The following is a 288,358-nucleotide window of genomic DNA, read 5'->3' as shown; positions in this document are numbered from 1 at the left end:
CTATATTCAATGTTGCTGTTTTATAGAAGTATCATGAGTTAGAAGATGAAGTGAATGTGTTAGATGATTATCCCAAGAAGAAGGTTGAAGAAGTTGAATAGATACTAGAATAGAGAGGTTGGTAAGAGAACAAGAGGAAAAGACTATTATGTGTATTTGGTAAAGTGGAAAAATAGACCTAGTGAAGATGCTACATAGATTTCTCAATTTGAGTTGGATTCAGATTAGGTTGTGACAATTGCATGATTCAAGAGAATCATTTCTTTCTACCCTGGTTGTATGATGTAGGGGAATCCTGGGTTGCATTGCTATCCTACATGTTTTTAGTTTTCTTAGTTTCTGCCGAGTTGTAATATCTTGCATTGCTGAGTTCACAGTGGGTGTCAAGTGTTTAGTGGAAGCTGAGCATTTTGGTTGATGCTAAGTTCTCAATTGCTGTTGAATTTTCTTTGGTTGTTGAGTCATCCTTTGGATATTGAGTTTGTGTGGTTGCTGGGTTTATGTGGTTTCCAAGTTCATGTGATTGCCAAGTTCATGTGGTTACCGAGTGTTCTTTGGTTGTCAAGTTGTTTGTGTGTAGTTTCCTATTGAGGTTGACCTTTACATTTAATTTAGTATTAGATATATGTTGTGGGCTAACTTATGGCTTAGCCTTGCATTTAATATTAGATTTTATCTAGTTGTATTTGCAATAGGATGACTTGTAGCCATGCATGTATTTAAGAGACCCTGATAAGAATCTTAAAGAGTAACTTAGAGAGAGGAACAAAATGTGAAGTTGGATTTTTGAAGATTTTAATTGGAATTGATACATGGCCATAACCTAGAAGATCTTACAACTAGGTATGTAATATATCTTTGAATGCATATATGAATGAAGGCATTTTCTTCTTCTATCTCCCGTGTTGTTTCTTCTATGTTGACTCTATGCAGGCAAGTTGAATAGCTAGGAGTGTCTTTGGCCCTAGTTATTCATTCCTCCTTGTGTCATCTTTGGATTGGGATCATCTCTGATATTTATGCCATCATATTCCCTAATGGTCCAATCTTTCTCATTTATCATCTTTTGAATATAAGCATAGTGTCTATTAAAAGTATTTTCAATAGAAATTAAGTCAGGAGGAGTTTTGTTACCTTTCAACTGAATGATGCCCTATTCTAGGTATTTCTTGCTATTTGGGAATAAATCTTGGTTTGTACTTCCACTTCCTTCAAAATACTTTCCATAAAACACCTCAACATTTTCCAAGAATAGTTGGATCTTTTTATCATCTTCCAACACCTACCATGAGTCCACATTGTTAGACACATTAGGATAGAAGAACACCTTTACTTTTAACTTCCGATCCTTGAAATTGGGGTGTGGAAGAAGTAATGAGACTAATATGGGTAAAGAGTTTTCCCTTGAATTTTAATCTCTAGGATGGATACAATGGAGAAAACCTCTAAATCTTCAATCTTATCCCACATGCAATTTTTTTATTTTTTTATCCCATGGTTCTTGACTATGCACAAGTCTTAGACCTACTTACGTATGAGTTCTATGTCCCTAAGAGCTCTAAGAACCTTTGCTCCTTTTTCCTTGGTAGCTTTGATGCCCAAAAAAAATGCTTCATATTCTATAGTATTGTTGGTGTTTCTAAACTCCAACTTTTAGGCAAGATAATACATTTCTCCTTCATGAGAAATTAACACAATGCTAGCTCTAGAACCAACTGCTGTGCAACTTCCATTGAAATCAAGTGTCCATATTTATAGGCCATTGAGTGGTTCTACTTCTTCGTCGATGATTGCTGAGTCATTGAAAATCATGTAGTTAATTAACTCAAGCTCTCAATATAAGCTTTGAGATTTGGGGTCATCTAACTTTGTCATAGTGTACTTCACCTTTTCTTCCAACTCAAGTTTGATCTTCTTGTTCTTGATTGGAATAACCACATGTGACCAATCCAATTTGATTTCTCCACCCATGTCTCTAAAACCATTCTTTAGTAACATGTTTTAGGTGGCTAGAATGTCTACAACTATGATGTTGAGTTTTAATCTTTTGGTCAGATGAGTTGTTAGAGCCACCTATGCATCTTTGATTTGACCAACTAGGGAGACTTGTTTGGCATGCATCAAATAATAGTGACCAAAAGTCTAGGTTAAAGGAAGCCCAAGAGCACAAGCCACATTTCTTGGCAATAAATTATCCAAAGTCCTCGAGTCAATTATGCAGTTACTCTACTTATGTCAATTGATAAGTAACAACACATATAATAGGTTAGGTTTTTTCCATGGAGAGGTGGCCAAAATACACGACTCATTTTCTTGGAAGAATTTTGTCAAAGAGGGCTCTTCTTTAGATGAATAACTTAAACAGGAATTAACATCATTAGTACTTCCTTTGTAGTACTTGACTAATTTCTCGAGTTCTATGGGGTTTAATGTCAAATAGTCTAGTGGGGATATTTTTTGTTGGAAATATTCAAGATATAAAAAGTTACTAAGAGGGGAGGGGTGAATTAGTAACAATACAACTTTTAAGTTAATTCAACATAAACTGGAAAATCATTCATTCACCTAATCTGATGCATGCAAGAGATAAATAAATATTCATAACACATATGCACAGAGATTTTGGTGATCCAGAAACCTTCCAAAATAGAAAGTAAAATTGGGGTGGGGATGAAACCCACAAAGCTTCTTTTCTGCGGTAGGAAGTTAGCTGGTTAAGGAATACAATGATCACTTCTGGTGATTTTCCCTGTTAGGAGCAAAGAGGATTGCTAGATCCACCTTGTTAAAGGATTTAAAACACACTTTACAAGTATGCACTCTGTTAGGAGATTTATACAAAGACTGTTAAGTCTACCTTGTTAGAGGATTTTTAGATGATTCACCTGTTAGGATGAACCAATCAAATCTACATATACCTTGATTAGATCCTTTGCAATAATCACCTCTTGTGATTGATGAAATCTTTACTGCACCTTGTGAACCTTGCTAATATACTGCTCTGCTTCTGAATTCACATCTGTCTCTTGTATCATACATGTCTCTTATCCATTACCACAATTACAACTCTGTATTATACACATATATATATACCATTTCAGTAATTATAGATGCAAGGTCGGCTGAACACAAGTAAAAAAAATATAACTAAGTCGGCCAAATAGTAAAATAAACTCGAGTTCTTTAGATAGACTTGATGACCTTCTGATACACGGCATCCACTACGTCACACAACATTGTCATGCACTTGGTAGAGGTAGGGGCTCGGTTCATACTAGTCATACAACGTTTCCTGGAACTCGGTAACCATTGGTGACTTGGTAGATATAGTGTCACTCGGTAAAAACTAATTTCTTTGTTAACCGGCTGAGCTCGGTTAACACTGAGTCCTTCTTCACTCGGTCAATACTGAGTCCATCTTTACTCGATTAACACTGAGTACATCTTCACTCGGTTAATACTGCGTCCATCTTTATTCGGTTAATAGTGCTTCTATCTTTACTCGGTTAATACTAAGTGCAACTTTACTCAGTTTGAACTGTGTCTTTGATGCTCGGTTTGAACTGTGTCTTCGACGCTCAGTTTGAACTGTGTCTTCGACGCTCGGTTTGAACTGTGTCATGAGTGTTGTCACTAATGGAAAATACCTTTATGCCAAAAATCTCCCCCTTTGGCATTAGTGACAAAAACAATTATGAATCAAAGTTTATGTGCAAAATAAAAATGACATACAATTCAAAATTGATCTTTTTGCAAATCTTGCAACACATATCCTTTTATTTACATATATCTCCCCTATACAATATGTATAGTATTTATAAGTCAATACATATATCTTTTGCACAGTTAGCTCTTGAAGTCTATCTCCCCCTTTTTGACAATAATGCTAAACAATATATATTTACACAGAGATTCCAAAATGAGAGATAAATTTTGAATGTACCTTGAGAATAAGAGCCAAAGTCTTATTCCAATTTTCTTGCAAAATTTTGCTGGTGGAGAGTGCAATTTGAACTTCTATACAGAGTTCAATCATGTGATCTGCAATAGAGAAGTTGTTGTCATGGATCAATGTTTTAGAATGAGCAATATGCTTCTGCATTGTGTCCATGACAGGAAGGATCATATTCTGGATGTCAATTAGAGTAGACCTGATCCTTGCTTCCTCTCTCAGCAATTCTGCCTGTTTCTCTGACAAAAACCTTATTCTCAGATGATGGGATGAACTTGCACTGTGGTCAGATTGCAGCATTTGGGCACTGACCTTCATATCCACATCAATTTTATTCAACTTTACTCTTATTTCCTTAGTAAACTCGGTAACATCACAGAGTTTTCCAAAAAGTGAAGTTACATTATTAAAAGAATGTTCAAAATTACTCAAAATTGTAGACAATTCTACTTGTTTTACTGCAATATGCTGAGCAATGTGCTCAAGCACCTTATTGTCAAATTTCTTCTCTGCCTTTTCAATCAATTTCTCTTGGCCGGAACTGTCCTCATTGAATTTATATACAACCTCTTCTAACTGAATAAAAATGTGTTGAGTAGAATCTACTTCAACACCTATAGCATCTGTTATGATATTCTTAGCATTCTCAATAATGCTATATTCCTGGTCTCTCTCATGCCTCAGCTGTTTTTGCCTAGCTTTCTGTTCTAATAGCTGACTGAGCATTCTCATTTCATCAACTGATGCAGTATCTAGATCTATCTTAGGAATGACAATGTCCTTATCCAGATCTATTTCCTCATTCACTGCCTTATTGGAAAACATGTATCTCTTTGGTTTTTCTGTAGTGACTGCACCTTTGCCCTTTGAAATTGAAAAAATAGTTGATGATGCTGGACTAGCTGACAAAACTGGAATAGGACTAACTAGAGAAAGACTGAGAGAAGTGCTAATAGTATCAAAAATTGGTGTTGCTCCCAAAATTTCTATACAGGATGGAGTGGGAGAACTAGCAGTTGCCAAAATTGGAGCAGGAGAAGTCAAAATTGTAGTACCTGTAGGTACACTTACTGTACACTCTGCAGTAGAAGTTGATATACTTGAAAAACTTACTGCTTTGATTGAGGATAATTTGGTCAAAGAAGGTGGCTACAGCTCGGTTAATGAAGTGGTAGACATTTGCATAGATGGTACCCAGAGCTGAGAGGAGACAGGTGAAGATTGATCAATTGATGTGGCTATTGAGCTCACAATCTCACCAGTAGAAGCTATCTCCACAGTTGATGTACCTATTTTAGCTGGAGAGTGAGGAAGAGATGCAATGACTTCAACTATAATTATTAGTGGATCTTCTTCCTCCTTAGCTTGTTCTGCTTCTTCCTTCATTTCTCTTTCAGCTTCTTCCTCAACTTCTAACATTAATGATTGCAAGTCTTCTGGAATGTCTTCAATGTCATCACCATCACCATCATCATCATTATCATCACTCCTGTCATTGTCCTTGATTTCAACAGTATCATCACTGGGTTTGTGTAGATGATAGATATTTTTCCACATGTTTTTTGCATCATTTACTACATGCTCAATGTCTTTGACAAGTATCAAACAAGTGTGGAATCTAATCATCATGTTACCTTTGTGGTCTTTTAGTGATTTCTTTACTTCAACATCAGTGAGACTCAACAGGAGATTCCTCAGGGTCTGCTCATAAATGTCTTTGACAGTCTTGGTTGCAGCTTCCCATCTTGGTTGCAACCTCTCCAATAGCTCTTTGAAGATCTGAGAGGCTATCTGGTTCGAGGAGTATTTCCATTTACCCATTTTGTTCAGTACCAGTTCCTCAATCTGCATTTTCTCCTGTTTTGTTTTGGTTTCAAACTTTAATGCTTTGAAGTTTGTGAAGCTAGCTCCTGCATCTAATTGCTTCAGTCTTGCCTCAAGGGTGAGTGAAGGCTTAACAAGTACAGGTTCCTTCTTTCCCTATCTTGTTCTCCTGGAGAACACTGCAGTCGTTTGCTTTGTAGGTTTGGTGATAGTCACCTTACCTTTCTTTTGTTGAGGCTCTTCTTCTTTTTCAGACTTGGTTTCCTCCTCTTCTTCATCTTCTCCTCTCCCTTCTGTTATCATGAGAGGGCCAACATCTGTTTTCAGTTTGGCTATGTTCTTCTTTCCTTTGCTAATGGCCTAAGGGATTTTAATTTGAAGCTCAATTCTGGCCTTAGCTTCATCATATGTTCCAAAAACTAGTTGCCTTGGGTCTACAGGTTCATTTACCAGTGCTTCTATGATGTCCTTGGTTTCATATTTATTTACCTCATAGGGAAGAGGTTTCACCCATGCTACCCGAGGCCTGACTGCCTATATGTATACCTTGTCACAGTCTACCATGAAACATACATCTTCCTTGTACTCTTTGACAAGTCTTGGAGGAATTCAGAACCTATTGTTCATTCTTTCCTTAAATTCTTCAAAATAACTATCCAAAACACTGTCAAAATTTTCACCTTTGGAGGGATTTGTGACTGAGCACTGTTAGGGTCCAATGATTCTGCAATTGCTGGTGCCAATTTGAAGTTTGGGGTCTTGCATTCCTCTCCTCTAACCAGCATTTTTGAACCTTTCTTTGTCTTGGATTTGCCACTTCCAGATGTCATTGCTACTCGGTAGGTGTAGAAAAATTCTGAACAGATTCTTTGCCCTTTTGAAAAAAAATCGTTCGAAAATGCTTTAAGCTCGCTCTAGAATTGCAGAAGATAACTTGGCTCTTTGTTCGCAGTGAAAAATGAGATCAAATTTTGCCCCTTTTGACAACAAATTTTCCATAAATGTTTTGGTATGATGGTAGATGAAATGACAGGTTGTCATCCACTATCTCGGTAGATATTATCAACTCGGCGATCAAATGGAAACATTGAAGTACCGACCTAACTCGGTTAGGTCACAAACTGACCTTGCTCGATTGACACAACTTGGTCAATGAAACTTTGTTGCACCTGACCGAACTCGGTAAAGTCTCTTACCGACCTAACTCAATAGCTGCTACTCGGTTAATGAAGCTTTGTTACACCCGAACGAACTCGGTAAAGTCTTGAACCATCCTGAAGTCAAAGTGTATCTGAAATACTGATTTGATCATCCTTCTTCCTTTGGAGCTGCTTAGGATAAATCTTGGAGGATGTAGTTCCAATCCATTTTTTTATGAATATTAATTGGAAATGGTGGAATCACCCATTTCTTGAGTGACATTTCCATTACTTGATTTATTTTGCTCGGTAGATTTTGGAATCTACTGTTGCTTCGTTTGCTTCCGACTGTTCTCTACTTTGATTTTCTTCTCATCTTCAATTCTTTTGATATTCATGCAATTTTTAGCTATATGACCAAGTTCTATACATGTATAGCATCTTAATGTAGTGTCCTTTTTCCTTAGGTGATGTCTAGCACAATTTATGCCAGAATGTCCATATTCTCCACAATAGTGACATCTGCACCAGGTGTTGTAGTCCCATCCAAATGTGGATTTGACAATCTTTTTAGCTGGATTGAATGATTTGGTTTTGCATTGGAATGCTTTGTGATCATGCTTTTTGCATTTGTGATAGTTGCCCTCAAATTTTGGTTTTTCTTTACACTCATTTTCCTTATGACCATGCTGATTGCAATTGAAGCATTTGCCACTAAATTTTGCTTTCCCATTGCTCTAGCATTTGTTTGATGTATGTCCTAACCTGCCACAGTGATTATAAGTGGGTCTTTTATTCCTTTGTTCACCTTGTTTGGAGGATTCACCTTCTTCCTTGTATCCAAGACCAGCTTTACCCTTTTGTCTATGAAGGTTTTCCTCATTTTGTTGATTTAATTGATTTATATCTCTTTGGGATTTCATCATTCTTTCATTGACTTGCCTTTCAAAGATTAGGTCATTTTCCAAGCTTTCATTGATTTGTCTCTTAGTTCTTAAGTCACTCTATAGACTTTCATTGATTTTCTTTTCAGTGTTTAAATCATTCCTTATTCTTTCATTTTGTGCTTTGAGAATCCTAATTTCTTCATTTGCATTAGAGAGTTGGTCTATAAGATCTTCATGCTGATGGGATTGATTATGAATTTCATGACTTCTATCTTCCAATTCTTCTTGTGCTTTGTTTCTTTGTTCCAAAACTTCACATAGCCTGATTGACTGCATTTCTTGCTCTCTTTTAAGCTTTCTTACCTCTTCTTGCAGAGATCCATTCTTTTCTAGAAGTTGTTTGATTGCTTTGTCAGCTTCTTCTGAATTACTTGATGGTAACAAATCTTCAATCCTTTCATCAACATAAAGATGGTCATTCATTTGTCTTGCAAGTTCCTTTCTTCTTTTTAGGGATTGAGAAAGATGTTCCTTTGCTTCTTTTAGTTGAACCATGGCCATTTCTAGATCTAACTTTTCACTTTCTATAACTTTCTCCAGTCTGAATATCTCCATTGACTTTGATCTTTGCTCAAGCTGTCAAGCTTTGTCTTGAGAACCAAATAGCTCTGATACCAATTGTTGGAAATATTCAAGATATAACAAGTTACTGAGAGGGGAGGGGTGAATCAGTAACAATACAACTTTTAAGTTAATTCAGCATAAACTGGAAAATCATTCATTCACCTAATCTGATGCATGCAAGAGATAAATAAATATTCATAACACATATGCACAGAGATTTTGGTGACCCAAAAACCTTCCAAAATAGAAAGTAAAACTAGGGTGGGGATGAAACCCACAAAGCTTCTTTTCTGTAGTAGGAAGTTAGCCGGTTAAGGCATACAATGATCACTTCTGGTGATTTTCCTTGTTAGGAGAAAAGAGGATTGCTAGATCTACCTTGTTAAAGGATTTAAAACACACTTTACAAGTATGCACTCTGTTAGGAGATTTATACAAAGAATGTTAAGTCTACCTTGTTAGAGGATTTTTAGATGATTCACCTATTAGGATGAACCAATCAAATCTACATATACCTTGATTAGATCCTTTGCAATAATCACCCCTTGTGATTGATGAAATCTTTACTGCACCTTGTGAACCTTGCTAATATACTGCTCTGCTGCTGAATTCACATCTATCTCTTGTATCATACATGTCTCTTATCCATTACCACAATTACAACTCTGTATTATACACATATATATACCATTTCAATAATTATAGATGCAAGGTCGGTTGAACACAAGTAAACAAAATATAACTAAGTCGGCCAAATAGTAAAATAAACTTGAGTTCTTCAGATAGACTTGATGACCTTCTGATACATGGCATCCACTACGTCACACGACATCATCATGCACTCGGTAGAGGTAGGGGCTCGGTTCATACTAGTCATACAATGTTGCCTAGAACTCGGTAACCATTGGTGACTCGGTAGATATAGTGTCACTCGGTAAAAACTAATTTCTTTGTTAATCGACTGAGCTCGGTTAACACTGAGTCCTTCTTCACTCGGTCAATACTGAGTCCATCTTTACTCGGTTAACACTAAGTACATCTTCACTCGATTAACACTACTTCCATCTTTACTTGGTTAACATTGCTTCTATCTTTACTCGGTTAACACTAAGTGCAACTTTACTCGATTTGAACTGTGTCTTTGACACTCGATTTGAACTGTGTCTTCGACGCTCGGTTTGAACTGTGTCATGAGTGTTGTCACTAATGGCAAATACCTTTATGCCAACAATTTTTATGGGAGAATCTTTGCAAAATTGGACAATATCAAATGAGTTTGAACTCTTACCCATTTTTGTAGTGTAGTATGATGAGTTCCTTGGGCCAACTACCTAAGTGAGATTTTCCATGAATACATTTTTCTAAGATTACATTGAAGTAGTCAATATTTTGTTCTTCTAGCTTCTAGTCAACACACTTAATGGTATCTCATCTAGAGTAGCGAAGAAATCCCCTCCTCTTTTTGAATCTGGTTTGTACTCCAAGTAAAAGTTTCTAGAGTCACCATTAGGAGATGAACTATCTTTACATCTAGGAGTATTCTTAACTAGCTTGTTTGAAGTGTTCATTTGTATATACCTTTTCATCTCAAGACAAGTCTCTCCATCATGGTTAGTAGTAAGGTGGAATACACAGATGTTCCCATTTTGGGGCAATGCTTCAATGGCTAGCCTCTGTTGCATTAAAGGTAGCTGAAACACCTTTCCTTCATGGTTCTTCCTTAGGATATAATGATAAAGCTGCTGAAAAAAGGCCCAGGGTTAGAGATTTGCCTCTTTAATGCAATTGTCTTGTTTGAGAGTTTTTGCAACATAGATTCTAAGTTTCTCACATTGTTGCTTACCCCAATTTGTATTTCCTTCTTCTATTTTGTAGCAAAGATTAGATGATCCTTTAACTCAATTATTGTGCTTTGAGCTACTACTAATTCTTCCATGCGAGTTCTTCTCATATTAAAACTTATATATGGAGGCATAGCTCCTAAGAAGGTTTTCTAGTTATCTGAGGTTGACCTTCTAGCTGTTGGGATCCGATTGATGATCTTGTTAAATTTTTCCATGAATTCCTGCATGGTAATGGTTGACTCCTTAATGTACACAATTTGGGCCAATAGTGTATACTTGTAACGCCCCGCCAAGGGATCCAAAAGAATTAACCTAAAATTTCACTAAGTTTGCTAAACATTTTTTATTATAAAAAAAGTAAGAATGTATAACATACACATCAAACACATAGTAGCGGAAGCAATAACATGTAATCATCAACAAACATACATTGTAAGTTACATTTCTTAAGGATCCCAAGATGTTGAGTCACGTTTAAATTTAATTAATTCTAAGTCTAACAACTATCACATACATATGAAAGAATAATTAGAAAGTCCCATGTCCATAATATACATTTGTTCCGAATGCCTCTTGGCAAATTAATTCGGAATGCTCAATCATCCACTGTACAAGTCACAGGGTATGAAAGGCTTAAAAGAATATACATATGTAAAGATAAAGATACAACATCCTCAAATCCATGATACAAAGTACAGTAAAAATATATGAAACTATTCACCATACATGATACATCCATACATCCATAATGATAAAACATCTATCATAAAATCTAACCATCCATCATAATAATCCAAGAACGTAGTGAAGGTAAATGCCAATCATGAAAACTCCAGCCACGGTGACCACGGAACGGATCTCAATGGTAAGAGTAAAAGCACTACCACCCGACCGCGTGGAATCTAAATGGTCCACTCCCACCGCGTTGAGGAGATAGTCTCAAGTCCCAAACAAGGTATCAAAACACAAAACACAAGTACTCTCTAAGTCTGGAAATCCTAAAAGTATACTAACTCAAGGGTTCCTAAAAAGATCGACATCTAAACCCAGAGGTACCACAAGACACGTAGGAAACCTAATATGCAAGCGGGAAAGTGTCATCACAAAAGTCACGTAGAAGTTACCTGAGCAATCCCTTAGGAATCCCGAGTCCCTACTGATCCGTGCTGCCACTAGTATCCTCTCGTACTGACGAGGCATACTATGGAATGCAAGGTCGTAACCAAGCGTTCTCTCTACCCCATCCTAGTCTGTACTAGCACTCAAGGCATGGGAGAGAACATACAATTATCTTGTTAGGTTCATTTTCTCCCATTTAGTGTAAATGTTTTCACTTATTAAATCAACTTACAATGGGTTACTCCAGGCAGCCTCTTAGGGCCCCGATCCCCATTGCAAGCCACTTCCCGACACTACACATAGATAACCTACCCTAGGCTCATGAAATTACAAATCAAGAATCATAATAAAATCACCTCAGTCCTATACAAGCAACTGAAAAACATCATAAAAAGATAAGCCACAAAATTACATCATTTCTTCATGAGCAACCGATAATATCAAATAGTAATCATATGATCACGACAGTTCTCTATCAGCAACTGAAGGCATCAATGATAAGTCACAAAATCCAATGGTTCTCCAATGAGCAACCAGAAAGTATCCCAATAGTAAATTACAATACTGATCGAAGACTCCAAAATGGTCAAGTCAAAACATGACATCATCAAGAACATAACAAACACTTCAGTCCTCTCAAGCGACCGAAAAGCAATCCAAGTATAACTGATCGAGACTCAAAAATGGTTATCAATATAACTGATCGAGACTCGAAAATGGTTAAGTCAGGTATCTCAAATACATACATCTCAGCTTCACAAAAGGAAACTGGAAAGAAATAACAAATAGTAAACACAATCATGTTATAGAGCACTTCATCACATTACCATGGTCGGGTTAAGAAAGATCGAGACCAAATCATCATGACATCACATTCACAACCCCGAGCCTCTGGTAACAACCTAAACTGGTCAACGCTAAACCAACCCCAAAACACAGAGAACACATAGAAAACATCAAAGTCTCAGAGATTGGATTTGAAAGTATATTATTATTGAGTTAAGGTAAGGTTTATGTTCTAGTTTAATGTCTATCTCAAGTAACTAAGTTTTCATAACTACCCCTTATGATTAACCCATTTCTATAATAACTTCCATTAAATCAATAATCCAAATCTATAATTTAGTGAAATAATATTCATTATTAATTAACTTAATTAAACTGATTTTAATTAAATTAATCAATAATTGCTTGTTCTACTTACTTATTTTAATCTATTTATTAATTGTTAATTTATTAAAATTTAACCAAAATTATTAATAAATTTATATTAACAAACTATGTTAAATGTATTAATATTTAATTGTTAAATATTAATAAAGATAAAAATATTTAATAAGTAAATATCTATTAATTAATATATATATATTAAAATTTTATTAATTAAAAATTTTGAAATAATAATAAAATTTTGTTTGTTTTATTTTTATTTTTTTTAATAAATAATAAAAATTATAATAAAACAAAAATTGAATTAATTAACACCCTTCCATATACGTTTAAAGCCCGTCGGCTCTGTCGCAGGCTTGCGGCGGTAGGTACGTTGTACCTACCGTCGTAGTACCTGCGACGCAGGTACTGTCGACCGTCGGCAGTGGGGGTGGGTACGGGTGATTCCCTCCCCCCCACTTAAAACAATAATTATATATATAGTTTTTAATGTATATTTCTTTAAAAAAAAAAGCGATTTGTTTTTAAATCGTTTGCTAAATTTTTTTTTTTTAAAGAAATTTAATTTCGTTTTAAATATAAATAAATAAATAAATATATATATATATATATTTATAAATATACTAACTCAATTCCTCTTTAATATATTAATATAAATATATCAAAGAATTGCCTTTTTTTTTTTATATTGGTATAGAAATATAATCAACCATACGAACTTCTAATCTAGAATTTCGGTATTAGATTCAACCCTTTCCCATTTAAATCTCATGTATACAGAAGTTTATTGACAAGCATATGATAAATTCTAATATCGTAATGTTTAAACATTTATCACAGAGAATTCAGATTTACAAACCCCAGACACGAAGAAGACAGGAAAGGATAATTGCATAATAAATTGATAATAAAAAGCACAAGACCCTACCTGATCCTGATGCTATTATGCAATCTCCAGGAACTGTAAAAGAATTCGCTCCTCTCAATAACCTTCATCTGGAAAACTTTCTTGGTATCAGCCTTCTGAAATTCGCTTCCAAAAGTAGTCTCCCAAAAATTCCCGTCCAAAAACGTGTCCCAATTCGTGTTTCCCAAGAATGAACCCCCAATGTTGTGATAAGCAAATTTTTTCCTCAAACTGGGGCACTTAATTGTGCGTTCACCCGAGAAGACTCTTTGCACAACTGAGTTAACTCCAAATTAACCTTTATTATCTTTTCTTTTATTTTGCATTCAACTTTCATGCACATTAAGTTGAATTATTAAATAACTTTATTTAATATACCACTTGACTTCTAATTTAAATTAATTTATTACTTTAATCTCATGTGCACTTTATGAAATTAAAATAACGTTATTAATTTCTATTATTTAATCTTTTAATTTCTTTATTTTCAACACATGCTTGCATCATGCAATCTTACAACTTTTAATAATTAATATATTTTCACTTTTTAATTTATTTTAGAAACTTAATTGATAAAATATTTAATTAACTTAAATAACAATAATATTTAACATTTATTTAAAAATGAACTCTAAATATATTATTATTAAATTAAATAAATATTATAATGTTCTAAATTATCCTTAAACTTTTATCTCCAAATTTAATTCTTTTATTTAATTAATTTTTCAATTAATTAAATATTAAAGATATCTTATTAATTCTCCATTAAATTAAATCATTAATTAATCTTTTTAATTAGACTTAATTAATAGAAAACACATCAAGGACTCATATAACAACATACGAAAACCCTACATAGAAAAATACATACTAAATCAAACAAAAAGGGTTATAATCACGAAATTACATCCTTTGATGCATTCAGAGGGTACTTAACTCAGATACTTGTCCTAATTATCAATTAGGGCAATTGGCTAAAGGGTTTAGGATTTGGACTTAAGAGTTTATCTCCCCTCTCTTACCGTTGAGACAATTCGATAAGGTACGCTCATCCTGGCAATTCAGGGAAGTCGATACCCGGTACCTGCAACCTACATAAAATCTACGCATGTACAAACACAATATTCTAAGCTAAACAGACAATGGCAGGAAGTGGTGCATCATGTAGATCTCGACTAGCAGGTGACTATGACTCCCTTCCTTAACCACATCAGAAACACCATACATAAATAAAACAAACACGCACACCATACACATGCAGTATGGGGTAAGTATCCATAAGAAAGCATGTGTGATAATAAACCATCTAACTAATCGTCATCGATAACTGAAAATATTGAATAATCATCATACATGCATGAAATATAGAGTACCAAGTAATCTCATCATATAATAAACTGAGTGTAAAACAACATCTGATAATCTCTAAAATAATAATACTAATCATCCAACATAAATTGGCCTAAAAGAGTTTGGCAAGATAACTAAAAATACGACTTAGGGGCAGGCACTACAATACTCATCTTTTGTGTTCTTAAATCTTTCTTCAAAGTGTTGTCTCATGTCAGCCGAACTAGTAATACATCTTGCTAGAAAGTGTTGAAGCCAGTCTTCCATGTTGTCCATCAATGTTTCTACAAAAATTCTTACAACACATCATCATGTTGGGGATCCACTACACTACATACTAAGAATAAGGTAATGTATTCTTCAATAGATACCATGCCATCTCCACTGAACTTGGGAATATTTTTTGGACAGTCATGGCATGTCATTATTTGCAACCAAACATAGAGGGCCTATAACATCTCCCCATGGTACTACCATAGTTCTTGGTAGGATGAAAGGGAACCTCTATAGTAGGAAGGTTTCATATAAGGTTAGAGCTTGACAAGTTGAAGTTGTAATAGTCTGAGATTTTAGAGGTAAAGCAGTTTTGATTTTACTCTAAAGGGAAGGGTTCTTTGGTGAAGAGTTTTATTTTTGAATTTATTCAAGGATTGTGTCTATCCCCTTCTCCCCCTTAGTTCTTTATTGAATGAGTTCCAAAAGTGGGTGTGTTAGAGGAAATGTGAATCAAGGAGACTAACCCTAAGTTCATCGCATAACCACACACACCACAAAGGGGATGGAGTCCAAGGAAAAAGATTCTTTCAAGACAACCCCAAAGGTGCTAGGTTTTAGTAGGTTAATGTAATTAAAGGGATAATGGAGCATCAATGCAAACTAAGATCCAATGATTATGAAGGAAGGGAAAGAATATCACTTGCCCTTGAGATCTAAGGTAAATGCTTCTAGTAGGTTAATGTAATTTAAGGGATAATGGAGCATCAATGCAAACTAAGATCCAATGATTATGAGGGAAGGGAAAGAATATCACTTGCCCTTGAGATCTAAGGTAAATGCTTCTAGATCTAAGAAATGAAAGTGCAAGATAGACATATGGTTACATGAAAATGCCAAATTGAGAAACTAGAGAGAAGGGATACTTATCTTAAAACTCTTGAACTTGAATTTTCATGTGTTGTGCTACTAATAGGAGTGAGAAAATCTAGATCAAGGCCTTGTATTGTAAGATAGATGAAACCCATAAATCTTTTGATGATCTATTAGGGGGGAAAATTCTACATCAAGGGAAAAATTGTGCATCCAGTACAAGATTATTCTTCAAGGGAAAAATTTGAGCCTAATTAAGGGTGTCCAAACATGATTTTGATTTCATAGTTCTATTAAGAAAAAAATGGGTAATGGGGTCTATAATTACTTTTCCATTTCAAGCTCCCCTGCTATCTACAATTGAGGGGTGTTGAGTGGCTATGTAGGGGTTTGGCTTAGTCAACCCCCTATTTTGGTGGTTTCCACTACTACAAAAATCTGATTTGACATGTAATGTGTTTGTTGCTTGTGTGAGAGTTTTGAATGTGCAAATGCAAGGATCTGAATCCTTAGATCCAAAAACCTAGAATGAAATGTTATGCTTAAATTTGATTGAAATAGTAATGCATAAATATAATGATAACATAGGAAGCATACCAAGCCTTGAAGGCTAAATTACCCTAATCCATACTCATGGTCTATATTTACTACTCCATGGTTGAATCTTGAATGCTTGAATTGAATGTAAAGAGGAAGATGCAGAACTCTCTTACTTCAAAGGATGTTTCCAAGTCCCCTTTTCTTCCACCTTGAAAATGTACTAAGACAAATTGAGATGTCCACAATGGCTTGTCCACATAATATATGCTTGCTTGATCTTGCTTGAGCATAAGTATACTTGCTTGCTTAATAATCCACACACATATTATTTTGTATGCCAAATGAAGCAATTGAGAGTGTTTGTATAGAACTAAGATTAAGTTCTTCTTGTAGATTGATCGGGCATAAAAACATAGTTCCAAACCAAACCCCAATTGATTTCCAACTATTGTGACCCAAAATGAGACCTAATTAGGGGTGAAATTTACCCCTAAATGACCCATCAAGGGAAAAATTCATTCCTAAAGGGCCCATTAGGGATGAAATTTTCCCTTGATTAATCAAGGGTGAAGTTTTCCCCTGATGATTAGGTACATAAATCTTTGAAATAGTCTCGGGATCCCAAAATAAGTCCCAAAATCAAGAAATCAGGTCTAGATTATGAGGAAATCTTATTTTGGTGTGAAAAGGAGCTAGATCAATTAATGAGAAAGGAAAGTGGAGGACTTAAGTAAATAGATTCTACCTCAAGTTTTTCATTGTAGAAAAGGAATACCAAGGAGGATTTATTAGGTCCTACCTAGATACCATTTAAGAGGAGGAGAGGGGAGAGACTTAAATATAGTTTTATCATTACATTATATCAAATAGGTGTTAAACCTCATAAATTGAAGTGCTTCCAATTTAGGATGATACATTTAGCCTCCACTTTAGCTAGCTATGTCACTTCATGAATATGCAACCTAAAGTAAAGAAGAACTTTTTAGAGAAAAAAGATATAACAAAGTCCTAGAGCCATGATCCTACAAGAAAGTGTTAATTCTCACATCCCACAGAACACATATTAGTAAAAATGAAAAATCACCTATATCTTATTAAGGATGATTCCATGAGGTTCATAAACTCATATGTGCCCCTTGTTTTGACTATCTCATTTAGGAAAGGTGAAATAGGGTGAGATAGCTAACCCTAGGAATTGATAGTGTAGATTAATGAAGAATTCCTTCAAAAATAGTGAAGAATTTATCAAAATGTCTATCAACCAAATTTAAAGGTAATATAATTGAATCACTATCCAATGCTTCTAGTAGTGAGAAAATTGGAGTTATCTAGTGCAAGATATGATAGAAAGAGTAGATGCCTATTCTAAATTCATAGAAGGAAACCCTAATTATAACCCTTCTTTTATGTTAAAAAACACTATATAAATAAGATTTTTACAATTCATTTTTAACCTTTTACATTTGAAGAAGTAGAGAAGTGCTAATGATGGAGGATCTTGATCCCATAAGGATAGAGATCTTGAGAGAAATCGTTGCTGCTGAGGATTCACTTCCTAAGGTAAGTTATAGTGTAGTTTAATTTTTGAGTGTTTTGATGTAGATTTTGAGCTTTTTGGTGAGTCTAATGTGCATTTTGGAAAAAAAAAGTTGACCTTGACTAATCAAGTCAACCCTAATGAGAAAATTTGACCTTGATTTAGGGAATGTTGACCATGATGAGGAATATCAATCCTGAATTAAGAAAGTTTGATCCTAATGAGGAATGCTTAACCCTAAATTATGAAAGGTTGACCTTGATTAGGTAATGTGGACCCTAATTCAAGAAAAGACAGTGTTGATAAAGGGAAAGTAAACCCTATCCAAAATGATTAGACTAACTCTTAGAATGACATTTTTGTTGAATTTGATGTGCTAAGAAGGATCTAGTGTCCCTACAAGAGTATTGAATGTCACATGCAATATTGTTTATATAGGATAGTGTGCAAAAAATGAGTATGGAGGACATGCAGATTGCTAAGGGAGGAAGGCCTCTAGTAGGAAAAATAGATCCCATACTTGAGATTTCACCAAGGGATGATGCTAGCATTGATAGAGTGGTGGGATGAGGATACTTGTTCCTTTCATCTTTCCACCAGAGAAATTATTGTTACTCTTGTTGCCTCACTTTTCACCCTGTAACCATTTTGTAAAAGTGGAGAATTTTGTGTCTCAATTAAGCCTAGGTAAGTTTGAGTCTAGTTTTAAGTTCCCTTAGGTGCAAAGATTCTTCATCAGGTTCTTCATCTTTCCCTTCCCCCACATTTCATAGCTGGATGGTTTTCCTTTATGTTGTGAGTCTTACGGGTAGCTTAGTACCTAATTTGAATGAGATTATTGAAACATTAAAAAATTATTCACAAAATTGAGTTTGCTTGTAGATTATCATATTTTCAATGAAAAGAAGAAGCTTGTGAAAAATTGAGCATCGCCTTCTCCTCAGGGGGTTTTCAACCCATGAAGGCGATTTCTTGCGAAGAGCAACAAATGATGCTTATGGATCCATGTAAGAAAATACTGAGATATCTTATGAAAAATTCCTATTTTCACTACAATATACTACCTTGGGAACATTCATGATTCATCACAATGCTTAGAATCATCTTACGTGAAAAACTCAAAACTAACTTCTCCTTGACGGGTTATCAACCCATGAAGTCTGTTTTCTACCAAAGGCAATTGTAAAGGAAAAGAAATAAGGAAGTGGGTCCCTTTTGACTTTTTCAATCCTTTAAAACTTCTTTAAACCCAAAGGAAATATTAACTCAAAGGATAAAGTTTAAAAGAAAGCTTGGACGGAGAAATGAAAATCGTCTTGTTCTCAGCAGGTTTTCAACCCATGAGGATGATTTTCCACATCCAAAAGAAAATAAACTTTGTAAGTGGATTGGACCCACAAATTGTACACAACACATCTTAAGATGATAATGAAAAAAATATAATCATTTTGGGAAAGGTATACTGAGCAGAATTTGATTAGGCAGATATTTCCTTATGGGGTACTCTGCTCATAATTTCCCAAAAATTAATGGGAAACAAGAAAGTAAGTATGAAAGAATGGAAAGTTACTGTTGGGATAACAAAAATAGTGAAAAGACACCAAAATATCTGTTAGAGCTCCTGCATTTATTGTTTCAATGGAATCATCCTTTAATTCATTTGTGTGGTGCAAATCCTAAAGATCAATGGATGAATTGAGACTCCTATATAGATGGAAACATAACAGTTATTCAAACTACCACTTTTTCTTGAACTATTATTTTGTTAAATTGCACAACTTTTTCAAATAGCTTATAATTGTGAATTCAATATCCTATTCTTCTTCTAGATTCAAAATTTCAACTCATTTCATTTTCAAGCAAAATGGCAACTAGGTTTGTGGGTTTTGATGGGTTGAATGGAATCAAGTCCACATTGTAGAATTTCATGTATACTTCACTTCATTTTTATGATATGCAAGATTTTCAAAGGAGGCTGACATTGGAGCTGATTCATCCCATAACTGAGAAGCTTTGAGGATGTGGGCTAGTGCAAGCAGCTGGTTTTTAGTGGTAGTCCAAGCTCTAGAATTGATTGATGAATGCATAAATCACTACAATCCTAATACCAAAATTTTTTTTTACCGGATGATATGGTGTTGATCTCCATTGATAGGAAAACTGTGGTGAATTGCCTTCGAGTTCTAGAACAAGAAGAGTTTTCAAATTTTATAGTGGGAGGAGCAATTTCTAAGTTCTTCGCTAAGAAGATGGTCTAGAGGAAGGAGATTATGTAGTCCTAGTTTCAAAAGCCATGGAGCGCCAAGAGTAAGGTCCCCAAAAATCTATTTGGTACTAATCTCAAACTTAAGATTGTTGACATCCTAGTCTTGTTGCACATAGCAAGAGGTGAAGTAGAGGCTTTAAAATTTATTGAGCAATATTTTCTTTTAGTGCAAGTTATATGCTTTGGTACTCAATATATTCATTGGGATCACAAGGTAAGTCAGACTTTGTCCAATGCTCTCTATGCTATGAAATTCTACAACACCTTCTATATGTCCTCCTTTCTCATTTATATGCTAGCTTCTCTACAATTATGGCCATGACTCCCAAGAGTAGAAGAGTTTCCTAATGATGTGAAGTCTTATGAGTTTTACCCTTGTTTATAATTGCAAAATAGTTATGTAGAGTATGTCAAAGTTAATGATGCATTCACTATGAGAATTTGAGGGAGCTCTATGGATGCCCAAAGAGGAGATTTAGTCCAAAAGCAATGGAAGCTATTGGCCAGTTTGGAAGCTATTTTATCTAGTTCTCATCTTTCTCGTGTTTGCGCCTTGTAGCTTTTGATGGATTCCCCTTAAATTTGCCTAGATATTCAAGTGACATGATTATACTAATCAAGACCATGAGGTAGGAAATCCAAGTGAACATGTTGAGTAGGATCCTGCAAAAGAAGGGATATGAGTTCCCTATGAAAGTAGGAGCTTTTAGTTGTGAGTCTCAATCTAATGCAAATAATATGCTTAAAGTGTTCAAGATGAAGTAAAAATTGGAGATGTACGAGGTCCTAAGACCTATGTTTGATTCAAATGGATATGATAGAGAGGTGTTGCAGATTGAGAGTGTGATCAAACACATTACCACTATTGAAGATTATTGGGTAGATTGTAAAGATAAATTTGAAAGTCGAGATCATGCTTTCACTAGGCTCAAAGTGGAGCAAATAAAAACATATAATATCAATCTTGATGTTGAAGGATTAGAGGATGATGGGCAACATATGTAGAGTAAGAAAAATCTGACTAAGTTAAGAGACACTCCTATCAATTCAAAGCCTTATGAGGATGCTGAGGAAGACTTAGATATCATGATGGCCTGAATCATCAAAAGAACTGGAAAGTGGGTCCAATCAACTACTACAAAGAGGAGTAGAAGTAAAAGCACATTAGCTCAAGCTTCTCTAGCAGCTTTAGCTCCTTGCTCCTCTTAAGGTGGCACAATAGGTGTAACCTCGGCCATCACTCAAGGACTAGCTCAACCATTAGCGAGAAGCGATGAACCTCTAGATAAGAACATCCCTATAGCTAAGACTTGCCATGATGGCTCCCTCCTAGTCATTAGAACCCAAACTAAGGATGAGAAGAAGAAGATGAAGGATCCAAAAGATAGTGCCATCACCCTAATTTCCTCTCCTCATCTCACTCCAGTTCTCTCACTTCATCATAGTCTAGTTCCACAAGTAAGTACTACACTTCTACAACCAAGTAGCTCCCTAGTGCAGATAGTGAGTTTGGGAGATGGAAAGAATAGTAGCAGTGAATCTACTGAATCTAATGAGGCAACTAAGAAAACCTCAGAGGTGGAGAAAGGCTAGAGCTCTTCCAAGCTCATTTCTTAGGTCCTAGAGAACCCCTTCTCTTCAACTAGGATGATAATTACTCCAATCAAGAATATGTTTAGCATAGACTCCCTTGTGACAGCCTCCAAGGTGATAGGCACAAATTCCTAGTTGGAGGACACTTTGGAGAAGAAGAGAAAGAGGAAGGATGAATGTGCTCCAAATAAGGATGCCTTATCTCTTACAGTTCGCTCTAAGTCTACTTTGAGTAAGGTCAAGAAGCAAAAGACCTTGTTTATCCTTGGACAAGATCCTAAAACTGGGCACCTAACAATGGAGATTGTGAAGCCCACCAAGGATGGATGAATGGAAGATATGACTACAAATGATTTCACTCTACACTTGGTGGATCTTGGAGAGGCTAGACATGACACCAAGGTTGGCTTGTGGAAGTCAGCCAATGAAGTAATTGAAGGACAATTGGGTACCAGAGAAATAACTTGACACTATGTTCATGCTTACAAGTATGGGTTTTTGAGTATTTTACATGTAGTGGGCCAATAGGAGTCCCTGTTGCACTAGATCACACTCTACTAAGAGGGTATGCATATCCCCTAGTTGGATTTTGGTAGTTCAAAGATGTATTGTATTGGAGAGTGAGATTTGATTGCATAAATAGTGATGAGATAGCATAGATACCATATGTCTTGATGACAAGGTGGCTCGAGACTACACAACAACACACTTGATGAGATTTTCATAGAGTAGGAGATTCCTAGAGGGATGACAAAGTCATGTGATCATGAAATACTACTATAAATAAGTACTAAGTTAGTTTGGCTTAAAATAAGGTGTAATGAGAGCAGTTCCATGATATGCCCATGCTTAGATATATATTTAGAGACCTAGAACTAATAGATGACCTACAATAGTAGATTTCTCCTCCAATGATTAAGAGGATGGAGAGGATGTACCTACCCCAAAAAACCTATATGAATCTGCATAGAGGAGTACATTGACTACTAGGTTAGAGATGGAGTGAGATCCATCTTCCCATGAGACTACCCCATAGGAGATCTTGGTCCCATTCACAAGACTCTTTGAGGAGCTGCTAGAGATGAGGATGAGGATATAGGAGAGGGTGGGGAGATAGAGGAGAAGGATCCCCTAGTGCTAGAGATAAGAGATGATGAGATCCATGAGCCAAATTATAGAGTAGATGAGAGAGAGGAGCCACTAGTATAGGAGGTTGTTGTTGAGGAGAGAACAGAGGAGATTCCCCCACTAGCTCATGTCATGGATGAGGATCTTGTTTTTATAGTGCATTCTCTACCATTATAATCATGATTTACAATCCCAAAGTCATACTCCCATGACATAGTCAATGTGAGCATAGAGAGAAAAGTCAATCCATGCCCCCACTATTAGCACTAGTGAGAGAGATAGATCACTCTAAGGGGATGGTAGGTAAGGTTTGATTTATAGAACTAAAATTTGAGTTGAAATAAATAAAGCATAATAGTGATATGATTCTATGATTGTAGAGGCAAAGAGGGAGTGGAGGAGCTTTTTAGGTGAGGTCTTGAAGGACCTAAATATAGCTTTGAGAGTACCTTCCACTCACCATCATGAGGTCAAAGCATAGAGAGATCCAAGCAGACATGTTGATATCTTTGCATCTATTGCTCTAGAACTGATATTGAGACAAGATAATGAGCAAATACTTTAGTGCTGCATAATAGAGCTAGAGACTAAGCTATGAGTGATATGAGAGTGCATGAGAGTGCATGATGAAGCATAGCTCCTCTAGGAGCCATACCTAGAGCACTACATCCTAGAGTCCACCCTCTTCACACTAAAGAAGAGAGAGATTGTGGAGTCATCACCCATGGAGCACTGAGATAGACTGATAGATAAATGATATATGTAAAGACATATTTTGCATAATGCCTTCCATGTATACCAAATTTTAATTATATATAAATGGAATTGTTATTTATATGATTAATTTTTATACTAAATTGCATAAAAATAACAAAAATTGAAGAAAATGCAAATGTTTCTAAAGTAATATCTTGGGATTCTAGATATTACACACTAATAAAACATAATGATCATTCTATTAGGAGAAACATAAGTATAGTGAGGAATATTGATTAGACATAATAACAATGAAGATGAGCAATATTAATAGGTTCGTTAAGAGGAACACCATCCATATCTATAATCTTATAAGCACCAAAGCCATATACTTCAATAATCACAAAAAGACCTAACCAATTAGGACTAAATTTTCTCTTTTTATCTAGCAAAGCATTAAAATTTTGTTGATTTTCATAAATAACAAGATCACCCACATTAAATGAGTGTTCAAGTAATTTATTATTATAGCTTTTGAAATATTTTTTGATAAGCTCTTAAATTTTCCAATGCATTGATTCATTGTTCATCTAATATTTCCAATTCCTATAAATGTTGTTGTCTAAAGGTGCACAATCAATAATTCCATGGAAAGAGACTTGAAGAGAAGGAATTTCTAATTCTAATGGCATAATAGTGTCTACACCATACACCAAGTTCTAGGGATAAGTACCAATAATAGTACAAACTCTTGTCCTCTAAGCCGATAAAGCATATGTGAGTTGTGTATGCCAATCTTTTCCATATTTATTCACTATTTTTCAAAAGATTTGCTCAATGAATTTGTTAGATGCTTCTTCTTAATCTTTAGATTGAGGATAGCAAGGTGTAGAAAGTCATTTATGAATACAATATTTCTCCATAATCTTCTTGAATTATTTTAAAAGATGTCCCATTATCAAAAATAATTGTAGAAGGAACACCAAATTGTGAGATAATATTCTAAAGAATGAAATCACAAATAGTTTTTGTTGTAGTAGATCAAAGTGGATCAACTTTAACCCTCTTAATGAAGTAATCTGTAGCAGTTAGGATATAAGTATGTCCTTGTAATGAATGAAGAGATATCATGCCAATGAGATAGAGACCTCAAACACTAAAAGACCAAGATGCCTATTAAGTTTGAAGAGAAGTAGTAGAAGCATGAATAAGATTACCATGTTGCTAACACTGCAGACATTTCTTGACAAAGGCAAAAAATCTCTTTCTATTGTATACCAATAATATCACATTCATAATAACTAGTTAGTTAATGAATTTTCACCAAAATGTCCACCACAAGATCCAACATGAGCTTCTTGTAAAGCGATTGGTATTTCAACATGTCCAAGACATCTTAGCAAATGGCCATCTTAAGATATTTTGTATAGAGTATTAACCAAGATAATATATCAAACAACCAATTTCCTAATACAAGAATAAGAGTTTCAAGTAGCTAATTTTGGAAAAGTTCCATCCTTAAAATAATGGAAGATGTTGGCAAACCATTCATTGAGACTCAATGTATAACATTTATTGCAGTCTCAAAACTAGAATTAGTAGGTTCTAAGAGAGTATTAGTAGTGAATTTAAATCCTTGTTATCATCAAGGCATAAAAGAGATGTCGAGCTAGCCATAACATCAACATGCCTATTATCTTTGCGAGGTACTAACCTAATATCATAGGATAAGATCTATTTAGTAAATCCAAAGCTAGTTCATGATAATTTGTCATATTGTCATTCTTATCTTGGTATAGACCTTTTATTTTTTGCATGATCAATTGAGAATCACCTAAGATAATCAATTTGATAATTTGAAGGGATAAATTTGCTCATAGTCAAACAATAAGGGGTTCATATCCACAATATTGTTTGTACACAAAAAATTTAGTTTATATGAAAGAGGAATCAACATTTTAGAAGGTGGAAGAAGTATCACACCTACCCCAACACCAATTTTAGATCTAGAACCATCAAAATAAATTTTCCAAGCTTTATCCTTATCCATAGATAATATTTCTGCATCACTAAACTCAATCAAAGTGTTAGCTATTTTTGAAGAAGGAGCCTCAGCTAAATGATCAGTTAAGGCCTAACCTTTACTATATTTGTGAGATATAAACTTAAAATAAATTTTTATCCAAATCATAACCCATTTCACCAATCTCACAAATAAATTTTTCTTAGTAAATAGATTCTTTAAAGGATCAAATTTCACCATCACATTGACTCCCGCATTAAGGAGATAATGTTGAGTTTTTGACATACAAAAATTAATGCCAAACAATATTTCTCAATTTTTATATGTTGTGTTTCATAATCAATCAAATTATGACTAATGTAATAGACTAAATGTTCTTTACCATTATCATAACATTGAACCAAAATCACACTTAACACTTTCAAAGAAGATGATGTATACAGATAAAAAGGCTTATCAGGTTGTGTAGGCTTCAAAATAGGAGGATTAGTGAGATAATCTATAAATTTCTGAAATTCTTGTTGAAATTCATCATTCTAAGAAAAAATAGAATCTTTCTTGAGCAAGGATGTGAATGGAATATTTCTATCAACCATATTTGAAATAAATCTTCGAATAGCTTGTATCTTCCCTTATACATTGTGAAGTTGTGATATAATTCCTAGTAGAGGCATATTAACAATAGCCTCTATTTTTTCATTATCAACTTCAATACCATAATTAGAAATTATAAATCCCAATAAATTTCTAGTGTCAACCCCAAAAGTACACTTACAAGGATTTAATCTCATGTTATAACTTCATAGCCATTAAAAATATTTCATAAGATAACCACATGTTTATCACATGTTAGTGATTTAGCAAGAATGTCATCAACATAATCTTCAATGATCTTGTGTATGTAGTCATGAAATATTAGAGTCATAGCACATTGATAAGTTGCACCCGCATTATTTAATCCAAAAAGAATCATAACCCAACAAAAGGTTCCCCAAGGTGTTATAAATGTAGTCTTATATTGATCTTCAAGAGGAATAAAAATTTGATTATAACCAAAGAATCTATCCATAAAAGATGGAAAAGAATGTCCAACGGTTGAATCCACTATCATGTCAATGTTAGGAGAGTGGAAATCATCTTTCAAAGAAGCTTTCCTGAAATCTTTAAAGTTAGTTCATATAAAAATCTTATATTCTCCCTTAGAGACAACAACAATGTTGGATATCCAAGGAGAATAGTCAATAACGAACAAAACCAACATCTAGTAATTTTCTCTATTTTGGCTTTAACTAGAAGAGTAATACTTGGATTCATATTTTGAATTTTTTGTTTAATAGGATTAGCATTAAGTTCAAGAACAATGTTATGTGTGACAATCTGAGGATCAATTCCAAACATATCAGCATAGGAACATGCAAAATAATCGTGAATCTCTTTTAACATGTCACTCAATTATTTTTGTTTAGCAAGAGTCAAGCACTATCTAATTTTAATCACCTTTTTCAAATCCATAGAGTCCATCTAAACATCAACAATTTTGTTATTAGCAAATTGCTTTTTATAGGATCTTTAAGAGGAATATTCTCATCATATGTATTTTAGTAATTTGTATCTTCTCCTAAGTAACCATCAATGTTTAACAATTACAATCTTTGATTTTTATGATGAATAGAAGGAAGATTATCATAAAATCCTAGAAAATCCATCAGAGCTTCATCATCTACAAAGAAGCCCATTTTAGTCCTTTTCTCAAAATCCAATAAATCAAGGTTAATCAACTTAAGAGATCTACTACAAGTGTAATTAACGTGTAAAGAAGGCAACAAAGGTTATTTTTAAGGATTGAATCCTAACTCCTTGTTCATATTTTCTAGAACCTTTTCCATTAAATCCATATTTCTTCAACAATATATCTAATACCAGAATAGATATCCATTTTTTAAGAATTCAATGATGCTTCATATGTTTTTATATCATAACATTCAGGCTTATATTTTCCATGGTCTCTTTAGTAGAAGAAGACACAAAGGAGACAATGCTTTCATTTTAGGCTCATCTTTTTTTTTTCATAATGATAAATCTGATACCTTATATTATCTAATATACATAGGATTCAAATCCAAAGTGTCCCAATCATTCTTAGAAAGAGAAGAAGAAGGGTTTTCATTTTTATATGATTTTTCATTAGTTTTAATTTTTGCAAAATATTGTATAGAAGAATTTTGAGCATATTCAACATTCAAGCAAGGATTAGGTTTGTCATCCACATGCAAAGTATACATGAGATTATTGTGAAAAAAAATACACCTTATGATGAAGTATAGAAGGAAAATCATGCATAAAATGATGCTAAGTTATTTCTCAGAGCAAGTTATAGTTCAACAAACTGGGCATGACATGCATAGAGATCTCTAAGATAACATGACCAAGCTTGATAGACAATGTTATAATTCCCAAAATATATTTAGCAATGTTGTTAAATCTACAAATAGACACATAATTAGGCTGACTAGTTGAAATATTAGCTTGTATAGATTTTAACATGTTAATGCTATAGAAAGTCAAGCCTGAGCCATTATTAGTGAAGGTGCAAGGTATGGTGTTTGATTAATAGACACAATAACCATAAGAGCATCATATATGTTTTGAATCTCTATAGGAAGAGGATATTTTTTAGTGAAAATAATAGAAGACACAAATGGCATGACATACATACAATCCAAAAAGAAAGTGATGGTATTTGGATTAGGTGATGGAACTAGAAGAGTTGATCAAGGCTTTTGTAAAGCCTCATGATAAGTAGGTAAAGTTTCTAATAATTCATAGAGAGAAATGAAAGAGTAGCATGCAATTACACCACTAGATCATACTCCAGTAGATCATACTCCTTGAAGGAAGTATTTGGTAATCAAGGTACTTGAGGAAGCACAAGTTGAGAATGTAGCAAAGAAGAAAGAACAATAGATTGAGGATTATTCCAAGTACAATAAGTGTGGGCCACAAAATCTTGATTAGTGAAATAGTTCAAAGGATTCATAGGTTTAACCTTAATAGTTAGTTTAGGACAACCCTTAACAGTCATCAAAGGCTTTGAATAATGTACATGAGGTGAATCAATAGAACAAATAGTTGTAAAAATTCAACCATGCACACAACTTATCATAAAGAGTGGTAGAAGAAGTTTGAGAAGGTTGAGAAGGTACATCATGCAATGCCACATCCGACACATCCACTTTACAATCTAATTAATTTATAAAACCATTATTAGTGCACTCATGAAATAAATCATACATTTTGAATAAAAAATAATGGAATGCAAAAAATCTTTTATATTTTTAATATAAAGATATGCAAAAGAACATGCAATATGAGATCTAACACCAATATCAAAAGTGAAGATGCCATAGTTCAGGTTCACCAAAAATGTGTCAGAGGAAATGTAAATCAAGGAGACTAACTCTATGTTAATCATATAACCATACATATCTCAAAAGGGATGGAGTCCAAGGAAAAATATTCTTTCAAGCCAACCCTGAAAGGTGTTAGATTTTAGTAGGTTAATGCAATCCAAGGGATAAAGGAGAATCAATGCAAACTAAGATCCAATAACTATGAAGGAAGGGAAAGAATATCACTTGCCCTTGAGATCTAAGGGTAAACGCTTCTAGATATAGAAAATAAAAGTGCAAGATAGAAAAATTCTAAAATAAAAATGCTGAATTGAGAAAGGAGGGAAAATGGGTACTTATCTTAAAACTCTTGAACCTTAATTTCTATGTGTTGCACTACTATTAGGAGTGAATAAATCTGGATCTAGTCCTAAAATTGTAAGACAAACAAGACCTATAAATATTTTGACCATATTTTAGGGGTGAAATTTTACATTAGGGGAAAAATTATGCATTAGGGGTGAAATTTTGCATTAGGGGTAAAATTCTAGATCATGGGTGAAATTCTGGACCAGGGACAAAATTATGCTTCAGGGGTGAAATTCACCCTTGATTGATGCTTTCCAAAACTAATTTTGATTTCACAATTCTACTAAACAATAAAGAGGGTACTTTTATCTACAACTTCTTTTCTATTTTGAGCTCTAATGATATATGAAATTGAGGGGTGTTGGGTGGCTATATAGTGTTTTTTCTTAGTCAACCCCCATTTTGGTGGTTTCCACCTCTATGGATAGCTGTTTTGAAATGTAATGTATGTGAGCTTTAAATGTGCAAATTCAAAGATCCAAATACTTAGATCTAAAACCCTAGTATGAAATGTTGTGCTTGAATATGGATGAAATAGTAATGCATATCCAAGGATAACATAGGAAGGATACCAAGCCTTGAAGGCTAAAGTACCCTAATCCATATTCATGATCCATATTTCCTACTCCATGATTGAATCTTGAATGCTTGAATTGAATGTAAACAGGAAGATGAAGAGCTCTCTTTCTTTAAAGGATGTTTTGAAGTTCCCTTTGCTTCCACCTTGCAAAAGGACTAAGAAAAAGTGGGATGTCCACAAGGACTTGACCACATGAGAAATGCTTGCTTGAACTTTCTTGAGTGTAAGTATGCTTTCTTGTGTGATAATCCACACACATATGACTCCTTATGCCAAATGAAGCAATTGAGGGTGTTTACATAGAATTTAGATTAATTTCCTCCCACAGGTTAATTGGGCACAAAAACTTGGTTCCAAAACAAACCCTTAGAGATTTTGAATTGTCAAAACCCAAAATGGGACCTAATGAAGTGCAAATTTTTTCCCTGAATGGCTCATTTGAGAATTTTTTTTAGACTGATTGATCAGGTGTGAAATTCACCCATGATGACTAGGTGAAAAAATCTCTAGAATAGTCATGTGATCCCAAAACAAGTTTTGAAATCTAGCAATCAGGTCTAGATTATGAGGAAACCCTATTTTAGTGTGAAAATGGTTTGGATTGATTGGCAAGAAAGAAAAGGATAGGACCTAAGAAAATAGATCCTAGCTTGAGTTTTGCATTGCAGAAAAGAAATACCAAGGAAGACTTATTAGGTCCTACCAAGATCTCATTTAAGAGGAGGAGAGGTGAGAGACTCAAATGCAATTTTATCATTAAATTATATCAAATAGGTGCTAAATGGTCATAAATTGAAGTGCTTCCAATTTAGGATGATATAATGGGAACTTAGCCTTTCTAAGTTCTTCAAAGTTCAAATATATCTCCCCATTTCCTATAACACTTCCAGTATACTTAGACTTCAAATTGAACAAATTTCTTCCATTTTTAACACTTTCAATAAAACCAATCTTATGGTTCTTTTATTGTTGAGCCCTCCTTAACCTCTTTTTCTGGAGCAATCTTTCCCAATTCTCAACTATGGCTTCTTACCTTTCCAGGATCTAACTCACTCTTCTATAGTCTTCAAAAATTCTTCTCAACCTCCAAGCCAAGGTATTAATTGTCTTACAATATCTTCTTGTTTTTCTTGAAAACCCAAGTTTGGTTGAAGGACAAAGATTATGGCTTCATGAGGAAGAACCATTTTTAGTAGGGAAAAATAACCAACTTACAACTATTCATCTCCCCTATAGAGTTGCAAAAAATATTGGTTAACTATTCATTCTTCTTCTTCTTTAACTGAAACCTTCCACTCTCTTGCTCAACAGGTGAAGAACAAAAGATGAAAAGATTCTTCTTGAATTCAAAGGTACAACTCCCTTTAAGATATATTTGCAATGAATTTGTTTGAGTATTCCGCTCAAATGGGTATGCTGTTAACCAGAGTGTAGAAGAGGCCATTTTAAAGTTTTCCATAACCATGAAAAATCTAGGCAGGATTTAAATTTTCTCAATTTAACCACTTCCACAATCATGAGAGTAATAAACCTTTCTCTAAAAATCCATCTTTTAATCCTACATGCGTCTATCCAACTAAAATATTGTTTATGTGGTCTTACTTCCTACATGTAATTATAAAATAGGGGAAATAGAAATATGCCTAAAACAATAGTAATTCTTAGACTACCAAAACCATTAAATCTCAAAGTCCAATCAAAACTTAATGACTCATAGTTACACCACAATCCAATTCACCAAACATGGAAATAAACATGCAATGAGATGAACAAAAAAATCTAATGATAATTTTTGAGATTCACTTAGGTGTCTTTGCAATAGGAGAAAATTCACACCAAAATTTTGTCGATGCTTTCATTAATTTTCAAAGTATTACATATAGACCCTTTAGTTTCTAGTCATTACTATTGTATTTTAACTCTCCCGCCAAAATTCATAATTCATATTGCCCTTCCTGCCTTTGAAATATCCATAGTCAAATACCCATGAAATATTAAAAAATACCAAAGTTTTAAACCTTATGATATATTTTGCGGCCCACAAGTTCTCTGCCATCAGATCTGAGGAAGATCTACGGAGGGCACTGTCTCGCTATGGTGAAGTTGTGCGAGATTTATGTTAGCAACATCATGCCTTGTTGACAAGTGTCTGGTGGGTCCAGTTTATAGGTCATCCAAGACTCTTTGGCGGATCAAAAAAGTTTCACGGCAGGTTGGAAAGGTTCCACAGCACCGTGGGCACTATGTCGCTATCGTGTGTTGGTCAAAAAATCTTCATAGCGACATAGTGCTCGACGAAAATGTCTAGCGACGGGCGGTCAGTTTCATGGGCCAAAAAGTTTCAATCAGCGGTAATGTGCCATGGCACCAACGAAAAACTCATGAGTTTTCCGTTAGCAACATAGCACCTGGTTGACACATGGCGTGGTCAGGATTAAACAGTACTAGAATCTGCCAGGTTGATGCTTTGAAGGCCAATAGAGAGGTGCCAGGTGTATGAGTCAGGGCACATGTGGTTCACGGGCCCAGTAATTTTCAGAGGGAAGGATGTGTAGAGTATGAGGTGGTTCTGATCATTAGATTGAAGTTGATCTACGATGGGCGCCATCGTGCTATGGGAAAGCTGCACGAGTTTTATGTCAATGACATAGTGCTTGGGCACCACGTGTCCCTCAATAGGGTCAAGGTAGTACAGACCCTCCAGGTTGGTGCCTTGTCAGACCAAGGTGGTGCTTCATTAGTCCAATGGGGAACAGCCACGTATGCCAGGTCAGAATACAGTCAGTGCATGGGACCAGATCTTCAACGCAACTAGTGCAATAAAAGGTTAAGATCTCCACCATCAGATCTACAGTGATCAACGGTAGGCGCCATCGCACTATGGATAATCTGCACGAGTTTCATGTTAGCAACATGGCACTTGGAGGACACATGTCCTCGTGGGTCCAAGTTTGGAGGCGCAGGAAATACAGACAGCGATACGTGGCCGATTTCTATTGATTGATACACTGAGGAGCAGTATATCTTGCTTCCCGTCAGATCAAGGGTAGATCAACGAATGGCGCCATCTCGCTATGGTGAAGTTGTGCGATCTTTACCATAGTGACATAATGCCCTTTTGCCACATGGATCAGCGAGCCCATGTTGCACCAAGGTACATTAGTCAGATATCACTAGGTGTCATGCGAGTGTGGTACGGTTGCTGAGGTGGCTCTAGATATGATGGGCCCAAGGTAAGGATAGCGCGGAGCATGACGAGTCTTCACAATCATCAGATCAAGGCAGATCAAGAGAAGGCGCTATCTTGCTATGGTGAAGTTGTGCAATCTTTACCATAGCGACATAGCGTCTTGCTGACATGTGTCTTGCTGGCAGACCAGGGTTGACGGTTAGCGACCGACAGTTAATGTCGTGGTCAGGTTTGTAATCGTCGTAGTTAATGATAACAGTTCAAGGGTGGCACGGTTAGTTCAATAATGAAAGGTCAACCACAGAGGACTTCCCAGGTGGTAGAACAAAAAGAAGTGATTAGCCCATGTGGCCCAGTTGGCTTGTGAAACTAGGTTGACTCTCTAACCTCTCGCTGATTCATGAACCAAAAAATGAAGGTGATCTATTTTGTTGTGCGATCTAATCTTCATGATCAATCTCGACCTACCCAAAATGAATGCAGAATGAGGAAGAACACTCCACCATCTCAGTTGATCCATCTACCCAGTCAGAACATCGATGGTGCCATTTTCAGTCCTCTCAGGACACCTGTCGCAACAAAAATCAGATTTTCCTCAGATTTCCATGATTGTCCTCTGCAAGACTTAATGGCAGGTAGTTGCAGGGTCACTTCAGCGGAAAAAGATCTCAGTTATGCCTAAACTATAAAGGTAGATTTTGTAGTTTTTGTAAAGGGACGCTTCTCTCTGATTGTCTAGTTCTCTTTTATCTCCTTCAACCATTGGTATTAAAGTGCAAGAATTCTTTGCCTGTGCCATTGTTTTGTGGAAATCTATGATCTGCATGACTCTATCTCTGCTAGCCTGTGAATGATATATAAGTGAAATTCTTATGTCATTCATCTTGGTTTTTTGATCTGTATGTGGTTATTTGATTAAAGCAAGTCTGGATGTGTATATCTTTAGTTTCATTCTGGTTCAGTAGCGCATGTATGGGCAAAGAATTGGTTTTCCTCTCCAAGAGTAGATAGGTGCACCCTGATAGTAAGAGGAAGCCGATCTTCTCTGGAGACTCAACCTCGTAGTTCAAGTCCCACAGGTTGGAGGTTGTTTCCATGTTTCACTAGGTTGTCCTCACGCATAGGCCTTGGACAAGGGTGCAAACCTAAGTGACAACAGTTTTTGGCATGCCTGGTGGGACTCTTTTTGAAATAAAATTTAAAGTCTACTGGTGTCAAGAAGAAATAATTTTAGAGATTAATGTTGAAGAGGTAGTACTGGCTTCAGTATTCAAGCCTTTAAGGGGCTGATCCTTCAAAGTACTTGGCGACTTTGAACATCAACAAATTTGGTTCTAGGCCAAAGTTGCAGTGATTCATGCCTAGAGCTGAAACAAGGGCGTCTTCTAGAGGTAAATTTCAATATCAAGAGCTTTCTCTTTCAAATCCTAGAAGAAGGAGGACTAGAACTTCATTATCACCAGTTAGGGGTGTGATAACAGTTAATATACCTGTAAGATCTGTCTCTACTCTTCCTACTATTCGAACTCAGCCTAGATTTCCATCAACACTCATCAATAGGACACTTGGTTACATGGCACAACCAAGAGTTCATGCTTTTGCCACCTTTAATGGTGGAAGTCCTCTATTATTAGCCCAAAGACATGATATACCACTATCTGCACTAAAAAGTATACCTGATTTTACTGGTGAAACTTCCATCTCCCCTTTAGAGCATATCCAAGAAGTAGGAAATGTCTGTAATATTCATGGTATCATAGAGGATGATGTTGTTGTCAAACTTTTAGCCTCATCTTTAAAATGAAAAGCATTGCAGTGGTATAGAGGCTTAGCTCATGGTTCTATAACTGATTGGGATGGACTAGGAGCAAGATTATGCAAACATTTTGAGGATAAAAGTGACTATCTGTCACTTTTAGAGCAGCTGACTACTATAAAAAGGGCTCTCCATGAATGTATGACTGATTTTAACTATAGATTTCAAAAGACATGGGATAGGATACCTACTACAGTGAAACCTACCCCTGGTAATGCCTTCTTGCATTACCTTAGAGCTTTTAACAGTGATATTGCCATTACAATCCAAACTATGGGAGGAGATACCTTGCCTAATGCTTATGAGATAGCCATAAAAGCTGAGAACATCCTAATACAAGGAGGAAAGTTGGCTCGAAGGCCCCCTATGCCTTTCTTTCCTGATGTTCCCAACCACCAACCAGCAATGGCCCCTCTTCCTACAACTTCTACATCACAAGACCTTACTCCAGTTCCCCAAACTTCCACATCCTCAAATGGGATAGATGAACTCAAAGAGATGCTCCAAGGTCTAGTACTGAATACAGATAAAAGAGAGAAGACCCTGGATAAAAAATTGCAAGAATAGGGGAGGGAGTTGAAGGACCAAGGGAAGAGATTAGAGGATAGTTTCTCTATGATACAAAAAATTAGTAACAAAGTGGTGGCCTTAGAAAGGCAACAAGCTCAAGGTGGCAAGCCCCCCTAATTGCAATATCAGGCTCCAAATGGTGGTAGGCCTCCTAATCAGTGGAATAGCTCTTTTGATCAGGGTAGGCAAAATAGTCATGCTTTTGCTTCAAGCTCAAATCAGAATAGAGCTATAGTCCCTCAAAATAACTTGGCCTAAGATCAAGATTTCTGTCCTTCCTGCAACTATTCTTATACCTATTGCATGTGCCAGAAGGCAGAATCTTATTTGGCCCTAACTGACCAAGAACCTGCAGCAAAGCAACCATACAAGGAGGATCATCCCAAGGAGGCCTCATATATTCAAGGACGTGATGATTTCTCTTTCATGAATCATCAGATTGGGGAGCATTGTGATGTAAACCAGGATTCTGTTGCTCATAACACTAGAAGTAAGAAGAGAGCTATGGAACATGTTGCCCCTCCTCCAAAGCAAGCCTCAACTTCAAGTGCTACACCTCATGTACAAGCAGCAAATGAACAAACAAGTACTTCACAACAGCAAAAGCAAGATTCTAGAAAGAAAGATGCAAGTGATCCTTATGTTGCCCCATCTCAACCTCTTATAAGTGTAGCTCCCAAAGTTTCTACCAAAGTTCCCAATACACCGTTTAGAGTGGTAGAGCAAATAAAGAAGACCAATGTGAATATTTCTATGTGGGATGCTGTTGCTACCATACCAATGTAGAAGAGGATGCTGCAAAAAGAATTAGAGAAGATTGAACCCAAGGATCAGTCATCTACCATGGAGAGTGCCACAAGTCTAGTACAACCAGCAGGAGATGTGGAGACAAATAAAAAGGTTAGACCTCCTCCATTCTATGTTTCTCTAATTATAGGGGGCAAATTAGTCCACAATTGCATGATAGATTCAGGGGCTAGTAGCTCAGTAATGCCTAGGTGTGTTGCTGATGCTTTAGGAATGAAATATGAGCCCATTGTTAGGGATGTGTTACAATTAGATGGTAGTACTGTCAAAACTGTGGGTATCCTTAGGAATGTGGAGATGGCCCTACATGCATGCCCTGGTTGCACTGTGATTCAAGACATATCTGTTGCTGAAGTCAAGCCCTATTTTGCTATCTGTCTTTCAAGAGACTTCACTACTCAAATTGGTGGATTCATATCTACTGATTGGTCATATATGTCATTTAAGACCAGATATGGAGCCAATGCCTCAATTATAGTAGAACCTCAAGCCCTTCATCAAACTGAATCTTACAACCCTAATTCCATCAACATGAATTCCCCTATTCTAGAGATGGATGAAAATGACATAGTAAATGAGCCTGTCACTTCCATAGCAGAGATTCCTGATTTCTTCTTGTATGAATGGGCTAGTACATATCAGTTTGAGCCTATGTTAGAGACTCTTGAGATAGGCCTTAGTACATATTGGATAATAGAGAAAGAGGCACAAGTTCCTAAAGTTGTTGGGACTAATGATGATGTAAATGGAACATGGAGTATGTACTTTGATGGCTCAAGGAATAGAAATGGATCAGGGGCTGGTGTTATGTTGATCTCTCCTGCACAAATAAGATACTACTTCTCTTTTAGGCTCCAATTCAATTGCACCAATAATGTGGCCGAGTATGAATCTTTGATTCAAGGTCTCTTACTTGCCCAAAAGAGAGGAATTCAAGCCTTGAAAGTATATGGGGATAGTGAGTTGGTAGTTAACCAAGTGAGAGACCAAAATATCACCAAAAATGGCTTGCTCAAGTCTTACAAACACAGAGTCTGGGATTTTCTTGAGGGCTTCAATGCATTTAATATTTAGAGCATTCTTAGGAAAGAAAATAAATATGCTGATAGGCTTGCAGCAATAGGTGCAGCTTATGATGTACCAAGGAATCTTGAGGAAGAAAGGAAGAAACAAATAAAGGTGGTAGTGAGGCCTACCATCACTGACAACAACACTCATTGGCAGGTGTTTGATTCTGATGAGCAAATTGTGAGTTTCTTGTAGAATGAAGCAGAATTCTCAGATAGAAACCAGTCAAGATTGCAAGATCAGTATGGTGACCAGATCATTCACATCAGTTCTAACAAGTTGCCCAAGGGTCTCATTACCTTGGAGAGTGTCTTTGATCCTGATGATCAAACAAGAGGCAAAGGAATGAATCTAGCTGCAGAAAAGGATGATCATGCTCCAGTTACAATTGCTAATGGAAAATCTCTGAATATGGGGAAGATATGTTTTGAAACTAAGCAAGAAAACTTCATTCAGTTATGTAAAGAATTTAATGATGTATTTGCTTGGACATATGATGATTTAAAAGGGTTTGACCTTAGTTTGTTTTAGCATACCATAGATTTAGTTGATAAGGCCAAGCCAGTAAGGCAAAAATAGAGGCCAGTGAATCCTAAGATTGAGCCTGTAATGAGAAAAGAGCTATCCAAGTTGATAGAGGCTAATATAATATTTCCTATCAAACACTCATCATGGGTAGCTAACCTTGTCCCTGTAAGGAAGAAAAATGGAGAAATCAGTCTGTGCGTGGACTTTAGAGACCTTAATTAGGCTTCTCTTAAAGATCACCATCCTCTCCGTTCCATGGAGCAAATTTTATCCAACGTCAATGGGTCAAGGAGATTCTCTTTTCTTAATAGGTTTTCTGGTTATAACCAAGTGTTGGTTAACGAATCTAACAGATATAAGAAAGCATTCACTACTAAATGGGGCACCTATGCTTATTGGAAGATGCCATTTGGACTAACAAATGCAGGTGCCATGTTTCAGAAGGCAATGGAGATGGCCTTCAAAAGATTAATTGACAAGTTTGTCTTAGTATACCTTGATGATATAACTATGTATTCAAAAGATATAGAAGATCATTTTGATCATCTAAGGCAGGTATTTCTAAGATGTAGAGAGTTTGGGGTTTCCCTTAACCCAGCCAAGTGTGTCTTTGCTACAAACCAAGGAAAATTATTGGGACACATTGTATCTAAGGATGGGCTGACCATTGATCCAGAAAGAACAAAGGCAATACTTGCCCTTCCTCTTCCTAAACACAAGAAAGGGCTGCAAAGTTTCCTTGGTAGAATAAATTTTGTAAGAAGGTTTATTCCTAATCTTGCTACCATGGTGAAACCTCTTACAGCTATGATTAAGAAAGGTATGGTCTTCTCATAGACCAGGGAAGGGAAGGAGAGTTTTGAAGAGATCAAGGTAGCCATAGCCTTAGGCCCTAGTCTCATGAATCCAAATTTTGAGAAAGATTTCATCCTCTACACTCTAGGTGGTGAGTCAAGTATCTCTGCTATCTTGACTCAAAAAAATGACAAGGATGAGGAGCAGCCCATAGCCTTCTTTAGTGAAGGGCTCAAGGAATATGAAGATAAGTATAGCTTTGTTGAGAAGCAGGCCCTTGCGGTCATCAGAGCCTTGAAGAAATTCAAGCACCTCTTATCCCACAATAGGATCCATTTGTTGGTGCCCCATGCCAGTGTAAAGGATTTCCTGTTAAGCAAAGATATCAGTGAAAAGAGAGCTGGATGGATCACTAGGGTAATGGAATATGATGTTGATATTCAGATTACCAAGCTGGTAAGAGGGAGAGGATTGTGCAAAAAAATGTTAACAGGCCAGGATTCAGATGAAGAGGCTGCTATGGTAATAACAGAGCAACAGGAGGTAAAAAATGCTAATGGTCCAAGGAGCTGGATAATTGATATGAAGAGCTTCTTATCAGGGAATGGATACCCTCAGGGATTGGACATAGCTAAAAGAAGACAATATAGAATGCAGTCCATTCCCCATGTTGTAATTGATGGTATCTTATTTAGGAGGGATTTTAATGGGACCCTGCTGAGATGCATTGAAGAGGATCAGGCTGAGAGGATGATAAAGGAACTTTATGATGGCCCTGATGGTGGCCATTTCTCTGCAAGAACAACTACTATGAAGATCATGAAAGCTGGTTATTATTGGCCATCTCTGTTCCATGATTGTCATGGATATGTAAGAAAATGTGAGAAGTGTGCTTTCTTTTCAGGCAAACAAAGGCTTGCAGCTCTCCCCCTTCGTCCTATTCAGGTGTATCAGCCCTTTACCCAGTGGGGGTTGGATTTTATAGGCCCCATTAATCCTCCATCTAGTGTAGGTCATAAATGGATTTTGGCTGCTACTAATTATTTCACTAGATGGACAGAGGTAGTTGCCTTGAAGGATGCCACAAAACCATCAGTTGTTGAATTCCTTGATAGAATTGTATCTAGATTTGGTGCTCCTTCTACTATCATTTCAGACAATGCCAAGTCTTTTGTTGGAACCCAGATTTGTGCATGGGCAATGAATCACAATATCTACTTGAGCACATCATGAAATTAATATCCCCAAGGTAATGGTTTGGCTGAGTCTTCCAACAAGAATCTGATCAGAATCATGAAGAGGACAATAGAAGACAATCAGAGGGTTTGGCATAAGAAATTAATGACTGCTCTATGGGCTGATAGGATAACACCCAAGAGATCTGTTGGGAATTCACCTTTTGTGCTGGTATATGGTAGAGAGGCCAGACTCCCAATTTCATTGGAATTCCCATCCTTGGAGTTGGCTCATCAGCTGGAATTGATTGAAGATAATGCCATGTTAGTAAGAATGGTAGAGCTGTTTGAACTAGAGGAAAAGAGAAATAAAGCTATTCAAACCCTAGAGATACATCAATAGCAGATGAAAAGGAGTTTTGATAAGAGAACTAGGGTCAAAGCCTTTAGAGAGGGAGATTTAGTTCTAAAGTGGGATGCAGATAGGGAAAAACTAGGAAGACATTCCAAATTTGACCCACTATGGAGTGGCCCCTATCTGATTTCCAGTTGCAAACAGGCTAACGCATTCCAGCTAAGCCAGCCCAATGGAGAGATTTTTCCCATTCTAGTCAATGGGATCTATCTGAAGCCCTGTTTCTAAAAAATTGTGAATCCATGTACATAAGTAGTTCAGTTTCTTTTGTTTCCTCCTTTTCAAGAAGTGCGCAGGCATAGCTGCCTCCCTGTGAGGTAGCAAATTTTGAGGTGTCTCAGGTTGCAGAGGAAGTTTTGTTTTTTTTGTTTCCAATTGTAGTTGCAGAGCTAGGGTTTTCAATGTTTTGATCTCCTCACAGACAAGTTAGGGTTTTGTAGTTTTCAGGTTCATACTTTTTATTCCTTGTGGCCCAATGGATTGTCTACAAGCACTGGTCATGCATCGAGAAGGCTCATGCCCCCTGTGAGTCGCCAGAAATGTTGTATTTTAACTCTCCTGCCAAAATTCATAATTCATATTGCCCTTCCCTTCTTTGAAATATCCATAGTCAAATACCCATGAAATATTAAAAAATACCAAAGTTTTAAACCTTATGATATATTATGCGGCTCGCAAGTTCTCTGTCGTCAGATCTGAGGAAGATCTACGGAGGGCGCTGTCTCGCTATGGCGAAGTTGTGCAAGATTTATATTAGCAAAATCGCACCCTGTTGACATGTGTCTGGTGGGTCTAGTTTGTAGGTCATCCAAGACTCTTTGGTAGATCAAAAAAGTTTCACGGTGGGTCGAAAAGGTTCCACGACATCGTGGGCGCTATGTCGCTATCGTGTGTTGGCTAGAAAATCTTCATAGCGACATAATGCCCGATGAAAATGTTTGGCGGTGGGCGGTTAGTTTCACAGGCCAAAAAGTTTCAATCAGTGGCAAGGCGCCATGGCACCAACGAAAAACTCATGAGTTTTCTGTTAGTGACATAGCGCCTGGTTGACACATGGCGTGATCAGGATTAAACAGTACCAGAATCTACCAGGTTGATGCTTTGAAGGCCAATAGAGAGGTTCTAGGTGTATGAGTTAGGGTACATGTGGTTCACGGGCCCAATGATTTTTAGAGGGAAGGATGTGCAGAGTATGAGGTGGTTCTGATCGTCAGATTGAAGTTGATCTACGATGGGCGCCATTGCGCTATGGGAAAGCTGCGTGAGTTTTATGTCAGCGACATAGCGCCTGGGCACCACGTGTCCCTTAGTAGGGTCAAGGTAGTATAGACCCTCCAAGTTGGTGCCTTGTTAGACCAAGGTGGTGCTTCATTAGTCCAATGGGGAACAACCACGTATGCTAGGTCAGAATATAGTTAGCACATGGGACCAGATCTTCAACGCGGCCAATGTAGTAAAAGGTTAAGATCTCCACCATCGGATCTGCAGAGATCAACGGTAGGCGCCATCATGCTATGGATAATCTGCATGAGTTTTATGTTAGTGACATGGTACTTGGAGGACATGTGTCCTCGTGGGTCCAAGTTTGGAGGCACAGGAAATACAGACAACGATACATGGTTGGTTTCTATTGATTGATACACTGAGGAGTAGTATATCTTGCTTGCCGTTAGATCAAGGGCAGATCAAGAGATGGCACCATCTCGCTATGGTGAAGTTGTACGATCTTTACCATAGCGACATAATGGCCTTTGGCCACATGGATCAGTGGGGCCAATTTGCACCAAGGTACATCAGTCAAATATCGCCAGGTGTCATGCGAGTGTGGTGTGGTTGCTGAGGTGGCTCTAGATATGATGGGCCCGAGGTAAGGATAGCGCAGAGCATGACGAGTCTTCACGATCGTCAGCTCAAGGTAGATCAACAGAAGGCACTATCTCGTTATGGTGAAGTTGTGCGATCTTTACCATAGCGACATAGCGTCTTGCTGACACGTGTCTCGTTGGCAGACCAAGGTTGACAGTTAGCGACTGCTAGTTAATGTCGCGGTCAGGTTTGTAATCACCGCAATTAATGATAATAGTTTGAGGGTGGCGCGATTAGTTCAATAATGGAAGGTCAACCACATAGGACTTCCCAGGTGGCAGAACGAAAAGAAGCGATTGGCCTGCATGGCCAAGTTGGCTTATGAAACTAGGTTGACTCTTTGACCTCACGCTGATTCATGAACCAAAAAATGAAGGTGATCTATTTTGTTGTGTGATCTAATCTTCATGATCAATCCTGACCTACCTGAAATGAATGCAGAATGAGGAAGAACACTCCACCATCTCAGTCGATCCATCTACCTAGTCAGAACATCGATGGTGCCATTTTCAGTCCTCTCAGGACACCTGTCGCAACAAAAATTAGATTTTCCTCAGATTTCCATGATTGTCCTCCATAGGACTTAATGGCAGGTAGTTGCAGGGTTGCTTCAGCGGCAAAAGATCTCAGTTATGCCTAAACTATAAAGGTAGATTTTGTAGTTTTTGTAAAGGGACTCTTCTCTCTGATTTTCCTCTGCTTTTGCTCTACAATTCTAGTGTGAATTCCCCTATGCCTCTGAATTTTCTGGTTCTCTTTTATCTCCTTCAGCCATTGGTATTAAAGTGCGAGAATTCTTTGCCTGTGCCATTGTTTTGTGGAAATCTGTGAACTGCATGACTGTATCTCTGCTAGCTTGTGAATGATATATAAGTGAACTTCTTCCTTATGTCATTCATCTTGGTTTTTTGATCTGTATGTGGTTATTTGATTAAAGCAAGTCTGGATGTGTATATCTTTAGTTTCATTCTGGATCAGTAGCGCATGTATGGGTAGAGAATTAGTCTGAACACTCTATTTTGGTGCATTACCTCCTTAGATTAGACTAGGTATATTTGCTTTCATGCTCTCCTTCTCCCTTTTCCTCTCCAAGAGTAGATAGGTGCACCCTGATAGTAAGAGGAAGCCGGCCTTCTCCGGAGACTCAACCTCGCAGTTCAAGTCCCACAGGTTGGAGGTTGTTTCCATGTTTCACTAGGTTGTCCTCACACATAGGCCTTCGACAAGGGTGCAAACCTAAGTGACAACAATTGCAAAGATTAAAACTTTGGCAAGACAAAAGATAAACCCAAAATGGGGAAATAGATACTTGTCATTTTAGAATAGAACAATGATTAAGCCTGGGGAGACAAAGCACTTTTTCTTCCATCATTAGTTGGTTTGGCACTTTCCTAGCTCACTTTATGTCATTTCATAGCTACTATAATGGCTACAAGATCTACAACATCAAGAATATGTACATAATCTAACCAAATCATCCAAAAGTCATGATCCACGACTAGCCCTTCCATGACCTCGATCCAAACTTATAAATTCTCTGATACTTTTTCTAGAATTTCATCTATGGTAGTGAAATTATAGAGTTCAATTATTTGTAAATTAGTAGGGTGCACTAGTTCATCTATGAATTCTTGATATGTGGTTTTCATATGTCCCATGTTGACCACTTCACCATCCTTTCTCACATGAGACTCTATGTGCAACTTTCGAAGATACCCAAAAATAGTTTCTTCTATCTTCTTCACTGACTCATATATTATATTCAATCTCTTCTTAGCCTCAATCATGCTCTCTTTTTTGAATTTGAGAGAGTGCATCCAATGAGATAGGGGTTTTTCACCATGCTTTAGGATGCCCAAGCCGATGGCATTCTCAATGTTTAGGCTCATAATTTCATTTAGTAAAGACATGGAATTTTTTTATTTCTCCATGTTTATTTTGAGAGATTCCAGATTGGTTAACATAATATCTTTCAGTTTTACAACCCTTATGCAAATGGTACCCCAACTTCAATCAAGGGTAGACCCATGATCTTCATATCTTTGAGCCACCGATGCCCAATTTGACTAAAATGCCTTTCCTCTTAAAGCTTGGAGATTAGATATTTGTTCTCTTCTACAAAAGGGTCAATTTTTTTTGCATTAGAGGAATCTCCTACATGATTAGTGTGTGGAGAAATAGTTGTATGAGATACTCAAATAATTCCTTATTTGACAGTTTGAGCTGAGCCTTATATATCTTTAGCTGCTCTAGATCCTCACCCACTTGTTGGTTAAGGAATCTCCACATCCTGATCTTAGCATCATGTCTTGGAGGTCCCATATCACACTGATGAATGTTGAAGTATGTTGGGGCAAGATCAACTAGGTTCCCTTTAGTATGTTGAAGCCTAAGAAATCTGCATAACAAAGTTTCTTATGTTCATGTCTTTTCCTAAAGTTACCAATATAGTAGCTTTCTTAGTCTTCTTGATAGCAAATGACTGGTTCACATCTTGGGAAATCAAGTCCTTTTGAGGTGCCCCTTTATTTATCCTTTTTCTCTTCCTCTCAAGTGTATTTTCTAGCCATGATTTAGAAGTGAGAACTCTGAGGGAGGACTGGAGAGCTATTGTATCAAAAAGTTTCCCTTCCACAAGAAGAGTGCTTTTCTTTTGAGCAAAGAAAGGAATTTTTTTTCTATAAAGAAGTAGTAGTAGAAACATTACCTTGGCTTCCTAGTGCTTGAGGTGTCTCTAATAAAGGAAATCAAGTCCATAATCTTGTTGGGCCACATTCAAATTATCCAAGTTGATCACCATGATTAAGGCATCTTTTTCTTTTGTGCCCTTTGACTCTGCTTCCTTTTCCTCATCTTTATCCTTCTTGGGATCCTTTGTCACCCCTATGACTAGAATTGACTCTCCTCTATAGGTAGAAGAAATATGAATGTTCTTTTCTAGAGGGTGGTTTACTCCACCACCTCCTCCCATAGTCTAAGAGGGTCCCATTGATGTATATATAGTACCTGCTACTCTGTTGGTAAAAGTTACGATAGATGACTGAGTTGGGTAGGATCTTGTAGGTAAATTCCTACTTCTCTTTCTTATACTTTTTATCGATTCAATCCATTTATCAGTTCTTTTCACTACTCCATTTGTAAAATCCTCCAAATTTTCAATGGTATGACTCGATAGAGGGGCCAAATTAATGGGAGTGCCTTTGATTTTCTTTAGGTATGTGAAGGACTGTATGTATAGGGCATCATCATTGATTCCTTCTATATCTAGACCAACATTGTATAAATTTAGTTGTTGCACTATCATCCTAGATAATAATCTTTCCCTTCTTTCAAGTTCATTTTCATAATTCACCAAGTAACCCTCCAATGTCGCGATGTGCTTGAAAGCCAAGCCTAATTGCAATTTTTCTTGATGTAATCAACTAGGTCAAATTTTACCCATATCACCTCATAAAAATATGTCTTGTAATTTTCTTTGAAGGCCATGAGCATGTTCTTGGAATTTAAATAGGAGGCATAGAAATACACTCCTATAGTGATCATAAAAGGGATGCTCACCTTTCAAGTATCTACACGCAAGTTGTTTACTTGTAGGATCTGGTGGCATAGCTCAACCAAAATAATGTGGTCATTAGGGTACTTAGGGATCTTCAAGGGGAAACCATCAAAACCAATAATTTTGATATAAGAGAATGTGAGGAACTAGATGAAATAACTGCCAAACTGAGTATAAAAAATACAACTTCAAGGGAGGGCTTCCTTTTTGGGCATCCTTGTAATATTAGACATAGCCTCATTACAAAGGCATCATTTACCTTAATGAATTTGGCATAATAGTAGTGCAACTAAAAACAAGGGTAATAATCATACACCTGAATGTCTTAATCAAATTCTTCAACATGTGGCAGGATAGGCCATAGCTAGATAGTAGCAAGAGCATAGATCAAGTACAAAGACATGACAAATTGCTTTTTCACTTACATGTTATGTAGCCAACCAATTAGGTTATCACTTATTATCTAAGCCTAGTCAACATACTCACCTTTGATACACACCACTTGAACTAGATAGAAATAATTTTCTACAAATTTGATGAATCTTCATTTTCCTTTAGCTTGTATAGGAGCATGAGGATGTCAACAATCTACTTCTTTAGATTAGTGCCATAAAGAGTCTTGGTGGAATCAAGTAACCATCATGTCTCCTTTCCTTTCCAATTTCTTCTCATTGTAGAGGGTGACCAAATTCCAAAAATTCATGTCATTATAGACCTTCCTCATAAAAAAAGGAAAACAATTCTACAAAATGTGTTGATCAAGGGTGAGAAACTTACAACCACTTAGAAATTAACTTGATTTCATAAATTAGAAATTCTTGTTGAAGGTCAGATGATGATAGAAAGTAAACAAATCTTACTTTATAGATCTTAACTTTATGATCATTGACTAGAGTTCAGGTGTGTCACACAACTGAGAAAATTTTTATTAAATTTGAAGAGACATTTTGATCATTAAGGGTCATATTTGAAATAAATGTGAGGGTTAACGACCAAAAGTGATGTTAGCAATGTCTTGTTCATACAACTTTACCCTTATCAAGCATATATTTTCTCATCTCTTTTCATTTTAAGTGAAAAAAGCAAGATCTTTAATCTTTTGACTCTAATTTAATGTTAAGGTAAGAAGTGAACCCTACCAGACTCAAAATTTAATTTTACATGTAGTCATTTTTCCCGAGGCATTGAAAAGACACTTTGCTTCTTTTTTGTAGAGCTATGACTTTTATCTTTCCTTTATTGGGAGGATCACTGAAAAGAGGTTCTCTTGAAGACATGTCCTAATAGAATCTCTGCTAGAATATTCCTCAAAATTTGAACACACATCTCATTATAGGGTTAGTTAGTAGTTTTGTAGAGTCATACCAAAATGACATCTACTCTCACCAAAATTTGTTTTGGAGAGGGGAGATCCTAAACTCCACTTAATGAAGTAAGAAAAGAAGACTTATAATTTATTTCTTGTTTGGGGTAGGGGGGGTGGTCTATGAATCTTCTAAAGGAAATAATACATAATTCAAACAACAGTTTCCCATGTGCACCTAACTCAAGGATTTGTTTGCACAAAGAAAGAGGGGAAAAAGTGGAAGTACTAACATTTCAAAAACCCACATTTTGGTGTTTTGGAATGTTACGATTTCAAATTACCCTAATGAGAACAAGACACATCTAGGGGCAACTAACTCCCATCCTTAACACATCCTTTCAGACACTAGGCCAACTATAAGGCTAGACCCTTCTTCTACTTTAGGCTCTACAAAATCTAGGTGGGTGGACCTCCGATTCAATCTCCTAAATCTATAAACAATAGATTTAATCCTTATTTATCCTAATAATTATGCAATAACAAAGATTTGCAGTAGAAAATTGTAACTTTATGAAATCCACAAGTTGAGTGAGGGAATTCTATTGTAGCTCTTCAACATGAAAGGGAAAAGCATTTGATTAACGATGTTGAATTCAACAAAACCCCAAATATGTAGTAGTAAGAACAAATGATCCCATAGCTGATTAGTGCCTTATCTTTTGGGAAATTCCATGTATGAAACACATACATACAAATACCTGTGACATATTCATATATTCAGATAACCGATCTATCCATTCACCTTGTAAATTGACATCTATCTTCATAAGAATTTTCACTACTTACTGAATATCATCTTAATGAAACCTACAACCTTATCAAGGTAAATAAGCATTTACTTGTCTCTTTGTTCCAATAGAAAAATTATCTAGACATACAACCTTAAGGGATTACAAATGAGTTTATGCTCTTTATTCTTAAACACAAAACATTATAGACAATTAGAGGAAGGAGATGAGAATCAAAATGAAACTAGAGAAATTTTTGCTCAATTGTATTCATTTCCTTGAAATTATACATTCATATGCATGAAATTAAAGCATATAAATGCCTAACAGATCAAAACTAGCTATATTATCTTCATTACTTCTATTCATACAAGAGAAATTGCTAAAGAAAATATGGTGTCACAGTGATGAGAACACATCAAGACTGGAACCTTGATAATGGATGAAAGAAAGAGAGATATAGAAGAGACTGAATTCTTGGATTTGATTTAAAGATGACATGTGTCCACTTGAAGTTCCATTCCTTGCAGTTGCAAAACCTATTTCATCCTTTTACCCATTTGATCTAATTTAGTTCTCATCAATATTCTGTAACTAACTTGCAATATCTCCTATTCAATGATGAAACTATTCCGTTTGCCAAAAATATGAAAGCCTCATGAAATCTTGATAAAAATTTGAGTTTAAATTGATTGAAGGTAACCAAATTTGACCCCAATTGCATTTTTACTAGGTTTTACCAAGCATGTAATTGCATTTTCAATTTTCGCCCATTTCACTGAGAAGGCCCAAATTTTACATTTCTGCCTATAACTTGAACTAGTGACTTTCTATGCAAAAAAAAAACTCCATAATGGAAAAGTTTCTCTTCTCCCAGTTTCGATGATATATAATTTGTCTATGTTCGCTTATCGAAAACCCCCTGAATCTCAGTTTGAAAAATATGCCCCTCTACTATGGCTCTAGTCTACAACTTTTAAATTTTTCAAGAATTTAAAATATCCCAAAGTTCAAAATTTATCATAAACCATTTTTCAATTTAAAACATGCATGTGACCTTCATTTCTTTGAAAAAATGATATTTAAAAAAAAACATTTTTCCTTCACCATTGCAATTCAGGTCAACTTGCTTTGACTGAGATGCTACTTGGTAGCACCTGATTGGCCCAATTTTTTCCATGTCATCAATCCACCTTGCTTTTAGTAGGCTAGTCGTCATGTCATGTGGTTAACCTCCTTGCAACTTTCCTTTGGTGACATGGCAATCACCCGTTGGATCTGCTATGTGTTGCCATCCTATGCTTCCATGATCTTAGATTACCATGTCAACACCTCAGTTCATCAATCCATCACTACGTGTTACCACTTGTCACCTTCCTATTTGCCAATGCTGCCATGTCTTTGCCAAATGTGGTGAATAGTACCCATAACTTCCTCACTAGATTTCAAGGTTTTTTGGTAGGTTGCCATGTCACTACCAAAAAACCTCGTTGTTTTCTGGTGGCAACATAGTGACCACCAAATTCTTCAACTTTTTCCAGCAAGTTTCTACATCATGTTGACATCATCAGTCTCTGTCAGCGTGTTTGGGCATTCAAAATTTTTAATTGGTCATAGTCTGGCCAGTTGGCATCCACAGGTCCCACCACATGGCCTATGGCCTTTCCAAAAGGCTTTAGTCTTTTGGAAACTTTTTTTATTGTGCATTCAGGGTTGTGATTAATGTGGGACAAAGGAAACATGAAATTTTCTTCCTAGTTGTGAGAGCGCACTTATATGCTGCAGACTACATTTATACATTATTTCTTTTTAGTGTGGACTACCTGCTGCCATGGAGTGGTCCTTTCAAATGTGGACACTCTGTCCTAATCCAACGTAACCATTCATTTCCCTTTTTTACAAGTTCTTTCATATTTAATGGCACTCCTTTGAGTTTGGCCACTTCTTTGACAGAGTTGTGATTGGGGTGTTTACTGAAAAAGCTGAATCTCTTAGAGATTTTTCATAACTTCAAGCAACCTACATCCATGATTGGATGGGCTGTCTGAGGGAAAAAAAGGTAGCAACCTGAATTCAAAAAGCATGTACCTAAGTCAAGCACCACTTTGCCACTACAAAAAGGGTACCTCCCCTGCTTTTTCCATGAGATTGAATGGTCTTATCTAATGTGCATTCCTCCTAATACTTCATCCATGTCTATTGCTGCTTTACAAAATCAACCAAAGCTTTTTCTAGGAAACATTTCTTGCCTTGGCTTTCCTGCAGCTTCCACTTTGACTGCAACTTCTCTTCTCTTCTCAGTTTTCACTTATGGTATTCCACGTCCCTTCCACATGGTTTTGTACTAAATACCAGCCATTTAATCTCATTCACAAACATAGAGTGCTTCCTTGTTTGACATGACTTGCTCCTCATGTGGTCTTCTTTGTCTCCTCTTAGTAATTTCCTCATTGTTGACACCTTTCAATGTCATCCCACCGACCTTCCCACCATGTCTGCCAACAGGAAAAACATATCAAGTTTTCCTTATTTCTTTGCAATGTTGCCCTCAAAGGAGACACCTCTCCACACATTTCCCTTTTCTACAATGGCTCCCTCATTCATACACACAAAAAAAAAAAAACTCTGGCGACTTCTTCAAAATTCACACATAGCTGCCAATCCATGAGTTGTCCATTAGAGAAAGGAGTAATATCCCCTATATCCATGCATTCCTGAATGTTACGTGAACTACTTTTCCTCATTAGGAGATCCCACAATTTCATACTCATGAAAAGGTAGCTTGTGGAATGTTACCACATTTAAAGGACCTGTATCAGCCTCTTCTAGATCTTTATTAATGTGACCAAGTCTTCAGATGACTTCTTCTATAAGCACACAATTTGATGTCTGAAAATCCATCCCCACATATGACTAGATCATCTAAGAATTTTCCCTTTATTTTTCCAAGCCACTAGGGATTATACCAGAGAGTTGGTTGCATGAAAGATTGAGGAAATTCAGCTAGAGACTTGCTAAGGAAGTAGGCATCTGAGAAGTAATTGTCATTAACTTCCAACTTAAATAAAATTTTTGCACCACCAATTTCTTTAGGAATGCTGCCTTCAAATTTATTATGATTGAGAAAGTCTCGAGGATGACCACAAATCTTTTGAAACTTCTCTGCTGAACTGATAATTTGTCAATCTAAGCCTCAGGTCACTCTTCCTCACTACTTGCCCATTTAAAATCTAATGATGATGTGGATTTTTGAACTTTAATAAACCAACTATATTCAAGTTTCATTTTGGAAACTACATCCTTCTTTACATCATTTAGTATACTCCTGCAAATGCTCAAAATGCCATTATACACACCTCAGCTTATCAATCTGATGAAATTAGTCAGGCCCCAAAGTGGGTCTAGCTAATTATTTTTCTTTTTCAAATAACTAAACTTGTAAAGTGATCCAAAGATGATCTCAAATCATCTAGAATTGATTTCAAGCATTAATTTGATCATCAAAACTAATTTTATTGCTATAAGAAAACTGTGCTTCACTAACAAGAAGGACCAAAAACTGGCTTTAAAAATTGACCCAAACAAGTAATTGGGCTCTGAAATGAACAACATTGATTCTTTGTTCCACATACTCTTACCCTGTCAAATATCATCTAATGACGAAGTCTCAGTAAAAAGATATTGACTGTCAAAGTTTCCCTTTCAAAATTACGTGCACGAAAACATGTTAGAAAACAATAAAATACGTTTAGAATTGGCTTTGAAAACTAGGCAAATTGACACTTGGGGAAATGAAAATTGGGCGTTGGTTCATTGTCATACATAAATCTGCAATTAGGAATCATGACGAATAATTGGGCGAATTTGGCAAATGGTCAAAGTGGGCTACTTAGAATTTGTAGACTGGAGACGATGGCAAAAAAATATTTTTTGCAAATGGAATTGACCTAGGAAAGTGTGTAGACAAATTTTTCAAGACCTAAAATTTGGTACACTTACAATATTTTTAGAGTACAATGCAATAGTACAATCTATTTGATCTTACCTATTACAGATTTCAAGTTATGACATCACAAACAGGGGTACTGACAACTTTGCATCTTTTGACACCAGTAAAAAGTCAGAAATTGCATTTAAAATCACATTTGAAAACTGATCAAATGGATTTTTCATAAGCTCAAAATTGAAATATAGCATGTCTCTAACCTCTAAAGTGCAATGTAAAAGGAATTTTTTCATTTTGATCAATTGGGTCAAAGTTATAACAAGTCAAATAGGGCTTCCCAGAATTTAGAACAATTCATATCAACATGATATCAATAAATGACCAACTTTGAGGGATTTAAAACCTAGTCAAACGAATTCAAAATGACTCAAAATATAAAACATAGGCTCTTTGGTATGGACATTAGACATTCCCAAAGCGGAAAATCATGAAACATTACTAGGTGCAAGATATTTAATTACAAACATAGCCTCCTATCACTATTTGACACTTAGGTGAAAATGTAGAATTGGACATTGCTCAAAATGAAAATGTAGAATTGGACATTGCTCAAAATAGGACTTCTCGAAATAGCTTGTAGTGGCAATTTATCTTCATGGGACGAGTGGATATACTGAACAAAAGGTGTTAGAAACATTAAACACCTCTTAGGCCTCACAAGTACAGCCGAGTACATGTGCATCAAAAAGCATTTAGAGGACTTGATTTTCTCAATGGTACTCAAAATCGGGGCCTCAATTTTGAGTCCCAACACCACATAAGGGAGTAAAGAAGATATGATGAGAAGAAACTTGGGCCAAAATTGAACATTAAACAAAGACTTTTATTTGAGCTCAAACTCAGTAAATCTAGCATGATTAAGACAAGTAGTAGAAAGGCTCAAAAGAAAGGGGATTGAAAAATAGGGCAATAGTTCTCAAAAAGCAAGGTATTTGAATCATAATTCTAATGGTTGTTGTGACATGCAAATTGGAGCTACCAAGCTCAAGATATCATTAAAAGAGTGATAAAAGGTATTAATAGTAATGTTGAATGTTAAAAATAAAATAAAAAAGGTAACCTAACTCAAAGCCTTATATGAAGTTGCATTTTTGAAATTCATTTGTGACATTGTTATTTAAGGTGAAAGAGAAGGAGGAGAAATATGGCAAAGAGAGAGGATTTGCACCGACCCAGATGGAGGTGCTCCAATAGGCCATCACAAAGGGGACCAAGATCAAGGAGGTAAGTCTCAATTCTTGTACTTGTTTCCTTTTGTGTTTGTTTTGCATTTTTGCTTCCTATAGATTTATATAGTAATTACGCATATCGTAGATGTTCAGTGTTAAAATGGAAGCACTTTAATAGGATGTACACTTCCACTTTATGGGGTACTAAGCCATTAAAATATGCATATGAGAGGGAAAGAGGGGAATTTACAAGTATGATTCCACTCATGATCCAAATTAGATTAGCTAGGACCCAAAGGGAGAAGGATGCTAATACTGAATCTAGGTTGTAAAGAGAAATGCAATACAAAGAAATACACTCTCTTAGGACCTTAATAGGATAATACGAGTGTTTAATTGAATTAATTTCTTAAATAATATAATTTTAGATGCTATGTAAATACAATTAGCCCATTGAAGATGTAAATCTAGGGTAAAGATATGAAAGACTCACCTTGAAACACATAGAGGAAGATGTATTCATGCTCCAAAACTCATAGATTTGAACTATATCTGAATATCCATCTAGAAAGCTTCGAATGAAATGGTGAAAGGAACAAAAACTAGAAATTTGCTCAAAATTTGAGACTAAAGGACTATGTCAACTTGAGAAGATACCCTACAACCAGGTTGACATAGTCTATGATTCTGAAACTAACCACTCCAGAAAGCTTGTGAATTGTAGGTTCTAGATTCATAATCCTTCTCACTCCCAACCTATAAATCACCATAGGAAAAAGGTTTTGGGGTTGGGGTTTGATAAGGGCTTGCCTTGGAAAAGCCCTAGGTTAAGGAATTAACCATAATTAAGAAATGTAAATGTAAATGACTATAAAACAATATAATTTTAAGATTCACCTTTCTTAAATGTATGTAAATGTTGTTGTATTATAGATCTTGAAGTCAGTATGAAGGATGTAGGATATCTCCATTATTGCAATAGATCTATCATAACCACATCATGGATCCTATAATTTTAAGATTCACCTTTCTTAAATGTATGTAAATGTTTTTGTATTATAGATCTTGAAGTCAGTATGAAGGATGTAGGATATCTCCATTATTGCAATAGATCTATCATAACCACATCATGGATCCATGGATGTAAGTATGCATCAATGAAGAAGATTATGAATGCCTCAATGTAGATATCCACCCGCGATGGCCAACAATATGCTAGATCTTGAAGAGGAAATGCTAACAAAAGATCTTTGAATGCTTGAAGAAACTTTCTTGATTGAAAATTTGAATGGTAGAACTCCTTGAATGAAAAAGGAATAAATCTTCACTTGAGAGAAAGATCTTGAACTACTTGAGAAATGATTGAGATGAGATATAAAAATGAAGGCCCCAAGCCTCCTTTTATATTAGTTTTTGGAAGAGAAAACAACTTAGGCCAATGAGGGAGTAAAATTAAATAATTGGCAAACTTGAGGACTTTCGGGCCCTAATCCCCACAATCACCAGTGACTAGGTCAATCTAGGTCAACCTAGTCCAGGACTAGGTTGACCTAGGGAAACTAAGCTGACCAAGTCCTAGAGGATAGGTTAGACATACCATAGAAAGTTCTTGGGGGGGGGGGGGGGGGGGGGTGGGTAGGAGGATAATAGATTGATATAGTCAAAAGGATTGAAAAATAACACCTAGAAGACCATGTTTTAAGGAGAGAGATGACAAAGAAGACTAAAATGAAAGGGGAGAGGAGAAAAAGAGACATTGAGTATAGGTTCATCCATGGTTGAAGAGAGGAATTATAGAAAAGGGCGCTAAAAAGTCTTTAATGCAACTACATCTATTTTAAGGCGATACATTTAACCCCCACTTTCGTGGGAGTATGAGTTGCCTTTAACTCATGGTCTTATCACAACTTAGGAGACAACTTAGGAGACAAATACATTTTCAAGCTAGGAAAAATTCATAGATTTTAATACACGATAGAAATCATATCAAGCCATAAAGGATAAAGTACTCTAAGCCATACTCAGGATCTCTATTTTCCCTTAAGAAAATTTAGTCTTCATCAAATCCCAAAATCACAATAAGAGAGATGCCACTAAAAAGATAAATTTGAGAGTAGGCAGGTGTGACCAACTTGCCCAATAAGCTTTATGTTCCTTATTATGAATCACACAAAAGGTTATAGGATTGAATGGTCTAGCAGGTTTGTGTTCCTAATAGTCAATCTCATAAAGAAAAGAAAGGGGTAGGATTGAATGGTCTAGTGGGTTTGTGTTCCCAATAGTGAATCCCACAAATTTGTGCCTTATAGCAGCTTTAAACTCCTATAATATAGTACTCACATATTATGAGAATGGTTTATGTATGAACTAGGATAGGTCAAATGGTTTAGTAAGTATGTGTGGCATGCTAGTTAACCAATCCAAAGCATGTAACAATAGAGAATAGTTGGCCCTAGAAAGTTGTGTCATGATAGTGTACTCTATATAATGCATTTGAAAAATAAAACATAAGAAAATAAGGGGATCATGTATGCTGCCCCTTAATATGGAAAAATAATTTCTTATTTGGCACCTTAAGGAAGTAATGAAGAAGGATAAATCAATTTCAGCACCAAGACAATATCCACAAGCAACACCTAGTCCAAACCAAAGAGTTCACAAATCCTATGAGTTTATGGAAGGATAGAATTCAAATACACCATGTAAGAAGTGAAAAAAGATATCCTTGAAAAAGAGGATACACTATTATGAGTTTGCAAGGTAAGTAATGTATCTACCATGAAAATCCACTTGCTATTAATATAAGATTAGACATGACATGATAATCAAATAGCACACAACCAAAGGAAATAGTAGATCTATGAGAAAGATAGATAAAGACATGATTCCATTCCCCCAAAGTATAGAAAAAATAGAAAAGAAAACCAACCTATTATGCTACTCACAAAGAAAACTATGTACGATAATGAGCCCCTAGAAAGAAGGCCAACAATGTTACATTGTCTATAAAAGCATAATAGGGACTTAAATGTTATCCAAAGAAATTGGAGGAAAAAAAGAGCTCATTATCATGAGATATTTAAATGAACTCTTTATTATGAGTTGTTGAATTTTAAAATGTAAAGCTTGAAAATTATTAGTAGAGTGATCATGATAATGGTGATACATGCAAAATAGAAGATTCATGAGTTTTTGACTATGTTTCTTTCTATTTTTAGGCCTAGTAATCACTTTAGCACAAAGAATTTTAGGTAAGAAAAACTCTTGATTAGTAGGATAAGATGTGTGAGAGGATGTGGACAAATAATGAGATTCAACACCTTGTTACACACATCCTAAATTATGATAGACAATGGTATTAAAAGAGTGCCTACGCCCCCCATTTCCTAAGGGCATATGATTTGTATCACTAGATTCAATAAATTGACCACGAGTGGAAGTAGAAACAAAGTTAGCAAAGAAAGGAGTCATATGATCTCTCATAAATTGAAAGTCCTCAACTCTATATTCTCTAATAAAGTTTGGTCTCAAATCTAAGGAACCCCAATCATCACCTATAACGGTATGTGTAGAAGGAGGATCATCATTATATTCTTGATTTTTTTGTTCCTCAATATTTAGACTAGTATTTGGTTTAGTATTTGCATGAAGAGTGTACATCATATTATTATAGATAAACTTTATTTTTTAATGAAGAGTTGAAGGAACTGAATTCATAACATATAACCAAGGCAGATCCAAAAGAAGATTGTAATTAAGAGGTCTAGGAATAACATGAATTTGAGTATTCATAAAACCTAGACCTACTTTCATAGGTAAAATGATGATGCCTAAAGTTGTCTTGGAAATATTATCAAAGAAATGAATAATATTAATGTCAAGTGTGATATGTGAAGGATCAATATGAATTTATTGAGCATATCCATACTGCAAACATTAATCCCAGATCCATTATCAAATAGAGTTTGATGAATAAGGTTACCTTTGACTAAAATAGATACTATAAGAGCATCATAGTGATCTTGAATCTCTTTAGGAGTTAAGTCATAATGAGTAAACTTAATTTGAGGTGGGATGGATGTAGTATTCATACATTGTAAAAAGGCATTGATGTTATCTTGACAAGGAGATGGAGTAGGAAGAGTAAATTAAGATTTTTTCAAGGCTTCATGGTATTTTGAAGATGTTTGAAGAAGTTATCAAAGAGAAACCTTGGTGGGGGTATTACATAACTGCCTTACCAAATCATAATCCAACCCAAGATTTTGAGAAAGACAAGTTGGAGGGGGAAGAACAGTTTGAGAAGGTAGAAGAGAAGTATTAAGTTGATGATTATTTCTTGTACAATAGGTGTGATACACCACATGATAATCTGTATAATCGCTAGGTTCTCCTTTAAGAGTTATGGTAGAACAACCCTTCAGAGAAATTAGAGGTTTATTTGATGAAGGATAACCCTTGAGAGTGAGAATAGGTTGAGCAAAATTATCTTGATTAAGAGATTTCTTTTTCATAGGCTCATCACTAGAAGAGATAACATTAATGAGATTACCATTATCCTCTTTTTCCAAGGAAGCCTTAGAATAGGGATTATAGATGTCCATTAATGATTCATGTCTACTAGGATCATCAAATGAATATAATGTCACATTGATAAAAGTATTTATAATATCCTTGTGTATCCCTAAAAGAAAAGGATATTCCTAGAGAAGGAGAAATATCAACTATGTCATGTGGAAATGAGATAGAATAGATTTCATCCATGATATCATTATTTGTAAGTAAATTTCTTTCATGAGGAAGAGAGTAGTCAATGCCATCATCCAATGGTTTATCCCAAATAGGAGATGAATCATAGGGCATAATATCTCTATCAAGAAAGCACACCATGAAAGAAATAAGAGAGCAATAAGGTAGAAAATATTCCCTACCAAAAGTGTCCTCATCAATAAGGTTTATATTAGGAGAAAGGTTAAGATCAATCTCTAACTTTCTCTTGTAAAGGAAAGAACATTAAGAGAGAGGTTATAATCATAATTTGGCTCTAATGATTCAGTATAAGTTGATGTAATAGAGAACAAGGTGACATCACATACCCTAGATTGATTACTTTGAGGGGAAATATATCTTAAAGGTGGATGTTGTTTTAGGAAAAAGGGATAGAGGAATAGTTGAAAAATGCTTTAAATAACTTTTGCAAGATGAGTGAAATGCATAGAAACTAGATCAATAGTGCAATACAAAATAAGAGATAAATAAATCTAAATCCAAAAATAAAAAAGAAGGGGGAAAGTAGTTAGGTTCACCAAAAGAAGGTAAACACCCAAAATAGAACAATCTAACTCCAATAAGAAAGGGGCATTAGGTCAGGTTCACCAAATGTTCAATGGTAAAATAAAACCACTTTAATAGGATGTAGACTTCCACTTTATGGGGCATTGAGCTATTCAAATATGTATATATGAAGGAAAGAGGGGGATTTCCAAGTATGGTTCCACTTATCATCCAAATTAGATTAGCTAGGGCCCTAAGGGAGAAGGGTGATAATACTAAATTGAAGTTGTAAATAGGAATACAATACAAAAAAATAGACTCTCTTAGGCCCTTAATAGGATAATTTGAGTTTGAAATTGAACCAAACACTTATCTACATCTAGATGATATGCAGACACAATTAGCCCAATTAAGATGTAAATCTAGGGTAAAGATATGAAAGGAAATAAAATATGAAAGACCCCTCTTGATATGTGTAGAGGAAGATGTATTCATGCTCTAAAACTTGTGGATTTGAACTATATTCTAATATCCATTGGCATATTTTGGAATGAAATGACAAAAGGAACAAAACCAAAAATATCCCTGAAATCTAAGATTGAAGGACTAGCTCAACTTGGGGAAGATGTCCTACAACTAGATTGATGTAGTCCATAACTCTAAAATTGGTGACTCTAGAAAGCTTGTGAATTGTAAGTTCTAAATCTATAATCATTTTTGCTCCCAACCTGTAAATAACCACATAAAAAGAAAGGTTTGGGGGTTGGGGTTTGATGAGGGATTTTCTTGGTCAAGTCCTAGGTTAAGGAATTAACCATAATTGAGAAATATAAATATAAATGAATGTAAAAAAAGATAAATGTTAAGATTCACCTTGCTTGAATGTATGTTAATGTGTTGTATTATAGATCTTGATTTAGTATGAAGGATGTAGGATATCTCCACAATTGTAATGGATCTACCATAACCACATCATGGAGCCATGGATATAAATGTGCATCAATGAAGAAGATAATGAATGTCTCAATGTAGATCTCCATTCTTGATGGCCAACAACATGCTTGATATTGAAGAGGAACTGCTAACAAAAGATCCTTTAATTCTTGAAGAAACTTGCTGTCTTGAACACTTGAATGCTAGAACTCCTTTAATGAAGAAGGTACAAATCTTCACTCGAGAGAAAGAGCTTGAATTAATTGAGAAATGATTGAGATGAGATATGAAAATGAAGCCCCAAGCATCCTTTTATACTAGTTTTTAGATAGGAAAACAACTTAGGCCAATGGGGGAGTAGAATTAAATAATTGGCAAATTTGAGGACTTTTGGGCCTTGGTCCCCACAATCATTAGGTACTAGGTTGACCTGGGAGGACTAGATCCATCATTAGTCTCATGCATGTGCTTCTAGTGATGCAAAAACACTATACATCTAATGTCATGGTGTACATTTAGGAGGATAAAGGTGAGCTGACTGTAGAGGAGACACAAATTTTGAGAGATATAGGTCTCTACTGGGTAGCCCTTTTTCCTCATGTTAGATTTCATTGAGATATGCTTCTAGCCTTGATGGATAGATGGGATGAGGGCACATGATCATTCCATCTACCAGTTGGTGATATGATAGTAACACTGGATATCATACATTAGATATCACACTTGCTAGTCTATGGACCAATAGTTAGACCACAAGTCAACCAGTCACTTGATGAGACTAGAGTAGATTGTGAGTACTACATGAGGATACCATGCATTGAGAGAAAGAGGTACAATTAGGTTTGTCTAAGGGGCATCCTATTGGGATAGACTCCTTTTCTTAGGAGGATCATGCTTTATATCATTTCCATAATGAAGGTGCCTGATACAAGGTGTTTTCTTTTTTACCCCTTTGACACATATTTTTTGACATATGGAGAGAGATTCAAGAGTATACGTGTAGGGATAAAGAATGCTTTCACACCTATATTAAAAGATCAAGAAGCTCATAAGATACCAATGTTATAGCATAACTATGTGAAGATAGTTAAAAGTATGGGCCTTCAAGCACTTTACATGTACTATACCTACAGGATATCCTACATGTATGCTAGCTAAGTCACCTAGAGTGCTTGCATACAAACTAGGCTTTGCATGGAAGCTTGGAGATGTGTTATACTAGAGGGTTGGATTCAATAAAATACAAGGTATGGAGGTGGTATGGAGGCCCTAACATCACATGATAGCATGATCAAACTTATGAGTATAGATGAGGTGGATGTAGAGATGAAGGCTACTAGAGGACAAAAATGACTATATTTTCTATGAGTGATGCAATAATTTTGTCTTTAACGAGCTCCCCCAACATTCATACCTTGTTATGTATGAAAGAGGAGGTAAAAAGAGAGCCCCAAGACTAAAACTTGACTTACTATTGATGATATAGAGTTGACAGATACAAAGATCTCAAATGATATAGAGGTCTCTCCTATAGTAAATGATGTATGAGTGTCAATGGACTACCTATGATATATCACTATACATGGCATTAGATAGTTGTTCCTAGATGGATATTTGATATGAGATTTGGGACCATATTTGAGAGTGTAGGGAGGAGGTGAAGAGAAACATTAGGAGGAGGATGAGCTAACATCTGGTGTATATGTTATGGAGATAGAGAATGGGGAGGACATGACAACAACATGTATGATAAAAAATGAGCCACCATAATCCCGCATAGAAACTAGGCCACTACTATCCTAAGTGACATGAGCCTAGAAAAAGATGTCCCTACCCTTGACCAAATAGGTAGATTGAGGAGAGTCTAGCTGCCTATTTCCCACAACACATCCCCGAGATATAGATCTTGAGTTCCACAAGGAAGATCTAGGTATGAGAATGCTTAAACTAAAGTTATTTAATGCAAAATTTATGAATATAGAATATGTTATATGTTATAAATGCCTCATGCAACTAGAACAAAGGAGTGGAGGTCCTTTGTGAGGAACATTATGATAGACATGGTTGTAATTACAAGGATTCCTTCTACTTCCTTGATCCACTATGAGAGGACCCAAGATCCTGGAGGCATCAAGATATCTTTATGCCCATAACAATGTAGATACAATTTATGAAGGAAAGGCTAGAGTGAAAAGAGTGCGAGCTATAGGAGTATCATCAGATAGGATAACTTCCAAGAGTTATTCCTATATATGTTGACTACCCATAATGCAACTCCCACATCCCATCATAAATCAAAGATATTTGGATCTTACCATCCTATGGATGATGCATCATGGATTATTTTGCTATTGGACACATTTTGTAAAATGCCTTCTTTATATACCGAAATAGATTTATGATGAGATATATATGATGGATACTTCATGTTTTCTATCTCTTTCTATGATTAATCTTATCACATAATTAATAACATAAAAATAAAGAAACATAAATTTCAATGATAAGAAAAGAATACATACCTACATTTTTACATCATACTTGAGAAAGTATAAATAATACTCAAAAAGGAAAAATGCAAGCACATAAGATAAAGGATGAAGAAATTATTTAAACATAATTACAACATAAATGGATAATATTAATAGGGTCCTAAAGAGGTACACCATTCATATGAACAATTTTATAAGCATCAGATCCATACACTTCTCTAACAACATAAGTACCTAGCTGGTCAAGACTAAAATTCCCTTTTTTAGTAGATAGCACATTCATATTCCTTTGATTCTCATAAAGAACTAAATCTCCTACTGAAAAGAAATGCTCAACCACTATACCATATACCTTTTATTCATAATTTTGTGATAAAACATGATATGTTCGAAAGTTTTGATTCATTTCTCATCCAACATTTCAAGATCTTGTAAATGTTTATCTTCAAAAGTATCTTTATTAATTATACCTTTGAAATATACTTTCAAAGAAGGAATCTCTAATTCTAAAGGCATAACTACATTTCCCCATAAACTAGGTTATAAGGAGATTTTCTAGTTGTAGTACAAATACTAGTTCTATAAGCCCACAAAGTATAGGTTAATTGTGTATGCCAATCCTTAGCATGTTTATCAATCATCTTTCAAAGGACTTGTTCAATAACCTTATTAGAAGCTTTAGCTTGACCATTAGATTAATGAAAAAAATGAGTAGAAAAATGTTCATAAATATAGTATTTTTCCTAGAAAGGTTTTACTTCCTTGTTTTTAAATTGAGTTCCATTATGAAAAATAATCACCATAGGAATATCAAATCAAATGATAATATTTTGAAGAACAAAATCACAAATAAAACCTATCATAGTTGAATAGAGAAGGACAACTTCAACCCTCTTAGTAAAGTAGTTTTTAGCCATAAGGATGCATATATGTCCTTAAGAGGAAGGGGAGAGATCTTACCAATAAGATCAAAACCTCAAATGCTAAAAGGCCATTGGGGAATTGTGAAGGTAAAACATAAAAAAGAGCATGAATGTGATTGTTATAATGTTGACACTCCAAAATCTTTTTGACAAAATTGAACAAATATTTTTCTATACTTTTCCAATAGTATCCCATACAAAGGCGTTTGTTAACTAATGACTTCCCACCAAAATTTTTCCCTCATGATCCAATACGAACTTCTTGCAAAGCTATGGAAATTTCATTTTTGTTAAGGCATATAAGAAGAAGGCCATCATAAGAGCATTTGTAAAGGACATCCATGAGGATGATATAATGAGTTGTGATCTTTCATATTCTATTTCTAAAGTTCCTAGTGGTCAAATCATGATATGAACCATCCTTTAAATAATTATAGGAATACAAATACCATTCATAAATCTATGCATGTTGAGAAAAACCATATCTAATGATGTATCTTGAGAGATTGTTGAATTTTCCAAGGTTTGAAAAGTAAACTAAAAGTTAAACATACCCTCCTATAAAGAAATAAGGTATGCAACACTAGCCATAGCATCAATAGGTCAATTATCTTTTTGGGGAAAGGTTTGAACAAAGAAAGATGAAAATTTCCAAATAAAGCTTATAGAAAGATCTAAGTAATTGATTAACTTATTGTTATTTATTGTATATGTGACATTGATTTTTTGAACAACATATTATGAATCAACAAAGATTTTGAATTGTAGAGATAAATTTTCCTTTAGTACCATGATGAGGGCTTCATAGTCATCTATGTTTTTGTTGCAACAAAAATTGTGCTTATATGATAAAGATATAGGATCTTAGATGGAGGTAGCAATATGATGGCCGCATTAGATCTAGTTTGACATCTAGATCCAACAAAGGAAAATTTCCTTGTGTCATCTATCTCAATAGTCAAGAAAAATTCATTAGGGAATTAAATTTGTTATGATGTAGAGAGGAGCCTCAACCAAATGGTTGATCAAGGCTTGACCTTTGATAAATTTATGAGAAATAAAATTTGATCAAGGCTTGACCTTTGATAAATTTATGAGAAATAAAATTTAAGTAAAATTATGTTAGGATCATGACCATTTAGCAAAACATCCTCATAAATTGATATTTGAAAAGAGATGTTTCAAATGATTAAACTTTACATAAACATAAACTTATGCATTAATGAGATAATGTTTGAGTTTCTAACAAGAAAAAATTAAAGAAAAATATTGTTTTTCAATCATAGTGTTATATGTCTCATAATAAATTACAATTTATTTATTTCATATACAGGAGGTTCTTGACGATCTTGAATGTGTTGAACTAAGATAATGCTTAATGCCTTAGAAGAAGTGAAGGTGTAAAAGAAAAATGACTTATTTGGTTTAGCCAATTGTAGAATATGAGGATTAGTAAGATAAATCTTGAGTTTTTTGAGTGAGACCTTACAATATTCATTCCAAGAGAAAGTAGTATCATTCTTAAGAAAGGAAGTAAAAGGAATGGTACAATCTACTAGATGAGAAACAAATCTATGAATAACTTGTATCTTCCCTTATAAGATAGGAAGCTACAAGATATTTCAAGGAGGAATATTGATAATAACATCAATATTATTTATGTATACCTTGATACCTTTATTAGAGATGATGAATTATAGGAGTTTTCCACTATCAACCCCAAAGGTACACTTTTGTGGAATTAAGAGAATCTTATATTTGTAGCATCTCAAAGATCTATCTAAGAGTAGGAACATGTTTACTTTGTTTTAATGGTTTAACTAAAATATGATCCACATAATCCTCATGAAGCTTATGAATTAGTCATGAAATATTAGTGGAATAGCTCACTAATAATTAGCACCCCCATTCCCTATCCCAAAAAGCACAACCACCCAATGAAAGGTTCCCCATGCAGTAATGAAAGTTTCCCTGTGCAATAATGAAAGTGGTCTTATATTGATCATGTAAGAGGGAATAATAATTTGATTATATCTTGATAATCCATCCATGAAAGATAATAACATGCTTCCTATTGTGAAATCAACTATTATATTAATGTTACGAAAGGAAAAGTCATCCTTATTCAAGTCACAAAAACCAGTGCACATCTTTATCTTATTTTCTCCCTTAGAAACAACCATGATGTTAGAGATCCAAGGGGAACAATCTATAGGACATATTGTTGGCCCCAATTGATCATGATGTTATTATATGTAAAAGATGTTGGAATACTTTAGAATAACTGGGGGGAGGGTGTAATGTCCCTTTACTAATTTTTTAATGATATTTCCAGCCTCAAATCAAAACTTTAAAATCAAACAACCAATATTACAAAGATCTGCCAATTTCCCAATAAAACCCAAATCGGGTATGACCAAATTAGTGCCAAAAACTTCACAACTTCACAAATTATTAATAAATCTAAAAATGGAAATTTTTACAAAAATTTCAGCAGCATAACAGCCTACAAAATGACATTTCCAGATTTTTATAGCCTTTACACAACAGCTCACAAATGTAGGGCAAAACTATGCTCAATCGGGCTCCCAAAATTAACACAAAAATGCCCGGAAACACCACAAAAACACTCATAAACTATCTCAGAAGTTTAATCACGACCCAATACATATATTAAGCTCTATTTTAACATCATAAAGTCTGAAATACAGCAGCAAACCAAACTAATATGAAACACTCAACTGAAAACCCAAACTCAAACAAAAAACAACCCCGAAAACACCCAAATCGGCACTATTCAGCACAAAGGCAAACTTTGTATGAGCATGCACATGGAATGGCTTCAAACTCCCATCCTTAGCCTTCCTGGAAACCTGCAAACTCCCATTCTTGGGTCTCCTTCTCCATAGGTTTGGCAGCCTCTGAAGAACAACAAGAAAATTAGCAAGAATCAAGATTTAGAATGAGCCCAAAATGCCTCCAAACCCCTTTTAAAGAGGGCATAACCCTAACTCACGTCCAAGAGGGGTTAATAAAATATAATTTAATAATAATTTTTATTTATTAGTCCATTGGTTTCCAAAGATTAGCCCCTTTTTCCGAAATTTCACCTTTTTGGAGCCTGCCTGCCTTAACAAAGTTTATTTTTTTAAAATTATTTGAATAGGGGACATGACAAGTCCTCCCCTCCCAAATATTGCTTGTCCTCAAGCAATGAAGGTTGGAATTCTCAAGAATATGTGCTCCTTCCCAAGTTGCATCCTGTAGTGGTAATCCTTTCCATTTGACCAAATGCTCTATGATGCTTCTATTTCTCAACCTTTTCTCTCTTGTATCCAAAATCTCTTCTGGTATCAAAACTAATTTCCCTTCATCATCAAGAGGTGGTAATTCTATAGATACTATGGTTTGCTGGCCTAGAACCTTCTTTAAGCAAGATACATGAAAAATATTATGTATTTTGCTGTTTGGTGGGAGCTCCAATTCATAAGCTACCTCTCCTACCTTCTTGATGATTTTATAAGGCCCATAGAACCTTGGCTTGAGTTTCTCTGCCCCACTTCTCTTCAAGGTGCTTTGCTTATATGGCTACAACCTAACAAATACCAAATCTCCCACCTCAAAAGATCTTTCAATCCTTTTCCTGTCAGCATATATCTTTTGTTGGTTTTGTGCATGTTGTAGATTATCCTTGAGGGACCTTATTATGTCTTGGCTTTGCTTGATGAAATCACTTGCTGCGGGTACTCTGCTATCAGAAAGTATTAGATCAACAAAGGAAAGGGCATCATAACCATAAAGAGCATGAAAAGGAGGCATACCAATAGACATGTGATTAGATGTATTGTAACAATACTCCCCTAGGTGTAACCATTTCACCCAAGCATGTTGTTGATTTGAAACATAGTTCCTCAAATATCCTTCTATCCATTTATTAACTATCTCTGTTTGTCCATCTGTTTGAGTGTGATAGCTAGTACTGGGAGTGAGTTCAGTTCCTGCCAATTGAAAGAGCTCCTTCCAAAAAGAGCTGAGGAATCTACTGTCCCGGTCACTAACAATGTTTCTAGGCAAACCATGTAATCTAAAAATTTCCTTGAAGAACAATTCGGCCACTTGTGATGCCTTGAAATCAGATGTGATAGGAAAGAAATGTGCATACTTAGTTAGTCTATCTACCACCACATATATGCAATCCTTACCTTGAACCTTGGGCAACCCAGTGATAAAATCCATGGAAATACTTTCCCATTTTTGTTCGGGAATAGGAAGTGGCTGCAACAACCCTGCAGGAAAATTTTGCTCACTCTTGCTTTGTTGGCATACCATACATTCCTTAATGTGTTTAAGGACATCCTCCTTCATACCCTTCCATGAAAACCACTCTCGAATTTTCCTGTATGTCTTGAAGTATTCCTGGTGACCAGCCAAAGGTGTGTCATGAAAGGCCATCAATATCCTCTCCTTAGTTTTTGACCCTGGCACTAAGAAGATCCTGTTCTTGTAATAAATCAATTCATCAACAACCTTGTACCTATTATCATCCACTAACTTATCAAAAATCTTGGTGGCAAATGAATCTTTAGCATACTCTAAAATTATGGAGACTTTCCAATCAGCAGAGATAGATGATAAGGAACACAAAGTGGGCTTTCTTGAGAGAGCATCAACAACCACATTATTCTTTCCTTTCATGTATTCAATATCAAAATCATAAGCTTGCAATTTTCTTACCCATTTTTGTTGATGATCATTCAAATCCCTTTGGTTCAAGAAGAACCTGAGGCTATTATGGTCTGTCTTTACAATGAATCTCCCACATACCAAATATTGTCTAAACTTATGAAGTGCATACATGATTGCCAACATTTCCTTATCATAGATGGAGTACCCTTTCTCTAATTGATTTAACTTTCGACTCTCAAATGCTATTGGATGTCCCCTTTGAGTTAGGACATCCCCTATACCTTCTCCAGAAGCATCACATTCAACAACAAAAGGTAAAGAGAAATCTGGAATTGCAAGCACAGGGCATGAACTCATTACCTCCTTAAGCTTATCAAATGTTTTTTGTGCCTCTCCTGTCCAAACAAAAGCTCCTTTCTTTGTCAAATCAGTCAAGGGGGTAGCAAGCTGAGAAAATCCCTTGGCAAATCTCCTATAGTAGCTACACAACCCGAAGAAACCTCTCAACTGTGTAAGATTAGTGGGTGGAGGCCAATCCAAAATTGCCTGGATTTTTTGTTGATCAACCTGTACTCCTTTAGAGCTTATAATATGTCCCAAATATAGGATCTCTGTCAAACCAAACTCACATTTAGATAGCTTAGCATAGAAGGATTGCTGCTCCAAGATTCCCAAAACAGTGTCTATGTGCTTTAGATGCTCTTCCCATGTTTTACTGTATATCAAGATATCATCGAAAAATACCAAAACAAATTTTTGAAGATGCTGACTGAATACCTTATTCATACAAGATTGGAATGTTGCAGGTGTATTAGTGAGTCCAAATGGCATAACAAGAAATTCAAAGTGCCCATAGTGACATCTGAAAGCAGTCTTTTCCACATCTTCACTCCTCATTCGGATTTGATGGTAGCCTGATCTTAAGTCAATTTTTGAGAAGTATACAACACCATGCAACTCATCAATGAGTTCATCTATGCATGGTATGGGATACCTATTTTTTATGGTCTTCTTGTTTAGAGCCCTGTAGTCTATACACATTCTCATTGTACCATCCTTTTTCTTGACAAGTACCATAGATGATGCAAATGGACTAGAGCTAGGCCTTATGAATCCCATGTCCAGGAGTTCTTTAATAGTTTTTTCAATTTCTTCCTTATAACCTCTTGGATGGCGGTATGGGGTTGTTATAACTGGTTTGGCACCCTGTTCTAACTCTATAACATGCTCAAAACCTCTATCTGGTGGTAATCCTGGAGGCAAATCATTGAAAACTATACTATGCTTATCAAGAATATTTTGAATTTCAAAATGGAAATTACCTTGATTCTTTGGAGAGCTTGTTGGTTGGATTATGACTCCTGCTGCCCATGTTACTTGTCCTCTTCGAAAAGTCCTCTCCATCCTCTTTGCAGAGACCGCCTTAGGTGCTCCATTCGATAACCCTCTCAATATGACTTCTTTTCCATTGGAATGAAATTTAAACTCCATAGTTTGATGGTTCATGTAATAGCCTCCGATAGAGTGCAACCATTAAACACCCAATACAAGATCTGTCTCCCCAATACCGACCACATAGAAGTCATCACATAACTCATAATCTCCTGAGGTCATCTTGAGTTGTTTCACCACCCGTGTGCAAGGCATAGTGAATCCATCAGCTACAGTAACATTGAATCCCTCAAAATCTTCTGCTTTAAGCCCTCTTTTCATGACAAATCCCTCATCAATAAAATTGTGAGTTGCCCCACTATCAAGAAGAATAGTCAACCTTTTCCCTGCTAGTACCCCTCGAATTCGGAAGGGATGGTATCTTGGGACTCTTGATAATGCTGCTAAAGTGCCATCCTTGCTGATTTCTTTTACTTTCTCTTCTTCTACCTCCTCCTTAGTATCATGAAATTCCTCATGCTCATCTGAATCAGATTCTGAAGCAACTTCAATATAGTGCACTTGACCTTTCCCCAAACATCTGTGTCTTGGAACCCATGGTTCTCTACAAGTAAAACAAAGCTTTTTCCTTCGTAATTCACTCCTAGTCTCTTCATCTACCTTCTTTTTTGCCACATTTGTCACATCTTTTGGTGGTAGTGTTGGGAAAGTCTTTTTCTGAAAATTTCCCTTATGTTGCCAAAGATTTGGAGGTTTTTGATTAGTGATTGATTTCATAGGCACGCAAGTTTCAAGTTGCAAGCTTATTTTGATAGCTTCCTGTAAGGTTGAGGGTGAGAAAGCCTTAACCAAACCCTTAACAGAATCTTCTAAACCATCAAGAAAAAGATAAACGATCCTCTTTTCACTCATATCAGGTACCATAACAGCCACTTTTTGAAATTCTTCTATATACTCATTAACTGATTTGGTTTGCTTCAACTTTGACAATTTTTTAAAGTACTCTTCATCATCCTTGAGGTCAAATCTATCTATCACCCTTTGACTGAAATCTTCAAATGTAGTTACCTGATCGTGACCTTGAGTAGTCATTCCATGATACCACCAATCATAGGCTGCATCTTCCAAGTGTAGACTTGCAAATTGAATAGCATCACTCTCTTTCATGGGGTTAAGTGTGAAGAAAGTTTGTAATTTTTGTAGCCATGCTCTAGCTGAAATTTTATTTGTTCCATCAAAAGTAGGTGCTGTAAACTTGCTTATTTTATTTTTGAGCTCTCTTCCACTTGTGTCATGCTCCCTCCTGTTCTCTTTCTTGGGCATCAAAGCGTTCATCATATCCACATATTCTCTAAAAGGAACTGAACTACGAAAGTTATCATCTAAGCCATTTTAAGTAGCTCTTAATGTAATCAAATTACCTGTAACCTCTTCCACTGGATTAATGGCTGGATTTGGTACTGGTGGCTCATCTGCAGGCAAGAAAATAGATTTGGTTGATTTAGATAGTGTGGATCTCCCATTTCTTGGCTCCTCTGAAGTGCTCCCTTTCTCATTAATAGATGCAATTCCTTGTAATTTTTCTGTCAATATTCGCAAAGCCTCTCTAGTTTCTGCCAAACCATCCACTGTTTGCTTCTGAGTATTTTGGATGTCTTGGAAGAATTTCTTTGCCATCTCATCTGGATCAGCCATACTTTTTTCTTCCTTGGATTTTGTACTTTTTCTTTCAACTGGGGGTTTGATCAAAATTTATTTATTCTTTTCTCACTAAAAATATCTTTTTTCTCTTTCACTTAGTTGCATGCAATCATAAAATATGACATGCAAGATCTGGGTAGTTATCACAACTTGACATGCAAGATCTGGGTAGTTGTTAAAACTGACATGCAACTTCTACAAACCCTCAGGCTGGCAAGATCATGGCTCTGATACCACTGTAATGTCCCTTTACTGATTTTTTTATGATATTTCCAGCCTCAAATTAGAACTTTAAAATAAAACAACCAATATTACAAAGATCTGCCAATTTCCCAATAAAACCCAAATCGGGTATGTCCAAATTAGTGCCAAAAACTTCACAACTTCAAAAATTATTAATAAATCTGAAAATGGACATTTAAAAAAAAATTTCAGCAGCATAAAAGCCTAAAAAATGACATTTCCAGATTTGTATAGCCTTTACACAACAGCTCACAAATGTAGGGCAAAACTATGCTCAATCGGGCTCCCGAAATTAACACAAAAATGCCCGGAAACACCACAAAAATACTCATAAACTATCTCAGAAGTTTAATCACGACCCAATACATATATTCAGCTCTATTTTAACATCATAAAGTCTGAAATACAATAGCAAACCAAACTGATATGAAACACTCAACTGAAAATCCAAACTCAAACCAAAAACAACCCCGAAAACACCCAAATCGGCACTATTCAGCACAAAGGCAAACTCTGTATGAGCATGCACATGGAATGGCTTCAAACTCCCATCCTTAGCCTTTCTAGAAACCTACAAACTCCCATTCTTGGGTCTCCTTCTCCACAGGTTTGGCAGCCTCTGAAGAACAACAAGAAAATTAGCAAGAATCAAGATGTAGAATGAGCCCAAAATGCCTCCAAACCCCTTTTAAAGAGGGCATAACTCTAACTCACGTCCAAGAGGGGTTAATAAAATATAATTTAATAATAATTTTTATTTATTAGTCCATTGGTTTCCAAAGATTAGCCCCTTTTTCCAAAATTTCACCTTTTTGGAGCCTGCCTGCCTTAACAAAGTTTTTTTTTTTTTTAATTATTTGAATAGGGGACATGACAGAGGGGGTGAATTAGTTATCCAAGGTCCAAATGTATAAATAAAACTTTTCACAACTTAGTGAATCCATAAAAAATTTATACTCATGTATGCATCCATAATATTATGTAATCTCTAAAATATTGTAAGTTACTATCAAATCAACTTAAAAAAATGTAAAGCATGAAACATAACAGATTCATCAACACACTTGACACAATGATTTACATGGAAACCCAATTTGGGAAAACCCACTAGTAACATGCTACTCTTTTCACTCTTCTAAAGTGATGCCTTGTGAAAGGCCAAACCCTATAGAGGTTACAATACATATTGTTAAATGTGGCCCTATTAAAGGATTTCAATCACCCTATTAGGAGTGAGCCTTGTTAGAGGGCTTTAGACCATTCACTTGGAATTTCACCTAGTTAAAGGATTTACAAATGAATATTAGGTCAACCTTAATCCAAAGGATTTACCCTAGACTGATACAATTGTTAGAGAGTAACAATAAGGTTTTGATTTGATACAAAAATTGCAGATTAGAGATCTCTATTTAGTCCTCAATTATGCTTGACCTTCATACTTTGTAGCTCTGATAGCTTGTTCACCCTTCAAGAATTTATCTCCTTAAGCCTTCTTGCTTAACATGCCATTGTAGATTCTTCTCTTAGGTCATTAGATGAAGCAAAACCCTTGACTCCTTTTCTCCCTTAGGTTCTCACACATGAAAAATTTGCTTCATGACTAGTCATCCCTATAAATAGGAAATTAAGATTATTTTCTACTCATTTTCTATCATCTAAATTAGGGTTCAGATGGATTAGATAGGATACAATTTACCTACCCCATATCTCATATCTCTTCGAGAAAATTCTCCTAGAATCCACTTTTAATTCACCTCAAAATGGTTTACCTTGAATTATGTGCCACCAAATCATCAACCTTATCTTCCACTTGGTTCACACAATCCAAGAAAACAAACTTGTCAACTTAGATTCATCGAATCCATGATCTTTTAAATAATGCAACAACTCGACATTATCACCCTTCTAATGCTCGACACATACTGCATTTCTCAACATCCACTATGAAATTACTCAGCACAAACTAAAGTTTACTGGTGCTTGGCATCAACTAAACTTTACTCGGCATCAACAATTTTGCTTGGCATACACTAGAATGAACTTTTACTAGGCTCCAACTAATTTTCTGCTCGACTTGTACTGACTTTTCTCAGCACCTACTATCCACTTGGTCAAGTTTTGTAGACAAAATTTATGTAACTTGTTCTTCTAATCTTTCTTAGTATAACTAGCCTTTGTAACCTTAAGTAGATTATCAATACATCATGTCATCACCATCTTAACTGATCCTTGTACTTCATTACATAATCATAACTCAACCTTTCCTCTAGGTGCTATTGTTACATCTCTTGATCAGGTCCTCTTCATTAATCAAATAAGTGATAGTACTTGAATCTTATAAGAATTTGTCTTACCAGAAAATAGTAGGTTTGACATCAGTGACAAAATAATGATTGAAACACATAGTCTTCTTCAACAATCTCCCTCTTTCAATAATCTCTCTCAACAATGATCTTTTCAATCTATTTTCAACAAAAGAGTCATGATAGTTGTTATGTTTTCATTAATTTCAAGCCTTATTTGGTTAATCATTATGCTAATTTAGTAGAGTACCATATCATTTGATTGATGAAGACAATTCGAAGAAAGTATGATGATGAAAGAGTTGATAAGTATTGTATTCAATGGGTTTTTGAATGAGTTGAACTATGACAATATAATTTTGTTTTGATTGTTTTAAAATAATTTAATGATGCAATTTTTGATGAAGATCATGTATATGTAAGATAGTTTACATGGTGAAAGAAGAAACATAGTATTAACCAAGTTACCATGGTTGTCACCAAGCATGTGACAAAGAAGAGTAAATTTAGTGTTAGCCTAGTAATTTTAGTGTTAACCAAGTGATGCATTGCTCAACTCAAGTTGTAATGTTCACCAAGAATAGAAAAGAAGAAAAAATTAAGAAAATATTTAATTTGAGGTCAATATTTCATAAAAAAGAAAAATTATTGAGAAGTTTAAAGGATAAAGTAAAAGTTAGTTATGAGATCTATAACTGGAGAAATGTAATAAAAATCTGATGAAGAAGATTCAATAGAATGGAGATGAGGACAAAGTTCAAGAAGGGAGTCTAGTTTTAGAGTGACCAAATTCATTGAATTAAGATCTACAATCATGATTAAGTGGAAAAATCTAGAAGATTCTAGAAAACAAAAGTTAGCTATTTAAGGGAATGAACAAGATATTTTTAGTTGTTGATTATTGTTGATTATGTGAAATAAAGTGAAAATAAAGAGAAAAGGTGAATTGAGAAGAACATAATTGTGAAGATCAAGCAAGAGGAAGTTCTAAGTGAAAGTGGAAGGGCATGAGTTAGTTAGACAGAGATCAGAAGGAAGAGATACAACAAAGTATAGATCTAAACAAGTAAGGTAGCATTAAACCTAACAGATCATTTGACTATTACTTTCTTACCATTGTAGAAGATAAAATATCTTAATTGTGTGGACCTAATAAGCCTTTGAAATCTTATATTATAGCATTGATTAGTGATTTTTGTAAGTCCTTTAGAGCAAGCCGCTCTTTAGAAATATCAAGGATTGATAAGGTCTAGATGATCTTTGGTTAAAATCCTCAAACCAAGTCACACTAAAATTATGCATGTAACCTTTAACAAGGTTGGCTCCTAACATAACTCACTTTAGAAGAGTGAAATATTTGGGTTGCCAATTTCTAGGTGGTTTTTTCTTTTACAAGGTTTATATGTTAAATATCTGAGTCAAATGTGTGAATGCTTGTGTGTTGAAAAGTGTATTTTCATGCTAATTATATAATTCTGCAACTTGATATAAGATAAGTGAGTTCTTTTATACTCAGTATAAGTAAGAAATAGTGAGATAACAACTTAAGGTAAAGTCAATAAAAGTTTGATTTGAGATGTTCGATGTTGTTATTGAGTTATTGATATGAAGGTTAATAAAATTTGAATTGGTACTAAAGTAATTAAAATACATGTATGATAATTGGATCTAACTGATTCAACCCCCCTCTTAGTTATCTTACAATTGGTATTATAGTTGACTGCTTAAAGGAAAAAGTTTAAAGCGACTTGAGCTAAAGATCCAAAGTATAAGAGAGAGGTACCAAAGCTAAAAAAAGAGAATTTCTCCTCATGGAAAATTAGGATTAGGCAATATTTATCTAGAATTGGAGATATTTCTACACACTAGATATAAAATGCATATGTTTCTCCAACCCATCCTATGACTATAGAAGAGATGGCTTAAAAGAGAGAACATCATAGTTTGATGATGTCAAGAATTGTAATAATGCTAAAGAAATTTGGGACAAGTTGACACTTGTACATGGTAGAGATGAGAATGTATTGAGAGAAAGAGAAGAAAGTCTAAGAGGAAAATGTGATGACATGCATATGAAAGAAGGTGAAAATGTTTTGCATTATGTGAAATGAATGAAGTTGTGAGTGCTATCAAAGCTGATGGAGGAGTCATTAGTGATACAAAAGTTGTAAATAAAGTTCTAAGAACTCTTTTACCTATTTATGCTATAAAAGTATCTGTAATTTAGGAAGTCAGAGCTATGCTTGGTGTTGGGACTAAAAATTGCATGGTCAATTTTGAGTACCATTGAGAATGTCAAGCCTTATAAACACCTTTTAAATGCATATGTACCTGGTTGTACCTTTGAGCTCTGTGAGGTTTTTAATGCTTCTAGCACCTTTCATTTAGTATGTCTATGCATTCCATTAACTTAAATTGACATTTCGAGCCATTTCGTGAAGTCCTGTTTTGAGCAAGTGTCAATTGTGCATTTTCACTTGTGTCAAATAGCAATAAGAGGCTGTGTTTGCAATCAAATATCTCATACCTAGTAACATTTCATGACCTCTCATTTTGGGAGTGTTTCATGTCCATACCTAAGAGCCTGTGTTTTATATTTTGAGTTTTCTTGACTAGGTTTAAAATCCCTCAAAGTTGGTAGTTTATTGTTTTCATGCTGATGCACATTTCACATTATTCTGGGAAGCCCTGCTTGATGTGTTATAACTTTGACCTAGTTGACCAAAATGCTAAAATTCCTTTTGCGTTGCATTTTAGAGGTTAAAGAATTGTTATGTTTCAAGTTTCAACTTATGAAAAATCCGTTTGATCAGTTTTCAAATGTGATTCCAAATGCAATTTCTATCTTTTTATTGGTATCAGCAAATGCAGATTGTTTGGTACCCTTGTTCATGACATCATAACTTGAGATCCATGACAGCCTAAATCAAATGGATTTTACCACTATGTCATACTCTGAAAATACTTTAAGTGCGTCAATTTTCACATCTTGACAAATCCATTTGCACACTTTTCCAGGTCAATTTCATTTGCAAAAAATCACCTTTTGAAAGTGTTTTCAATCTGCAAAATCCAAGTAGCCTACTTTGACCGGTTCCCATTTGCGCCCAGTTATTCGTCATGAGCCCAAATAAAAAATTTACATTTTCCTCATGATAATGAACCAACACCCTAGTTTTCATGCCCCCAAGTATTCGTCTACTCAGTTTTTGAAGCCAATTCCAAACCCAGTTTATTGCTTTCTAACATGTTTTCTTGTAGGTAGTTCCGAGAGGTCGACTTTGACAGTGAATATCTTTTGACCCTGAATTCATCATGAGACAAGATTCAAAAAGGTAAGAGTATTTAGAACAAAGAATTAGTGTGCCTACTTTTAGAGCTCGATCAAGTGTTTTGGTCAGTTTTCAAAACTAGTCAAAGGACCTCCTAGCACCAATTTGATAGTTCACAGAAAATGATAAAATGAGATTTTAATGATGAATTAATGCTCTAAATCAATTCTAGTGAATATTAGAAGGTGAATGAGCTAGCTATAAGATTCAGGTGTTCAGAAACAAATTTTTTTATAGCCAGACCCACTTTGGGGCTCGACTGATTCCACTAGACCAATATGATTCCATGGATGGCAAGGTCACTTTTAAGGTTTTAGTGATTGAATTTGTTGAGGATGTTAATATGCTTATACTTTCAAATAAAAAAATACAAATCATGCACAAAGTGAGTTATAGGGTAGTGGGTTGGGGCCACATAGTTAAGCTTTGACAAAGTGGAGGTCAAATTGCCGTATGAAGGTTATGTTACCACATTTTTCTTTTGATCAATATTTGAGTGATAGCAGAAGAGTATTTCAAGCAATATTCCTAGACAAAAGGTCAGAGGTCAAGAGCTAATTTTGGAAAATTGTAATGGCTTACTTCCTCACCCATTCCAAAGTGACTACCATTCAAAGCATTGGAATAGGGGAGCACACAACTGAAGAGGTTGAAGCCAAAGGGCATGATGAAGATGATGCATTTGGATGTTCTAGTCAATCTGATTTAGATGTTGATTTGAGCAGAGTCACTATAAATTGTGACCTTATTCTAAAGTACAATGATGATCACCTAGAACCTCCAAAGGAAAAAAACATAGAATCTCATAAACATCTATTGGAAACTCTAGTTAGTTTTGCAGAGGAGATTTTCTCTTCAAGAGCAATGCATGAAGAACCTTTGAAAAAAAAAACCCCAGTGGTTTGGGTCTACTTTGGATGCAATTGGGAAGGTTGGTGATGAAGGGTTGAGCTTGGAGCAAGTTGCACATTCTATTGGATTAGATGAATATCATATGATAGAAACATATTCGATTCTTGAGGCACTGTAGTCCTTAAACCAAGTTATAAAGATTAATGGATTTGATCATATTCGTGTCTTTGCACATCCTCATGGTTCAAAGTATTCTCTTCCCATGTTCCATGAAAATTAAGAAGATAAGAAGGCAGGTCCAAAGCCATGAGTAGGCAAGGAGACTAAATGACAGGGAGAAGGCAATCCATATTGAAGCTAATTGGATGAAATTACAGCAAAACAAGGACTTGCAAATGAAAAGGAGGTGGCAATCAAATAAAGCCAAGCAGGGAGCCCACGACTAAGAAAAAAAAACACATGCACATATAAAAAGGTCCCATGATAGTAGATATAACATGTCAAAACACATGAGTAGAGCCGATTGAGATGAGCCAATGCCAATAGAACAGAGGCAGGTAGCAAGAGCAGACCAAGGGAGAATTCAAGAATCCATGTTAAAGGGAGAATTTGCCAAGCAAGTTAAATAATTAATGAGTGCAAATAATTGAGAACCCACCTTACATAACAGAAAATGCATTCAAGAGGGAGTCTCATAAGGAGACGCCTAACATATCCAATAGAAAGCAGCTCAAATTGCATGGGAGGAGACACCAAAACAGAACAACGCAGTCAAAGGATCAGAGGAAAAAACAATAAACAAAGCACATCCAAAGCCACTGATTAAAAAATGGAAATTTGCTAGCAACGCCAAGATAGCTCCACACGCATGAAGAAGAGGTGTAGGGAGTTTAAAAGAGACCCTACGCTAAATAAGGGTGGGCTCCTATTGAAATGAAGAGTACAACAACAATGAAGTTATTAGATAGCAGAGAAATCTACAGCCAATAAGGGAGGAATGAACACTATACATTCAAAAGACAACAATGCATGATCAAAGAAGGAACCCAGTGTATGGAGAAGATGAAGCAAAGCTACAGGAAGTCGCAGGCCCATAGTCAATGCCTTGAGGAGCCATGCAAATAAGAAGCTGACAGAGAATAAATGAAGTGTCTTCAAAGTCTCATGTAAAATAGGAGAAACATCTTGGAGAGCAAAGGGAAATCTATGAAATATGTAGGACAGTCATAGACCACAAAAAGAGAGATGCCATATATAATACTCCACACAAGTAAAAAGATTAGCAGCAAAGTGTTAAAGTAGAGAGCCAAACATGTAATGCTATACTAAAACAAAAATAATAAATAGGAAACCAAGAACAAGCATAATGAACGAAAGAAAATACGTTCAGCATAAGTCTCATGTTTTAAAGGACAGTAATATAACCAAGTTCTTCAGAAATAAAAACATAACAACTGAAAGGAACTTATAACAACAAGGTCCTATTATGCAGAAAAACCGAAGTAGTGGTCAGGCATGACAAAACATTTTCTGAAGTAGGCATTTGAAAGAATTGAAAGCTGTAGGCACAGTAAAAGAAAGCCATCCCACGCAAAATAGAGTAGGGGTAGGAATGGTTTTAAAACCATTATCCCACATTTTTTGGGAAACAAGACTTTTTATTGTTTAAATGGCTTTCCAAGCAAAGGCCTAGTGTCTAAGAAGACAATGCCTTTTAAAAGGCACGCAAGTGGTGAGTGGGCCCAAAGTGCACATGGGCAACAATTGGATCTGACTGAAGCAATATTTTGAACAAAGACACACATATGCTGATGTGGAAGGGTGAATGAGATAGTGCCACATGTCAAGATCATGTGGATGGTGCAAAACTGCAAGATTAACATGCTCAAAGCTTAAAAATTGCGAGAATGTGGGATGATGCCATGTGGCAACAGGTCCCACACACGGTGAGGTGGTGCCAAAGGAGCAGTTTCAAATGGATTCATAGGATGTTGCCATGTGGCAGATCTGACGATGTACACATCCCCACAAGATTGAAGTGCTTGATGGTTAGGTAAAGTGGGTAAGTGGAATGCTGACACATGTTAGTAGGCCCCACTCTGATGATGACATGGTAGGTGCAACAAGCGAGCCAATCAGATCATGACAAGTGGTGTTCATTGGCAGTGGTTGACCAGTCAAGAAGTGACATGTGGTAGTCAGTCAAAGCTTGTTGACCTAGGTGGCACATTACGGAGAAGTAAAATGATTTTTAAATTGTGATTTTAAATTCCTTTCAAGTGGGTATGCATTCATACTCTTTTTAAATTCAAAGGGCATTTAATCTAAAGTGAAAACTTTAGATTAGTTTAAATTTTTCAAAAATTTAAATTTTTGAAGTTGCAGACCTAAGCTTTGTAATAGAGGGGCATTTTTCAAATTGACTTTCTAGGAGTTTCTAAGAGGCCAACATAGTGATATTATATATTGTCAAAATCGAGAAAATCTAAATTTTTTGATTATGCAATTAGTTTCTGCACAGGAAGTAGTCTATTTGAGCTATAAGGGTTTTTATATTAGGTTTCCAATTGGCAACTATATTCAGGTATCAAAGTTTAGAACTGATTTTTGACATGGTAATGACCTGAATGTGGTTAAAAGGTAGTGAAAATGTAGTTTGGCTTGAATTCTGATCAGATTTTCTCAATAAAAACTCAAATTTTACCAGAATTTTCATGAAGCTAATCAAATTTTGGCAAGCAAAAGATTTCATCATTGAACATAAGATATTTTCAAATCAGTTACAAAGAAATGATGAAACCAAATCAGATCAAAATGGGAGAAGGAAGAGAGAGGTTGTTCAATTGCAGAAGATTGAATTCCAAGTGGACACATGTTAGACATAGATCAAATCTAGGAATTCATCTTCTCCTATATCTTTCTTTTTTTCATCCATTGTAGGGGTTGATAGTTTTCTTTGTGAACTAGTAAGGTTCCAATTTTTTCACTGTGAGACCATTGTGGGTTGGAAATCTTCAATCCTTCTGTGAGACCACTTTGCTGGATCCAGATCTATGATTCCACCTTCATTCTTTAGCATTTTCTCTTATATGAATAGTAATAGGAAGGATAATACATCAAGTTCTGATATGTTAGGTGTTTTCATGCATTTGGTTGTATTGTTTCAAGGAAATGAATACAAACGAACAAGAATTTCATTAGTTTCATTCTGATTATCATCTCCTATCTCAGTCAATTTCCAATATTTTATGGTCTTTGAACAAAGAGCCTAGCTCATAGTTGTAGTCCCTTAAGGCTGTATGTTGTTTCATTGTTGCTTATAATTTAAGGAGTTATGTAAATGCTTTAGAGAATCAGCAGGGTTCTAAGTTTATTGAGAAGGATATCATGTAAGAATGAGGTTTAGATTGAGTGCATATGTTTATTTACAAGGTGAATAGATAGATTGTATATCTGAATATATAAATAAGTATAAGATATTCATATGTATGCATTTGATTCATGGATTTGCCCAATGGATTAGGCACTGATTAGCTATAGGATCACTAAGTCTTACTGCTGCATTAATGAGGGTTTGTTGAATTCAACATTATTAATCAAATACTTTTCCCCTTTCATGTTGAAGAGCTATAATAGAATGCCCTCACTCAGCTTATGAATTTCCTAGATTTGCATTTAGCTACTATAGATCTGTGTTATCACATGAGTTGTTAGGAGATATAAGGGTCATAATCTACTTTGTTAGATCCATGGATATGTTTTGCACTGGTACCATATTAATTGGATCTAAGGTTCACCCACCTAGGTTTTGCAGAGCCTAAAGTAGAAGAAGGGTCATGCCTTATAGTTGGACCGATGTCTGAAAAGATATGTCAAAAATGGGAGTTAGCTGCCCCTAGATATGTTTTTTTCTCATCAGGGTAGGAAACCTACAACATTTTCAAACACCAACACCTGGTACTGATCTTACTCTTGATTTTTTAGTTGGTCATTTGACTACATTAAATTAATTAATTTTGATAATAGTGTGCCTACACTTAGGCATGCTTTTAAGACTTCACTAACCATTTGTAGTTCAAAGAAAGAAAAGAGAAGTAAAGATGAAAGTGAGTGAGAATCAAAAGATGATATGGATTAGATTGAAGCATTTCTTGTAAGGAAGTTATCGAGAGGTAAAGGTAAATTCAAAGGTAAATTACCTCTAATATGTTTTAAGTGCAATGAAGTAGGTCATATTTCAACAAGATATTTTAACAAGAAAAGGAGTGACACAAATTATAAGAAGGATAAAAAATACAAAAAGAACAAAGACTAGAAGGAAAAATGGAAGAAATCATGCTCTATTATTGAAGAAGAGCACACTGAGTCAGAAACTAAAGATGATAAAGAAGGAGTAAAAGTGGCATATATTGCTATAAAATAAGACCCCAATGAGGAAAGGTATGAGAATAAAAAAGCTCTTATTTCAAATATTAGTAAGAGTGACACATGGATCATTTATGGTGGATGTTCATGTCACATTATTGGAGACATTATTAAGTTTGATAGAATTGAGGAATATAATGATGGATCTGCTAAACTAGGGAACAATGTTCCATCTCTAATGAAAGGTAGAGGTTCATTGATGTTAAATGATAAAATTAAAAGTTACGATTCATATTTGGGTGCAATGATTAAAATAAAATATTTTGAGTATTTCTCAATTGAATAATACATGTCACAAGCTCAAATTTTAAATAGGAACATCAAGATCTATGATGAGATGGAAATCTAATTGGCACTAGAGAGCAAAAAAAAAGACAATCTATTTTATCTTGATCCTATAGTTGATAGATGTTAGTTTGAAAAAATTTAAGATGTGTCATTGTGAATAAGAGGCTATATAATGTCAATTTTGAGAATATAGTCAAGGTTAGTAGAAATAGAAGAGTTTGAGACTTATCAAATTTGCGTAAACCCAAAAATGCTATGTGCAAATACTATCAGCTTGGTAAGATGACCAAGTCAAGTTTTTCAAGAAAGACAAATCTAATGACATTATGGAATTAGTGCTTACACATTTATGTGGATCAATGAGAGCAGAAACTTATTATGGTGACAAATATTTCATACTATTTGTTGATGATTATTCTTTGATAATGACTACCATTTTTATGAAGTTGAAGTCACATGCTTTTGATGTGTTCAAATGGTACAAAGCTAGAGTTGAAAAAGAAACTAGTAAACAATTAAAATGTTTTACATTTGATAAAGGTGGTAAGTTTATGTTTGTTGAACTTGCTAACTTTTGTGTTGAGCATGGGATGGATAGACAATTATTAGCACCAAGTACACCACAACAAAATGAGATTGCTAGAAGAAGGAATGGATCAATTGTGGATTGTGCTAGAACATTGCTAATTGAAAAAGGAATTGATCAAATATTCTAGAGAGAAGCATTAATTAACACTGTAGTCTACATTCTCAATTGAGTTCAACTAAAGAAAAGAATAAAAAAAACACCTTATGGAATTTGGTATGGTGATACAGCTAATGTGAGTTATCTCAAGACATTTGTAAGTAGATGTTACATATAAAGATGCAAGGAATGGGAAATATAAGAATTGATGAGTTTGCACACAATAGTGATGGGAAAAGAAAAATGGAACCTGATGGTTGCAAATTTTTTTTCTATGTATATGAAGAAACTTCTAGTGTAGTACTTGAGAAACAATAGAGAGCTATCAAACATCAAATTGCATTACCCTAGCCATAAACAATAACAACTAGTAGAGTGTTGAGCCCCAATTAAGTGAAGATAATGCTAGAAACCAAAGAATTGAACCTATGCTAGTAATGTATGTTAGAAGGAACCATTCACCTAAAAAAATCATTGGAGAGAAAAGTGCTAGAGTCATGAAAAGAAGTAAGTTTAAGGACAATACATGTTTAATTTCCAAGTTTGAACCAAGAACTATGAAAGCTATACTTGACAATGAAGATTGGATAAATGCTATGAATGAAGAGATAGTTTAGACTGAGAAAAATAACAAATGGACACTAGTACCAAGACCAAATGACAAGAATGTAATTGGCACAAAGTGGATTTAAAAAAAAAAAAAACTAAATGAGAATGATGAAATTGTGAGTAACAAGGCTAGATTAGTTTGTAAAGGTTATACGCAATCTAAGAATGAATTTATTATGGCAAGACCTTTATGCTAGTAGCTAGATTAGGATTCAAATTTTTTTTTTGGCATATGCTACTTACAAGAAATTCAAAGTTTAACAAATGGATGTTAAGTCATCACCTTTTCAATAGAATACTTGAATAAGAGATTTACATAAAAAAACAAGAAGGATTTGTTGAGCTAGATTAGAAGCACTTGGTTTGCAAATTGAAGAAAGCATTGTATGGACTAAAACAAACACAAGAGCATGGTATGAAAGGATGCATTCATAGTTGATTAAGATTATATTTGTTAGAACAAGTGAAAATAGTAATTTTTACTTGCAGAGTGATGGTAAAAATAGAGTATTGATTGCTAAAATATTTGTGGATGATATCATATTTGGTGGTAATGATTTTTTGTGAAAATCATTTGATGATCAAATGAGTAAGGAATTTTAAATGTCTATGTTTGGTGACATCAAATTTTTCATAGGACTACAAGTTCATCAAACAAAAGATGGTATATTTGTGACTTAGTATAAGTATGTTAAGGAATTTTTAGAACATTTGGGATGGACAAGTCAAGGCCAACCGGTACTCCTATGGTGACTAGATGCAAATTATCTAAGGAGGATACTATTGTTGAGGTAAATGAGACAAAATATAGATCAATGATTGGGAAGTTACAATATGTTGTGCATAGTAGACCTAATATTACACATGCAGTCTAATATGTTATGCATAGTAGACTTGATTTTGAAAACATTTGGGATGGGCAAGTCAAGGCCAATCAGTACACCTATAATGTCTAGATGAAAATTGTCTAAGGAGGATACTATTGTTGAGGTAAATGAGACACAATATAGATCAATGATTGGAAAGTTACAATATGTTGTGCATAGTAGACCTAATATTGCACATATAGTTGGAATTGTTGCAAGGTTTCCCTCTAATCCTAAGGAAACACATAAAACATCTATTAAAAAGATATTCAAATATTTAAAAGGAATTGAATAATTTGGATTGTGGTACAAACAAGATGGTGATTTTGAACTCAAAGTATACTTTTTTGCTGATTAGGCTAGAAATGTTGATGAATGAAAAGTATAAGTGGTGGTACTTTCTTTTGAGGATAAAGACCACTTACATGGTTATGTAAGAAATGGAGCTAAATATCATAATTTACTATTGAAGCTGAGTATCTTGCTATTGTAATTAACTATTCAAATATGGTTTGGATTAAGAAACTATTGGAAGGAATGCAAGAAGAAGTTATTGAGCCTACCACTATATATTATGATAACTTTAGCTTAATATATATATCGAAGAATCTAGTGATGCATGTTTAAACCAAACATATATTTGTCAAGTATAACTACTTGAGAGAGCAAGTACTAGAGAAGAAAGTGAAGCTTGAATATGTGAAATGTCAAAAACAAATTATAGACATATGTACCAAGCCATTACCTATGGATTCTTTTGAGTATCTAAGAGTTAAGTTAGGGGTCCTTCCCCTATCCAAGATTAACTAAGAAAAAATGTATGTTTCATTAATTCATAGATGATTAGATATATCTTTGTGGGATTGATGCAAGAGGTCACTCTTTAGGAACCATTTCCCAAACACATGTAAGTGATTGCAATGAAACTGATGTAAATAATACATGCAAGGTACATGATACTACTATTAGGTTTATAAGTCTTATAGTGAAAGTTATATTTACCTTTGGAATTGTTGTCAAAGGGGGAGTGAAGTGACTGGGAGAGAATTAGAGAAGAAGTGATGAACTACTCAGGGGGAGAGAATTTGATATGTAGAAAATGTAAAGCTAAAAAGAGAAGTATACCCAAATTGGGAGAATTTGTGAAGATGAGGATGATGAAGATACAAATTGAGTGAACATAATGCTGAAAACTATTAAAGAGAACTAGAACAAAGTTAGAGAGCTAAACAATTCTATTGTTGTCAATGCATACATTGGATTTGTAAGAATTTGGTATAGCTTTGATACCATGTAAGAATTTGCCTTAGGGAAAAATCACTCAAGCCCAAGAAGCTCAAAAACCAACACAAAATAGACCAATAGAGTATGATAAGAATAACAATATGAAATTCAATTGATGTTGTATTGATTGATGTAATAGTACACTAGGAGTGCCTAAATATAAAGGCCTCTAGAATGCTTCTAGAATGTCTAGGAATTAGCAATATGATAAGCCTCACAACTAAGCACATGTCCACCAAGAGTGGATTATCCTCCATTAAGCATAGGAGTTAGTATAATGAGGAGTGGATAAGCCTACAAAAGTGTGTCATGCAAAATTATGTTGTAGACACGATGTGCTTGATTAAGAGTGCAAACAACTGTGTTGTCTACATGACAACTCAATTGATTATGCAAACTCCAGTGCTGTAGACACCATGTGCTAAAATAGAGTTGCTTACTCCGATGTTGTCAACATAATAACTAATATGAGTACAAAAACTCCTAGGTGTCTAACCTAATAAATAATAAAATAATGCATTTATCCTAAGTAAACTTAAGTAAAGTGTAAATAATAATTATTTACACTAACACCCCCCCTAAAGTGAAACTTAGGGGAATGCACTTAAGCTCACAAAAGTTGTGATGAAATGCATAATGGGTCTCGGCTACTAGGCCATGTTAGGTACCCAAGTACAAATGCAATGAAATCTCTCTTTAAATGGAGAAAGAGGGAAAACCTCATGGGAAAAACCTCCTCCAAAAAGAGAGATATATACAATATAGAAAGATGCATGTATGGATGGAGTAATCAAGACCCCCACATTATGACATACATAATGCATATACAATAGAGAATCCCTCCATAAAATCCCCCCTTTAGTGAAGGATCTACTGATGATGAGTGCTTGAAGATAGAAGTAAATCCAATGCTGACAAACAACATTTATCCCTTTAGGAAGAAGATACACCAAGTATAGGTGTAAATATGCTTCCCATTGTGGATAGGAAGATGGAAGAGGGATCCATATGTAGAATGGTGTGGATGCTACCTCTGAAGTATGCTCATATGTTGACAAGCCCTTGATGAATGTAGATGCCACAAACCAATCTAGTGGATGCCCAAAAGAAGGTGGAAAACAAGGTAACATGTCCATGGATGAAACTAAATCAACATCCAAAGATGATGAAGCATCCTTATAGGAAGATGAAGGAAGAGAAGCAATGTCACCTCTCCTCAATGATGTATGTACACCCATGAAAGCATATCCTTGATGACTGAAGAAGTCGCACCATGAAAGCTGAATGATGGTCCTCCTTGTAGGAAGAAATGGTGCCATAGGTGTAGTAGAGAATGATCCCCAATTGATAGGAAGAATCCTGAGAAAATATGATGTCTGAGGAAACTAGAATAAAATATCCAAAGACTAAGATGTCTTCTCTGAAGTAAAAGAGTTTTTCTCCATCTGTTGTAAAGAAATATACATAATCATGTTAGTCTTGAAAGAAAGCTCAAGTGGTTGAGGGTCAAAGTGTGCCATCACAATGAGTGAATAAGTCTCCTCAACAAAGAGAAGATTGATGTCATCAATTATGTCTCCCATATCTTCAATGTAAGACTCCACAAACAACCCTGCAATGTTTGGAAGTCATCCCATGAAGTTGAAGTAGGAAGACATGGTATATCCTGCTGCACTGAATCAGGAACATCTGTGGCTAGAAATGAATTAGTAGAAGCAATAGGAGCATCAGGATGTGTGATCTCATTTGGAGTAGAAGGTACTCTAATTGGAGTGACTAAAGATAGAATGCCTACTAGAAATGGAGGAATTGTGGGATCTCCATATGATTTCCAAAGAGCCATCCAAATGTCATAAGGATCATTGAACTGTTAATGAGCTCAAAGAAAGAATGTTTAACACTAAAATAAATGGCATCTAGAATTATTTTAACAGGTGGTAGATCAATGGAAGAGTTTAGTTTGTTGGAACATAGACAAGGAAATACTTTCTTATGCTCTCTTCTTAGATGATCAATGGTTAATGCACTCCATTTCTAATAGTTCCTTTTTGTTAACCTAGGTATTATACCAAACTGACATGTGAGACAAAACTCCATGAGATCAATGAATGTATGCACCCCCTGAAATCCAAAAATAATCAATGAACCCCCCCTAATGCATGATTTGGCACTCTATATGTAGTGCATTTACAATAGGCCACTTTGTCAAAATGGACTTAGTGGACTTTTGAATTTTTGTTTACAAGCTCATATAGTTTAAATCTAGAACTTTATAATGTAACTCAAACATACAACAATTGTGTAGCAATACAATGCAAAGAAAGGACCTATTTCTAAAAGTAGTATTTCTATCCACACAAGCCTATAATCTGATTGCAGATCTAGAAAGTAGAGAAAAAAAAATTCACTTTCAAAAAAATGGAACCTGATTTGGAGTCCAGATAAGCTCATACAGAGAAATTGAAGTTACAAAATGTAGGATTGTACAGGTATTATCACCAAAAACTACAATTTCTAACAAATCCATGCACCAAAAACTAGAAAATAAGAGCACCACTAAAAAATTTAGAAAATTCTAGCCAAAATAAAAAAAATTACACCTAATTTGGAGCATAAATGACTGAGATATGGCCTCCCAACGTCAGAATATCAAATAAAAAATAAATCTGGAGAGGGGTCTAATAAGAAAACTGTGAGGTTAAATTTGACATAACCATCATAAATGTGTAATTTGGCTTGCTGATGATGGTCAAAAGATTGTCAATTTTAATCATGTGACTGGCTGACGTTAGTGAAAATAGCCCCTGGTTGATGTGGCAGGTGATGTCACTAATGATGTTAGCAGTTGACATGGCAATGTATAGATGGTATGACAAGAGTTGATGTGGACTACTGACTTGGCTCCACATGGCAAAGACGTCACTGTTGTGGTGTGAGCTAGCAGTACATGTGGATGCCGAGTCATGTTAGGATTAAATCACAAACAAAAATAAAAATTACATGCAAATATAACCAATATCAAAAAATAATAGATCACATAGAAAAGAACACAAGACACCAAAATTTTACATGGTTCACCCAATGCTTGGGCTACATCCACCAAACAAAAAGTCTAATATTATTATGATCTAGTAATTACAACCTAATTACAATTCGTAATACCTTACAACTCAATACTGCCACAAGAACCAATTTCACATCACAACTATATAATAATCCCTAACCCTAAGCTCTTATATACAATTTTTTTTTGCTTTAGGGTTATAATTAATAATTACATGTTGGCCCAAAATCCTGATAAAATAGGGCGAAAGAATTTATGAAGTATGTATAGTACTTTCTTGATTAGTCACCATAATCTAACAATCACCCACTTAGGGACTGATTAGGCTCCACACTAAACAATAATCCCCCACTTGGAGACTGATCCTGTAGCTATGCCGCTACTCCATGAGGCTCCCACTAGATCAAACCACCTTGGATTTTGCTGTTATTTTATTCATGTTAGGTCTAGAAGACCAATCGAAGCTAAAGAGGAGTTCAACTTCTCCCTTGTTACTACCTTTGTCAACATATTTTCTAGATTGTCATTTGTATGTATCTTCTCCAGCTTTAACTGTCCATCCTCCAAAAATGACCAAATGAAATGGTACCACAACTATATGTGTTTGATCTTTTAATGTAGAGCTAAATTCTTTGTAAGATGAATGGCACTTTGACTATCTATGAAAAAATAATTATCCTTTTAAGGATGTCCTAATTCTTCTAAGAAGAACTGAAACCATATCATCTCCTTGGCTACATCTGTAGCAACAACATACACTACCTCTATAGTGGATAGAGCATTAATCTTCTATAACCTAGAAACCCAACTCACGGCTGCCCCACCAACAATAAAGACATAACCTATAGTACTCTGCCTGGTATCAATATCCCTTGCCAAATCTAAGTAAACATAGCCCTGTAAATTAGTAGTAGAGCTCCCAAAGTGTAGACACTTATTGGATGTTCCTCTCAAATATTTGAGAATCCATTTAACTACATTGCAATGCTCAATTCCTAGATGACTCATATACTTGCTAATGACTCTCACTACATGTGCAATATCTAGCCTAGTACATATTATAGAATACATCAAGCTTCCTACAGCTGAAGCATAGGGTACCTTGGATATCTTATACTCCTCTTCTTTTGTCTTGGGACACATCTCCTTAGTCAACTTCAAATGACCATTGAATCCATGTTTAGCAAGTAATAAATATCCAAGACCACAATGATCAACCATATCAAAGAGAGCTAAAAGAATCTTTATAGGTCACTATCTTGTAACAATCAAGCTTACTAGTTTCATTTATTTTTTAGATGAAGCAACAATAATGCTATAATTCAACTCTCCTAGAAGATGGGCCAAAACAAAATTTTTAGCTTTAGATTCCTCTTGCAATTTCATGAAAGAAAGGTCAAAATGCCAATTCTCCCCAATAAATGTAGGATTGAATTCCAAGGAACCTCAATCATCTTTAGATAAAGTATAAGAGGAAGGATCTTCACTTGATTAATTTCCATTTCTTGTTTAAATTTCTTATTTTTCTTCCCTAGGTTTGATTACCTTAGTGGATTCAACCTTTAAACAATTTTTAGGAGTATCATATTTATAAAGGGTATGAATCAAATTGTTGAAAATGAATTAATTTTATGATAAAGAGTGGAGGGAATAACATGCAATGCAAGAGCATCTTGGGTAAATGAGCAATCTTGCATCACTCACAAAACATTTCTTGTTTTCTATATCTATTTGCTAGCACTATTCGTGGTCTATCCTTTGCTACCTTGAGTTTTGTGTTGTGCAAAGTTAGCATATTATTAAGGAGTGAGTTTTAGTTCTTAACCTAAGAGCACAAATATGGATGTCTTGTAGTTATTGAGTTTTATGCCATTCTTTTCAATCTCTATTTCTAGTTATTTTCATCAAGTTAGGCATGCTATTACTTTTGGTACAATTTCCTTTGATGATGTGGCATCTTATGTAGTTGGAAGCCGACTCCTAGATTGTGTTTGGACCTACCTTCAAGAGAGCAAAAATAGTTGATACCCATTGCTTGAGTTATGGTTTACACCTCCAAGGTAAGACCTATATTGTAATAAAGTGCCGGACTGGCCAACTTATGTTCTAATTGGCTATATAAGAAATTGGATATGATATAGGAGAGTAACATAACAAGAATGGGAGTAGTATGATTAATAGAAGACTAAAAAGGACTATGAGCTTGGGATATGACGTTGTAATTTATTGTATAAGGCCAAAACCTAGATGGCCTCATAGCTAGACATGTTGGTTGTTGTTTATCATTTCTAATCACTTAGTAAATCTATGAATTCTATGGTCTCTTTGCTATAGTTAAGTGTTTGGCTTCTGTGTGTACTCTTGGTAGGGTGTTAGTAGGTTTGCATTGATCTTATTCTACTTATTCCAATTACCATCCCTTGTGTCAAATGGTATCAAAGCTTACCTCTTTCTTATGAGTTGTACCATGGAGAACCTTAATTAGATTGGTTGTAGGGTGGAAAATCATAACATGCTATATTGAAATCCTCTAACAAGGTGCTTACTTAATTGTGAGTTAAAGTCCTTTAACTAGGCAGACTTCTAACATGGTGTTGAAATCCTTTAACAAGGTAAGACCTTTAACAAGGAAAACCTTTCATAGGGTAGATCATGTTTCATGATAAAAAAAAATGTAACCTTCTTTGGATACACTTTATTACTGTTGTAGTTAAGATTTGTGGGTGTCATCCCCACCTGATTTTTACCTTCTTAGTGGAGGGTTTCTGAGTAATCATATCTCATGTCATATATGTGTGAATGCTACTTGCTTAAATACTTTAGATGTATATGCTTTACATGGCATTTTAGTTTATTAAATTGTGAGATGGATGTGTGGTGAATATTTTTATGGGTTAAAGTTTAAAGTACTAATTCAACCCCCCCTCTCAGAGTTTACCTTTCCTATTGTAATTCCAACAATTGGTATCAAAGCCTTGTTCTCTAAAAGTAAAGCTTTGCATCTTTGAGGAAAGATCTTGAAAATGGAAGTCTACAAGTTGTAAAAAGTTATTAAATGAGGAGATTGAAATACAACTCATCCTAGATTAGTTGAATGAAGCAAGAGAAGATATAAAGAAATAATTGAAAAGAAGGAAGGAAATTTCTATTGAGGAGAATTACACACAACATCAAGAGATGGAAACTACTAAGCTATTCATAGATGGAAACTCCAATAAAATTGATGCAACAGTTGCAAATCTAATGGAAAAGAACAAAACCCTAGCTAAAGAGATCATAAATCCTAAGTTAGAACAAGAATCACAAGCCATATTACTATGTGAGGTCACCAAACATAAAAAGAAAGTTGTGGAAGACAAAGTTATGATTGAAGATGAGAAAATAATTTTGACTAGCAGATTAGAAGAGAGATCATCAAAAGTAACTAGGATTTCCAACATGAAATTGGAAACTTTGAACCAAATGATGATTGCAAATCATGAACTAAATGCAAAGGATATTGAGATCACAACACTGAATTTGTAGAATGAATAGTTGAGAAAATATTTGACAATTATAGATCTAAAAATGATACATCTAGATTGGGATACACTAGTACTGAAGAAGGAGAATCATCTGGAAGTGCTAAATAAAGAAGTGACAAAGGTAAGAACTCAAAACCTACTTGTCATAATTGTGGTAAGTTAAGACATACTACTACCGTATGTAAGAGCAAGACTGTAAATTAGAATGGTAAGAAAAAGAACATGGGTCACTAGCACATGTGCAATAAACAAGGTCATTAGGCACATGAATGTAGGACCAAGACCATGTACACTCAAGGATTTGAAGGATACTATTATAACTGTTAGAAGTATGGACATAGAGCTTTTGAGTGCAGATCCAAATCTAACTTGTCATCAAACAAGTAGAAAAGGGTAATGAACAATGGAAACTCTTATAATTAGGATAATAATACAAGTTATAGTTGTCACTACTATCAAGAGTATAGACATATTCCTAAGAATTGTATTAGAAAACATTTTAGAAGTGATTACAAAAGGTGGTTGAGTCAAACTACATGTTTTAGCTATTTGAAGACTGGTCACATTAGTAGATGCTATCCAACAAGGTCAAAGGCACCAAGTTGTGAGCTCAGCAAAGGAAAAGGTAAGACAAATATTGAAAATGTTAGAAATGAGATGAATAAGATATGAAAGAGAAATGAGGATTGTATCACATCAAGTGTAGATGGGATCACTTCATCAAATGGGTTAGGTAATCACACTACATTAAACTAAGAAATCAAGAGGTATGTGGGATTGATATTTAAAAGATTTAGCACACATTAATTCCAAAGATTTTAGTTTTTTGAAAAGATTACATATGCATGAATAAAGATGCAAAGTGGTGTTAGAAATAAAGGCAAAATCTTTAAGTTTTGTCAAATTTTCATGTTACTGCCAAGCATGAAAAAGTTTCATATTGTTGTCGAGTGAAATGTTAGTGGATACCAAGCTAACAAAATTTGTTAGTTGAGACCAAACTTGTAATGGTTTCCAAGTGTATGTAAATACATGTGGATGTCGAGTTAGCTAGAAATTCAATTGATGTTGAGCTTATGATTGTGTAAGCACTTAGCATTAAATACAACATTTTAAGGGCTATTTGATCAATTTCTTGTTCATTTGACATCATTTGATTTCAAAGAAGTGCAAAAAGAGCTAAAGATGAACTAGAGAATTTGATCTGAAGCATTTTTAGGAGATTTAAATGACTATTCAACATCACTCAAGTAGAATTTATAAGGTAGTTATCGTGTGCTAAGCTACGTAGTTTCAAATTTTGTAAACCCTAGATATATGTAATGGTGTCTAGTTCTTTGGAAGTGAAAGATGTAGAGGGAAAATAATTTTTGAATGTTTAGTTAATTAGCAATGAGATCAAACAACCTATTTTCAAGGCAATTCTAGATATAGCGTATAAGCAAGATCCCTCCGGTGCATTGTCTATGATACCGTTGTGAGTCTTGATGATTTAAGATGTTAGGAATGTTAGAGTAAATAATTAATTATTAATTATTTATTCTATTTAAGCTTACTTAGGTTAATGCATATTTAGTATTTAATGCATGTAGTGGTTGTTGTTGACAACTCGGGAGTTTTCTCCTTTTTTAGCATATTCCACTTTTTGAGGATATGTGTTGAGTTGTCATTTTTGTCCTCTACCTCCTTCCAGCTTGTTCTACAAGCTTCCATGAGGCCTTTTTAAACGGTCTCTCTCTCATTGTAAACCATTCCATTCACATAGCAATCTCATTTTCTTATTGTGAAATATTTCCTCTTGCATTGTTTGCTTCATGCTCTTGCTCTTTCAGTTTCTCTTCAGCAAGCTATTTGCATGTAGGTGATCTTGGCGACTGCGGAGTTGGATTTCATCAACTCCTACATGGTATCAGAGCCTCCCTGCTGCTTCTTGTTTGAAGGATTTTTGAAGCCGTGATTTGAAGTCACAAACCCTAGTTTGTTTGTGCATTTTTTCTTCAAATCAGGGCTAGAGCGAATTTTTGGAGCACTTTCAGCCCAAACAGACATCACCATTGGATCCGGAAGGCCATTTACAGTCAAAATTCATATAAAACTTTCCGTTTTTGGAGACAGAGCTCCGGAAGGCAAATTTTTTTTACATTGGAAGCTTCCGTACGGACTGTACGGACGATTTGCGATTTTAAAATTAAAAAAAAAGGCTTCTTTAAGGCACTCCGCCAGGGCACCACCGGCGGGCCAACCCGACGCCGCCAGTGCTCCGCCACCAGCGGAGCATCCGCTGTCATTCACCTGTTTTCGGCCGCCGCAGCACCTCCGACAGGCCGCTCCGCCAGCGAACCCCGCCACGGCGCCACCCCAAACACCCGCCGCCCGGGCGCAGCTGCCTCCGCCATCGCAGACAGCGGCGCCGCCGGGTTTTCCTCCCGGGCGCCACCGCCACCGACGGTTTTCGCTGCTCTGCCGCCCTGCGGCCTCTCCAACCACCGACCGCCACGTGGCTGCTGACAGATTTGTTGATGTCATATTCCGGTCTGCTGACGTCACTTTCTTGGCATGTGACATCACCTTGCCGTGACGGATTTTTTTTGTCGGCGACAGGTTTGTGACGGGCATACGGCCGTCAAATTTATACCCGTGTCTGTAATTTTCCAGCAAGTGTATTTTTTGAGCAGCAATCAGTTTTTTGGCTATAACTTGAGCATACGGAGGTCTTTTTCCGATCTGAAAGAAGCGTCGAAAATCTGACTCAGAGACGGACACATTGGTGCTAGTTTTGCATGATTTTGAGTTCGTTTGAGCTTCCAATTTTTGTGTCAAAGTAGAGGCTTTTGTTTCCTATTCTGCATCAACAAATCCAGGTTCCTTTCCAGTTTTTTGCTTTCCTTAGTTGTTTTTTTGTGGTATTTGGGAGATATTTTTGTACGTTTGTGGGGGGGGTGTCTTTCTTTTCTGTAATTTACTTCAGTTAAGACCCTTCTACTTCCGTCTTCTTCTTTCTCTCAATGGCGGATCCATCTATATCCCGTCTCACACCACACAACTACCACACATGGAAGGCACAAATGACTAGACTTCTAATGTCAAGAGGTCTATGGTCTTGTTTGGATGAGCATCAGCCTAATCTCCAACGACCTTATGAGATTCTACAACACAGGAACAAGATGGATGAAGCCATGGGGCTTATTGCACTCAACATTTTAGACAGCTTGTTGTTTCACCTGGATGGTTTGACTACTCCATGGGCTTATTGGCTAAGATTTCAAACTTTGTTTGGACAAGTGAATGAGTTTCGGGCACTTCAGCTAGATGCAGAATTGACTTCTTTGACACCTGATCACTTTCCCACCATTGAGGACTTCTTGATGAAGTTCAAATCTCTACGTACACTTTTGCAGGGATGTGGGAAGAACAAAACAGATGATGAGTGTATCTTTTTGGTACTCTCAAAGTTAAAGGGACAGTATCAGATCTTCTCTTCCACTTTCTACTCCACTATGGATGCCTTGGGTGATAGACATAGGATGCCTTCATTTGAGATATTTTGTAATCGGTTAACCCGTGAACAATCGAAGATTACTCAAATGGATTCACTTTCAAGTTCTCAGTCACAGGCATTGCTTTCCAAGGTTACACAGGAACAAAAGTTGAAGCAGCTATCAGATCCCTCTTCTACTAGTTCATCATCTTCTAACAAGAAGGAGAAAAAGAAGACCACAACTCCTACCTGTTCCTATTGTGGGAAAGGATCTCATGATGAGGCACGTTGTTTTCAGAAGAGATGTGATGGCTATGAGAAACAGATTGCTGATTTGCACGCTCTCCTTCAGAAGAGCACTATTTCCTCTCCATCCTCTTCTACCTCACAAGGGTCTTCTTTTCAGGCTTCTTCCACCTCTTCAACATCTACATCAGATCTTGGAAAGGGTCATGCATTACAGGCGTCCATTGCATCTTCTTCACAGGTTCCTTGGATACTGGATTCAGGTGCTTCTCACCATATGACATCTTCTCAAGGTGTCTTCTCCACTCTTGAGGCTTCTCCTATTCCTCACATTCTCATGGGGAATAACACTGCATTAACAGTCTGTGGGAAAGGTTCAGTTCACATCCAAGATGGTATATTCAATGATGTATTGTATGTTCCATCTTTGTCTGCCAACCTTCTCTCAATTTCTCAGATTACACGCAGTGGATCAGGGAAGACAGTTGAGTTCACTACTGATTCAGTCTTCATTCGAGATCGTGCTATAGGAGATCTTATTGCTACAGGGGCAGTTGATCCTTCCACTCATCTCTATACCTTCTCACACTTTGGTCCACCATCTCCTTCGCAGGAGCATCGTGTGGTGCAGTCAGGACACTTGAACCTTTGTATTGTTCCTGAGATCCCTATTTTGACTGCCACACCACAACCAGATGAGGGCTTTTCCTCTCTACAAGATTCTCCTTCTGCTCTACCTGATCTTCCAGCTTCATTTATTGAGACTCCAGGTACACTTGTTGCAGATACTTCAGTGAACATTCATGACAATGTCATCACACCTGCCTTGGGGATTCCCTTTTCGATTCCTCATACATTCTCTTCTGGACATCAGCTAGGCTTTCTAATTGCTCCTCTCACACAGGGATTTCCTTGTTTTGTGCCTTTGTTCCTTCCGAATTGGAGTTTCATTGGTTCGATCATTTCTACAGGAGCTCCATCATTATGGGGGGGGCTTGGTGTCTATTCTCTTGGGGGGGCTGGTTGTACTTATGGTTTTGAGAGAGTCTCTTGAAACATTTCTGGCGGAAGTTGTCCTTGGGGGGATTGGTTGAGGCCTTCCTTCCTTCACTTCATGTTTTTTTAGCATGTTGTTTTTACCTCTTTTTTGGGGGAGGGTTTTTCCCATGTGGTTTTCTCTCTTTCCTCGCTTACAGAGGTTGCTTTCTTCTTGCATTGTACATGGGTACCTAACATGGCCTCGTTGCCGGGACCCATTTTGCATTTCATCTTAGTTTTGTGAGCTTAAGGCATTTCCCTAAGTTGCACTTAAGGGGGGGGTGTTAGAGTAAATAATTAATTATTAATTATTTATTCTATTTAAGCTTACTTAGGTTAATGCATATTTAGTATTTAATGCATGTAGTGGTTGTTGTTGACAACTCGGGAGTTTTCTCCTTTTTTAGCATATTCCACTTTTTGAGGATATGTGCTGAGTTTTCATTTTTGTCCTCTACCTCCTTCCAGCTTGTTCTACAAGCTTCCATGAGGCCTTTTTAAACGGTCTCTCTCTCATTGTAAACCATTCCATTCACATAGAAATCTCATTTTCCTATTGTGAAATATTTCCTCTTGCATTGTTTGCTTCATGCTCTTGCTCTTTCAGTTTCTCTTCAGCAAGCTATTTGCATGTAGGTGATCTTGGCGACTGCGGAGTTGGATTTCATCAACTCCTACAAGGAATTGTTATAAATGTAAGATAGGAAGTATAAGAGACATGGAAATAAGAGAAGAAAATGGAAATTTATACAAAAATAGAACATTTAAGGAAGAATTCAGAATTGTAGATAAGAAAGGGTTAACTCATGCCCTAGATTTCCCCAACATCTTCAAAATAGAGTGGATTAAGATTATCTGAAGTAAAATTTGTGATGGGTTTGAATGGTTAGAAAATGGGCCAATTAAAATCACAAATAAGATAGCTCATAGGGTAATAGGGTATCCAAACCTAGATTGGCCAAAGACCATGAGAAATGAGTCAAAATAAATTATTGAAAATAATACATGGGCTGTATGGAATAAGAGGGGAATGACTATTGATACTATCATAGATCACCTGATAGCTTTTGTAGTGAGGGTAATAGCACACAAATTTTATTAGTCTAGTAGATTAAATAGTGTACGTTGCATTATAGTAGATATGGGCTACAAAATTGTGAAGAAGGATCATACTTACAATCTTTCTGAGTTGCAATTGCAACAATCGATTGAGAATCTAGGAGCTATAAAGAAAACCAAGAGTGCATAGTATAAATTTGGATATATTCTGGTATGTATTTTCTTCTATGTGAAAAATACATTTCCTACATTTTGTAAGGTTGCATAGAAGGTGAGTAGATCAATTGTAGTATAGATAGGAGAGTTCATTGTACAATTAGGTAATAACTTTGAGTTAGTAATGACTAGTTTGAAGATTTTAAGCAATCTATGAAGAAGAGATTAAGGATACTAGTCTCACTAGTGGAGGAACATTTTGATGATGTTTTCTTAGTTGATACTAATTTCACTTATGTACAATTAGCAATCCCTAGAGTAAGATGGCTAAGACCATTAGTATATGAGATCAATGTTGATGAGGCCTCTGTAGTAATCATAACATTACTTGTAGAAGAAGTGGACAAAGAAGACCAAGAATTTGGTAATTATGACTTGGCCAAATCAAAGATCACCATGGAATTGAAGAACACCTATGTAATTAGGAAGATGACCAAATTGGTGAAGAAATTGAAAGAAAAATTTGGTGGAGCTGAGGAAGATGAAGAAGAAGAAGAAGAAGAAGAAACATAGGCTCAAGCACCATTAGCACTGACACAAGGTCAGGGAGAGGTCAATAAGAGGAGGAAGTAGAAATTGTAGAAGGTGCTGAGGAAGCACCTATAACTACCAGGAAGAAGAAAAAAAAGGTAAAGAATTAAGCAATGACATAACCAAAGAAGGTTTCAAAACCTAATTTACCAAAACCTAAAGTACCTACCACAAGGGCTACTACAAGAGTCACTAAATAGAAGGCTAAATAGATAGCTGAGTCTAAAGAGGAGGCTGGAGCATAGAAAAGACCAAGGGGAAACTATGTTTCCCAAGATGAAACTGATGAGGAGATGAATAAATTAGATGACAACAAATGATTCCAAGTGGTGAGTCATAATCCATCCTTAGACTTAGATAATTTATGTGAGAATGTTAGAAACAATGTTGACTTATCAAGTTTCTCTCACATTGAGTTTGATAATCTTGGAAAGATTGAGAAAAATCAAGTAGAGGAAGAAATATTCACCATGATGGCTACATTTAAGAGGGTTCCTCTAGAAATTTCCAAGTCCATACCTAAGAGTTTATATGATAGAGTTGAGCAGAAATAAACTTTTTTTTAGAGATAGAGAAGAAAATTAGGGAGACAACCCTCACTCAAGTTATGCCAAAATTTAGCAAGGTAGAAATGTATAAAATAATTAAGAAATATGCTATCAAATTTGTGCCAAAGTATAGGAAATTTAGCATATTACAAAATAACATAGAGGATGTTGGCCAAAAGTCCATATAAATGTGGAAGATTACATATGGACTATCCATAGCCAAAGTAGTTGACCAAGAATCTATTGAGGTAGGAGATGATGAAAAAGATGACAATGATCAAGGCATAGTAGAGGGAGGCACTGATATGAATATTGATAATTAGGCAACAAATGAGGAAGAGCATCAACAAGAATAGAGTGTACAAGATACACTAATACTAAGTGCCAACCCTCTACAGGTGATAAGTGCAAGCAGTAAAACTGTCAAAGTAAAGAATGTTTGTGACACTACTACTCAGAACATAAATCCACTAACAAAAGAAGATTTGAAAAGGCTACTTGTCCAATCCACTCTCCAAGCCAAATTATGTGACAAATTTGTAGTAGCAAGTGTTGATGAAATATAGAAGAAAAAATCTAAAACTGTATGGGAGGAGATGAAAACACAAGAAATATCTGCAATCACTCCTCATGTCACATATGTACAACCTTCACAACCCATTGGTTTTTATCAAAGGAAGGAGACAAAAAAATTCACTATTAGTACACTGATACAAGGCACTCTAGTCTCAAAAAATGTACAAGAAGTTGAAATAGATAAGGTTGAGATAGTTGGAGCAAACAAGGTTAAAACACTAGGTAATGATAAGACTCTAGGCCAAATAGGTCAAGTAGATGTACCTGCACCTCCAACACAAGATCAAGGTGCAACTAAAACCAAAGAGGTAGAAAAAGAAAAGCCTAAAGAGACAAGTTTGATACCAAGCCTAAGGAGTTACTCATATTTCAAGCACTGGTGAAATTACTAGAATCTAGTACTCCTTCCAGACAAACTCTTCAGAGGCCAAGCACAGATGCAACTCCTTTGCAATACTCAGTGTTGAGTCCTAGCTCATTTAAGGTCGAAGAGGTAATTACTTATGAAGATGTTAGCCTAGAAAAAGAGATTATATTACCAAAATTTGATAATGCATCAATCACAATTGAGGAGATGGGTATACTACAAGAGGCCTTAGCAAAGAAGAAACATCAAGAACTACTTAGAAGGAAGCATAGGTAGAAGCAAGCTTTGATTGATATCAAAGAGATTTTCTTAGATGCATTTAGTCTACCTACTCGAGATGAAACAAAGCCAATCATTGAACAATTGACCAATATAGTGGAAAGAGTTAGTGACACAAACCTAGATACTAATGTCAAACTATTAGAATGGTATGAAAAGAAGTTCCAAAACAAAGTGAATGAGAAGATATCTAGTGATATTGCGCTAACATAGGTTGCATTGGTAACTAAGATAGATAGTGTGAAGAAGGTACTAGAGTGTTGACATATCAGTCAAGTTTTTTATTAGTGACATACACTTATTTAGATTCTATACAACTATTGAGCTCTTTAAATAGTTTACAATGTTTGCTATGTAATTCAGTAGCCACCTAGCTTCTATAGTTACTACCAAGTCCTTTTAACTATTCCCAGTGGTTACTAAGTAGATTTAGTTAGTGTGAAGTTCAACAATGCAAACTAAGTAGTTCAATCTATACCAAGTTTATCAGTGGTTGTTGAGTTTGTAGTTCATGTGATGTGAAGTCAATGGTTACCAAGCATTGTAGTGTCTAGCAAGTTCTCAGTTCATGCAATGTGAAGGTAGTGTTGACCAAGCCACTCCATGGTAACCATGTGATTTAGTGTTTGCTAAGTTACACAATATCTACCAAGTCACTGGTGTAGACTAAGTTCAAGACTTCTTGAAGGTGATTAGTATGGACCGAGATTCTATGTTCACCAAGAGCATGATGATGCCAAGCAGTGATGTGAGTGCTGAGTATCATAACTTCACTGAGTCAGTCTTTAGAACCCAAGTATCATCATATGGGCCAACTTTGTAATATTTGTGTTAACTTTTTTCATGGATGACTTTGTAATTTTTTTTTCTATTAAGATAGTTTAAAATATTTACACTACAAGATCAGAGTATCTCAAAAACAACCGAAAGAACAAACTATTCACACCCCCCCTACATATATATACACTTACAAAATTAGGGGGGTGACGGTATCAATATTTTTTGACTACCAGTCCATAACTATTATTGAAACATTACATGGAACCACATTTTTAAAATTGAAACTAATTTATAGAGTTTAGCCCCATCCTTCCTTGAGGCTAGACACCTCCTTATGGATCCCTTGTTTAGCTTCATTCTGACTGTCACATTGGTTGGGAATTGGATTCCATCCCTCCTGCTGCACTACACCTTGTTCATCATGAAGTTGGACTGGACCTCTATCAGCCTATTGATTAGTTCCCCATCTAGGATGAGCAACCCCAACCTGTTCCTAATCCTGGTTGTTAACATAATCCCATCCTGCCTGAGAAATTCCAAATTGAGGGCCATCTTGCAGCTACCATTCACTGATAAAATTATTCAAGTCTTCCATTTCGTTGGAGCCAATAATGATTCGAATCCTAATATATATTTTTCTACTTGTACTTGGTCTTTCTTTATCATTAGACACCCTTCATGAACAAGCTTCATGAAATTTTATCTTGTGATGTTGAGAACTAGAGATACCCATGACATAATATAGAAATGTGTAAGTTTAAAATTAAACTCAGTAAGCTTCCTCCCCTCAGCTTGAAAAAATTCTTTATTCCTGTCCTTCCATAGAGTCCATAACAACTCAATAGTCAACACAGACCAAAAACTATTGAGTTTAGAATCTAACCTATCCACATAACTAGCAAGGACTTTTGACCAAGAAAAACTATTAGTACAATTCCACAAACATGGAGACCCCCAAAAAATGGACCATGACTTACGTGCATATAAACATTCAAAAAAAAGATGCTCGAATGACTCATGAACATTACAAACTTTACGACGCATAGGAGCAAGGCCAATTAAAGAAAGAACTTTCTCAAAAACTAAATTTTTATGTAATAACAACCACTTGAAACAAAGTTTTTTTTTCTCTGCTTTACTTTTCCACATATAATCAATGAAAAAAGACCAACTTGAAAAGGGGTTAATTTTCCCCCAGCACTGGGACACCCTAGTTATGAGAGAGGAGTCATTTTTCATACAGAGGTAGAAATTTTTGGTTGTGCTTTCAAACAATAGATTACCATCACTCCATTTAATCTTTCTTAAAAATTCATTAGTATCCATGATATCTTTGGGATTGCAACTTGGCATTGCTTTCTTAATAAGAGATTATGTCTTTTCCTATGAATCTAGGATACTAAATCTGCTTTTGATATCCACCCACTCCCTTAATTGCCCCCCTTCCATAATATCCTAAATCAAGGATATCGCCTTAACATTCTATGCCTTGGCTAAACAACTTTGTGTTAAGGCTAGAGGTTTACCATTGTAGGAAAGCCCCCAACAAATAGATTTGTCTTTGACTAGATAGTGTGGAGGTTCTCCTGCTACTCCCCTCATTAGAATATACTGCCTCAAATGAATCTAGGCCTTCCAAAAAACTTGAAAAATCTTGGAACTGAATAGCTTCATATTTAAGTCTCCAAATACAATGTCCACAAGTGGAATATCTTTCCATAGTTTTTCTTTTCTAATGATAGATCTTAGAATTTTATTTCTAATAAGAATCTTCCAAGGCTCATTCCCCCATAAGGCTTTTACCATCTACTTAGAGGCCAAGGCATACCCCTAAGTTTTAATATCTTTTAGCCCCAGTCCACCTTGATTTTCTCTTGACAACACCAATCCCATTTGACATAATGCCTTTTCTTGTTCCCTTTTCCATCTAACCATAGAAAGTCTCTAAGAATCTTGTCAATCAGGTTAACTTGTGAACTCAAAAATAACCAAGCCAAAGCATAATATAAGTGATGAGTTGCTAAAACCTTTTGCACCACCTAGAATCTACCTGCTAAAGAAACTGAGTGTGTTTTCCATTTAACATGTTTTTAGTTAATCTTACTGTAGATCTAATCCCACATGCTATTCAAATTAGGGTCAACTGAAAATAGAATCCCAAATACCTTACAAACTCCTTAGGCCCTATCCAATTCCAGCCCTTACATACTAACCAATATGGTGAGTCTTGCTACTATCCCAAGATTGTAGATTTAGATGGTGCTATTTTAGATCTCGAGGCCTTGCAAGAAAACTCCAACCTTCTTGTGGTATTATCAAAGTTCCCCTTAGATATCCCTAAGAAACAAGAAGTATCATCAGCAAACTAAACATTGATCAACTCATCCTTGTTTGGGAGAGAGATCCCTTTTACTGGAGGTCCTAGTTCAGAGGCTCTTAAAACATAAAACATAACATCTACTACAATAATAAATAATAGAGGAGCAATTAGGCACCCCTGTTTAATAGATCTTTATAGCCTAATCGGTTTTGAAAAATTACCATTGATATCTATAATAGTAGATGCCTCATTAAATAGGATGCTAATCCATTCATAGTACTTCTTTGGAAATCCAAAGCCTTTAGCATGCCAATAACAAAACACCATTCTATTCTATCATAAGGCTTTTCAAAATCTAACAAAATAATTGCCACATGTTGCCCATTCTCCTTTGCCCAATGCATTGCTTCCTAACTGGTAATGAGATTTTCTAGGATGTACCTACCTTGTATGAACCTAGTCTGAGTTTTTGAAATGAATCTACTTACCAATGGAGCAATTCTCCTAGCTAAGGCTTTGGCTAGTATTTTATAAGAAAGGTTTAAAAGAGTAATCAGCCTCCAATTTTTAACTAGAGATTTGTCTCTAGTTTTAGGAAGAAGTTTAATGACACCTTTATTGATATCTTCTCCCAAAGACTTTTTAGAAAATGCCTCTTCATATACTTTTAGAAGTTTAGCACTTATCTAGCTTTTGTTCTTCTTATAGAATTCTGTTGAGAGACCACCTATTCCAAGGGATTTACCATAGGATAGGGAATCTATAGTAGCATCAATATCCTCTACTGAAAGATTTTTATTGAGAGAGTCTTGCTCTACTGCCGACACTTTTAGTGGGATAAGCCTAAGGTACTCCTCCATTTTTAAGTGCTCCTCATCCCCCATTTTTGAGGAAAACAAGCCTTTATAAAATTGGTAAATTTTTTTTGAATATCTTCTAGCTCCTTAAAGATTCTACCCTCTACTTGAATCTCCTCTATTTGTTCCCTACTTTTTTTGGCTTTAATAATATTAATGAAGTATCCTGACCCCTTATCACATTCGTTAATCCAATGCATCCTAGATCTAATTTTTTGACCTTGAATTTTGTACCTCTTAATAATATTGAGGCTATACTTAATCCTTTCCAAATGTGCTTCTAATAACTCATCATTCTCTCTACTTTGTAGATCTTTTTCAACATTATTAAGCTCCTTCTTCTAGAAGGTTTCATCTCTATTCCTGTCCATGGTCTATTTCTTCCCAATAATTTGACAAAGATTTTTCTAAGTTTCATTCTTTAGATTCCATAATTCTATGGCATTCAAAAGGGGATTACTCATGCTAGTAAGATCTGAGACCATCTAAATAGCTTCTAAATTATTTGAATTATCCAAAAGAGAAATATTCATTTTGAAAATATTTACCTTCCTCTTCCTCTCCTCTTTACACTTATCATCTCCAAGGTGGCAACAAGTGTAAATTGGAGAATGATAAAAAAGAGAGGTAGGGAAAACTTGAACAGGGGCATGATATTGGTCTTGTTTAAAAGATACTGCATTCACTTCCCCATACACTCTATCCAGTCTACAATACACCCTTTGTCTACCTCTCTGGTTATTGCACCAGGTGAATCAGATGTTCGAGAGTTTACCATGCATATTTTCCATAGGATCAGCCAGATTAAATTTTCTTTTAAATTTGTGCCAGAAAAATAATTCATTTCCTTTCCATGAGTGTGCCAAACCACTTGCTTTACCAGTTCTATGTTCTACCATATTGAAATCCCCAACAAATATCCAATGGATTTTAGGGAGATTAGAGCAACACCATTCCCATAATTCATCTCTTTCTCTATAATTATTAGAAGCATACACATTACATATACCATATACTATCTCATCCCTTTTCAATGACACCCATATAATTCTCTGACAGGGAGAACAACCATGATCAATAATATGATTTTCCCATTTAGGGTTGACCATAATAGCCACCCCACCTTTCCCTCTTTCATTATTAGAGTGGAAACCAAATCCTTTGTCCCATAGGAACTTCAAAATATAATGTGCTTGAAACCCTACTACTTTAATCTCTTGTAAGCAAACAACATCTTTAGCTTCCAGTCTATTACACCACCTCCTAACTACATACTTTCTATCAACCATTTCCAACCCTCGGACATTCCAACTATGAATGTGTAGCATCATCAATATTTAGGAGGGGATTTGAAATTCTTACACAAATTATTGAAACAATCTAGCAAGCTCTTTCTACCTTTTCCTCCATTAGGAAGAGCACTTCTTTCCAAAATCTTCCTTTTTTTTTTTTTACAACCTCCATGAATTGCTTATCTTGTTCTTAAATAACTAAATCCAAAGGTCTAGATGAGGTATCTAGAACTTCTAACAAGGGGAGAAATAGTTTGTTATCCAATTGTAATTGACAAGCCCTTTCTTTAATGGTAGTAAGGGCTAGCTGTTGAGCATTCAAGACTAGAACTAAAGCCTTATCAGAGGGGGGCTCTAAGCCAACGTTTCCTGGTAGGGTGGCAACTAAGGGAGCAGGAACCATACCTAAAGTATAGCTATTAGTAGCAACAACTTCAAACTCTTCTTCAAAGAGGATTTTCAAGGGAAATAAATTTGTTAGAAACTGGGGTATCCATAGGATTAGAATCCTTGACTGTAATTTACCACTCTTATTACCATCCACCTCACCAAGCACCTTCTTACTATTAGTAGATACAGATAAAGACTTTTTCTCACCCATCACTAAATTCAAATCATTCTTCATTTTATCTTTAATTTCATTATTATTCACCAAATTAACTTTTTCCTTTTGTACATTCGTAAGAACTGGGTAGTCTTTCCTCGTATGACCATTACATTTGCAATGAAAGCAAGCACTAGGGTTACCTAGCAAGGAGATATCCCAACAGAAGGATTCCCCCTCAAATTATAGGGAAATTTTCTCTAGAAAATCCACCTTTAGGGCCAAAGCTACTAAAACCGTAGCATTCAAATGTGGCAGGGTAACTCAGGACTACTCGATTTGTAGTACAAACCCAAAAGGTTTAAGAATTTGTGGAACAAAGGACCAAAATTCAACATTAAGATTTCTTATCTCCACCCAATATGGAGGGGCATGAACAAATATTTTTTCAATATTACATTTTGGAGACTATGGATACACCTAGAATAACGACCTACCCACATTCCAAAACTTCTTTTCTAGAACTCTTTCTTGCATTATACGATTCTTAAAAAACACAACAAACATACCTTTTTGAATCATACAACAATAAGTCACAAAAAATCCAAGTTTCTTTCCCCACACTGTAGCAAGCCTGTCATCAAAAAATTTCTCGGCCAACATAAAATCCTTATCCAAACAAACAAAAAAGATAGCAATGCTTTTAAGCCTAGTTTTCTCACCTTTAATAGCATAGATCATGTCCTTGTTGGGGGATAAAGAAATAATTTTTGGGCTGAGAGGAGAAACCTTACCATTCTTTCCTTTGTCATCACTAGTGGTGACATCTCCTCCTTGGGCGAGACCACTTCCATTGGCTGTGGCCTATCCTCCATTTCCCCTGGCACAAGCACCCTCTACCTCCATTGGAAGTCTCCAAAAAGTTCCATCAAACCCAATAGAGGCAAAGAAAATAGGGTCACTATCGGCAAGAATATGTTTATATGATGGCTTCTCTCCTAATTTAATTGCATTAACACCTTCCTTTTCAGTACCAACTTTCTCAGAAACATGTTCCAAGCCATCTCCCATAATAATATCCCCCTCTCTTTTTTCATGGCACGACTCTCCCATAACACGAGTGTACCAGGCCGAAGGCAAAAAAACTAAAAGAAAACAAAAGCATAATAAAACCACACATTTGAAATCCCTAAACCACTTAGTACAAGAGCACATAAGCACCTACAAGACACTTTATGCAACCAATACCTCCCAAAATCCTTAGAATGACACCTATACACACAACACATGAAATCAAATGCAGACATCATCACACAGATGTACAAGTTGTAGAGCCATTGTTGTCCTCTCAATTCTATATGACTTTGTAATTTTGTAAATTGGATTGGTATATATATTGATGTATTGTATCATATCTAATGTAATATGGAATATAATGAATGTGTAATGCAAGTGCAAGAATGAAAATGTAAGCAACAGATAAAGATTTATGAAGGCCATATTAGCATAAGGAGCAACACTGAAAATTCTATCATAGAAAGGTGATAAGTACATCAAGGAATCTCTATCAGCAAACTCAATTGCAAATCAGAGTTCTACTACTTTATCATAACAAGTGAAACAGTCAAAATCCTTTAATAAGGTAGACCTAACAATCTTTTCCAAATCTCTTTATTGAGTGCATACTTCATTATATGTTTGTAAATCCTCTCACAAGGTGGACCTAGTAGTCCTATTTGCTCCTAACAAGGTAGATCAATAGAAGTGATCAATGTAAGCCTTAATCAACCAACTTTATACTGCAGTACTGAAGTTTGTGGGTATCATCCATACCCCAGTTTTACTTTCTATTTGGAAGGTTTCTAGGTCACCAAATCATTGTGTTCAAGTGTTGTGGATGCTTTTATATTTTCAGTTTCTCATGCATGCAATTAGATCAGATGTGATGAATTAAATGCTAATTGGTTTATTGAAATTGGTGGAAGTAACTGATTCACCCCTCCCCTCTCAATAACTTAGCATAAACTTGAATAATTCCAACAATTAGTATTAGAGCTTTGTGGTTCTCAAGGGAAAGTTTAATAGCTTGAGCAAAGATCAAGGATATGGAGATATTCAAACTTGATAAGACTATTGACAATAAAAACTTGGATTTGGAAATGGCCATTGTACAACTCAAGAAAGCTAAGGAGTAACTTTCCCAATCCATGAAAAGAAGAAAGGAACTTGGAAATCAAATGAATGATCATCTCTACATTGAAGAAAGAATGGAATACTTTTTCCCTTCAAGTAGTTCAGATGAAGCAAATGATGTAATCAAAGAACTCCTAGAGAAGAATGGTTCCATGCAAGAAGAAGTAAGAAAGCTAAAAAGAGAACAAGAAATTCAGTTAGTAAGGTTATGTGAAGTCTTGGAACAAAGGAATAAAATAAAAGAAGAAATGGATGGAAGAAACAATGAGATCCAGAACCAATCCCTTCAATATGTAGACCCTATGGATCAAATCTCCAATACAAATGTGGAAATCATGAGCCAAAAATAGATCAATGAAAGATTAAGAAATGATTTAAATTTTGAAATACAAATTAATAAAAGAATAAGAAATGAGTTGAGATCTAAAAAAAAATTAGTGAAAGATTGAAAAATGACCTAAACATTGAGAAGCAAATCAATGAAAGAATAATGAAATCTTAAGCAGATATGGTTCAACTGAATGAGAAAAATATCTATAGGCAAAAGGGAAAAGTAGGAATTGGATACAAAGAAGAAGGTGAATCCTCCAAACAAGGTTCTCAAAGGAATCAAAGACCTAATTGCAATCATTGTGGTAAGATAGGTCATACATCTAACAAATGTTGAAGTAATGGAAAAGAAAAATTTAATGGAAAATGCTACAATTGCAATCAACATGGTTACAAGGCTAGTGAATGCAAAGGAAAACCAAAATTTAGAGGCAACTATCATAAATGCAAGAAACATGGTCACAAGGCATCAAAATGCAAAACACAGACAATGAATCCTACAAAACAAATTATGAAAGCAATATTTGTTTGGGATTACAATACCTAGTGTAGATGTCATTACTATGGAGAATATTGACATGTTGGTATGAAATGTGTTAAACATCATATGAGGAAAAGAGATACCACTATAAGATGTTACATTTGTACAAAACTTGGTCATATTGCCAAGAATTGTATGGATATTGGTAAGATTGAAGATGAGAAGAAGGAAAAAGTTGATAACATTCAAAAGCAGATGAGACAACAATGGATTCTTAAGTCTACTGAGGATACTAGTCCGAGTAATGATTGTCAAGTCACTCAAGAACTGGGTGACTCTACCACTTCTAATTAAGTTATTAAGGAAGAACTAGACCTAGCCTATCAATGAAGACATCATAATTAGTTCTAGTTGTGAGGTGACAAAGATCCAAATCCATATGCAAGATACAAAGGGATCACTAAGCAAGATCTATATCATTTATTATCAAGTTACCTTCTCTACCGAGTGAGGTTAAGTCATAGACTCTGCTGAGCAAGGTTGAGAGTAACATAGGCACTTATGGTTACCAAGACATGAAAACTTTGTTGAGTGATCAAGACAAAGTAGTGGATGATAGCGTGTCAAGCATTATGTTAACTCATCTACCACCATACCAAACATTAATGGAAATTTTTTGACAAAAAGTATGGAATTGAATTCATTCTTCACTGTGAATTTTTGAAAGCTATTGTGAAGTGCTATTTTCCTTGTGATCAAGAAACTTGAGCAAATTTCCTACAATCATTTTTGAAGTTCTCTCAAACTACCAAGTGAAAATGGCATCCAATAGCAAAAACAAGGCAAAGAAAGGTTTTGATATGTTGCTTCAAGGAGTTGAGTGGAAGGTGCCAGATTTCAAGCTCGTGCCCGTGGTTGCAAGAACCCTAGACCCTAGCGGAGCTCAATCACAAATCCCTCCCAAGGTACTTTTTGTTAATGACATTAGAACTCATTTTAAATGAGCAATTCAAGAAATTGGTACTCTTGAGATGGATGATGCCCTAGCTTAGTTGTGTGTTGATGGAACCCTAAAACCCAAGCATCAAAATTTGGAAACAAAAGGTTTAACTCACATTCCCCATATGCCTCAAGAGTTTCAAGTTAAATGGATTAGGTACGTTCTTAGCCATGCATATTGGGAAATTGTGGTTGGAGCAGCCAATATTGATAATGAAAAGGATGATTCATCAAATCATTGGTCTTCCCATGCTCACCAAAGCCAAAACCACCAAAACCCTAGGTCGAGCTAAGTTAGAAAAGAAAACCCTAGCTAAGTGGGATGGTAGAGGCATGAAAATAAGTAGTGTCATAGATTCAAAACTCACATTTAGTATTCATGCTATAGCTCACAAGATATATAGTTCAAGCCATCTCAATAGTGTATCATGTGAAGCTGTGGACTTGGCATTCAAAGTGGTGAAGAATAACTTGTCTTATGACCTCACCAATTTGTTGAGGCAATTCAAACAAAATATGGAAAGCATTAGAACCTCCAAGAGTAATCCCCTAAAATTCAATTCTTTGATAAAATTTTTATTCTTTTATGTGCAAAATTTTTTCCCTTCTAAAGGCACAGGTCTGGAGAAATGATGTGCCGGTATTGTACCAAATAAATGAATACATTGTAAGAATGGGAGAAAACTATGGTAGCATCATGGACAACTACTTCAATGTGTTTAAAGAAAAAATGAACAATAGGTTCAGGATACCTAATAAGTTAGTTGAGGACTACAAGGATGATGTATGTTTAATGGTTGATTGTGACAAGGTATACATCCAAGCAGTCAAGCCTAGAATTGCGTGGGTCAAACCTCTTGGCTATGAAATAAACATTAATGAGACCAAGGATATCATTGAAGCCCTTATCAATAAACTTGTGAATCCGAAGGCCCCTGATTTTGGTAATTATGAAGAGGCAAAGGCAAGAATAGAGCTAGAAATCAAGCTACCTTAGGCAATTAACAAAGGAAAGAGGAGGATAGCCAAACTAAAATCTAGTGCACCTCTCATGTTAACTGAGGGTAAAGGTTAAGATGAAGAGTAGGTAGAGGGTGAAGAAGAAATAGAAGAAGAAGGAGAACCTTTGAAGAAAAAGGGCAAGGTAATCATCACCAAGCCTCCAAAGGCATCCACTGTAGTCTTCACAAGGAGGTCCACGAAGAAAGGAAGTGACATTGTTCTTAGTAGACCTCCTCCCACCTTTCAAGAAAAGTTTAAGTAGATGGAAGAAGGTTTTGGTATAAAAAAATTCAAATCTTTGAAGTATGAGACAAGGACAGAAGCAAAGCATAAATAAGTTGAAGAACTAGTGTTGACCAAAATGGGCAAATGGAAGTATTCACCAGACTAGATTGCCTCTCAAATCTCTAATGAATTGTTAGAGAAATAAAGCCAAGATGGGATTTTGCAATGTAAAAAATAAAAAACATATATGCACAAACCCTAAGGCAGTTACTACTGAGCATGATAGATGCTAAGGTAAAAGACTCTTGAAAGAAAAATGAAGATAAAATGACTCTAAGGTTTAATACATGTTTAATTTTGATGAAAGATATAGAGCATGTAGTTAAGAATGCTACAGGCACTTGGAAGAATGTTTACCATCTTCATAAACAAAGTGAATATCCAATTGATGTAAAGCATGCTAATGAAGAAGAGGAAGAAAATGTTGAAGAAGTAACTCATTTTGATAATGAGGAAGAAGAAGAGGAGCAAGGTGCAAAAGCTATCGAGGAAGATAATGAAGATGATGAGGAGACTGACCCTGTAAAGATAGCAGCTATAGTCATTGCCTCACTTTCTCACTCCCCGAGAAAACACTTGACAACATCAAGTATGGAGGCAACTTTAGCTAGTATGGTTGTGACTACTATAGATACATCAAATGTCCAATCACTCTTTGCCCCTACATAGGTCAACATAGCATTGACAGAAGTGACTTCCACTTCATCAACTAAGCTACAGACTCCCTCTTCATCTACCAAGTTAAGTTCTTTAGTCATCACCTCTCTAATTTTGACTTCTTTAGTTTTGAGCTCGTCCATGGTAAGCACTCCAATTTTGTCTACTTCAATTTTGGATTCTACAATTCTGGCTTCATCAATTTTGGATTCTTCTAGCATCTCTATTAGTATTCCACCAGTAAGTGCTATAATAGTTTTTATTGCAAGCCCAAGTACGTCTACCACTATTTCCATTCTAGGTACTAAGGCAATAAGTACAAGGATAGTTGAACCTAAGGTTCAACCAAGTAAAAAGTTTTTGAAAGGATAGGAAATAGAAGAAGATATAGATCTAGATGAGGAAATAGAAATTCCCAAATGGGATTTCTACAATCGTTCTACAAATCAAATGCACATGGTTGGTGAACTTCTTTAGAAAAAGGCCAAGCAACAAAAATTGAGAGAAGAAAGGGACAAAGAATATAAGATATTAGATGATGCTATGAAAATTTTGATTGAGGCTATTGGAGTTAAGGTTGATTCTTCTCAACCTATTTTTTTTTAGCTTGAAGAGGTAGTTCAAAAGTTTAAAGAGGACACCAAGGGACAAGAGAAATTGATTGAAAAAGTAGAAAACAAGTTCAACAATAAAGTGCTAGAGCACATTTCTTAGCAAATTGCTATTAATCAAGTTGAATTATCAACAATTTTGGTCAATCCTGAGGCATCCTATTCTAATGTGTCATCACTTTTTGCTAACCTATGTGATGTCACCAAGTATACCAAAGAAGTTAAGGAAAAATTGTCCAAAATTGATATTGATCTTAAGGCAAGTGCTCAACAGTAGCAACTTGACCCTTGTTCAAGCTCTACACATTTTAAGAAGATCAAATTTTTGTCAGATATAAAAGCAGAGTTGCTAAGAGAAAAAGCAAGGATCTATTCCACACTAGTTGATATCCAAAATATGATCCTTCTTGTCATGGATTCTATGCAAAAATACATTGTTTATTCAAAAACCTTGATTCATGATAGCAACTTCTCTGTTGCTAATCACATGATTGAACTCTTAGCAGAAGTGAAAATTGCCATCCATACATGCAAGGTATTGCAAGAGAATTGGGATAAAACATTGGTAATTATCCTCAAGGTACACTCTAAATTCTTATCTCATTTTGGTGTCTCCATGTAAATATGTTGAATAAATATTTGGCATGTTTTTCAAAATGGGGGAGAAGAGATAAGATATGGGAGAAATGATGGGAGAAAAGTTAAAGAGGGCGAAGAGTAGAGTTACAGGGGGAGATATGTATATAAGAGAAAAGTTTTATGTACATAGTAGATCACATAGTATTGGGGAGATATATGCTATATATGCTATGGTGTAGATATACTTTGTTTATATCTTACAAAGATCAATTTTGAAAAATCTCAAAATAGGCTAAGCTAGTATCACATGGTAATGAATACAAGGTATTCAATTTTGGGTTAGTAAGTGTTTTTGTCACTAATGGCAAAGGGGGAGATTTTTGACATATCAGTCAAGTTTGTTATTAGTGACACACATTTATTCAGATTTTATATAGCTATCAAGCTCTTTCAATAGTTTACAATGTTCTCCATGTAATTTAGTAGCCATTCAGCTTCTACAATTACTACCAAGTACTTTGGAATATTCCTAGTGGTTACCAAGTAGATTTAGTTAGTGTGAAGTTCAGGAGTGCAAACTGAGCAATTCAATGTATACCAGGTTTATTAGTGGTTACCGAGTTCGTAGTTCATGTGATGTGAAGTTAGTGGTTATTGAGCATTGCAATGTCTACTAAGTTCTTAGTTCATGCAATGTGAAGGTAGTGTTGACCAAGATACTCCATGGTAACCAAGTGATTTGGTGTTTACCAAGTTGCAAAATATCTACCAAGTCACTAGTACAGACTGAGTTCAAGACTACTTGAAGGTGATTAGTATGGACCGAGCTTCTATGTTCACTAGGAGCATGACGATGCCAAGTAGTGATAGTGGATGCTGAGTATCAGAACCTCACCAAGTTAGTCTTTAGAATTTGAGTATCTTCATATGAGACAACTTTTTAATATTTGTGTTAACTTGTTTCATGGTCAAATTTGTAATTTTGTAAATTAGATTGGTATATATATGTGATGTATTGTATCATATCCAATGTAATATGGAATGTAATGAATGTGTAATGCAGGTGCAAGAATGTGAATGTAAGTAGTAGATAAAGGTTTATGAAGGCCATATCAACATAAGGAGCAATAGTGACAAATCTATCACAAAAAGGTGATCAGTACATCAAGGAATCTCTATCAGAAAACTTAGTTGCAAATTAGAGATCTACTGCTTCATCCTAACACATGAACTAGTCAAAATCCTTTAACAAGGTAGACCTAACAGTCTTTTCCAAATCTCTTTACTGAGTGAATACTTCATTGTATGTTTGTAAATCCTCTCACAAGGTCGATCTAGTAGTCCTATTTGCTCCTAATAGGGTGGATCATTAGAAGTGATCAATGTAAGCCTTAATCGACCAACTTTATATTATAGTATTAAAGTTTGTGGGTATCATCCCTACCCCAATTTTACTTTCTATTTGGAAGGTTTCTAGGTCACCAAATCATTGTGTTCAAGTGTTGTGGATGCTTTTATATTTTCAATTTCTCATGCATGCAATTAGATTAGATGTGATGAATTAAATACTAATTAGTTTCTTGAAATTGGTAGAAGTTTTAGAAGTTACTGATTCACCCCTCCCCTCTCAGTAACTTAGCATAGACTTAAATATTTCCAACATAGAGAACATTTTCTCTCTGTACACCAAACTGTGTAATCCTACACTCTTCACACAAGAAATAAAGAATCACATCTTGAGTTTGGAAAGCCAAATGTAGTCATCTAGTGCTCTATTTCCCAAGTCTCTAGCTCAAAGTGAGAAACATTTTAGGACCCTCATACAATCCCAAATTTAGTTAGCAATATTACAAGCAGATGAAGCCAACATTATGGCTAAACTAATAAGCATCTCATCTATTTTGATTCCTCATATGGAGATTTTACACAAGGAGATATGCTATGCTAAAAAACTTATAAAGAAAGACCCCAATCTTTCTACATTAGATGGCTTAGTATAGCTTGCTACCAAGCTGGCATAGAAGTCAACATCATGATATGTCATACAACTAGGCACATGTACACAAGATATGGGTTATCCTCCATTAAGCATGAAAGTAAGTGTGATGATATGAGGATAAGACTACAATGGTGTAGCATGCAAATCAGTGGTGTAGACAACAAGTGCTAAATTAAGAGTGCAAATAACTAAGTTGTCTACATGAAAACTCAGTGAATGATGCACCCCAGTGTTGTAGACACCATGTGCATAATTAGAGTTGTGTACTTCTATGAGAGTGCACAAAATCCAAAGTATCTCACCTAAATAAATAATAAAATAATGCATTAACCTAAGGAAACTTAAGTAAGTGTAATTAGTAAATACTTATTTACACCAACACCCCTCCTTAAGTGCAACTTAAGGGAATGCCCTTAAGCTTACAAAAACTAGGATGAAGTGCATAATGGGTCCCAACTACTAGGCCATGTTAGGTACACATGTACATAATGCAAATGAAATCTCTCATGGGAAAAACCCTCCCCCAAAAAGAGAGATGAAATGATGTATGGATGGATGGAGTAATGAAGACCCCCCATTATGATATACATCTAGTATATACGTAAGAGAAAAATGAGAAGAGGAAGAGAGATAGGATAGGCCCCCCCCCCACCCCAAAGAAGAATGCCTACCAGTGACTGCTCTGATGAAGAAGCTAATCCAAGACTATAGAATGGTGTTCCTCCCCTTAGGAAGAAACAATGCCAAAGGTACAAATGAGACGCTTCCACTGTGTGTGGAAAGAATCCCATGGATAAGTGATGTCTCTAAAACCTGCTCAATTGACCGAAAAACTTGTCTCAAAGAACTATTTGTCTTTGCAATTGATGAAGAACCTTGCTACAATTTCTGATCATAAGTATCCACAATCACTTCAACTTGTGAGGATCGATCATGTAGAGAATGAACAAGAGGGTCAGATGGATCCCTCATGACAACTAAAGAAGGTGCTGCTGCATCAAGAAGAAGAGGTAGATCATCAATACTGTCCCCCAAATCCATCACTAAAGCTAGACCTAGAAGACTCGATGTACCCTGTTGTGCTGGACCTATCACTATGGCGATATATGCATGTGGACTAAACTAATGTAGTGACCTCTCATTGCAAGTATCGATATAACCCCATGTGTCTGAATCTATTGAAGCACTATTGCTAGTGTCACTATCAATTTCCACACTGTATGATGTGCAGAGAGGAGTAGAGGACAAGTTGGGTAAACTTTCCTTAAAGTGTACATCCTTCTCCACAAAGATCTGATGTGTCTTAGGATCCAATAGTTTGTATGCCTTCACACTATCTTCATAACCAATGAAAGTACAAGGCTAAGATGACTGTGCCTTGCATCCCCTAGAAGATGTGTTTGCCCATGTAGGACAACATAAAAATTTGAAGTGTGTCACAATTGGTTTTCTGCTGCACCATACCTCAAAAGGAGTCTTGCCATCTAAGGCTAGATGAGGAGAATGATTAAGAATGTGAGTGGCACTAGACATTTCTTTGACTTCTAATGGTGGATCTAGAGACTTGGCTTGTATCATGCAACTTGCCATAGACTTAGAGTTCAGATCCTTAAAGCTGCAACATCTATCTTATGTGGATTGAATGTTGGCAGAGTCTGAAGATCAATGCCCTTAAGTTTGCAAAAGTCTTTAAGTCTTCTGTTCACATACATGCTTCCATTTTCCATTTGTAGAACTTTGATGGATTTTCTAGATTTGTTTTCTACATGAGTCTTGAAGGCTAGAAACTTGTCCAACACTTCATTCTTATTATGAAGAAAATAGACCCAAGTGTATCTTGAAAAGTCATCAATGAAAGTAAAAATGTAGCGACCCTGGCTGAATGCAAAAGGACCTGCTAATATCATGCGAGCCATTTGTAGAACACTTGGTGCTCTTGAAGACTTCCCTTTCTATAACTTCCCTTCTGGATGCATATCCACTGAATCTATTGAACATTCACCCTTAGAAAAGTTGATTTGGTGTAGACCTTTGACCATTTTGTTTGTGCAAAATTGTTGAAGGTGGTGGAAGTCAAGATGACCAAACCACTGATGCCATAATTGCATTGCTGAATTTGATTGTGATAACAAGGCCTTTGAAGGAGACTTGGGCACAAAATGAGAGAAAGAGTATAACCTTTTGTTATGATTCACTTTCCCCACTGTAACCAAGGAATCATCTTTATGAATGTGTACCATTACTGAGTCTGGAAGGAACTCAACTCTATGTCCATCTCTAGGGTGAGTGATTTGGTAGATTGAGAGGAGATTTGAACTTAGGTTTGGAACATAGAGAACATCTTGAAACTCTCCATTTTCCATTTCCACATTTCCTTTTCCTTCAACTTCCATTTTGGTATCATCTCCCAAAAAGATGTGTTGTACCTTTGATTGCTTCAATGAAGAAAAATCCTCCTTTGAAGAACCCATATGATATGAGGCACCTGAGTCAAATATCCATTTCTTTGAAGAGTTTGAATTAGCCATGAGTGCTTTCCCTTTGTCCTTTGAATCTAAAGATGAACCTTTATCCTTATAAGCATTAGGCAATGGAACATTATGTTTCTTCATGATGTTGGTCAACTCATCAATCTTCTTAAGATAGCACTCATGCTCTTCATGACCCAATTTCTTGCAATAAGCACACTTTTTATTCTCCTTATTATTGTCTCCTTTCTTGTTGGAATTTGAGGACTTGCCTTGTTGATTGGATGATGGTTTTGTCTTTTCTATATCCTCTAATTTGTTCTTCCACTTCTTTATCTTACCCTTTCCTTAATTTGAAGATTGTCTAGCTCAATTTTGAGAACCGTCATTGTTGGCCACTAATGCTTTAAACTTAGGTGATTTGAGAATCCCCATTGATTTCAACTTCTTTTCTTTAGTATCCAACAGATCAACATATTCATCAAAAGTGACTTTCTTATAGGTAGACCCTAAGGTAGTGTTTGAGGTGTTAAAAGAAGATACAAATGTGGAATGTTTTGATGGTAGCTTGTAATGTATGAGATAGATCAATCTGTCATCTTTGATAGAACTCCCACAATTAGTAAGCTTTGTCCTTAGTTCATTCACCTTGATGATGAAATCATGTATTGAATCATATGAATTAGAATCTAAGGAGACAAGCTCATCTTCAATTTCGAACACATCCTCTTTAGACACTTTACCATAAAGGTTTTTGAGGGTATCCCAAGCTTCCTTGGATGTAGAACACTTCTTGATTTGATACATGATCTTATCATCTACCCCAAAACATATATCACCTAGGGCTTTTCTATCGATTACTACCCAAGCTGAAATATCACTTGCTAAAACTTTATCACCTATTGGTTTAGGAAGAGTACCATCTACATATTGTGAAACTCCATTATGCATTAAGTGATACCACATTTTGATGTACCATGTAGCATAGTTATGTGGACTTAATCTAGAAAACTTAAAGTTTCCCATAATGTAGAAAATGAAAGTAAAGTGTAGAAAAGAGAGAACACAACACCAAGAACACCCTGCCTTTTCACTAAATCAAGAAACCCCCCAAATAAGATGCTTTGGGCACTTTATCAGTAGTGCAATTACAATGGGCCACTTGCTAATTTTGGCCTTCATGGACTTCTGATTTTTCTTATTACAACCTCTTAATGGATTATAAATCTAGAACTTTACAATGTGCTACAATTCTAAAGCAATATAAAGCAAAGAAAGGCCCTATTGCTGAAAGTGACACTTTTGTCCACACAAACCTACAATCTAACTATAGATCTAGAAAGTAGACAAAAAATAATGCACTTCCAAAAATAAATGGAACCTATTTTCAACTCGATATGTGCTCGTACGAAGTGTTTGAAGTTGTAAAATGTAGGATTATGTAGGTACAATCACCAAAAAAATGAAATTTCTAAACAATCCATGCACCAAAACTAGAAAATAGCTGCACCATTGAAAAGTTTAGGAAATTCTACTCAATTCCAAAAAAAATCACACTTGATTTGGAGTCTGAATGACTAAGATATAGCCTCCCAAAGTCAAACTAAAAAATCAAAAATCAATCTAGAGAGGGGTTGCATCAGCAAAAGAGGGGGTTAAATTTGATGGTCAAATGACCATCACAGTAGTTCAATTTGACCCTAAAATGATGGTTAGATGGCCATCAAATTTAGGCATGTGAAATTGATGATGTCAGCAACTCCAAGCCCAGTGATGACATTAGTGAGGATGTTAGCTATACAAAATTGTACAGATGAGTGATGCGGCAAAAATCTATATGCTTCTGTGGTAGGGTGAGCTAGCATACGGTGTACTTCACTATCAAAATGATGTGGCATGATTGGGATTTCTGACTATATTTGATTTAGTTGCTTATTTGGTTACAAGTGGTAGATGTGGATTGGTCCATGTGTCATAGGTGGATGCTGGGGGTATAGACGTGGCTGCTGATGAGGCTGCTCTATTGGCGAGGGAGCCTTGTGTAGTGTGGCCACATGTACTTAGTTTGATAGAGCCATGTGTTGATGTGACATGCTCTAGAGCTGAGCAATGAATAGGCATTGCATGGCATGGGTAGTAATTTCAAAAAGCATTCCAAACTCGTGGCATAGAATTTTTATTACTTACTGGGAAATGAAGTAGTAGGAGCCGGGTTATTTCAAGTGATCAAAATATTTAAAAGTTGTTGTGCCAGATTCCTGTTCCACTGGTTTATAAACACATAGTTAGAAAAAAACTTTTGCATGTGCTGAAAACATGCAAATTATCTGACATTTGTGGGTTTGGTAAGTGCCAAGATGTATAAAAATAATAAGCACAAAAGGTTTAAACAAACTGCACTATTCATCGGTGGTTATGTGTATGCTTGTTTGGGGTTGCCAACTAGTACAATGTTTGCCAGATTTGCAGAGATGGCCACTAGTTTCTGAGATGCTCAGTTGGATTTTCCAATTGCAAATCGGTGCCTTTGTGTGTCAGTTTGCAGAATTTTTTTGCCTCATGATCAACTTTCCCCTAGCATACGCAAATTTATAGTTGATCTTCACTGAATCAACACTTTAGATGCAACGATGAGGTTAGATCTGGCTCTAGATGCTCCTAATTTTTGTAGATTCTCTAGATTTGGGTTGAGGTGTTAAAGCATGAATGGTCTCAAATGGCTATGTGTAGAGAATCTCCTCAAGCTCTGATACCATGTAAGAATTTGGCTTAGGCCATAATTCACCCAAGACCAAGGAACTCAAACATAAGCACAATAGTAGACCAATAGAGAGAGCATGATGAAAATGATGATATTCATTCAATATGCCATATATGCCATCTCCATATAAGCATACACTAGAAGTGCCTATATATAAAGGCCTCTAGAGAGCTTCTAGAATGCATAGAAGTCAACATCATGATATGTCATACAACTAGGCACATGTCCACAAGATTTGGGTTATCCTCCATTAATCACAAAAGTAAGTACAATGATGTGAGGATTAGCCTACAATGGTGTAGCATGCAAATCAATGGCATAGACAACATGTGCTAAATTAGGAGTGTGAATAACTGTTTTGTCTACATGAAAAATTAGTGAATGATGTATACTCTAGTGTTGTAGACACTATGTGCATAATTAGAGTTGTGCACTTCTGTGAGAGTACACAAAATCCAAAGTGTCTCACCTAAATAAATAATAAAATAATGCAAAATAATTAAATAATGCATTAACCTAAGTAAGATTAAGTAAGTGTAATAAGTACATACTTATTTATACCAAAAAAAAAAGGGAAAGTTTAAGTAGAAATAGAGATGAATCACAACTATTGATTCATACCTAATCCTGAGTCACCTAAGTCTTCTTAAGGAGGACAAAACCCTAAATGTTCTATGAGTAGAGTATGAGTAAGAACGAGAGAATGCATGCACAAATAGAACATTCATGGTGACCAAGGTATTATGATTTGAATTGCATTGCATAATCAATTAAAGGAGAATAGAAGAAGGAAATAGTGAACAAAAAAGAGACATTTGATCAAGAAAGATAAAAAAATACATCAGTTTAGAGGTTATCAGACATTAAGCAATAGAGTGCTAATCATAGGATCATTGATAAGACATTCTTATAGGTGAATCAATCAAATCTCTTAATAGAGTAGTCCTAACAAACTGTATTGAAATCCTCTAACAAGGTGCTTACTTAATTGTGAGTTAAAGTCCTTTAATCAGGCACACTTCTAATAGGGTGTTGAAATCCTTTAATAGGGTAAGACCTAATAGTCTTTGTAAGCCTTTAACAGGGTAGAACTTTCACAGGGTAGATCATATTTCATGATTAAACATTGTAACCTTCATTGGATACACTTTAATATTACAGTAGTGAAGATTTGTGGGTGTCATCCCCACCCTAGTTTTACCTTCTCACTAGAGGGTTTTTGGGCAATCATATCTTGTGTCATATATATGCAAATGCTTACTTGCTTACATACTTCAGATGCATGTGTTGTATATGGTATTTTAATTTATGGAATTGTGAGATGGATGTGTGGTGAATTTTTTTATGGGTTAAAGTTTAAAGCAATAATTCATGCCTCCCTCAGAGTTTACCTTTCCTACTGTAATTCCAACACTTTGAGTATGGAAGCACTCTTGATAAAAAGAAGGTGAAGATAACAATCACAAATTTGAAGGGTCATTCTTCACTATGGTGGGAACACTTACAAATTGAAAGAGAAAAAAGAGGAAAAGAAAAGATCAAGACATGGGCAAAGATGACTGGAAAAATGAAGAAGTTCCTACCTACAGATTGTAGATACCTAAATCTAGTTACATCATTTAAGTAATCCTACTTAGTCATCTCCTAAGGCATCATTGATTAAGTATTTAATATTTAATTAATTCAATGTCATCCCCTAGTTAATTAATCAAATTAATCAACTATAGCCCAATTGCTAAAATCAAATGACAAAACAAAAGTCTAATTATCAATTAAATCCCTATTCTCTTATTAAATTAAATACAATGCATAATATATATTTAATTTGATCCAAAAAATCCTTTGATTTAATAAATCATTTTAAATTAAATCCCCAAGCTCTAACTATTCCTAAATACCTATCGTTAGCTAAATCCAACCCATTCACCCATTCTAAACTCGTATAGCCAACTAATTAATCCACCTCATTAGTGCTATCTAACTTGCATCCCTCTAGCATGCCACTTGCATCTTAATCCCCTCCTAAGATAAGCCTAACCCCTTTTCTAAATATGCACACAACTTTAACCAAGGGTTAAGAAGTCCTAAGCCAAACCAAACTCAAAATTCTATCCCATCCCTCTTACATTCCTATCCAAATGACTTTAAGGCTCCTACATGAATTGAAGTATCTTTAAGGCATCTTACATTCATCTTCCACACTCCTTCTTGCTAATAGCTCCCTTTGACCCTCCACTTTAACCATCCCCTCACATCCAATCCCTTTGTGATACTTGTCACAAGGCTATAGATTTGAAGAAGGATAATCCATGTGCTTTCCTCTCCTTTAATCCTAGCCTTCCCTTATCCTTTCCCCACCCTTGCATCTTGTCTCTCCATCCTCACATCCTTGAACTATAAATGAGTCCCTCTTCCTTCACAATTTATCAATCAATTCTCATGCAAACTCATAATGCTCCTTTGGAGAAAAAATCACTCAATCATGCCCTTACCAAGAAAGAATCCACACTCACCCCATATACCATATTTTACCCTTTGAAGGATCCCATACACGAATGGATTGAAGCATGGTTGAGTAGACATATTCATCATTAGACACATCTATCCATCAAAGGAGGCTTGGAATGATAATCATATGTTTTGCATTCCCTTTTACATGCTCTCTTTTAGTCTAATTGATATGTTCTTATTGTGTTAGTTTGTGAATGTTAGCCTAATGCCTGATGTTCTTTGCACACTAATATAATAACATACATTTTGGCATGCCTAGTGGAACCTTGCAAATGGGTCATTCATTCATCCAATTTATGCCTTTTTTGCTTGCTAGCTAACAATCTAATCTTTGATAGTTTTTAGTGCTTTGCAAATGTTTTTGTTGTTTGTGCAGGCTTGGAAATGTGCTTAGAAGATGGATGCCCACATAATTTTTTTTTAAAAGTTCTTAAAAATCCCTTCAAAGAGCTTGAGTGGATTTCCCTTTTTACCATTTTAGCACATATACTACTTCTTGCAGTGTAGCTGTGACCATTTTAGCACATCTACATATTTCTATAGCACCTGGTGAACACTTTCATAGTGCATATGTTGGTTTAAATAGCATATTTTACTATTATAATAACACATTTGCAAGAAAAAAAACACATTAAAAACTTATGTAGCACATTTTCAAGTTCTAATAATGCATTTGATTATTCTTATAGAGCATCTATTAAGTCTTGTGGTGTATTTGATAGATTATATGACACATCTAATGAGTTTACAAATTTTGATCTTCTATCTACAATAGAGGACCTAATCATTGTAGTAACACATTTATCATCTATGTTAGTGCATTTGACATTTGTTTTAGTGCATTTCTTGACAAAGGAGCACTTTTACTATCTACTTTAGTGCTTATTCTTGATAGAGTAGCACATTTGATTACAATTTCTTGTAGTGTTTGGTGAAATATTCTACAACGCTTTTGTAGATTGTTTTTGTGAATTTAATGTTTTCTATAGTGCATTTACAAAACTACAAATTCAAATGATCTGATTGTATATTTTACCTATTTTGCGAGTGGAGGAGCTTGAGAAGTTGAGATTTTCATTGATTGTTGTTTGTACGTTGTTCATTAAAAGCATTATGTCATTTTTTTTGGGAATTAACTTCCATGCTATAAATCATCTCACTAAATCACACTTTAGTTTTAGGCTTAAAATAAACCTCATTAGATCTTGAATGCTAAGGATCAATGAACTAATACTACACTTCACACATTTTATTTTGGGTTTAAAAAAAAATTCCAAACACTTCAATTCAAGACTTAAAAAAAAAAATCACAAAGTCTTTAATGCTCTTAAAGTAAGACAATCTTATTCCCATCCTTTTAAAAAGCTTTCATACACAATTCCTTTTGTTGACTCAAGTTATTTTGTTGACCTTTACTGTCAAGTTGGAAAGAATAATTTATGCTAATAATGAGTATCTTCAAGTCATAGATAGAAAATCTAAAATCCTCAAAGTTGGAATGAACAAAATGCCTTGCATGTCTTAAGATAAGTTCTCCAACACATCTTTGAGTTATCTTTTTATTTCTTGCAAAGTAGAACCATTAAATTATGTGACACATGTATTGAAAGTTGTTAGCAAGATCATTTGCAACAACCTAAGAGTGCTTCTAGAAAATTCATCAGCCTTTGGGAAGCATCTCTCCCTTGGATAGAAGCTAAAACTGGTAAACCCCTCTAGCTAGTATATAAATGAGAAAAAAGGTAATCTTTTTTCTCAATCTAGGAAAAGTTCAAATGATGCATTTCTGATGGTAGCATGGGGTGGGAAAACTTTCCCATGATTTGAGCATGGTCAAAATAGATTCTTAAGTGAATCATGTGCGTAAAAATTGCTTGACATGATTCCATGGATCTTATTACTAACCAAATTAGTTGCTACCCTTTTATCCTTGGTGTGTTACTCATAGTGCAAGAGAATATAAGGCTTCTCTGAAGTCACCTAACATATGTGTTTTCCTTGGTAGAGGTGTAAGGCTACTTGGATTTCATCTCCAAGAGTTACTATCCCCATAGAAGGGGGGCTTCTATTTTTCTTTCCTTGAAGGATTGTTGATGTGTAATTTTGTCAATTGACTCTTATATCGAGTTACCTATTTGATTAGAGGGAAATATTACACTAGATCCATAAAACATCAAGATGGGCTTCTCTCAATAGGTCTAATGAGTAACACATTGAAACTAAATTGACCATAGGGATAAAGTGTTCTTGAATTTTCTTATTTGTGAAATGACCTTGTGAAAAACATTTATAAAACATACACATTGGTCACTATCAAATCCTTTTACTAGAGAGATGACTTGTTTGTCTCTCTCAAAGTTGCTTTGTCCTTTGAGAGATTGTTTGCTCACAATACACCATATATATTATCAAAAGAGTCTTATCTTTGTTGTCTCAAAAAAGCTTGTTAGCAAGTCTATTTGCAACAACCCTAAGTCTAGTTTTTTCCACTTCACTTCTTACTTTTAAACTAAAGTGGTTGTATCATCCCTTGATAAAACCATTTCTTAGCTAGTTAGACTCATCTGCTATCCAAAAATTCATGTTATACAACCTAAGTAAAAGATATACTTAGTGTAGTCACTGCCTTAACCCAAAGTTGAGATAAACCTACTGGAAACCTCATGTTAGACTAACCAAAACCTAAGTTTAAAAAGGTCAAACTTAAGCAACCAATAGTATATAGAGAGATAGAAATAGAGCAAAAGAAATACACATCTGATCTAAGACTTGCTAAAATAGATCAAATTAAGAAAGAAGGTATTGAGGTTTCCCTATAAATTGAGTGAGATGAAAAGATTGAAAATATAACCTTAAGATGTGGAGTCAATCAAAGCCTCATAAACTACACTAACTATACCCACTTTGATTAGGTTCCTCTTCTTTCGCACATACTTTGCACTTATCACATCATATATTTGTCCCTTAGGGTTATCATATAGGTTATTACCCTCCTTAGAAATTTTATAGATTCATTATCCTTAGATCATGCTTTATAAATCCATCCCCATCAAAATCATAACCATAGACCAAAATCTCCCATCTTCCCCATCATCCTTGAGCATTTGGTATCATTTTGTTAGAGTTTTCTATCCTACATTCTTCATCCATCATACTACCATGATTATCACTTTGAATAAACATTTCCTATGGTAGTCTATCTTTGTCACTTGTGTCTCTTATCACCTTGAGCTAAAGGTTGGGCTTCATATTTGATCATCATTTGTCAACTAAAGGATCATTAGTCTATCCTAAAATTGACATCACCATCACATCTTGAGATTACATAGGATAACATTTGTTTTACTTTGACGTCACATCACTAAACCTTTAGGTCCCTCATATATCATATCACTAGAAGTAAGATCCTCTTTTCCATCTATCATACATCTCTACATCCTAGAAACTCTTTGCATTATAGGTTTTGCATCCTTAGAAAGCTTAGAAAAAACCCCCTTGCATCTTTGCACCCATTATCAAACCATCTTGAATCTCATCCTTAGGAACATTATGATTTCATTCCACCTACCACATGTTTCAGAAAGAACAAAAGCAAGAATAAATACATGAACCCTAGTCTTAGTAGTGGATCTCAACTAGCACACAACCATACGTCATGGTATCTATTACCACACATGACCCACCACCACAAAATCTAGAAGATTTGGGTCTCTCACTAGACATAGATGCCTTTATGAATCAACCAGGGCACATAATAATTGTCAATGCTATCATAGATAGAAATAGAGAAACCATTATGGAAAACTTACTGAGAGACAACATTAGTGCCTTTGGCTTTGGGGGACCACCACCTTTGGACATATATGATCCTACAGATCTCTTATTTGGAAGACTAGTGCCACCCATTGGTCCATTTGATCCTAATGACCCCTTTTTCATACTAGATAGAGGACATCAAATAGTACACCCAAAATTCATGGATCCAAATATACCCTCCACCCAAATTGGTGCTACCAATCCACAAAGTAACCAACCAACCATCACACAGTCATGGCCTATAAAACACCTCAACAACCTACCACCATACAAACCACATCTGCAACCACTTTCATCTCTTCTATGGATACCATTTCACAATTCACATCCATTCCATTCAACATTATAGGACTTTACACCTCCCAAATTGTTGCTTCCACTTTATACATACCCACTAGTACTGCACCCAACACATTCCAACCAGGTGCCCAATCAACATGATAATTCACTATAGGGATGCTGCTAGCATGGCCTACCAACCCATCTTTCATCACCCCTAGTCCATTTATATCTATACCAAACACCACCACTTTATTCCCACTTGGTCCTTGGATTTTTGGACAATCATAGGAACTAACCACAATTCTCCCACTTAGTACTTCACTCATGCCAACCTTCCAAGCACATCAACCACCACCACCACCAATGAATCTGCTACCACCCATCACCAATTAATTTTCTAGGCCATCCTTAGGGAGTAGCCAAATGATACTACATCAACACCAACTACCAATGGGAATAGTTCCCTAAATCAACTATTTTGCACCCTTCAACACCTAGTTGCTCTCTCAAGTAGGAGAAAAACCAACATATATCAGATAGAATGTGCAATCCAAAAGTGTATCACCAAATTATCCACCACCACCACTCCAACAACAACCAACACAACCATATTATGTGCAAGAACCAAATAAAATCATCCATATAGACAAAAATCCCACACCTATCCACCCTAGCAACAATCAGAGTAATATTTACCTAGAAAATGAAACAACATTTACAACCACCCACCCAACAACCAATACCACCCATCTAAGCAATAGTTCAATCCACATTCCACCCATCAAAACTATCCATATTCACCCATCCAATCTAATACATACCTTGTACTGAGGGTATCATAATTGGGGGTACCAACAATAAAACCTATCAATACCAAATGGGAAGAAATGAAGAACACTCTAAAGGCACTCAAAGATGGAACTAAATCCAAGACCTTCAAATTTGAAGATGACTGTCCATACCCATTTGATAGAGCTATCACAATGACACCTTTTCCTAAACAATTTGAGATTCCCAAATTCAATAAATTTAGGGGGAATGGAGATCCAATCACACATGTCAAAGAATTTTACATGTATTTCCAAGAAGTAGCCTACAATGACATATTCCTCATGTGCCTCTTTCCTAAAATTTTGTGAGGTCCTGCTCTCAAATGGTTCTGTTGGATACCCTAGGGCACAATTAACACTTTTGCTGATCTTTTAGAAGCCTTTGTGTTATAATATGACCATCTTGTTGAAACTGAGTCATCTGTAGTTGACTTAGTCCACACCAAATAAAAAGAGGGTGAAAGCCTTATTGATTACTTGTAAAGGTGGCAAACTCTCACAACACAAATTTCTTACAAAACACTAGAGCATCACCTTTTCAAAATGTTCATTAACAACACACATCCTAGACTCTCTCCACACATGGTCATGAACTATCTATCAAGAAAAAATGTATGTAACTTGAGAAAGGGCTTATTAATGATAGAATCATAACATTCCATAAATAAAAGAACCAAGAGAGAAGACACTCTAATGAAAAACCACAATAGTAGACATACAACATGTCCTAGTGGTTGGTACGATCCCTAGTATATCAAATACTCCATACCAACCAATACCTCAACAACAAAAATCATCATACCAACCAAATGTGTGCTATCAAAAAATATATCAACAATCTCTGCAACATCAATATCAACGTAACACATCATATCCCACTTATCAAGAACCAACAAATAAAACCAATGCTCTCACTATCATAGCTGGACCAAAACCACAGGTCCCAAGACAATCCCAAGTATACACTCTCTTAGGGGAACCACTAGACACCATATTTGAAAAATTAGCCAAAGATAATCTCATCCACTACCCACAAACAAAATTGTTGGACCCAAATCAATCTAAAGCACCATGGTACAGAGAGAATGGGTTCTAAAAATTTCATTGTATTAAAGGGAATCTCACCCTTAGATGCATGAAACTCAAAGGTTATGTACAAGATCTAATTGATCATAAAGAAATCATGGTTGGAGCACAAGCCTCTCCAAATGTAGGACTCTTGATCTATCACAATGCATTCCACCACAGAACAACAAAACTATGGGCAAAATACTTGAACAAAACAATAATACCAACAACATTGATTAAACAAATAATACCCAAACCAAGCAAGGTAACAATCATGGTAGGTCTCATGATTTCACTTTCACATACCTAGACTATGGTAGCTTGATTGGCTACCTATCCTAGGTGGAATCCTTTCTTAATGTAATCAATATCAAAGGACCTAATATTCAATTTGTAATCACTACACAAAGAACTTGACTCAACATCATAGGGCCACCTGTGCATGCACTAGCTCCTTTAGCTATGCAATACAATATTCTCGAACATCTTGGGAACATGCTAGCCCAAATCCCCATCCTAGATTTACTCTGCACTAGCCCACTTTATAAAGAAATCCTTGATAGCACACTTCATGAATCTCACATCCCTACTGATATCAATGCTACATAATTCTAAAATTTGGTAGGCCATCTCTCCACTCCACATGCATTATCCTTCAAAACCTTTGATATCCTAGTAGTGGAACTAGATCACATCCTCCCACTTTGCATAGTATTGTCATAGTTTCCAACTTTTCTATCAAGAGGGTCATGATAGATAATGGATTGGCCTTAAACCTATGTACATTAGAATTCATCAAACACACAGGGTACATTGAGGCAACCATCATAAATAAAGTCACCACCATCAAATCCTATGACAACTTGGTACAAACCACCAAAGGAAACATCTTGGTCCCTATTAGATTTGGGCCTGCTACTCAGGAAACTATTTGTCATGTGGTTGATCTAAACCTACCCTTCAATATCCTCGTTGTTTGACTATGGATTCACACTATGAAGGTCATTCCATAAACTTATCATCAATGCATCAAATTTTGGTAATCATGGAATTGAGATAACCATCCATGTAGATCTAGAACCGCTTGCATATTGCAATGTGGTAGAAGCATCCTATGATAATCATTGCCTTGGGATTAAGATTTTTGCCACCATCACTGGTTCTTCTAGTACCTACCATGTTACTCACACCATCCTAGCTTTCATACTCTCCACTATTAAGATCAACCATTAAGGTTGTGGTGAATATAGTCTCTTAGATGCATTTTCTATTAGTTCTTTACCTCTTGACCCATATAGTTGAGGGTGCTCAACCTATCAAGGATCGAGGAAAGACACAACTCCTTATCTCAAACAACTTAGAACCACCACATTTGTTGCCAGTGAGATCCTCAATGGGGAAGAAATGACCCCTAACATTAGTACATGGTTATACAAGGATCCACCTCCAAAAGATAAACAACTCCTTGATTACCAAACATAATTATCCACATTTACATTGACTTGCTATCAAATAGTGGGATTATTAAGGTAGTAGCCTTGGAAAAGAGGAGTCAGGCATTAGACAACCTATAGAAGCATATAACGAGGAAAACAAGAAAGGTCTATGCTATAGAATCCCCACAATAGGGGGTACTACTAAGGATGGTCATGCATGTTTTAACATCTAGTGTGAACTTCTTGAAGTTGATGACATCCCTGAAGAAGTTGAAAAGAAATTCTATTATGATATTTTCCTTTGACAAAGTCACCTTAGGAGAATTTGTTCTCTATGAGCTATCCATCAACCTCACAGACCTTCCCCTCACTTATCCTAAACTCATTAGTTAATACCAACCAAGTATAATCCATGTTGAGAAGTTCTTTATGGAATACATGTTCCTCAGATTCATCAAGGTTAAGACACCACACAAGAAACCAAAGCCACCATCATCTTATATATAAAAGTTGGACCCAAAGGGATTCTTTGGAGAGGATTAAATTCGTAGTCACAAAAGTGATAAAAATTAGAACATAAAAATTGAAAAAGAAAAACAAAGGTACCCTCATGTGAAAACTCTTCTAGAGCACCATTGAATCATTCAAAAAATAAAATAAAGATAAAGGACATATCTGATGGTGAAAACCACTATGAGGTGCTTGAAGATGGAGATTTCATCCTTCATAGGCTTGTAGTATCATCAATCCTAACCAAGGACACCAAGCCAGTCAATACTAGTCTCATAAAGACACCCATGATCACAAACATTGCAACATACTTACCATCAAATCAAGAAAATCTTCTCATTGAGGTACTCTAAGAATATATTGGTTGATTCACATGGTCTTACCAATACATGCAAGGAATAGAGCTTAAGTTAGTGGTACACCATTTGGCAGTAGATCCAAAGGTTAAACCAGTCAGGTAGAAGCTTTGAAAGATGCATCCCAAGGTTGCTCTATTGGTCAAAGCCAAACTAGAAAAGATTCTAGAAGAAAAGAGCATCCATCCAATTGATTATTCAAACTAGATCTCCAATATCGTACCAATCACAAAATCATCTAGCGATATTAGACCTTGTACAAATTTTAAAAACCTCAATAAGGTTTGTCCCGAAGATGATTTTCCTTTGTTAAATATAAACATGATTGTGGATCTTATAGCTGGCCACAAACTACTATCACTCATGGAAGAATTCTTAGGGTATAATCAAATATAGATAGTAGAAGAAGATCAACATAAGACAACATTCACCACCCCTTTAGGAACCTTCTACTACAACATGATGCCATTTGGGGTAAAGAATACAAGAGAAACCTATCAATGAGCTATGCCGGTCATCATCCATGAAATCATCCATAAAATCCTTGAATATTATGTAGATGACATCTTGGACAAATATATTGATTCCATGGATTACTTGTCTCACCTTGAAGAAGTGTTTGATCAGTTGGAGAAGTACCACCTCATGGTTAACCCCAAGAAATGTATTTTTCAAATCACGTTTGGCAAGATCTTAGGATTTATTGTATCACAACATGGCATTGAGATCGACCCCCATAGGGTCAAAGCCATCATAAACATGACCTCCTCTCAAGACATTGTGATAACTTCATACTCTCCAAGGTAAGTTGCAATCACTAAGAAAGTTTATCTCATAGCTAGCAGATAAATGTCATCCATTCACACATGTACTCAAGAAACATTAGAATTTTAGATGGGATCCTTGTTAGAAACAATAGTCCACCAAGATAATTGTGGGGGGTAATCAGTTATCTAATAATTAAACCACTTATCTTCATTAAATAAACTAAATAATTCAATCAAAGTAAATAGTGACCATACAAAGATGCATATAGACAATTACACCATATATGTTGACTAGGGAAAACCTTGGTGGGAATGATGCCCATAAGATGATGTATTAATTTAATATTCCTTATTAGAGGATAGATCCTATTAGGAGTTTGTTACAACATTTAGTACAATAAGTCCCTATTAGGAGACTTTGAATCCTTGTTAGGAGATTCCAACCCTATTAGGAGTTTTGATATAATGTATGCAAGAAAAGCCCATTGCCCAAACATGCAATTTAAACTATAAGAAGAGCTCACTGCTCAAACAAGTAATTTATTGCTATCTTCTTCTTTCCTCTATACTTTCCTTTATCTTGTCAACCAGAACAATCACTATCAAACCTTTTAGACCATGTCACAAACCTTGGATCCAAATACCAAACCTTAGATCACTTAGAAAAACCTCGGCAATGAAGTTTCCTTCACTTCTGCACTACTCTACTCAACTTTGCATCCTCTATTACTTTTGAACATTTACAATTCACATATCCTCATAAATATACATGTCATGATAAAGGAAAATGTCCTTCATTTATACCGAGTCTATAAAACAATTCCCAAGTCACTTGTTAGTCCTTCTTAACTAATTATTATAGGACCTCATTAAGAACACGTCACACTTAGCAATAACACAAATCTTTTGCCTTGCAACTTGAATAAATTTTTGTACACACAATATTATGATGAGAAAGATTAGTCACAACATCCTCATCATGTTATCTTCATGTCCTCAACCTTGATCATCAAGATTTCAACTCTGCTAAGAGATATAACAAGTTTACCAAAACATGCCTCTGTAAACTCTATCTTAGAATAGACATCACCAAAACTTACATAACTTCTTCTAGACTTTTCCTTTCTACTTTTGACATTGACGGCATATACTAGATACTCAAAACAATCTCTGATAACCTTGGGTGGTTATCATACTCAACTAGTCATCCATACCAACTTAATCTTTTCATTGTTCTTCTGTCAGATACCATAGAAGACATCAAACATGCTACATTGACATCAATGACAAACTTAGTCATGAATGTAATATATCATCATCAAACCAATCTCTCCAATCTTTCCAATCTTCCAACAATATCTCCCTTTGGCATTGATAGCAACATAGATAAAAAACATCTAGTTCCAAGAATACCAACAAAAGATAAACATTTTTCAAATCCTTTTCATCAATAATACTCCCCCATTGATATACCTCAATGTACTTTATACAAAATTTTTATTATAAATTCATGCTAAACTCTCCCCATATACTCATCATAATGTTTTTCATTCCAAATTCTTCCCCATTGAAATCAATGTCAAAGGTTTTTGCAACCAACATCTCTGTATCAAACTTTGCAACAACTCGTACTTGCTAAGCTTGAGTGTCAAAAGACACTTATTCAAAAAAACATCAACAACATCAATAAGAGTCCTGAGTGACTCTTCCCATCACAGATATTCCCCCATATAGGAAGCATCAACATCCAATCCAAACAAACAATGGTGCTCTATTACCTTGGACTAATGCACTCTTGCATCTTCTTACCTAGATTTAGGAAGGGGCGTAACCCCAAGCATACCTCAAAAATACTCAAAAGTATCTTTGGTAAGAGGCTTAGTGAATATATCTGCAACCTCTTCTTAGTGCTCACATAATCCAATTTGATTTCCTTTCTTGCAACCTTTTCTCTCAACATATGATACTTAATAGAAATGTGCTTAGTCTTCGAATGTAATACTGAATTCTTAGACATATTTATTGTGCTTGTATTTTCACAATGTATAACAATAGGTTCACTGATTTCTATCTTTATATCCTTCAGCATTAGCTTCATCCAAATTACTTGATTGCAATTATTTACTACTACAAAATACTCTACTTCTACTATACTTTGAGATGTACAATCCTGCTTCTTGCTTAATCAAGAAACCAATCTTCCTCCAAGAAGGAAAGGTCCTCCACTAGTGCTCTTTCTATCATTTATACTGCCTGCCCAATCTACATCAGTATAAGCACTTAGAGTAAAATGATTAGATATGTCATACCATATTCCAAATTCTAAAGTTCCTTTTAGATATCTGAATATCCTTTTCACTACTACATAATGTGCTTCTTTGGGATCAGTTTGTAATCTTACAATAATTCCAACTGCATTTTCTATATCTAGCCTTGTGTGAGTAAGATATTAGAAATCTTTGATCATAGATCTTTACTTCTTTTGCTTAGTAGTAGGTGTCTCATGCTTTGTAGATAAAGATGTTACCATAGGTGTTCTAATAGGTTTACAGGTTTTGAAACCAAACCTTTTTATTAAATCCTTCAAGTACTTAGTCTACAAAATAAAGATTCCTTCTTTAGTCTATACTATCTACAATCCTAAGAATATTTCATCTCTCCTATCATACTCATTTCAAATTCTTTCTTCATTCTTCAAAAAAATTCTTACTTTCTTCATCATTTCCTCCAAATATGATATCATCAACAAATATTACCAAAATCATCAAACCATTATTAGTTTCTTTCTAATACAGATTGCTATTTGCCATACCTTTGTTATATCCAAGCTTTATCAGATGCTTATCCAACCTTTCATACTAGGTTCTAGGTGCTTGCTTCAATCTATACAATGCTTTCATTAGTCTACATACTATGTCCTTGTGATTTGTCAAAGGACATCCTTTAGGTTGCTCAATGTATACCTCTTCTTCAAGTTCTCCTTTTAGAAATGCTAAATTGACATCCATCTAATATACTTTGAATTTCTTCTATACTACATAGGCTAAGAATAATCTTACAAGTTCTATTCTATCCATTGGAGCATAATTGTCCTCATAATCTATTCCTTCTTTCTATGAATAACCTTTACATACAAATCTTGCTTTTTTTCTTACAACTTCTCCTTGCTCATTCATCTTATTCCTGAATACCCATTTGGTTCCAATCATATTCTTATCTGCTTTCCTGGGGACCAATTCCCATGTCTCATTCTTTACTATTTGATCCAACTCCTCTTTCATGGCTTGTTTCTAGTAATCATCTTTACATGCTTCATCTGAATTCTTTGGTTCAACATGAGATATCAAGAAAGGTTCTTCATTGACTCTACTTCTTGTCATCACATCTTTGTCTTTGCTTCTGATGATCTTTTCAGATGGGCAATTCTTTATCATGTTTTTTCCTGAATTAGGAGTTGTTATCTCAACTCTTGGCTCTATTGAAGGTTCTGAGCTTTTTCCCTTCCTTTTCTCTTCTTCATTTTGCAAATAATTGTTAGTCTCAAAAAAATTCATCATTCTTTGGCTTAGTAACAAACATCATTATTTGAATTGTAATCAATTACTCTCTCTTGTACTCTAAACTTCTCATCAATTCCTACATTAGCACTTTCCAATAATAGTCTTAGTTCTCTAATTACAATATCTATAAGCATTGCTTATCAATGAATAACCAAGAAACACACCTTCATCACTTCTAGCATCAAACTTACCAATGTCATCATCTCTCTTAATGTAACACTTACTTCCAAATATTTTGAAATACTTAACTATAGGTGAGTGACCAAACAACAATTTGTAAGGTGTCTTGTTTGTATCCTTCTTGACTTGAACTCTGTTCATAGTGTAGATTGCTATATTCACTATTTCTCTCCAAAATGACTTGGATACATCATTTTTTGCTAACATAGCTCTAGCTACTTCTATTACAAACTTGTTTCTTCTCTCTACAACACCATTCTATTCAAGGGTTCTTGGAGCTCATAGCTCTCTTTTAATTCTATTTTCCTCACAAAACATGTTAAATTCATTTGAAATAAATTATCCTTTTCTATCTAATCTTAAACATTTAATCTTTACACCAAATTCATTCTCAAATCTATTCTTGAATATCTTAAACTTGTCAAATGCCTCAAATTTCTCTTTAAGAAATGAAATCAACATAATTCTAGAAAAATCATCAACAAGAATCATAAAATACCTTTCACCATAGAATCCTCTTGTCTTTGTAGGACCCTTGAGATCTATGTGTACAATCTCCAACTTCACTGTAGTGGTAAACTTCTTGCTAGGAAAATAAGTTCTGTTATGCTTTGCCAAAATGCACTCCTTGCAAATTGTGTTAGTAAGCTTTTCAATCTTTGGAAAATCTCTAACAACAAATATTTACTAGTCCTCACAATACTATCAAAGTTTATTTGATAGAATCACTTATGCCATAACCAACTATCATCTACCTTTGCAACCAAACATGTGATTTCAATAGGATTCAATTGAAATACATTACCTCTAGATCTGGTTCTTATTCCAATTACATTTCCATCTTGATCTTTGATCATGCATGTCTTTTCTATGAATTGCAACTGATAACCTTTGTCTACTAATTTCCAATACCTTTTACTTGACATGCTACATTGTTTCCCACTCTAACAATTCCTCCATCCTGACTATTGAAATCAACAAACTTGTTCATATCACTAGTCATATGATGTGAACAAACACTATCAATCATCCAATTAGATTTCTTCTCAAACTATGATACCAAAGCTATCTTCTCTGGATTTTCCTCTTTAATTGCCACAAATCCAATTTCATCATCACTAGCACTTAATGCTTGATCATTAGAATCATTGTCTTCATTTGCATACAAACAATCTCTATCTTTTTCTAGGCTTATGACTTACCTTATATTTTTTATCCCTTTTAGGACACTTAAATTTATAATGACCATATTCATTGCAAGTCCAACATTTAAATATTTTCTTACCTCCCTTTTATCTTCTTACTAGAAGGGTTACTACTTCATCAATCTTTCTTTCTTCTTTAGATTTTCTGCTACTAGTAAAATCTCCTCTAGCACTTGTGCTCCTTGATAGGTTAGGTCAAATGTTCAAGGCACTGAATGCTATCCCTATTCTAGTTAATTTTCTAGATTGTCTAAGTTTATTCTCAACTACTTCAAGTCTTCCAAGCAATGTCTCCTTTGTGAAATCTTTTGTAAATGATATCAACAATTGTATCATCTAAAGTGCTGGCTTGAATGGAGGTGTTAGAGTTTTCAATATCTTCCATATAACCTCATCATCTTCTTTGTTTCCTCCTTGAGCTTTAATACCTGTAGTAATTTCTGATATCCTACGTATATATGTTCTTACAGATTCATCTTCCATCATATTAGCATCTTGAAATGCACAAATCCAACTTTGTAGCCTCAACTTCTTAGAATGTGCATCACCTTCAAAACTATTTTCCAAAGCTTTCCAAATAAAATGTGAAGTAGAAAGTGATTTTACTTGATTGTACTCAATTTTAGGAAGTGCATTCAATAGTGCTTCTCTACCTCTTATGTCACACATAAAAAGATCTTTTTCTTCAATGATTATCTTTGCTGATTTTGTCAAGATCCAATATCCCAGACCCATACACAACAAATGTGTCTTCATCTTTTCCTTCTAGCTATCATAGTTTGTTCCATCAAACTTTAGACTATCTTTCCTGAACATGTGCTCCATGGATCTCCCAAAGTTGTTAAACTTTTTCTTCAAGGACGTCATGCTTTGATACCAATTTTTAGAAACAACAACCCACCAAGATAACTGAGAGGGAGAGTTTGGGGGGGGGGGGAGGTTCAACTCAATTATCCTATAAATAAACCACTTATCTTTAGTAAAAAAACTTAACCATTCAATCAAAGTAAACAATAACCATACAAAGATGCACATAGACAATTACACTAGATATGTTTACTAGGGAAACCATTGATCAGAGGGAAAACCTCGATAGGAATGATGCCCACAAGATGATGTACTAATATAAATATTCCTTGTTAGAGGATAGACCCTATTAGGGTTTTTTTACAACTTTTAGTACAATGAGTCCCTATTAGGAGACTTTGAATCCCTATTAGGAGATTCCAACCTTGTTAGGAGTTGTGATATAATGTATGAAAGAAGAGCCCACTACCCAAACATGCAATTTCAACTACAAGAATAGCTCACTGCTCAAACAAGTAATTTATTGGTATCTTCTTCTTTCCTCTATACTTTTCTCTATCCTATCAACTACAAAAATCACTATCAAACCTTGTAGACTAGGTCACAAACCTCAGATCCAAATACTAAACCTCAGATCACTCAAAAAGACATTAACAATGAAGTTTCCTTCACTTCTGCATTGCTCTTCTCAACTTCGCATCCTCTACTACTTCTGAACATTTATAATTCACATATCCTCATATCTATACATGTCATGATAAAGGAAAATGTCCTTCCTTTATAATGAGTTCATAAAACAAAAATCTAGTTGATTGTTAGTCATTCTCAACTAATTATTATAGGACCTCATTAAGAACACATTACACTTAGCAATAACAAAAATCTTTTGCCTTGAACTTTGACTAAATTTTTATACATGCAATATTATGTTGAGCAAGCTTAGCCATGCATCCTAATCATGTTTTCTTCATGTCCTCAACCTCGATCATAAAGATTTCAACTCTACTAAGAGATATAACAAGTTTACCAGAACATGCCTATGTAAACTCTATCTTAGAACAAACATCACCAAAATTACATTTCTTCTAGACTTGTCCTTTCTAATTTTGACATTAATTGAATATACTAGATACTGAAAAGTATCTCTCATAACCTCGAGTGATTATCATGCTCAACTAGCCATTTGTACCAACTTAATCTTTCCATTGTTCTTCTATCAGATACCATAGAAGACATCAAACATGCTATGTTGACATCAATGACAAACTCAGTCATGAATGTAACATATCATCATCAAACCAATCTCTCCAATCTTTCCAATCTTCCAACAATCCTACATGTTAGTACAACATTGAGAAAATTAAGCAATACTTGGCCAATCCACCTATCTTAATTTTGCCAGTTGTTGGGTGACCCTTGATACTATACATAAAAACTTCTCCAACAATGTTAAGTGTACTTCTTGCACAACTTGATGAAAAGGGAAAATAAAGAGCTATTTACTACATCAGTCATAGTCTAGTCGGCTATGAGCTTAATTAACCTCCTATGGAAAAAGCTTGTTTGGCTATAGTTTTTGTCACTCAATTCTCCACCATTACATACTATGTCATACTATGCAAATCATCTCAAATATTGACCCTTTAAAATACATACCATCACACACAGCACTCACCTACCACCTAGAAAAATGGGTCATTCTCCTTAGTGAATTTGACATCCAATATTTTGAAAGAAAGGAAATCAAGGGACATGCTATAGAAGATAACTTGGCTGATGCACCATTAGTTGATGATTATCCTTTGGTTATGGAGTTTCCAAATAAACATCTCTACATGATAGAAGAATAACTATCATGGAAGTTATATTTTGATATATCCTATACCTCCAATGGTTAGGAACACAGATACTATTGGTTACCCCTCAAGGTGACTACATTCCCAAAGCATTCAAGATATGACTCCAATGCACCAATAACATCTCATAGTATGAAGCTCTAATTACAAGGCTCAAGAAAACAAATGAATGAAATATCATAGAACTACAATTCTTTGGAGACTCATAGTTGATTATAAAATAGGTGCTTGATGAATACCAATCAAAAGATGACAAGCTACTACCCTACAAGGAATTGGTTGATCAATTAAAGCAACATTTCAACCAGATCCAATTCACACAGGTACCAAGGTTGCAAATGAAATGGCCACTATTAGTTTGCTCTTGAAAATACCTTAGGAAGCTACTAGTATGAGCTCTTAGTCAAACAACTACACAATCCTACATACAACACAACTAAATCAACACTAGTATGCATTTGTGTTGGTCCCTAATCCCCATGGTACCATTAAATTCATGCTTATCTAGAAAATGGTATCATATCCCCTCAAATCACACAAAACCAACACCAAAACCTCATTCATAGAGCATCCCACTACACTATTGTAGCCAACACCCTATATTGTTGAGGTTATCATGATACTCTCTAGGTGTTTAGACCAAAATGAGGCCACTATGACATTAAAAGAAGTATATTTTTGGACTTTGTGGTCCTCATATGAGTGGCATAGTCCTAGCATGACAAAGCTTGAGAGAAGGTTATTTTTGGCCTACTATTGAACATGATGTTTCTGAATTTGTCAAAAGGTGTCTACCTTGTCAACAACATGCAAATTTGATACAAGCTTCAACTCAAGATCTCCAACCCATCACACAATCATGGCCATTTTCATGGTGGGGGTTTGATTTTGTCAATGTCATGACACCCCTATTTTTAGAAGGCTAAAATGGATCATCATTGCTATAGATTATTTCACCAAATGGGTTGAGGTAGTCACACTTGCCACCACCATGGGAGTTCAGGTATCTAAATTATCCTTAATCTTATTATATGCTACTTCACTATTCCTACTACCATCTTTACAGACCATAGAGGTAACTTTGAAAACCTCAATATGGAAGATTTGTGCACCTCCCTCTACATTCATCACCATTTCTCTAGTCCATACTTTCCACAAGGTAATTATCAGGTTGAGGCAACTAACAAAACCCTACTCAAAATACTCAAGAAAGTTGTCAATGATTTTGATTGTAATTGGCATTTGCAAATCAACCCAAACTTATGGGCTAACCACACCTCATTTCATAAATCCATAGCCACAACTCCATACTCTCTAGTCTATGATGCCAAATCAGTCTTTCCTATTGAGGTTGAACTCCCATCCTTGCACATATCTTTACAAGGACAAATATTAGATGAGGAATAAAGAGTCACCAAGCTCACACAACTAGATCTACTAGATAAAAGAAGGCAACAAGCCTATGACCACCTCACAATTTATTAGAATTGACTCAAGCATAACTTCAATGAAAAAGTTCATCCATGAAAATTTTGAGTTGGTGACATAGTCCTTAAAGAAAACATGAAAGTCTAGGTAGATCGAGAAAATAAGGGCAAGCTTGAGTCCACATATCTTGGTCCATATGTTGTCACAATCTTTTGGCTTAGGAGTATATCAGCTATCAACACTTGAAGGTGAAATACTAAGTGATCCCACCAACATCATTCACCTCAAAAATTTATATGCCTAAGCCCCTTAGTGCATTTTTCTAATCCTATAAAAGGAACCAAAAAATTAATATATCCAAAAAAGAAAAAGAAAATAGTAAATAAAAATAAGTGTCCAATGGTGAAAACTTGTCAATTCAAACACCTTGGATAGGTACCTTGATGAAAACCTAGAAATAGGCACCATGTGTACTTAAACTTCCCATTTTCTATCAACAATCTAGACCCTCCCACTCTCTCCCCATAGCCACTCATCCATCTCCCCATGTTCCCATGATGTTCCAACATCCCAAAAATGTTCATATCACTATCCTAGTTCTTGAGCTTGGATATTGAATCAGAGCAATGTATTATATAATGATATTCCAACATATATCATATCCATAGATCTTATCTATGTATCATATTCATGTATCATATACCCTATATCATCTCTATATATCATATTCATGTGTCACACCCCTGTATTCTATTTAGCATACCATATTAGACAATTTTTTCTATCTCCTCATCTTGAGCTTTTTCATGTTGTACTATATCATATCTATTTTGCTATCCTATCATACTGAGCTTTTGTATAGTTCTCCCTGTCCACATCTTGGTCAGTTTGTTGTTACATGATGCACTTGGGAAATATAATTTTCTTGTGGGTTACCCAATATCATTTCCACTTCAATTCCTCCAAGATTCATGTGTGCTATTGGGGCAATGCTTGCATGCTTGTTTTAAGTCAGTCCTATGTAATATTGGTGAAAAGTCCTTGATTTTCTTTGTAACCTTAGCATGTCTCCAATATTCCTATATCAAAATAAGTGCTCAACTACATGGTGGTTCTCCCCTTTGGAACACCCCCATACTCAAGCTTCAATGGATTCCTTCACCCCTCCATTTCATAGGAACACAAGACACTTTTTCAAAATCTTATCCAAGCATCCAATCTAATCAGTCCTACAATCATGATGCAACCACTCTATCAATCCCATAGTAATCCAAGTTCCCCACCTCTTTTCTATCTCCTAAATCACCCCCCCTTGCCCCCTTTTCATTCCATACCCACTATCCTAAGGCTTATTTTAAATAGACAATTCAACCCCATCCCTACCCTACATCCTTACCCCATGGTTATTCTTGTCTGAAGTTTTCTCCTTTTTCTCATTCTCCCATAGTAAGAATATGGGCCCTTGTTAATCCTCTCTTAGCCAATCTGCATCATCCCTCTTAACCCTTGTTTCATCCATTTGCGTCTCCTTGCTCCCCATGACTTGTAGTACCTTTTCAAGAAGTCACCAAGCCTCATCTTCTTTCCCCACCACGTTCTTGAGGGGGCATCACATAGTTCAATCTCTCATCTTTCTTTTTTTAGACTGAGGCAACTTTTTTGCTTTAAAAATCTTCTTTGTGTCATCTATCTTCAAACTTCTTTGAAATAGTATTGTTCCAACACTATTTCAAAGAGGGAAAAGATGTAGACACCTAAATCTCATTACATCATTTAAGTAATCCTATCTAGTCATCTCCTATGAAATCATTGATTAAGTATTTAATATCTAATTAATTCAATGTCATCTCCTAGTTAATTAATTCAGTTAATCAACTATATCACAATTGATAAAATCAAATGACAAACCAAAAGTTTAATTATTAATTATATCCATATTCGCCTATTAAATTAAATAAATGCATAATATCTATTTAATTTAATCCTAAAATCCCCTTTGATTTAAGAAATCATTTTAAATCAAATCCCCAACCTCTAACTATTCCTAAATCCCTATCATCAGCTAAATCCAACCATTCACCCATGCTAACCTTGCTTATCCAACTAATTATCCCACCTCATAAGTGCTAGCCCACTTGCATCCCTCTAACATGCTACTTGCATCTTAATCCCCTCCTAAGCTAAGCCTAATCCCTTCCCTAAATATGTGCACAACATTAACCAAGGGCTAAGAAGTCCTAAGCCAAACCAAAGGAAAAATTCTATCCCATCCCTCTTACATTCCTATCCAAATGACTTTAAGGATATTACATGTATTGAAGGCTCTTTAAAGCCTCTTACATTCCTTTTCCACACTCCTCCCTTAGAACTCCCTTTGATCCCCCACTTTGACCATCCCCTAACATCCAATCGCCTTGTGAAACTTGTCACAAGGCTATGGATTTGAAGAAGCCCAATCCATGTGCTTCCCTCTCCTTTCATCCTAGCCTTCCTTCATCCTTCCTCAACCCTTGCATCCTAGCTCTCCATCCTCACATATGGACTATAAATGAAGCCCTCTCCCTTCAAAAATTATCAATCAATTCTCATTCAAACTCATAATGCCCCTTTGCAAAAAAAATCACTCAATCATGCCCTTCCCATGCAGGAATCCACACTCACCCCATACACCATGTTTTACCCTTTGAAGGCTCCCATCCATTGAAGGATTGAAGCATGTTTTAGAATACATCTCCATCATTGGACACATCTAGCCATCAAAGGAGGCTCAGAATGGTGATCATATAGTTTGCATACCTTTTACATGCTCTCTTTTAGTCTAATCTATATGTTGTTATTGTGTTAGTTTGTGAATATTAGCCTCATGCTTGATGTTATTTGAGCACTTATCTAATAGCACACGTTTTTGCACACCTGGTGGGACCCTAAAAATGGGTCATTCATTCATCCAATTTATCCTTTTTTTTATTGCAAGCTAACAATCTAATCTTTGATAGTTTTTAGTGCTTTGCATATTTTTTTTTGTTTGTGCAGGCTTGGAAACATGCTTACAAGATGGATGCCCACATCAAAAATTTCAAAAAGTGCTTAAAAACCCTTAGAGTATGTTTGGTTGAAGGAAATCAGTTTGTCTAATATTTTTTTTGATTTGATTCCTAGAAAGATTGAGAAATAAAATTAACTTGAGCATGCACCAGAGATTCAATCTTCGTTGGCAAAGTTTCAAGACATTATTTATGATAATGTACCTGGTGGTTTACCTCATGTGAGAAGTATTAATCACTTTATGGATTTGATACTTGGATCTAGTTTTCCTAATAAAGAACCACATAGATTGACACTACAGAAAATGTTGAATTTAATAGACAAGTTCAAGAATTTCTTAAAAAGGGTGTGATTAGAGAAAGTTTGAGTTCTTATGCTACACCTATTGTGATGCAGGAGCATCCTGGGTGTAAGAGTAAACTTGCATCACCAAACATATTTCCTTTTTTTTTCTTGAATAAGGGTTGTCTTAGTGTAGAGTTGTTGTTTCTAGAGGCTTGCTACTTAGCAAGTTAGTCATATGAGCCTGAAATGTCCTAAATTTAGAGGTGGATATTCATCTCAAATTTATCAGCCTACTAGTTGAGGCTCATCAGTCTACCAGTGTCATATAATGAGTATTAATAGATTTATTTTGGATTTTTGGTGTACAATTTTGGAATAAAAAATTTAGGCTCATCGTTGGAGGCCTAAACATGCCCATATGAGGCCCAAAAACTTGACAGATGGCTACTTGCACGGATCCAAGCATGTAGATCAAGAGCTAAGGATTTTAAAAAGTGGTTATAATAGCCAATCAGAGCAATGATATGAACTTTATGGCCTTCCAAAGTTGGGCCGACCATAATTTCCAAAATAAATGTCAAAAATGTATTTGGTTGACTCCATATGTATTGTTAGGGTTTACTGGTCCTAGGTATTAAGTTTGAGTGTCTAGAACCTTCCCGAGTTACATAAAATTACCTAATTAAGAAATGCCCATACATTGTATAGGGCAACTCTAGGTGATAGTTCACAACTTTGTCTTGCATAGTAATGTAATGAAGGTGCCCATGTGGGTTAGCATATTGTAAGCCAAAATTCACTACATTTGTGACGATAATAAGAAGCCCATATTTTGTTCTCGCAAATTACTATTATTTCTTTGTTTTTGTTATGTGTTTATGGTATTAAGGGGTTCACCTTTCATCATATTCTATTAGCACCTAAGAAGAATAGAGAATGGAGAATGTGCACTAATTCTAGAGATAATAATAAGATCACAATGAAGTATAGGTTTCTCTTTCCTAGGATGGATATCATAACAGATTATTTGAGTGGGGAAAAGTATTTTATAAATATTAATTTGAAAAGTGGCTATCATAAAATCATAATTAGAAAAGGGGATGAATGAAAAATTGCATTTAAGACTAATGGAGGTTTATATGAATGGTTGGTTATGCCTTTTGGTTTAACTAATGCACCTAGTACTTTCATGAGGCTGATGAATGAAGTTCTGAAGAAATTCTTGAGTAAGTTTGAGATTGTATATCTAGATAATATTTTGATATTTAGTAAAACCAAAGAAGAACACCTTTAGCATATTAGATAGGTATTGTGGAGGTTGAAGGATGAAATATTGCTAGTTAACTTGAAGAAATGTTCATTCTACATTAAGGAGGAAATTGTGTATCTTGGTTTGTAATTTCAATTGATGGATTGAAGATGGATCCTAAAGGTTAAAGTTATTCTTGATTGGCCTATACTTGAAAATGTTGGAGTAGTTAGATCATTTCATGGATTGGTGAGTTTCTATAGGAAGTTTATAAAGAATTTTAGTTTAGTATGCAATGCTATGAAAATAATCATTAGAGGCAAAAAAATGGATTTAAAGTGAGCACATGGAGCACATAAGAGTTTTGAACATTAAAAAAAAAAAGTTAGCAAAATTGCCTACACTTTCTTTGCCTGATTTCAATGAGTTTTTTTAGGTTGATTGTGATGCTAGTGGAAGTGCCATTGGAGCTATTTTATGTCAAGAAGGAAGACCTGTATCTTTCTATGGTGATAAGTTGAATTATGCTAAGGAAAGGAATTTAGTTTATGGTTAGAAATTCTATGCTATTGTTCAATATTTGAAGAAGTGGAGACATTATTTGATGTTCAAATATTTTGTGTTGTACATTGACCATAAAGATTTGTAGCATTTGGGAAGTTGGAACAAGTTGAAATAGAGACATATAGAGTGGGTTGAATACTTGTAGAATTTTTCCTTTGTATTTTAAACATATGAGTGGACATTCAAATAAGGTTGTTGATGCTTTGAGCAGAAGAATGAATTTTCTAACATTAATGAGAGTTAAGGTACTTAGTTTTGATGATTTGAAGCATTTGTATGAGACTTATCCTAATTTTTTAGAACTTTAGAAAGCTTGTAAGAATCAATTGATGAGTGAACTAAATAAGTTGAGTCATTATTTCATTAAGGAAGAAATTTTTCCTAAGGGTACTCGATTTCTATATACCTAGATGATCTATGAGAGATAATATCATGAAGGAGAAACATAGTGGAGGACTTGTTGGAAATTTTAAAATTGAAAAAAGAGTTAAGTGCATTTTTTATAGGTACTTTTAGCCTCAAATTTATAAGGATGTATAGAGTATGGTTAGAAGTTGCATAATTTGTCAAATAACAAAAGGAACTAGTCAGAATTTGGGATTGTATTCACCATTTACTGTACCTAATAAACCTTGGGAAGATATCAGTATAGAATTTGTTCTTATTTTTCCTAGAAATCAGAGAGTTCATGATTCTATTCTTGTATTAGTTGACATATTTCTAAAAATGTCTCATTTCATACATTGTAAGAAGACATATGATGTTGTGCATGTGGATGAAGTATCCTTCAAGGATATAGTGAGATTACATAGGTTGCCTAAGACTATTGTTTTAGAAGGAGATACCAAGTTTTTTGGTCATTTTTGGGAACACTTTAGAGGAATATGGATATTGATTTGAAGATCATCTCTACATTTCATTCGTAAATTGATGGGAAAAGTAAGGTTGTGAATGAGATTTCGAGTAACTTGTTTAGATGTTTGATCAAGAATAAACCTAGTAATTAGGATTTGATTTTACTACAAGCAAAGTTTGCATATAAGAATTCTATTAATAGAAGCACCAAGAAGACACCTTTTGAGATTGTTAATGGATTGAATCCTAAAGGAACTACTAAACTAAGGGATTTGACTATTGAGATGAAGAGTGTAAGGAAGCTTGCAAAAAAAATATAACCATTTTCACATAATCCATAATATATCTAAAATAAATATGCAATTAAAATCCACATGCAAGAGAATAGACAACATATGCACAAAAATGTGACACAAGATATACCCTGGGAAATCCTCATTGAGTGAAAAACCTAGCCTCCAAAAGCATCCATCACCATGTATTATTCAACAAAAATACCATTGTAATACAACCATGGAAGCCTTCAAAGCCATAGCCACAACCAAGCAATCCATGTGAACAAGCATGAATCCACACATCCCATGCCATGCTTCCAACCTTTACAAATTCTCCCTTTGGCTAACCTATCAAGCCTTGTCTTGCTCAACTCTTGTCTTTTCACATTTTCTTCTTTCTCATACAAGTACCCTTATGGCTACTTATATAGTAGCAAGTCCAACAAAACCACCAAGTGGTATTACATAAACCATGTTCTAAAACAATGTGCTACCTAACCCATTGACCCCACATTTAATATTCGACATTTAATTATTTCCCTGATATTAAATAATTACATCAAATATTATCACAATGTTAAATACAGCTCATCAAGTATATCCCATGCAAATATTTACATGTTACATGTCCATCTAGGTGCTTCCAGGTGCAACATTACATAATAAATAAAATAAAATAATATAAAAATATCATGCAATATGTTCAACACACATAATCTCAATAAAGAGAAGTGTTGAAGTAGAGGAATTTGAAAATTTCATGAAGACTTTGCATGAGGAAGTAAGAGAGAATATGGAGAACAATAACCTGGAATATGAGCAAAGAGGAGATAAATGAAGAAGAAATAAATCTTTTGAGGTTGGATATAAAGTGATGGTTCATTTGAATAAGAATAGATTTCTGGTTGGTACTTACAGTAAGCTAAAGAGAAATAAATTTGGTCCTTGTAAAATTCAAACAAAGTTTGATAGTGGAAGTGCATTTGAAGTTGAATTACATAGACACATGGATATTTCACCTATATTAAAAATTGTATACATCTTTCAGTACTTTGAGGTAGACAAGAAATTAAAATATAACCTAGATTATCCCAAGAACAAGGCTAAAATAATTGAGAAGGCTTTGGATAGCATAAAAAGCAAGAGTACTAGAGGAAAAGACTACACAAAATACCTTGTTTAGTATAAAGATAAACTAGTTGAAGACTCTTTATGAATAACACAAGCTAACTTGGATCTTTATGAGAAATCTTGCATCACCTAAACAACATTTCTTGTTTTCTATACCTATTTTTTATTTGCAGTGTAGCCATTGATACCTTGAGTTTTGTGATGTGCATGATGAACATATTATTGAGGACCAATTTTTGGTCCTTAATGCAAGAGAACAAATGTAGATGTTTAATATTTCTTGAGTTCCATGCCATTCTTTCTAGTCTCTATTTCCTATTGTTTTCATCTAGCAAGGCATGTTATTTCTTTTGGCATAATTTCATTTCATGTCAACATGGCATCTTGTGCAGTTGGCAATAGACTCCTAGATTGTGTTTGGAACCACCTTCAAGAACACATGAAAAATTGATGCCCATTTCTTGGGTTATGGTTTACAACTTTGAGGCAAGACCTATATTGTAATTAAATGTCTAACTGGCCAACTTTTGGTCTAGCTATCTATTTAAGAACTTGGATATGATATAGGAGAGTAACACAAGGAGCATGAGAGTAGTATGATTAATAAAATATATTTAAGAAGTGAGAGCTTGGGATTTGATGTTTTAATTCATTATACAAGGTTGCAACCTAGAAGGCCTTACAACTAGGCATGTTGGTTGTTGTTTATCATGTGTAATCAATCAATAAATCTATGAATTCTATGGTCTCTTTGCTACAATTTTGTTTTTGCTTCCATATGTACTCTTGGCAGGGTGTTAGTAGGTTTAAGTTGAGCTAATTCTACTTATTCCTCCTACCATCCTCTACATTAGCATGCATGTTGCATAACTAAATGTGGTCTTTCCAAAAGAAGGTTGTAGTTGAGGGGTCCAGGCATCACATGAATCAGAGTATCTAGGATAACTAGACCAACTTTTATAGGTACAGTTATAATTCCAAAACTCTTCTTATCAATATTATCAAAGCCAAACATATGAATGTTAATAGGATTAGTGGTGGAAATATCATCTTTGATAACTTTCAACATGTTAAGCTACACACATTTGACCCAGATCCATTGTCAATCAAAGTTCTATGAATTAGGTTTCTGTTGATGAGAACTATAACTATAAGGGCAACAAATTGGTTTCAAAACTTCTTAAGAGGTAGATCATCTTCACTAAAAATAATTTAATGAGTGGATACAAAATGAATACACCCCAAAAAGGAATTAGTTTTGTCTTGATTAGGTGGTGGAACAAGAAGGGCAGACAAAGCATTTTTTAAAGCATTGTGATAAGTAGGAGATGCTTGAAGAGGTTCCCACAAGGAGATCTTAGCGGGAGTTTAACATATCTGCTTAACTAGACCATGCTCCTTTTCTAAAGAAATAGGTAAATAGGGTGCTTGAGGAAGCATCGTGTACAAAGGAGGTAATAGTGTGGGAACAAACATAATAGCAGGTTGAGGATTATTTTGTGTTCTATAAGTATGAGCAACCAAAGTGTAATCAAGATTTTCCTTAAGAACTATAAGAGGCTTATCATTTTGAGGACAAACCAAGTAAGAGTAATAATAGGTTGTTGAGGAGGACATCCTTTGAGAGTAATAATAGGTTTAGAATATAGTTCTGATCTAATGGGCTCAACATTGCAAATAGTCTCACATAAAGGAATCCATGATAAAATCTATCATAAAGGTTTATTTGGAAAGATGTAGAGGAAGACATTAGAGTAATGGGTTCACTTAATATCTCATTTGTTTCATACAACCCTTCACTACTAGACATCTTTAGAAGCTGAATAAAAAATTTATCATCAAAGTACTCATGAAAGAAATTATACATCTTGAAATTTAAACAAATTATTCATAATTTTTGTATTTTCTTTAAAGCAAAAATGAAATGAAATCCTAATAACACAAGATTTTTTTTTATTTGTTATATTTTTATGTTTATAAATGTGACACATGTAAAAAAGAGACCTAACTACCAAGATAAAATAAGGAGTGTTCATGTTGGGCTCGCGAAAATGTTTAGGGGGAAAATGGCATCAACAACTAAGACAATGTTAACTAGATGTAACAAGTTCAACACTATGTCCCCAAGCTATTCAATACAAGAGAAAGAGGGCTTCCAAACATAACTCTCAATATGATATTGGTTACATAAGAAAAAACCAAAGTTTAATGAGGGATACCAATACTAAACCAAAGTTTAATCAAGGAAGTATACTAGCAAGGCCTCTTTCATGCAATGTTATGTCATTAATTATATCTTATGTAAAAGAAATAATAAACTAAGTAAGATATGCAAGACAACTAGAGATCTTAAATGTGCACAAACAACCCAATATATATGTGATAACAAGTAAATGCTAAAATATGAAGTGAATGATGTAGGACTCACCTTAAATGGGCTTGAGAAAGTAACTTTTTAAACAAATATGAAACTATTTTAAAAAATCTAACTGCAAATTCTCACATGAAATGGAAAACCTAGAAAATCCCCAAAACTATTTTTTTGGCTGGGGTGTTTTGAACAAGTCAACTTAGTGGAAAATTGTCTAGAACATTTTTTACAAGGTCACCATCTTCTCAGGGCACTGTAGATAGGTTGATCTAAGTTTTGTGATATTGCTATCATGATTTAATTGTGTGATTTTTGAGTCAAACTCATTGACCCATGTTTCATGAGTAGTGATTCAACATGAAACCATCTCTCATGAGAATAAATGGAACACTTAGCACTCATTCAATCTAGGTGATACTCACAGGGGTGAAGCACCGAGACTTCCCAAGAGGTCACCCATCCAAATACTACTCTAGCCTAAGTGTGCTTAACTATGAAGTTTCGTCCATGGTTAAACCCAAAGCTTGCAATCCCATTTGCAAAATCTTCACCAAGTGTTATGCCTTATGAACGCTTCATTAGAAAGCCCCCTAAGCTCATCAATTGATAAGTAGGAGATAATTTCCGTAGCAAGTCAAATTGTGATATTGCTATTAGGATTTAACTGTGTGATTTTTTGAGTCAAACTCATTGTTCCATGTTTCATGAGTAGTGATTCAAAATGAATGCATCTCTCATGAGAATAAATGGAACACTTAGCACTCATTGGATCAATTCCAAGATTTTAAATCATAGTTAATGACAATATAGAGATTTTTTTAAAAGTCTTGAGGGATCAAAGACAAGGTGATCATCTCTCCTCAAACTTAATTTTTCAATAATGGTAGAAACATTAAGGTAACTATTATAGCAAGGTAAGGAGAATATTATAAGGCCTATTATGCCTTAATGATGTGTTGTTAGGTGGAACCTAATTAGACTCAGAGGTTAATTTTCTCTCTACTACATTTGGTGCGATTTGCCCCTAGATTTTTCTATGGGGGTTTGAGGGCAACACCCTTAATATGGGTTCAAGGGGAAACACCCCTTGCAAAATCCTAGGGAAAAGCCCCATGAATTCTCCCTATCATGATAGAGGGCGGGGTCAAGGGGTAGTGACCCTGCATTGGTTTTTAGAGACAATTCCCTCGAAAGATCAAATGACTTTATTATTGTAAAAGGCATTAGGAGCTATTTTTCTATTGGTTGACACACCTAAATTTTTAAGCACAAAAAATCCGGTAAAAAATGGCTTAGGGTTAGGGATTTTATAATGTATAATAATTTATAGCTTCTTATAGTGTATTGAGCTACAAGGGATTACAAGTTATAATCATTGGATAATAAGAACATTGGACTTGCTATTTGGTGGACATAGCCCAAGGATTACGTGAGCCATGTTAAATCTTTGTGTCTTATGTTCTCTTCTATGTGCTTTATTATTTTATGATATTGTTTATATTTGCATGTAATTATAATAGGCTTTTTTTATTGGGGACCCAAAATCCTAATAGTTTTTAGAAAATAAGAGTTAAAGTTTAACATTAAACACTATGCTGGAAAAGAAAACCAACACCCTAGACAACCTATTACCACAAAAGACCAACAGACAGATAGGGGCTAGAACCAACACCAAAACCAAATGAAGAATATATAGTTATAAACACAAAAAAGCCCAAAACCAAGGGACAAATGACTAATCTAATCTATTGGTTAAATGTAAGTGTTATTTGTCTATCTAATCCTAACAATTGACTCCATTTGGTTCCATAGATCTAAGCACAAGATAGTTTGAATGATCATTCCTGATTTTAGCCATATATTTTTGGTTGGAATGGTATATTCTAATTGTATGATTATATCTCAAGAATTGTGTGGGTAAAATTTGAATGTCATTGCATATTATTTAACACCATTATTTGTATGTGCATTATAGATTTTTGGTAATTATTTCAATGAAGCTAGGACTTAGTTGCTAGTTATAATTATTGCTCATTATTTTATTATTTTTAGTAATTTACTATAGTACATGCTCAACTATTAGATTTGGTTTTATTTGATGTGTATTAAACTAGATGATTTTTAAGTGTTCTAATTTAATTTATTTTAGTGTATTTTTATATCTCTTTCACTTTTGGGAAAAAAGTGACTTATTAATCAAGAAATATAATTCATTTTTGTACTTTTGCATTTTTGGAGAATTGGAAATTCTCAAAACTCTCTTTACAACCATTCAATATTTTTCTTTGTGGGAATGATTCCTCCATACAATTTTTTGTTGGTAGAATATCATTAGATCCACATGAGGATTTCTTGACTTTGCCAAAAATCTTGGTTGATTTTGTCAGGCATTGTATTTCTTCTTCTATTTTTAGATTCCACTTTATGTAAGAGCTATTTGGAATCCTATTTGCTTCCTTATGTCTCCATATAATTGTTTCATAGTTGTTTTGAATGTTTAGTGGGATGTACATCTTGCTTACCCTACTAGTTTGATTAATCTTAATGTCTAATTGGGCTAACTGCATGAATTTAAATTTGGAAATGAATGTAAAAGCAATGTAATGCTATCTGAATTTTTCAAGATGGATAAAATTAAAATTTTAATGCTTTTCTTTTTGTAGTGTTAGGTGTATTTAGAGCCAAAAAGCATAGATTTTGATTTGTAAAATTAAAATTTGAATTATTTTCCATGCCCTTTATTTTATAATGTGGCATTGATGTTGATTATATTTTTGTCTTTAATGTTTGTAATTGATGTCAACATATTTGATGCATATTTGTGATATAGTCACAATTTGGTTGTTTTATCAAGTATTAGTTATTATGTCTTGGTATCCTTGGTGTTCAATAAAGGTGTGTTAAATGTTTAGCTCTATCTATTTTAGTGGTGCCTCTAGTTCATGTGCAACATATGGAAGATAATTTTTTTGAGTTTGATCCTATTTAAAGAATGTCATTTATGTTTTAGTCCCATCCATTACCATGTAACATGTTTTTAATTAAGTTAAAAGCATTTTTAGAAGGGGCCTCGAACCCTTTACAAAATATGAGAAGATAGATTTTCAATTATCTATCATAATAAATTTTAGTTACTTAAGGAACTGACCTAAAATACCCAAAAAATCCAATAAGCAAAAGCTAGCAAACTAAGAACGCAACCAAGAAAAAAATATAGACTGACCAACACACATGCCCACAACAGGGGATACCTAAGCCAAATTAGAAAAATTGCATGAGAATGATTTATGTTTCCTTTTCTAAATCCTCAAGTCTTTGAAAATAATCTTTGAGGTAAATTTTCTCCTTAGTATCCTTTGTTATCTTCAATTTAATTTTCTTCCTCAGGCTACCTCTTGTATGATTTCCCAATTCAATAATCATACCAATTGAATTCCCAACTTCATTATCAATATTGATGACCAATTTATCTTTCTTTCTCTCCAATAATGCATTAACCAAGACAAAAATATAGACCAACCAACACACACCCACAACAAGGAAGACCTAAGCCAAATTAGAAAAACTACATAAGAAGGATTTATGTTTCCTTTTCTAAATCCTCAAGTCTTTGAAAAGAATCTTTGAGGTCAATTTTCTCCTTAGTATCTTTCGCTATCTCCAATTTAATTTTCTTCCTCAGGCTGTCTCTTATATGATTTCCTAATCCAATAGTCATACTAGTTGAAGTCCTAACTTTGTTATCAATATTGATGGCCAATTTCTCTTTCTTTTTCTCTAGTAATGCATGCAAGCATCTAAGGTTGGTCACATATTCTTGATCCCTTTGTGGCTATGCAGGAGGATACTATTTTAAGCATAGATTCATTCCACTCAATCTAATGTTTCATAATATATGTAGCCAACTTTCAATAATAATGTTTACTTTTCTCGCAAGATCTTCCTTAGTTTTTATTTATGATATTCTCCTCCCTACCTATAATTTTGGTAATACACCTTTCTCCAAATTTCCTGAAGGTCAACATTAATATTTTAACCTATACTCAACCATCCATTTGTGAATCCCAAAGGAGTATGTGTACCCAAATTTTGTAGTTTCAAGGATATCCATAGTGCTATCTCTGATGTCATTGAATTCCCCATAATCCATGTTGGTTGATGCTTCTTTCCTACCATAATCAGGGAAAGTTCTAGTAACCCTCATTTTCTCTAGATTTAGGATGATGAGGGTACCCCCTATTCTCTGAAGGGTCTTTTTCATTAGTATTTTCCCCACCAATCTTGTGTTGGGGATAATCCCTCTATTACAATCTCCTTATTCTCCCCATTCTATCCTATTTCATATTTCCCCCAAAGTTATGCAAGATGAAAGAAATCATCTCTTCCTATCTATCCTCCTTGTCATTAGCTTCTTCAAAATACTTTCTATCCTCCTCTTCCTCTTCCTCTTCCTCTTCCTTCTATTCTAAGATTTCATCATTGTTATAACTCTCCCTGCTTTTCTCATAATATGACACCTTCTATGCTCTTTTACCTCTATTTTTCTTTTTCCATATCTTAGCTTTAGAATCAGATGAAGATTTGTCCAAAGAGTCATAATCCTCATCCTCCTCCATTGTATTTTATTCTTCCTCATTCTTAGCCAAAGATCTATGATCCAACTTCCTTTTTTTTCCTTTTCCAAGTTTGAGAAGATCTATTAATTGAGGTTCCTTACTAAAAGTATTTATTTTTCCTTTTATGAGTTTCTTTTTCTAGGTCCTTAGGACTCAATTTCTTTCCCATAGTATGATTTTCACAATACTTAGAAATATGTAGAATCAAACCTTCATGCAAGATGGCTTTGGAGGGATCCTTACTATTCTTCTTTAGGGTATTAACCAGAGAACTATAAAGATATAATTGGAAGGAGATTCTAATCTTGTGCCTAAAATGGTCTAAGATAACAAAATGGAAATTATAGACTCCACTAAATCTATCGTCCAAGGTTATGAATTTCATAACAAATTTAAGAGCCTTTTTCCATTTGGGTTTGATTTATTTATCTCATGAAAATGCATTTTCCTTTTCATAATCTTAGAACACAATTTCTCATTCTTAGGAAATGTTTGAATAGAATTCTTAGCTAACATATCGATCATATCCATTGGTACCTTTTTTTTTTAATATGGTGTAACATTTTGATATGTGTGAGGCATATTGTATTGAGCAATATGGTCCACATTTAATTTCTTATGACCATGAGAATGCTTTACTATGAGCTATATCAAAAAAATTTAAATTGAATTATTTGGTGACATCATGTAGTATAAGTAGAGTGATGATTTCAATTATTTTAGAGAGGGTTGTGTGTTATTTCTATGTGAATTGCATATGAATGTAGAAAGAGAAGATTTGTGTATTGATGATCATGTGAGTGGATGTAATTAGTGGAAAAATAATATGTCATTTATATATTTGAGGGTATTGGTGATAATGATCATAATAGTGGATTCAATCTTATTTCTCATATTCTATTAGTAAGCCCATTGTATTGGCAGTGAGCCTATTTGTATTGGTAGTTAGCCATATTCATATTTTAGGGTAATTAATATAATTGACAATGAGGCAACAAAAAATAACCCAAACAACAATGAGAAAATTTGCAACAATCCATTTGTAAATATCACCTTAAATAATGTTCATTTAATGAGAACTAGTTTCTCAATGGGTTTCCCACTTCAAGTTTCCACATAAATTTTGATATTCTTTGTGTTCGTAGTTATGTTCTTTCACATTTAAATTTGTTATAATTAATTGAGGTAGTTAAATTTGGAACATAAGTTAAAATATTATATCTATATTAATCATTAGTATGGTTTGTGAGTTTTGTAAATAAGTGATCATCCCTCTTAGTTATTTGTCTCATTCAACACTTAAATGGTAGTTTTGCCATAGGTTTGTTTTGGTCCAAAATGGATTTTTGTAAAATTTAGAATTTCCTCAATATGGAAATCAATTACATTTTGGAGTAATGGTTTTAGTATATGTAAGTTTATTTATTAGAGGATATGATTGTCTCTACATTATTTGAGCCAAGTAAGTGTGTTACGATGCGTAAGCTTCTACTTTTGTTTTATGGCTTGTCCCTTAATCTTTTGAGTTCTCAATCATGAGTTTATTGGATTTATGAGATATTATGTATGTGAGAACTAATGGCTTCTCTTAGAACTAGTGAGAACTACTTTTTGTAAAAATTGAAAGGGGCATATTGAACTCACTTTTTGGAATTTAAAAATCTACCGATTATCTGAAATTTAGATCATGCCCCTCTATAGAGATATATGATAGCCTTAGTGAACATAGTAAGTTTTTGGAGATGGATCATGCCTCCTATTTCATATATAACTAAAAATATGAATTATTTTAGATCTAGTCACAAGAGTTCCCTATAAAATACCATACTTCATAAATTGTTCTTGCAGGGTTGCATTTTTCAAATATGGGTTTTTTTGCCAATTATACTTTTTCTCATTGGTACTATTATATAAAAATAAATATACACTGTTTAAAAATGAATGGAAATCCAAGAAGTATTTTGTGTGGTTCATTTTCTTATCTTAAACTTTAGTTGGCATCCAAGGGTGAAAATTTTCCTAGTTGTAATCTCCATACCAACTATATAACAAAGTAGCTTACAAAATTATGGCACCATAGCTACCATCATCGTAACATGTACACAAAGGGATTTTTTTTGAACATACTTAGGAAGCACTAAAATTATACAATGAGATGATATAAAGATAAATCCTCAACCTATTATTACTTCCTTTATGCCTACATTAGGATTACATGATCTTTTACTAGGGTATGCATATGCATGAAAGAATATTGGTAGGGGGACTTTTTATTAGATATTATAGCTGGAAACGTTGGTTAAAAGAAATGTGAAATTATTAATAATGCACATAAATCATTTTACATAAGGCCTCAAAGAGATGTTAATTCATGAAGTATGATGATTGGAAAATTTCACATGTAAAGGGAATTTGGAAAAAATCCTTTAGACACTTAGCGATTATGATGGTTGAATTGGTGAACTGGGAAATACTAGCAACTACCCTCACCTCTTTACACTAATATTCATAAAATATGTGTAAAGTAATTTTCCTAAATCCCTTACAAATAAAGTGACTAGGTGGTCTTCCATGATTATTTTATGTATCCCAGTTCTTTCTCTCTTCCCTCTTGCCCCCCATCCACCCCCCCACATTTTTGTGTCATTATATATATTTTTGTTCACACTCCTTCCTAATGCTAATTTGTATAGTTCTATTAATTTTCTTATAATTTAGTTGACATCTTAGGGTAAAAATGAAAGGCTATTTGTAATGATCAGTTATGCTACTTATCTATATCTAGTGACAAGGAATGAGTGAATTTGGCATAGGTGCAGAAACCTTGGGGGTCTTCCTTATCTAAATCTAAACTCCCACAAAATCCACACCCACAATTTTTTAATTTTTGATTAGACGGGTCTCTTGAAAAATGGATCATAAATGTATTCTACAAACACTCATAATATCACCTTGTCTATAGGGAATTCAAGCTAAAATAAAATTGATACAAAATGAGAGAACAATATTTCTCCATTGGTTGCAAGTTTTATGTTTGTTGTCAATGTTCCCAGAGAGATCATACTTTCAAAATGAAAAATAATTTTGGCATAATGACAATTGATTTATTTTTTAGGGTTTGACCTTTCCTAAAATTCATATTGTTTCTTACTATGGAATGTGTCTTTCATTATTATTATTTATATTTATACTTTAAAATGACTAGAAAGTATATCTTGGTCTATAATAGATAGGTTAAAGAGGCATGTAAAGTAAATTAGGTTTTTTTTTTGGTATATTAGTTGTGACTATGTGTAGTAAAAATGACATTTTATGTACAACAAAGGTCCTAATAGAAAAGTGAGAGATTCAAATGAGCTATGTATCCTTTTGAATATCACATAATTTATTTTAAAATTAAGTAGATAATTAGAATTTAAATTAAAAATATATTTCTTGTTATTTAAAAATAACACGATTCAAGTGTTCAACTTTGAATGTTTAATATAGATATGCTCAAAATTTAAATAATAGATCACATATTTTTTTAAAGATAAAATTTTAATAATTTAATTAGGTAAATGCCTATTAACCATTGTTTGTTAGTGTTGAATTTGATGAAAGATCAACCCCACAACTCCCAAGAATCACCTTCATGCAAATACCTGCCACAAAAAGAGAGAAGCAAAAGCTATGGAGACTAGAATTCCTAGATCCACACCTAAGACATTCTTGATGAGCAAAAAGAGAAATTGCTGTAATAAAAAGTGAATGAATTAAGTTACAAAGAGATCAATCCTTATAAAAGGAGATCAAAACCCTAATAGGTAACTAACCTAGGTGGCATGATTATAATTAATAACATAATTGATTATTATATGCCCAAAGTTTAGCTTAAGTAAACTAGAGATAATAAGTGACTTAATAATTAAATAGATGTGATTTAATTAATAAGAAAATATTTTATTACTCTAATACACTCCCTTAAGATAAACTTAGGAAGTAGCTAAAAACATAGAAACTACTATTTAAAGTAAATTTGGGTCCTAACAACAAGGCTTGATGAGGTACCTAAGCACAACCAAATATCTAAAAAGAAGAGAAATAGAGAAAACCACATAGGAAAAATCCTACTCCAAAAAGAATGGAAATAAAATATTCCAAAAGATAGGAACAAAAGGATGATCATGAAGAACATCTCTGAAGTATGAAGCTGCAAACACTACCAAATTGCTGATCTAAACAACCTCCACTATATAGAACATGACTAAGTAGAGAAGACTAAGCCTGAAGAGCTGATCAATAAAAAATGGAAGGTACCTTCATGACCTCCAAAAATAGGAATGAAATAATGTTTATATGGTTGAATAGGAAGAAAATAGGGGCTATCCTCAACTTGAGTTCCCAAGAAAAATGATCCAAATTGATTAAGCACAAGAAAGTGATCAATGCACAAATGGATCATGCAATAGAGAATAGGGAGAAAGGAGGTCCTATGGTATTACTATTTTGAAAAGTATGTTCTTAAATATTGAAATAGATAAAAAAAAAATACTAAGCTTAGAGTAGGATTAATCTAGAAAATGTTGATTTCTAGTATCTGTGTATAGTTTTAGGAATCTCTACAACCTACTCTAGACTGGAAATGTCAAGATGAAGAAAACCTAATTTATTTTTGTTCTTTTGAAGGGAGGTTGACCTTGACCCTATAGTGGGGCACAATCTTACCTCGATGCAATTATACCCTAAAAATTTGACCTTGACCTGCACTACGTCGACAAAATTTCTGTTCACAAATCTTGCAAGTTTGACAAAAAGGGTATCCAAATCTGCTCTTTAATTCACTGTTCCACACCTGTATTTGCAAGAAAAATGGTTTTTTTGTTTGGATAAGGGGTTTTCCTTAGTCAAACCCTAGTTTAGAATCAACCTTGAAATGTAATTAAAATTACAATATGTATAAACAAAGTAAATGGAACTATTCACCTTGCTTATTTTGAAATCCTTATGAAGGATTTGAATCCTTGAATCCACAATTACAAATGCACCAAATGAATGTAGAAATATATGTAAGATGTCTCAAATAAATGGAATTATATATTCAAAACCAATCTTGAATGTATCTTTGATAGGAAATAGGCTTGAATGATGTGGATGGAGAAATCTTCAACAAGAGGGCTCCTAAGAGATTGAATCCTTTAATAGCTAACAATGGACCTCCTTGATGAATTGGATGCTTGAACACTTGAATGCTAGTAGATATTCACTTCATAGGAGAATGGATGTAGAAAGGTAATAGTTCATCTAATATCACAATGCATCTTAGAGAAAAATGAGAGGAGGAGGCTTTCTTATATAGAGATCTAGGGCACAAACTCCTATAGAAGGCTGACATGGGAGCACTAAATACCATTTAAAATTAATGCCTAGAAATGGACCTAGATTAAATGTAATTTAAGAGTCTACCATTTCAAAACTCAAAACGATTGACCCAAAAGCAAGAAAATGAAACTTTTTGAAGCTAGATGTCCTAAAACTCCTAGAAATTAAAAAATGGACTTGGGGTTAGGGACGAGGTTGACCATACCCTAGGCCAGGGTCAAGCTTGTCCTTGACCTATGTTAGGTTTGAGGTCGACCTTGAAATTAAAGGTCATCCTTGACCTAGAAAGTTAGAGTCCTCAGTTTCACAAAGAAAGTTTTCAAAAATTAGCTAGAAATAGAAAGAGAGAAGAAGAACGAGGGTAAAACAATGAGATCCATGCAAAGACCCATTCAAGTTGCTTGACACGATCCTAGAATACTTACTCAGAGGGCTAAAAACTCTTAACATAGAAGTGCTTCCACTTTAAGATGATACATGTATACCCCACTTTAGCAAGAGTATGGACTTGATGCAAACTCTAGGTAAAGTAGATCGTAATGAAAATATAATCTTAATAAAATCATAGGGATAAAGAGATCTTCAATCCCTAGAGACTCAAGTCTTCATTAACTCTAAGATCACAATAAGAAAAACATCTCTAGAAAAAGAGAAAAAGAAAAAAAAGAGTGTGATTATCTCACCCAATAAGAACTTATGTCCCATTATGAACCACACAACTAGAAAGATGGAATTGAATTGCCCAGTGAATGTGGCTACTCACTAGTAAAACCATCAAGGATTCACTCTTAAGAATATTATATTCTATAAGAGTAAAATAAAAAAGCAAAACAGATCCAATCTTAAGGACACCTTCAACCTTAAGGGATCAAAAATATTTTAAACTAGGGGGATCAAGAGATCCTAAAATATAAATCCATGCTTTAAGGATTAGTCATTAATCCAAAATGGGAGAAAAAGTATCTTGAAAAATAATATATATGTTTTGAAAAGTGTGTGTGTGCAATAAGTGAGTAGAGCATATGCCCCCACATTAAAGTCATTGCTAACACTATCATAGGAGCAATGGGTTTGATGAAAACATAAACAACTCTATTGATTATGTTTCCACTATGAGATGCCCCTAGATGAAGACAAATCAAGGGAAATAGTACATAAACATACAAAGAACACATAAGGAATCTACCTATTGTGGGGTTAGTATGATCATAAGATAATATATATAAGATATTATTACAAATGAATTGACATCATTCCCCAAAGAAAGTAGAACTACAATAAAAAAGGAGGAAAGATCACATAAGAGATATAAAGGAGAATCTTTTTGGACTATTACCTTGAGACCAAAAAGAATAAGTGCTACCAAGTCATGAATCCAAGTAGATTACACAAGGAAACATGTTTGAACAATAGCATAGGTATAGCATAACATGAAACAACATATGGAAGAATAGAGATACATATAGAGGAATAGTACAATAGGTTTGATTCCTTTATCACCTTGCACCAACATAGAAAGGGTCATATAAAAGAATCTAACAAAATTTAAAAAACACATCACGGGAGAAACACAATACAACAGACAAATAATGAAAAAGCTACCATGAAGGACTAGTCAATCAAGTATGCTGCCTACTCTTCCCATCTCATTATATATCATTTAGGGAAGGTGGGTAACTTACAAGAGGGACTATATCCAACAAAGTAGGAATGATAGCTAGTTCTAAACAAGGATCCTCTTGAGAATCACAATGTTTGATACTAGGTGTAAGTGTCAATTGTGAGGAAAGCATATTAAGTAAATCAATGTCAATGTCAATAGTTTCATTTTCATCATTAACATCATCAACATTATTAAAGAATATCTTCTTCATCTAGATTAATAAAAATAGGATGTAAGCTATGAATAGAATCATCAAAATCATGCAGCTTAACATCATTACTAGCAACAACTTCTAGTACATCATACATAGTTGTATCCAAAGAAGACAAAAATATTTTAGAAAAAAAGATTTAGACATCATTTTAGTAGGTAAAATAGGTAAAATAAGAGGTAAAGTAATCATATTAATAGTTAACAAACTATTCATAATAGAATATAAAGATTTAGAAAGAGGGGTAAATGTATGATTCAATTAAAAAGTAGTGGATGTACACTAGTACATTTGACCTCATTTTTCCACCAAAATTTTTGACCATCTATTAAAATGTTTCAGATTGGTCAGAATATGGAAGGAAAAATATCTTTTTAAAAAAATCCATGCCTGTGTTGGTCAAAATTTTGACCAACATGAGATTAACATGTTAAAATGAAAAAGAGAAATTTCCTATTTCATTGTTATGTTTCACAGAGTGCGGGAGCTGCAAGAGCAAAGGAGTGAAGGAGCAGGATTTCCAATCAAGAGCTAACATCATATCAATCGAGTGCACATTTGAGGAAATTTATGAGGCAATGTGTGAAGGGTTCTCAGAGAGTGATAGGTAGAGATATTAGGGGTAGAGCTATATTATGGGTTGTGCCATAGTCATTAAGAGATCTAATTGCAAACTTTAGCTTTATGCACTAGAGTTCCAAAGATTGTTTCAAAGCATCACATAGTGTGTCACACCAGAGAATTATTAAGGTATCAAGGTATGAAGTATATCAAGCCTTCCAAACTTAGGTGAAGGTGTTCATAATTTGTCCTTGATGTTGATATTTGGTATATTGGATATGAATATTTGATTAAGTTTGATGATGTGGACCAAAGACACATTTATTGGCTGGCTTTATTACCATGGTTGAAATTTGTTAATAACATATTCAATGACATGGTTTGTGATTTGGTATCTGACCTAGGTTTAGAAACTGTGATCATATTATGGATTGCTTTGGTTTAACACCTTAGTCAAAGATATGCCATATGGTGAATTTTTATAGATGAATTTCAAAGTTTCTATTTCAAGCATTAACAAAATTCTCAAAAACTAAAGGTAATTGTAAAGCTTCTCTTACAAACCCTAGCAAACGGGTCACTGGCATGGACTTTTGCTTGATCATTTTGAAGGATTTTTTTGTTGAGATTTGTTCATGGGTTCAATATATGTCAATCTACATAATGTGAGAAGTTTTTTTGGTGGTCTTTTTGTTGGAATGTCCAAATTGGGAAGAGTACTTTTGAGAGGGGGGGTGAATTAGAAGTACAAAACTTTTAACTCTTTTCAACAATTTAAACATATAACTGAAAAGAAAATTGCATGCAAGTAAACATATAAATGAACATGAAGTAAATCACATGCAATAACACATAACACCAGAATTGGCAACCCAGAAACCCTCCAGGAATAAGAAGGTAAAATTGGGATGGGGATGATACCCACAAAAATCACTGTAACAATAAATGTTCAACCACTTCTGACGGTCTGCCTTGTGAAAGGCTTGCCCTGTTAAAGGCTTTACATTGTGTCAATAGTGACCTGGTTAGAGGATTTACAAAACTCTTTACATGAAGTGTCACCTTGTTAAAGGATTTACAATAGGCTGTTAAACCCACCTAATACATAGGATTTTCAATCACCTTCTCCAAAGGTTCTCCTACCTAGCTGTTAAGCTAACTTATCAATATAGGATTTCCATAGTCTAATACAATGGAAAGAGAGTAATAAAACAATAAACCTAATAGTGTGCAATCTCTAATTGCTGAATTCAGGTACATGATTTTCTCCTTTTGATCTTGATCCTCTAAGATCTAATATCTGATCATATTCCTTGTCCCTCATTCTGTTCTAATCAACTGGATATGAAATTTGCTGCTCTGTTCCTCTAACTCTTTCCTTCTTCATACTAAATTTTGCTATAATCTCCCCATACACTATTCTCTTCTACATATGCAATGGGTTTTCAACCTCCTTTTAGAGATTGTGAAGACTTAGGGTTAGGTATAGATCTACAATCCATATTGAATCTCAAATTCTCACTCATACCTTGCATTTTTCTTAATGGTTGCATGTCTTCTCCATTTTTTTGATTGGTTGCATGTTCATCGCATAGGAAATGTAAAAGATTTGATCTTATCCTTTTCCTCTTTTGAAATATCTTTATGTTGGTTCCAAAAATGGTTTACATTCGAGTTTGTAAGGGCACAAACTCATATGTTGATTCTATGTTAGTCGGTACATATTAAACTATTGGTTCTCGACACATACTATCCTAGATTGCTCGGCACCTATTACACTCTATCCTGCTCTGCACATATATGATTCTAGCTCACTCAGCATATGAAACATTTTGACTTGCTCAACATCAACTATGACTTGGCACCTATATGTCACTTGACACTTATATACTACTCGACACTTGAAGTCACTCGAGACCTGTTGAAATACTAGCTCAGCACACACTGTGGTTTGGCATACGTAGTGTACTTAGCTTCAATAAAAAAAGTGATTAATTTTGTTGACACTCAAATGTCAAAACTATCTAAGGACTAACAATCTCCCCCTTTGACATGAGTGCCAAAAATACTTAATTAGACATTACTAGTCTATCCTTATGAGTACCTTATTCACAAAATTTCAAAATTTGTTCAAAATACCTTAACTCCCCCTGAGCTAATTGTGCCTGACGCTCTTTGTCTTTCTATCCTATTCCTGCATTTTGTACCTGTATGCTATATCTATATTCTGTAAATGATCTTCATATGCTTGTCAAAATTTTTGTATCTCCCCCTCTTTGCTATCAAAAATTTATGGTATTCTCCCCCTTAGTTATATCTTCCTTATATCTCACTAAAACATATATCTCCCCCTTTATTATTTCTACCCCTTTTTGACACTAATGTCAAAGGGTTCTAAGGAGTAATACCATACTTAGTGAAAAAGGTACTATTCACCTCCATTATTGTTTCTAGAGCTACATCCCAATTCTCCAAAGCTATGTCAAGTGACTTATGCTGGATGGCAATCTCTGTAGCAAGGTGTACAAGTCCATAAAGGGTAGAAAGATTTGGATCTTTCTTTAAAACTATTTCAGCATAAACTTTGTTCCTTGTGGAGGACTTCTAAATGAGGGGTTATGGAGGACTAAATTTGTATCAATTTTGCCTTAATATTGGCCTCCTCTACTATTAGTACAACTAACTCCCTTTGTGTGTGAAGTGATTGTGCAAATTGCTTCTCAATCTGAGCTAGATCTCTAGGTAATTGCATGCTAGAGATTTTTAAATTTCTTTCCAAGCTCATTATTCTTTGATTCATTTCTTGTGTGAAATTTGAAAAGTCACACAACTTCCTATACAATGATTTTTTTTTTTCAAGAACAATTTTGACCTTATCAATTTGCTTAGCCAACTCTACTTGTTCAAGTGTAATGCCACCTGATATCTTTTCATTCACCTTTCCTTGAAATTTTCTCTCTAACCATTCCATGATTTTAACATTGGTGTCCTGGTCTTCATTTGTCACTTGGTCAACTATATTTGATAGTTGCTCAATTATTGGCATCCAGAAAGATGTCCTTTATATAATGAAGTGCTTGCTTGTGTTTGAACTCCTTTCTTAGTATCTCCTACCTCATTTGTCTATCTAATGAATATTGCATTTCAGTCATTTGTGCCATTGTTATAGTCTTGGAATCATAGGAAGGATTCACAATATCTTCATCTAATTAAGGGTCTCCATAGTGAAGTACCTTGGCCACTCTTGTTGAACTCGAGCCTAGAGTTGAAAATTGCAAGGGGATAGCATCAGTGCTTGGCTTTTGAATGGTCTTTTTAGGAGTGCTACTCTTTGGTAGTTCTACCAATGTTTGAATTGCGGCCTACTCCTTTTCTTTTGCTGCATCTTCTTTTTCATCTGATTTCCTCTCTTCTACACTTGACATCTAATCAGTGTCACTTGGTGGAGGTGTTGGTGGAAGCATCAATATCTTAGTTCTAGTAGCTATGTATGTGAAAGGTGGTTCTTTTATTTTCACCTTTACCTTTTGTGGTGTTGCTATTGCTCTTTGTAGTTCATCTACACTCACCAATATAGGGCTTGTACACAACTATGCATGTAAAGTAGATTGGCGAAGGATCTTTGATAGATCCTCTGTAGTAAGTGGATTGATGTTCTAAATTGTCTTGTCAGTAACATCCTTTATTATTACTATTTCTATAGGTTTAGTGGTTACATGAGGTGGATTGGGAGGTGGAAATTGCATGTCTTACACACTTTGTTCTTCTTCTTGCTGCTGGTCAGTTGTTGCCATAGTTTCTTCTCCCTTTTCTGATTCCTCCTCTTCTTTCTCCTTATTATCTTCCTCTCCTCTTTCTTCCTCATCTTTCTTTTCCTCCTCTTTCTTTTCTTCTTCCTTCTTCTCTATTTCCTTTGCCTCTACCTCTCCTTTCTATTCTTCTACCTTCTTTTCCTCTACCTTCTGTTTGGCATTGGGTTCTACCTTACTAGTTTCCTTTATCTTGTCATTAGTTATCTTGTATATTGTTTTCTATATCTATGTGGATTTATTTACAACATCCTCAATTTTGTTCTGAAGGATGCAAAAGGCTCTGTATTTGGGTACAAATTTCCCACTATTTTTCTTGTTTGCCTTGGTTATTTGAGCCTTTTTCATATTAGGCTTCATTTATGCTAGGGTAGATTCTCTAATCTCCCTCTCCATCTTTAGAAAATAATGCCATTTATTCTCAACTATCTCATATAGTTCCTTTGGCATCATATTGTCAAGCTCTAGAGGTGTGTTCTTAAATTCTACCATCTCTATTTTATTCTGCTCTTCCCTACTAAGCATATTGAAATTTAGAGACTTTAAATCATTTAAATCTACATTTTTAATTTTGTCACAAAGTTTATCAATTGCAGATTTTGGAGGATGACTTACCACTTTAAATTGGCTAATGTCCTCTGATTCTATCCTTTCTTCATCATTTGTATCTAGCTGAGCCACATACCTTCTTCTTTTCTTAGGCTCTTTAGCTAGCCATGTAGTGGCTTTCTTCTTTTCTTTTAATGCATCTTTGGCCTTTTGAGTGGTTGCCCTTGTAGTGGCCCTTGTTAGTGCTGGCTTGGCTAGAGCTAGTTTGGTTGGAGCTGACTTTGTGACCTTTTTAGGCTTGGGCTGATCTATAGGCTGAGTTTTAACCTTTCTCTTTTTTTGCTCAGTAGGTGTAGGTGCTTCCTCAACTTCTTCTCCCTCAACACCTTCTTCCTTGTCTTCCCCTAAGCCTTAGGTTAGCTCATCTGGCCCTTGCTCTTGCTCACCTTCTTCCTCACTATCTCCTTCTACTTCTTCTACTTCTTCTTCTCCTACTTCACCTTCAATGTTTGCTCCAAATGTCTTCATTATTTTCCTTACCATTTTATCCTTCTTCTTGATGACAAAGGTTGTTTTCAATTCAGTCTCAGCTTTGGACTTGACAACATCATATGTCCCAAAGTGAGGAGCTGCCTTATCTATTTCTTCTACTAGTAATGCTATGATTGATGTAGAGGCTTCATCTACATCAAGCTCATATCCTAATGGTCTTAGCCATCTTACTCTTGGTATTGCTGCTTGGATGTAGGTGTAGTCAATGTCAACCAGGAAGCTTATGTCATTGACATGTTTCTCAACCAGTGAAATTGGTATCCTCATTCTTTGCTTCATAGACTTCTTAAAGTCTTCAAAGTAGCTAGTCATTTGTGCTTCAAAATTATCTCCCATTTGATCAATGAACTCATTGATCTATGTTACTGTAGACTTGTTAGAATTCCAGTTCACCTTCCCAATTGAAGGGAATTCTTCCATCACATAAAAGAATATGCACATAAGAATTAAGCCAAATTTGCATTGAAAACCTTTTGATCTCCTTATTGCTCGTAGGTTCTCATTAATTTGTTGAAGCATCAGCCCTGCCAGATCATAGGTATGATCTTTCTTCACCAACTTATATGCTACATCAACAACTATGCAGGTCACATTATTTGGTCTATTGGATTGATATAATTTATGTGAAATTATCCTCATAGCAAAGTCAAGTAGGGGTTCAGTAATAGTGTCAATAGTCATTCCCCTATTATTCTATTTTTCTCTAGTATTCTTCTTAATAACCTCCTTTCTGTCACTTCTCAAGGTCTTTGGCCGATCTAGGGTTGGGAGACAAGTAACCCTATGAACAATCCTCTTAGTAATCTTGATAGGTATAGTTTCTAGCCACAAACATCTATCATGAATTTGACTGAAGACAAAATGAATCCATTTTGTCTTAAACATTGTAGGAAAAACTAGGGTTTTGGTCAGACCCTTCTTCTCAACAATTTGAAACTCATCCTTCAATATCCCATTGTCACATAGCTTATCATAGGCACAAAAGATTTCTAGGTCACTTATGGCACCAATTTTGTAGTTGTAACACTTTCCCATGTCCTAAACCATGACAACTTTGGGTGGAATGATAGATAATGCACCAGATGGATTATTTTTCTAGGCAACCTCAGGTATTGGCCTAAATTCAGACTATTTGACTTCATTGCTAACAAGTTGAATGTCATGATCTTCCTTAGCTTTAGGGTTCCTTGAGCTAGAGGCCATTTTACCAAACTAGGGTTTTAAACATATTAAAATTATAACTTTGTGTAGCTTGAGACTTGATAAATACCTTTAAATTGATGAGTTCATGCTAAATTGCTATTGAAATTTGTGCAAATGGCTATTAGGTTGCTACTTGATCACCTCTTTGCTCTTCTCATCTTTTATCTATGTTTGAATGGTGTAAAAATGAATGAAGTTAAATCTTATACCTGTCAAAGACATATCATTAAATGCTTCATGCATACAAATATAAAATTAGCACTTGAAGGTTTTAGTATGACTTGACTCCCATTTTATTTCATTTACTCGGCCTACACTAGACTTCTACTTCACTCAGCTTCAACTATCAGCTCAGTAGCTATTGGAAACTTGGCATCCATTGGAGCTTCACTTGGCATCTAAGGGTAACTTGATAGCTTCTTCAAAAATTTTCTTGGCATCTTTTCTTATGCTAATTTCTTCCTTGTAGTACTCCTTTGTTCTTTGGGACTAATGTATAATATAACTTTGTATATCAGTCCCATTCATCTATTTTGCTTAGTTGGATGGAGTGTGATCATTTGACCTTTTGGGTGAAGTGATCTCTCCATTTGATGTGCTACACTCACCTTTCTTTTCCAAAGTCTTGTTCATTTTCCCTCTTATTTTTTCAACATCAACCTTCTCTTTTCCTTTGTTGACTTCTGTCTTGGGTGCTTTTGACTTTGTTCGACAATTCCTGCTGATATGACTAGTCTTCAAGTAGTTGAAACATGTAGTTTGGCTTAGCCATCTACTGTAACTCCCCTTAAAATGTGTTCTTATGCAATTCTCAGGGATGTGTCCATACTCTTGACAATAGTGATAGCTATACCTAGTGTTGTAATCCCAGTTGTAGTGATGTGCATGATTGATTCCTTTTGTAGGCTGATTAGGTGTCCGCATAGGCTTTGATCTACATTCAAATGCTCTATGTCCATATTTTTTGTAGTTGTAGTAGTGACCTTCAAATCTTGGTGTTCACATAATCATTGTTCAGCTATCATGTGCTTGATGTCCTTGCTTTTTGCACTTGTGATAAAAGCTTACATTTGTGGGCTTATCATGCTGATGACTGTTCTTTCTCCTACACACATTAGAGGTATGTCCCTTTTTACCACAGAAATGAAAAGTAGGTTTAGTGTTCTTACCTTTGTTGGTCCTTTATTTTGCAGTCTTGGATGATTCTCCTTGTTTAGTGCTAGTGTAACCAAGTCCTGAAGTGTCATTACTAGCCCTTGGTGATTTTAGTAGTTGCTCAAAGTACTTGATAGCCTCATTGGGTTTTCTGTAGCTTTTTGCTATCTCTTTCTCTCTTTTCAATTCATTCTCCAATTGTTCATTTTGCATCTTCAAGGTGAAGATCTCAATGTCCTTCATGTTTAGCTCATGATAAGCATTCATCATTTGACTTAAGGTGTCTAGTTGCATGATTGAGATCTTTTCAAACTTAATTGTCTTCTCCTCCAGTCTATTGGTGAGATTTCTCTTGTCATCTTATATCATGGCCTTGTCTTCAATAGCTCTATTCTTTTGTTTAGTCACTTCACGAAGCATTATGGCTTGTGATTCTTGTTCAAGCTTGAGTAATTTGATTTCTTCAACTTGTGCTCTATTTTTCCCCATTAGTTCTACTATTGCTACATCAAATTACTTGGAATCTCATTGGAAAACACTTGTGTGGTATCAATCTCTTTGTAGTGTATGTCATTTTTAGCTATGGCTATCTCCTTCCTTCTTTTTAAGGACTTTCTCAATTCTTTTCTGGCTTCTTCCACTTTGTGTAGAGCTAGGTGCACATCAATCACCTATTTGTCTATGATCTTCCCAAGTTTCAAGACTTCCATCTTCAAACCTTTTCTCTAAGTTCTTAGGCTTCCCCTTGTGAGAACTAGTTTCTCTAATACCAATTGTTGGAATGTCCAAATTGGGAAGAGTACTTCTTAGAGGAGGGTGAATCAAAAGTACAACACTTTTAACTCTTTTCAACAATTTAAATGTATAACTAAAAATAAAATTGCATGCAAATAAACATATAAATGAATATGAAGTAAATCACATGCAATAACACATAACACTAGAATTGGTAATCCAAAAACCCTCTAGGAATAAGAAGGTAAAACTGGGGTGGGGATGATACCCACAATAATCACTACAACAATAAGTGTTCAACCACTTCTGATGGTTTGCCCTATGAAAGGCCTGCCCTGTTAAAGGCTTTACACTGTGTCAATAGTGACTTGGTTAGAGGATTTAAAAAACACTTTACATGAAGTGTCACCCTGTTAAAGGATTTACAATAGGCTATTAAACCCACCTAATACATAGGATTTTCAATCACCTTCTCCAAAGGTTCTCCTACCTAGCTGTTAAGCTAACTTATCAATATAGGATTTCCATCTTCTAATACAATGGCAAGAAATTATTAGAAAAATAAACTTGATAGTATGAAATCTCTAATTGCTGAATTCGAGCACTTGATCTACTCTTTCTAGTCTTGATCCTCTAAGATCTGATATCTGATCGTGTTCCTTGTCGCTTGTTATATTCTAATCATCTAGATATGAAATTTTCTGCTCTAGTCCTCTAAGTCTTTCCTTCTTCACATTGAATTTCACATAATCTCCCCATACATTGTTCTCTTCTACATATGCAATGGGTTTTTGACCTCTTTTTAAAGATTGTGAAGACTTAGGGTTAGGTATGGATCTATGATCCATATTGAATCTCAAATTCCTGCTCATACTTTGCATTTTTCTCATTGGTTGCACGTCTTCTCCATTTTTTTGATTGGTTGCATGCTGATTCTATGTTACTCAACACATACTAAACTTCTGGTGCTTGGCACATACTATCTTGGATTGCTCGACACCTATTACACTTTGTCTTGCTTGCCACATATACAATTATGGCTTACTTGACATATGAAGCATTCTGACTTGCTCAACATCAACTGTGACTTAGCACCTATATGTCACTTGACACTTATATACTACTCGACACCTAAGGTCACTCAACACTTGTGGAAATACTAGCTCAGCACACACTGTGGCTCGACATACATAGTGTAGTCAACTTCAATACAAAAAGTGATTAAGTGTGTTGACACTCAAATGTCAAAACTATCTAAGGACTAACACTTTTTGTGTCAAAAGACAAGGACCTGAACAATTAAGAATGATATTTCTATTTTGAACAATATTTTTTTGTGTTTCATCTAAAATAACTAACATTCAATGACAATTTTTTCAAGTAATCTTTATTTCATTATTGGTAGTACATAATTTATTTCTAGGGTTAACATCATTTGTGTTTAATGTAATATTATGAAAAAATAGAGTAGTACTAGGATTTATGTGAATCATTGTTCATGAAGGATCAATGAATTTATCTCAAAAACTTAGTTAAATTTTAATAGCAATATCACAATTTAACTTCTTGTGAAAAATTCTCCTACTTATCATATTATGTTTTGTTTTCTTGTATAAATACGTTGAAGAATTTTTTTTTCAAAGACTTCAGTATCAAAGATATATTGCTTCTTTAAATAAGATTGAAGGAAGAAAAAATAGGTTTCATTTATGTTTTTAATAAATCTTAGGTATGATTATTATGAGCCCCTGCATATCAATGAGTTTTTCGAAGGAGATCTTCTTGTTTATTAAAAAAAAACAATATGTTTAGTTTAATTATTTTGTGGTTGAAATATAATTAGATGGTTTGGATAAAAAATTCTTAAGACCCTAGTTTCAACCAAAAGCTTACATTTTCAATTCTAATAACAAGAAGTGGTTAATGTATAAGAAATGTGTTAAGGATTTGGAATTGGTGTGATAGTTTTGTTTATTCACAAGATTATTGAGTAGTTTTTTAGGAAGGAACTTTTCTTTGGCTCAAGAATGATTTGAGATTTATTTGAAAAATAGTTTGTTTCTTAATAAAATTGTTTAAGGATCATCAAGAAGAAAAAAAAAAGGTTTTCTCTTTGGTTTGATACCAATTTGGACAACACAATTTGGTAGTTGTGATTATACATGACACTGATGATATAGTTACTTCTTTTTTATTAGAAAAAGTTATAGTTATGTTTGACTAAACACAATAGTTTAAAGAGGAATAATATCTATCCATAGTAATGGTTTTTTAATGTATTGAAACATTTTTTAATTTATGGGCTAATAGAGGGTTCATTATAACCAAATATTTGTAGCTTGTTGTAACTAATATGGAATAGTGAATGACATATTTTGCATCCCTATATAAGGGAGTATAGATATGCACATGATATATAGTAAGTGTGTGTATTCATACTTTCTTTTGTATGGAATGTGAGTAGTATTGATTGACTATTATAAAGTTATATGCATATGTATGAATGCATAAGTTTGAAATATACTTGTTTATGTATATATGATTTGCATTATACCTAGGAGTTTTACAAGTAAGCAATTCAGTCTAGACATAGAGAACTTTCTAAGGAAACGATGGCTAGCTAAGTATATATTCAGGATGAGATTGGCATGTTGAATATTGATTTGTTTGAGGATGCTAGTTAGTATGCTATGAAAGTAGAAGATAAGTTGAAGAGAAGACATCAAGATAATTCCAGATGGAAGGAAAAAAAAGAAAAATTGGTTGTTGAAGATGAGCCAAAAAAATTTGAACCAAGGAAAACAACAAGAAAAGGTAGACTTAAATGTACTTTCTATAGATGTGGTGAAGAAGGACATAGGTCATTTGAATGAACCAATGCTAATAGGAAGGTTGATGATAGAAGATTTGTTTTGGTGAATGATAATGAGGACTTGGTGAATGAGCTAGAGGTGGGAGATAACTTGTTGATTTGGTGAGTATTGTCTGTTAAGAAAAAACTATAACCTTGTCAGAGAAGGATTTTTTTCCAGGACTCAATGTAAGTTTGGAGGTAATTATTGGAATGTGATATAAGTGTTGCCACAACAGAGAATTATTAAGGTATAAGTGTTGGATATGTGAGTATGAAGTGTGTAAAAATCAGTTCAATGAAGCACTTATGCAAAAAGGGATTGGTCATATCTACATAAGCCAAATGCATTTATAATTGTAGTTCATAATCATGTTTTTTATTGTAAAGTTCATGTCTTGCTATTTCATGGTACATTTCTTCAACAAATCTTGTATAAGTTTTTTATATCTTGCTTAGCAAATCCATCAAAGAGAAGTGTGGTTCCTAAGCTAAAGGGCCTTAAAAAAAGTATTACAATACATATAGTAAGAGTTAATGCATGCCATGACCATTCTTGATTATATGGATTGTAGGATTGTACGCCTTCTTTGCAACCAAATCATTTGATGAAAACCAATGAAATAAATGTTCTAGCTAGTAGCGAACTATAGGATCCATGTGCTATGAAGATGTATGCCATTAAGGCTCATGGCTATTTGAAAAGGAAACTACTAAAGGGCTCACCTAGATTAGTTAGATCATGACCCTCGTCATACCAGCTAAGATTCTATAAGATAGAATGTATGTAGTTAAACTCCCAAAATATTTTGGAGTATCATGTGTCTGGTTGTGAGATAGAGCTATTAGGTGACACTCTTGTTATGTTTATGGTTGCAAGACAGAACCATTTCCATGATAGTATTTATGTTTGAGGCTCTCACGCCCAAAATATTTTGGTGAATCATGTTTACAATTGCAAGATAGAACCACTAGATGACACTTTAGTTATAATTGCACATATTATTTTATCACACAATCACACATTTTGTTTGGAGTATTATGCTTATAGTTTAGTTTCAATTGGAAACCTCATGCTTACAGCTGATTGTTAGCATTGACAAATATATATTCTTTGGCATTTCTTTGACATTTCTTTGACATTGGGATTCTATTTTTAAATAGCTTTCTCATTTAGTGATATTAGATTTCCACAATTCATATCAATGAATTATTTTTTCTAGGCTTGATTGTACAATGGTAATGTTTTAGATGACACTATATGATCCAAAATATGACAGTGTGCATTTTGACTAATGGTAATGTTAAAGTTTATAATTTTTAATAGGACTTGAACTAAGCATTTTAGTTGATTTTGTCATTGACAAATATATTCTCTAGGATCGCTTCATCATAAGGCATTTTCTTGGCATCCCATTCTTATATAATATTGAAATATGGCTATTATATAATATTGAAATATGGTTGATAGTTTGGCTAATAGTATTTGACAGTTTGCCAGTTTAATTAGTAATTGAACCAACTATTGTTGGAATGTTCAAATTGGGAAGAGTACTTATGAGAGGAGGGGGGGCAGGGTGTGAATAAAAAGTACAACACTTTTAACCTTTTTAAATAATTTAAATATATAATGATGCAGGAGCATCCAAAGGTATAAGGGCAATCTTGCGTCACCCAAAAAAATGTACTTAGACTTAGTTTCTATTTCACGTCTTTACATTTTTGGATACCCATTTGGGACAAATAAAGGTTCCAACTCTCATAGTTCCACTATCAGTGTGTTTGAAAATCCCAAAAAAAAAGGAGCATGCAACTTGGCCATCATTTTGGTGACCTAGAAGGTGTGAATTGGCTAGATGAATGTAATTGTGATTTAGAGCATTCCAAAAAAAGAATCAGGTCAAAAGGCCCCACGGTTTGAAAGTTATTGCAAATTTTCAAGTTTTGGAGACCTCCTAAGAATGCTTCAAAGTCAGGTTAGGGGCAATAATTAAACTCGAAAAGGGCCAAAAAATGGGGGATGAGCAAAGCTGGTTCATAGGACTATAGAGTGCTTTGAGAGCTTTCCAAAAATGTAAACGGTTCATCAATCAGAGCTACGATTCAAAAGTTATGCCTCCCGAAAGTTCGGTTACCGTTTTTGGATTCTTCTAGATTTGCACCAACTTCTAATGTCGCTTCTGGAACCTTCTATTTGGTTGGTGGATGCCTAATAGCACTTTCTAGAATGTACTCCTAGTCCTTAACCCTTTGAGGTCTATTTAAGAAGATTTTTGGCATTGTAAAAGGCAGTTCGGAGTGGAGTTTGAGAGGAGGTGCCATAAGGAGAAATCATCTCCAGTTTTAGGCTATTGTAAGCCCTTAGGGCATGTTTTGAAGTTTATTTTCCTATACTGTTTGTACTAGCTTATTTTATCAGTTAATATAATTTCCCTTTTCTGTTGTTCCCATTCTGTTCTTGGGTTGTGTCCCCATCAAGTGGTATCAGAGCAGGTTTTCCTGAGTGTGTAGATAGAGCGCCGACTGTGAGGCAGTTTGCACCAGGACTGTGTGGTTGTGGGTTCGAGTTAGAAGATGCCTCCACAAAGAGAGCATGGTGAAAGGGCAAGGCTATTAATCTTGAGGAGGTTAGAGCCCTCCAGAGGCAGGTACAAGCATTGCAAGAGGAGCTTCGTAGAGGAGCAAATGTTGCCGTAGGTGACAACAGTGAGGATGACAATGAAGAAGAAGTAATGGGACCAGAAGAGGAAGTTGACGGGGAAGTTCTGAATCCTGTAGAGGAAAGGCTTTTTAGGGCCATTACTAAGTTTGGGAAAAGACCTACAATTGAAGTGGGTGTATTTTCAGGAAATCTGAAACCAGATGAGTTGATCGATTGGATCAATGAACTGGAAGAATACTTTGAGTATGAGGATATCAGGGATCCAGATAGGGTTAAGTTTGCAAAGGCCAAACTGAAAGGCCATGCCAAAATCTAGTGGCAAGAGGTTCAATTGGAAAGAAATAGAAGAGGAAAGGAGAAGATCACAAGATGGGATCGCATGGTGGACAAATTGAAGAAGCAGTTCATTCCTATGGACTACGAGCTGGATCTGTTTAAGAAGATGCATGCGTTAAAGCAAGCAGGAAGATCAGTCCAAGACTATACAGAGGAGTTTTGCCGACTCTTGATTAGAGTAGGGCATGCAGAAGCAAATAAGGAGAAGGTTGCTCATTATATCAGTGGGTTGCGACCAAGCATCCAGGAGGAATTAAGTCTGGTAAGAATGACCAGCGTTGAAGAGGCATACCAATTTTCCCTATGAGTTGAAGAGAAGTTGAATAAAAGGTTTGAAGGAAGACAAAGAGGGCACGGTCAAGGAGGAAGGGGAAGCGGTAGATCATCTGGAGGCTGCAATGAAACCCAAAAGAAAAATGAAGATGTGGGTACTAGCAGAAACTAGAGGAATGAGGGTTTCAACCGCTCCCATGATCAAGACTTTGGAAATTAAAGAGGAAGAGGTAGAGGATGTGGACAAGGAAGAGGAGGCTCCCATGGTACCTGTTTCCATTGCAATGAAGAAGGTCATCGTGCCTTTGAATGCCCTCAATGATAAGGAAGGATAGATAGGAGAGCTGAGGGCCAAGCTAGGGTTGCTCATGTGGATGAGGATGCACAATCATCACATTCAGAGGATGTAGAAAGAGGAGAGACCTTGGTAAATGAAAGAGTCCTACTAAGTGGTGAGAATGAACCAAGACAACGGAGGAGTTTGTTCTGTACCAAATGCAAGTGTGAGGATAAATGTTGTGACTTGATCATTGATGGTGGTAGCACTGCTAACCTGGTATCAAAAGAGATGGTCTCTAACCTGAAGATCAAGAGGGAGAAACATTCCCAGCCCTATCAGATTTCTTGGGTAAAAGATGATCATAAGGTCCTAGTAAGTGAACAATGTTTAGTAAAATTCAAAATTGGGAGTTACCATGATGAAGTTCTCTGTGATGTTATTTCGATGGATGTTTGCCGTCTATTGTTGGGTAGGCCATGGCAGTTTGATAGACATGCAATACATGATGGACATGCAAACACATACTCTCTGACAAAGGATGGAGTTCGCCACGAATTGAAGCCCATGAAAAAGGAAGGTGAAAAGGTATGTAGCAGTGCTAGGATTTGTCTTGTTGAAGGAAGGAAGTTTTTAGATGGCATGAAACATTAACATATGTGCTATGCTTTGATTACTAGGAAAGATAAAGAAGGTAGTAGTGAAATACCATTTGAAGTTTTAGATTTACTAGGGGAATTTGGAGATATTATCTCTGATAATGTTCCAGATGGATTGCCACCAGTAAGGAAAATTAGTCATCAGATAGATTTGATTCTAGGAGCTAGTTTGCCTAACAAGGCTGCTCACAGGATGACTCCTACTGAAACAGAGGAGCTAAATAGACAGGTTCAGGAGCTGTTAAGGAAGGGCTTGATTCGAGAGAGCCTGAGTCCATGTGTAATACCTGCAGTACTCGCACCAAAGAAGGATGGAGAATGGAGGATGTGTACAGATTCTCGAGCTATAAATAGGATCACCATCAAGTACCGATTTCCTTTGCCAAGGATGGATGATACTATGGACTGCTTGAGTAGAGCTCAATACTTCACAAAGATAGATATGAAGAGTGGTTATCATCAGATACAAATTCGAGAAGGAGATGAGTGGAAAATAGCCTTCAAGACCAAGGAGAGTCTTTATGAGTGGTTAGTCATGCCCTTTGGATTGATGAACGCCCCAAGCACCTTCATGCAGCTCATGAATGAGGTACTTAAGAAGTTCTTGGGAAAATTTGTTATTGTCTATTTGGATGATATCTTAATTTTCAGCAAGATTTTGGAAGAACATTTACTGCATGTTCGTAGTGTCCTTGAAAGGCTAAGGGAAGAGAAACTGTTAATTAATCTGAAGAAGTGTGTCTTTGCAAAAAGGGAGTTAGTCTATTTGGGGTTTGCTATTTCACCTAAAGGTCTCAAAATGGATCCAGAGAAGGTAAAAGCCATCTTGGAATGGCCTACTCCAAGGTCTGCTACTGAGGTAAGATCATTTCATGGTCTGGTTAGTTTTTACAGGAAGTTTATTAAGAATTTTAGTGGCATATGTGCACCCCTAACTAATACAATAAGAGGGGATAGAAAAGAGTTCAAATGGACTGTAGAGGCTGCGAGAAGTTTTGAATTGCTAAAGAAGAAGGTGACAGAACAGCCTGTGTTAGCACTTCCAAATTTTAGAAAGGTTTTCCAGGTGGATTGTGATGCTAGTGGCAGCGCTATTGGGGCTGTATTAAGCCAAGAAGGTAAGCCTATTGCATATTTTAGTGAAAAATTGAATGATGCAAAGAAGAAGTATTCTATTTATGATCAAGAGTTCTATGCAATAGTTCAGGCCTTAAAGAAATGGAGGCATTATTTATTGCCAAAGGAATTTGTTTTGTATACTGATCATCAGGCATTACAACACCTAAATAGCCAAGGTAAATTGAATCAGAGCCATATGAAGTGGGTAGAATTCTTGCAGAGTTATACATTTGTGTTGAAGCATAGATGTGGAAAATCTAATAGGGTTGCAGATGCACTAAGTAGGAGACAGTCACTGCTTACAGTAATGCAGGTTGAAGTAGTTGGGTTTGATGAACTCAAGAATTTGTACCCTGAGGATCTTGATTTTGCTGAAGCATGGAAAGCTTGTGAAGAACCTGTTGCTGTAGATAGAACCAAGTGGTTAGACTATTTGATTCAGGATGGCATGTTTTTCAAAGGTAGTCAATTGTGCATTCCAAGGAGTTCCATGAGGGAAAATCTGATTAAGGAGAAACATAGTGGAGGGATGGCAGGACATTTTGGTCGAGATAAGACCATTGCCATTCTTAGAGAACATTATTTTTGGCCTCAAATTTCACCGGATGTGAAGAAGTTTGTACAGAGTTGCCAAGTTTGTCAAGTTGCCAAGGGGTTTAGTCACAATACTGGCCTATATCAGCCATTGCCTGTTCCATCAAGGCCATGGGAGGACATAAGTATGGATTTTGTTCTTGGATTTCCAAGGACACAAAGGGGTAATGACTCAGTATTCGTGGTGGTTGATAGGTTCTCCAAAATGGCACATTTCATTCCATGCCACAAAACTCATGATGCTGTCCATATTGCAGACTTGTTTTTCAAAGAGGTGGTAAGACTACATGGTCTTCCAAGGAGTATAGTTTCTGACAGAGACACTAAATTTGTGGAATATTTCTAGAGGACATTGTGGAAAAATTTGAGAACAGACTTGAAATTCAGTTCCACGGATCACCCACAAACTAACGGTCAAATAGAAGAGGTAAACAGAAGTCTGGGCAATTTGCTGAGATGTTTAGTTGGAGATAAGCCCAAGGGATGGGATTCAATTCTACCACAGGCAGAGTTTTCTTATAATAACTCTATAAATAGGAGTACTGGAAAATCACCATTCCAAATTGTATATGGGAATAGCCCAAGGACTGCACTAGAGTTGAAGAAGATAGAACAAGGGGAGAGGACAAGTGCTGAAGCTGAGGAATTTGCTAAACATATCAAGCGTCTACATGAGGAGGTTCAGGCACACATAACCAAGATGAATCAAGAGTATAAAGCTAGGGCTGATCAAAGGAGAAGACATAAGGAATTCCAAGTAGGAGATTTAGTCATGGTGCACTTATGAAAAGAAAGATTTCCAGCCGGTACTTACAACAAGCTGAAAATGAAGAAATTTGGCCCCTACAAAATTTTGAAGAAACATGACTCAGGAAATGCATATGAAGTGGAGCTGACAGATGGTATTCAGATTTCTCCCATTTTCAACATTGCAGATTTAACAGAGTATCATGATGATGGTGTAGATGAGGAGATGGTGTTAGAGCCATGCCCAATTCCTGCTTCTAAGAAGGAGGAGATAGAAGACATTCTAGATCATTGTGTGGGTAGGAGTACCAGAAACAGGTAGTATGAAGAGTATTTGGTCAAATGGAAAGGATGGCCAATCGAGGACTCAACTTGGATTTTAGCAGCTGAGGTTTCCCATTTGGGATTTCCTCTACCATCCATAAAGTGACAGGGTCACTTTTCAATCTACCCCGGGTGTCTGATGCAGGAGCATCCAGAGGTATAAGGGCAATCCTGTGTCACCCAAAAAAATGTACTTAGCCTTAGTTTCTATTTCATGTCTTTACATTTCTGGATACCCATTTGGGTCAAATAAAGGTTCCAACTCTCACAGTTCCACTATCAGTGTGTTTGAAAATCTCAAAAAAATAGGAGCATGCAATTTGGTAATCATTTTGGTGACCTAGAAGGTGTGAATTGGCTAGATGAATGTAATTGTGATTTAGAGCATTCCAGAAAAAGAATCAGGTCAAAAGGCCCCATGGTTTGAAAGTTATTGCAGTTTTTCAAGTTTTGGAGACCTCCTAAGAATGCTTCAAAGTCAAGTTAGGGGCATTAAATGAACTCAAAAAGGGCTGAAAAATGGGGGATGAGTGGAGCCTGTCCATAGGGCTATAGAGCGCTTTGAGAGCTTTCTGAAAATGTAAACGATTCGTCAATCGAAGCTATGGTTCAAAAGTTATGCCTCCTAGAAGTTCGGTTACTGTTTCTAGATTCTTCTAGATTTGCACTGACTTCTAACGCCGCTTCTAGAACCTTCTATTTGGTCGGTGGATGCCTACTAGCACTTTCTTGAATGTACTCCTAGTCCTTAACCCTTTGGGGTCTATTTAAGGAGATTTTTGGCATTGTAAAAGGCAGTTCTGATTGGAGTTTGAGAGGAGGTGCCATAAGGAGAAATCATCTCCAGTTTTAGGCTATTGTAAGCCCTTAGGGCATGTTTTGAAGTTTATATTCCTATATTGTTTGTACTAGCTTATTTTCTCAGTTAATATAATTTCCCTTTTCTATTGTTTCCATTCCGTTCTTGGGTTGTGTCCCCATTATATAACTAAAAAGAAAATTGCATGCAAATAAACATATAAATGAACATGAAGTAAATCATATGTAATAACACATAACACTAGATTTGGTAACCCAGAAACCCTCCAGGAATAAGAAGGTAAAACTAGGGTGGGGATGATACCCACAAAAATTAGTACATCAATAAATGTTCAACCACTTCTGATGGTCTACCCTGTGAAAGGTCTACCCTATTAAAGGCTTTACACTGTGTTAATAGTGACCTGATTAGAGGATTTACAAACACTTTACATGAAGTGTCACCTTGTTAAAGGATTTACAATAGGCTATTAAATCCACCTAATACATAGGATTTTCAATCACCTTCTCCAAAGGTTCTCCTACCTAGCTGTTAAGCTAACCTATCAATATAGGATTTCAACATATAATACAATGGCAATAAAGTATTGGAATAATAAACTTGATAGTATGCAATCTCTAATTGCTAGATTTAGGCACTTGATCTGCTTGCTTTGCTCTTGATCCTCTGAGATCTAATATTTGATCATGTTCCTTGTCCCTTGTACTATTCTAATCAACTGGACATGAAATTTTTGCACTATTCCTCTAAGTCTTTCCTTCTTCACACTAAAAATTTTCTATAGTCTCCCCATACACTGTTCTTTTCCACATATGAAATGGGTTTTTGACCTTCTTTTAAAGGTTGTGAAGACTTAGGATTAGGTATGGATCTAGATCCATATTGAATCTCAAATTTTCGCTCATACATTGCATTTTTCTCATTGATTGCATGCCTTTTCCATTTTTCTAATTGGTTGCATACATATTGCATAGGGAATGTAAATGATTTGTCCTTATCCTTTTTAATTTTCAAAATCTCTCTATGTTAGCTCCAAAAATCGTTTACATCTGAGTCTGTGAGGGCACAAACTCATATGTTGATTTTGTGTAACTCGGTACATACTGGACTACTGGTGCTTGTCACATATACTATCCTGAATTGCTTGGCAACTATTACACTCTATCTTGCTCGAAACATATATGATTCTGGCTCACTCAGCATATGAAGCATTCTGACTTGCTCAATATCAACTGTGACTTGGCACCTATATATCACTTGGCACCTATATACTACTTGGTACCTGAAGTCACTTGACACTTGTTGAAATACTAACTCGGCACACACTATGGCTCAGCATACATAGTGTACTTGGATTTAATCCAAAAAGTGATTAAGTGTGTTGACACTCAAATGTCAAAACTATCTAAGGACTAACAATCTCCCCCTTTGACACGAGTGTCAAAAACACTTAACTAGACATTGCTAATCTATCCTTATGAGTACCTTATCTACAAAATTTCAAAATTTGTTCAAAATACCTTAATTCCCCCTAATATAATTGTGCCTTGTCATTCTTGTAACCAAAATTCTATACTGAATGTGCCTGATGGTCTTTGTCTTTCTATCCTATTCTTTCATTTCGTACCTATATGTTGTATCTGTATTTTGTAACTAATCTTTATATGCTTGCCAAAATTTTTGTATCTCCCCCTCTTTGGTATCAAAAATTTATGGTATTCTACCCCATAGTTATATCTTCCTTATATCTCCCTAAAACATATATCTCCCCCTTTATTATTTCTCCCCCTTTTTTGACACTTATGTCAAAAGGTTCTAAGGAGTAATACCATATTTAGCCAAAAAAAATATTTAGCTCCATTATTGTTTTCGGAGCTGCATCCCAATTCTCCAAAGCAATGTCAAGTGACTTCTATTGGATGGCTGTCTCTGTAGCAAGGTGTACAAGTCCATCAAGGGTAGAAAGATTTGGATCTTTCTTTAAAATTGTTTCTGCATAAACTTGTTCCTTGTGAAAGACTTCTAGATGAGGGGTTATGGAGGACTAGATTTGCATTGATTTTTCCTTAATATTGGCCTCCTCTACTATTAGTACAACTAACTCCCTTTATGTGTGAAGCAATTATGAAAAATGCTTCTCACTCTGAACTAGATCTCTAGGTAATTGAATGCTAGAGATTTTTAAGTTTCTTTCCAAGCTCATTATTCTTTGATTAGTTTCTTGTGTGAAATTTTAAAAATCACACAACTTCCTATACAATGAAAAAATGTTTTCAAGGACAATTTTGACCTTATCAATTTTCTTTGCCAACTCTACCTGTTCAAGTGCAATGCCACTTGATATATTTTCATTCACCTTTCCTTGAAATTTTCTTTCTAACCATTCCATGAGTTTAACATTGGTGTCTAGGTCTTCATTTGTCACCTAGTTAACTATGTTTGATAGTTGCTCAATTATTGGCTTTCCTTCATTTAGTGACTGCAAGCTGAAGGCATCCATGAAGATGTCCTTGATGTCATGAAGTGATTGCTTATGTTTAAACTCTTTCCTCAATATTTTTTGCCTCATCCTTCTGTCTAATGCATTTTACATTTCAATCGTTTGTGCAATTGTTATAGTCTTGGAATCATAGGAAGGAATCACAATTTCTTCATCTAATTCAAGGTCTTCATAATGAAGTACCTTGGCCACCCTAGTTGATCTTGAGCTTGGGCTTGGAAATTGTAAGGGGATAACATTAGTGCTCGACTTTTGAATGGTCTTAGTAGGAGTGCCAGTCTTTGGTAATTCTACGAATGTCTAAATTGGGACATGCTCCTTTTCTTTTGCTATGTCTTCCTTCTCATCTTACTTCCTCTCCTCTGCAGTCGGCATTTGATCAATGTCACTTGTTGCATTTGGTGGAGGTGGTGGTGGAAGCATCAAAAATTTAGTTCTAGTAGCAATGTATGTAAAATATTGTTCTTGTGTTTTAACCTTTACCTTTTGTGGTGTTGCTACTACTGTTTGTAGTTCATCCACACCAACCAATATAGGGCTTGTACACAACTATGCCTGTATAGTAGATTGGTGAAGGATCTTTGAGAGATCATCTATAGTAAGTGGATTGATGTTGTAAGCTATCTTGTCAGTAACATCCTTTATGATTACTATTTTTGTAGGTGTAGTGATTGTGTGAAGAGAGTTGGGAGGTGGAAATTATGTGTCTTGCACACTTTGTTCTTCTTCTTGCTGTTGGTCAGCTATTGCCATAGTTTCTTATCCCTTAGCTAGTTCCTCTTCTTCTTTCTCCTTATTCTCTTCCTCTCCTCTTTCTTCCTCATCTTTCTTTTCCTCCTCTTTCTTTTCTTCTTCCTTCTTCTTTGTTTCCTTTGCTTCCTTCTCTCCTTTCTATTCTTCTACCTTCTTTTCCTCTACCTTTTGTTTGGCACTAATTTCTGCCTTATTGGTTTCCTCTACTTTATCATCAGTTATTTTATAAATTTTTTTCCTTATCTATGTGGATTTATTTACAACATCCTCAATTTGGTTCTAAAGGATGCAAAAGGCTCTGTATTTGGGTTCAAATTTCCCACTATGTTTCTTGTTTGCCTTGGTTATTTGAGCCTTTGTCATATTAGGATTCACTTGAGCCAGGGTAGATTCTCTAATCTTCCTCTCCATCTTTAGACAATAATTCCACTTATTTTCAACTATCTCAAATAGTTCCTTTGGCATAGTATTATCAAGCTCTAGAGGTGTATTTTTAAATTTAGCCATCATGGCACACACAGATTCCTCTATTTTATTCTACTCTTCCCTATTGAGCTTATTTAAATTGAGAGACTTTAAATCATTTAAATCTACATTTTTAATCTTATTACAAAGCTTATCAATTATAGATTTAGGAGGATGGCTTACCACTTTAAATTGGCTTATGTCCTCATATTCTGTCCTTTCTTCATCATCTATATCTGGATGAGCCACATACCTTCTTCTCTTTTTAGGCTCTTCAGTAGGCTATGCAGTGGCTTTCTTGTTCTCTTTTGATGCCTCTTTGTCCTTTTGAGTAGATTCTCTTGTTGTGGCCCTTGTTGATGCTAGCTTAGTTGGAGCTAGTTTGGGTTGAGCTAGCTTTGTGACCTTTTTAGGCTTGGGTTGAGCTGTAGACTAAGTTTTAGCCTTCCTCTTCTTTTGCTTCATAGGTGTTGGTGCTTCCTTAGCTTCTTCTCCCTCAACACCTTCTTCCTTGTCTTCTCCTTGGCCTTGTGTCAGCTAAACTGGGCTTTGCCCTTTCTCACCTTCTTCTTCACTTTCTCCTTGTACTTCTTCTACTTCTTCTTCTGATTCTCCCTCAATGTTTGCTCCCAATGTATTCTTTATTTTTCTTACCATTTTATCCTTCTTCTTGATGATAGAGGTTTTTTTCAATTCAATATCAACTTTGGACTTAACAACATGATATGTCCCAAAGTGAGGAGTTGCCTTATCAATTTCTTCTACTAGCAATGTTGTGATTGCTGCAGTGGCTTCATCTATATCAAGCTCATATCCCAATGGCCTTAGCCATATTACTCTTGGTATTGTTTCTTGGATATAGGTGAAATCAATGTCAACCAAGAAACATATGTTATTGACATGTTTCTCAACTAGTGAAACTGGTATCCTCATTCTTTGCTTCATAGACTTCTTAAAGTCTTCAAAATAGCTTGTCATCTGTGCCTCAAAATTGTCTCCCATCTGATCAATGAATTCATTAATCTATGTTACTGTAGACTTGTTAGAATTCTAGTTCACCTTCCTAATTGAGGGGAATTCTTCCATCACATAAAAGAATATGCACATAAGAACTGAGCCAAATTTACATTGAGCACCTTTTGATCTCCTTATAGCTCCTAGGTTCTCATTAATTTGTTGCAACATGAGTTCTGCTAGATCATAGGTGTGATATTTCTTCACCAACTTATAAGCCACATCAATAGCTATGTAGGGTACGTTGTTCAATCTATTGGATTGATAGAATTTATGTGAAATTATGCTCATAGTAAAGTCAAGTAGGGGTTTAGTCACAGTGTCAATGGTCATTCCCCTATTGTTCTATTTTTCTCCAGTAATCTTTTCAATTACCTCTTTTCTATCACTTCTTAAAGTCTTTGGCCAATCTAGGGTTGGGAGACTAGTAACCCTATGAACTATTCTCTTGGTAATCTTGACTGGTCTCATCTCTAGACACATACATCCATCATGAATTCAACTCAAGATAATGCAAATCCATTCTATCTTAAACACTATAGCGAAAACTAGGGTTTTGGTCAGACCCTTTTTCTCAACAATCTAGAACTCATCTTTCAGTATCCCGTTGTCACATAGCTTATCATAGGCATGGAAAATTTCTAGGTCATCTATGACAAATTTTTTGTAGTTGTAGCACTTTCTTACGTCTTGAACCATGACAACCTTGGGTGGAATGATAGATAATGCACCAGTTGGGTCATTTCTATAGGAAACTTCAGGGATTGGTCTAAATTTGGGCTATTTAACTTCATTGCTAACTAGTTAAATCTCATGACTCTCTTTTGCCTTAGGATTTCTTGAGCTAGAAGCCACCTAACCAAACTAGGGTTTCAAGCATATTAAAAACTATAACTCTACTTAGCTTGACACTTGATAAATACCTTTGAATTGTTCTAAATTGTTGTTGGAATTGATGCAAATGACTATAAGGTAGTTTCTTGATCACCTCTTCACTCTTCTCATCTTTTCTTTGTGTTTGAATGGCATTAAAAATGAATGAAATTTGACCTTATACCTATCAAAGACCTAGCATTAAATGCTTTGTGCATACAGCTGTAAACTCAGCACTTGAAGGTTTCAATATGATTTAGCTCCCATTGTATTTTATTTACTTAGCCTCCACCAAACTTCTACTTCACTTGGGTTCAACTATTAGCTCAGCAGCTATTAGAAACTCGATGTCCATTGGAGCTTCACTTGGCATCTAAGTGTAACTCGACAACTTTAAAATTTTATTTGGCATCTTTTCTTATGCTGATTTTTTCCTTGTAGTGCTCCTTTGTTCTTTGGAACTGATGTATGATTTGACTTTGTATATCAGTTTTGTACACCTTTCTTTCACTTAGTTGGATGAAGTGTGAACGATTGACCTCTTGGGTGAAGTGATCCCTCCATTAGATGTGTTGCACTCACCTTTCTTCTTCCAAGTCTTGCTCATTTGTCCTCTTGTTTGTCAACATCAAACTTCTCTTTTCCTTCGTTGACTTTTTTCTTGGGTGCTTTTGACTTTGTTGGACAATTCTTGATGATATGACCAATTTTCAAGCAACTAAAACATGTAGTTTGGCTTAGCCATCTTCTGTAACTCCCCTTAAAATGTGTTCTTATGCAATTCTTAGGGATGTGTCCATACTTCTGACAATAGTGACTACTATACCTGGTGTTGTAATCCCAATTGTAGTGATGACCATGATTGGTTCCTCTTGAAGGCTTATTAGGTGTCCACATAGGCTTTGATCTGCATTCAAATGCTCTATGTCCATATTTTTTGCAATTGTAGTAGTGACCTTCAAATCTTGATGTCCTCATAGTCTTGGTTCTACATTCATGTGCTTGATGACAAAAACTTGCATTGGTGGGCTTATCATGCTGATGACTATTCTTACTCCTACACACATTAGAGGTATGTCCCTTTTTACTACATAAATGACAAGTAGGTTTAGTTTTCTTACCTCTGTTACTCCTTTCTTCTACAGTCTTGGATGATTCTCCTTGTTCAGTGTTGGTGTAACTAATTCCTAAAGTGACATTATTAGCCCTTGGTGATTTTAGTAATTGCTCAAAGTACTTGATGGCCTCATTGGGTTTTTTGTATCTTTCTACTATCTCTTTCTCTCTTTTCAATTCATTTTTCAATTGTTCATGATGAGCATTCATCATCTAGCTTAAGGTGTCTAGCTGCATGTTTGAGATCTTTTCAAACTCAATTGTTTTCTCCTCTAGTCTATTGGTGAGATTTCTCTTGTCATCTTTTATCATGGCCTTGTCTTCAATGGCTCTCTTCTTTTGTTCAGTCACTTTAAAAAGTATTATGGCTTGAGATTCTTGTTCAAGCTTGAGTAATCTGATTTCTTCAGCTTGTGCTCTATTTTTCTTCATCAGTTATGCTATTGCTGCATCAAATTCCTTGGAATCTCCATTGGAAAACACTTGTGTGGGATCAATCTCTTTGTAGTGTATGTCATTTTCATCTATGGCTATCTCCTTCCTTCTTTTTAATGATTTTTTCAACTCTTCTCTGGTTTCTTCCACTTTGTGTAGAGGTAGGTGCACATCAATCACCTGATTGTCTATGATCTTACCAAGTTTGAAGACTTCCATCTTTAGACCTTTTCTCTAAGCTATTAAGCTTCCCCTTGTGAGAAACAATAGCTCTGATACCAATTGTTGGAATGTTCAAATTGGGAAGAGTAGTTCTGAGAGGGGGGGGGGGGGGGGGGGGTGAATTAGAAGTACAACACTTTAAACCTTTTTCAACAATGTAAACATATAACTGAAAAGAAAATTGAATGCAAATAAAAATATAAATGAACATGAAGTAAATCACATGCAATAACACATAACACCAGATTTGGTAACCTAAAAACCCTCCAGGAATAAGAAGGTAAAACTGGGGTGGGATGATACTCACAAAAATCATTGTAGCAATAAATGTTCAATCACTTCTGATGGTCTGCCCTGTGAAAGGCTTGCCCTATTAAAGGCTTTACACTGTGTCAATAGTGACCTAATTAGAGGATTTTCAAACATTTTACATGAAGTGTCACCTTGTTAAAGGATTTACAATAGGTTGTTAAACCCACCTAATACATAGGATTTTCAATCACCTTCTCCAAAGGTTCTTCTACCTAGTTGTTAAGCTAACCTATCAATATAGGATTTTAGCATGTAATACAATGGAAATAAAGTATTAGAACAATAAACTTGATAGTATGCAATATCTAATTATTTGATTTAGACACTTGATCTGCTCTCTACTCTTGATCCTCTAAGATCTAATATCTGATCATGTTCCTCATCCCTTGTACTATTCTAATCAACTAGATATGAAATTGCTGCACTATTCATCTAAATGTTTCCTTTTCACACTAAAATTTTGCTATAGTCTCCCCATACATTTTTCTTTTCCACATATGCAATGGGTTTTTGACCTCCTTTTAAAGATTGTGAAGACTTAGGGTTAGCTATGGATCTATGATCCATATTGAATCTCAAATTCCCACTCATACATTACATTTTTCTCATTGGTTGCATGCCTTTTCCATTTTTCTGATTGGCTAGATGCAGATCACATAGGGAATGTAAATGATTCATCGTTATCCTTTTTCCTTTTCAATATCTCTCTATGTCGGCTCCAAAAATGGTTTACATCTAAGTTTGTGAGGGCACAAACTCATATGCTAATTTTGTGTAACTCAACACATATTAGACTACTAGTGCTTGACACATATACTATCCTAGATTTCTTGGCACCTATTACACTCTATCTTGCTTGGCACATATATGATTTTGGCTCACACGACATATGAAGCATTCTAACTTTCTTAGCTTCAACTGTGACTTGGTACCTATATACTACTTAACACTTAAAGTCACTCGGCACCTAGTGAAATACTAACTCAACACACACTATGGCTCAACATACATAGTGTACTAAGCTTCAATACAAAAAGTGATTAAGTGTGTTGACACTCAAATGTCAAAACTATCTAAGGACTAACAACTATAGTGGTAGATGTAACCCTATGAAATAACAATTCTGCACAGAAACTAGCAATGGAGTAAACTATGAAATAAGGTTACTAAGATGGCATGCCTAGGCTACACATGATATTATATAGGAATAGTTATATTATGGGCTATGCCATAGTCATTAAGAGATCCAATTGCAAACTTCAGCTTTATGCACTAGAGTTCTAGAGATGGTTTCAAAGCATTACGTAGTGTGTCACAACAAAGAATTATTAAGGTATGAAGTATATCATGTTGTTGCTTACTCAAGTTTGTCTCTTATGTTTTGATCTTGAACAATTAGAAACTAGAAGTGATTTGATTATTTTTCTCTCATTATATTATATAAGTCATCCAAAGTCTATACTATGTGACAATCTATTTGGTTTATAGCCACCAAATTTTAATTCAATTAACTATTTTAAGGGCCATATTTTTTAGTGCTCATGAAAATAAGAACCACAATATGTAATCTAGGTTATTGAATGGAGTTTGTAAAGATAAATTTTTAGATATTTCAATATAGACTAGGTCTCTCTATTGAAGTATCCTATCCACTGATTCATAGATATAATCCATGTATAAAAAGACACACTCCTTCACTATGACAGCCAAAAGAAACTAAAATTTTCCTCTCAAACCCTGGTCATAGCATATAATGTTTTTTTTACTGAAATTTTGCTTTTGACAAATACAATCAACATTTTTGAAGTTTATTTGTGACAAAATAAGACCTGCAGTTTATAATATATCACAATATTTAGTTATGTGTTAAAAAACTAAAAACTACCAGATTCTATGCCTAGCCATATACCAAAGGAACTAGAGACATTGACATACCTACTTTGTTGTGGTGTACCCATTATCAAACTAATAACATCTAGACAATAAACTACTTTTTTGGACAAGGAGTGGCAGTCCTTGACACCAATAACACATTGATAGTTAAAATTAGATCTACATATGTATTAGTAGAAGAATAAGATTTTTGGAAAATCATGAAGTCTTATGAATAAGATGGTTTTCCTAGTTTCTTTAGAGGAATAAGGATTATTCCATAGTTTAATCAGAGGAATAAGGATTAGTCCAAGATTTTGATGACTTTTCCAAGAAAGTGGGCAACATGTCAATCATACCAAGTATGTATCTTCATTGTCATTGACACATTCAAGACATCATCTTGAATTTTATAGACAATGATTGTGTAGATCAATTGATCAAAAATTGCAAAGGACAGTCACAATCAATGCATATTGATGATTCATCTGAATACTACTAAGACTAATCATATAATTAATACTGTGAGGAAGCTAACCAAAAGAGAAGGTCACTAAGCATAAAAAAGAAGACACTGATAAGATTATATTGATCAATATCAATTAAAGATATCAATCAAATACCTATTCAAAACAAATGCATTGCAAAGTAGTAAGCAATATTAGAACCTCAGTCAAGACAAGTGTCAAAAATCACAAACAAGATTAAGGGAGTTGACAGAAGCATCAATGGTTGATAAGGAACAACAAACAATATCAAGGGTTGAAGAGTGAATGCAAATATCAATATATCTATTTAGTTTTGTAATAACTAAACAATCACAAAGCAAGAGAAAGATTAATAGATCGACTAAGAGGAGGATCCATGTTCGCCATTAAAGAACATAATTAATGGAGAATATTTTCAAGAATCAATGATGGCTATTGGCAAATAGTATTGGCTAAGGCATGAACCAATCACATTAGAGGATAATGTTTTCAAACATTAATGATTGAATAACATCCATAATCAATATCATAAACAATGATCGATAAAGATAAAAAAGACTACCTTATCCATAATATGATAGTTTATGTTAATATTAGCATTGAGTTGTTAACAAATTGATGTCATTATGCAAAGACAAAATGTTAATCCATTCTCAACAATTACTAATCATGAATAGGTACCTTGATGATGGTAATCAAGCCTTGTCTAGATTAAGACAATGAATTATGATATGTTCTGATAAGTAATTAATAATGGAAGGAGGCAATTCCAAGGTTGTGTTACAATCAACTATTATGAAGAGTGACATTACAAAGAGACAGAGAGCATTCTTTATCCTACGTGATTTCTCACACCAAGCACATGGTATAAAAGGACATTCATTGTCATTTATTTCAACATCAATTTGAAATAAACATGTTATGTTGAATGACTACCTTTGGCATTATTGGTTGTACACATTTAAAGAAAGATCAGACATAGCACCCTTGTTGCAAGAATTATTCAATCATATTAGACATAGAAGCATTTCCAAAATTTCATAAGCCTATCAGAAAATTGAAAACATCAAATCTCACTTTAAGCAATAATTAGATTTGATTGCAAGCATTGAAGGATTATATTGGAAACAACATTAATACAATTGTATTTCCATTAGCAATAAATAAGGATTAGATATTGCATGTTATCAAAGTCATACTAGTGACAACAATTTGCATTGGTAGAAGCAATACCATTACATCTCCATTGCATATAGTTTATATTGGCATAATTGACATAGCAAGGATCATTCCACTAAGTACAAGAAGTATCAATTCTTTTTAGCATATATATAATTGTATATATCAGAGATAGCAAGTGAAATGGTTCATTGTTATTTTCCACACAATTATATTCACATCATCCATTACATATTTTAATTGTGAACTCAAATATTCTAAGTTTAGGGATTGCAGTAATTATCTTATAATGAGATTAAATCTGCCAATCAATTATCATTGACATAAACAAAATTAAAATGTTGAAATCACTTATAGAATATACTATTGTAAATGTTGTCTGATGACCCATAGCCATTTCTATCCTAGCTTGATATTGCTTATTTGGACCACCTTCATACTAGATACTGATCTTAGTTTGGGCATGGCCATGGTATACCTTGGGTACATCCTTGAGCCTGTGAATATGTCCTAAATATCTCAATTCTTATTAAGAGTGCAAAGGGACAGTAGAAATAAATAATTATGATTAAATTAACATACTTTTAATTAAAAATTCTTAAAAAGTGAAGACACAAGCTGATATACAGGCTTAATCTTAATTGAAATCATAGTATTTAAAAACATGTGATAAAATAGTAAGCTAAGTATACAAGAATATCAGAAACAAACATATACCAAAAAATAATAGTCATTTCAGCCTCAATGGTTTAATAATTTAATGAATATATTGTTCTTAATATATGTTTCTTTTTCAATAGTAACATGAACCCAAAGTAGAAGTCCCTAACTACCATCAATCCTTTTACATAATATGATCCAAGGTGCTAGGATGCATACCTAGTATCTTCACTTTTATAGGCCAATCAATTGCCATAGAAATTCCTTAAAGACCAGATCAAACCATAGTCACACATCAAACTAATAAAGTATATGAATGAAATCAAAACCATAGTAACCAAAAGTAAATGAAATGATATCTTCACCATACAGCGTACGTGGTTTTTAGCATGTAGGATAATGCCACAAATGCCGAATGAATCATATAATCTAGAGTCATAGTGAGCCTCTTTAGTGGTTGTTCCTATACCATGGTTGATGGGAATGATCCACATTAAAAAAATCTTATTGTTTCCCAGATGCCGATGCTACTACATAATCATTCACATTAAGATCTGGATTTCTTCCTTGAGAAGTTGGAAAAGAGGGCTGTTGTTGCTCAGACGTTGATACTACTGCATATCCATTGACACAAAGATTAGAATTTCCTCCTTGTGAAGTTGAAAAATAGGGTCACTATTGTTCAGATGCTAGTACTATTGCAAATCCATTCACATGAAGATCTAGATTTCTTCCTTGTGAAGTTGGAAAAGAAAGTTGCTATTTCTCAGATGCCGATACTGCTACATACTCATTCATATGAAGATTAGGATTTCCTCCTTGTGTTGTTGGAAAAGAGGATTGCTATTACTCATATGCATATCAGTTCACAATAAGATCTTGATTTCCTCCTTGGGGAGTTGAAAAAGTTCCTTGTGTTGTTAGAAAAGAGGATTGATGATGCTTATATGCATACCCATTCACAAAAGGATCTTGATTTCCTATTTGAGTAGTTGGAAAAGTTTCTTGTGATGTTAGAAAAGAGGATTGCTATTGCTCATATGCATATCTATTCACAATAGGATCTTGATTTCCTCTTTGGGTAGTTGGAAAAGTGGACTCTCTTATTTGTGAATGACTATTCCAAGAATTGTTATGAAGAGATGATCCTCTCTATAGATTATTGTTCCCATGGTAAGGAAGGGATGGATATGTCTTAATCATTTGATAATTAGAGTGAGATAGATATTCTTGCTGTTGTTGGTTCAAAAATGACGTAGGTCCTCCATTCTAGTTTGAATCTGATGTGGGTCCAACACCACCCACATTTTGGTTTGAATAAGTTGATAGTGAAGATGGTCTGCTAGCTTGAGCCAATGTCTGGACCTATGATGGACTAGATAGGTCAACATATGCTTGCACTCCTCCTAGGATGGATAAATAATTCTGAGGTGCTACATATTGATTTCTACAAAGTGAAAAGAAACACTCCAATTAGATTCTTAAATATACAAAGTGATTTAAGGGTAAAAGCACAGATCTATGTCACTGTTTATGATACAAAAATGTATTTTGGTCAAATCTCATTTCTCTATCAAAACTCAATTCTTTTCAAAAACTAAAAATACCCTTTTATAGATCTCAGATTCAATATCATCATTATATAAATTTTTGAGTGTTTTTATTAGTTATAATATGTCATAATCTCAAAATATTATAAGTTGATATTTCAACATTTTAGAAGATGCTCCCTCAAAAAAGGAAAAAAAATAGTAAATCATATCAAAACAATTAAAATATTATATTTATCTCTAGAGGAGAGAATCCTCTTCACGAATATGCAATTTTTTCAAGAAGGTATAGATTTGATAGGGAAGTTTTGACGAGAGGAAAAAATTGTTGGATTCTAATAAGCTCGAACTTGAGTACTTATAACAAAGAAAATATACATCAAAAATAATTATTTCTTTTTTTGTTCACTAGCTATACATGTCATCTATAAGATATTTTCAAATTAAAACAAAAAAAGATGATTTGCATATACTTGTTTGACGGGAACTACACCCTATATTTTTTACACTTAAAAAAGGAACTTCAAAATAAAATAAAATAAATAAATTCTTACTCAAAAAAATTATAAAAAAAAGCATAAAATTCATCCAATTCTACACATTTCATTAGTTCACATCATCTTCATATTTTAAACACAAATACCATTTTTTTTGTCATTAATGTTGAACTGTCACATTCTGATATCTCATTTCTTTATAAAAGGTGACATATGTTTGTGCTTTTACTAGAAAAGGAACACTCCATTAGTTTCTTACATAAAGAAATTATGAGCTTCCATTCGAGTAATTGAAAACTTCCATTATTGTGATATTGTTTTTAGGGTTCAACTGTGTTGTCCTTCAAGTCAAAATTCAAAAATTCAAAAACCCATGTTTCACAAGCAATAGTCTCAAAAAGTTATTTGTCATGAAATTGAATAGATTCTTGAAATGGAAAGAATGAAGGGACTCTTGAAATGGAAAGAATGAATAGATTCTCAAGAGATGTGTTCTTGAAATGAGATGGGTTCTTGAAATAGGAACCTATTTCAAGAACCCATCTTTCAAGAATCTATTTATTTTTATGAGAAATTGGTAAAACCATAAACAATGAAATGTCTAACTACACTTAATCTCTTACTCCAATCTCAAATCTCAAACTGTGCAAACCTCTTAATAAACTGTGCAGTCCTTAGGATAATGATAATTGTCTCTTACTCCAATCTCAAACTGTGCAAACCTCTTAATAAATTGATGAAAATATGATGCCCCTATTGAAAAATTTTCAAAAGGTAATGTCCATCTACCTAGAGCACACACAGATCACATCTAATTCATATTTCCTTTTATATCTTATTGAAGAGCATATATTTCCTCGAGAAAAACATTGCTATACATTAATATGTTTCGATCTTTTAGTCATCTTCATTAGTTGATGCATTAATCACATTAATCATTGCTATCAAGATTAGTCAAGGCATGCTACTAATAGCACCTAAGTAACTTTCACCTTGTGACATCTCTTTGAGGCAGTTTGTAAATAATTAAGATACTTTTTCTATAACTCCACATTTTGAAAACATCTAGGCCTTCTAGAAATTATAGGATCATTTTACTTACATTTGAAAATATTAATAAAAAATTTCCATATGTGTAGATATAAACATTAACTACAACATGTCCAATTTATTTGTAGATATATTTTCTTGTGAAGAAAGATCACACATGACAATATGAACCCAGAACAAAATAATGAGACAATGGCTGCATTGTGGTCTCAGTTCTGAAGAAAACTTGATAAATATTATTGTCCTTGCAAAAAGTGCAAGGGCTTAAAGAATCAAATAATTCTAATCACAACAGCCTAGAGTCATTGTACACAACATGGTCACGTTGAAGGGGGCCACAATTTTCGTCCATTTCTAAATGTGGATTCTCTACTGGAGGAAAATGGAGGTGTGAATATTCAAGTTGAGGATAACACTCCCATGGAAGAAGATGATAATGTGCCAAAGGACATGATTTAAGAAGATGGTATTGGAGCAGGTAATGAAGAGGCTCACAATGATAGTACTAGCAAATTTGATAATGATGATGAAGATGGTCTTGATATACCTTTACTTGAGAAGGCACACGAGCCCTTATATGAAGGCTCTCAAACAACTCTATTATCAGCTATAGTGTTGTTGATGAATTTAAAAGTTATGAATGGTCTATCCAATGTAGCAATGTCACATATGCTAAGGTATGCCATTTTTGTCATCTTCAATGTTAGCATACAATTACTATTCATTATATTAACAATGCATATTTGTTGTTGCAGGTTGATAGGTGAGTTTTTGTTACCACCATCAAACATTTTTCCTCGTTCGTACCAAGAATTATCTACCATTATGAATCAAATTGGAATGAAGTATTAGACAATACATGCATGTCCCAATGATCACATTCTATATCATAAATAACATAAATTTGCAATAGAATGCCCTGATTGTCATATTAGTAGATAGTAGTAAGATCAAATAACAAAAAAAGTGCCTCACAAGGTTCTTCAGTACATTCCCATTATTCCATATCTTCAATGGTTATTCAGGTGTGCTAACTTGGCACAATTTATAGATTATCATGCATGCAATAGAAGTCAAGATGAAATTATATGAATGCCTACTGATGGTTTTTCATTTAAAGAGATAGAAGAAACATGGTCACACTTTAAAGAAGAACCTCATAATCTGAAGCTTTCATTGGTAGTGGACGGTGTCAATCCATATGGAGATATGAGACTTGTTTACTCAGTGTGGCCTATTTTTGTTATTAACAATAACATTCCTCCTTGGATGTCCATAAAGAGGGAGCACATAATGTTGTCAATGATTGTGCCAAGTATTTTTTCATTTTATAGTTATCTAAATCAATTTATAAATAGTGCATGAAAGTGGTCATAATAATTATGTAATTTTTATGTTCATTCAATTACAAGGTAAGTATTAAGTTAAAGATATGAACATGTATATTGAGCCCCTAATTGATGAGTTGTTGAAGTTATGAAATGACATCACTATGTATGACATCTCTAGACCAATAGGACACCGACAATTTCAATTTCATGCAATACTTGTATGGATAATACATGATGCCCCTTAGCTAATTCATTTTTATGATATGTTATATTGTTAAGATCACATATTTTTGGTCTATTATAGTGCTTACACATTACTATTGTATGCTTAAGTTGTGCATGATAATTGTATATGATCTTTTAGGTCTTTAGAAAAAGGGAAAATTTGCATGTCCAGTTTGTGGTCTGAAGATGCAATCTCATCTTTTGAGAAGTTTAGGAAAGTAGGTGTTCGATGAGTTTATGAACTTTCTCCACAATAATCATAGGTATCAAATTGCCAAAAAAATATTTTCAATGGAAAAAAGGAGACATCATCAAGGCCACAAAGAATAACACCTCATCTATGAAAGTTGGAATACGATCGACTAAATCATTGAGGTAATTTCTAATTTGTTGTTTGAAGTTTAAAATTTGTATTTTGATATTGTATTATATTTACTAATGCTATAATTTATGCTTGTGAAGGTAGTCAAGGCATCAATGACCAACTTCCTAGAGGAATGAAAAGTTATCCTACTTAATTTAGTAGGTTACCGTACTACAAGGATCTCCCAATCATGCATTTGTTTGATGCTATGCATATTGGAAAGAATGTAATAGAGACACTATGGAAAATGTTGAATGGAAGTTGTGATAGAGAATAAATTGCCAAAATTTGTATTGACATTCATGAATCCAATTATGCATTAAAAGATTTCATTGAATCAAATAGCAATGGAGACAACATAAATACAAGTTCCCTTCCTTGGTTATTAATAGAGAAACAAAGTGATGCATTAAAAAAGTCATAAAAGGAAAAAAAAATTCAATAGGATTTGTTGCAAATATAAGCACTCTTCTATTAAAGAAAGGTGATTTTGGGTCAGGGTTTAAAACACATGATTGACATACTTTCATCAAGGTAAGTCATGTTCTCTATTTATAGTATATTTGTAAAATTGAATGTACTACCTATTGAATTATTTAATAATATATTGAAATGATCATTTTTTAATGATTATAGTACATCCTATCTCTATCCCTTCCACACCAGTTTGACAACAATATTAAATAAGTTATATATGATCTTGGAAAATACATGAGGTTAGAAGTGTTTTTTATTAGATTTGTAACTTTTTATCTAAAATCTATTGTATAATTTTATTTGAAATCTTGTTTAGGTGTTTTTTCATTTTGGATCTCGTTTAGGTGGTTATCATCTAAAGAAATTGATAAAAAGGATACAAAATATTGGAAGAGAAAAATTCCACAGCTTATGTGTGAAATGCAAAAGTGCTTACCTCTAACCTTTTTCAATGCTCAAGAACACTACCTCATACATCAAGTTGAGGAGATTGAATTGTGTGGACCTATACAAACTAGGTCAACGTGGATGGTTGAGAGGCACTTGAAATTTATGAAGGGATTGGTTTGACAAAGAGCACATCTTGAGGGTTCTATGGTAGAGGGATATATGGTATACTAGACCATGGTGTACATTAGTGAATATCTTCCAAAGTTTGCAGAAAACATCCATGTAGATCACATTTGGGATTCCAACTCTAATGACAAATTCAAAGGGGAGTACCTGACGGGGAAAGGTAGATTGAGGAGAGTGAGAGGTAATCATAAGTTATTTTTTTTGTAGTTTAATAATTCTTATCCATCATTAATATATATAAGTTGTTTCTAACTTTTGTAATTATCTTCTTTATAGTTGGTCATGAGTGGGATGCACTACATTTTTATATTGCAAACTATCTTGATTGGATGATGGTATGGATTAAATGGTCTCAAGAAAATGGTCGCTCATTAACATGGGATAGTGTTGCATCATTGGTTAAAGAAGCTCATCATAATGGAGATTCCAATGTTACGCCAATGGTACTTGATCTAGTATATGGCTTAAGAGATACAAAGGTACACATAAGATTACTAATCATGAGACATAAGTTTAATATCAACTCATAGATCGATGCAAACAATCTTGACATGCTTGAATAATTGTAGGTTAAACACCACAAAGCTATGTACTACCATGGCTATAAATTTTTCACATAAAAGTCAAATGAAATGAAGAAAATGTGTGATTCTGGGAATAGTGCTATCTTCACGGTCACCAATATTTCATCTAGAACTGACATACATTCTAAATAATTTGAAAATCAATACTATGGCATTTTGGATAATATACTTGAGTGGACTTTAATTCATTCAAAATAGTTCTATTTATCATCAAATGGTACCTAATAGGACTATTATTGAACATGATAGTGGATTTACTATGATTAATAAAAAGTCATTTGAGACAGTTAGAGATGAGCCCTATGTTCTTCCAAGCCAATGTGAGTAAGTGTTTTACTTAGGTGTTCCACACAAACCAAGTTGGTCATTTTTTGTTAGACATGGCCCAAGAGGAAGGCTGATAAAGCATAATGTGATGGAAGAAGAAGATATTGAAGAAGCACAAGATGAAGTAAATGATTATCAAGAACAACAGTTATCCAGTGATCAAGAAGAAGAAGATGGTTATGATTTTGGTCATGCTGACGATAATGGTGATAATGATGATGATGATGCTGATGAAGATCATGATCGTGGTGATGAAGATGGTGATGATGGTCATGATGATGATGGTGATGAAGATGATGATGATGGTGGTGGTGACGACGATGATCAAAGTGACAAGTACGATGATGGTGGTGATGATGATGATGATGACATGGATGAAGATCATGATGATCAATGAAATGTCTAGGTAGGATCAATGTCAACAATGATGGGGTCATGTACGATCAAATTTTTCTTTCCAAACCATATGTGCAAATATAAACATTAAGTAGAACATGTCAAATATTTTTTTAGATATACACATTAGTTACACCAAATTTTTGGCTAACTTAAGATAAATGATTTAGATATACAATCTACTTTATTATTAATATTTTTTTGGAAAGTCTATTACTTTAATTTCGCTGCTGATCTCTAAGACTTACTAATCTTTTTCACTAGGCAACATGGATGCACCATCTCACACACCTTTAGTGGAGGTAAACATTAATTATTATAATTTTAAATGTTAATATAGAAAAAAATGTCATATTATTATGTTCTTTTCTTTATGTCTTTCAAGTTATTTTGATAAATATTTTTTGATATTTGATGTCACAAATGATAGGAAAAAGCTGGAATGATAGCTGATCAAATGTGATCTAAAATATGGGCATCATTTTTACATGACATCGCCCTTAGTGCTGACCCTATGTTCATGGCCCAACAACTCAAACAAAGATACACTGATGAAATTGTTAACATTATCATCAAGGGTGACACAAGCAAGGAGAAAGAGGCACTGAGAAAAGAATTGGACTGTAGGGTCCAATCTTTGAAGGTAAGTAGTAATTCAACTAAATCAATAATAGAAGATCAATAGATTTTAATATTTTATAGTATCTTATGGATCATGATCTCTAATTTTATGTGTTCTTATATAGAAATATGTGACAATTGTGAAATCACATGGTGAACATGGTGAGGGTTGTAGTGCACAACCTTCGTGTAAGTAACACTTTCTTTGTTTGTTTTCATCAACATTATAACACTTACCTTTTATTTTATTTTATGGATGCTTCTAGCTAGTATCCCATTTGATCTTTATCCATTGCAAATTTCTTTGCTAACAATATTGTATTCTTCAGCTCATGATGAAGTGTGAATGCCTCCTTTGGTCGGCAATCCAGTATTGCCTTGTGCATTGTCAGCAACAAGGTCCATGCAAACATCCTCGTCTATGCTCACTACAATTGGTAAAACCTTGTTTTGCTATATTTTGTAATGTTCTAATCATGCATTTTTTTTTGTTGGGTGGATTTTGTACTCATGTACCTATCATATGTACTAGAGTACAAAATCTAGTGATTAGTATTCTGGTACATGTGACTAATCCATTTCTTGGAGTAGTTCATGTGATTAATACTTTAGTTCCACCACCAACAAAGCATTCCTCATCACTATCATTTTCAGTCTTATGTCTATATCACTATGTATAACTATAGATAAGAGCCTGGGGAAATTGTATTTAAGACATTGGGATTTGCAAACTTGAGGTATTAAGCCTTGCATGCAAAACATACTTCTTTGGCTCTTCATTTGTATCTTTAATGACAACTTTTGTTTATGCGTTTAAAATCCTACTGAACTTTTGTGAGCCTATAGATCATTGATGCTTTCCACTATCTGATAGTATGGATATCAACACATATTAAATTACTTTCTTTCACATGCACGCTATTAGTAAAATCTATCTACTGGAAAAAAAACATACATACCAGAGTAGGTTCCTCCCAACAATATTAGTATTGGATGCTGACAAAAGAAACTACACTTGAAAACATTGAGATACAGTGAAATTCACCATAAGTTGTGTGTTATCCTTGCACTCTAGTTAAAAACTAGAGAGAATAGTGATGCTTAAAGGATGTTTCTTGGGAACCCAAGTACTCTAGATGCAGTGTAAATCAGTTATTTCAATTGCTGAAAAGTCATATTAAATGAAACATTAAATATGTTGTCTCTTATAGTGACATGCTTGAGGTATAAAACTCAAATTATGTGAAATAGTTTTTGGGGAAAACTATATATGCTCTTTGAATCAACTTTTCCCTTCCTAATGATGGATCATTGACTGCAAACCAAAAAATTGATTCAAAATACATATACAAGTTTTTCTATGAAACTCTTGCACATACTATATGAACTATGGAAAGCTCACGCCCACTATTAAAATGATGATTTATATTCACTCATTTGTGTACTGCCTTCTATTGTTCTTATAATTTTTATACTACATGCATCCGCTGATGCCAATCTGTGATCAATCACAATCTTTATCAACTCTAGCTCTGCCTATATCATTGCTATGACCACTCATGCTAAAATATTCAATTCTATTGTAATGTTGCAAATCAAAACACAACTTAATTGATTGGTCCAAAGTTCAACTGCCAACTAACATAAAAGCTCTTCACCAATGACTTTCTAGAGGAAATTACATGCTATGCCACCATGATGTGTAGCTCAATGCTGACCACTCTAATAGAACAATAAAACTCAGAGAAGCCACATATTACATCATAAATAATCATAATTATGTATTAATATGAAAAAAGTTAGTTTGTAAAAACCAAAAAGCAGTGATTTTTGAATCATTGCCACCATAAAAATGAATTTTCAAACAACATACTCATTGCATAGCCCATGTTCAGCCTACATCCATATTTAGTTAGTCTTGTAACTTCTACTCTCCTAGACTGCTAATAAAACATAGACTTAAGCTAATTCATCCAGTTGCTCTAATCTTCTCATAGATTAAATTATTGCAGTTCTTGCTGTTCTATTTCAGAATGGCATTTTTTTGGCTCAGTTATTTCATTTCTCTAAGGTATATTTTGGAGATAATGATTTTTTTTTCGCCTGGTATGCATTCAACTAATGTAGTCATTTGCATTTACTTAAGCAATTCAATTTTTAGGAGAGTACCCATCCATCCAATTTAAGCTTACATGGTTTAGAAGGTTTTTAATAAATTTTGAATGCTTACTTAAAGATAGGTATAATCTCTAAGAAGAAATGAATCTTGTAAAATTAATCCAACTACATGCATCTTAACCTGTACCAAAATGTGAGGTGTTCACTGTTTGATTAGTTTCCACAAGTTAAGTGTACAACTTGGGGTTGCAGATAAGAGTATGCTATTTACACCCAATAACCAAACATCATTCTCCAATTCAGTGTCCTCCTATTTAACTATATTTTTTTAAAGAACTAGCCAGTGCTTCCTAACCGAGCTCTTTAAGCTTTTACTTCATTTTCTGTTTCACAATGTAACCAATGCAAATGATTCAACACAACATAAGTAATATTGTTATCAATGAAACCCTTAGTTTAAGGCTAGAATAATTTATCTGAAGGCCCTAGTTTTCCTAACATTCTCCTAAAACTTTCCATGCGATTCTAAGCGAGTTTAAGAGGGTTCCCAGAAAAGCATCTATAAATTGATAGAGAAGGAAAAAAAATAAGAAACAAGTTTTTAAATCCATTCCAAGTCATTTCAATTAATATTCCTTATATTTCTTTCCATCAGTTTCTTTTGGACTGGTCAAAATCCCATTTACCTATGTGTTTTTAAACAACTGATTGTATTTTTAAAGTTTTGTGTTAAAGTCCACTTACATCAAGAACATGTTCTGATTTGTGTTAGGGGTTAATAGTGGCCCAATTTCCTAACCAAGAAGAACAAAATCATTTCCAACATGGTAAGTTTTGGAAGCCATGGGTTTGGTAATCAGATGCTCCATCGAATTCATCTATTTGGTTCTAGAGACAAATGATGCCCACCCCAACTGGATGTGTAAAAGTGGTGTTAAGATTAATCTCACAAAAGTTTTATACTTCTAATAAATATTAGCATCCTAGTAATTCTATTGCCTATCAAAATTGTTTACTTATACATACCATTTATTTGATTAAGTTGTATCCAACTCCTCAGCTATTAACTTCCTAGATTTCCACTAAGTTAAACAATGATTTTGTGGTTTCCTATGTTATTCCATTTAATCTCAGATTTGAAAAAAATGAGAGTGGTAATTTTCTATTCTTAGCAATTCCTTAAGGTAAACTTTGAATGAACGTAGATTGAAATATATATAGCTTATAATTTCAAGAGATATGACTTCATATTAGTATTGTGTTCTTTCTAAAGGGTAGCTATTGAATAAAAAAATGGCTGGTTTGGATGACATTTTCTTAAAATTGTGTTGATTAAGCTCTTAGCAATCATTTTTCTCTTGAATTGAGTTCTATTTTGCAACCTGTAAATGTTACTTTGATTGATAGTTTACCTTGTTATTTAGGCTTGCATTGAAAAAAAGCTAATGTATTGTTGTCTATGTGAGAGTTAGGCATTAGGAAAAAATTAAAAAACATATAAAGGACCTGAGTTATAAAGGGTTTTATTTAGTGTTGTGCCATTACTATAATATCAGGGAAGATTAAACCAATTACATTAAATGTTTGATCTTTTGAATTGTTATCCAATATGCACAGTTTCACCTATTGTTATTCTAGGTCAATGTCAATGTGTGAAAGTATGTATTGATTTATTTTTTCCTTGTGACAATTAGGATTAATGAACATTAGAGAGCAAGAAATACTGATGTTAATGTCTGCACCTAGCTAGAGCAAGCAATGACTAGGAAAATCAATTGCCAACATTATAGGTAAGTAAGAAAAGCTTTACTCCAATCAGGTCTCAAATCATAAGCTATTAGTTCCTATCAACAAAATTAAAGGTGTCAGACAAATAAAAATTCTTTCTAAATTTCAAGCCTAATATGTATTTGCAGCCATGTGTAGTGAGCTGGTTGGATCAGTTGGTCATATATCCTCTTTCTACCTTGTAGCCTATGTAGTTTTATTGCAATCATGAGATCAGATGTGATGTCCTCTTTGCTATCTTGTAGCCTTTAACTTTATTGCAATCATGGGATTAGATGTGATAGAGAATACAAAATATTTGTAAATTTCAAGCTTATCTATATTTTTTATTATATCTGTTGGGCTAGTTGGATCAGCCACTAGTTAATTTTATGAGTTAACTTTGCTATACTTTTTAAATTCTTTTCCTTTTTGTGTAGTCCTATCTAGGATAGCTTCTTACATTGTAATCATTCAACTTTGTTCAATAAAAATAAAATAAAATAAATGTTAAATTAAAGATAAGTTATGGAAACTACTAAATTGATTTGCCATGATGTTGAATAACTACTCAACTTTTACCTTGATGTATATTTTAAAGTAAATTGGAGTCTGTGAAGGCTTGTTTGAAATAGATCAAATAATGGTCAAATTTTTTTTCCTTGGAAAGGGACTAGAGTAGAAGATTCAAAACTTAGTAAAATTTTGTATTGCTGGTATGCCTAAAATTTTGTATTGCTAGTATGCCTTGGGATCCTCTGTTTTTCTATCTTTTGCAGTTGGAATGTGTAGAAGAAGACATTCTTAGGGGCACTGCATGTGTAGAAAGATTTATGTTGAACTGCCACTTACATAAGAACAACCAACATATCTTTGAATATTGAGACGTATATTAACATGCTACACATTCACCAGTAAGAAGAATTTGTTTGACTTAGAATGCAGAGTAACAAAATCCTAAAGATAGTTTCATTTTACTACACAAGGAGTCAACATATTTAGAGAAATTTTAACAACAAAGGAACTAGTGAAGAGGTGATGGTAGAACAATAACATGGTGAATTGGCATCAGCCATTAAAGAATAGAGAACCTCTAAGAATCTTGGTATACAACATATGCAATAACTGATAAGGTAATTTCCATTTGATTATATTAGATATCTTATTAGTATTCAGGATAACATTATAAATGTAATGAGAGAAGGGTGGTTGAGACATTAGGTTTTACAAGCATCTAATCTTCCAAGGACTAATACTAAAATATTATTAATATTGATAGTAGGTTGCAAGCCTTTTAGATGAAATTAAGGACTTTATTACCTTGGACTTCCTCCACAGGAGTTAATTGCATCCTTTTCATTTCAATTGGGAGTAACCAACTTATTTTACTGACACTATTGTAAGGACCATGCCATTCAATATTTTTTACCGGCAACAAATTACCAACTTCAAAATAATCATTTTAAGATCTTTAGACTAGGACTAAATCATAAGTATAAATCAAATATTGTTCAAAGAGTAGTCCTGACACAACTTTTCAATAATGTACATATAGATGACTTTGACATTTCCTTCAATCTGTATTCCATCAACAAAGCATGTATCAAAAAATTTATAGAGTTCAAGTGGTATACACCAGTTTTACTTTTTGGTGGTTCATTTCTATTTACAAAGGCATTTTGTTCGTAATAATAAGAATTTTTTGTTTATGATGTGTATACAACTTCTAGGGAACTCAATTCCACTTTAAAGCAAATTCAATGTCAATAAAATAAAATATTTACTTCTGAGTATCTTTTTCTATTTACAAAGAAATTTTGTTTGTAGCAATCAAACTTTATTGTATATTAAATGTTTTAGACAACTACTAGGGATCCAGTTCCATTTTAAGGCTCATTCAATGTCAATAAATATTTTTTTTTTCTTCTGACTGCTTCATTTCTATTTACAAAGGGATTTTTTTGTAGCAATCAGACTTTGTTGAGTATTAAATGTTCATATAACTTCTAGGGCATTCAATTCCATTTTAAGTGTCATTGTATGTCAATGAAGTAAAATATTTTAAATCTTCAAACTCTTCAAACTTGTCATGAAGAATGGTAGTAAAAGAATAGTAAGGTTTGTAAATATTTTCCCTAATGCATTAGTGGATGTAACTAGTGATAAAAGTTATGCCAGATAGATCTTACTGTAGTCCTATTTTGTTCACTAATGGATAGACCTTCAGTTGATAGAGCAACAGAGAGCAGTACTAATGAAGCTGATCCATTTCCTGGAGCAGTCTATGTGGTTAGTACTGGTTTATATGTAGGGATATTGTTGCTGAACACGAAAAATATGTTTCCATTAAAAGAATGAAAGCTTTCAGGTGCTTTAAAATTGTTATTATTTAAAGTGTAAATTTAGTTTACTTTTACATACTCATTTTGGATTGATAATCCCTTTATGATTTTTAGGTAATAATGTTTTCTTTGATCATCTTTTTGATATGACATTGAGACTATTTGGACCTACCATACTTAAAAGGTACATAGTTTCATATCATTGCTACATAATTTTTCTTTTCTTCCATTTATTGTGCTATATTAAAGTTATTGATCTAACACTAATTTTTTTTAAAGAGATGGAATTTACAAGCTATGGAATTAAAAAATCATTTGATTACATCTTTTGAGGAGAAATTTGGAAATTTTTTTTTACACTGGCCTGCTTCTGAAAAGAGCATCAAAGCATTTAAAGACTATGAGGGATCAATATAGAAGGGGTCTTAAGGAGAAACCAAAGTATGACCATCCTCCTATGATTCCACCAATGGAGTGGAATGAAATAATAGAAGATGCAAAGGAGAAAAGGCTATGTGAAAATAGAGTAAATGAAGTAGCACAAGGCAAAAATGGGTATGTCATGATAGTATTAAGTATATTGTAATCATGCACTAATTATTAATATTTGTAAATATATAATCTAAGATGTTTGACATTATTCATAGACTGCAAGACACATTTGTGGCTACAAAAGCGAGACTGCAGAAGGTTGGCCAACACAAACTTGGCTCTAGTGGCTATATGAATCTCCAGTCTCAACTTGTAAGTAGGAGCAATGAAATTTCATATTAATTTTTTTTATATAATGTTGCAAACAATTTTGTTTAATGAAACCATATAGGGAAAACTGACTATATTAAGCAAAAAATATAGGGCACAAAATTCAATGTGGAGCTCACAGACGAAGATAGAAAAATTGCCTTGAAGGAAGGCTATAAAGTTGTGGTTGCACACCTACACGAAGAATTTGAAAGCCTTGCCCATGAATCTAGTGCACCAAATGATATCTCACAGGTAAATTGGTCAGATGAAAAGTAAATGAAATTGAATAGTTGAGAAGATTCTTTTTTGGTGTTAGTTTTGAACATAAATTGAACCCATAATAATGTGCATAATATTTTATTGCAGCCTTCATATCCTATCATAGAACCTATTCATGACGAAGGCCATGATGTTCATTATAGTAGTGGATGTATTAATTTTCTATTGGAAATTAATTATGCAATTATGAATACAATTTAACATCTTCAATTGCAATTTGATGTGTGTCCTTTTTTTGAATATTTCAAAGCATGTTGAACATCATGATGAAGGAGTGGAGCATGTTCCAAGTGTTCAACATGTTGACGTGGTGGCAGATCAAAATGTTAATGTACATGATGTGGCATTGTTAGGTTAGAAAAATGCATGTTATGTTGTACTAGTACTTAATTACAGACTTGTAATAGTTAAAAAAAGAAAAGAAAAAAGAATGCTAATTTATCCCGTTTACTTGTTCTTACAATAGAGCCCCCTTTATTGCAGCAGCCTCCTGCTCCTCCAAAGAGAAGGAGCCATTGTAATTTGAAATTACACGTGCCAAAAGAGGAGGAGAATGAGGAAGATATGGATGCTCCTATGAGTGTTTTTCTTAAGAGAGCCAAGAAAAACAAAAAGAAGAAATGATATTTTAAAAATGCTCTTGATAAAACTTGTTGGATAATGAAAGATCTTTTTAAAAAGTAATTATCTATGAATGATGCATATTAATATTGATTTTTATTTTATGTTAATGAATATTGTTATGTGCTAATGAAGTCTTGATTAGTATTGTGTATTAATGAATTTTATATCATATTATTGAATGCTATGTGATCGTATTGATTAAATGTTATATTTCACAAATGGATGAAAGGATGAATGAAGTATATAATTAGATGATAATGAGTAATTTAGATTGATGTTAGGGGGAGGGGGGTGAGGCCAGATGAGCTTCCACCTTCATGTGGTTGGCTTTGTTAAGTAGAGAATATTATAGTATTCTTGAAACCAAGTGAAGCTCAAACTAACATACCAAGGAATCACAAAACCTAAATCCATCTACCGCTCATCTTCTCATCCCAATAAGTCATCTTTTCTGCCACTTTTATGTGGAAAGGTCTAAAGCCTGATCAATTCATCATTTGCATATCCTGAAATCATAATGCTCCAAAGAAAAGAATGATGTTCTTGAATAATGTACGCTATTTATTTCACCCACGTTATTTGGATGCCAATTGCTTGCATCACCAAGTTGAGGTAGTGTAACTTGTAAGGTGCCCAAAATATGTGCTCATATCTCACCTCAAATGATGTAGAGTTTATAGCTTTAATCCACCAAAATCTTCTTAAGTGCCTAGTAGCACCCAACCCACTACAAGATGCCAAGCAAGGTTACCAACCTTTACCCAATGCTGATCTTTGTCTCTCCAAGTGGACTTCACTTCTCTAAGGTCTTACCCCCTCTCTAGGGCTCTTAGCAAACTTGGGTCAAATTAAGGCTTTAGGAACACTAGCCCTCAACTAGGTCAAATATGGCAAATTAGGAAAAATGCTTTCAAGGCTTCAAACAAAGATTGGTTTTGTCATTCCTAGTCCTATATACCTTAGTTTTTATTGAATAAAAATACAAGAACTCCACAAATTAAACTTTGATTCAAATATGACCCCATTTTCCAACAAGATTATCTAATATGAATCCTGAAATCTCTTCCCATGATAGTGGTTGGCTTTGACATGATTTCTGCTAAGTTCATTTTTGTGTATACAGGTTGGAATGGAGCATTAGCCTCGCTGGGTTCACCAAAAATTCTAGCATGGTGCTCTTTGGAATATCCATGAGGTATGAAATTAATGCTATTGTAGTTTGAGCTAAAGTGGATGAAAAAATGATCTTCAACCCTAAAATTCCACTGTAACAAAAAAAAAAAGGTTTACTTACTTTGTTCTAATCAAACATTCACTTGATTTTGCAGTCTCATCATAGGCCTAGGAGAGTGATATAGTTGCTATTAGTAAGTAGAGGGAAAATATGAGGGATGTGAAGAGATTGAACTAGGCCAGGTGGCCACTTGGCTAGAGCCAAAACCCTGAAAAAACTACAACCCTTTAGAATATTTATTTTTTCTAAATTTCTTCTCTCCGCTTTAGATGTTACTAGTTGTTTAAGCAATAAAATTTCAAATTAGTCATTAGTTATCTTTTTGTAATAAACATTTCAAAAGAGGTAAAGAAAAATGATTCTAGCTCTTTCCCACGCATGCTTTCATTGATTTTGGTACACATTTGTGCAATTGGGGCCATTTGATTTCTAAGATTTGGAGATGACACATAATTTGAAGGGGAAACTATGGACATTTGGGTTTGGAATTTTTGATAGGATTATATTGGTTATTTGTGATTTATTTGATCATTGATGTTCTTCTCCAATAAGATTTATGTGTGTAAGCTTTGAGATTAATAAAAGAATATCTCTAGTAGAGAACCATACACATTTTCTTATGTTTTCAAAATTTTGATAGTAATATTTAATGCATTTTGATTTGTCTTTGTCAATTTACCGTAGAGTTATGCTGTCATTGTTATCATGAAGGTCCACACCTTTGAAATGGAAGCTAGAAAGAAAATAGAGCTAATACCAGAGGTATTGAAGCTCCATATATGTGTACTTTATGTCTTTTTAAATAATCTTGGAATTCATCACCTTTTGCAAAATAAATTATTTTTGTTATGCATTTTATTTCTGTGGTTATTGTTATCCAATGTCTACTTTTAAATACAGGTATATACTTCTATGTGCCAAAAATTACATTACTATATTATAAAATTATCTATTGTATATGTATGTGATTGAGGCTTTAACTAACACTATTTTTTTGCTTATGTTTCCTTTATAAATTCAAGATTGTATATGCAAGAGATTCTCAAGCTAGCTTCATGGACTAGCTTTTTGTAATATTTTCCATGAATGTCTAATTCATCAGTAGATTTTTGAAAGGAGAACTCATACCTACCTTCTTGTGTGTTACTATCTAAATAATACTTGTTTTGCATTCCATCTTGTTAACTTTATTACATAGATAATTTATTTGTTAGAGTAATCTGATAGAGACACACTGAAATTTGTCTTCATCATTTTGACTATAAGCACTAGCCTACAACTATTTCTAAACCTAATAATCGTATAATGTTGATCATAAAGAAGCTTATTGAATTGGATTTATAATTACCAGTGAGTAGTAATAACTTCTATACAAATTGGATATGACGATTTCAAATTGAATGCTTTATGTTAAATATATTAATTATCATTTCACTATTTAGCTTTGATTTTCATTTAGCCAGGTGGGCTAATGACAGTATCAACAGTTTCTTTATGTTTCTTTTAAAGTGAAAATGGTAGAACTCAGTTCCTATGCACAAGAATGGTTTGTACAAGAGAATACAAAATAAGTTATGTGACTAAGCATTATCCTCCTCCAACAAACAACACTTTATTCTTCCATCCTAAACTAAATGAAAAAAGGAAATAAATATAATAAGATTAAAGTTTAGATACGAGTTTGAAACATGTGCAATCCCTACAAAAAATTAGTCATGATCATACTTGCTCGATTTGACTATAGAATAGATGTGGCATGCTGAATTTGAACCCAGACTTGGAGTTAGCACCTTGATTTGGCAGACACTTGGCAAATTGAAGAAACCATGAAATATAGAGGATTTTTAGTGAACTAAATGCTTTTTCTTTGCACACTTCTTCTAATCAGCTTCAAGAGAGAAAAAAGTGGAGAATTACATGCTACCTTGATCACATACACAAGCATATATCAGACAATTGTGTACAAAAGTGAAGTGCCTACCCCTAAGTTGTATTTTTAGTTATCTTGCCAAACTCTTTTATGCTAGTTTTATGTTTGATAATTAGTAGCATTATCTTGAGATTATCAGATATTGTTTTAAATTCAGTTTATTATATGATGAGATTACTTGGTACTCTATATTTCATGCATGTATGATGATTATTTAGTGTTTTCAGTTATCAATGACGATTAGTTAGATGGTTTATTATCACATGTGCTTTCTTATGGATACTTACCCCATACTACATGTGTATGGTGTGCGTGGTTGTTTTCTTTATGTATGATGTTTCTGATGTGGTTAAGGAAGGGAGTCGTAGTCACTTGCTAGTCGGGATCTACACGATGCATCACTTCTTGCCATTGTTTGTTTAGCTTAGAATATTGTGTCTGTACATGCGTGGATTTTATGCAGGTTGCAGGTACCAGGTATCGACTTCCCTGAATTGCCAGGATGAGCCTACCCTATCGCATTATCTCAATGGTAAGAGAGGGGAGATAAACTCTTAAGTCCAAATCCTAAACACTTTAGCCAATTGTCCTAATTGATAATTAGGAAAAGTATCTGAGTTAAGTACCCTCCGAATGCATCAACTGATGTTATTTCGTGATTATAACCCTTTTGTTTGATTTAGTATGTGTTTTTCTATGATGGATTTTCGTATGTTACCTTATGAGTCCTTGATGTGTTTTCTATTAATTAATTCTAATTAAAAAGATTAATTAATGATTTAATTTAATAGAAAAATTATTATGATATTTTAATATTTAATTATATTTAATTAATTAAGAAATAAATTAAATAAAAAAAAAGAATTGAATTAGGAGATAAAAGTTTTAAGTATAATTTTAGAATGTGATAATATTTATTTAATTTAATAATAATATATTTAGAATTCATTTTTAAATAAATGCTAAATATTATTATTAATTGAATTAATAATATTTTATCAATTAAAGTTTCTTAAATAAATTAAAAGTGGAAAAGATATTAAATTATTAAAGGTTTCTAGATCGCATGATCTAAGCATGAGTTTAAATATGAGAAATTAATTAAAAGATAAAATAATAGAAAATTATAATGTTGTTTTAATTTCATAAAGTGCACATGGGTTTAAAAGTAATAAAGATTAAAAATAGAAGTCAAGTGGAAAAATTAAATAAAGTTATTTAATGATTCATTTAATATGCATTAAAAAGATAAAGCAAAGATTAATAAGAGTTAATTTTGAGTTAACTCAGTTGAGCAAAGAGTCATCTCGGGTGAACGCACAATTAGTGCCTCGATTTGAGGAGAAAACTCCTTATCACAACTTGGGGGTTCATATTTTGGGGGACCGTGAATTTTGGAGACAAAGAATTTTTGGGGAGACAACTTTTGGAAGCGAATTTCAGAAGAAGAATTCTAGGAAAGATTTTCAGAGGAAAGTAATTGAAAAGGAGCAAATTCTCTCACAGTTTTTCAGGGATTTCATATTAGCATCAGGACCAGGTAGGGTCTTATGCTTTGATTGTTGATTAAATACGCAATTACTCTTTCCTGTCTTCTTCGTGTTTGTGGATTGTAAATCCAAATTCTCTATGATGAAAGTTTAAACTTTTCAATACAGTGAATTATTAATTGCTTGTCGATAATTTCTGTATACGTGAAGAATAGTAGAGTTATCAGAAACCCTCATTTTCTAGAATAAAGAAAATTAGAATTTAACTTGGGAAGGGTTTGGTATTAAGATTGAAAACTGGGGTGATAAAAAAAATACTTTCTCCTTCAGAGTAAAGATGAAAACAATATTTAAAAAAATAAATAAAAATAAAAATTATATATAATAATAATAATAATATTAATATTAAAATTTTATTGTGGAGAGGTAATTATATTAAAAAAAAACGTATTTAATAAAATTTTTAAATGAAGAACATTTATAAAAAATGGATATAAATAAATTTAATTTATTTAAAAATAATTGATTTGGGAGGGGGGGGGTTTACCCCACCCCGTCCCCACCTATCGGCGGCTCTGTCGTCATTGTCCACAGAGTACTGCGGCAGCGGCAGTACAGAGTACTGCTCGCGGCCGTAGGCCTCTGCGGCAGCCGTAGACCTATGGCCTGCCTGCTGCGATTTTAAATCGTAGGCAGCAGGCAATGTAATATTAATTTTTTTTTTTTTATGTATTTTAAATTATTAGATATTTTAATATATTTTTAATTAAAATTATTAAATGTTTTTAAAATTATAAACATATTAAATTATTAAATGCTTTAAATTTATTGTTATATTAAAATTAAAATTATTAATATATTTAAGTTATTAAATTTTATTAAGTGTTAATTATCAAATGTTTGTTAATAGTAATAACGTCATAATTTATAATGAATTTCGATAGAGTAAGATTAATTTATTAATTAGTTTAATTAAATGAAATTTAATTAAGTCTAATTAATATACGAGAATATATAGTGGAAATTAGACATATAAATGTGACTTTAATAAAATCAAAATTATTTATAGGGAAAGAATAATCATCATTATTTGAATAATTATCTATCCTTTGATTACATCTGGGAAATGTTTTAATGGGGTAATTTTATATTTAAAATTGAAAAGACTAATGGGCTTAACTATAAGGATTAAGATGTAATCTTTTAAACTTGAAAAATTTACATTGGGAATGGAAACTAGAAACCTTACTATAAATTAAAATATATGTGTTTTCAAGACTTGGCCAAACTGAAGGATTATCTTGTCTTTCCATGTATTGTCTATGTTTGGGGTTTGGGTGGTCTTAGAGTATTGACTAGTTTAGGTTGTTACCAGAGGCTCGAGGTTGGGAATGTGAGGTTATGATGATTTGGTCTCGATATTTCTTAACCCAACCATGGTAATGTGATGGAGTGCTCTATGATATTAATGTTTTTACTGGTTGTTATTGCTTTTCAGTTTCCTTGTGTGAGATTGAGGTGTATGTATTTGAGTTACCTGACTTAACCATTTTGGAGTCTTCGATCAGTATTGTGATTTACTATTGGAATAGTTTCTGGTTGCTCGTTGGAGAACCATTGGATATTGTGATTTATCATTAATGCCTTCAGTTGCTGATAGAGAACTGTTGTGATCATAAGATTATTATTTGATGCTTATCATTTTCTCATGAAGAACTGATGTAATTATTGTGGCTTATCTTTTATGATGTTTTTCAGTCGCTTGTATAGGACAAAGGTGATTTTATTATGATTCTTTGATTGAGATTTCATGAGCCTAGGGTAGGTTATCTATGTGTAGTGTCGGGAAGTGGCTTGCAATGGGGATCGGGGCCCTAAGAGGCTGCCTGGAGTAACCCATTGTAAGTTTTTTTAATAAGTGAAAACATCTCACCTAAATACTGACTTAAATGAACCTAATAAGATAATTGTATGTTCTCTCCCATGGCTTGAGTGCTAGTACAAGCTAGGATGGGGTAGAGAGAACACTTGGTTATGACCTTGCATTCTGTAGTATGCCTCGTCAGTACGAGAGGATACTAGTGGCCGCAGGGATCACTAGGGACTCGGGATTCCTAAGGGATTGCTCAGGTAACTTCTACGTGACTTTTGCGATGACACTTTCCCGCTTGCATAGAAGGTTTCCTACATGTCTTTGTGGTGCCTCTGGGTCTAGATGTCTATCTATGTTGGAACCTTTGAGTTAGTGTACTTTTAGGATTTCCCAAACTTAGAGAGTACTTGTGTTTTGTATTTTGATACCTTGTTTGGGACTTGAGACTATCTCCTTAGCGCAGTGGGAGTGGACCATTTAGGTTCCACGTGGTCGGGTGGTAGTGCTTTTTACTCTTACCATTGAGATCCATCCGAGACACTGTGGCTGGAGTATTACTATTGGCTTATACCTTCATTCTGTTCATGTATTATTATGATGAATGGTTAGATTTTATGGTGGATGTTTTATCTTTTTACGATGGATGGATGTATCATGTATGGTATATGATTTCATTTATTTTAAAGTACTTTGTATCATGAAATTGAGGATGATGTATCTTTATCTTTATATATGTATATTCTTTTAAGCCTTTCATACCCTGTGACATGTATAGTGGATGATTGAGCATTCCGAATTAATTTGCCAAGAGGCATTCAGAACAAATGTATATTAGGGATATTGGAATTTCTAATTATTCTTTCATATGTATGTGGTAGTTGTTAGACTTAGAATTAATTAAATTTAAAAGTGACTCAACATCTTGGGATCCTTAAGGAATGTAACCTGTTATGTATGATTGTTGATGATTACATGTTATTGCTTCCGCTACTATGTGTTTGATGTGTATGTTATACATTCTTACTAAAAAAAAAAAAAAAATGTTTAGCAAACTTAATAAAGCTTTAGGTTAATTCTTTTGAATCTCTTGGCGGGGCATTACAAAAAGCAGATTTGAACTGATGGAAAGTTATTCTATAAAATATTACTATTAAACATTCTCAAATATTAAATATTACTATAAAAAATTTTGGAAATAAAAAGTGGCTACTTTTCAATTATGGGATGGCCTAAAATTGTTTTTTTTTTCTAGAACTAGAGTGGGGTTTTTTTGGCAATAACTTGAGGAGGGTTGAGGGCATTTGTACCAAATCTCTTAAGGTAGGTCTCTTCTTGAGTGCTGGGGATGTCAAACTTAGGGCCAAAAGCTACCACACTGTGACCAAGTAGTGCCCTTTAGAACCAATTATTGAGGAGGGTAAGACCTCCTCTTCTAGCACTGGTTGACCAAGGGGGACATTCCTAAGGTGTACTGTAATAAATTTGACTGCAATGACTAAGCACTTACCATGATACAAACCCTACTCATTGTGGAGTGCACCTCTATAATAATCATTTCCTACTTTTCACACCCAATTACATAGAGGGAATAACTAACTATTTGAAATGCTTTTTAATATAGCCACTTCTATTGATTCATGCATTGATATGCCTAGAACTACTAAAACACAAATCATGCAATGTTTTAAGTTTGATTGGTCTAGTGTGTTGTGAGATGATGGATCCATCATTATATGACCCAAAAAGCCTTAGGGACTCGTCCTTCCATCTCATTTCCATTACGTAATACTAGTTGAAGTTGTCAAAAGCCTAGACTATTCAGAATCATGCCTGTGTTTATTCGACAAATCCCCTTTTCTAAGAGATACTTGTCCAAGCTTCAAAAAAATACTACCTTTCAAACCTGTAAGAGCTCAAGTTCAGGCTTATTAAGGTCGAGAAAGTGGTGATTTTCTAACTAATGAAATCTAAATATTTAAACCTTGACTCCCAAGATCAAAACACATTATAACAAGAGTAGATCTATCTTTATTAGTGCCATACATTCCATGTAGAAGGAGCACATGGATCTCCATCACACCACGTTCAATCAAGATTTTGAAAAGATTCTTTCAATGCTTTCATAGTTAAAACTTATAATGTTTCAGTTGTGAAATCCATTGGAATCAACGCATAGTTCTCAAGACCATTTATTATTGGAGTTCTAGTAAGAGGTGCTAACATTATGCTCATTGTTGGTGTGGTAAATTTGTGAGCATTTTTTTGCCAATGAAATGTAGTGAAGCTTCCTACTCCCTTGAAGATATCTATCCAGTGTAAATTGATGCCATTTAAATAATGTCAAACACTTTCTTCCCAATAGCAGTAATACTTGAATCAATTTTTGCAAGGTGAGAAACCAAAGCCTGTAGTGCAACCTTGTATCAACATACTCATAGTCTACATTAGAAGTTAATGTAAGAGGAGTTTGATACAAATGAGTTGAGAAATAATCACGAGCTTGATTTGTACTCTTTATTAGATTCTGGGTCGACAACACCTTGCTTCCATTGAGGCTATTAACACCATTGATTCTTGATTGCTAGTCACAACCATAATTATCTGTATCATTCTTAAAGCCAAGACCAAGAGCCACATGTCAGGTGGCAACAATTCACCAAGATTACATGCTTACTAATTGAGGGTGAAGCATAAGACAATGAAGTTACCTAATGATTTCAAATGATCCAACAATAGGGGAAAATGTAGCAATTCTATATAGGCACACTATAACTTCACCATCTTTTGCAAAAGTAAAATGATCTAAATAAGTAGCAAACTTGGCAGTTTCATCTAACTAGGGTGATCTTTGACTGAAGAAGACTTCCCTTATGGAGTGCACATGGCTTAAATTAGATTGGATCAATAGATAATGTGGAAATTAACAGTCCATGCCCATGACTTAATAACCTTTGATGAATTTAAGTGCAATTTATCCCTTCCTCATGAATCCAAAAATTTGTACTTTAAACTAGTAGTTGTAGTCCTCCATCCTTTCCACAGTGGATGACTGTTCATGAGAAGAAGCTAGAGATATATTAAAAATTTAAGAAAAGTTGGGCAATGTTTCTTCTCAATTAATATGGAGGATGAAGGTAGTTGAAGTTGGGTTGGCATTGGATTCCTTTTGTGGTTTGAGGTCTTCTAAATAGGTTGTGTATGTTGTAGTCTAGCTTGTCTATAATTGATGCCTTACAATTTTTCTCTATTATTGCTAGTAGTTATTATGCTTAGACCATATTGATTTTGAATATAATTTCATGATTGTAGATATGAATCAATCTTAATTATTATTTTCACAATTTTCCCATGTAGTGTTGAACTTAGTAGTTTTCTGGGCTTATTTATTGCCCCACATTTGGTAATCATTTTTTGCCTTTCATGGATTTGTCTAATTAAAATTACTGAAAATCAATTTTTGTAAGGTCTTTGAATAATGTAAAGCTACACTTGGTTTCTTCTTCTTGTTGAATTCAACACTTTTTAAATGTTGTTTCTAGTGTTGGACTTATCACAAAGAACTAAGATAAGTGTTCTCATCTGGGTTAGTTTGGGGGCATTTTCATTCAGCCTATAATGCCATTTCTAAAATCTTACCACTTGAAAGTTAAATCCCAAGAGGCTATGAACATATTGCATGAGCTGCATAGAGATTTTGTATTCTTTGGTTTGTGTATGGTATTTTTTCAAGAAAAATGTTATTGATCTCTAATTTATAGTTGAAAGCAGCTATGAAGTGGGAAGTTAAGTCCCAAAGCCTTCATTGCATTACATTTCAAAAGAAATTTTATCTTTTCAGTTCTCATTTTAACTTTAAAATCTTGCAGAAAGATCCAAAATTCATAGAGGCTATTCTTGGGGATAACTTAGATGCTTTTCAAAACATTCTTAGAAGATGCCATCAAGAAAGGTTATAGAAACAATGTATACAAAAAGAAGAATTAGTAAGTGAATTTTTTATTCTTTATCGACCTTGCACATTCTACTTATGGTTTTGAACTTCTAGGCTGTGCTTGTCTTTAATATAATTTTGGTTCTGAAGTGCAATGTATTTCATATCTTTTGTCAAATCCAATGGCCGACTTATTTTAAAAGAATTAATTTGTGTCTTTAATCCATTGTTGATCTTTCTTCAACATTTATTTTCTTTAGGAAATCATGCAATGCTACCACTAATTGCTAGACATTGAAGAATTGCCTAGTCCATAACCCTTAAATAAACAATATTGACCAAGTTGAGATTAGAAACCTTATTCAACATGCTTTCACTTATTTTTTCCACTTTGGATTCTTCATCAACACTCACATAGGGGATAGGAGCTCATAACAAAGATGAAGATTGTTGGTCTGTGGTGCAAGTTAATCAGTGAGGAGGAGTTCTTAAACCATATTGTGTGATCAACAAATATGAAGTGCCTCACACCCTTGTAAGTATTTCAATATTCTTAGCTTATTTGAGGCATTCTATAAAATAGTTCACATGCCTTACCTATGATTTGACATTTTGCATGCATCTTGCACTCTCTCATCTGGCTGATGATGGATTACAGAGAGTGATCTAAAACAATGATGCTAGAAAATACACACAATCAAATCCAAAATGAACTTGCATTATAAATGGATTGTGGAAATCTGATATTGTTAATTTTGCATGCATGTCTACCATGACATCACAACTTAAACATATATATAAATCTTGGAGTCAAAATTTTGACCAAAATTGGTCAAAAAATGGGGTCAAATGTACTAGTGGTAGAAGTGGCATTATGAGATGCAACAACTTGATCAACAACTGTATTTTCTTGTTTATTTATCTTGACATAGTTGTTGAATTTTTGAATTTTATTTGGATTAGAAGTAACATCACTTTTATCAATAGGAATAGGAGCCATTGGAGTGGTGCTCTCAAATTGACTCACTTGTAATTGATAATGATGAAGCGCTGCACAAAGTTGTTGAAAAGAAGTAAATTCAATAAGCAAAATCTTATCTCTAATATAATTTTACAAATTGGAAATAAACATACATTGAATATCAATATCAGGAACAAGATAGGAAATATAAGCATGCAAATGCTTAAATCTACCAATAATTTAGTAAATTTTTCTTTAGAATTTTGTTTACAAGGCATCAAATTAGTCAAAGACACTTGCAGGCTAATGTTGTTTTGAAATTTTTGAATAAAAGAATTGAAAAGTTGTGGAAATAAAGTAATATAATAAGGAGTCAAGGAACAAAACCATTGTAAGGCCTTGACATGAAAAGTTTCAACAAACAACTTAGCTAAAATCCTATGATCATGAGCATAATCACTACAAAGGGTTTGAAATGCTTTAACATGATGAACATGATCTCCATTACCATTGTAATTCTTAAGGAAGGCATATTGGCTTGCTGAGGGATGGGAGTATCAATGATATCTTGAGAAAAAGGACTTCCCATGGTCACAAGTAGGAATACTAAACTTGTTTTGAGTTAAGGATTTAAGTTGTTGTAAAGATGACACAGTTTGAGCCAAATTGATAATTGTTGAACCATTAGAAGAAATAGGAGAACTGGCAACATTAGAAACACTAGGAAAAGTGTACAAAGCTACATGAAGTGAAGACACAACTAGAGGAACACTACGAACTACAGTGAACATAGGAGTAGAATAAGTAAAAGGAACATTATGATAAAAATGTTATGATGTAGGGAGGGAAATAGGAGGAACAATTATAGGAATAGAGGGAACTGTCATAGTCATCAAAGAACGAGTATAAGTAGGAACACTAGGGAAAGGAATAGAAGAATGTTCTACACTAGTGATAGGAGGAAACAACCCTAAATCTTTAGCTTCTTGAGCTAAACATTTAACATTGGAATGCATAAGGTGAGTAATACCATACAAAAGATAACACCTTGGTCACTATCACAAAGAGCCTCTATAGCTTGAATAGAATCTTGATTATGGTTTTCTTGAAGAAGCCAATTACCCATTTTATCAAGTTATTTGAAAGTTTTTGGACTTATTCAGGGGGAACTCTTAAAGCATCATCCTCATCATGAGATGAGTGAGAAGAGTTTTGCTCCATAAGAGGATTAGAATTAGGAAGAATCAAAGTCTCATCCAGAATCCTAAGGAAAGAAGAAGGAGACTTAGGCTCAAAGGTACTCATAAGTCCATGACTACATCTAACCCTAAGATTAGAAGTAGGACTAGAAGTAATAAAGCTCATAAACCAATCAAATGTAAATGAACTAAATTAAAAAAACAAAATGGTAAAAGTACAGAGTTGTGTCACCTTTTAGGTCGACTTATCAGAATGACTAAATTTGAATATTTTTATTTAAAAATTATTTTTGTTGAAACATATGATCTAGATAAACTCATTTTAGCTAAGTTATGTATGGTCTCCCACTTTTCCAATTGGAAATGTCTATTAAATGCATTTTTTATACTAGTTTGTATCCAATTACTAAAGAAATATAATTATTTTAGAAAATCGATGTTTCAATAACTCTTAATATTTTTTTATGATATATTTTTAATAACTTATAAACACCATTTTATTGAGCTTAAAATCAAGAATATTATCATATAAAGTTTATAGTGTTTTAATTTGATATAGTATATTGTAATTAAAAAATTCTACAAGCACGTATTTTAACACTTGAAAAGATGTCAATTTTGAGAAAGAAATAAAATATTAAATCATATAAAAAATAAAACAAAATTTATATGGCATTCTAGAGGAGAGAGTTCTCTTCTAGAATGTATTATTTTTATTCTAGTTAGAATATATTTTTTTTGAAAAATGTGGTGGAAGATGAAAACTATCAATTTTAGGTGAGTTGAAATTTGAATCATTATAAAAGAGAAAATATAGGTCTAAAGCCAATTTTTATTTTTGAATATTTTACATATATATGTTATCTATAACATAGTCTGAGATCAAGGGAAATAAGTTTATTTTCATATAGTTTTGTGGTGGGAACTAAACCCCTAATTTTAAACATTTTTCAGCAACTAAAAAATTATCTATAAAAATTATGAAAATATATCAATTCTTAATCCAAATAATTGTTAAAAATTATAATTTTAAACTTGATCGATTTCTACACATTTCATTAGTTTACTTCATTTTCAAATTCTAAATAATAATACCAATTTTATATCATTGAAGGTGAACAATTACACTTTTGTTAGCCTTTTCCTTTACAAAAGGGTGACACATGTTTGTGCTTTTACCCATAAAGCATAAATATTTTTGTATTTTGAAAGAAATTTTGCAATTTTTTTCTATTTTTGAATTAAAATACAAGAGCATAAATGGAATCTAATCTTAATGCAAGAAAAGACCTAACAAATATGAAATGAAATATAAGACTGCAAAACAAAATAGGGCATCTAATTCCACAAAATAAAAGAGGATAAGCATGTCAATTTTAGAAAAATGAATAGGAAGAAAATAGGGGCTATCCTTAACCTGAATTCCCAAGAGGAATGATTCAAATTGATTAAGCATAAGAAAGTGGTCAATGCACAAATGGATTATGCAATGGAGAATAGGGAGAAAGGAGGTTGTATGATCTTACTATTTTGAAAAGAATATGCTTAAATCTTGAAATAGATAAAAGACAAATACTAACCTTGAAGTAGGATAAATTTAGAAAATTTTGATTTATGGTGTTTGTGTATAGTTTCCGAAATCTTTGCAACGTGCTCCAGACTAGAAATGTCGAGATAGAGAAAACCCAAAATTTTTTTGTCCTTTTGAAGGGAGGTTTACCTTGACCCTAATAGTAGGGTACAATCTTACCTCGAGGCATGATTGTACCCCAAAAAGTTGACCTTGACCTGCACTACTCCAACAAAATTTTTGTTTGTAGATCCTATAAGTTCGACAAAAAGGGTATCCAAATCTGGTTTTTAATTCATTGTTCCACACTTGTATCTACAAGAAAAATAGTTTTTTTGTTTGGATGGGGGATTTTTCTTGGTGATGCAGGAGCATCCTAGGTGCAAGGGCAATCTTGCATCACCCAAAAATATTTTATTTTTAGTCTTTTCAATTTTCATAAGGACTAGTAGACAGGGTGGTTACTATTTATTGGAACTTACTATTTTTAGTAAGTTTTTCATATGAGCTCAAAATGTTCTCATTTTCTACAAGAAGGTTCATTTTAGAGTTGTAAGCCTACCATAGAAATCTCATTGCTCAAGCATTAGTATCAAAGAAGTTATTGTAGATTTTTAGTGGAGAAATTTGTAAAAAAATCTTCAGACTCACCGTTGGAGGCCTTAGAGTGCTCGGATGAGGTCCAAAAAATCTATGGAAGGGTGCTAGATCCATTCCAAATTTATGGATCAAATGCTAGTATTTCTAAAAAGTGGTTATAATAGCTAATCAGAGTAATGGTTCATGAGTTATGGCCTTCGAAAGTTGGGCTACCGAAATTTCTAAAACAATTTGTCAAAGATGTATTTGGTCAACTCTATGTGTATTGTTAGGGTCTATTAGCCTTAAGTATTAAGTTTGAGCATCTAGAACCTTCTTGGGTGGCATAAAACTGCCTATTTAAGAAATGCCCAAACATTGTCTAGGAGAACTCTAGGTGATAGTTTGTAGCCTATCTTGCAAATTATTGTATTGAAGGCACTCATGTGGGTTAGCATATTGTATTTATGAATTCTGTAATTTTTCATTTCTGGTGCAAATAAGAAGTTCATATTTTGTTCTTGCATTTTCTATTGTTTCTATGTTTCTGTTATGAGTTTATGGCATTAAGGGAAGCAACTTGCATTACTTGGTCAAACCCCATTTTGGAATCAACCTTGAAATGTAATTGAAATTGCAATATGTACAAACAAAGTAAATGGAACTATTCACCTTGCTTATATTGAAATCCTTGTGGAGGACTTGAATCCTTGAATCCACAATTATAGATGCTCCAAATTAATGTAGAAATGTATGTAGGATATCTCAAATCAATGAGATTATATCCTCAACACCAATCTTGAATATATCTTTGCATAGGAAAAATGATTGAATGAATGTGGATTTTGAAATATTCAACAAGAGGGCTCCATAGAGATTGAATCCTTCAATGGCTAACAGTGGACCTCCTTGATGAATTGGATGCTTGAGCACTTGAATGATTAAATTCTAGTAGATCTTCACTTCATATTATAATGAATGTAGAAAGGTAATAGTTTGTCTAACATCACAATGCATCTTAGAGAAAAATGAGAGGAGGAGGCTTCCTTATAAAGAGATCTAGGTCACAAACTCCTAGAGAAGGCCGACATGGGAACATTAAATCCCATTTAACCTTAACCCCTAAAAATGGATCTAGATTGAATGTAATTTAAGATTCTACCATTTTGAAACCTGAAACAACTGACCGAAAAGTGGGAAAATGAAACTTCCCAAAGCTCGATGTCCTAAAACTCCTAGAAATTGAAAAGTGGACCTGGGGTTAGGGATGAGGACAACCCTACCTAGGTCAGGGTCAAGGTTGTCCTTGACCTAGGTTAGGATCAAGGTTGACCTTGACCTAGAAAGTCAAAGTCCTTAGTTTTATAGAGAAAGTTGTCAGAAATAAGCTAGAAATAGAAAGAGAGAAATAGAATAGGGGGAAAACAACTAGATCCAGGAAAAAATTCATTCAAGGCACTTGACATGACCCCAAATCATTTACTCAGAGGGCTAAACACTCTTAAAATATAAGTGATTCTATTTTAAGATGATACAATGGTAAATGATCCATCTCACTGAAATGTATAGGTATACAACCATTGCAATTGCTTAGTACATAGGATCAAATACTAAATACATAGCTCACTCCATCAAACCAAGAAAGCAATAGAACTAACATAAGCCCCCTATAATGCTATGAGGTAAGACTTGGACATTGAAACTAAATGCAATATCTCTTATAGAAAGAAGAACCATGAACGTTGAGAGTGCAAAAGAAGTACAAACACCTATAATGGACCATGTTATCGACACATCATGAGGCTAATATTGTGGAAGGAATGCTCAATTGACAAAGGAAGATGGCGAATATGGCCAACATGAAACCTACCAAGGCAATTTATAATGTAGTATGAGTACAACAAAACACAAAGATATGCAAGATCCTGAAATGCAATAGAGTGCCACTTTATCTTAGTGCATTTACAAAAATACTACAAAAGGATGTCAACAAAGATCAAAAGAAATATAAGGCTAATACAAGAGATAGTACAACCCATGAAAAAACATATCAAGCAACAAAATTGATCTCTAAACCTTGAACAACCAAGATATCCAACATAATGCAAAAAAATAAAAAAAAGAATGGGATGTGACTAGAATAGAATTTGGAAGATAGAATATCTCCAGATATGTCTCTTGGAGTGCAAAATAGAAACTCTAAAATTAACTATATAAAATGGAAACCAAACAAAATCAAAGGTCCAAATAAATTACACCATCACAACAAGCTCAGAATCAACTTTTTGATGATATCTCATTTGCAAAAAATAGAGTCTAGATGAGTAAGTTACAACCAACAAACCATAGGTAGATCAAAAAAGAGCTAGAAGGGAAAAAAAAATCATCACCCAGGACTTGTGGCAAAATGACTTAAGAAGCGTGCTAGCCAGTACTAGAAATTACCTTGGGAAGCATGCCAGTTCATATTGAAAATTGTCTTGGTGTAGGTTTCTATACCAAAAACACCTTGAGAAATGTGCCAGTTCTATACCAAAGTTGTATTGGGAAGTGTGTCACATTTGTACGGGAATCTGCCTCAATTTTTATGCCAAAATCTTTATTTTTGTACCTAAAAATCTCAATTCTCGTGCCAAAATTCTCAAATTTTGTGCCAAAAAAGTCTCAATTTCCATTCGTGAAAACCTCAAATTTTGTGCCAAAAATCTTGATTATTGTACTGGACTAAAGCATAGAATTGTCACATGAGGAAACATACCAAATCTAAGAGCATTTTTTTTTGCCTTAGATTCTAATTGTGTCCAAATTGGACAAATTTTACAAAAAATTAGGGGTTTTTGGGTGCTCTAAGCTCAATTATGATGTTTTTTTGGGCTCAAAGTGATCCAAAAATTAGTGATCCCCCAGATCCAAAAAAATCATTCTGAAGAATCGAAACCCTATGAGAAAAAAACACAGATCTGAAAACCAAGCCAAAATTCTTATAAACATAACAGAATCATGAAGATCTAGAGCTTTGATACCATGTTGAAGTTGATAAAAGATCAACTCCAAATCTTTAAAGAATCACTTGCATGCAAATACCTATTAAAGAAAGAGAGAAGCAAAAGCTATGGAGGCTAGAATTCCTAGATCCACAGATGAGACATTCTTGATGAGCAAAAAGAGAAATTGCTATAATCAAAAGTGAAAGAATTAAATTACAAAGAGATCAATCCTTATAAAAGGAGATCAAAACCCTAACATGTAATTAACCTAGGTTGCATGATACAAGAGTAATAGTCATTTATTTGGTCATTTTTATTTGTCTGACTAAATATTTAGTTGTGTTTTTACCAGATAAATCTAGATTAGTTATTTATAATTGAAAATTACAATTTTTTTGTGGAATTTAGTCATCATTTTCAGTCACATGAATAAACATTTTATTCACTCATTTATTTTCCAAATTCTACTTGTATTTGAACCACATGTTTGTAGCTATTCTCTGTGCATTCACCATGAGAGGTGGTCAAAATATATTGAAGATGATTGTTTATGATAAGAGATAGAGAAAAGAGGTGGTTTTCTCAAAAAAATTGGTGAGGGGTCTAACAAGGTATATGGAGACACTCCATAGGGATGATGTATAGGTTATGAAAAACCTTCATAACTAGTTGGAAGGAAGGAAGCCTATGTGTGTACGACTTGGAGTTTGAGATTATTAACAAGCTTGTGGCCAAATTCTCAAACACCATTATGGAAGTAAGATATTGTTATAAGGACAAGAGAGATAGTGAAGAAATGGATTTTTTTTCCTACTTAGATAAAGGGATAAGGTCAAAAAATCATAGATGACAGTTATGATAGAGCTTCCATTAATGAGCTAGTGTTTGGATGTGGCTGAGGTAATAATGATATACACCACCTTAGATGGGAGATTAGTAGCCTCTTTAGTTATCTTTTTTATATATATCTCTTTTCATTTCTACTTGTTATTATCTTTGCATAATGGTTTAAGAGCCCATGCAAAAAAGCCCCATTTGTCATATTTTTCACAAGGGGTTAATTTTATTGTTAATGGAACATGCAAAATATTTACATGTGGAGAGAAATCCCCCTCCCAAAAAGGGGATTGAGTTCAAGTAGAACATCAGAGTGCATTATAATGAACCTTCTTTGAAATGGAATTCTATGGATTCATAGAGGGATGATATATTTTATGTAGGTTTTAGAAAGAAGCCCCCCACTTCATCTTCTTACAAAAGGGTTATAGTCTTTGATGATGAAATATCATAATATGCCTCCCATAAAAATAATAATCCAAATTATGTAGACTCTAATAGAGACAAAAAAGGAAAAATTAAGACCATTATTGAATCTTAGAAATGATCAGTTGCTTTTGGTGAGAACAAAAAATCCTTCTTGGGGTAAGATTCTAAGCTAGTTTCTATCATGGCCACATGGCCCCCAACTCCCATACTTTCCCTAGAAGAAAAGTGATCTAAAAGATCAAATCCAACTATACATGTGGAGATCCCCATAGAAATTGAGACCCCTAGTGAGAAGGGCTCCTCTATTTTGAAGACCCCAAGTGTTAACAAGGATATTAAGGGAATGACGGAAAACCTAGATTTGATTTTCTCTTGGATTGTGATAGAAATGAATAGTTTGAAAGAAAGTATCACATCTTCCAAACAATATTTGAAAATTATAATGGATAACACTAATACATTGACAAGGGAAATAAGTGAGGTGAAGCCAAATAACAAATACACGGTTAAAAACTTGGATGATGTGCTTAAAAAGGTAAAGGCTAAGGTCAATTCTATTACAAAAGTTAGAAAGATTAATATGTTGACAACTCTATCGAGGCCTCAAGAATCTAAACTATTAGATGATGAATTTTGAAGGATTATCCAAGGATATTAATGCTTCATCTTTTATGAGTTTTAAGTTAACTTACAAAGACCATTTTAGGTTCTTGAGTTTAACCAAGGGAGAAGATGTTGTTACCAAATAAAAGATGGATGTTCTACCTAGCCTTGCTACCAAGTTACACAATAAGGACAAGGTGGCTTCCCCTATCGATAATTTAGTTTGTAAGGTTATGAGCAGTAATACATATTTTATTTAGAAGAATATAGATTTAGTCAATAGTTCAAATAGGTGATTTGAGATGATGTTCCTTTTTTTTTGACCACCTTTTCTTGTCATTTAACTTCTTGTTGGTTGATTATTAGTTCTCCTATTTATTTTATGATTGATTGAACTTGAGTTTTTGGTCTCTATAAAACCAATTTTCTTTTAGTAAATTAACCATATTCTTTAATGATAATTCCCTAATGTTGAGTGACTAATTATGGACCAATAATTAAATTAATTTTTTTCTCATGCTAATAATAAATTAGAACAATTATGTTAATGTAATTAATGTTATGTTTTTGATGTATTAGAAAACATCCAAGGAAAAAGGGTAATGTAATGTTATGTTGTTTGTATTGAAGATGAGAAAAAAGTACATTAGAATTCACATTGAAACCCAACATGAATTATGTGATGTTAAATATAGCACTAACCTCAACTTTGGATACTTAGAAAAATAATGATAAAAATCATAGAGTTTAGAAAACCATTTATCTATGTTTCTATTGGTCACGAGGATAATATACATTTAAAAAAAAAATTGATGATAAATTATAAAATATCAAAGAACAAGGGCCAAATATTTAAATATTATAAATATTTTGGAAAGGATCCAATTCATTGTAAAGTGACTCAATATTTAGAAAGAAAGTAGACCACTCACCAAACATATATTGTAAAATCTAGAAATGTTGATTTGACATGCTAAAGAGGAGATACATGAATCAAATCCTAAGAATCAAAAAATGCATGAATTTATTAGTCTAATATTTCTAGTAAACCAAACCAAGCAAACCAAAGATTTTATTTTGATTGCAAATTTGTACCATGATAGAATTTAGTATACATTGGAGTACTTATATTTATTAACTATATGTTGCATTAAATTTTTGTTATCTGTTAGGTTTAATAAAGTTATTACTAATAGTATGATGGGTATATTTGGTTGAATATATTTTGTAACTAGGAGTGGATATTTTTGAAAATATAAATAACAAGCAGGTGCTGGAACAAGGATTGGATGTTATGTTTATAACCAATTTATAATATTGCTAGCAATAGAAGAATGTATGAACTTTTTCATACTTTTCAACTTAGGATTTCCATTTGATATGTATATAAAAAAAAATTGACTATAGATTTAAAAATGTTAATGTAAATAGTTGAAATATTTTCTCCAAAATAAAAATGTCTTTACACCTTGGTGCCAATCATTTTTCACATATTTTATTCCTCATATTTAAATCACTACCTTACCATCTACATATTATTTAGATGCTAACAAATATTTCTAAAAATGTCAATACCCCCTAGCAATGCATTTATTTTCCTTTACACTTCTCAAATTATCTTGGACTTTTACAATTCATTCAGTAATGTGGCTGGTCATTGGGTGTAAAGTTAGGGTGCAAATAGGCTTTGAGACAATTTGAACACTCTAGATGAACTTGAATCAAAATAATCTTAGCTTTGATATGACTCAAATACATTATAGTACTTTATTATGCTCTCAAAAACCCACTTCAACAAGTTCTAATTAAAGAGCTTTCACAAAATACTCAAAATCCAAGTACTTCAAATAAAACAAACATAAAGACAAGAATTTGATGCTTTGCATCTTATTTTATATCAAAAATGTGCTTCCTCTCTTTCCAAACTAGCACTCTGTTACTAATTCACCTTCTATACAAATCTACTCTAGTTTCTTCTCCTAAATGCACTTACAATTGATAAAATTTTCTTGAGTCATGAAAATTAACAAGATTGTAGATATCACAATTATCTAATTTGAGTCATCATCATCTCATAGGCTAACTATAATAAGATACACATATCCTCATATATTCGTGTTAAAATTATTCAGAAAACATAACTATCTTAAACACTTGAGCTGAAATTATACCCCTTACAAATGTTAAAGGATTTACAAACCTGCTTTAGAAAAATTAGAATAATTGGCGTGGACTAAAACTTTCATTCTTAAGATATAACTTTTTAGAGATGGGGTTATAATAATACAAAGCATCTTAAGTTAATAAGAGGAGGCAGACGTATGTAAGTTAATGGCCTCACAAAACACAGAATAGAAGTATCTCAAAAGTCTAAGATTAATTAATGATATCAGTCATCTATGTTCTAGTTGAAAAGTCCACTGGTTTACAGTTTTTCCATCAATATTTGATATAAGACTTCTCATTGCATAATCTATTATCGGAATAAGAGAAGTCAAAATTGTTGATGTAATACAATTGAAACCTTGGATTAAGTTCAAATTTTGAAATTTTCTTCAATGCAAAACGATTTCAAGTTCTCAGCTATATTTATCCCTTAATTAAAAAATAAATGCCAACCTGCACAATTTGGGCGTACAAGTATTATAAAGAGAAACAAATCCATGCCTCCCACCCTGACCTAGAAATCGATAGACTTAAGCAAACTCTCGGCGTCCTCATTTTTTCTTTCATTTTCGGTAGGGTAAAACCTATTATTAAACTGGAAAAGATTACCTTTACAGATTTTGTCTACTCTCATTTTAAATAAACAATGTTAAGGAATATCGAAAGAATAAATCAATGAATTATAGTGGAGATACACTAAGGATATAATTCAACTTTGACTATTTAATACTTTTAGTCTATAAATTAAGTCTTAGTATGTGAATTTAAACAGTCTAAGAAAAACGATGATAAATTTTAGCGATCTAAATTTTCAACATCCGAATAACAGATCAATTGCATCAATTCTTAAAAGGATCCAATGAACTGTTAAATAATTTACACAACCTTAGTACTTTGATATAGCTCTAATTTGTTAACAATAAAACTTGTATTAGATTGGATTGACATGTATTTCCTTTTGAGAAAAAAAGAGGAAATTATTCATATGTTGTTTGGTACTTTAGGCCCCGTTTGGTTGCTGGAATATGAGTGGAATAGGAAAACGAAATTAAAATATGATTTATATTCGCTGTTTGGTAAGCTCAATCGGAATTGGGAATAGGAAGACATATTCCAATTTTTCCCCTAAAATGAGCATATGTTTATGCCAACAAATATTTGTTATTGGAATAGGCCATTTCCATTCCCATTCCGATTTTCTATTAAATTTTTATTTTTTATTTCGAATTTTTTTAAAAAAAAATTTAAATTTTTTTTTTTTGAATTTTTGAATTTTTTTTTTTACTTTTTCTTTTTGAATTTTTTTGTTAATTTTTTTTTTGAATTTTTTTTAAAAACATTTTTTAAAATTATATCTATTTGTTTAAAAAAATGAAAATGAATTAACCAAAAAAATAATAAATTAAAAAAATATTTAAGAAAAATGTTTTTAAAAATACAAAACTTAACCTTATTCCTATTCCATTTTTGTACAACCAAACAATGGATTAACATATTCCTAGTCGAATTCCAAGTGCACCAAACATGATTGAAATTGCTCATTTCTATTCCCATTCCCCATTTCCATTCCCATTGCATTTTTCTATTCTAATTTTTTATTCCTATGCCAGCAACCAAACGGTTAGGGTCCATTTGGCAATGGGAATACAAGTGGAATAGGCACATGTAAAATTCTTAAAATTTTGAATTCTTTGTTTGCATGCACCAAATCAAAATTGGAATACAAAGTAAAATAGGAATACGTATTCCAATTTTGGCCCAAAAAATAGGTTTTGCAATTCCACCCAAATAGGTATTATTGGAATACGTATTCCTATTCCACTTTTATTTATTTTCGAAAACATAAATTTTGGTGTCTGCAAATTCTCCATCAAATATAGGTTGAACCAAATAGAGAACAAGAATACCTAGCCCCATTTTCTATTCCTGAATAAGTATTCCAGAATAGCTATTCCTATTCTCTACCGTTTGGTTGCTGGCATAGGAATAGAAAATTAGAATAGAAAAATGGAATGGGAATGGAAATGAGGAATGGGAATAGAAATAGGCAATTCCAATCATGTTTGGTGCACTTGGAATTCGACTGAGAATATGTTAATCTATTGTTTGGTTGTACAAAAATAGAATATGAATAATGTTAAGCTTTGTATTTTTAAAAACATTTTTCTTAATTTTTTTTTTAATTTATTATTTTTTTAGTTAATTCATTTTCATTTTCATTTTTTTAAACAAATAGATATAATTTTAAAAAATGTTATTTAAAAAATTTTAAAAAAAAAATTTAACAAAAAAAATTCAAAAAGTTAAAGTAAAAAAAATTCAAAAAAAAAAAAATTATTTAAAAAAAAAAGTTAAAAAAAAAAATATATATATATAATAATAATAATAATAATAATAATAATAATAATAAATATTTTTGAATGGAAAATCGGAATGGGAATGGAAATGGCCTATTCCAATAACAGATATTTTTTGGTATAGACATATGCTCATTTTAGGGGCAAAATTGGAATATGTCTTCCTATTCCCAATTCCGCTTGAGCTTACCAAACAGCGAATATAAAACATATTCTAATTTCGTTTTTCTATTTCACTCATATTCCAGCGACCAAACGAAACATTTTTATTCCCACAGCCGAACAGACCCTAAGAGTGGAGGATGTAAAATGAACATATGAGCGATATGATATCATTTAGATGATAAAAGCAGTAGCAAAAAGACCATTTTGCTTTCGTGTATATCAGACAGTGCAGAAAACACACAAAGGCGATGATATGAGACGTAGGAAGAAAATGAGCATAGAAATAAGGTTATTACAAAGTATAAGCCGGAAGGTTATTAAAGGGAATCGCATTTGGCGGGCATGAAGGAGAGAGTGTTCTTAGCATTGTCGTACAGTATGTGGAAATTCTGTTGCTGTACATTTCCGAAGATGGAAATTTGTCCGGACCCACCCATGGCGAGGCACATGAGATTGTCAGATGCCTGAATGAAAAGATTGTCGCCCGGAAGCTCGTAATCCACGCCGTCTTTGAAATTGAAGATTGCGGTTGGCAAGGTAACGTTACCCGATTTCTGGTAACACAGATCAAACCCTGGGGGAGAGCTGGCTGCTGGAGTCATATTAATGGCCGACTGAATCGCTTTCTTCACTGGGTCATACGCAGCCTGGGCTAGATAGGTAAGGGTGGTTCCCGAGTCGATGATCATGCCTCCGCTACCGTCCGATCCCAGATCAAATGTTCCAGCAGGAATATCGACGGCCTTGCCATTGACTTTGATTCCTGCAAGAGGAATATACCAGAAAGAAGACCTCGCGTTGTTCTTAATGAAAGGGATCGTTTTGGCTCCTTTCAAGGAAGCGCTGTCACCGAAGATAAGAGGGCTTGTTTGCGAAGCAGTGTCATTTCTGGAGACGAGGCAGTAAGAGAATTTGTTATCTACCTTGGAACCCAGCTGAGAGATGAGCGAGAGATTACCTCTTCCGAGCCCCACAAGACCGCCGGGCTGAGAGAAACCTTGGATGTTATGGCCGCATCCCAAAGCAGTGCCTGCAAACATGCCGTCGCTGCTGTTCCCGACGGACAACGACTCGTTCGCCAGGTCACCGGTTGTTCGTGAACCATCTGCATAGCCGTAGTTGAAAGTACAGTTTGGATTACATTCAGTTTGAGTGCTGCCCAGAGCTTTACAGAGAGAGTCGGCGCATGAAACAGGAGAGTAGGAAGAGGATTTGGAGGGGTCGAAGATTGGCGTAGATTGGGAGCAGCCCTCGCAAGGGTTGCACTTGGTCCAAACAAGATCACTCCCCGTGTCAACAACCGCTTCGAAGGTCACGGATGGCGTTCCCACTGCAACTCTCATCAGGTATTCACTACCTCCAGCTTGAACGGGCGTTTGAGCGTCTAATTGCCCACTTATCTGCTGCTTCACAAACGCCTCAATGGCATTCATTCGTTTCTTGCTTCGATCCACCGCCAGACGTAATTGCTAGGAAGAATTGAAGCCTCCCTCTGATCTGCGCGTCAGATTCACCTTCACTTTGAACTCTCCGTTCGAAGAAGAGGCCACCATGGGAATATACAGATATATGACGGCCACAATGCCCAACAGCTTGGAACACTCCATTTTTTCTCTTGCACTGATATACTGCGTGTCGTAGAGAAAGAGCAAAATGAGTTGATATAGGCAGCTCCCCACACTGAAGATAAAGCTGCCCAATGGAAATTGAGAAATCCAAGTAGTTCGACTTGGTATGATTTGCGTGTGAACTGTTACTTCAACGATTGACATATGAGGCCACGAATAGTCTCACTTTACTTTCACTTTACTTTCACTTTTTGGTTTTACCGATGAAACTGCTTTGACCAATTGTCTTCACGTTTATGTTGATGTGCAATCTTTCTTACTCACGCATATAGCCGCTCATTTTTCTACCATCTCTCATTTCTTACTTTATGTCACACTTATCTTTATCTATATGCTATTTGTACTATTTCTCTTTGATTTTTTCTATCCATCCATCTATGCATTTATCCATTTACTTACTATCCATCTACCATCCTATAGAACTTTATCACTTTTTCTTTTTACCTTCACTCACCAACCCTTAAGCAGCACACCCTAAAAAAAAATTAAGCTTGGAAAAATAAGTTGGCTTTGACTATTTAATACTTTTATCCTAGGAATATAGGCTTAGTGTGTGATGTTTACGCCATCCGCCTCCTAGCTTCTCTGAGGTGTACAAAAGGGTATCAGAGTCCCTCACACATGATTTTGCATCCACTACAATTAACCATACAAAAAAATGCCTCCTCCTAGACCTATTGATTCATGGAGTATAATGATCGAGAAATTTTACATATAAAGGGAATTTGATAAAAAAGATTTAGAGAATTACAAGCAATTATTGATGGTTGAATTCATAAGCTGTGAACTAATAGCAACTATCCACACCTCTTTGCTAGTATTCATACAAGATGTAGAGAGTAATTTTCCTAAATCTCTTATAAAAAATGTGGCCATATGTTCTACCATTATTTGATGTGGGAGATCTTTCTCTCTTCCCTCCTCTTCCTCCCCACACCCCCCACATTTTTTTGTCATTTATATTTTTTAGTTCACACTCCTTCCTAATGCTAATTTTTATAGTTCTTTCTCTTATCTTATAATTCAATTGACATCTTAGAGTAAAATTAAAAGGCTTTCTATAATCATCAATTATATTACTTATCTCTATTTAGTGAAACATAATGAGTGTATTTGGCATAGGTGCAAAAACCTTGGGGGCGTTCCTAATCTAATGGGCTTTTTTTGTAGAAAACTCCCACAAAATCCACATGATCCATAATTTTTTATTAGATGGGTCTCTTGAAATATTGATCTAAAATAGATTCTACAAACAAGTTCATAATATCACCTTGTCTATAGGGAATTCAAGGTAAAAATAACATTGATGAAAAATAAGAAAATGATATTTCTTATAACGCCCTACCTAAGAACCCATGAGAAAGTGAACTATGAGACATAAATTTAATGCTACTTTTTTTTTTTTTTTAACATCAGATATTCTTAATACCACATGACTGCAAAATCAAGGTAATTTATAACTTTTTAAAACATCAAATAGTATTACTTTAGTCTTTCTAACTTTCTCAAAAGTTCCCAAGACGTGGTTACTTTAGACTATGCTAATTTCACTACTAGGTTAGATTATATGCAATTAAAAGTAAATAATTTTAATTTTAATTTTTTTGACATATCATATAACTCAATAAGATTAAGAGATTATACAACTTGACATCTTAACTAAGAATTACATTCTTTACATACCTTAATATTACCAACTCACTATTTAATAATAACCACCATGTCCAACACCTATGAATACACACATCCTAACTAGCTAGGTACAACATATTAGATAAATGAGCATAAATAAATACTCCATTAATATCTTTTCCATGTAAACCATTAATTAAAAAGGTGGAATAATTATGAACTGGACCTAAGCCACGAGGGCTCATCATTGATGGTTTTTCCTACATTCATGCTCAAAGACTTCATAGTTTGACTCTTATTTATAAAATAATAAAACATGACATAGAAATACCATCAAAGAGGTGACATAGAAGTTCACCACATTGACCAAAAAAATTACACAAGATAATCAAGAACAAACAACCTATAACAAAGGTAGATCTAACACAACATGAGGGAACTCCTAGGATACAAAAGGAAGGGTATCATCATCATGATCCCAAACTAGACCCACCTTGTAGCCTCTCTAAACTTAGTGCCTAAATGGACATTATATGGAAACAATAGCCTCTCTAGATTGAGGTGTCATATTCCCAGATCAACACCCCATGGATGACCAAGCCTTCTCCCATCCTCATGGAAGAGTGCATGCATACTCCAGGCATGACCAAGACATCATTATATTTTATTAATGTGAAATTCCAAACCAATTTAATTTTATTAAGTTATCACTTGATTAAAAAACTCCACTATATGTTATGCAGAACTAGCCACTTTGGGCTCTATCCCCCATTATGAGCCACCCTTCACACTATGTTCCTAAGAATCCCCTCATATGATTGAAATTAAAATCAAAAGAGTGAAGAAAAAAAAATCTCAAATGGAGCCTTACAAAATAATCACAATCAAAGAAGTTGACAAGACCATATTTGGAGCATAGACATAAAACCATACATATGATCCTAAAAATATGAACATAATAAAGAGAACATTAAAATTATTTAAAATCATAGGAACTCTCTAGGTCCTAAACTACTTCCATTTTTGAGATATAACATAGCACATGAAAATGTCCTTTTTAGATCCATTCTTGCAAATATAGTTTCAAAGGGCATATTGATCCATCACATACATAATCTAGCTCCAAGAATAAGTAAACTATTTATCACAATAAATCATGTCCACTATAACCATCAAGAAGTCAACATCAATATTCATAATAGCCAAGCATAATCTTGGACCTTTGAGTGACCTCAGTTGTGTACTTGGTCCAAATTAGACAACAAAAAAGTTGACAAGAAAGATTCAATTGACATGGGTATCAAAGTCCATGATAAAATTAAGTTATATCACAAGATATATTTAAAATAAAATAAAACATCAAGTCACCTCCACGAGCCTCTAGTAAAACAAGGATAATACAATCCCTAAATACAAACACCTTTACATTAAAATTACTTGGATTAAACATAGAAGGTCACCACATAGTCATAAAAGTTCAATAGAGGAAAAATCAAGGAAAAACACACTATTACAAAAGATGCATTAAAAATCTTCCTTAGATAAGGTAGTATAACTCAAAAGGAACCTATACCTTTGACATTCAAAAGAAAAAATATATGCACATACTATATCCTTAGAATATCAAAAAAAATTATACATGAACCACCTCTCCACTGTGTTCCAAATACAATAATATTATTTATTAACTTGCAAATCCTACCTCTTAGACCCCATTTTCAATATGTAACAATTTACATTTAAACTACATCATAAGTAAAACCCAACATTAAAAGTACAACATATTATAACATTTTCCCATACAAACCACTAGAAGTTTCAATTAAAATAAAGTCTAATAATTTACTTCACAAGTTGTTTAGACAATATCATAATAAAACATAACTTAATTATCTACCTATAAATTCTAGAAAAAATGCCATTTGAATAATATTTATACAAATTTACTTAACATCGTTTTAAAATTCATAAAAGCAAGATCTACATAGGCATTCACGTACATGTATCTTGAACACTAATAATTCAAAACTTACCCAAGATTAAATTAATGTTCACATAGAATGAACTTTCTAAGATGTGAAGACTAGATCACTCAATAATTTTTTTAATTATACTATAAAATAATAACATAGACATTCCACATCATATATGATAAATTAGATTAATATTGAAAATATCACTATGCTTGAAACTACTCAATGTTATTACCCTATTGCAAGCAAACAAGAGACACTATATGGAAACTAGAAATTATTATGCTCTAAATGGGAGTGATCATCCCTTGTGCATCAACACCATTAGTAATTGGTATTAGTCTAATACCACACGTGCTTCCAATATTTCAACACATTAACTTACATAGCAAGAATAATTTAAAAAAAGAAGTAAATTTGAATTCTAAATCCATAATCCAATCCTTTGCTTTGGACATAATATTTATTTTCTTATATAGACACTCTTTAATATTTTCATAGAAGATCAAAATTTTATCTTGGTCTATTTGCTTAATTAAAGTTTAAGTATAAAACTATAATTGAGTACAATTTCTAAATCCAAACTAATTCAAACTAGACTTTGATGAACAATAAACAAAAACTTCAATTAAATAAGCTACTCAATATATGTATATGTGTGTATGGAGAATAAGTAATATAGTCTATAAATTATTATAAAATACAAGTTTTCATTATACAAACAAAATTAACTTTTCTAATATATTCTTTAAACTATACAATAATATATCTTTGAAACCAAAACTAATTTTAGGATCAACTAAAATTATTCCTATATTTCAAAAGTACAATCAAATTGAAATAATAAAACCTAACAATAAACATAAGAAAACATGACAATCTGAAATTTCCTATAAATATGAAAATAAAATTTATACTATAATTTCTAGAAAAACTACATGTTATTCTTATTTAAACCATATGTAACCATGTATCTTGACCAACTCAATGTTTATTGCTGAAAATTTCTACAACTAACTTTTAGGGTCTATTTAGCAACATGAATAGAAATTGAGCATAGACATATTTTATTCTCTCTTTTTTATTCCAAATTTTTTATTCTTGATCAGTTTGGTTCACCTTGAATTTGATGGGAATATGTTTATCCTATGTTTGGTTGTGCAAAATTAGAATTGGAATAAGAAATTGAATTCTTTGCATTTGTTAGTTGTGGCAACATAGAAACTCATCATGTGTGAAGACTTCTCAAGACAACAATCTTGGCTCAATTCAATTATAGTTGTAGAATTTCAAAAGATTTGGACATCAATATTATGTCTAGAAGACTATTTTGATTAAAATCAACTATAAACATGCCCATGTTCAGTTTTTTCATTGTGGATGAATATCACGAACTTATATTTAAGTCGCACCCAATTATTTCAGCCTTAATCTCTAGTCTCTTTGCATTTGTTAAAAAAGGTATTGGGTTGACATATAAAACTTGTTGTGATAACTATATTTTCACATATGTGGAACTAAGTGTAATGCCTACCCCTATTTGACTTTTCTATTGTATTGTTGGATTTTTTTATGCTAGTTTTTTTATTATATTTTATGATTATCCATACTTAGTTACCAGATTAGATTAAATGTATTTCATACTTAGTTTATATATGTGATGGAGTTACTAAGTTATTTCAGTTATTTCAGGACTACTTTGATGATAATATATATGTTCATTTAGTGACTTTTGGTTATTTCATGATGTTAGTTAGAGGAATGATTTATATGTGGTTTCTATGGTTACTTACCCCATACTTGCATGTGTATGGTGTACTTGTCTATCTTACTTTATGTTTGACATTTCTAAAGTGGTTGAGGGAGGGAGCCATAGTCACCTTCTAGTCGAGATCTACACGATGTACCAGTCCCTGCCATTTCCTATTTAGTTTAGAACATATGTGTTTGTAAATGCATGGATTTCATGCAGATTGCAAATACTAGGTATTGACTTCCCTAAATTGCCTGGATGAGCGTACCCTATTGTAGTGTTTCAATGGTATAAGTGGGGAGATAACTCTTGAGTCTAAACCCTATCCTTAAACTATTTGTCCTAAAAAGCAGGGCAAGATTCTGAGTTGTCTACCTTTCAAATTTGTCAACAATGCAAATTTGTGATTATAACCCTTGAGTTTGATCTAGTTGTTTTACTTTATTGTGAGTTTTAATTTTTAGTCTTGTGGGTCTTTGGTGTATTTTTTGTTATAATTAAATCAATTTAATAGAATAATTAATGATTTAATTTAATGAAGATTTTATAAAGAAATTTAATATTTAATTAATTGAGAAATTAATTAAATAAAAGGAATTAAATTTAAAAGATTATATTAAAGTTCTATTTTTGGCGTATTTATATTTATTTAATTTAATAATAATGATTTAGGAGTTTTATTTTAATAATAAACTCTAATTAGTATTATTAGTTAAAATAAATAATAATTATATTAAAAATGTCTTGTAATTAACTAGAGAGAACATAAATTTAATAAAGTTTATTTTAATTAAATTGTATAAAGCTTATGCATGAAATTAAAATATAATAAATTAATTAAAGAGAGAAAGTAATTATTTAATAAAGATATTTCAAATAAATATATAAAAGTTTGTGCATGAAACTGTAAAATATAATAAAATATTAAAAGACAATGATCGACGAGTTCACTCACATGATTGCATAATTAGAGCCTCAAATTTAGGGGAGAACTCTTTATTAGAGATCTAGAGCTCATTTTGCAATAACTAGGTTTTGGAGGAGCAATTTTTAGATAAGAAGGTTTTTAGAAAACAAGGATTTTGGAGAAGCAATTTTTAAAGAAGTTTTCAGAGGAAAGGGATTTTCTCGTGTTCTTTGTGCAATTGCGTGTTTGCGGTTAGCATCAAATTCAGGTAGAATCTAGTGTTTAATTTTGTAATAGTTTTAGTTTTCCAATCTTCTATCTGCTTTGTGTCTAGATAGATCCGTTCTTGGATAATTGTTGATTTGTTTGATTTCTTTAATGAAACATTGTTGTGAATCTGAAGTTATTTCATTTAAAAGTAATTTGTTTGAGGAATGGAATTTTGGAAAACCCTCGTGCTTGTAAATTTTAATCAGTTTGATTTTTTTGTTTAAAAATCAAAATTTAGAATGTAAATTCAATTGGTTTACTTGGGTTTCCCTATTAGGTATTGTTCACAATTATTTAAAAAAAAAAAAAAAAAAATTAAATGGAGAGGGGAATCTTGCTTTGGATTGTTTTTAAAAAATAATTTATATAAAAAAATTATATAAAATAAGGAGGGAGGTGGGTCCCACACCCCACCTCCCCTCCCAGTGGCGGTACTAGCTGCGCTACATGAAGCAAGTGCTGTGGCAGTAGTAGCAGTACAAAGTACTGCTACTACGATCACAAATCATTGCAACAACAACCCCTTTAAGGGCCAACCAGTGAGCCTTAAATGCCATTTAAAAAAAAAGTGTTTTAAAAATATTTAATTTAATTTACATTGTATTTAAATTTTAATAATTAATTTAAATTTAAATTTAATTATTAATATATATTTTTTATTAATAGTTTCTTATTAAAATTTACTAAGTATTTTTTTAAAGGATTATGTTATTAACAATTAATTTAATTATTAATCAATTAATTTGTTACAAGAATGTTAGAACAATATTAATTAAATAGAATTCATTTTTATTATTTAGTTTGTTTTATAATCCTAGTAGAGACACGATGTTGTGAATTAGTGGTAATTGGGTGATAGAATTTAAAAGTGGAAATGGGTTGTATTATAGGAGAAATTTACAAACTTTATCGAATAAAAAACTTACAATGAAAATGAAAATGTGGACCCTGCTTGGAATTAAAAACTCTATGAACAATAATACTTGGAAAAGACAGCTGAAACCTTAGTTGTTATTTAATCTTTGTGTTTTGAAAATGAAAATAAAAACTTGGAAACCTATAGTGAACATTAGACTTGTGTGTTTTCCAAAACCTAATGAATTATGAAAAGTTACATTGTGTGTACTATATGTGATGTGTGGTTTACTGATGTTGGGTTCGGGTTGACTTAGTACTTTGACTAGTCAGGATGTTTACCAAAGGCTTGGGAGTTTTGTTCTATGATGTCATGATGATGTTTTGATTATAGTCTTTTATATCCAACTATGGTGATGTGTCATTTGTGTGCTATGATGAGTTTGATCAAATGTTGTGATATGCTTTCCAATTTCTTGTGTAGAACTGAGGTGAATAGTGTGACTTTCCTAATATAACCTTTGAGTCTTTGATCAGTGCCTACTGTCTACCCAGACAAGTTTTTCCAAAACCCAGGTGAGACTTTAAATCAGCACGGTATGATACTCTCTAGTATTGTACGACCTTTCTAATGAAGGTGTATGATACAATCAGGGTTTGGGTGACACTTCTCATGAAGGCATGCGATACTTTACCAATATCATATGAGCTTTCTCCAAGAAGTGTGTGATACAATAGAGTGTCGCATGATAGAGTTTACAAGGGCATGTGATACTTTCTAGTATCACATGATTCTTCTCTGTTGGACATGCAATACTTTAATGTATCACCCAATGCTGATGCATGGTCGCCAAATAAAAGAAATAATTACTCTAAGGACTAAAGCAAGGGATAAATAGGAAATCAAATCTCCACACCAGGGAGTACTAGATTCATAATTGAGGCAAAGGCACTCAAAATAATAGCTTCAAGACTGAAACTACATCTAACCATCTAACATAGTAGTGAAGGCAAATAACTAAAAGCAACATTGTAGCATATAGAAGCAACATTGCAATGTATTAAAATAAAAAACTAATTGCACGATTCCCCTAACCATTAATAGCATCATGAGACCATCGTGGGTCCTAGCCATCCCCCATGTGTAACATCCTAAATCATTGACCACATCATCAGAGCAATCTTATGAGGATGTCACTACTAAAACCCGCTACAACATAAGAATAAGGAAATCTAACATGCTAAACCGATAAGCGATAGATACACCAACAAAGCCATTCACATCATGTAATCATATGCTAAATATCATAATATAGGAATGTGTCAAATAAACTAACATCATCTAAACATGATATCCGAGCATTCTAATGAAAGCATCACAAGAAAGCATACTCCAAAACCTAAAGTATCGGGTGAAAACATCCAGCAACAGTTGCACTAGGAAAAAAACCATCTCTATACACTAATCCCTAGTAGTGGTATAGGTAGCTACGCCTCCCAACCATGTGGAACCCATAGGTCTACTCCCACTGTGTTGATGGAGATAATGGTCCAACCATAAACACATATAAACACAACATCCATGGCTAACAGATAGTATGATGACTCAAATCAAGATCATAGACAAAGCATAAAGTACAAGTCTTGGTCAAACACTCAATGGGCTACAAAGTAGGGGTTGACACATGGAGAGTCACTTGGCATCAACAAACCCAAGCTAGTATTAGTAGTTGTTCTCCCCAACAGAAGGTGCACAATCCAGTTTTAATTATCGTAGATTTATTACCACCTAATATTTTTATTTAGTTATCACTTATAATATAATACATCCTTTGCCAATAGGAAAATAGATACTAGGTTGTGAGATAAAAGCCCCTCCATATGCTACCCTACCCTACCCATGCTCATCCAACGATGAGTGCCCTATAGGCATGCAAATTCCCAACCCAACCCCAATGATCATAACTTTCGGAAGTACCATGAAAGATTGAGACTCACAAGTCACTCGACAAATGTATGCACACATACTCATGTGCAACACACCACCATCACAAAGATCATAATAGAAGGACTAGATGAGAACATAATGCAGAAAGTCACTCAATCAAAACTAGACTCGGGAGGACATATTTTGCACAAATCCCAATAAACAATAAAACCATACATTTTGAACTCACTCAACCAGGCTCAATCTAGGAGTATGGATTCTACATGAATCCCAATGATGCAACAAGACCAAACATCATGAACTCACTCAACTAACCTCAATTTGGGAGTATGGATTCTACACAAATGCTAGTGTCCATGAAACAATAACAAGGTTCAAAAGGAAATAATATCACCAGGTATAAAATCACTCAATTGAACACAAAGTTAGGAGTACAGATGTAGCACACATCCCAATGCAAACATAAAAGTGCAATCATGGTCTGATTGACATCCAAATGAATGATCCATGACCAAACTCATGCCAAGAAAACCTGAGAAAATAGGGTGGTAAGAAAAATGAAGTAAAAACCCCAAAAACTAGAAAACTTTGAAATTAAAACCCATTTAGTCTTTGGAAACAAAAACCCCAAAAATCTAATAAAATTTGGGTTTAGACACCATATGAAAAAATGACCAATACAATAGTGTGAAACTCCAAACCCCCATCCAAAAAATAGAAAAAATGTTCATACCTGATCAACCGAGCAAAACTAGCAAACAGAAACAGAAGGGAACACTAGTTCTTAGCCTCCTAAAAAATGGCCACCAAAAACATAAGTTGAAACCAAGTAGAAAAATAAAATAGGAGAGCCCTACCTCATAGCCAAAAGGGAAAAATAGGAATTTGAACCATAAAATAAAAATCCTGTAGAAGTAGTAAAAAATTTCAATCCAAGGTCTCCCCGAGCTAGATTCAATGAGACCAATCTTGTGATGATCCCACACTCATAGCTTCCACAAAAAAAAAATAGTAAATCTTCATGAAGAGGATTTTTGGTTTTACTCTCAAAGTTTCTAATTCAAAAGTGAGAAGTGAGGAATTAAATTCCTTTTTCAATACTTATTAACTTTTCAAGTGAATAGTCAATTAGGGAAAAGAACCAGCTAACCTAGTTAAACCCCAAATTAACCCCCCGAAAAAAAGACTATTCCTAGTAATAGGAATTCATCTATGGAAAATATGCCAAAAATTAAAATAAAAGAAAATAAAGCCTGAAAACACCAAAATCATAGAAATTTCTTCAAAAACTTTTACGACAATGCGAACCTCTAAATGCACAAACATGCTCATTGGACTAATCACATAATGCAAATGAGTTTGGATTTAATAATCATCAAAAGGATTAATTAATAAATTAATAGAAGGATATGTTGCCCATACATGGACAACATTGGTAAAATATGAATGGCTGAACCACTAACTCCATGTGCCACTATTAGGGATATAAATCCTCCACACTAAACAACATGATCAAACACAATTGCATATAATCAACATAGATGAAGAAATAAATTCAATAATTAACCTAATTTAACCATTTATTCAGTTATACCAAAATAATCCATTTACATCACTCACATTCACATAAAGCATAACAACACAAGAATGAAGTAAATACTCATAATATTAAATCCACCACATAACATAATCAGAGATATGTCCAAATACTAGATAGCCAGATATCATCATAAAACACGGCGTCATCTCAAAATGACATCATCATGCAATATGATCAACTGAACATCATAGTAGTCTAACATCTATGATATTGAAATTAAAGCATAACATCCGACCCTCAGGTCATTTCAAATGTAAAACATGAGTAACAAGTATCTCTCAAATCAAAATATAACAAGGTAAATATCCACAACACAAAACCAATGAATCCAACATGGACGATCCATTTCTAATTATTTAAGCATTTAATAATGGTTATATAGGGTCAGTGCAAGAAGTTGGGTCTCACTTTTGGCCAAAAAGTGGAAGTGTTTTTCCTGTTTTTGAAATATTTTGTCAACTAATGCCAAAATTTGAGCCATTTAGAGATTAAATATAAAAAAACTTTAGAAATAAAAATTGTAGTGCCTCAGATCTTCTTTTTGAATATGCAATTTATTTGTATACCCATATGATAGATTTTTTTTGGTATGGATTTTAAAAAACCACTTTTTCAAAATGTCTGTTTCAGGACCATACCACGCTTGTGTATGGACACCATAATTTGACACAAATAAATAAATTTTCATAAATCCTTTTAAAGGGAGTTACCTAATACACCTAAGATTGATGAAAATATTTTTCCTTAATTTTTCATTGGATAATTTATTACTATTAATTATTAATTGGCTATAAAGGTAAATTTTAAAACATCTTGTGTACAGACACCATAATTTGATCAAAATTTTACTTTTAATTTTTTTTTTTTTTTAACCTCAAAAGAATTGTATGTATATTGATGACATATAAATTAATTTAAGAAAAAATTGAAAATAAAAAAGTTATTAAAGTTTTAGTGAATGTCACTTTTTAACGTTTAAGAGATAGTTTTGATTAATAAATAATGGAAAAATAGCAAATAAACTAATAACACTATAAAATTTATATTTTTGAAATCAAAACAATAAGATCTATAATGGGTTTTTTTTTTCATCAAAAAATTCAATGTGGACAACCATATAAAAATTAAGACAATCCCTGAAATTGTTAATTAAATGCCTTAGAAAAAAAAAGGTTCATAAAGGCATGGCTTGGTGGGACCAAGCCTATGCCATGCCTTTCCCCAAGGCAAAACCCTATGCAAAAGTCACGGCGATTCCAAATTCCCACTCATGTCTCAAGAATCAGGCACCTGATTTGTAATTCAAAAATCAAGTGCTCGATTGCATATTAACCGTTGTAAGAATCGGGTACCTGGTTGTTTAAAATTTGAGTACCCAATTTAAGAATTTGGTACCCAATTTGTAAGTGGGTACCCAATTTTTAAAGAATCGGGTACCCAATTTTTAAACAATCAGGTACCTGATTCTAATGTACTTGTTGGACCCCAAAAGCTGCTCCACAGGCCAACTTTCAATGATTGAAATGATTGAATAACAGTTCTGATATGCAATAGTGAATTCTATCATAGTTATTCTATTTTTTTGTCTTTTTCTACAATTTGCAAGCTATTGATTGAAATTCAAAACTGGTGCAAACATGGGATCAAAACAATGAAGAAAGAAGAAATCAAAAGTTCTAATAGATGAGGAGATTGCAACAAATAAAGAGAATGAAGCATGACATCAACAAGATACCATGATGGATGAAGAGTCCAAAGAAGAGAACCTAATACAAGGAAATTCAGGTGCACATTCTAATCAAACATTCAATATAGGTGTGCCTCCAAACCCTCAAATTTTTTCTCATGGTGAAATTGGTGATTTTTTAGAAGTAGGTTACGATTTAAATGATTTAGATTTTCTTCATGAGAAATTTTTTTTAAACAATCATGCAAAAAAAACTCCAATGGAAATGCATGCCCCAAAAGAAATACCAAGAAAAATTAAAATGAGATTCAAATCCCAAATAATAGTGAAAATGAAATGTCAATTAAACATAAAAACTACATGAATGTAGACATAGAAACACCAACTACTGAACAAACATGCCAAAATGATAGTAAAGTGTCTGAACATAATTTTCATATTCCTAATGATGTGCTAAATAATCTTGAGGGATTGGTTTCATGGAGACAAATTAGGACACATGCTAATAGATTATATAAACTTTTTTTTATAATAAAAAATTTGGATTTCAATGTCAGTTGATGTTGCAACTAATTAAAACATCTAAAATGTAAAAAGTAATGAGAAGGTTAGGAATGTATGCAAAATCCAAGAATAAAAATGAGTCTTTAAAATAAGTTGTATCCACTGTTTCTAGTGCTTTTGATGTTATTAGAAAGAGAAGTTGCTCTAAAGATAAGAATGCAACACGACAAGCAATATCAACAATTGACAAAATATTGATTAGCAACATAAGTGGATATCTTAATGTGAATCATAAGACTTTGGAAAGACCTATAAAGAGAAGGGTTAACTTTGAATGTGATCCAACAAATATTTTGTGGACTTCTAGTGGTAGATTCTCGAGATGTGATATGAAACTTACTAGTGAAGTCAAAAGTTTGGTTGAATTTATTTGGCATGATAATACAAGAGTATCACCTAATTTAAGAGATGTTCTTAATTTGAGAATTGGGTCAAAAATAGATGATCCACATCCTAAATACCTTTTGTACATGACTCAAATTGAATTTTTTAGAAAATTTGTAGATGGTAAGGTATTAAATATTACCATTAGTTAAAGGTCTTTTGAAAAGTATAAACCATGGTATGTAAGGATTAATAAGGAAAGAATCACATGTTTTTGTAAAACTCATATTCAATTTCATTACCATTATGATGTATTTTGATCTATACATGGTACCATGCATAGTAAAGAAATGTTGTAGAAATTTGGTACAAAAATGCCACCTCAAACTATAAAGGATTTCATATTAGGTTTGTTTTGTAAGCCACCTAATGATCAATACTTTCTTATCAATGCACGTCTTTCTAGTACATGTGATATGTGTGGCAATATTTCTTTGTTAGATGAATGTTTGCATAAAAATGCTTTGACTACTTTTGGACAACAATTAGTTGAGGTAAAAATATTGAAAACTATTGAATACCCATTGAAGGATGGGAAGATTAAAAGAAGCTATGATCTAGTTACAAATAAAGTTAGTTGTCATGCATTTATGGATGAGTTTAAGAGTGTGATCATACCTAAATATGTTAAACACTCTCAATATGCTAGGAGCTAGAAAAGAATGAGGGCAACTAGCCCTGATTTTGTTTTTTAATTTTAGCTTTTATATTGTCAATCACTCTGAACTTGGTGCCCTATGATGTTTTATTATATATGTATATGTCTAACATCTGGACTAATAGCATCAATATGTTCTCTTGCCACTAGAATGCTTTTCCATTTTATTTGCTGGTTAGTAACAAGATTGATGGTAGTGATGGTTCTATTTTGGAACTTTTTTGTTTTTTGAAGTATAAAACTAGTATCAATTAGATGATTGGGAGGTAACCTCTGGCTGATACTTCAGCCTTTTTGTAATTTGGGGTTAGCCCCTCATCCTTTTAATTGCTATCTAATACTTCAAAAACTTTGAGTGCTTATAATAGAGAAAATATACATTAAAAATTGATATTTCCTTTCTTTTGCACTAGCTATGCATGTCATCTATAACATATTTTGAAATCAAAGTGGAAAAAGATTACTTGGATATACTTGTTTGATGGGAGCTACACCACATATATTCAGAAATTATAAAATGGACTTCAAAAATTCAAATAAATACATAAAATCTTGCTCATTTAAAAAATAATTATAGGGATAAACTTTATCCAATTTTACATGTCTCATCAGTTTACATCATCTTCAAATTCTAAAAACCAATGTTATGTTTATGTCATTAAAAATTAGTTTATGTATTGTCGACATTTTTCTTTATAAAAATTTGACATAGGTATGTACATTACTTAATTAAGAATTCATATTTTGAAAGTTATGGTAAAAAACTTCAAGGAGATTTGAACTCAATTCTATTTCCACCCTCTAGGAACATGATCGTTAGGTGAAGCATATACCCATATAGGTCAACCAAGTCAACATGTACTTGGAGATATGCAAATTTTAGGGGTTTTTAGTATTTTTTTGTCCTAGCTCCAAATATGCAATCAATTGTTTTGTCATAGTTTCTCAATAATATTTTTTTGAGCACAAAAGGGGGTTTGCCTTACTCTTCTTCAAGGTAAGTCAATTTATCTCTCTTCCTTTTATCTCTTAGATCTATTTTGTTTATTTATTAGGATTTTACATGTGTTTCTTACATTTAAATCATTCAATATTAAGAAAGTTAATTAATCAAACACTTAATCAATGAATTCAAACAATTTAGTTTAATTTCATTTCAAATCTAGGGTTAATGGACATTTCATGAAAGAGGACTTGCTTTCATACTTCCTTTCTATAATTTGGGTTTAGTAAAAGTGTCCCTTCATCCTATTTGGATTTTGCTAATCTAGCTTGAGTTATATTGAGGGTTATGTTTGGAAGCCCTTTTTTCCCTTGTATTAAATTATTGGAAATATAAGAGGAGTAAATGAGAGGGGAGGGGTGAATCAGTTACCACAAAAAAAAATCCAAGATCCATTAAGATGTCAATACAATACAAAACCAAAACTCTGTTGAAATTGAAATATTGTTGTAACTCGTTTAACATAGGAACACTCAGTTTACACTAAGAATTACTATCACTTGGTGAACATGGTAGTAATCAATTCTTAAGATGTTTAGTGTGATTAACCTTAATTAACTCAGTTGTAGAATCATAAATAAAATGGCATGAACACAAGATACACCAAGATTTAATGTGGAAACCCAATTTGAGAAAATTGCCAATTGCAACTTGTTACTATTTTTCACTCTTTTGAAGTGAGCCCTATTAGGAGCCAACCTTGTTAAAAGTTACAAAACAAATTGTTAGGTGTGACCCTGTTAAAGGATTTAGTTCACCTTGTTAAGTATGATCTTGTTAGAGGTCTTTAGACACTTCAATCTAGAAATGCCACCTTGATCTAGAGGATTTGGCAAATAGCTATTAGGTTAACTTTGTTAGGAGATTTGATTCACTGCCACAATTATTAGAGAGTAACAATGACTTGACTTGATTGCTAATACAACTGTCTTTGCTAATTTTAGACCTCTGTTCTAGCTTGAATACTTGACCCTCCTTGATAAAAATGTTCTTTGTAGCTCAGTCAACTCAGATACTTTGATATCCTTACAATTTTCTTCCTTGATTTATCTTTTCAATCCCATGCTTCTTCACAAGTTAATCCATAATTTGACCTTATATGTTTAATCTTGTCAAGTTGGCTTGAATACACTATCAAATAAATGAAATCCATCCTATGAGTTTTCTAGAACTAACCAACAAATCTATCAGATCAAATATACTGATACAGGAAAATCTTTCGTTAGTTGACCCAACTCAGTCAACACTAACTCAAAAAAGACTTTCCTTCAAACTTCCTTTGGTAATTGAGTGAGCTCTATTAACACTGGTTCCATGCCAACATCCCTTGGTAACTGAGTGAACTCGATTAACATTGGTTTTGTGTTGTCTTTCCTAGAATGCTCAACATACACAGGCAACATCCTTCAATGCTTGAGTGAGCCCGGATGACACTACTTGCTCAGTAAAAGACTTCACTTGTATGTAACAACAAAGACAACAGACATTTGAATGGTTGTATCCAATGACTTAGAGTGAATATATTTAACCAATGAACTCATCTCATATAGTTTACAATAAAGAATTCCTTTCTTATATTTTCCCCTAAACATGAGCTTATTGTAAATATCATCTTTCAAATAAATGTAGTAGCCAATAGAATATTTTGCTTTCTTTTATAGCAAGAATTGTAAGAAACATATAGAGTTGATGATAGCATATTATATATTGTACAAGAAAGTGCAAAAATGTACATAGGTGACTGAAGAATGCATTATACTCAATTTTGGAAGAAAAAGACAAGAAAAAGAAGAAGAGAAAGTGGTAGAGATTGGTGAAGGCAAGGAAAAAGAGGGTTATGATTACTTAAACAATATCATATTTTAGTGAGCATAAATAAGAGAGGCCATAAATGAGACTATTTTCTAGGCCTTTTATTCATCATTCATAAAATGTTTGCATAAATGGTTCAAGACCCTTTACCTACTTACAAAATAAATAATAATGTCTCTCGAAAGATTTAAATTAAAGAAGAAATAAAGTTATTCATTTTCTTTAAACTAGGTTACATGTTAAATCTAGTGAATCTATTAAGGCTGAAGTTATTGCCACCTTAAGAAGGGAGTCAAGGAATATAATATCTAAGCAATTGCCAATGGATTGAAAATAAAAGTTGTAGTGATCTAATTGATGAAATGCTAGAACAAGAAACCATCTAAAGACAAACGTGATCTTTGTTTAGATAAAGGAGAAAGACTCTCAAATCTTGAGACAAAAAAGACAAGGAATATGTCAAGAATAAACTTAAGTAGAGAAACTTAGGAAAAAAGAAATAAATTACAATGTAGTTTGGAATAACAGGACTTCAAGAAGTTTGTTCTTTTTCAAACCAAGTACTCTTCATATCACAACGATAATTATTTATAATGTAATTCCTTTTGACATAGTGCTAATGATTTAGCAAATACATAAATATCAGATGTCAATTATTCAATAGTGTGTATAGAAGTAGGATGATTAGGAATGATTTGATGAATCTAAACATTGATATAAATGTTCAATATTTTGATGGTTACCACAGTGCATGCAATTTATTTGGAAGCATATTTTTTGAGTAAATATCTAATATTATAATACCAAATGAAAGTGGTCCACAACATGGTCCTACATATTGTAATTGCAAGAAATTGGGAGACATTGGTAGGTTTTCTAAGAGAATGAATGAGAGAAACTATGCCCCTTTGAGGTAGATTAATGTAAAACTAGATAAAGAGAATATGCATAAGATTTGGATTTGGGTGAAGACATATAATGGTAAGAAAGAAAGTAAGGAAAGTGATGAGTTTGTTCCTCGTGTAAGATGTAGATGTTTCTTCAAATAACTAGATGAACATCATTGTCTAAAGTTAAGGTTTGATTGAAAATCTTGTGAAACCCCTTATGATTGGTATGCTACATAGATTTTAATATGATAGTAGTAATTGTTGTGTTAGGACACTTATCTTGCCTCCTTTAATCAAAACATCATAGTTGTTTTCAAGACTTTTAAAGAGCATTTTAATTCTTTGAAGAGACTTGCTGAAGTATTTACGGTCTTTGTATATATATACAAAATGTTTTAATGTTTCTTTGTACTAAATTCAATACAATATATAAGGTTTTAAAAAACATGTTAAATTGTGAATGCAAAGTGTCCAAACTGTAGCAATTGTATTTAAGAACTATTTATCATTCTTATAATATCTATTCAATGTTTTTGGTATTAAGATAGCGACTACCATTATCGTTGATGCTTCCATTAAGCCTTCGCCTAGGTTCAAGCCATACCCTTTTTTGGAAATGGTGAAAGATAAGGGTGGTGCATTTCAAAACGTTTCGGAAAATGCGGTATATGTTGACGGTGTTAGGCCATATATCGATTTTCTATTTAATGAAATTAGCTACATTAACCTTGACGATCCATGGGAAAAGATGCTAAAGGGCCGTCGAGCGCAAGCACATTCCAAAATAGGGCCGGGTTGGACAATTGGAACAAAATTTTGGACTTCAATTATGAATATAATTGGATCCGAATCATTTGGAGGAAAATACATGTGAAAAATCAAACTATTGCAGTCACTGATTATTAATCTCCTATCACAAATGATTATTAAACTGCTGAAAATAAATTCTCAGCTAATATCGAAAAATAACACAACTGCAACTTCACTTAAAATACGGAAAGAAATGCGCAACAGAATCAACACAATATTTTCGGACAAATTGTCCCTGGAAAAACCCCTAAGGGAAAACCAGTTCTACAGATGAGAAATTATATTAAACTTCAGAAAATCAAGAGATACAAAATTCCTTGCCTCACACTGGCAGAACTCCGACAACCTCCTAATTTCTCCTGCTGATATTTCTCACTGCTATCCCTGCGCTAACACTGCGCTCTTGCTAACACTGCAAGACTGTTTGCTAACACTGCAAACTGCTTCACCAAAGCTTCTCACTGTGCCCTTGCTAACACTGCAAGACTATTTGCTAACACTGCAAACTGCTTCTCCAAAAGCTTCCTTGCTAATACTGCAAGACTGTTTGCTAACACTGCAAACTGCTTCTCCAAAAGCTTCCTGCCTTTTGTGCCCTTGCTAACACTGCAAGACTGTTTGCTAACACTGCAAACAGCTTCACCAAAGCATCACTGCCTTACTCTCCAAATGCCCCCTAGACCCCTTTTTATACTACTCTCGTTGGTAAACCAACGACCGATATTAAATCAAACCAACGGCTGAGATTAAGATAACTCAACAGCCAATAATAGAATTGGTTGCAAGGTGTCCAAAAGGGAATCTCTAAAATTAGTAAATAATAACCATTTACTAATTTTTGGCAAGTGGACAAACAACTATCCAAACCACCCATAAATACAACCGCTATTCATAGATAAGGATGAATAGCTGTCCAAGCTACCCATAAATAGTGCTGCTATTTCTGGGTCAGAAATAACAGTTGTCCAACTAACAATAATTAACACTCCCTCTTAGCGAGGAAGCTGTTCTGCATGACACCCATCTTATCTCTGAAGAAGATAAATTTGGCCTTTCCCAAAGCCTTCGTCAGAATGTCTGCTACCTGCTCATCTGTAGGTATGTATTGTAGTTGAACAACTTTCTTCAATCTGCACACGTGGGTCTCTTTGCTGTGTGCTACAAAGCCTTCTGGTTGTTCTATGTATACCTCCTCCTTCAACTCACCATTGAGGAATGCTGTCTTGACATCCATTTGATGGATCTGCCATCCCATCTGTGCTACAAGTGAGATTACAGCTCGTATAGAAGTATACCTGGTAACTGGAGCAAATGTCTCCTCATAGTCTATTCCCTCCTTCTGAGAGAACCCCTTTGCCACAAACCTAGCCTTGTATTTCTCGATGCTACCATCTGCACCGTGCTTTATCTTATAAATCCAGCGTGATCCAACTATAGCCCTATCTGTTGGTCTAGGTACTACCTCCCGCACATCATTCTACATTATTGAAGAATATTCCTCAACCATAGCATCTCGCCATACCTGATGTTCTGCAGCTTCCTGATAGCTAGAAGGCTCACTATCTACCAACTGACTAACATAGTCATTGAACTTGGCTGGTTGTCTTCGCTGTCTAGTACTCTTCCTAGGAGCTCCCACAAACTCCTGAGTATCCCTTTGTGCACAATCTCTGATGAAGTGATATCTGATATCTATATGTTTAGACCTATCATGAAACGCTGGATTTTCAGACAACTTGATGCAACTCTGATTGTCACAATGTATCACAGTAGTCTCAACCTTCTGACCAAACAAGGCTACTAACAACTTCCGAAGCCATATAGCTTCACATGTCGCCATGCTAGCTGCTATGTATTCTGCTTCTGCTAAACTTAGAGCCACAGACTTCTGCTTCCTGCTGAACCAAGATACAACTCCTGATCCCAAGCTGAAACAACACCCTGAAGTGCTCCTTTTGTTAGTTGTACTTGCTGCCCAATCTGCGTCAGTATAGCCTATCAACCTGATACCTTCACCTTGTGAATTTGATCCTTTGCTAGATCCCTTCTTTGCTTTCCCTTTACCCGCTAGGGCAACGTTCTCTTGTTCCACCTCATTTTTCTGACTCTTGTTGGCCCCATTGACAAGACTTAGTCTAAACTCATCCTGAGTGAAATCAGTGCATAGTTGATCCCAACTCGGTAAAGTATCTCGTCCACTGACAACTTGAACAAAGACACTCCATTGTTTAGTAAACCCATTTAGGGCTATTCTCACTAGCTCATCATCACTAGGGCTATCTCCAACAGCTGCTAACTCATCCTTGACAAGTCTGAGCTTGGTGAGGTAACTTGTGACATCTTCTCCCTGATTCATCCAGGTATTCTTTAGCTTCTCTCTGAGAATCAACTTCCTGTTAGTGGTAGCATTCTGGTACAGATTTAGAATGGCGTCCCACATCTTCTTTGCTGTATCTAGCTCTGAGATATGTGGAACAATATGATCCTTGACACCATCAAGGATAATCCTCCTCGCTTTGGCATCGTCCTTCCTATATGTTGCAAGCTGTATTGCATCCGTTGGTATAGGTACACCACTGGTAGCATAATCCTTGATACCATTCTCTTCCAACAATAAATAAATTCTGGCCTTCCAGACACCAAAATTTGAGGCACCATCCAATCTATCCTGATCTCTCAAACCAGCTGAAGCCATCTCAAGGGTTTAAAGCAATAATAAATCTAAAGAGATCAAAATTTCTTTCCTAGGGCAAAACTCTTCTACCCTTAACAATGCTCTGATACCATGTGAAAAATCAAACTATTGCAGTCACTGATTATTAATCTCCTATCACAAATGATTATTAAACTGCTAAAAATAAATTCTCAGCTAATATCGAAAAATAACACAACTGCAACTTCACTTAAAATACGGAAAGAAATGCGCAACAGAATGAACACAATATTTTCGGACAAATTGTCCCTGGAAAAACCCCTAAGGGAAAACCAGTTCTACAGATGAGAAATTATATTAAACTTCAGCAAATCAAGAGATACAAAATTCCTTGCCTCACACTGGCAGAACTCCGACAACCTCCTAATTTCTCCCGCTGATATTTCTCACTGCTATCCCTGCGCTAACACTGCGCCCTTGCTAACACTGCAAGACTGTTTGCTAACACTGCAAACTACTTCACCAAAGCTTCACCTGTGAAAAATCAAACTATTGCAGTCACTGATTATTAATCTCCTATCACAAATGATTATTAAACTGCTGAAAATAAATTCTCAGCTAATATCAAAAAATAACACAACTGCAACTTCACTTAAAATACGGAAAGAAATGCGCAACAGAATCAACACAATATTTTCGGACAAATTGTCCCTGGAAAAACCCCTAAGGGAAAACCAGTTCTACAGATGAGAAATTATATTAAACTTCAGCAAATCAAGAGATACAAAATTCCTTGCCTCACACTGGCAGAACTCCGACAACCTCTTAATTTCTCCCGCTGATATTTCTCACTGCTATCCCTGCGCTAACACTGCGCCCTTGCTAACACTGCAAGACTGTTTGCTAACACTGCAAACTGCTTCACCAAAGCTTCTCGCTGTGCCCTTGCTAACACTGCAAGACTATTTGCTAACACTGCAAACTGCTTCTCCAAAAGCTTCCTTGTTAATACTGCAAGACTGTTTGCTAACACTGCAAACTGCTTCTCCAAAAGCTTCCTGCCTTTTGTGCCCTTGCTAACACTGCAAGACTGTTTGCTAACACTGCAAACAGCTTCACCAAAGCATCACTGCCTTACTCTCCAAATGCCCCCTAGACCCCTTTTTATACTACTCTCGTTGGTAAACCAACGACCGAGATTAAATCAAACCAACGGCTGAGATTAAGACAACTCAACAGCCAATAATAGAATTGGTTGCAAGGTGTCCAAAAGGGAATCTCTAAAATTAGTAAATAATAACCATTTACTAATTTTTGGCAAGTGGACAAACAGCTGTCCAAACCACCCATAAATACAACCGCTATTCATAGATAAGGACGAACAGCTGTCCAAGCTACCCATAAATAGTGCTGCTATTTTCGGGTCAGAAATAACAGTTATCCAACTAACAATAATTAACAATACATCGAGATGTGATGTATTTGGACAGGCCACATAACGAAGGATGCTGTTTGTGCATTCATAAGATTGTGCTTTTCCAAAATGTTTCATGTTCTGAAGTTAGTTTTTGCATTAAGATAATAAAAATGCTTTTACAGAGATCCGAAACCTAAAGATAGCAAAGTACAAAAACAAAGCGTAAAGAACTATGCTGAACAAGATATGGTGTACAAGATAACGGAATCACAATCTAATAAATAGAGCTTGACAGTTAATGATATTATTGACTTAGGTGGCCGGAACATAACAAAGGGAATTGCACATAAAAGATTTACTATGAAACCTGTCAGGGCTTTATAAGTACTAACACCATTCAAATGGTTTATGAGATGGTAGCTGCAAAAACTTATAGTGCCGAAGCTACAAATTGTATTGATCAATCCACAAAATTTATGAATTTGCTTGTTCCTTAAAAACAATATCCCAAAGGGACATCCAAGGAGTAGATCAATTAGATCGTATTCTAAAAAGATTTAACAAACTGTCAAATTACTGAACCTTACTAATCTGACACAGCTCTGATATGTTAACAACAGAACTCGTATAAGATTGGACTAGAAGAAAAAATGAATCAATTCATTAGATTATCTGAGTTACATCGGATGATGTAAAATGGAGAGCGTCAACGAAATCGTATGATTCAACGATATCAGGTTAAATGTTATACGAGGAAGAGCAGAAAACGTAGATATCTAAGACGGGACAACACAATATATTATTGGAAGTTGGAAGAAAAGGAGCAGATCAGGAAGAAGAAGAGACTTGAGAAGGCAAGGAAGAATTAAGAGGGTGTTCAAAGAGAATCACAGTTGGCGGGGGTGAAGGAGAGAGTGTTCCGAGCATTGTCGTAAAGAATATGGAAGTTCTGCTGGAAAACGTTTCCGAAGATGGAAACATCAGAGCTGGATTTATCCAATGCGAGGCACGAATTATTGTTGTCACCGTCTCTGAAGAGATTTTCCCCTGGAATCTCGATATCCACGCCGCCATCAAAATTGAAGATGAGGGTTGGCAAGGTGACGTCACTCGATTTCTGGTAACACAATTCGGAAGGATCGTTATCTGCAGTAGTCAGATCAGTGGCGGACTGAATCGCTTCAATCACAGGATCGTACGCAGCTTCTACTAGATAAGTAAGGGTGGTTCCAGAGTCGATGATCATGCCTCCGCTACCGTCCGATCCGAGATCAAATGTTCCGGCCGGAATGTCCACGGCCTTCCCATTAAGGGTGATTCCGGTGACGGGAATATACCAGAAAGTGGGAACAGCACTGTTGTTAATCAACTGGACTGTCTTGGCCTCGAGGAAGGAAGCGGTGTCACCGAAGATGAGAGGGCTTGTTTGTGAGGGGGAGTCGGTGATGGAGACGAGGCAGTAGGAGAATTTGTTATCTACTTTGGAGCCCAACTGAGAGATGAGGGAGAGATCACCTCTTCCGAGCCCCACGAGGCCAGCAACCATGCTGTCGCTGCCTTCATCGAATCCTTGATTGTTATGGCCGCATCCAAAAGCGATGTCGGAAACCTTGCTGTCGGTGCCGATGCCAATGGTGAAAGTCTCCTTAGCGAGCTCACCGATTGTCTCCGAAGCGTCGCCGTAGCTGTACCTAAAAGCAGTCTGGATTGCATGCAGTTTTGAAAGTATCAAGAGCATCACAGAGAGAGTCATTGCAGGAGACTATTGAATAGGAGGACGATTTCGAGGGGTCGAAGATCGACGTAGGCTGAGAGAAGCAGCTCTCGCAAGGCTCGCACTGAGTCCAAATCAGATCGCTCCCCGTGTCAACAATCGCTTCGAAGCTCACCGATGGAGTTCCCACGGCAATGCTCATCAAAAAATCTCCGTTCCCTGCTTCAACAGGCGTGTCGGCGTCCAACTGCAGCCCTCCTATCTGCTTCTTTATAAACGCCTCTATTGCATTCAATCGCTTCTTACTTCGATCCACCGCGGCAGTCATTCTCTCGCTAGGATTTAATCCTTCGCCGGCTCTCCTTGTCAAATTCACCCTCAGTTTGAACTGCCCGTTCGAAGAAGATGCCGTAATGGGTATAGTACTGACACATATGAATGCCACAACGCCCAACAGCTTAGATAACTCCATTTCTGTCTTCTACCAATATGATGTAGAAAACGGTGAGTCTTTATAGGGAGTTTACAACACTAGGGATGCCCGCCCAGTAGAAATCTTGATAACTGTCGAGTTTTCCAAATTAAACATGACTTACACTTGTACGGTTAAAAGATCCGCACAGTAACAAAACCAGCAGAATATCGCGCATTATCTTAACTGATCCTTCCGAGATTTAGACATAAGAGGCCACAAATAGTTTCAAGTATAAATTTCCGCCTACGTTGGGCATAATTCTTCTTCTTCAGCCCCATTTTTGATTCACTAATGCACAACAGCTTGAAACAGCTCAGACAAGATTACGGGATCACCAGCTGAGTATCTGACATAAAACTGCAATGTAAACCCGTCGATAATTCTGTTCTAACAATGTTTACGCAACATACTCAAAACTCTGCAAACTAGAGGTAATTTCAATTCTCGTCTCATTCTCGAGTAAAAAGCTCTTTTCATTTTATATGCGTTGTCATTTCTTCCATAATATTTTGTTTATCGCCACACTAAAGTAGCCTATATGCATTTTCACTAACATAGTTAAAAGCAATTATCTTTACATAGTACCTTTGAAGTAGATTTATGTGATAGTTTTAAAGTAAAAATAATATTTTTGATAGTTGTGATAGCATTGCTAATTTAATATCAACATTCCTCAACTCAATTTATAATTTATTTATACAATTATACTAATAGTTGTGACTTGATGTTACTGTATTTGACTCAGTCAAATATATTATTGTATTTGTGTAGGCAATATATTACTAGCTATATACATATTATATATTTATGTAATATATATAAAGAAAGCCAAGAGATATCAACGCTTTAATTTTTTAATATGAGTATTTCTTTGTGTAAATTAAAGCCTCGATATATCTCTTCTTTCTCTATATATGTTATATAAATATATAATATGTATATAGCTAGTAGCATCCGAAGGGGATGTTAAAAGAATAGTTAGGGTTAAAATTAGTTGAGTGTTAAGAATATGATGTGTAGTTGATTTATTATTATGATTGGGATTCATTATCATTTATAGGTTTATTAGGTTTAAGGCTATGATTCAATTTGGGTCAACATTAATCAGTAATAGGGTGCAACTTTTTCTAGGGTTATTATGTAATGGATTAATGAAAGGTTTAACATTTTGGTATATTTAAGGCTATTTTGTGGTTAGAGTTTAGTTTGGTTTAATTTTGTTTATGATTCAATTTGGGTCAACATTTAATTAGTAATAGGGTGCACTTTTTTCTAGGGTTATTATGTAAAGAATTAATGAAAGGTTTAACATTTTGGTGTATTTAAGGTTTTTAAGGTTATTTTGTGGTTAGAGTTTAGTTTAGTTTATTTTTGCCTCTATCTTTCAATGTACTCTCTCTCTCTTTAATGTGTGTGTGTGTGTGTGTGTGTGTGTGTGTGTGTGTGTGTGTGAAAAGCATAACATTATATTTTGATTCAATTTCAAACTAAAGAAACACATAAAAATGTCAACAAAATATTAAGTGAACACAAAGCAAGATTTTGAACCTAGTTTGGATGGTTGTGAAATAGTCTCTCGCGGAATGTCCTTCTTTTTTTGCTATTTTTTTAATTTCTTAAATATGACAATGGCACACAACTTAGTTCTAAGGGATACAAAGTTTAGATATTTATATTTTTTCCCTAGATATCCTTCTTTTGTCTATTCCTCCTGCTCTCCAGTCACCTCCAAATTTTGTTCTAATCAAAAGCATAACATTAGATTTTGAATGAGTTTCAAATTAAAGTCACACATAAAAATGTTAACAAATTTTATTTTTTGTACGTGTGACTTTAATTTGAAATTGATTGAAAATCTAATATTATGCTTATGATTAGAATGAAATTTGGAGGTGACTAGAGGGTAGGAGAATCAGAGAAAATAAGGAGATGGGGGAGAAAATCAAAATATCTAAACTTTGTATACCATAGAACAATTTAAGAAGGTGGACTTCACATAACATCTATGTCCATTCTCAAGCCCCACTACATCCATTCATTGTCCTCTGCATCGAGCTGCTTGGTTACCTATAGTATCATTTAAGAGTTCAGGGATTGATTGGATTAGGTAAGCGAGTTTAGGGACAAATTTGTTTATTTTTACAAGTGAAACTAAAAAGATGTAAACTTTGAAACTTCAAAATTATATTAAAATATATAATAAATAAAATACTATTATGAGTGAAACTAAAAAGGTTTTAAAAACTTTAAAAAAAGATGTAACTAAATAAAATAAACATTAATAAAATACTATTATGAGTAAAACTAAAAATTTACATATTCTAGTTCATACTATTATATTAGTACATTAAAAATACTTTATTACCATTGTTTCCAATAATTGTATTTGAGATATACTCTACACCAAAGTCAAATACATTGTTTCCTAATACTCTATTGTGATTGTCCAAATACTAATGTACAATAATGTTGAAATATTGAAATGAAGTGACAAGCACATAAAGTTTTATTTTTATATTCTTTCACCATGGGAAGGAAAACACTCATCCACCATAGATATGAGATATGAAAATATCTGATATCTATGGTGGATGAGTGTTTAATTGTAAAGATTATTTATATTTTTAATTTAAATAATAAGATGATTATTTTTAAGTTGTATAAAATAATCTATATCGCTTCAATACACTACTACCAACTATAAAAATTACTAATGATGAAATATAAGAAATAACATACATGTTTCAAATTCTACCCAAATGAAAGTCTAACATATTCCACAAAACATAAACGTGATTGATTATGTATATATACTTCAATACTATGGTCTTTTCTATTAGGTATGGATCCGAAATGTAAACATATTTGTAAACAACTTCTATCATAAAAAGTTATGATACAAACTAATTGTTAGAATAAAATGACCTTATAAAATAGTCACCAATGAGAATAGTGTTATGGCCTTCATTCTCATTATGATCGCATTGCACTTCTTCCAAATATTCTAGAAATCGAGATACTTGATTAAACATCTCCCATATCTTATCCACAACAATGTGCATTTGCAAAATTTCATTATCTAAAACATAATCTACTGACAATGTTGTAGATTCAAAATGTTGAATCATTTGGTAACAACATTGCAGTACATACTTTTCACATTTATCGATTGGTGTTTGAGGTGAGCCATCTAAGTTTAAAGAAACAATGAGACTTGGTGAAATAATTTTAGATTCATTGTCTGATAAATCCATTTTTTTATTGTTCCTAAACATGGAAATATTTGAAGAAAGAATCAGATTCTATTATTACTTATCAATTAAAGAAGGAAAAAAATATATAATACAAATATAGGAAAACCAAATGACAAGAAGGAAAATAATATTCATATTGAGCTTGAGACATAGATCAAGGGAAAAAAAAATTATTAAATATATATTTGGGAAAAATGATTGTAACGTATAACATAGGTCAACTCAAAAGATAACATATGTCAACTGAAAAGTTAAAGAAAAAAGGCTAAAGGCTTTAGAAAGAAAGCATCATGATTGTATATTTTAACAAGGTCTTTTCTACAACTATTAAATAATATGCATTTTTGACATATACATATTCATAAGGTCTTTTCTATAATTGTTAAATAATATTCATATTGAGTTTGAGACATGGACGAAGGGAAATTTTTTTGTAAAATATATATTTGAGAGAAATTATTGTAATGTATAACATAGGTCAACTCAAAAGATAACATATGTCAATTTAAAAGCTAAAGAAAAAAGGCTAAAGGCTTTAGAAATAAAGCATCATGATTGTATAGTTTAATAAAGTCTTTTCTACAATTATTAAATAGTATGCATTTGTATATAGACATGTTATAAACATAGCACTTATTCTATTTGAAAAATAATAATCATATTGAGTTTGAGACATATATTAAGGGAAAAATATATGTAAAATATATATTTGAGAAAAATGAATGTAACATATAATAGAGGTCAACTAAAAAGATAGCACATGTCAATTGAAAAAATAATGACAAACTATTTTCATATTTAATGTGAGTTATGAAATTTTCAATAATTAGTAAAAAATTCTAAAACAATTGAAAAAATCTATATAATTTTTTAATATGAAAAAATAAATGTTAAAACTTACCATATATCAAATTATTACACCCAAAAGGCTAAAAGCTTTAGAAAGAAAGCATCATGATTGTATAGTTTAACAAGATCTTTTCTACAACTGTTAAATAATATGCATTTGTATATAGACATGTTATAAACATAACACTTATTCTATTTGAAAAATAATAATCATATTGAGTTTGAGACATAGATTAAGGGAAACATATATGTAAAATATATATTTGAGAAAAATGAATTTAACATATAACAGAGGTCAACTGAAAAGATAGCACATGTCAACTGAAAAGATAATGACAAACTATTTCCATATTCAATGCAAGTTATGAAATTTTCAATAATTAGTAACAAATTCTAAAATAATTGAAAACATCTATGCAATTTTTTAATATGTAAAAATAAATGTTAAAACTTACCATATATCAAATTATTACACCCAAAAGCATATAAATCATATATTTGTAAAAAGAAAATAGACATATAAAATATGTGAATGTTTCATAAAATTTATATATAATCCACATAAAGATAGTTGGAATGTTCACCAATTTTATAGTAACATCAAAGTCACATTGTTTTTGGAAAGTAACAGAAAGATAAATATTCTAATTAGAATCACTATCATCATCAAATTGAACAATGTTTCGTTGAAATAAAATAGAGTCCATAGGATCTAAAATATCAAACCAATAGAAATGTTCATAAGTTCTACATCACAAACACCATGTGTTTGTAACTCGCCTTATTCTTTTAAAATCACAAGTAGTTTGTGTCCATGTAGGTATTTTCTCTACAACAATCTTCCTTGTTCTTTCATGGATCGGTAGAGTTAGGAAGACCCCTTTTCCCCATCTATCTACCACAACTTGATTCAATAGGGTGTTCTGTAGTCCACCAAATTGTAATCTAAAAATCTGACCATGATAATGATAGTTAGCTAGACCTTGAGTACTAGTTTGTGGAGACTGGAGCATTTTTTCTAACCAAATAGGACCATTTTCTGTAGAGTCCATTGGATGAGGATATTTCTCTATCCAAACCTCTATAGGAAAAAAATAAAGCTCTGTGGGGTCACAGTCTTCACAACAAACCAAATGCAAAAAGTCAAGATCTTGGTAGAAGTGACCAAAATTTTGAAGAGCTAGTAGATAAAATTTCAACAACCCTATTTCTAAAAGATGTCTTTTTCAAGATAAATAATTTGTTCTTTCCTAAGCATGTATTGTTTGTAGATCAAAATGATGATATGTGTCGGCAACTTTAATTGTTCTTTGCCTCAACATTTTTTTCCTTCTAATATCTGGAAATCAAGAAAAAAAATTAAAGAGACAAATTATATTTTCTATCTATTCTATAAATAATATTTATTGTACCATGTTAAGTTCCAGTAGCATAATAAATAAAAATAATTGATTAACAATAATTAAAAATATTGAATAAGAATATTAAATATTCCAATTTCATTTTTTTTGGTAAATCTTTAGCAATTGTTTTTTGTTATATAAAAGAAGAAAGAAATTATAGAAGAAGTACAACTTACATTAAAAATGATGAACATCAATGTAATAACATATTTGTTTTATTAACTTTTTGTCAAATTTTGTATTCTTTGCTCAAATAGAATATGTGTTATGTTTATAACATGTCTATCTAGAAATGCATATAATTTACTAGTTGTAGAAAAGACCTTATTAAGCTATACAATCATGATGTTTTATTTCTAAAGTCTTTAGCCTGTTTTCTTCAACTTTTCTCTTTTCTAACTGTTTTGCGTTCTTCATTTTCTCATACCGATCGAAAGAAAAGGGTGGCATTATCCTTAGATCCTGTAGTGACTTTACACAAGAAATTGCAACAAATATGATTCTTTTTCTTTCTCTTGGTCCAATATTGATTGTTGCTTTTTCAAGTGTCAAACCCTATGATTTATGTATTGTCAGTGTCCATGCTAGTCTCAATGGTATCTAAGTGGTAGAACCTCTTTGTATAGCACTAATAGGTACTATTTGAGGGTGTTCATTATTGAATGGAAAGCCAGAGTAGGCATCAAATTTTACCATTACATATAATGGTAATTGAGGTGGTGCACTACTTGGCTTATAGACTATTTCCTCAACATAACCCAAAGCTCCATTTAAAAGGCCTACTTCTATCACCAAGTTTGATGTGAGCATGACTCTTGATCTCATTGAAATCAATAATTCAATATCAAGTTCATCTACACAATTATCATCTAGTGAACTATAGTTTGACAACTTTGTAGCAATTACATGTGCAACTAGTTCTCGAAGAGAATGGAGTTTTCTTTGATTGTGTTTGTGAACATTATCATTTATAAAGAATAAATGAACATTTTTGTCAAAATCATCATTTAAATTTTTTGCAATATTGCATGTTGTTCGTGACATTAGGAATTTCCAATCGTCAATTGTTGGTTGAGCATCTCTAATATTTGTGAGCAACTGGCAAAACTTATTCTAATCTAGATTCTCTCCCTCTTGTCTATAAACTTTTTCCAATGTAATCACAATCTTGAAGTCTTCCCATAGTATATTTTCATGTCTCCTAATATCATATGCTACCCTGTCTTTTACAGGAGGGAGTTGGCCAAGATCACCAACCAAAATCAGTGAGATATCTAAAAAGATATATTAGATATTTAGTAGTAGTTTAGTAATAAAAAAATATAGTCATGCTTATTTTTTCATTTCTCTAGTACATAAATTCTAATTTGGAAATAAGAATACCTCCAAAGTTAAGATGAGAACTTTGAGGAAATGCTTGACAAATTCTGGAGTCTATATTCTCAAGCAACTTCTCCCCAAGAAAGCTCATTTAATCTATTAATATATATCTTATATGAATTAGTTCTTCTTGGAAACTTGTCAAATGTGTTCCTTCCAACTGTCTAAAATCATTTACTTGAAGGGTCAGTGCAAGAAGTTGGGTCTCACTTTTGGCCAAAAAGTGGAAGTGTTTTTCCTGTTTTTGAAATTTTTTGTCAATTGATGTCAAAATTTGAGGTATTTAGAGATTGAATATAAAAAAACTCTAGGAATAAAATTTTTAGTGTTTCGAATCTAGTTTTTGAATATGTAATTTATTTGTGTACCCATATGATAGATTATTTTTTTGCTATGGATCTTTAAAAATCACTTTTTCAAAATGCCTATTTCAGGACCATACCATGCTCATGTACGGACACCATAATTTGATACAAATAAATGAACTTTTACAAATCCTTTTAAAGGGAGTTACCTAATACACCTAGGATTGATGAACATATTTTTCCTTAATTTTTTATTTAATAATTTATTATTATTATTAATTATTAATTGGCTATAAAGGTAAGTTTTAAAACCTCTCATCTACGGACCACATAATTTGATCAAAATCTCACTTTTTCAATTTTTTTTTTAACATCAAAAGAATTGTATGTAGATTGATGACATATAAATTAATTTAAGAAAAATTATAAAATATAAAAGTTATTAAAGTTTTAGTGAATGTCACTTTTTAATGTTTAGGAGATAGTTTTGATTAATAAATAATGGAAAAATAGAAAATAAACTAATAACACTATAAAATTACATTTTTGGAATCAGAATAGTAAGACATATAATGGGTTTTTGTCTGATCAAAAAAATTCAATGGGGATGACTATAAAAAAATTACAACAATACCAAAAATTGTCGATTAAATGCCTTAGAGAAAAATAGATCATAAAGGCATGGCTTGGTGGGACAAGTTGGTCTAAAGGTAAGAATGCAACACAACGAGCAAAAACAATAGCTTTAGTTAACAAATCAACATCTAACAAAAGATTGATTAACAACGTAAGTGGATATGTTAATGTGAATCGTAAGACTTTAGAAAGAGCTATAAAGAGAAGGGTTAACTTTGACTGTGATCCAACAAATATTTTATGGACTTCTAGTGGTAGACTCCCGAGATGTGATATGAAACTTACTAGTGAAGTCAAAAGTTTGATTGAAAATTTTTGGCATGATAATACAAGAGTATCACCTAATTCAAGAGATGATCTTAAATTGAGAATTGGGTCAAAAATACATGATCCACATCCTAAACACCTTTTGGACATGACTCAAACTAAATTGTTTAAAAAAAAAAATTGATGGTAAGGTATTAAATATTACCATTAGTCAAAGATCTTTGTAAAAGTGTAAACCATGGTATGTAAGGATTAACAAGGAAAGAATCACATGTTGTTATAAAACTCATATTCAATTTTGTTACCATTATGATGTATTTCAATCTATACGTGATACCATACATAGTAAAGAAATGTTGTAGGAATGTGGTATAAAAATACCACCTCAAACTATAAAAGATATCATATCAGGTTTGTTTTGTAAGCCACCTAATGATCAATACTTTCTTTTCAATGCATGTCTTTTTGGTACATGTGATATGTGCAGCAATCTTTCTTTGTTAGATTAATGTTTGCATGAAAATGCTTTGACTACTTTTGGACAACAATTAGTTGAGGTAAAAAGATTCAAAATTATTGAATATCCATTGAAAGATGGGAAGATTGGAAAAAGGTGTGATCTAGTTACAGATAAAGTTAGTTGTCATCCATTTATGGATGAGTTTAAGAGTGTGATCATACCAAAATATGTTAAACACTCTCAATATTCTAGATGGCTTGATGGACAATTTTTCTTATGTAAGAATACATTTCCAATTGATACTATACTTTCAGTTGTTGACTTTGCAGACAACTACACACTTGCACCGCAAGAAGAGGTACAACCACAATATTACAATTCAGTGCAAGTAACAATTTCTGTTCATATAGTTTATAGGCATGCACCTGATAGTACAAAGGAGGATCAAAAAATATTGAGGGAGTACCATTTTTATATAAGTGATAATAAACTCCATTCATCTAAGTTTGTCCAATATTGTTTCAAGGTCTTTTATGATAATTTAAAAGAAAGACAAATTCAAATGACACAACATTGGATATAGTCAAATAATTGTACATGAAAATTCAAGAATGCTAGAATGTTCTATTGGTTGAGTAGGACAAATAGGAAAACTAACATCCAACATGTGTGGAGTTTTTTTGAGGCTAGACATGGTAAAGGAGAACATTATGGTGTTGGTGCATGCGTGAAGAGAGCCCTTAGTAGAGAGAAATTAAAATTTGAGGAAAAAGCTATATTCAAAAATGCACATGAGATTTTCGAATGGTGTAACAAATATTTATACACGGGATCAAGTCAGAACTCTACAATCAAATGTTTCTTCTACCTAGTTGAAGAAAATAATATCCCTTCAAGACATGACTGTGATACAATTAGTGGGTCAGCTAAATGGCATTCATTTAGGAGTTCAAATTCTAACACTTGGACTATATGGACTAGGGAGCTTGCTTGTTTTTGTCAATTTTGTCTTGCAAGTGAATGGGAAGAATGTGAGAATACAGAATGGGTTGAAGACTGACAACAAAGATCATTAGCACCTCCTAACACTCATTTTGAAGATGATATAGTAAATGAAGGCCAGAATGTTACTTTTGCATTAGAAGACTATGATCATATTTCAGACCTCATAGAACCTGGTATGCACAATTTAATTAGATTTTGTTGCGATCTCATGCTTCAATTTATATAATTTGAATATGTACATGATTAAAGTGTTTCTTTACTTTATCTTATCTTGTAGGACATGTTTATGTTTTTATTGCACCTAGTGATAATGATGAACAGACTGATTATTGGCTAGCTAGATGTGTGGAACCTAAGAAAAAATTGAAATGCCATGAAGTAGATGATGATTGTTTTTAGTATCCAATTGGGTCTATTGTTGTAGTTGGCACCTAGCTACGTAGATACCTAATAAGAATAAATGGTTTGCCAACATTTGAAGACTTAAGTCAAATATAATTTACATATATGTTTAAACAACATAAAACATGACAAAATTACTATTTAATAAAATTTAAATCTAAAATTTATCAACTAGATCTATATAAATTCACATATCTTTATTAAAATCATATCAATTAAATAAATAAAGTTAAACACTTAAGTCAAATTAAACATTAAATACCAAATTTTTAAGTCTAATCATAAAATAATACTCAAAAAAACTATATCTAGGTTAGTTCAAGGTTTCTTTTCTTAAAACAGGAGCCACCAAGCTAATTTTTCTTTCATGTACACTTATTTTGTGACACTGGGGGATTATATGAACTCATTATGGATTATATGTTCATCTCAGGATGAAACAAGGTTAAGATTATGGCAAGGTTATGGTTTACAATTTTGTTATGTTAACGGTTTTCATGATGGCTAAGCTTAAGATTATTCTAATGATTATGATCCTTTAATGTTAGGGAACTTACCTAGGATTATGGTTTTAGCTAGAATTATATTTGGGTTTCGGATATTTATTATGGTCCTATTTTTTATAGGATATATAATAGATGGCATTAGGATGAGAGTTAAGGTTACAGTTAGAATGAAAAATTAGAGATAGAATTATGATTTGATTAAAATTTATTTATGATTGAAGTTTGAATCCTAAATATTATCTATTTTTTAATGCAAACTATAAGTGTAGATCATGCCAAGTAATGAACTAATACATGTGAACCCTATCCCTAACCATATAATAATCTTAATTATAATCATAATCCATAATTCATTACCTTATGAAGCTTTGGCTATCCATTTTATTTCCAGCGTAATCCCTTGAACTTTCTTAAAGTTTTCATTCCAACTTACTAATCTCCTTTCTTTATGTGAACTACTCCTAGTAACACGATTCTTCATATTTCCTTTTCCATGTGACCACAAAATGTTCCTAATAGATTTATATAGAAGACCAAACTGATTTAAATAAAATAAGTAGGAAGAAGAGAAGTACACCGAATATGGGGAGAGAATATTTTAACATACTTGAATTCTATGAACCAAAGTGAGATAATTAGAGTTCCATTTGTTGAGTTTTCCAAAGATTTTCTTATTGATATAAAGACACATTTCATTTATATGTTAGGGTTTAATACAAATGGAATCCCTACATAAATAACCACTTAATTATGACATCTCCATCCAATACCATATTTACTACACAAGGTAGGGGACTCAATATTTAGCCCCAATAAGATAGATGTAGAGACATAAATCTTACTACCCGATACAAAGAAAAGAGGTTCAATTTGATCATTAAATGACTCGTGTTGCACTCTTCTAGCTTAAAAAGAATATAAATATTATCAAAAAACTATATGTTAGATACTTATTAATTATTTGGAGAGTAGATCCTCTAACTTTTAGAGACAACTAGTTATCTCTAAGGAGATAATGTAATGAGTCAACAACAATAAAAAATAAAGAGTATGCAAGAGGACACCCTTTCATAATTGATCTAGAGAGTCCTAAAAATTATTATCTAACCCCATTAATTTCTCTACTAAAACCTTGACACCAATCATAAGAGAGGACACCATTTGACATAATATTGGATGGAATCCTAGGCTTGCAACATCATCATAATGAAACTCCATTCCACCCTTTTGTAGAAATTTTCATAATCAATTACTTGAGCATGCCTACACTCTATCCTGGAAATGTTTCCCAATCCAAAATCTTCCAATAGGTTATCAAGTTCTCCAATATGTATAAATATCCTTAACAAAACACTTTTGTGTAGGGTTAATGATCTTGGGTAGGATATCTTCTAGTCTAGAGGCTAAGACCTTGGCAAGAATTTTGTATGATATGTATTTAGGAGTGTCTTGTCTCTAATTTTTAATGAGATTCTTATCTCCCCTTGGGGATAAATTTTATGAGCCCTCCATTGATTACTTGACCTAGGGATTTCTCATTACTATTTTTTTGGATGGAGGAGCTGATTTACATGATAGAAATGGATTTATCAAGGAATAATGCATCTTCATTAGGAATGATGGTTCTCATTTTATCCCTATCTTCTAAATCATTTTTCTATCATCATCTTCTAACCAAAAAAATTGATAGTAAAATTAGGAAAAAGATCTTACTATATATCACTAGTGGATGGGTATTTCCTTTTATAGAATAAGGCAATACTTTCTTATGTGGCCTTCCATTCTGCAAAGGCAATAAACATTTAGGCTACCCATATAGGAAAATAGGAAACAAATAGGGGAATCTCCAATCTCCAAAAAAAAACTTTTAGGCACTTCCAACCCAAAATAAATAGAAATTAGTCCACCCTAACATAATTATCTAGTTAGGGATTGGGGTGTTAGAGTGCTTCAATACCCTCCTAATTAGATATTACATGATGAATACTTTCTTAGGATATAAAGGTTTAGGCATCTAGTGGAAAGACAAGTTATTCACTTCTTTAGATATATTCTTAGGCATCCAAGGGTGTAGTCCAGGCTCCTACTCGCACTGATGTTCCACCTCCACCTCTTGATGGTGAGGGAGGGTTACTTAATTAGATGCCTGATTTGTTCAAGTCTCTTTTAATTTTTTTATGATGTATCATTTTGACACCTTGATATCAATGTTTAATTAGTTTTATGATTAAGGTTCAATTTGGTTTACTATTTGATTAGGTTTACATGCTTAGGTTTCAATTAGGACAAGAGTTAATAAATTGAATTAGGTTTTAAAGTGCTAAATTTGGTTTTAGATATAGAATTATAGTTAGAGCTTTTAGATTAAAAACCAACATTAATTCAAAAAAGTTAGGTTTGAATTTTGTTTTAGAGTGTTGAATATATTATTGAGTTCTAGTTTAGGGTGATTTGGTTTAGTCTTAAGGTCAATGTTTAACTTGGTTCAATCTTAGGGTAACGGTTCAATTTGGTTAATCATTGGGGAAATGATTCAAGGTTAAATTCAAGGTTTGTATTGTTAAGTTGGGATATATAATTAGGTTTATGATCATGGTTTAATTTAATTTGGTTTATAAGTATAATATTAATTAGTTAAGGGCCAAGGTTACCTTTCAATCTAGTTTGATATATTCAATTTGGTTTAGGGTTACCCAGGGGTTAGTTTATTTTAGTGTTAAATATTAAGATATAATGCTTCAATATCACTCATTTTTTGATATTTTGATTATATCACCCCTATACATTGATAGTATATGCAATGAATCTTATAGATATTATTTGATCTTGTTACATGTGTCATGGTAAATTTTTTTAGTTTATGTACATGAGATGCTCCTATATATGGTGTTTTCATTTTCTTATAATAAATAGTGTTATATATATAAATTTACCTAAGTACCCTTCTTGATTATCTATGATGGACATGTCGTAAATGACATATCTCTATATGATTCTTTTGATATGATATGCATGGATAATATATATAATGAAATTTTTTAATCCTTCCTATGCAATAAATGATGTAATTAGATATGTACAAATGTTTTTAGATTCACATGTACATGACATGTAGATGTAGATATGATGCTCCTCTAGGATAATTTAGTTTATCAAAAATAAGGTTACAATTTTAGGGTTTAAAATTTATAAAATTAGTACTGAAGGTAAGATAAGAAAGTTATTTAATTATTTATATATTACCTGGTGTAGGTTTTAGCGAATTAAGATTAAGGTTAAGATGATAGTAAGGGTTATGATTAGAGTTAAATTCAATACAAATTGACATTATACTTAATCCTAAATAACATCTATCCAAGGGATCTAAAGAATAATCAAAAGTTTTACTAAGCAAGCAATAACATACATACAATAATTTACATTTATAAAAAACATAAGAGATTGTAGTCCTTAATGAGCACATTTACATTTCATTTTAAATAATTACAAGTACTAAAAGTAAAATAAATAACACATCCACATGAAATAATATTAACTACTTCAGTTCAATCCATTTAAATAATATATACAATTGTTTCAAATGCCACTTGGAAAATTAATTCAAAATGCACAATCATCCACTATACATGTCACAGGGCATGAAAGGCTAAAAGAATATACATTTATAAAATAGTTTACATCATCCATTTTCGATCCATTAAACAAAGTACAATACAATTTAAGTAAAATAATTTTAAATACTAAGTTTTTTGTTTGGATCCCTTGGTAGGGTGTTATGTGATTAAGTACTTAGTTATATATGTTTAGGGTTTTATTGTACATAACTATATGGTTAGGTTGATATTATAGTTTAAACAATGAATTTAGGTCTAAGTTATAGTTTAAACAAGGTCGAGGTTATATGGTTCTAGGTCAAGGTTATATTTATTTGTAATTACATGTTTAAACAATGAATTTACATCTAATCTAATCATTCAACATTGTAATAAATACATAAATTAAATACATTTCAAAACATCTAAAATAATAAATTTTTAAATAAACATTTACAAAACTATAGTTTAATTAACAGATACAAAAATTTAAACATCTACTCATTAACAATGTAAATTTACAATTTTATGTATATTAAAACTAAACAAAACCAATAAATTAACATACATATAAAACGTAAAATTGAAAAAAATAAAGTAAAATAGTACAAAACATATTAAAATACCTAGTATATCGAAAACTAGCAACAAGGGGTGGTCAGTAGGGTTGAAAATCAGGCTCCCGTATGTGTCTCTAATTGGGCTCCCATTTTTGAAGTCATGAAAATGACTTCAAAAATGCCAAAAAGGGGGTTTAATAAAGTCTTTCAAATCAGATACCCAATTTTAAAAGCAATTGGGCGCCTGATATTTGAGTGGCTCAGACACCCGATCCACTTTTAAATATTAGGTACCCAATTTTTGAATTTTGGCTTGAGTGCGCGAGGCTTGATTTTAGAAATGGGTACCCAATTTTAGAAAAATCAGGTACCCATTTCTAAGAAGTACAATTCTGTGGATTTGACTTCCATGAAATTGCGACCCAACTTCTTGCAATCACCTTGAATCTTCAATTTGGAATGTATAGTTGAACCACCTATATTGTATGCAACCACTCCTATTGGTGCTAGAATTAAAAATGGACAATGGTTAGGGAATGCAAATTCTTTTAAAAATTTATTGATTGGACCAATCAAAAATGACTTTCCTGTACCAGCTATACCCTGAATTATCATATACAGGGGTGTTACAGTATGACCACCATTATAGTGTGTCACAATAACATCAAATGCCCTTTTCTACTTTTCACCCAATTTACTGCTATTAATTTCTTGTTCACGTTGAAGATGTAGAGTGTACCCATTTTCTCTCATTCTACCAATAAAATTGATTGCATCTAAAGTATATTCATCTAACTTGTATTACTTTGACCAACTATGATGCCTATCCATATCCCTTCCTCCTAGCATATTAACTTTAGAAGTCTCCATTAGTTGACCATGATGCATCTGTGAGATGATTTCCCATTCATGCTCTATATTGTTAGGAGGACCCATTACATTGTTCTCACTTGTAGGTTCAGAACTGCCATCACTACTTTGTACATCCACTCTTCGTTCAACATGCCATGGAACATAATCTAGTAACTCCCAGTTTGAAATTATTGTTATATTATCATCACCAATATCAACTTGAATGTCATGAAATGGCTTATATAACAACAATTTTGAAAAGAAAAAATCAATAAACTTGTCTAATGCACATGGTGGAATCAAAATAAACCTTGGATAGACTCTAATAATTGCAACTATTTTTCTACACTTCCACTTATTATCTTTCTTTCTATTTTTATTATATATCCATGCTCTATAGGCATCAATAAAAGAGATGGAGTCCATAGAAACTGGTCTTCTTCTATATGAATCTATGAATGATTTTGTTTTCTCTTCAATACAATCTTCATTCTTTGTCTTAATAGGTTTAAATATTTTTCAGGAGACATTTAGATTAACAAATCTTCTATTGCATTCCACCAATGGAAGTTCTAGGAGCATGTGACATGTTTCTTAAGCTCCAACATCTCTTTCAATAATAGTCTTAGTTAAAAGTTTTTTTGTAGACTTTGGATGTAAAGTCATCAAGATTCTTTATATTTGGCCAACCATGTCAACATTTGATGTTAGGTCTCAGAACTTTTCTCTACTTTGGATGCATACTTTGCAATATACTTGTAAGAATTTGCCTAAGGAAAAAATTCACCTAGGAACTAAGAACTCAAATACAAGCACAACTATAGACCAGAAAGAGAGAGGATGATCAGAATGACGATATATTCAATATGCCATGCTAAAGTACACTAGGAGTGTTTGTATATAAATGCCTCTAAGACACATCTAGAATGCCTTATAATCAACATCATGATAAGTAATACAACTAGGCACATGTCCAATAGATATGGGTTATCCTCCATTAAACACGAAAATAAGTGCGGTGATGAGAGGATAAGCCTACAAGGGTGTGACATGCAAATAAGTGTTGTAGACACCATGTGCTAAAATAGAGTTACATACTCCTGTGTTGTCAACATGACAACTCAAAAAGGTGCAAAAACTCCTATGTCTCACAAAATAAAATAATAAAATAATACAAAATAATAAAATAATGCATTAACCTAAGTAAACTTAAGTAAGTGTAAATAGTGAATATGTATTTACACCAACACCCCCCCTTAATTGCAACTTAGGGGAATGCCCTTAAGCTTACAAAAACTAGGATGAAGATGCGTAATGGGTCCCGGCTACTAGGCCATGTTAGGTACCCATGTATAGAATGAAGATGCAATCTCTCATAAAGCAGAGAACGAGGGAAAACCTCATGGAAAAAACCCTCCCCCAAAAAGAGAGATAAATAAGGATGCATGGATGAATGGAGTAATAAAGATCCCCCCCCCCCCCCCCCCACCCCCATTATGAAATACATCTAGTATATACATAAGAGTATGATGAGAAGAGGAAGAGAGACAAGATAGGCTCCCCCCCCCCCCCCCCCCGCCCAAAGAAGAATGCCAACAAGTGAAAGCTGCTCTGATAAAGAAGCTGGATGATGATTCTCCCCTTAGGAAGAAACAATGCCAAAGGTACAATCTTGAAGATGTATGCTGGCCTTGAAACTTGCTCAAGTATCCTTGTACTAATGCTGATGCTCACCCCTTCCAACTATGCTGAAAAGAACAAATGCAGATCTAGCAAGGATGTCTGTTGAACTTGTTCCATTGAACCATCTATCTCCTCCACTGACAAAGAGACCTCCACCAATTTTTGTACATAAGGATCCACAATCACACCAACCTATAAGGATTGATCATGTAGAGAATGGATATGAGGGTCAGAGTGAGCCCTGACAACAACTATAGAAGGATCATTGTTATCAATGAGAAGATGTAAGTCCTCAAGTCTATCTTCCAAGTCAACTGAAGCTAGAGCTAGAAGATGAGATGTACCATGCTATGATAGACCTTTCACTATGGAAATGTAAGCATGTGGAATGAACTAATGTGACCTCTCACTATAACTATCAATAGAACCCCATGTGTCTAAACCTATTGAAGCACTATCGCTTGTGTCACTATCAGTTTCCACTGTGTATGATGTGCGGAGAGGATTAGAGGATAAGCTAGGTGAACTTTCCTCAAAGTGAACATCCTTCTCCACAAAAATCTCATGTGTCTTTGGATCCATAAGTCTATAAGCCTTTGCATTGTCTTCATAGCCAATTAAGGTACAAGGCCTAGGTGCCAGTGCCTTACAACCCCTAGAAGATAGGTTAGCCCATGCTAGACAATCAAAGACTCTAAAGTGACTCACAACTGGTTTTTTGCCACACCATGCCTCAAAAGGAGTCTTCCCATCTAAGGCTTTATGAGTAGACCTATTAAGTATGTGAGTGGCACTGCTAATGGCTTCAACTTCAAGTGTAGGATCGAGAGACTTGGCTTTTATCATGCAACTTGCCATGGTTTTGAGAGTCCTAATCCTCATAGTTGCAACATTTGTCTTATGCAGACTAAATTTTTGTGGGTTCTGAAGATCAATCCCCTCAATTATGTAAAAGTCCCTAAGTCTTTTGTCTACATATCTGTTCTCATTGTCCACCCTTAGTACCTTGATGGCTTTCCTTGATTTATGTTCAAAATGAGTCTTAAAGTCTTAAAGATTATGAACCACTTCATTCTTGTGATGAAAGAAGTAGTTCCAAGAGAATCTCAAAAAGTCATCAACAAATGTGAGGATGTAGCAGCCTTGGCTGACTGAAGTCATTGCAAAGGGTCCTGCTAAAACCATGTGAACTAATTGGAGAACAACTGGTGCTTGAGAAGACTTCCCTTTATCATACTTCTCCTTGAGATTCATATCCAATAAACATGATGAACATTTTCCCTTAGAAAAGTTGATGTTAGGTAGACCTTTGGCCATGTTTTTTGAGCAAAGTTGCTGAAGAGAGTGGAAGTCAAGGTGACCAAACCACTCATGCCATAATGTGGTTTGTGAAGTAGAGTGAGTCAACAAGGCTTGAGAAGGAGACTTATGCACAAAGTGGGAAAAGGAATAAAGCCTCTTGTCATCATTGAATTTCCCCACTGCAACCAATGAATCAACTCTAAGACTTTGCACCATCACTAAATCTAGAAGGAACTCAACTTTGTGACCATCTCTAAGGTGAGTGATTTGGTAAACTCATAAGAGAGTGGAGCTACGGTTTGGAATGTAGAGAAAATCTTTGAATTCCCCATTGTCCATTTCCACATGTCCTTTCCCTTCAACTTCTATTTTAGTATCATCTCTCATGAAGATGTGTGGTACCTTTAATTGCTTTAGTGAAGAAAAGTCTTCCTTTGAAGAGCCCATATGGTAAGAGGCACCGAAGTCAAGTATCCATTTTGAAGAAGAACTTGTGTTTGCCTTAAGTGCTTGCTCTTTACCCTTTGAAGAGGTTGGAGTTGAATCCTTGGAAGTACCTGGCACTTGAATCTTGTTCTTCTTGAGTAGGTTTTCCAACTCATTGATTCTTTTAGTCTTACAATGATGCTCGTCATGATTTGGCTTTTTGCAATATGCACAAAAGAGTTTGTCCTTCTTTTCATTACTTCCCTTCTTGTTAGAAGAAGAATCACCTTATTGTGACGAGAATTTTTGTGTCTTAGATTGTGATCTGCACTTCCACTACTTGTTGTTGTTGTTGCTTTTCCCTCCTTGACTTGATTTTTGGTCATCACTAGCCACCAAGGCTTTGGTCTTTGATGACTTGAGAAGTTCTAAATTCATCAAGTGAGATTGTTCAACAATCAACATTTCTGCAAATGCATCAAATTTAGGCTTCTGGTAAGTAGATCCCATGGTCAACCTGTGAGTATTGAAACTCAAAAAAAAGGAAGCATACTCTAAAGGTAGCCTCTTTAGGATGTGATGAATCAACTTGTCATCCTTCATGGGATTTCCATAATCTTTAAGAAGTGCCCTATACTCATTGGATTTGATGATGTAATCCTAAATTGTGTCAAAATTCTTTAGATCCAAGAGAAGTAGATCATCTTCAATCTAAAATCCCTTTTCTTCATCAACCTTACCATACAACTGTTCAAGTTTATCCCAAGCTTCTTTGGATTCTGAACAATTGGTAATGTGAAAGAGGAGATCCCCATGTAAACAACTCCTAATAGCTCCTAAAGCCTGTTGGTCTTGTCTTTTCCATTCAATGATTTCTTTAGCATCAGTAGGTTTAGGAATTTTACCATCAACATAAAGATTATATCCTTTTTCCATTAATCTACTCCATGCAATATCTTTCCATGTAGAATAGTTGCGTGAAGTTAGAGGAGGACACTTAAAATGCATGATGTAGAAAATGAAAAGAGCACAAAAGAGAGACACAAAAAAACATAGTACACCCCCCCCCTTTTTAATCAATCAAAAGACACCCCCCAAAAAAGATGCTTGTGGCACTTTATAAGTAGTGTGTGTACAACGGGCCACTTGTCAAAATGATCAAAGTGGACTTTTTGATTCTTTTACAACTGGCTTATGAGGCCAAAATTTGTTGCTAAGCATTGTAGCTCAGATTTACAACAAATTTGAAAAAGAATCAAAGCCTTATAATGCAGAAAAAAGGCCTATTTTTGAAAGTGAGATTTTGGTCCACACAACTCAAAAATCTGACTTCAAATCTAGAAAGTAGACAAAAAAAACACACTTTAAAAAAAATAGAACCCTAAAAAGTGACTAGATATGCTCGTACGAAGTGTTTGAAGTTGAAAAATGTAGGATTATTTAGGTATAGTCACCAAAAAATTCAATTTCTAAACAATCCTTGCACCAGAAAATTCAAGAAATTCTACGCAATTTGAAAAAAAATTGCTCCGGCATCAAAGTTCAAATGTCCAAGTTATGGGCTTGCAAATTCATGCTACCAAATTGAAAAGCAATCTGGAGAGGAGTTTGGAGCAAAAACTATGAGTCTAAAATTGATGGTCAAATTATCATCACTGTACTTGTAAAATTACTAGTTTTGACAGCCAAATGATCATCAATTTTAACCTCATGCTTGGATGATGTCAGTGAAAAACAACCCCCTACTTATGTGTCAGACTGAGTTGGCATCCATACCATATGGAAGTGACATCTTAGAAAATTTGTACTACTAACATAGCTTTGGTGGTGACACATGTCCATTGACTGTACCTTGCTGAGGTGCAGGCATATGCTAGCATGGTGACTATGTTTGGGCATCCTCCACGTGGTTGTGTAGTACACATGGCTACAGGGTAAAGCCAAATAAAAAATTTCATGGCTTCTTAGATGTTGCTATGTGGAACTGAGTAGGGTGTCAGAGTTCTGGAATGCCGAGCTGGAATTACAAATAGTAGTTGAGTGTGTCGCCAAAAATTGGAAGTGGTGCCCAGAGTTTGAAACTCATGATTGCTGGAAAGGTACCGCGAGGAACCTACTATGCGGTGATGAAAAACTAGGTTACAGTCACCAAAAATCTTTTTAAAAAGCAATATTTTCATTTTTTTTATCCCACATTCAATGTGGGTAAGCATTATGCACTTCTTAAAAAGAAAACCCTTGCATGATTAAACAAACAAGAGTTTGGTTGGTTGGTGCTTGGCTGGGCTTTGGGGCTGGTTGCTGGATAGTGGAGTGCTCGAGATAATTTGCAAGTCTAATGCTTGTTATGCCACCCAAAAAAAAAGGGAATATTATCTATGTGCAGAGGAATATTCTCCTACCCCACAAATAAAATATGCCACCGAACTGTAGAGTTGAATCTGATTGCTCAGTTTTGAAAAAAAAAAAATTCTCTACTGGGTGCCCGAAGGGAAATTTTTTTTATAAAATTTGCTGTTGAAAAAGTAGAGAAAAAGAAATACAAATCTAAAAAAGAATTAATGAGATCTACAAATGACCATAATTGAACTACAAATCAAGGCCTTCAGGTTCTGATTCGCAAAATTTTTTTCCTCACGGTGGACTTTGGGCCAAGGTAGCTGAGTTTATAGTCAATCTTCACTGATTCGAAATACCAGATATAGTGGTGAGGTTAGCTCTGGCTCTAGACACTCCCAATTTTTGTAGTACTCCAGATTCAGGCTGAGGTGCTAAGGCAATAATGGTCTCAAATGACTATGTGATGGGAAAATCTCCAAGCTCTAATACCATGTAAGAATTTGCCTAAGGGAAAAATTCATGCAAGAACTAAGAACTCAAACACAAGCACAACTGTAGACCATAAAGAGAGAGTATGAATAGAATGATGACATATTCAATATGCCATGCTAAATTACACTAGGAGTGCCTATATATAAAGGCCTCTGAGATACATCTAGAATGCCTCATAATCAAAATCATGATAAATCATACAACTAGGAACATGTCCACTAGATATGGGTTATCCTCCATTAAGCATGAAAGTAAGTGTGGTGATGAGAGGATAAGCCTACAAGGGTGTGACACGCAAATAAATGTTGTAGACACCATGTGCTAAAATAGAGTTGCATACTCCTATGGTGTCAACATGACAACTCAAAAAGGTGTGCAAACTCCTAAGTGTCTCACAAAATAAAATAATAAAATAATGCATTAACCTAAGTAAACTTAAGTGTAAATAGTGAATATGTATTTACACCAACAATACTTAATAAGAACATGTGCTGACAAAATAGGTTGTCAATCTATATCTGCTCTCCACAATTGCAAAATGTAATGATTATGAGAGTTGACTCTATCATCATTCCTTTGACGTTCAAATTTTTTTCTTCCACATTTTGCGTCCTCATACAATTTTGATCCATTTATATTTACTGTCCAAGGAGCATTATACCTACAATTTAAGTGCAATTAATTAGAATACTATAAATAATTCATTGCAATAGTTGCGTTAAGAGAAATTAAATAGATAGTACCTAAATGTCATTTTTCCCTTCTCTTTTTGAGACATGCTCTCTCTTTACATATTGTATGTCATTGTACGGTATTCAATATTTCTTCATAGTCTTGGTCCACATTCATTTCTAGTATTTGGCTTGTGTTTCTGAGACACAGATGTGAAAATTCTACAATAGCTTGATGAAAACAAAGACATTTAAATGGGAAAAAAAAAAGATGGTTGCAAAAAAATAAAAATTATTAAAAATTAATTATAGAAATGTCTACACAATGAAACTCAGTGTAGAACCACCTGCATATTTTTTTCAGTGTCACATGCCTGTGGATTCCATGCATGCACAATGTGATGGAAAAAAGATTCATCTTCTCTTACTTGTTCTTCATTATGCCAATCTAATTTATCCATATTTGGAGCACCATGAAGCCACAAAAAACCATGTACATGTGGAGATCCCCTATGTTGCCATTCATATCTTGACCAATAGTCTTTAACATTGAAGCCTTTCTACAAAATTTCTTTACAAAACATTGTATGTATGAGGTGCATGTAGTGCGTAACAATATGAGGATAGTCAATAACATTTTATCTCCTCCTCCTCTAAGCCTCCCTTGGATCTAACAATTGAATTCCAGACATGAGTGCATGTAGATCGGGCCGATACAAATTAGCTACACTAAGTGTAAAGAAAATTGTGGGGGTCCCTAGCTATTTCAACAAATTATATAAGTTTTCTTCACTTTTTTTCCAATATGACCTTGTACCTTTTAAGGTTGTTCCAAAATGCATTAATTTATTAGCAAGGTGTGTACTAGAGAAATTTTCTATATGTTCGTGTAACTCATCAATGGTCATTGGCAACTCTTCAATATTTCTTTTTATGAAAACTAATTGGAATTTTGTGCACAGTGCCTCATTATCATGTTATGTAATATCTAAATCGAGGATGTCTACCAAAGTGATGATCCCTATCCCAAATTAGATGCTTCACATATTCATGAAGGTATACTTTTCATAGATGGGGCTCCAACTAGCCACATTTTCCATTTGGAAACAATGTTAGAAATACCATGTCTATTAAACTTGGTGTAACATATTCATTAACTGGAGATGTACCTATTGATGGCCAGTTAATCGAACTCAGAGGATCTATGTTGGGGTTATTAATCCATGCATGTATGAGTTCCATTTCCTTTTGAAGATTCACTAGTCTTGTTGCAATTGATGTGAAATGATTTATGTTTGTTTCATTAGCCTCATCCATCTCAGTTTGTAAACATATGATTTGTTCTGAATCATTGTCAATGTCTACATAAACAGTTTTTATTTGATGGAATATATTATAATCAATATTTTTCCAATTTCATCTAATGCATGAGTATCTACATTAACATTAGTATAAAATTTTTCATTTTCAATTGTATACCTTAGAGCATGGTAGACCCAATTTCTGTTAACTGTAAAGTCATAGTTTGTACCACATTGATCTTTTTTTCAAACTATTGTTATAGGAAAGTCTTTTATTGGGCATGGTAGACTTTGATATACATGCTCAATATTTTGAGAGAAACATATTGTGTGTCCCTTGTATTTATATTGGCCTCATAATGCATGTGTCACTAGAAAAATTGGACTTACACGTGCAATTAACATTTCTTCAACCTGAGTCAAATTTTGAAGTTCAGGTGGTTGTGAACCCGACTCCATATTGTTATCAGTTGAAAATTTGTTATTTCCTTTTTCTTGCTGACACCTACTACACATTGGACCTTCTTCTGTATGCTTAACTTTAATGCCAACATAACATTCTTGACACATGTAGCACATTGTAGGCATAACCAAATTATCTAATTGACGTTGAAAGAGTATTTGAAGGTTTTGATAACTATTTCCAAAAATTTCATTGTTGCTCCTCTAAATCATTATACCACAGCCAACATCTTCATTTTGTTTATTGAAGTTTTCAACCATATAATTCAATGGTGCTACACCTATCAATGTAGGATGATCATTTTCAACCATTGATGTAGTTGTTGAACTATCATTATGGACTTGTATTTCTTCTAGTATTCTCTGTGTTCTTCTTCTAGCAACATGTTGTCTATCTTGTTCATTACAAATGAAACGTTTATTTTCCTTTTCACCTTCATTCATTTCATCTTGTCATCATTTTCTATAATCTTTATGATATCGCATCCTAGAATTCCTTCTAACCACATTTATATCAGACAAGTTTCCACTTTGTGTTCCTTCCCACATTCTTTGCTCCATGTCTCCAACATTATGCTCATTATCTTGTAGAATATAATCATTGCAATTATTTTCTTTTTGGCTTTCATTTATTTCATCATGTTCACCTGATATATAGTCCATTTGATTTTGAGATATTTGAAAGTTAAAAGATGTAATCGAAAGTTTTTCATTTTTAACTTGTGATGGTCTATATTGTTCTGAGATAGTTGGACTACATAAATTACTTGTACACTCCTTAGAAATTTTTGTTGATGATTTGTTTTTGTATCCATCATGTCTTTTTTTATTTTTTTCTAGAATCTCTCCCTCTCTCTCTCTCTCTCTCTCTCTCTCTCTCTCTCTCTCTCTCTCTCTCTCTCTCTCTCATTATGGAGTAAACATTGTTTCTCCCTTTCTGTATCATCCATCTTTTTCTTTTGTCTATATCTGTATTCTCTATGATATTCTCTTTAATATTGTCTTCTCTCATCTTAAGACTAACAATTAGCATGTCTTGGTGGCATATCTAAAAATTGAGAAGTAAAGTACAATTTAGACTATGTTTCTTTACTTTGATTGTTCGATCAATTCACATAAAATAAAAGAGTACATAATTTTATGTAACAAAATATAATTTTATTGTATTTTACATAAAATTAGATTGTTTTACTATACATAACTTTTAAAAAATCATTGAAAATATTTATTGTATTTATTCATTTACATGTAAAATCACATTTTTTTCCATAGTTAATTGTATCTTTCAAAGAGATAATAATAAGACTCTATTTCCCTTATTATAAATTAAATACCATGTTTAAAAAAAAAACATTATTTATTGAAAAACATAATAAATTTGAAATATTACATTATAAAAGTAGGTCAAAAATATACATCATCTTTAAAAAGAGTATGTTGTATTAGTCACACATGAAATGACTATTTAATAGTGAGATTGTATGTAAAACATCTAGACATGTATATATTTAATACATTTTTAATGAAGAAATAATAGGACTCTATTCTAAAAACAAAAATTACATTACATGTAGAAATATGAATTACATAATTGGAGTATTCTCAAAATATATATGATTGTGTTGACATTGTTTGTTATCTATACATAATAGTGTCGTGCAAAGGCACCAAAAACTTCTCTCAATAGGTTCTTGTCAGGACCTAAGTGGTACTTAAGCTTCATTTTCATAGAGTTAATAATGTTTTTAACACCTTTAATAGTATCTATAGCATCTAAACTTTGTGATTGAAAATCACATATTGGTTTTTTTCTCAGCATCATAATATCAATGTCCTATTTTTGTAATTTCTTGTGCATTGAATTGGAAAATTGTTGAATTATTTGATCGGAGGAACACAATGCTAAAGAACTATCAAACAAATTACAACCCAAATCTTTGATAAAATTTTGTATCCCTATCATGGATATATCTGGAAAACATTTTATTGTGTGTAATTTTTTATGACAATTCATTAGTGTTGATCCTTTAACAATTCTTGGAGTGAGGCTTTGCTATGACTAACACCAATTGAGACTAGTTGATCAACATGCATTGTCTTCACCTTTCTTATAATTGGAATATCCTCTTTTAAGAAATCAAGCTCCCCAACTATTGTTTCATCAATATCCCATGCCACAATTACCTTCTCAAGGATGCTTTTATATTGTTTGATTTCCTTTTGAATCATGTGAATACCTAGAATTTCTAAATCATCCCTCCATTCTATAAATGTAGTGCATATTCCATCCTCACTGTTCTTATCTGAAAGAAATACAGAGTCTTTGGCCTATGATAGAGAACATTGCACATGTTCATATGATCGAACATGAGGTGAATTGCATGTATTTTCAACATTTTGTGGAGATTGAACATAAAAATTTTGATCTTTCTTCAAACCATCACAAGTCGCATCATTGTTGTCCACTTCAAGAGGAGATGAATTACCTTCATCCTCATCTATATTGTCATCATTGATAATAAAATCATGACTTACATTAAGAACTTCATCTAAAACCATAGGTGGGCCCACTGTGACATCATCTCTCACAATATCTATTGCAGTTGTGATTTTTTTTGTATGATATTCAAATGTGTGATATACTGAGTGCATTGGAAGTAATGTAAATGGCTTTTGGACCCACTCTATTGATAGCAATATGACATCCATTGATTGACTCTCAATCAAAGTTTCTTCATGAGAGTACCAATCTATTAGACCAAGTGGGAGACCAAATATATTCTGTGTTTCATATAATGGAAGCAACCGATTCCCATCTTCTTTTAGACCTTCTGGAATGTTATGAACTTTTCAAGATTGCATGAGCTCTAGTGACAATCTATAATGGTACCTTTTTTAAATTTGTTTTTCATTTACACAATTTTCCCAGTGGTCCTCTAAAGTAGCTTGGTGTTTGTAATTTCCATTTACAATTCCAGATATCCTTCCTATTGGATCAAAGTTATATCACACATCCCCAATAGTATTAATTTGAAGATGAGCCACATCTAGTTATGCACTTTTCACTATTTCAATATCAACACAAGAGTAGTTACCAATAGTTATTGGAAACTTAAATAAATCTAAGCATCGGTCACCAAATTGTTTTGTTACTTGAGCAATTTGTCTATACAACTCCAAAACTAATAGTTTATCGGAAGGGTAGCATGGCAACTTCCATTGATAACCATGGAAGCCAAAAACCCTTACGTAGGTGATTGCTCAAAATTGAATATACCAATTTCCATATTTTACAATTTCATCAGAAACCTCATTGGATATTCTTCTTTCCATTTCATCATGAAGTTTTCTTATGATAGTGAAAGTGAAACCATCATTGACTCTACAAAAATTCTTTTCACTTTCAATAATTTCTAACTGAGGAAAACAATTGTAAACTCCTAGCTAAACCTCTCCAAAGCTATCATTCTTATTTATTCCTAGAAATATATTTTACAAGGCCAACAAATAGACCAAATATGATGTCATATAGAATGTTTTTCTATGGAGAACATCAATTAACTGTTCATGCAAGTATTTGCTGATAA

At 34.1% G+C, this 288,358-nt stretch overlaps 3 pseudogenes across 1 annotated transcript; all 3 read right to left on the bottom strand.

The window, feature by feature from the left end:
* Positions 1-106,952: 106,952 nt before the first annotated feature.
* On the bottom strand, positions 106,953-231,547 carry LOC149568346 (receptor-like protein 4; annotated as a pseudogene).
* A 2,755-nt stretch (positions 231,548-234,302) lies between these two features.
* Positions 234,303-235,598, bottom strand: LOC149568345 (aspartic proteinase nepenthesin-1 pseudogene; annotated as a pseudogene). The gene has a single exon (XR_016361677.1). The product of XR_016361677.1 is annotated as an aspartic proteinase nepenthesin-1 pseudogene (transcript).
* Positions 235,599-259,310: 23,712 nt separating this feature from the next.
* Positions 259,311-260,619, bottom strand: LOC149568344 (aspartic proteinase nepenthesin-2 pseudogene; annotated as a pseudogene).
* Between the last annotated feature and the right edge of the window lie 27,739 nt (positions 260,620-288,358).

The sequence above is a fragment of the Cupressus sempervirens genome, chromosome 3, assembly GCF_028749045.1.
Source record: "Cupressus sempervirens isolate cs-2001-9-10 chromosome 3, ASM2874904v1, whole genome shotgun sequence".
Classification (NCBI taxonomy): Eukaryota; Viridiplantae; Streptophyta; class Pinopsida; order Cupressales; family Cupressaceae; genus Cupressus; species Cupressus sempervirens.
Note: the sequence above shows the minus strand (reverse complement) of the source record. Positions and strands in the feature narration are given on the sequence as shown.